Source organism: Lates calcarifer, linkage group LG1 (assembly GCF_001640805.2).
Source record: "Lates calcarifer isolate ASB-BC8 linkage group LG1, TLL_Latcal_v3, whole genome shotgun sequence".
NCBI lineage: Eukaryota > Metazoa > Chordata > Actinopteri > Centropomidae > Lates > Lates calcarifer.
In genome coordinates, this window is record NC_066833.1 from 16,306,265 (window position 1) to 16,581,130 (window position 274,866).

A 274,866-nucleotide genomic window follows, 5' to 3' on the forward strand; every position below is an offset into this window, starting at 1 on the left:
GTGCTTAATATAATTTAGCATAAATGCTGGAATCGGGTTCTTTTAGCGGGAAAAAAAAAATCATCCTTCCAGTACCTATAAAGCTTGCTAACATGATTTAAGCTTTATGAGGCTGAGATCTAAAAATGTGTTCATTAGTGAGCTTTGCTTAGCCAGCTGTTTCACCCTGCTTCAAGATGTTATGCTAAGCTAGTTGAATTGATCTTCTCTCAGCAAGAAAGTGAACAAGTATATTTTCCTAAATGTACATACAACCTGGATGGTGGGAATTGTCTTATGATGTATTCAAACAACACAATGTAGTATGTAACCACATGGCTACCAACAAGGAGTAATTGTTTCTCTAATTGACCACGACCTCCTTCCAAGTGTCCTTGAGCAAGTTTGTGAACCAGGAAATCAGAAGAAAATAACACAAAAATTGCAAGGTCATGAACTTGTGCGCTTTTGTCTGCAACAGCACTGAGAAAACAATGTGACATCATCTCTGACAGTGAAATCTGAGATGGGACAACCGAGAGCGCCACAGTCTCCAGGAAATAAGTATTAAATCCTGTTAAAGGTCACATTGAAGTATTGATGGCATTAACGCACAATATGTCACACAGTAAATTTGGTGTACAGTGAGTGACTCAGATAAGGGCTTGTCAATGTAAAAGCCTGAAGTATCCATGGTAATGTTACCACCAACGCCATTTGCTTTTACTTTTCACCTCTAATAAGAGTTGAGTGGGTATAATGTAGTAAAAATAGTGAAAATCTATCTATCTCTGTTTTATACTCATTTTACTTGGGCTCTAACAAGTAAAATTGACAATAGAATATTCTCTTATGTTGATTTAGATCAAGGCATTCTGTACTTTGATACTTATTATCAAACCACATGGGAGTTGAGAGTTTACAGATAAAGGTTTCTGAGCTAGTTGTGTGTGTGTTTTTGGCAGAGGAAAAACCCAGGGCTGCTTAAATGATCGGGTCCGTCCGATCTCATCTCTGCTGCCTGCCAAGCAAAAGAAACATGAGCTGCCTGCCTACCTCAGGCTGAGTCATGCACTTCACTCTCTTAAACAAACACACTTGCATATTCATCTGCGCGGATACACACACACCACACACACACACCTGCCATGAAAAACACCGCCTTGGATGCAAACACTATATCATGTTAGAACTCTCATGCAAAACACTTTCTCTAACATGTCTTTGAGCCTGCTGTCCTTTTTCATCTCACCTGCATTCATCAGTCACATTCATTTGTACTTTTTATGTCCTTCAAAACGCATAAATATCTTTCCTCAGTCTTGTGCTGGAAAAACACTGTTCTGTAGAGGGAGAGAAGCTGAAAAATATCAACATGTAACCAACATGTGTGGACCTGCAGACAGTCATGCATGTACACTTACAGGCTCATGCAAGCACATGTTGACTCTGCACAAAATCTGATCTTGCCCAAACAAACTTTGACACACCTCAGGTTCAAAAGATTTCTGAGTACATTTCTTGTGCAATAGAGAACCCTTGATCTAATGAAACATAATATACAACAGTTTGCAAGTCCTGACATTCTCATTTTACAGCATAAAGCCAGACATAATTCTTGCAGGTCTGTATTGATTTTTGGGCTCAACCTATGGCAGGAAAATAATTACAGTTTGTAATGTTGTTTTAATGTAATAAAGGCAGGGCTTTTATTAGCAAAAAAGAGAGAAATTATCATTTTAAATCAATATAATATTTGGAATCAACAGAATCAATGTGATATTAGTTTGAGCATATTAAGTGTTCCAGGGGATATTAGTTCAAGGTCTTGTAAATGTTACAGGAAGTTCAGGGAATTAATAAATCAGATTGTTGTTGACAGATTTGACTCTGATTGTGTGGCTAATGAACACTAGCTGCACCAAGATTCAAAACAATCAAAAGTGGATTAAGACTTTAATTTAACTCAAACTTTAATTTATTAAATCGCTTTTCCTTTTTAGTTTTTGTAAGAGGAAAATAGATTGGCATTCATCTCTCTGACAACAACAAGCTGTTCGTGCAATCTTCTATTTAATTCTCAACATATCTGTATGTATGTACATCTGGCAGATAAATAAATAAAAGATATAAGTTCAATTGGCCTATGTACTATGCATACATGCTTTGCTATAAGCGTGCTGTGAGCAGCACACATGCAGCAAAGATAAAGTTGCAGCGAGCTATCTGAATCCAGGACTTGTAATCTCAGTCCCTCAGGACTCCATATCTCTGCTCCTCTTGGTCCACATTCTTCAAATGAACGTGAGCCTGTGTTAAAGGGAGAGAGGGTGCGAAAATTAGTTTTCCTCCTTCTGAACCAGGCAGGGCTGTTAGCAAAAAGGTTTTAATTGATTTTGAAGTAGTAGCTGTTGGGAATGCCTCTCACTGTTAAAACATGCTTGACACACAGAAATCAAAACAGCTTATTACCACATCAAAGTGGCAACCACCCTTTGCCATTTTGTGTAAATTGAGCTGCCAATTTTGATGACACAGGGCATTTTTTAAAAAATGTTAATTTATGAATTTCCCTTTTGCTGTATTAGGGACATCTTATTGCAACAGCTACTATACTTGGGGGACGCAGGATCGTTGCTTAATGCTTATCATATACATAGTAGTAGAAGGGAAACATTTATTTGCCATAGCTGGATGTGGAGCAAAAAGTAAGCAATCCCAATCCCCCCCAACAAAATGTACAATTGAATTTTGTCTGTAAAGAATTGGAGTTTGTTCATCCTTGGAGTGGTTTATCTGAGTGATATGTACAGGTTCAGTCATGTGTTCTCTGCAGCTCTGATAGCAGACAGTCTCCAGCACAGTGGGAGGCTCAGCTCTGGGATAAGGAAGCTGCTTACCAACAGAAATACCAATTACTGCACACTGCATCATGACGCTTAATGGGCCTGCTGTGGCAGAGAGATGCTGAGGATGAAAGACTTGTAAGTTCTCTTACAGTAAAACCTGTATCTCTCCTCTCAGCATCTTGTTGTAAGACCACTACCAGTTCAGTCTGAAGGACCTGATGTTGACTATTAATAAAGTTTTATCATTATCTATTGTGTATTATTGTCTCTTTAGTCGGCTCACATATAGTGCTAAATATACTATACATGGTTCATTGAAAGGACAGTATCTGCTGTTAAGTGACCGTAAACCTGCATCTAAACTCCCATAAGCTCCATTGCTACTACACTTTTGCATGGAAGAGTGAGGCTAAGCATGACAAACACGCTATCAGGGTTCACACTTGTCTCCTGCTTGAGGTTTGCCAGGGGGTAGGCCTTTCATGTTAGCTGTGTCGACAGCAGATTTGGCTATCTGGGTTGTAAAGAGATTATTAAATGCTAAGAATAAAAAGAAAAAAAAGAAAAAAGAAGCGGAAAAAACTAGCTGCTTCTCCAGCCGGCTGCAACCTGTAAATACCTGAATGGCTTGTATAGGATCACCATATTCAACTCTAATTAGACTGAAAAAAGAGACTTTAAAAGACAGAATTTATTCCACAGTAGGAAAATTGTTTAGAATACATTTCCTCTGTGATCTGGCTCTTTATAGGGTAAAACATCAAAGGTAAATAAACACTGAATTACACAGAGTAGAAAACTGCTGCTGAAATGCTCTCTGTGGATGACACTGTCAAACATACTGCACTCTTGACCACACCCCAATCAGTGATGTATTCAATCAGCTGCTAAGAAAAAAGAAAAAGGAAATCACATGCTTCTCCATCTCTGATTGCAGTGTCGCTAGAGGCGCAAAGTGATTCAAACTTTCCTTACACCATCAATTTTCTGCCCTATTTGAATCAGTGTGTTTTTCCTTTGAGACAAAAGCAAAATAAAGAGAGACTTATAATAGTGTTTGTAGTTAAGTACACTAACCCCTTCAACACTGCATCAGCGACTCAAATGCTGTAAAGTAGCATCAAATATATTGTCCATGTTGTGCTTGTGCATGCAGGGTCATTTTCTAACTCAGGATTGCTAAACTATAAATGAAAAGTTAAAAAAAAAAAGCAGCTTCTGTGATGGGTACATCTGCCATGTATGTAATTAGGCAGATACTGGCAGATGATGAATAAAAGAAAATGTGGCATAAAAATATCATGGGAACTCTTATTACCTTCATTATGATTATGAGTCTGGCTGTGCGCAGGACTAGAAGAAAATTATATACCTGCATGTGGACATGGACCAGACCATCCCTCTGCCCTAAAGGTCTACTGTGTCACACTGTAAGACCCTGATGATGTGTGACAGGCCTGTCTGCCTCAGTGTCACATCAACTGGTTTCTCAGAGATAGAGAAAGCGAGAAGTCGGTGAGAGAGAGTCTTTTAGTTTAATATTTTTCCATATACTTACCTGACTTGACCAACAGATGAAACAGATACAAGTCTCAGAGAAAATGCCTTAATACGGATCATAATTAGATATAATAGAGATTAATGTCAGTCATAAGTGGTTAACTTTTCTTTTCACTTATATTGTACTCTCAAGGAGTTGGTTACCATGGTAGCCACATTTTTATGTATGATTTGAAAGGGGGATTGTCATTAGATTTTCTATTTTAATTGAAATGATTGTACACACATTCAACACAGTGTATGTGTGCTCCAGTGTAGAGAATTTCTAGATAGAAGTGTAGATTAAGACAATGTAATGTACTTACTTAAAATGTGCTCAGTATGTAGTGTTTATGTGAAAGTGTGTCACTTTTATGGCCATATGAATGAAACTATACATATGCATCAATGGGAAGAGCATATTTCTGTGTATGTGTGTATGTGTGTGTGTGGTTGTAGATGTGGTGCACAAACATGAGTGTTGTAAGTGTGCCAGGTCCTTGGTCGAATTGTACAGTGTTTGTCAGCTAATTAGCAACATGAATTAGTGGAACAGCAGTTGGGGAAGCGTCTCACATGCAGAGAAAGGCTGACGGGAGCTGATGGGCGCAGCAGAGCATCGTTGCTGGTGACTGAAGAAGATGGGAGGGGGGGTGACAGCGTCTAAACCACTGCTAATGAAGACGTCAGCTCACTAGCATAAAGCAGCTATCTTAGTCGCAGGCGAGGCAGCCATCAAAACTGCATGCGTAATAATGGCCGGACAGAAGAATTGTCAGACATACACAGGCCAGTGCAGAGAACAAAAACATTTGTGCCTGTGAACACACAATTATCTCACTCCAGTAGGGATGGTGGTGGTGTCCGGGTGGCATCGCACAGCTAGTCAAATGTGCACAACTAAAGAAAGCAGCAAATACTATCAGATTGGCTCTTGTTTGTTTGATGGATATGTCTGAATCGAGCTGAACTTCATCTTAGTCTTTCCTGTGTGACTTGGATACACAAGCAAATACAGTAATCCACAAAGGCTGCAATACAGTGGCTTAAAGCAACAAAGGCAACTGACATTTTTTATGCAATTACTGTTCAGGTTGCTCTCATTGTGCTGATGGTGTTACCATGACAATTTGAAGGCTACATTATTGGAAAAAGAACCTACCCTAACATTAGTTGTGTACCACAGATTTTTAAAGTGGTTTAGGTAATGGTGGTTAATAATTATAAATGGATAAAGAAAAAAGTGTTCTAGTGCAAAATAAAGATACCTACAAGAGACTGAGATAAAAGGAGGGCTATTCAAGGTGAAAACTAAAAAATAATATGTGACATAGATGGTGATTAGATTAAAGCAAAACCATGCAGACTTGTTGTAAATAAAGTGTGGAGACAGACACAGCACAGGCTTATGATTTTCCTATTAACTTTCAGAAGAGAGCAAAACACTCAGTAATCTTTTTCTTGGTCTTAACTCCTCTCACACATTGTGTACCAACAAGGTGCATGTGTGGTTAAAGTCAAACTCACCATGACATTTCTCTCCTTTCTGGAAAAGATTTTGGATGGTGAAACCCTGATGGGCGCTGGATGTGGGGAAAGCCTCAAGAGCCAGTGGCTGATGTATTGGCTGATTAGCAGCTTGCGTGGCCTCTGCTGATAGAGTTCCCCGATAGCTGCAGAGCTATATTTGTTGCCCTGCTCTGAGATACCAGTGACTGAGCGTTTTGGAAGCAGCTGACATTTTCCCCTGCTCTCATTCCTCAGCTAAGAGGCCTCTTCTCCACAGCAGCTTTGTTGCTATCAAAATCAGATAACATCAAACTGTACGCAGACAGTGTTGACCAGCTTAACCGTTGTTTTCTCTTGCCCAGGAAAGTTCACAAATGACAACTTCAGCTAGAAATCACAGCTGAATTAAAAAAGTCCTGCTCTAGCTGACATCTCAGACTTCATGCTACTTCTGTTTCCTTGGTGATGCTTAATTCAGATTGTCCTTGGCAGCACATCAACTGCAAGTCAAATAGATGCATGGTAACTCTAACTGTATTAGCTGCATATGTCATCAGTTATTCACATTGGGTGCATGTTGCTGTCACTGATATCTGTTTGATATAAATGCCCAATGATTTATTAAAGAGAAAGTCTTAATGATTCTAGTATGAATAGGTGACAGTTGTGATAATGAACAGAAGTAGCTGCAATGCTTGCACCACAGGAAAGCAGCAGTCTTGTAGTAAAAAAAAAAAAAAAAAAAGCCCCTGCAGTCCTATAAGGAAGCACCAACAATGTGTTTGTTATCATTTTATCAGCTCTGGAAAATATGTTGCATTTAATTCCATAGTGAAAAATCTATTTCTTGTTTGTCAGTGGGATGGAAATGTTTTTGCTGTCTTGTTAAATGGAGTCCTCTGTGGAGAAAAGGAGAGAAGGAAAGGCAAAGGAGAAATGTGCTCAATTAAGAGTCAGTTAAGAGTCCTTATTTTATTCAGATGTCTGCTGGCACAACACAAAATAAATAAATAAATACATAAAATAAAACAAATAAAGAAATAGCCAACAAAAATGCCAGATAGTTTTGAGCTTGACACATGAATCGATACAAGCTCCATGGTGTTGTTATAATGAAATCTAAACTTGTCATCATCCTCTATTTTTTGTCTGTCAGGGGAGACGCAGCACAGTGCAAACATGATTAAAGGCATCAGCGTCAACATATGCACATACACATGTAGATCGACAGACATGCAAACATGAAAGACAAATGCATACGTATTGGTAAGTTGCATTATCATAACAGGAGGCACACAGATAAAGTAGCTTTTGGGTGTTCATTCGTGCAGTTCCACTGTGTGAGAATACAGCTGTGATAAAAAAAAAAAAAGGGAGCTCTGAGTTTGTTGAGAGCTCCCTTGACAGGGAGCAGAACAGGCTATTACTTCATATTGCACCATTTAAGCTGTTTTTATTTTGGACTCTCCAGCTCCTTCTACCAGCCGGCGTCATCTCTGGGGATAACAATCAGGCCTCAACAAGAAAAGGCAGACAGCTCCCTAACAGTTTAGAGAGTTGTGTACAGTTTGTGTGTCTATATATTTGTGCGTTGAAGCAGGGGTTGGATAAATGAAGTAATTCTCTCTCCGTGTTTGTGTGAAGAGACTGTGGCTGTCACTCATGCTAAGTTTGCTTCGACTTTTTTCAAATGCTGCTTTTCTAGGTGTCACCATCACACCCTCATGTCCTCTGAGACCTCAAGCTGACTTCTAGCCTTTTCACCTGTCTGTGTCCTTCCAACTTTGCCGACATTTTCTCCTCTATTCCCTGACACATACAGACATACACTTAGTCACCAAGCTCTGAGGACCAGGAGACCTAATTTTGACAAGTCAAAGCAGAGAAAGAGATTCTCAGATTTGGTGCTGCGATGACAAGCTGTGAGGTACTCTGACTCACCCCTCTCTGTGTCAACCTGGTGATTTTTTTGTGTCTCTGTCCTTCTGGGTAACAATAGCTCCCTCTAGTGCTGACAGATGATAGGACTGATGTGGAGAGACAGAGGAGACAGAGAGAGAGAGAGGGAGAAACAGAGAGTAAAACCATGTAGCTTTTGGTTTGGGTGAGGAACAGAAGGCAGTTCTGTCATGCCCGTGTCCTCTCCTTGGGAGAAAAGGGAATATCAAAGGCAAGATAGGGCCATGAGGGAGTAGAGTGGAGTTGAGGGTATAAGCAAAGAGATTCAGAGAGCTGAGGTGAGAGGAGGCAAAAAGTGCTTCAGAGAAGACTTTCAGATTTCAGGAGAGGTATTACGTAATTCGTGCAGATGGTAGTTTGAGTGTCTCTCGCCCCTCGTGTCATCCCTACCTCTGTCAGGACACATTATCTTCTTGTTCAGGAGAGTGTTTTAGGGCGAACTTTGATCACTTGCACTGTTTACTGAGTTTTTGTTTTTCTTTTTTTTTTAATGTGTGTGTGTGTGCCTGTGTGTTTGTGTGTGTGTGCATGTCTTTCTATAGTTGTGTGAACAATTTTTGGTTTGAAACCACTGTTCTGGGGACATCTTGACTAGTCCTCACAATTTCAAAGGGCTATTTAATGGTTAAGACTTGATTTTAAGGTTCAGGTTATTGGGTTGAGGTTAGGGTTAGACATCTATTTGTGATGGTTAAGGTAAGCTAAGGTAAGGTAAGGTGCTAGAGTATGCATTATGTCAATGAGAAAAACTAATATGTGTGTGTGTGTGTGTGTGTGTGTGTGTGTGTGTGTGGTCTATTATTCATGTTCTAAATCTATCACAAAAAGCAAGTCCCCATAACATAAATCATTGGATTTTAAGGTAAGGTTAGGTTTAAGTTAAGGTTAGAAAAAGGGGTATGGTTAGGTAAGTTGTAGTTGAGGTCAAGGGTAGAGTAACTTTCCAGGAAATGAATGTAAGTCAGTGTAATGTCCCCTGAGGTCATGGAGATTGTGCGTGTGTGTGTGTGTGTGTGTGTGTGTGTGTGTGTGAGAGAGAGAGAGAGAGAGAGAGAGAGATGGACAGAGATAACAGTGCACTGTTAAATGCACACAACACCACTGAAAGGCAGGATGCACAGCAGACCACAGTAGATCTTTCTCACAGAATGTATTTTTACCTGTCCTAACAAAGACAGCTGGCTGCTACCATGCTGATGTGTTAGCAGATATAATGTTTGCTGTAATCACCATCTCACTTCAGTGTGTTAGCATGCCAACATTTGCTGTTCAACACAGGCAGGAATGTCTCTTTTTGCAGGTATTTGGTCATAAAACATAAAATGTAAGTGCTAAATCAAGGGATCACCAAAGTTATTGCAATTCATTCTAAGGGGTGACAGGATTCATTTCACTCACTCACTGTACCATGGCCGTCAACCTCATGGTGACACTAGAGTAAAGGTCATCACATAAGTTGGTGGATTTAACCCCTGGACATAATAATATATCAGTTGAGAAGTGGAAATTTTGACCTGCTGGTGGCACTAGATGATAAGTTGAAAGAACACCAAGGCAGAAGAGAAACTAAAACATTATTAATGGCAAGGTGCCATTTAGGTGTGTCAGTAAACCAGACAGACAGCCTGCACATTGTCAACGTCCTGACACTGGATACCTAAAAATAAGGCAAATGAAAGATGCTTTTGCTTTCAGATAAGTTTCACTTTCATTTTCCCATAAATATGTAGCTGTTACTTCAACCACAAATGTGTGTACTGCTGTGATGTTACTGATTCGCAATCAGTGTAGTATAACACTCACAGCACTGCACTTACAACAACGTTCACGTACCTGTCAAGGAGCTGTAGTTTCAGATGTTATAGTTAGATGCTCACAGTTTTCATAAATCAAGTCCATTCATGGCACATGAAGGACAGAGCATCAAGTTGATGCCAAATCAGATCTGGAATGAGATCATAGCATTAGAGATAACCAGCTTAAAGCATCCAGCTACATGCTGGTAAACTGGGAACCAAGTCTCTTCCAACATGTGAGTTTTTGAAGAGAAGGGTTATACATGTGGTCTTGAAAATCCCACTTTTCACTTTGCACTGTATGTAACAGCATCAGTGTTAAAAAGGACAGATGATATGACTGTTTAATATGCTAATGTTAAGACTTTATTAAAGCAACAAGCATGACAAAGGAGTTCTAGCATGGCTGCCTTTGTATGTGCTAGTTTCTCCTCACTACATCTAGGCTTTGCTGCATAGACTCAAGCATTGATTTGCCTCCCAAATTCAATATTTCTTTGTTTGCCCTGACAGGCATTGCCATGGAAACACAAGGGAGTGGAATTACAGTAAAGTTAAGAGGGAGGCTGTAAGAGGGAGCTAGTCCACCAGACTGTGAAGGGCTGGTATAATTCAAGGTCAAAGACAGTGCTACTCTCTCTGGGGCCAAGAGGACTACAGCCTGCCTTCAAGTTCTTCAGTGTACTTTTAGTTTCTTACATTTTTCAGAAAACCACTGTTAGTTTTACCTTAAGTTGTACATCACTGGACATAAGAGTCTTTCTCTGTATCAGAGCATTCCTGTGTCTATGTCTGTTTCTTCAAAAGTGAAAGCAAGAAATGGATTCTATTCTTGCCTCTTCCACAGATGGGGTGTTAAACATTGATAGGGCTGATGCAGCGAGAAATGGAGAGACGGGAGAGAGATATGGAAAGAGACTTCTTTCCTCTTCTTCGGTTTTTGATTTGACTACTCTCCAGTATCCAGTTTTGTTGAGGTGGAACATCTTCTAAAATGCAGCAACTGCAATGCGATAGAGATTCAACATCTCACATTCACATGTAAACATATACATATAGTGCAGTGCAGCTTGTGAGCATTTGGACAGTGTTTTGTTGTTTTTGGAACAGTGAGTTTTCTACAACTCAGCTACACCAGCAGACATTTGGTATCTTATCTGGTAATGGTCTGCACTGCTGTCATCTCAGCTTCTTGCTTGTTTTGTTGGATTTTAGCTTCGGCCTGGCCTTCAAGAAGAGAGAGGCATGCTCAGCTGGATTGAGGTTATTGATTTGGCAAATCAAGAACATTCCTCTGGCCCAAAATGCTTTGGCTGTGTATTTTGGACCACTGACCTGATGCAATGTCCTAAAATGGAGGGACTGTGTATGAAAAAGGCTGCAATACTATAAACATCTTGAAAATCAGACATTTAATCTCATAATTATTATTTCATTTCAAATCCAATGTGCTGGAGCAGATCCCAAACAATAAAAAATGTACTATACAAGCACAAACAATGAAGCAGGCACACACAGAGACACACACACACACACACAGCCTCAGTGACTTAGAATCAGAATTACATGTAAACCGGCTCATCATCTTAAACATGAGCAACCTTTAGCGAGGTAAGTGTATGACAAAAACTATGACTCTATTAGTAGATTTCTACTTCCGCTGCACAAATGTAACCTCTATTTGAATGGTGCCTCTGTCTGCATGAATACTGGTCACACGCACATCAGCAGATTTGCAGACCACACAGTCTTTCTGTGCTCTTGCAGAACCACAGAGCACTTCCTGGTTGATGTCAAATCTTTCCACATTGCATACTTAGCTACCCCCTCAGACACACAAAGCTCTGACTTTTTCCCATCAAAGACACACTATCAAGCTGCCTCAAATGTTGCCACTTAAAACGAAATCTATCAGTTGGAGTATGCTGCTTTGTAGGCATAAAGCCACAAAGTTGATCTGCTGCCTGGCTCAACTGTCCATCGCAAGTAAGACGTAAGAGGCTGGTGATTATGCAAATACGTTTTAGCTGTAAAATGAAAAGTGCCTGTTTAATTTTAATGGTTTAATGAAATTCATTAATTCATAAAGGCAAAATTATTCCCAGCTGCACAGAGAGTAAAACATTTAAACTATATTTTTTATGGAACATTATCAACAGATTGATTTTAACATTATTTAACTTTGAATAGAAAATTAATAAAAATATGTGTACAATGCAAAATTTTAAATGATAAAACATTATTGCATAATACTGCAAGGCACTTAAAAAAATATGGGTGCATTTTTACTCTTCATCTAGTCTTCTCTGCTTTCCTCTCCACATTTATAAGGTCTGTGAGAATCAGTCATCTACACTGGGTTTGGTTTTCAGAGGATGTTCTGCCCACAGAGACTGGCCTGACTTCTTTTCCCCTACGCCCTTGCTCCGGCATATCTTCAGCACCAGTATGAATACCACCAACAGTGAGCAGATGAGAAGAGGTACAAGAATCCCTATCCAGGTACCTGACTGGCATTGTTGCTCAAAGAAATGTTCTCCTGCAAAGAGGACAGAGAAATGCATTACTTGTGTTCACATACACACAATTTTCACATCACTTTCAACAACTGATATTAGCTGAGAGAAAAGTACCAATCACATTAAATTGTGTTTCCCCTCAGTATCGACATTAACAGTCAAATATCCTGACTTTTCCACTGCAACCTTTCTCCAGCCACTCCTCTACCTCACAGAAATACAGGCCATTGTTTTCAGGACCTGACTTCAAGACTGTAAGGCTGAACCGGTTGGGTAAGGGGTGGCCAAATTTTAGCTGATCATTCTTCCCAAACCTGTCTTGTAGGGTAGAGTTTCTGTAAGCTATGAATATGGGGCGTTGTTTAGTTTAGTTCTGCCCAAACCATGTGACCTGGAATGTGACCTGGATAGTGAAGTCCTGGGATAAGCCATCAAACCATCAGCAACCACTGGGGCAAAACATATGCCAGCACCAGTAGAGAAAGGTTACGTTTCTGAGAACATTACACTCCATTCTATGATACTGGTAATATGTATAAAATATATATTGACAAATGCAACTTTCAAAGTAACCAAGAGTTATATGAGAAGACTGATACCTCTCTCATCGCTGTACAGTTAATATTAGGCTGTAATGAGGTGGTGAAAGTGGTATCAATCCTTTCATCTCTTGGTAAAAAAATGAGTGTAATGAACGTACTTCCCAACAATATTCCTTTAACCACCCATGGAAACACATGGTCACATTTATAAAGCTAAATGACGTGATCATACCTGTAACATTTACAGTCAGCGTGATCAAGCCAGCTTTGTCTGAAGCCTTTTGCTGCCATTGATCTTCATTATTCAGCTGATATTGCTCCACCTGGCACTGGTAGGTCCCACTATCCCACTCATGGGCCCTCTGAATTCTGAGGCAGAAGTTGCTCTGCGTGGGTCTGGAGAGACGAAGCCTCCCCTGCAGGTCTCTGAGTGCCTGGTTCTCTGGGTACCTCAGCAGGCCTGTGTGATCAAGCTCTAACAAGGGAACACTTGTGAAGGAAGAACTGTTCCTGTAGAGCCAAGCCACTTTGTAGAAGAAAGGAGGACCGGATGCACCTGAGATGATGTTACACTTGAACTCTACCTCATCTCCCTTCCTGGCAATTAACTGCTGCTGCTCTTTCGCATCCAAACGAAGATCATTTTCTATAAAATGAGGAGAAACCTGAGTAAATTGAGAACTCAATATTTTGTTGGTATGGTTAATGAAATCGGGAGAATCTTTCTGTGAGCTAATTAAAGCAAAACTTACCAGGCTCAGTAACTTTTAGCTGTATCAATTTGGACACTGGTGAGAGCTGATACCAATCACCTCGAGGATCTTGTAGCCACTCCACCACCTCACATTTGTATGAGCCATTGTCTGAGATCTGAGTTTGACGAATAGTGAGCTCAAAACTAGGGCCTTTAGATTGCCGCATACTGATTCGTTTTCTATTGCTCTGCTCTACCTGGGTCCCAAATGTTACTTGGGCATCCCGGTCTGAGCTTACAATGATCTTATTTTCTGGCCCTTGCTGGTGCAGCCAGGTGACTGCATAGCGAGAGGATTCAGAGGTGTTTGTTATAACTGAGCACTTTACTTCTATGTCAGTATTGATATTTGATGTCAAGGTGACAGGGGAGGTCAGAACAAGTTTGCTCACTAGGAAAGAGAGGAAAAAAGTAAAATCATATATGATGAAAGACATAGAGAAATGGAATGAACAATCCAGCTGTCATCCAATATTGCTCCAAAGATGGCATGTAGCCTTATAAAATCTCAGTAGTACCTGGGTTCTGCACCATCACACCCAGTTGGTTGGATGGAGGCAGCTTTTTGAATGCATTCTCCAAGAAGACAGACACACTACACTGGTAGCGTCCTGCCTCCCTGTGGCTTGCACTGTTGATATGCAGAGAGTGAATGACTTCAGTCTCTCTGTTCTCTACTTTCAACTGGTATCCCTGTTGGTCTGCAGACCAGCTGATGTCACCATTAGAGGACACTGTCAGGATGTTATCTACAGTTGAGGCATCACGCTGCAGGCTCCATGTCAGTGTTATTGGCACTCGGGGCCCTCTGACCCGGCACAACAAGTGCACATTTTCTCCAACTGTCACTATGTTGTCGCGACTTATTAGATACACTTTCACCAATTCATCTGTGTCGAGAAAGAAAGGAGAAGTTGGTGATCATACAACCATCATGCACTCTTAAAAAAGAGATGTGAGTAAATGACAGTATTGTCTGCTTCTCCTCTTAGTCATGGTTACACATACTGTTTTGCACACCATTTCTCAAGATCATTTCCTTCTTTAAGACAAGAAAAGGTTAACATGTCCATAGTCATCCAAATATATTAAAAATTACCTTTCATCCAAACAACTTCTAACATGAAGCATTAAGCAGCCTTAACACTTTTAAGAAAATCTTTTTTCTCATTAAATGCAAATTTATGCTGTGAGGTACTCCAAAGTCTTAACTTTTTTGTCATTTCAACAAATGCATGTTAACAAAACTTGAAGTCTAAAGCCTGGAAATGAACTCGGGAATATGCATTAAGCCCTACAACAGAAAGAATACTGAACAGAGCAAAAAACATCCTGAAGATTTTGTTTTCTCTTAGAGCTTTACTCATGGTCAGGCTATTAATGTAACATTAATGCTGATTGTTATCAAAAACAATTGTCCTCTTGGAAGCATGATTGTACAAATGCCATGGCAATCTGCTTGATGGGATTTAAAATTTCTTGTGTGCAAACTTGTGCATAAACGAGTGAGGAGCCAATGTAGTGTATCCTTTGTGGAGCATGAATGTGGTCAATAAATTTCTTCCAGTTATTTTTGTTTTTTCTTGCATGCAAATGGCCATGCCAGGGAGGCTGAAAAAGCATTTTATGTAATCCTCTGGGAACAATGAATCACAATCTTTCTCAGCAATCTGGCCACAAGTTCAAGATCAAGATCTTGTATATTATATGAACTAAACTGGATGGATGGATGTACTGACAGATAGACAAACTGGCAGGCAAAATATGTGATTTCCCACAGTTACAGGTTACATGACAATGACATGACATTTTTTTAGACAGTTATCACACTGCTTGATAAGAGGAACCTGATGTGTCAATGTGTAGGTTTTATTGTTTGTTTGTCTTGAACAATTTGTACTAAACATAGAGATGGAGACACATCTTACCTAGAGGAGTCACTTCCACAGTGGCAGCTTGCGACTGGCTGTTGGTCTTGCTGTTGGTTTTCCATTCAGACACGGCACACTGGTAGACACCTGAATCAGAGAGTGTGACCTCATCAAGCTCTAGAGTGAAGGTGTCAGCTGCTGGACGCGTTGCCCTTACTTTGCGGCTTGTGAAGCTCCCTCCTATCTCTGTAACGCCCTCCTGACTTAGACTGATGACATTGGTGAACGGGGTCGCTGTCGTGGATGTCGATTTGTGTTGCCAAGTGACAGAGAGCTGACCTTCAACTTCAGTCACCTTACAGGTGAGCTTCAGCCTGGCACCTTCCATAACCATCCCAAAGGGTTGCATTTCAACTGAGAGTCCACTTTCTGTGATGAGACAAGGCAACAGACAGATGTCATTATTTTGTTTGAGAAGATAATAGAAAACACAAAAGGAAGGAAAATTAAACCTTGAATATGTGTATGTGTCAGGCAGTATGGACTGACCTGTGGCTGAGATGCTGATCAGCTGGGGGCTAGAGTCCCGGGGTGTTCCCTGTGTAAAGGCACCATCCTGGCTTCTGTCCTGAGGCCATGCCCTACAGATATACTCTCCCTGGTCCTCAGTTCTGACAGGCTGCAGTGTGAGACCGTAATCTCTGTCCCCAGTCCGGACGGCTCTGAGCTCTCCCTCTGTCTCCCGGCCACTGTAGTCAGGCCCCACAGACAGAACACCTGTAGGGCCGATGCGAGCCAGCTCAACATTTCCCCGGAGCCAGGCCACGGAGAGGAACCTTTTCTCCTGATTCTGTGTATCTACTGTGCAGGATAGCGACAGCCTCTGCCCCTCCTGCAGAGCTGTCTGCGCTGCTGAGATTTCAACCACCAGCGAGGATGTGTCTGGCACCACCTCTGTCAAAAAATAAGCACACATCCTGTCAAGATACCACAACAACTGCCAGGAGGAACTGCAAAAATGATTTTTTTTAAAGATGTGCTATTTATAGGTAATATCAATTAAATGCAATTGCTGCTTCTAACCTCTGGCTTTGACATTTAGCGTGGTTTCCTTTGAGGCCTTCTGTATGATCGAGTACCAGGAACGGTCAGGATCTTGGATCCACTCCTGAGCCTGGCAGTAGATCCTACCTTGGTCTGACAGCTCCAGCTGAGCCATCTTTAGCTTGTACATGGCCTCTCCCATTTTATCTAACCTTATGAGTCCAGCTTGGTAGCGCCCTTCAAACCCCTGGCCTGGCCTCAGTGTGAAATCTCTGTCCAGAGAAATGATTGGCTGAGAGTCATTCTCACCATGTTTATGGAGATACCAGGCAAAAGACAGATGGGTGTGCTGGATGGTGTTGCTGGAGGCTTGGCATGTTAAAGTGAGAGCATCCCCCTCATTACGGCTCAGTGACATAGAGACAGATGATGAAACACTTAGGGAGTTGTCAATCACTATGGCATCATATCAGAAAGAGAGAAAGACATGAAAGTCATAAATTTTTGCAGTTACATAGCCAAGTAGGTCTTAAAACTGAAAGGTGGAATGGTGACTGATTACCTTTTACTGTTGTCTGAGTACTGTAGGTTCCATCATAAGCTTTTTCTGAGTTGATTACAGTACAGTCATATTCCCCTTCATCATCTTTCTGCAGGCTTTGTATCTCAAAGAGGACTGAGGTTGGAGACAAATGGCTCAGAGTAATTTCCTTGCTCTTCACACGTTCGCCATAGATGGCATACGCAAAGCTTGGGTCCTTAGTGCTGATGATGTTGATCTCGTACTTAGGTTTTGCAGGTTTCTTAACACGAAATTCAAAATCTTGTTGAGCATCAGCGTTGGCAAAGCCACTCACATTGCAGGAAATGGAGAGTGGAGAGCCCAACATGCGATACAGAGGCCCAGCCTGTACTACAGTGAGCACTCTGGCTTCTCCTAAGTAAAACACAGACAAAACACAGATGTTAAAGCCAACCGAATACTGCGGTGTGAGTCATGTTTTATATTGGTTACTACACTCCAGGGTCTAACCATTGTTTCAGCCTGTTCTGGAGTGTTGATTTTCATTCAGAAAACATTGCAGAAATCATTGCAGATTTTTCAGTTCCCTGAAAATAATCTGCAAGTAATTTGTTTGCCTACATCAACAAAATTGTTATTAAAAAAGACGAAGAGAATAACAGGCAAATCATCAAATATGACTTTGCTAAATGCAATTTTTCGTAATTATGAAAATAACTTGCCAAACGCACATGAGATTAGATCTCTCAGATACAGAGTAGCATTGTGTGTTCCCAACATACAACACCACCAATGTATGTGGCTCTGCTTATCACCTCCTGACTTCAAACTGGCTTTTTAAAGAAGAAAACTATCCTCTGTTCATTTTAAAGAGAGCATATATTGTAGCATTTCAGTGTATTTACTTATTCTACCATATCTGCTGTCAGAATGCTCATTCAGCAGAATCCAATTCAGCTGCAGGAATTCAGTGAACTACGTACCACAGTGCAGAAGTAGACCCAGACAGAAAAACACACTGTCCGTCCAAAACCAGCGCAATGGACACCTCATCCTGAACCTACTTCAGAGGTTACACAGTCTTCGCACCATTGAAGTTGTGACCAAGACCTCAGTCTGTCTCCGTGTGTGACAGCCTGTCTGTCTGGGATACTGAAGTGGCTTACGTTTCCCGTTGATACACCACGAGGAAGTCTGATATATTTCCTGTATATTGCACATACGGTTGCTGCATACTGCAGACCTACTTGTAAATCAATTTTCGTTGTTGGTTATTTACCTAAAAAAAACGTGCTGGTGCAGGTGGCGTGCGGTTGAGGTTTTTTTTTTGGGGGGGGGGGCAGTTTTTTTTCCGCCCGAGGTCTGCACTCTGTGGTTTGGTTTACCTGTCCGTAGTGGTAAAAATCACAATTAGGGCTGACATACATTACATAGTTTGACATCATCATCAAATATGAAATCAACTTGTCTAAAATCCCAGTATGAACAAACTCAAACATAAGGTTCTCATTATACCTCAACGAATAGAATGATGTGAAGTGAAACATTGTGAAGTGAAACAATGTGGTGCTTTCTGCTGTCTCTGCTGCAGGGAGGTGATGCTCCCGATCTGCATCTTCACAAACTGATCCAGGTTTTTGCTCTTAAAACGAACTACACCAACCATTGCCCCCATTTAATATATTTTAGTCGAAAATATGCGTAACGCCTGGTTTTTCTTTTATTTATTTACTTGATTAACAACACTGGGACCTCCATAATCCAATCACACAGTGACGACTAATAGGAGATGAAGGGTCCGCGGTTGAATTGCGTTGCTAGGAAACAGCTTGGGTTCAAGTCTGACCTATTTCGACAAACGCCGAAACAGGAAATAAGTTTGCATTCGTTTGCATTATGTTTGAAACTGCTGTCTTAGATCAACGAGGCAATAGTGCCACTTGGTGGAGAAGACAAAGACATACATTTCTGCTGCAAGTGTGTCTTTCGCTTTCACACTTCAGCCTCTGGCCTGCTCTGACTGAGCAAACGCTGTTACTGTTCAGACCTTCCCTGATCAGTATCACAGAACAGTAACACTTGTCATGAGATGAGATGAGATAAGATAAGATAAGATAAGATATGAAGCTTTATTGATCTTTGGAGGAAATTCTTATTACATTGATTATTGATCATTTATACACTGCAATAGACTACATGAGAGAATTGTGTGAATATTTGTGTCTCAAGAATCCAAAAATCTGGAAGTGCAATGATAAAGAGTAAATATATTCATGATGGTATATAGTATAGTATAGGTCTAAAGATGTAAGTATGCATAATAAAAACAATATAAGTAAAATAAAACAATGTTATGCATGGTCAGATAGTAACTATGGTGATTACTCCTTACACTACTACTAAGCAGTTAGAATAATGAGTTGCTGCGGAAGCACCTCAATGGTGACAATGAAGGAGGGGCAAAAAGCTGTTGTTACACTTTCCTACCCACAGTCATCCCACCAGCAGCCTTCTGCTCACAAGCTTCCTGTCATGATTACCATCAGTTCTATCCCACTTAAGTGCCAGGATGTAGCAGTGATGTAAAATAGTTTAACAAGAAGTGAGATCTTGTTGATAGTAATTCATAAGGACACAGAAACTTACACTACCGGTCAAAAGTTTCAGAACACCTCCATTTCCCAGCTGTTATTTGAATTCATGTGATTCAATTTCTCAGAGTTTCTGAAATTAAAGTGCAGAGCACATAAACATTTGGAGTAATGTGTTTTAGATTAAACACTTCCAACAATGTTAAGGTGCTGTGTGGTATTTGCACTTATTGCTGTTGGTTGAGGTCTGGTGGAGTAAACCTGAAAAAAGTCCAGAAAAAAGAGGAAAATTGGGTAACTAAGGGGAAATTTACTCAGCACAAGAAGAGGAAGTGTCTAGAAACGAGCATTGCTACATACGCACGTTCCTCACAGAGCAGGAATAGGAAGTATGAAGAGGACAGGAAAAAACAAATCCACATCTCAGAGACACAAATGGTATAAGCGTAAACCACAGAGGGGTTGTTTTCTGTCTTTTTACCAGTGCAGGTGCACCTAAAGAAGCTGCATGCTGTTCTTCTGAGGAGAGTGCGGGTCTGAAGAGCTTCTGCTGTAAACGATGAGTGGCTCACTGGAGAGGACTACAGACTGTCCCTTGTCAGTTCTTGAAAATAACTTGAGCCCAGATGGAGAGACAGAGAACCTGACAGGAGCAAGTGAGTTACACTGGGAAGATGGAGGTCTACCTGTTGAGCTGCAGAGAGGGATGGAGACTCTGCGGGTGAACAGAGAACTGACCGATGTCATACTGAGTGTTCAAGGACATGACTTCCCTTGCCATAGAGCCATTCTTGCTGCTGCCAGCCAGTACTTCAGGTAACAATATGGTAGCATTGTCTCTTTTTCTTTTATCATGAGGGGATTTCTGGTTTTACCTAATGGATGTTTTTCTGTATAGGGCAATGTTTTGCAGTGGTCTGAAGGAGAGCCATGAGGAGTGTGTTCAAATAAAGGGGTTGGACAGTGGGACAATGCGCTCTCTCCTGGAGTATACCTACACCAGCCGAGCCCTCCTCACACACTCAAATGTCCAGAGAATACTTGAGGCCGCTAGTCAGTTTCAGGTAAAAAGACAGTTACTGACAATTAGAACTGAAGTAAATACTCAGTAGTTATCTTAGCACAAACATCATCTGGCACACACACGATTCCTTGTAAATCTTGAGCACATTATCAGCAGCAATCATTAATGTTTAGCACAACAGTTTGCCACTAAGGAGAAAAAGTTCTAAATAATCTGGAAATAATAATTCAGACTGTGCCAAAAGAACAATTTTTTTGATACAATGTTACTATGTATTTTATGTGAGGCCACTAACTTCAAAAACCTAACCCTAAACCAAATCGAAATATCCTCAAAACATAAATCAACCAGTAAAGAAAAATACTTTTTTAAAAGCAGGATCCTTTTGAGTCTGAAAGGGTTTAATCGGCATAAGCTTTGTGATACACTGTTGCCCATAAAGTTGGAATTATTTTATCAGTAATCATTTTTGACCAGGTGCAATGATTACATACTGAGTCCCAGTTACTAATTTTGTTTTGAGAAGATATACACTTTATCTATCAAGAATAAATCACAATGTAACAATCATTTCATGAGAAGAGGTAAAAAATACTTTATTCCAACTTTTAGGGCAACAGTGTGTCTTCTTATTCTGTGTGAGTGTGATCATATGATTTTCCACTGTAAAAACCCTAAAAGCCAGAATTAGCATCATGAAGTGTTATGCCAACAACAATAGTTTATATAGTGTGGTTGATATTCACTACATTTTAATCAGTGAGGATGGATTGTTATCAGTAAGCCGGCACACATGGTGCAACAAAGGCATGACACAAACCTCTATGGTACTGAATTTGTTTACACCTTTTTATTTACACTCAGAAAGACACTTTGTATTATGCTGTTAACTTTTTGCTGTATCGTGGTGCTGCTGTAGTATAGGAGTACATTTAAAACATTTAAATGAGAAGATCAGTCTCATTTTAGACAGTATTTCCTCTGCTCAGTGGAACAAACATCTTACTGTGCAAGAGACGTCTCACACTAAGAGGGAAGTGAAAGTTGCCTAGTTGTTTACACTTAGGATCAGTTTTCCATACAGGCTTAAATTAACTACACAGCTGTGCCATGCAAGTGAGGCAGGTGTTCCCATGCTTCTATTTTTGTGACGAGCAGTTAGAGTTTTTAATCTTGAAGATAAAGAAATTCATGCATTTTGATTGGCCCTCACCTCTTCAGTGGGTTGTTTTAGGATTAGGAGTTAATTTAAAATTGCGGTTAGGATTATAATAAGATTAAGATAAGATTTAGGATACAGTTTGGGGATACACGTGTAAAGGTGATTATTGTTAAGGGTTGTTAAGGCATGGCTTTTCATCTTTTTATGGCCCATGATGTTGTCAGTTGTAGTGTTGCATACTTTTGAAATCTTTGTACAGCTCATAAATCTTGGAACTCTCTAACAATTTTATCTGCTTATTCACTGCATGTGGTCATGACCTCAATTTTAAAAACCTCTATGCATACAGCAGAGTGCTTACTCAACTTTCAGCTTAAAAATAATAGTGATTCCTTCACTTGCCTTCTTTCTTTTAGTTCATGCGTGTAGTGGATGCATGCGCCAGCTTTCTGAGCAAGTCTCTGCACCTAGAGAACTGTATTGGGATCCTGAATCTGGCTGAAAGTCACGCCCTGCCGACCCTGAAGACCAGGGCTCAGGACTACATTACCTCTCAGTTCTCCCAGGTGGTCCAGCAGCAGGACTTCTTAGAGCTTCCAGCAGAGTCGATGGAGACTATCCTGCAGAGGGATGACCTTGATGTGAAGTGCGAGGAGTGCGTTTTTGAGGCACTCATGCACTGGGTGAGGGCCCGGCAAGATGAACGCTATCCTTTACTGACCAGGTTGCTTTCACATGTGCGCCTGCCATTACTGGAGCCAGCATACTTTGTAGAAAAGGTGGAGTCGAACGAACTGATACGCCACTGCAGTGAGGCTTTTCCTTTGTTGCAAGAGGCCCGAACCTATCACCTCTCTGGCAGGGAGGTTAGTATACAGGGGGAACAAAAACCATGTTTCTTGTCTGACGTGATTTATTTGATAAAATACTGGTAAATTGGCTAAATATATCTGAAACACTGAGGCTTAAAAGTTCATCAGTTTGTTTTTTAAAATGTTCCATGTTTACAACACTAACTACTAGAATTTTTTTGTAGCCAATTCATTTTGTGATAAAATTATTATAGTATAATGTGCTTTGTACATGTTCGACATGTTTTGCAGGTGGTCTCTGAACGAACCAAACCCCGTTTGCGGCACTTTGTATCAGAGGTATTCTTGATCATCGGAGGCTGCACAAAAGATGAACGCTTTATTTCCACTGTCACCTGTTTGGACCCCCTTAGACGCAGCAGGCTAGAGGTTGCCAGGCTGCCAATCACAGACATGGAGGATGAGTCCCAAAACAGAAAATGGGTGGAGTTTGCTTGCATCACCTTCCGCAACGAATTGTACATATCTGGTGAGATAAGTCACATATTCATATTTTCATAGAAAGGCTTAGTTCCTGTAAAATCTGCAACCATTTACGATGCGTATGAAAGTGAAATTATTCACTGTCTGGTGATTATGCAACTAAGTAGTTAGCATACATGTCACATACATGTCCTTTTATCATGTATCAGTTTTTCCTGAATCTCAGTCATGCAACAGGTTCATGCAAATATTTCTAGGCTTCGCTTCTTTGAATGTTATGTTGTTTTAATCTGTGAATCCATAGTGTACAGCTGAACAAAACAATATTGCATCATCTGCAGTAACAGTTGTTGTGGTTTTAGGTGTTTCCCAACTCAGGAACTGCCACAAAAGCTGTGGTTGCAGCAACACATGCACTGTGAAAGTTCAGGCTCGGTCATTGGAATTTACATCCTTCATTAGAATAATGACTGTGCTCCAACAAGCAAAGATACAGTCATTAATAAAGATTCAGTGACACAGTGATGTTTTGGGGTGAAGGTGACAGTCTTCTGTAATGCCTGTGTTGTTGCAGGAGGTAAAGAGACACAATATGATGTTTGGAAATACAACGGTGCCCTTGACAAGTGGATCCAAATCGAGCCCCTAACAACTGGGCGCTGGAGGCACAAGATGGCAGTTCATGGGGGGAAAGTGTATGCAGTGGGTGGATTTGATGGAGTTCAGAGGCTTGCTAGTGTCGAGGCCTATGATCCCTTTCACAATCGCTGGGCACAGGTAAACATGCAAAAGTTTTATATAATAGTGGTGCTTTAGTGTGACTTTGCGAAACATGTTTCTTAAAGCAGCTAATCTATGTTTCTATATAAACAATGACTGGTATTATTTGACAGTTATTTGTAGTGATGAGAAAGAAATAACACCAACTCTGTAGTTCCCCTCAGCTCTGCGTACAGTGTGTTTTAGCACCTTAGTTTTACAACCTGCAATTATATGCTATTTTGGTTCCTTGTCACGACTACTCTGCTAGAAAGCTCAAACACCACCAGTTGTTTTAAGCAAAAAAAGCTAAAGTGTAACATTTTCCCCACAGGAGTTGGTGAGGGCCAGAACAGAGTAATGTTGGGCCGTAGCTGTCTAGATAGGCAACAGTTTGCTAACACGCTTGCAGTATGAACCATATAATGTCATATCAGTGATTTGTTTACAGCTGGTTCTGCTGTATTCAAATGGAAAAAATATGCTAATTAATGTGGGTTAATAGATATTATTTGGCCATCTACCCCTCTACCCCTCACCCAAAATTTCAGTCTTTCTCACAACTGGGAGTGATGTCCTACTCAGACATCAGATTGGGTCCATACCCTCATTCATTTGCTATTATTGTTGTGTACATTACATGTTAAAAACTGTGCATCTGATGCTCCATGAAGCATATTGGTTTCAAACAATAGAATTTACACATTTCCTTAAATGTCTGTTAGGCTATACTTCATCACACATTCTTCTTACTCAGAAACCTTTTTTTCTGTGCATATTGCAGGTGACACCTCTTGCAGTAAGGTGTAAGCTCCTTTGCTGCTGCAAGCTTTGACAGATGGATCTATGTGATTGGTGGCGGGCCAAATGGAAAGCTGTCAACTGATAAGGTTCAGTGCTGGGAACCTGGGACAGACAGTTGGGAATTCCGGGCTCCCATTCCCATCGAAACCAAGTGCACAAATGCTGTTACATTCAAGAATTGCATCTATGTAGTTGGTAAGTTGCGGTGGAATGTTACCAAGCACAAATCAGAGGTATTTTCACTTTAGGTGAATTTTTTAATTTCGTGCTACTATCTATATTTAATAACCTTAACGTGGCTGCTGTTCAATTCTGTCTGCCCCCAGGTGGTGCCATGCATGCCATGTACTGCTACTCCCCTCTGTCTGACTCATGGTCCCTTGTGACTCGTCTTGGGGAGAGGGCAAGCTGCGCCATTGCTGCCTGTAACAACAAACTCTTCATCACTGGAGGCCGGGATAACAAAAACCAAGTTATCTCCACAGTGATGTGCTGGGACGTTGCCCGAGGGGTGTTGACAGAGGAGTGTGTTTTACCCATGGGAGTGTCACACCACGGCAGTGTAACACTCATGAAGTCCTACACACATATACACAGAATAACACCTGCTTCAGTGTGCCAATGACACAGGTTTCTCTGAACAGGACTTTTGCTGGACTGTTTAAAAAGTGTTTAAAAAGAGGGAAAATGTTTTTAACTGCATTATATTTAATGTGGCACTGCAACTACTGCATGTTTTTTTGGTTTTTGTAGTACAAATGGTGAACATAGACCTTAAAAAACATGTTAAGCAATGATGTTGCTCACTGAATTGAATAATACTTAAATGCAATAAATACATGCATATCAGTAAATAAAAATATGCATATGAATACCATGTATGACGTATGGTCATGCTGAAACTAAGTGTGAACTAAAACGCGGTATAAAATTTCAAACATTTGAGTCAAACAAATCACTGAAAATTATGGTTTTACTGACGAGAAGAACAACCACTTATTTCCGGGTATTTTATTTTGAAAAAAAAAAAAACAAACAAAAAAAAAAAAAAACAGGGGAAATCATAGCACATCTCGCGAACAGTGGGTGGCGCCACAATTTATTTTTTTACGGATGCGCCAGGTTATTGGCACAGAAGTAGTATTCAGGTACCTTCTTTATATACAGGTACCTGCCAGGTTACCTGCTTTTTTCTACACAGGAAGACCTTGCTTTGAAATGATAGTTATTCCCGAAAACACACCGGTTTCCCTTCACAAGTAGGTCATTGTCAGGAGTTATGTCTTTCGCTTGACCAAATATTCGAGGGAAACTTATTTTGGGGACGACGAAAGTTAGCCTGTTTGACGCGACGACAAAAGTGAAAGTAAGGTGAAACTCCGGCTGCGTACCTGAGATTTTTTTTTACTCTCCTGAAATGGGTCGTTGTTTCTTCCTGGTCTGTTTTATCCTGTGCGACTGTCGAGGTGAGTTATGTCTGATTGTGCTCATTTTATTAAGTTTTGTGTAACATGAAGACTACGGTGCAGAGGGCGATTCACTCGCAGGCCTGACCCCCAGGTAAATGATTTATCCAAAGCTGCGTTCATGAGTTCCCATCTACTCACAGCAGGAAAATAATTACATTAAAAACATATGTCCGTGTTATACAGTTAGGATTTACCAACTGTTTTTTAAACTTTGGGGTCAGACTTTTTAGAATTAATACTGTTTAATTGCTAGCCTAACTCAGGCCTGTTGCAGGAATGCAGCATTACTGCCGATGTTAAAGGAATACCAACAAATACACCTAATTTGTTGTAAGTGCATATTAAACTTAATAACAATGACTTTAGGTCAGTATTTACACTAGTTACACAACCTAATAATCCAACAACAGCTAAGACATGGAGCTCAGTTGTCATCCTGTTATTTAAGTCATGTGATAAGGTGGTCTTAAAAGGGGAGAATTGTCTCTGGTTTTGTGGATGTGAATGGCCTCCTTGATCCTTCTCCCACCATCCACTGTGTTACAGCTGTGTGTTTGTGGTGCTCTGTCCTTTTCCTGTCTTCCCACTAGCTCCATTCAGGTGATACCTGATGAGCCATCAATGAGCTGCACCTGGCATTAATGAAGTGCTTAAAAGCTCCCGTGCCAGTGTCAGAAGGCAGAGGCTCATAGTGTGGGACTGCTGGACATGTTGCCTCTCAGCTTGTTTCTTTTTGTGTTGCTGTTGTGTTTTGACTTTGTGTCTTTTATAGTCTTGGTTTTGTTTTCATAGTTTGATATGTTTGTTTTTATGGTAATAAATGCCATGAATTTGGCTATTTGTAAGATGTTTTCTGTGGCTGATTTGGGTCAATGGTGGAGTGTTGTGCGCCCCATAGTGCCACCTAAGGGTGTGGCATAACACACTGTCTACTTGTCAATGATTTAGATCCCTTCCTGATGATGTGACTGGTGTCTGGTGTTCATGGACAGCTGATATTGTTTATTTCTGATGTGTTGAAGTCTATTTCCCCATAAGTTTGTGTTCCCTTTTTTGTACTTAAACCTGTCAAAATGTGTTAGCAAAGTCACTGCTTAGCAAAGTCTGAACATTCTGAGCTTCATACAGATGGGGTTTATTGCTGATTTATATATCAAATTGTGCCTAATAAATTGGGAGCTCAGTATACTAAATACTAAACCTCTCCATTCTCTGTGTGTAGTTTGTGGACAGATTCTAACATACGGCCTTCAGGGGAAGACAATCGATCTGAATCCAGGCTACACTGCAACACCTGATGATATCCTGTGGAAACATAATGGCAACAAAGTGGTAGAGTTTAATGGCAACGAGCAACACGTGTACGGCCAATTTCGAAACAGGGTCACTCTCGGATGGATCTCTGCAGAACTACAAATCTCAGACCTCCGATATGAAGACAGTGGAACATATGAAGTGGAAATATACAAGAACAACAAGCTTCATCGTTATCCTTATGTATTAGAGGTCATAGGTAAGGTTTTTTTCTTTTATCTATTCACTAACTTTTTCACCATGATGGTTATGCACCTATATAGAGTTAATGGTCAGTTTTTTGAAACAATGGTACCTGCATTCTGTAGCTGGAACTTGATGTGTTGCTATACCAACTTCGTAAGACTTTAAGTGACCAAATTTCTGACAAGTCATTGCTATCAAGACAGTGGGCCTTATGCAGGAACCACTCCATGTGAACACTTTCTCTCCTCTGAAATCTTTTCTCACCAACATAGCACACAGTGCAGCACTGTAATGAAAGCAAAGTTTACTGAAGTGCATTTTTGTAAGTTCAAGGCTTCCTGTATTCAGATCCACTAAACATTCCTCCCATGTGACCTCCATTTTCGTAACACTTGCAGCTTGTCCTGGGGGTCAGTGTGGAAGGCCCATAGACCATTCACCCATTGGCCTAACTGTATATTAACCAACTAAAACTTGCTCCATTGTGACCAACAATAAAATGCTAAATGCATACTGATGTATCAGTAGAATCTAATAATGTCATATGTAACAGTGTATATCCTGTTACAGAGGATGTTTTTCTGCAGATCCAGTAAGTATTACCTTTTGTTGATACTGTATGTACACTATACTTTGAAGGAATTTACCTTTTTAATGGAGTATTTTTTACATTATTGTAGTAAAGATCTCTGTGCTTCCTCCTCCACTGCCCACACCCAAAGATCTAACACTGATATCAAAATCAGTGTTATCTCTTAATATGTCATCTATAAAAAGGCGTCTTACAGTCAGTATGTTGGCTTTGCTTTTTATGATGGAACTTTGCTCTCCAGTAATTATTGGTACAGCAGACAATATCCTATTACCCTCAGTGCCAAAGTAGGAATTACTTACATTGCAAATATGAGGAATTAATGTCATCCAGCCATTAGTGTCTGTTTCTTTTAACTGTGGTAGCCTTAATCATACTGCATCAATAATTTGTCATGACCATGATGTTTCCCTTACTTTGACCCTTAAATAAAGTAGTTATAGTCGCTTTAACTTATTAATACTGTAATAATAGGGACAGAATTAAAGATATCACTGCCAGTTTAATTACTGTATTCATTTAATTCAGTTATGTGTTTCATTCATGTCTTTTATGTATAACTATAACTCTTACAATATCTTTCTTTCTGATATTATAATAATTGATATACTCTTTTAGGTTTGGATTCATGTATTTATTTTCATTTATATATTCATATAGGCAAGGTGAACAAGCCCACCATATCCTGTGACATGAATGATGGCAGCTCTGATGGCACTCGTGCGACACTGATGTGCTCTGCAAAGCCCACACACCCTCAGTCCTTAGTGAAATTTGAGTGGGTCCCACCTGGAACGGTGCAGCTTGGCTCAAACTTAACAATATCACTAGGGGGAGAACTTGATGATAAAACATACACTTGTAGGGTGAGCAACCCTCTGACCAATGAAACAGATACATTCACTGCAAAGGATTGCTACCCTGGTAAGACTAAAGTATCAGCTCTACTGTATACTTAAAATTTATGTTGTGGGATTTGTCATTTCAAGCACATTTACTCTTAGAAAATAATTTACACAGGTATTCATAGAAGTTAACCCATCAAATATCATGGGTTTCATTAATAAACAATACCTACAGTATGGCATTGAATGTGACTTTGATCTTCCAGACTTAGCTGATCTTTATTTCTTTCTAGTGCTGACAGATGAAATGAAAAGGAAAATGAAACAAGTTATTATTTGTACACCATTTGCCTATATTCAGTAAAAATGATAACTAAATTAATGCTTTGGATCTCTTTGCAAAAGCAGTTTCACAGCTGTTTACATAATGAATATATTCTTTAGTTGTATCAGGAAAGACTGCAGAGTTCATGTTATCTAAATGAAATGTTCAGAGTTTTAGTACTACATGAATATCTTTTGAGTAATGAATGTAATTTAATGTAATAAGGAGTTATTGTAACTTTGACTTGTGTTTCTATGCAGAAAAAGGTGCATTTATAGTGCTGGCTGTCATCCTACCCATCGTCATCCTTGTCCTTTTGCTTTTTGGCTTGGTGTTCTGCAAACTAAAAAATAAAGGTACACCTAAAAAATACACTGTAACCACAGAAACTGAGGGAAGAACTAGTGGGGAGAATTCACAGATACACTGAGCATACATTTTCACTGCTGTATTCCCAAAGCTATGTGTAACAGTTGACTAAATATAATTTTTATATGGGGCAAGATTCTTTGTTACTTAGAGATCAAAAATTCTTCCAGGTCTACAAACCGTATATATAGAAAGCTATTTATGTGCAGTAATACTGAACACAAGCTACTACTAATACTGCTTCTGATCTTCACAATGAAACATACTGTCGCTTCCTCCTTCTTCTGTCCAGCGTGTTTTGCAGAAAGAAACAGAGATGTGGAAAAACAGTTGCGACCTGCTACAGAAGGTATGAGACTGTATACTTCTCGTGGTCAGTCTAAGATGTAGGGCTGCAAATAATAAATCTTTTCAGCATGAGTTAATCTTAGAGTATTTTTTCATTACACTTATTTTTAGAAAATGAGATGATCCATTTGAAGTTTCCCTCATAAATTGTCTTAAACAGAACAATAATCAACAATCAAATTGTTGTCAATGAAATTTCACTGAACTAATCCTATTAATCGACCATCTGTTTCAAATGAGAGAACAAGCGGGAACACCAATGATTGTCAGGGAAATATTTATTTTGGAGCAACTGGAATTGTACAGTAGCTGAACATTTTTGTCTCAGTGTTTCATGCATATCTACTTTTGCAGGAAGTTGTGGAATTTCATAAGAAAAGAAATTTAATTAAACATCAGAAGCCTGACACAAGCAACAGATTTAGCATATTGACATTATTATTTTTAGTGCTAAAGTAAAGGCTGTAGCAGTTTCATTTGGCTGGTGTTGGCTGTTTACTGTGTAAAAGTCTTGCAGATAAGAGCTAGAAATACTCAGAGCACATACTGTACCTCCAACACTGCACAGTGCTTTAAATTAAAAGCTTAAATAAAGAATAAGAGAGAGTTTTGTGAAATTGTTAATAATTTTTATCTGGGTACAGATTAATAAAAAACACAATAATAGAATGGGACACATACGACAGATTTTAAGCGTAGAGGTTCATGATTTGTATTTATTTTATTGATGATGGCCATATTGTCTTTTTTTGTCTTCCATTTCTTTCTTTCTTATTAGTGAGTTATATTTTGTATTTTAATCTGTGTCTGAGTCAGATAAAGAGACAGCTCAGGATGAAGTACACAGGGCTCTTCTTGACAGAGCACCCACACTCCCCTCTCAGCAGCGACTAGGCCACCTGCCCCAAAGCCATGGGAGTATCAATCACAAAGTGGACAAAGGAGAAGGTAAAGGCTGTTTTAAGCCAGGTTTAAGCCAAAAGCAGGTCAGTCCAGTTTTACTGTTGCTAAGAAATATGTTTGTGTTCCACAACAGTTAAAATTGATAGAGAGTAGAGAACAGTATTTCTAATCATGGTGAAAGAATATTATACACTCTTGTTATTTTCTCTCTGACTGTCATTATTCTGCTATTCCATCCCACGCTTCAGCCAGATGACTGAATTAGGTTATTTTCTTATAACTTAGCATTTTGCCATTTAGGGCTTACAGCTTGAGTTTGTTTTTATTTTTACGGGTATGCATACAGTATACAGTAGAGAACAAAAGGATTAAATAGAAATAATTTCAGGGAGTGGTGTGTGCCACAAATTATAACAGATTGAAACTGTCATGGATTTATCTAGGAAGAATTGTTTGTTTGTTTGTTTCTTTGACTTTACAGGCCATGACATGGAGGGACAAGATGAGAGGCCACAAAAAGGTTACACCCAAAAACTATATTTATTTTTTTCTTATATATTATATTATATTATATATATTTTTTATTATTACGCTGGTTGTGACTCTTTGCAGGGAATGTCCAAAAAATTCGGAAGCATTTTGAGGATTCATTATCCCCTCCAATGAAAGGTGATTTTTGTTTATCGCTCTAGATAATTAATCACACCAGTGAAATTATAATGAAGTATTGCATGCAGTTACTGTATTCTTGGTTTCATATAAATGTCAATATGGAGTGCCAAATAGCTCTCTGATTGTCATTTTCCTGCTATTCTATCATATGCTCTTTTTCTTCTCCATTTTTATCTTCTCTTTTTGCCTTTTAGCAATTACATACATATCCATGACGTTTATGTTATGTATTTTTGTGGGTATTTTGTATACGGTAGACAATAGAGGGATGAAATGGAGATGATTTCATGGAATGGTGCAAATTATAACAGACTGAAACTGTCATGAACTTACCCAGGAAGGGTTCAAAATTTATGGTTTTTATTGAAGATGGTGATCTCTTTTATTTCTATCTTTCCTATTGGTGAATTGCATCATCTACCTGCTTTGGGACTACAGGTGGAAATTAGCAATTGCTAAAACCTGGTACAAGGCATCTCTCCTTTTATATAAGGGTAATGTTTTATTGTGCATTGTCCCTGTTTAAATAAATTACAATTACAGTTACAATTTTGTACTGATTCAGAGACAGATAAGAAGACAGCTCAAGCTGAGGAATGTAGGCGTCTTATTGACAGAGCAAGCAGGCTCCCCTCTCATCGGCAGCTTGGCCATCAGCTCCAGAGCAACGGGGCTATGAATCAGAGAGAGGACAGAGCCTCAGACTTGGATGAAAGTGAAAGTAAACACTGTTTACTTTGGTTACTGGCTTGGGGTTTTACAGACCTCCTTTAAGCTATGAGTAGATTTATTGCAGTTTTTACTGTTGTTAAGAAATGTCTAAAACATGGGTTTAAACGGTATTTCTAATAATGGTGGAAGAACATTACACAGTGTGTTATTTCCTCTCTGATTGTTAAAATTTACATTCTTCTTATATATTTTCATTTTGCCTTTTAGGGTGTACATACATATACAATATGTGGTAGCAGATCACAGACTGATCAGATCAGATCAGATCATACAATACTATCATACCTTATGTTTATATTTTTATTTTTGTGGGTATTTTATATACAGTAGAGAATAGAGGGATGAAATGAAATGTCCAGGAATTTGAAGATTTGAAGATTTGAATTTGAAGGTCAACTTTTTTCTGATGAATCATGGTATTATTTTAGCACAACTTGATAGTGACATCCCACATTGCTCCTAACTGACTCCCAACTCCTCTGACAGCTTCTGCATAGTTTAATCTCTTAAAGTATGCTTTTTTATAATTTCTTTTTTCTGGGTTTCAGAACCACTGAAGGCAAACAAGGACAAGAAAGCTGTGCTTCCTCCTTCCTTGCTGGGTACAAAGCCATCTTTTTGTCAGGACAGTCTTCCCAGCAATGACAAAGGAGATCCAGATGCAGATCAGCTCAGAGAACCTTCAGAGAACAACGTCCCTGAGTCTGATTGTTCACTTTCTGAGAAGGCAAATGAACCAGATCCACCTGATGTGTCAGACACGCAGTCTGATGAGGAACCAGCTGCTGCACCTGAACAGCCAGGTTTGAAAACTATACTATCTGAGCTAGATACAGTCACAAAAACACACACACACAGGCAAACACTACAGAAACTAACCTGCTAGGAAAAAGCAGACCAATTTCTGAGCATGAAATGATGAATTAGATATGCAGTGCTAAGTGCTGGGGGATGTGACATGTACCAGGGGATGACTGTCAAACAGTAGAGACTTTGCTGCTCTGTTTATACCAAGGCTTTAATATCACTGTATGTACTTGGCTGTTGCATACTTGTGTGTGTATACTTTGAAATACCTGATTCACAGTGCAAAGGGTGCAGCAGCAGTTCCATTTACTGACAGATTATTCTTTACAACGTTCAAGGCAGATAAAAAAAGAAACATTTCAGTGTTTCCCTCCTCACAGAAGCAAGAAGTGACCTCACCTCACACTAAGGATGACCACTGCATTTCTTACTTCTGACAGTTCAAAATGTGTCTATAAAAGGCAATGTTGAAAGCAAGAGGAGACGCTGTGCTTCAATTCACTCCATTGTTTATTTTAATGCAGTCCATTGCTTACACGGTCAATGGTTTCTAAGCTTTGCTCAAGTAAGACTGATTCTGACTGATTTTAAACCAAGACTGCATTGATTTAACCATTTTTTAAAGGCTTATTAGACAGCTGCAGTTTTTATACTAACTGCTTAACTTGTCTTACCATTTTTTTCAGAATCAGATAGAGAGGCAGATGAGAATGAGGAAGAAAAGTCTCCTGCTGCAAATGTCATTTCTCCACCTACTCCTAAGCCACGTTCATGGTTGCCCTCAAAATCTGCAGATAAAGCAGAAGACACTGCTGGTGAACATGAGGAAGATGCCAACTCAGATCAGGTTCATGAAGAAACTGACTTACCAGGCTCAGAGAAGAGAAATGGATCAGATGACTCCAGCGGGGAGAAAGAGTCACCCACCGTTCCTGAACAGAACAGTTCAGAAATGGCTTTACATGAGCAAGAGTCAAGCTTTTCACAGGAAGAAACACATGCAACAAAAGATGAACAGCCAGAAAAGGATGAAACAGCCTCTGAGGATAAAAGTAAACCTGAAGGAATAAAAAAAGCAGATTCAGAAATAGAAGAACCAGATACAGAGCAGTCCTTACAGATTCGCTCCGCAGCCTCAGAGCCCCACACAAACAAAACCAGACGACACTAAAACCAATATCTCTCAAGAGCCTCTAAACACTCCCTGTGCTGATTCAAAGTAAGAGCCAGAAAACAAGACCAGGCATGACGCACATGAGTCTGAGGGGCAGTCAGAGAGCAGCACAGCAGAGGCAGATCAAGGTGAGGGTGAAAGTAAAACAGCTGAGAAAAATGAAGACCAGCGTGACTCACAAGAAGAAAACTAAGGCAATGAGAACCCGAGTGAGGACAAAGAAGGACAAAATAAAGCCTGAACTTGCTGAATAGGCTTTCATACGACTTGACAGTCTGATAAGAGAAAAAGAAAAAAGAAAGCAGAATGTGAAAGTGAAAATGTAAATACAACATATCAGAACGAAGAAGGATAAGATCAATACAAATATGTAAAGATAGAGTTAGAAGAGAACAGAGGGATTTCAGTCAAAGAGAGTCCAAAGGCAGACTAAGACTCAGAAAGTTATGGAGAGATTAACTTTCAATAAGAGCCACTCAGAAGAGAGGCAGACAGTTACCTACAGGACAAACGGCAGGTTTAGGGGATTTTTAGTTGTTTTTTTTCCCCTCTGTTGCCTTTATCTTTTTTTTTTTTTTTAACTAACATAATATAGAAGTTGCCTCTCACACCAGAAATACCAGTATGCTAATTAGGCAACTGACACAAGTACAACAGAGGTAGCCACCCCATACATAGTAAGACAAAAGACTGCATGACGACACGGAAATGACAGTTTGTAGGAAGTGGCTGCCAGATGTTAAACTCAGAGGATAAAAAAAAATACTGCTCTCATTTACACTTGTTAGTATCCTCTCTGGTCCTATTACTTTTAACTACTTATCTTACTTTTGATATTATAAACGTGCAGTGCATTGTGCATAGCATTTTATAGAAGTATAGAAACTCTTAACAAATTTAATATATTTAACAGTGTGTTTAACTTTATCCGTTTAAAGGCACTTACCTAATGAATCTCATTCTAAGACCTTTCCCTCAAACATATGGGAGATGATCTTACAGTATGACATAGGCTTACTTATGATGAAAACGCTAATTTGTAAATGTGCAGTGACTGAGATAAGCTTAAAAAAATGCCCTTTTAAGGATCAGAATGCTTAATTAAAGGTGGTTCTGGGGAGTAATATCAGCATCAAAAATCCATCTGGATTCATAAAGGATTAAAGAAAATATGTGATTTTATGACATTGTATACTTAAACTGTAAGAGTAACCTCATGTGTACTTAAAATCTGGGATCAAAAAATCATTCAACATTAGATATCTGTTCTTACTTTGTATTTGACATACTGTTTTTCAGAGCTCATGGTATATTTGTCAGCACTGATTATTCATTAATTGTTTGATTTGTATTCACACTACAGCTTCATTTTATTGATGTTGTGTTCACTTGTCTCTTGCTGTAGTTGTTTCTGTTCTTAATAGTGAAGATGGTGCTTATGTATAGCTTGTTGTATATTAAGAACTTGGATTCCTATGTCTGTTGTAAAAAAGGGAAGAAGAAAAGAAAAGAAATGAAGTGCTAGAGCCAGAATGTTCTTTAAAAGTTGCAGGGTTTGCTTTTAGATTCCTTAAAAAGTTGAGTTATGGAGCCAGAAAACTCCTATAATTTATTTACAGAAGAAGCCCATGTATCAGGAGGAATGAGTGTTGACATGAAATTCAATACTCTTGCAATGAAATAAGAGAGGTACTACACTCATGTTGTTTGAGAGCTTAAGATTGCAATTCTATAACCCACACACAGGAAAATAACAACAGATGCTGCATGAGCTGATTTTTGAAGTACCTGTAAGAATATTTTTGTGTCAGTAGGGGGCAGTGTCTATCAGTCTTTACCTCTAGTCCAGCTGATTTTTAAGATGAGATGTGAGAAATTAGTTCTTTTTAAGACCTCAGTACTGAGATGACTGAAGGAGTTTCTTGGTTATAAAAGCAGGCCTAAAAAATACATAGTAGAAAATTTCATGGTGAATGCAGTTTTGCAGTATGTTACTGCAGAACATTTATCTAAAGTCTTAAGTCTTAGACATTCATATTTGTGTTATTGCCGTGTGTTCAGGGCAGGGTGCTGATGAAGAGTTGTATAAATGCATTATGTGGGAATGTCTGGATCTGATTCTAACTCAGAAACCTTCAAGTTTGTTGGCACAGTTCAAAGAAACATGTGTCTTACTGGACACTTGAATCACATTTTGTATTAGTGACTGAGGACATGCACAGTTCAGTGTATGTGAATTCAGTGACGGGCAACACAAGTGCCACAGTAAACTGGCCAGTCAAGTCAACCGAGTGATGTAAATGCGTATGAAGCAGGTTCACCCACTGCTGGATGACAAGCTGTTGTAGATTTCAAAGGGCACTGGTTGGGCCATGTGAGAAAGTCATGCACAATTAGTTTAACCTCTGAGTCACAGAGAAGTCTGTGATCTGCTACCACCTGACCTATGGGTTCAGGCCGCAAGCAGAGAATGAACACTATCATATTTCTGTGGTTGCAACAAACACTAAAGGGGATATTAGAGAACTGAATTATTTGTGAGAATTGAGGCTCTGCCTCTTCAGACGAGGGTCACAATGTGGTTCCACTGAGACACTGTTGATGTGTTGATGGCAGCAAGGAAGCTCACATCCTGGCTCAGAGTCTTCCAGTGGAGCAATGCTTTGTTTTTCCATGTCAACATATTTTATATTAAGTATCTTTTCTCTGGGATAATTATTACAGCAGATGGGCTTTTTTAGGTTTTCCTAGATATTGAAAAAATGCGACAACAGCATGTCAGCACATATTGTACAACTGGCCAGGGCATGCCCTGTAATGCAATGCTGGTTGTTTTCTTTTCCACCTCATACACTTACATTACACTGGAGTGTAATGTTCTCTCAGATACAGGCCCAATTACACTTTTCCCCTCAGATTGTTTAGGTCCTTTTTGGCCTTGTTGCAATAGAAGGGGGTGGGGGGCATGGGCCACCCTCCAGAACTGCCTTTTATACCAGGTTGATTAGCATGCTGGGTTGTTTAAATTGCCTCCTGGAGGGCTGACGTGAAATCGAACAATATCCTCTGACTTTAGAGACTAGTCCCATAGCTTCTCATTTATTTTTATGCAGAGTTAGGACAGAGCCTTGGCACTGCTCCACTGAGGAAGCAGAGCCCAGGGAGACCGGGTCTGGGTAGGTTAGGACCAAATCAATTAATAACAGCTCAGTAAAGGTTATTGGCTCTTTCTGGGCCATATGTTACTGTGACAGTGCAACCTGGGCGCCCACTGTAATTATGTGAATAAATTGTTAAATGCGGTTGAGACATTATAATGAAATAATATCCCTTTCCTATCTCTATAAAAGACTTCTATTAAATCCTGATTGTCTTTGGACCTTGCTTTTACTGTTTGAGGAGTAATGGCAGAGCATTGTTTGTCATTGTTATTATTATAGTATATTTAACTAGGTTTCTCTCTTGGGTGATGATGTTTATGGCTGTATATTTTGGTCCAACTCAACCTTGATGCTTTTATTTTTCTCTTAACATTTGGTCATCATGTAAAAGTGTGCCTGAGGCAGAAGGATTATGATACCCACAGCAGCTACCAACACAGTGGAAACACTTATTAATATACTACTTATATAACTATAAATGCTACAAATGGGAATGATAAAATAGGTATAGTGTGGGACTTTGAAAGTGGTTTGACTGTCCTCACTGACCCAAATATGATTTCAGTAGTTGAGAGGTAATTTAAGTAATTTCAAATATAACTCAGCTCCTTTGTGATCATAATAATGGAGGCCTTGCTCTGCAGGGCACAACCAGATCAGTGTTGAGAATTATACAGCTATAATGTTGTCATTACCTCTCTAATAAGGAACTTAATTTGAGGATGTTATCTACTGTTTGGTTGTGTTTGAGCAAAGCAGGGTCTACCAGACATACCACTGTTGCCATGTTCATATTTGTTGACCACAATATAAACACTGCTGAACGAAGGTGTGCACAGTGGCAGCCATGTTTGCATGAGTCTCATGGTGGATTCCTTCACATCAGGACAGCTTAAAGCTAATTGCAGAGTCTCAGACATCTCCTTGGGGCCTTGCTAGGGTTTCAAGATCTGTCACATCTCTGTGCCTGCGCACTTTCTCTGTCACACAATGTCTTGGCATTAATTTCCATCTGAAACATCAATAGTGAAGTCAATAAGTAAATATTTTCTTTTGAATGGCCAGGAAAAATCTTGGAGTATTTGCATGTTTTCATTATGGCTTCTCTTGGGCATTTGCTTTGGAGACTGCTTTCATCTTTGTGGTGGGAACACAGAACCTGGCCTAATTTGTGCATTTTATCTAAACAGTATGGGCACACAGCTAAGTATGAAACAGAGCCAAACACTACATAGCATGAAAAAAAGGCAAACCTCATTTGTAAAGCAATGGAAAACCGTCTGACATTAGTGTAATACAGTATGTTGTTTTAGCCACACAAGTGGCACTAGGGACGGTATAGTCAGTCAGCTGGTCATCTTCCTCTTTGGTCCAGGCTGAAAGTACTGGATGGATTGTCATGAAATTCTGTACAGTTATGTTCCCCTGAGGATGAATCTGTCTGACTTTGGTGATTTTCCAACTTTTTCTAGTATCACCATCAGGTCAAAATTTTCCATTATCCTGTGAAATATGTCAACATTTACGAAATGGATTGGCACAACATTTTGCTCAGATATTTGTAGATCCATTCAACAATAACTGGATGAATTGTTAAATTTCTAACAGACATTCATACACATCATTGGGTCCAAATTTGTCCAATACTGACGCTCAGAGTACCCCTGCTATACTCTGTGCGTTGTGCTAATTAGCATATGATAGCATGCTTACATGCTAAACTAAGATGGTAATTGTCATTGTGACCATTTAAGCATGCTAATGTTACCATTTAGTATCTCACTTTAAAGTACAGCCACACAAGGCCATCAGCATGACTGTAGACTCTTGGCTTTGTTCTTCTGTTATTTGTCAAGAAAATCAGTCATTTGAAATTGATAAAGGTCATGCAAAGCACAGACATCTCTTGAGACAGAAAAAAATAGATGGATAACACATTTTCACTTTGACTCACATACTGTATTACCTTGCAATGAGCACCACTCATCTGGTTTCACACTCTTTTGTCTCAAACAACCAGCACCATATGATGCTATTTGTCAAAGATAAGCTCTGCACTAGTTCTTGAATACTCTTGACTTTGCATAGGCAAAGCTGTCACAAAAGCTTATATTTTCCATTTCATCACACTTTTAAATTACTCTGTAACTATTTGTAATTAACCTTGGGATGGAAAATGTATGCATTGCCCTTTTCAACAATTGGAAATTTATCCTTTCAGCACCATGGACAGACAGTCTCTGAGATCCAGCCAAAGGAATCACTTTATTTTTGTTTTCTGTTGTCATGTGCATGTGTTCCTGTAAATACTTTTCTCAACAGTCGAGTCACAAAGCTCCGAGCTTTGTCAGCTTTTTATTTGAACAAGCTGCCTGTCAATGTGCCACACTGACGTATCTGTGCTTGTGCACTTGCAGAACCTGACACAATTCTCCTGTGGCAAAATGGAAAACACTTGCAGCATACTGCCTGCCTCGTATTGTCTGATGGAAAGATTAAAGCCAATCCAAACAAAATTCACTCTCTTCAGCTCTGAGTTGGTCGATTGTAAGACCACCGGAGGGGAACAGCTCGCTCAACTATGTCATCAGATCACATTATCATTGATCTCTCCGGCTCTCCTCCTCTGTCTGTCTTGAGTCTGCACTGTGGTTCCAGTAACATTTCTCATGGCTCACTGTTGCCTCTTGTGTGATATGAAATGTGGTGACTTGTTACATACTGCATCTGAGTGCGCAGAGATGCACTTGAAAAAGTAAAATAACCTTTCCTTGACTCTAATACTTCACAACCTCTGTCTATAATCGGAGGAAATAATGTGTTGGGACTACAGCTGTAGGTAACTGTTGTTATTGTATTTAATGGCTTAGTTTGATGGTTTAGTCTTAACACCAAAAAGATGGCATCTTTTTTTCTGCCATTATCATATAGCCTCCCTGTTGTGTATTCACTGACTGCAAGAAGAATTGTTTACAGCAATCATTAAATAAATCTTGAGATAAAAGCCTGTAAATCTGATAACTGCTGCTTTGAGTATTTAACAACACTCAGGACAAGGCAAAGTCAATCACATGGAGGTTTTCATGGAGGTCACCCACATTTAAACTGTGCCTTAGTTAATTGACTCCTCACTAACGGAATAGAACAATGACGATCTGACCCAAAAGACAGAAATTTCATTTTGAAACACTGTTACGCTAAGGGAAATTATCAGAGTGAGATGCTTTTCAGTTAAAGCACATGTCCAAATGACAATAAATTGAGTCATGATGAATTTCAGTTTTCACTGAAAAAATAATAATGTTTTTCTTTTAGTAAAATAGATCCAGAACTTTGGGGACAATTGTGTCTATATAAGATTTTTATGAAAATGAGATGTTACCAAAACAAGATGTACAACACTCTGTCTGTCTCTATTGTGGTCGATGTGGAGTCTGAATATCTCCAAATGTTCTCCATATGTCTGGCAACTCCACTGACCCCTTGTACTTAAACATGCCAGGGTGGATGTGTTCCACACTTGGCCAATGTGCAGTGATGTTGTTGTTTTACGTTACCTGAGTATCACAGCAGTAAGAATTCTGGTGAAGTCTAACAAGGAAAGATACATCTACTACTGTGGCATGTCTAAATCTGGAGTGGAGTAAGCTTGCCACTCTTTCAAATATTATTGCCATCACAAGACTTTTATGTATTCCTCAATGATGTGTAGGTGTATGGGAAAAAAAACTCCTGCTGTTAAAGCTCACTCTGGAAGACAAAGGGTTACTGTATGTGAAAGCAAGCGTTACAGCCAAATGTTATAATTGTTTATTTGTGTCTGTTCAGCTTGATGGCAGTGTGTCACTTCTGTTTCCCGGATCTGTCTGTGAGGGAGTGATTCATGTGGACAGCACTGCAGATTGTGCCCAAAATAGCCCCAGCATGCAGTATTGTACAAGTTCATACGAGCGTACAAGCATAGAGGAGTGCATGTATGTCACTGTGTGCACATAAACATTTGTTCACATATCTGCGTGCACATGAAACATGTCTGCTTGTGTGTGCTGATTCCTGCTTTCATGTGCATGTAGTCTGGGATCTGGCGAGTTTCTCTCCACCCATGGTGGGCCTCTCTCAGCCAGATGGATGGTCTCAGCTAGTGTCAGAGAGGTGACAGCTGGCTGGCCTGGCCTCTCCTGGCCGTGGGTCTGGATCCTGTCCTCTGACAGCTCCTGACAGCTCCTGATGGGTGACGCGTCTACCGCTCCCCCCACCCATGAGCTTGCATCATGGAAACTCCTGGTTTACAGAGAAATCAATGATGTCTCACAGCATGCTTTAATGAAATGTAAATGATATGACCCACACCCCGGTGAGATGACGCCTGAACTCATAAGTGCTCTAAAGGAAGTAGCCACCCTACTGATGATTGAATAATTATGCCTTTTCAATGGCTGTAAAACATGTTTTACAGAGGAAAAGAGTAATTGCTGTTCCACTCCAAAGTGAAATAATACAACAGGTCTTGCTTCAGATTGAAAAGCTGTGAGAACTCATGTGTCATGTCAAAAACCTTATTAAGTAAGCTACACACACTGTCACAAAATCTCTCATGAAATCCATAAATTAGACTAAGCAAGTGCTACTTCTTTTACTTCACGTCACACCCAGCGCTCCCTCCTTGCTCTCTTGTTTTCTCACTCTCCATCTTACTGTAAGTGGCCTCAACATTACAGTCAACTTGTTAGAGAGGCTGGAGGTCTAAGCTGCAGGAACCTGGGGAGTGGTGCTGGAACTGGGGACTGTGCACAGGGACTTTGTAATATGTGTGAGTCATTATTTTCAGCTTCCATGCAGCAGGCTGCAGGCTTCAGTGGGACAGAGATGGGGCTATGCTAAACCAAGCCCGCTGGGCTCTGTGTTAATGAGACAGCTCTGCAGGGATGAGAGAGAACACACACAGAGCAACTCAGGAGACGTCTGCTGGCCTCCCAAAGGTAATTCCCTTAAATGAAAAGCAGACTGCATGCTAGTCATTGTTGCATCAAGGGGGTGAGGATGAATAGTGACGGGGTTATATTTCAACACACCTCCCCATGCTCTTATTACGGGGCTGAGATGAGTGGAGGCAGGGTACCTTGTTCAGACACTCCCTGCCGATGCTCTTTCTTAACCAATTATCCTTGACTAGAATGACTTGTGTAACACTGGCTGTGTCACGCAGCTTTGGAAATGGATGCTTTATCCTATCAAGGCCTTTTCATTTTTCAGATTAAGAGTTTCTCTTGCTTCCAACCAAGGACGCCAACAGGACTCTGCATCTGGGATACATTAAGGACACATGGAAGAGGCTCATTTAAAGCCCTTGTTAGCTCACCTGGCACTTTAAGTAGGACCATTTATATCGATCTACTTAAAATATGAACAATCGCGGTTCACATGTGTCCGTTCGATGAGAAAGATTGTGTCCCCCAGTGTGCACCAGCATGTCAATTTCAGGGTTGCGTCAGCCATCGCTATCAAACTGGCCCAAGCTGTGATTCGAAGCTAATAGGCTTTCCAGATGTTCCCCCTTGTATTTCATTGAATCCAACACCTCTGCAGGGCCACTGTCCAGCCATAAATCACAGTCTGCATGCTGCATGAGGAGAATGAGGGGATGTGGCTTGATGCATAAGTCACATGCTTGATTCATGAGCTCACTGCGAATAGCTTCAGGACACAAGCGAAACAATTAGCTGTTACCTTAACCTCAAGGCCACAAAGTCTCTTAAAGGGGTTTAGTATCCCCTTTATAAGCTCTGAAGCCCCAGCTCAAAGCCGTGGGGACAGCAGAGCTTTATAAGAATGATTTGGTTTTATGTGGTATTCTTGGATGACAGTCCACCACGAGTCACTGTGCAGTGTTAGCAACAGTTCACGGCTTTATTTGGTTCTGCAGGCGAGCCTCAGTTCCAACTGTCTGAGATTAGTCAGGTTGAACAGATGTCTGATAAAATGTTCTGCTCTCATCCATCTAATGTAAATGTACTGTGTGACCAAGGTTGTTATTAATCTCTGTAAAGCAACAGGCAGTGTTTTCCTTCCAATAGCTGAGCCAGACTAAGTTCCTGGTAAGAATTACATCTGTATCAATATTCAACATGTAAGCAGAACATTTAACCATAAACACACATGCATCCACCCTTTTGCACGTAATTAAATTACCCAATGTGTAATTTGTTGATCCTCCGTAGCCATGCTGTCTAATGAGCATCTTTACTTTGTGCTACATTGAGTTTTTATTGCTTAGACCCTTCATTTATCTGAAATGTTATGAATCCATATACTGAACAAATCACACAAAGTCAAGATGGTTATATTTCACTGTAGGTCTTTTATCCAACTGCCTTTTGGTTACTGAGGCCTTTGGGAAATCATGCCATTTTAAATCTTTCTCCTTCCTGAAAGGATGTCGCCTCTATCCCACTTTTTTAGTTTTTATAAATGGCCGCTGGCGCGTCTGAAGTCTTTTAATGTGCAATCCATCTGCTCTTTGGCTCATACAGAGGAAATGAGCAGATCCATAATCTGTACCTGCACTGGCAAGGGGATCTGACATGGTGAGGAGAATGATCGATCTGGTGTTAAGGTTTATCTTTCTAGGAGACTTTTGCTTGGCTTAGGTATCCTGGTGGAATGGTTGGGTGAAAAAAAAAGGCACAAAGCTGTTTGCTTCCACTATCTTCAGCTCTCCAGTACCATGAATCATCAAACGTCAAAAAAAAGGAGAGAGAGAGGAATGGTCCTACAGATGCAAAAGTTTATGATCCGTTACTCGCACGCTGTTAGACATTTCCCAAATAGTTCCCCACCCTTCACTTGTGATGGTGTGAGAATCTGAAGTGATGGGAATTTGAAGTCATGTTTAACTGTGTGAGTATTTTCACGCCCATGTATTGTTCCTGTGTGTGTGTGTGTGTATTTCAGAGTTAGTAGTATTCATGCTGTTAAGAATTGGGTTATGCTAACCTAGCTGACATTGTTAGGTCAAATGTCAAGTTGTTGTGTAACACTTTCTAAATTGTCATATTGACCATATTTAGTCAGTTAGTTCAGTTGGTTACAGTTATAAAAGCAGTTACTGGGTCTAAATATTCACAAACAATTAATTTCTAGACTAGTTTGTGTGGTGCAACTTGTTTTCATTTAGTGATATGTAAATCTTAGTAAACACTCCCTTAAGTTGTTGTGAGGCTGTTTGAACCCCTGCTCCAGGTCTCCGTGGTGACAGCTGGAAGCCTGGCACTGCCTCCTGAGAGCTGCCTCTTCTAAGCCAACAACAAAGCAACCAGAGCAGCTGCACTGACTGTCATAAGATCATCCTGTTATTTATTCTAAACAAATTGCTTGCATATGTTCGGCGCTGCCGTGCCCTCAAGGTTAAAACTCTCGTTTGAGCCTGAGGAGGGATGTGGAGAGGACAGTTGGCTGAGTGATGTATCTACTCTCAGCTGTAGCCGCTACAATGTTGTCTCTTCTTCCTTGTCCACACCTCGCAGCATAGTCCAGAAATTAGTTCCAGAAACATTCGTGTGCAGCGGTCTGCCGATTCCTGGCCTGTTTGTGATCACACCTTTAGATTCAGATTAAAGTCAAATCAGAAGTAACTCGAAGCAGCACCTTCACATGGCAAACAATTACAATCAATGTCATTTGTCTGAGTCAAGCTGCCTGGTGTGATGGGAACTGGAGAAGGAGATGAATCATGTTGTTTCCATATCAAAGGAATGGTCCCTGTTTTAGGATCACTGTACATCAGTGACACGTGGTGAAGGGTCTGACTGATAAATGAGGAAACTAATTAGAGGATGTAGTGCTGTGGTGCTACAAGGCGGCTGGAGTTCGAGGTCCGGATGTCTTGTCACCACGTTTGCAACATGAGCGTCAGGACGCTCTGTGGTTGGTGCAGACGCTTGACAAGCTGATATTTGCCCTCCCCAGCACTCTTCATGTAAGGCGATGAAGCCTGCGACAGCTATCCACATTTATCACAGGCCTTGTGTAAATGTCAGCACAGGAACTGTTGTAGACGTGACATGCAAACGAAGGTGAATGTAAACAAAAATAGGTCATAACCTGAATTCCATTACAGTACGTATTGTGGCCTCCTGCCTCAGCTTCTATTCAGTAACTGGGCTGTGCTGTTGCTCCACTTACGTAGCTTTGGCTTAAGTGGAAGATCTATTTGTAACAGCCTTTTAATATACTACACTAAGGTCATTTGTAGGAAATAAATCATAATCTTAACTTGGGCTGGGTACCAATTCAAAGGTAGCAAAGTCAATGACACCAAGAACAATAGCACAGACTCGGAACCAGCAATAACAAACACACTTTTATTTTACTTCCGAGTTGCGTTCCAGGAAAATTTTATGACATTTCAGGTCACTGGCAGTTTGTTAGTGAACTTTTCATATTCAATAAAATATATTGATAGCAAAAGCCATTCAGGAAAAAAATTGGAGCACATTTCTCTCTTAAAGTCTGGGCTATTCCACTGGGAATGGTATATCCACGTGTTCCTTTCCTTGACGTTCTCCTTTGCTTTTTAACAAGCTTGCAGAGACACATAAAGGCCTTTTTCGTCTACCCCGAGAACGAAGTTGATGCAACTGTTCTGAGCAGATTCTCAGAGGAATTTGCCTCCTCCAAATGCAAACCAGACTGGAAGAAAAATAAATCAAAAAATGATCATCATATCATATACAGTGGCTTGAAAATGATTTTAAAATTCTTGCAGCTCTGTTGGTTTAGACAAACCAGGGGTAGTTGTTATTGTATGAACCAACTGTCCACTAAATGCTATTTCATATTCCACTGTATCAAATATCACTAAATCCTTAAGTTTCTTTTATTCTTTCATGTTTTGAAGCTTGTTTCCTCATCATAACATAATTCATAAACGCTGTCCTGACTAGGATGTAATGATTAAGATAAACACTTTGATGGTTTACTTTTGTTTTGGAATATGGATCTATTATAAATCGGCTCTTGACAAACAAACACATGCCTGGCTTCCCCAGACGTCCTCAGAGGCTCACAAAGCTTAGACAGAAACAATGCCACAGTAATCATGAAAGGGAATAGCAAATCCTCTGCATGTCATGTGCTCTCACTATATCCATCAGCTTGAAAGGACTCCTTTAGAATGGGTGGACAAAATATACATATCCCTGGATTTGACATGGAATTATTTGAACCTCCACTCGGGCATAAATCCACCCCAGCCTAATCCTGTGGTAACTTGTAAACAGTCTACTGCTTGCATGACATACCTCATACCCACTGAAGCATTTTTCAGACTCTTTCTTGTCTTACAACATGTCATGCTTTGAAAATTTGCCTCCACATAATTCCAATGTAAAGTCAATAGATTGTGGTTTTCTTCTTAACATCCTATGGTGTTGTTGTGCTGTCTCTCACAGGGGTGGTGCCAGAGGGGTGGCCTTGGGTGGCCGGGGCCCCTCAGAATCTGGTTGCAATTAGATGTAAAACAATTAAAAGGATAGGTAAAATGACCAGAGAGCTACAGAGGTTGAATCACAGGCAACTGGACTTGGTTGGAGATACTCTATACTGATTCAGTTCTGACAGTCCGGACTGAAGAAGCCTATTTGATGAGAGGTGAAACATCTTCAAGCATCTAAAACCAAGTCACTTAATTTGACATAAACAACTAAATATGCAGGTTATCATTGCAAAGAACCAGGGCTTTGTATTGAAACCTGAACACTCACTTAACTTACTCATTTTACAAATGTGCCCCCCTTCTTTAAAACCCATGAGCCCATGTGACGACCCCCCCACCCCCCAACCTCTCTAAACCCTGTCCCTGGTCTCTCACAAAAATGTGTGTTCAATGCTGCTTTGAGAGGTGAGTGCATGCTGCGCAGTGTCCAGACTCACTGGCCCCGACCCTGGCTCCATTCATTTGAATCAGAAAGAGCTTTTTCACTGGATGGTGTTGTAGTCACAGAGGAGCTGGACTCAACTCTCCTCTCTTTTTTCTTGGACCTTACAATAACTCTGTGCCAAGGGATAAATATTCTTTTTTACTGCAAACCTTATATAAGCTTTCACAAGGATAAATGATTTTCTTGTGAAAATTAATGTATGCCTGGCTTTTATGATTTGATCCAAAGCACATGTGGAGAACACCTATGATTACAAAGCTATAGCTGTAAAATGAAACAACGTAGTGATGGGTTTTTTGTGTAGTCACAGACAGAAGTGTAATCTTTTCAGTGACTGGCTGAATCAATTCTGCGCTCAGTGCTGTTGAATTTCAAGCATCTCGATCTCTGTGATGGATTCGCAGCAGAAAACACGCCTGTTGTTTATAAATGACGAAAGCACAATGTTGATTCAGGCGTGCCCTTTTTGTTTGCGAGAGTCCAAGGCTCAGATCAGCTGCACTGTATGCTTCTTCCTCAGTATATTGTACAGGCGTCATTGCACAGGCCCCTCTGCCCTCATAAACACATCCAGAAGGGAGTGATTATTTCTCAAGATGTGGAGATCGAGGACTTGCCAGTTCATGCCTCTTTATGAGTGTTTTGGCATGACGGCTTGTTCCGCCTCACAATGCTTTTGTTCCTCTTGTTAGAAGAGATGCTTATCCCAACCACCCTGTGGGCCATGTGTCTCTGTCACCTTGAGCTCAGCGACTGGGCTGGGAGAAACAGCACTGTGGGTTTCTGTGTTTGTGTCTCCCTCCAATGAAATGCACCATATCAAGTGTCCCCAAATTAGTAACAGTATTGCAGGTCGTAAAACATGGCATCTGCTTTAATCCACAGTGACACGACCATGCCCGCATTCTCTCATGTTGCAACATCAGGAATGCATTTCCATCTAATATGGGGCTTCTCAGCCATGTTCATGCATTTTTGAGGGGACCAATTTGTCCCCAGATTGTGAAATTTGAAGATGTAATAAATCAGAACATTTAGCAGGGATATTATGAGTGGTTGAAGTGTGGGCTTTGGAAAGGGATAAAAAAAAAATATGCTCAGTCATAAGAAAGATTTTTATTTTCCTTTTCTTGGAGGAGACGTCTGAATGGATGCCAAGAAGCAAGTTTGTCATTAGAAAGGCACAGATAAGCTTTGATGAGTCAATTCTCAAGGCTCGACTAGCTTTTATCAGCTATTATCATTTAGTGATAAAATCAATTTGTCTCAGTGTTTCCCACCCAACACAGGGAAGACGTCATATCTTTTTGCACAGCATTGTTTGTGATTAGATGTCCACATGCACACCTCTCATTCAGATAATATTCATATGGTTCAAAAAGGAAATTGCTTGCTATCTGCCGATGAAGATAATGTGATATGGTTGCAATCTCAGCTATTAAATGGACCTTGTGGTGATTGTTTTCTCAAATTCAACTTAATTTTAGAGCAACATTGTTAATATACCAATAACCTCTCCTTTGAATTTGAGAATGGTTCTCTCTTTTTCATTCATAAAACTGAAGAAAAACAATCACAGTAGTGTGAAAAACATTTAATTTGTTTAAAGTAGCTGTGTGTTTATTACACTCTGTGTGTGTCTACATTTCTCTCTGTAGGATAGGCTTTACAGTTGCTGTTATGAGATTTGTCCTCACTGGAGTCAACAAGACTGAATAATGAAATCATCACTACTCCTCAAAGACCAACTCATCTCTGAATACCTATCACTTTAATTATATTGTACAAATGCTACTGGCTCTTTTCCCAGACCTATACGTACAGAAACAGTCACACAAGATTGGGCTTGGCAAATGTTTATTTTCCCCAAATACTAAATGGGACCCTGGGGATATTATGCTTCACTCCACTTTGTCTGTCACTTCAAAGGCACTGCTGGGAATCGACTGACATATTTCACTGAGCGTACTTGTCCTATGAGCGACTACTAGACACAGAAAATAACATTATATAACGTATATATGTGCATATTACTTAATAATTTCTCATTTTCAAAAAACCCCATTCTCCCGCAAAGTCTGCACAACCCAACAACCAATAAAAACATAACTTAGGGAGCTTTATTTCCCATGGCCAAGCATTATCCCTTTGCATCAACATTAGCAAGGAATGTGCTGGCTTCATACCTACAGACCTCATAAATTAAAATGTGTAGACAAATTACACATGATGGCAAAAAAAAAAAAAAGTTAGACGACAGAAATGTGAGCTGTGTATTCAGCAGCGTGCTGTTTGACTCTCTGGCTCCATAACAGAGCTTTTGTTATTGTGCTGCTTCCCAGTACTCCTCAAACAAACTCTCACACTCTCTTAATTAAATCCTCTATTGAAAATGTGTTTGTGGAAAGAAAGGAGATATTCCATGCAGAAAATACTTTTGCAGACAATTCATGGCCCTTTGTTTTCCCAAGGAGGGCTGCTCTCACTCCAACCCAGATTGTGTCTGTGTTTGTTGGCTTATAAGTGGGTGAATTTATTTCCAACAGGCTTTTTTCCCCCTCCTTCTTCTCTTGGTGGTTGATTTTCACACTGCTGTAAGCTGACAGTCAATAAGAGGCCCGGGTCATACAAGCAATTAAAATACCGAAGGCATCCAGGATTTCATACCTGACATTGTGCTGGAATTTTATGACACTAATGAAGGCATCCTTCTTACTCCAGTCAGGAGATGTTTCCTTGGAAAAGCGTGCATTCTTGGTTTGTTGGCAGCTCTCACCACCTCTAATGATTCATCTTGTCACTATGGTTGTTCTTAAGCGCTGGGATAAAGTTTGTTATTTTACCTCTGGTAATTTCTACTTGCTGTTCTCGGGATGAAAAGATAAGGTGTTCGCTAATGATGCACCTTGAACCAGCAGTCTTATTTTGAAGGACACCTGTTGGACGTGACTGTCTGATCATTCCTCTCTTCTTTTAAGGAGACTACTTTATCTGTCTTAGTTTACATTTAGTTTTCAAGCAGCTGTTAATGTTTTTGATGTCATCACATGCAAATGCAGGGTAAATCAATTGGTTAAAGCCACTTGACGTGAAGTTTAAAGGCATTCCTTCGCGTATTATCATAGCGGGGACTTGTTCCAAGCCGCAGACCAAATCATGCATAATGCTTCTTTCTTGCACATGCTTCATGGTTTTTGGATATTTTTGGCACAGCGGGCTAGGGAGTCCACGACAAGCTGTGTTGCAGAGGCGACAGGCCTGTTGTGACTGACACATTTCAAGTGGGATTTGCAGAGATTGAAATACCACGAGTGCATTAGGAGTGGAGACATGATGCCAGAGGCAACACCTGTAACATGAGTTGCATGAGTTTCACATGAAGTAGTATTACAGTCACTTTCAATCTGTGCTCTGTAAGAAAATTAAGTGTAGCAGCCAGTTAAGTCCAGAGAAATATGAATCCGCTTGCTTCCCTGCTTGCCTTGACACTCTTTCATTCATGTCTCTGGTGATATTTATTTACCAAAACAGTAAGATGATGGGAAATTTGTCTTTTCATTCCATGTACCTCTGCTTGTTTTCAGAGGCCAAATAATCTCCATTAGGTGGAGCCCAGTGGAGTGGAGAGCAGGAATGCATGAGGGATGGTAGCTCTGAGAGTGTATTTACTGTAATGAGAAGCAGACAGCAGGAACTCTGAGCTGCTATTGTTGTGCACAGGTTTGCTTTGGATTCCTGTCTCACCCCTGCAGGCTACAGACCCATGAATATTTAAATAGGGAAGGGACTTCCTCTAAACATCAATCAAAACCCTATCTATTCAATTACTGGCCTCAGATCTGAGATGTTCAACCAACAGCAGCTTCTGATGAGAGGAAACTCTGCCCGTGGCAATGCCCGTGAATATTCCAACCATGTGGACAATGAGTCAATTAAAAACAGCCCCTCAATGGTTGGCAGACCTTCAAGAGAGGAAAGTCAGTGGATATCTATTCAGTGACACTGCACTTGGAGGAAATTCATGAGAAGTTTTAGCCCATTGAAGAGGATCAGCATACAGCAGAGTAATCACACTAAAGAAATATTATCCCCTTTTCTTGTGAAAAAAACATGTATCCAGTATGAAATTTTAACTCAATTCTGTATTTTCTCATAAAGTATTTTGAATAGGCTCAAATTCAAAGGCACTTTCTCTCTCTGAACACATTTCATCCTTGATAAATGCCAGAGGCTAACAGTGTTTCTTTTATATAAAATGCTAGGGAAAGCATGAGTGAGCGTGTGTGTGTGGGTGTGTGTGTGAGAGTGGGAGAGGAGGACTGAGAGATAGGATCAGATACACAAACAGTAATGTAAAAAAAAAAAAGAAAAGAGAGAGATGAAAAAGGGAGTGAAGAGAAAGGAAAACAACAGCTTTGGACACCTGTTCAAAGATGTTCTGTTTGGCCGTCGCCATGAGAAAAAGATGAGTCACGCTGGCATGGGATCAGTTGATTAAAGGTGTGTCATGTAGCAGCCCTGACATCTCTGTCAGTGAGTGAACGCACACAACAGCCCCACAATCTTTTTTAACCACAACAACAGCCACAGATCAGCCTGCAGAGAAGCTGTGCTTGACACAAACCTATCCTCTGCTAACAAGAGCCAGACACATCAGCCAGAGTGCTATTCTTGGCAATCAGCACTGGTCGTCTATGAAAGACAGATCGTGCAGCGAGGCCAGAGGACTAAGAGAGGGATTTTACAGCGACCACTACAGTGGTTAGTTAATATAATGTTTGCTTTTTGTATTATCTTTACATATTGTGGCTTCCTGTTCTTGATTTGGTCATACTAATCAAAGACCAGCATGTTGTGCCCTGCAGCAAAATGGCTGATTTAGCCTTATGAGCAGAAGAAAACCATAGAGAATTTACAGAAACACAGCAAAGAGATGAATGGCCAGAGAACTGCTGTGTTAATTAAACACAGTGCTCTGATTAAAGGGAAAGTTTGACATTTTGAGAAGTACATGTATTTGCTTTTTTGCTGAGAGTTAGATGAGAAGATCAGTACCACATAGTGTGTGTCAGTTAAATATGAAGCCAGAGTCAGGAGATGGTTAGCTTAGTTTAGCATCAAGACTGGAAACAGGACAGGAAACAGCACCTTTAACCTCACTAATTCACATTTTATATTTTGTTTCTGGAATTGGCACAGAAGCCAAACCACAAGTATTGTGGTTTTAATGGAGGTTATGTGTGGGGCTATTTCTTGGCCAGTCAACCAGCTCCCATTATCTGCAACAGATAAATATGAGAGTAGCTTCAGTCCTTTGATTTAACTCACAACAAGAAAGCCAGAAAGCATATTTCCCAAATTGTCATGTGTTGATGCGACCAGTGGATTTCTTTGCCAGGTGCACAAAATTGGTACAGATCACTTGAGAATTGGATGTCTCCACAATACTGAAAAATACAGTTATTTCTAGGGAAATTATGTTAAATCTGTAGTGTATTAGTGTGATCAGAGCTTGATATATAACCTATTAGCACTATGATGAGAAATTTCTGTTGTTATTTGTCCACATATATATGAGTATAAGCCATTTATTAAACATTGGCTCAACTTAGTTTGAAACAAAGTGTAATAACTTTGCTTTTACATAAGATTAATTGAAAGGCAATCCAGAAACCCACTTAAGAGATGACGGTAAAATATTGTCAGAGCTGAAAAGAATCTGCAACGCATTAGGAGCCTCGCTTGGAGGAGGAGATGAAAGGCTCTGCCCTTATATTAAAAGAACTGCTGGGGAGGTGAAGGATTCTCCTAAGGAGAAATCAAAAACACTCTTTTCCCACTGGCACAGTGACAGTAACTCACCGGGCTGTCAATCCGTTTTAATCAAATTACTGTGATGCGCTCTATTTTAAAACTGGAATGGAAGTCTGAGAGATTGAGAACCTTGCATTATGAAATCTGTTTTCAATCACATGTGCACAATATTTCATTGTTTTTGGAGCTTTACTTTAAAGGACTGTAAATATGAGAATAGAGGAGATGAGCAGGGAGCTGTCTGGCAACAGCGTATAGTCACAGATGTGAGAAGAGGGAGGGCTGGAAAGTCATAAATTATTTCTGATGTGAAAAGAGGAAAATGTTTGTTTGCTTTAGCACATGTGAATCGCACAGGAACATTGTGTTGGTGTGAGGTTTTTCAGCAAAGATTTCTCATGAGGTGCTTTGCTTCAGCCAAATGACAGCCAATGTTTGATGAGACAGTCTCTGGAGTAGAGTAAATAACCTTCAAGCAATTAAAAACCTCAAAATATGTGGCTGCAATCATCAGACATCAATATAAAGGGTCGGGGAGTGAACAGCCTAGCCCAGAAAATACTCTCTAGGATTCTGTCATAAGTGATGAAAAGCAGATTGTCCCAAAAAGTATCAGATAAGTAGCTGATAATGTCATTTATCCCAAAGGTGGGACGTGGTTAACAGGCACTTAGCATCAAAGCGTGGAAAAAGAGAGATCATCCCTTGTTTAACCATGCCGTGTAAACCGTTCTAACATGTATACCATATGTTTTACTCCTCTTGAGTGTCATAAATGTGTTACAGGCTGCGCGGGCATAGTGGTCTGTCCTGACACTGAATCACAGGGTTCCCTCAGCTCACCTAAATCTTGGCTCCACTCAACACCTCAACACAAACGGAACTGTTTATGTTGCAAACAGGCTCAGAAAAGCACACTTGCAACAGTGCATTTAGACAAGGGATTTATGAGCAGGATGTTACTGTTCTTTTATACTGCTGATCCATCCAGTGTAGGTTTAACACTGTTCCAAGGTATTTGCACCTAAGATCTGTTAATACCTACTTCGATCTGGTAACAATATCCCTATTATCCCTTCTATAATCTGCAATTTTGGTAAGACGGGACATGTCAAAGGCCTCAGAGGTGTGACTGTGAGATATATCAACATGAGGGGAGCACCACCGTCCTCTGCACCCTCTGAGACAAACAAGACCAGGCTGTGCCTCCAAGCACGCCGAGGCACAGGAAATGGTCAGCCATCACTAAGGCTATAAACTGAAGACATGAAAGTATTGGATGTTCCTTGTACTCTGTATTTTTTGGTTCTGCTTTCTAATGAGGCATACAATCAGACATACAATACAAAGTTGTAAGTATTGGCTTTATTAATGGTTAATAAATTAATAGGGCTTTTATGGGGCCAACTCATGGTGGTTTATTAGAGAGTAAAATACCAGCACCCTTTATGAGTACACTGTAAAGTAGGCTTATTAGAAAGTGAGAGAGTCATTAATAGAGTAATAAAGGGTTATTCCACTACACAAGTTGATTAGAAGTAGAATTAAAGAACTGGTTAAAGTCAAAGCACATTATTGAGGAGCATATAGCAGGCAAAGGGGTTCTTCATAACCTGCCAACCCAAAACTTTGCTCTTAAGTGGTTTATCACTGACATATAAGGAATTAATTAAACATGAATAAGTTATTTATTAACAATTGATAAAGGTATATATATATATATATATATATATAAGTATATATGCTTTACTAGAAAATGAATACTTACAAAATTGACGTTGCATGATTTCTTTGACATTAACATGCTGAACCATCATTCAAAGTTTTCTTCTCTTTCTCTCTTTTTATGGGAGACATTACTGACCAAAGCCAAAGTATCACGTCCACCATTTCTAACAGCTCTCAGTGACACCGACCGCCGACCAGAGAGTGAGGGCAGCTGACTTTGACCAGCGAAGGCCCTCTGTTTGACATCATGTTTTCTTAATGAGAACCAGGTGCCCCGCAACATCAGCATTCAACTTCATACCAGCACAAAAAAACACATGAAAGTTAGAGCTTTAAACATGTCCAGATTCCTTTGTACGCCACGGGCAGAACTAGCCTGCTCGTCAGCATCACAATCAATGGTGCCTGTGATCATCAGGGGTGGAAATGAGCTCTTAGCCTTGGAACACACACACACACACACACACACACACACAAGATGAAATACCGCATATTTATTATATAAACATAGTGGTTTGCAAGCCATGTGCTGGCTTTGTTTGTAATGTACTTAGATCAACGTATTCATACAAAATAAAAACAAAAAAATCGTATTATACTGGTGCTAATTTATTTGTGGAGACAACTGCTGCTCCATGTTTTTGGAAGAGGGATGTAAAAGCTTTTGATTCTGTGGCCAGTGATTGCAGATATAAGCTGTTCTTTTACAGAGTAATCAATTTCATGCTTCCTTTTCAGCTCATGCCTCATTTTGATTTTCTCAGAACAACAAATGGATTTAACAGAAATTTTGAAAAATGTCCCAGTGCTTGTACTGTGAGCAATAATGACCTCAGATGCCATCTTACCATATTTAAACAAGCAGGTACATTAATTATTTTAACAAACCAGATGTTTATCCATAACAGTCTTTCATTGTGGTGAGAGAACACAGCACACAGACATATAGCCTGACTGTTTAAAAAATAATCTTTGCCAATCTGGAGCAAACAAGAAGGAGACAGGGCAGGTTTTCCTCAGAGAAATCTCTGTGTGTGAGCTTATCTAAGAATTGTTTGTTTGTTTATTGTAAAAAAAAAAAGAGCAAAATATGATCATTTTACTCTGTGAACAGCCCTCAGAATACATTCCCTTCTGTTCTTTTTTCAGTCATGCGTGTTTATTTCGAGATTCAGAGAGGGAAGCAGAGACGCTGGAGCGGAAGCAGAGACGCTGGAGCATGGTGTTGACACATCAAATTACACCTTTCATCAGTTCCTCTTTTACTGTAACAGTTGTCCTGTATTCCAGATGTATCATCTTATTAACACCTTTGAATTAGTGCTTAAAGTTAGAGATGTGTTTGTGATGATCCTGCGCCAGCCATGAGGAGTCTTTAGCGGGCAGGCCGGCAGGAAAAGTGGAGGAAGCTCTGCTCTCCCCCGACAATATCTATTTCAACATCCTCTGTGTGGATTCCATCTGAACTCAACCCCTGACCCTTCCCTTGTCCCTGAGCCTGGGCCCTGCTCTCACACTGCCGTCCATCCTCCTGGGTACACGCTGACCTGTGAACTTTGCCTCGCCTCTGAGGCCCGGCTACCGACCCTGCGGACAGACTTCACAGGAGGAAAGAACACAAGACGGAAAGTTGCTCCTCATCGCTAGTCATGCCTGGGGGTGCATTGTGTTGTGGAAAGATGACACCAGCCAAATTAAAAATGTCAGCTATTGTATTTTGAGTTATTGCCCATGAATTGTAGCAGGCAAACTTTGCCTCAAAACAAGCTCCCATAACACCAGGATTGACCACAATGAATAGATGATAGATGCATCCCAAACTTCCTAACTTCATTAATTAGGAGTGGGTCACTTGGGTCAACATGTGTTTATTCTCAGGAAGGAGCATTAAGGGGATTAACACTAATCAAAGGGGATTATATGCAGCTATTACCCAGCTGGATGGTCCTTTCCTGCCTGATCTCCTCACTTTGTATGCCTGTGGAGAAGGATGTTTGGTTTGGAAAGAGGGATCTGGATAATGACTCTTCTGGTGACGTTTTCTCTGTAAACACAAACATGCCGGACCTTTTGCTTACCTTTGACCCAAACTCCAAAGAAGTCCATCAAAGAAAGTGTGTTTTAATGCAGGATGAGGGAAAATGTATGGGAGATGTTTCATACTGATTTTTTAATGAGGTTAATTGATTTTGAGGAGCAGTAGGAGTTTTGCTGGAGGGTCATCATTAACTATCCTGACTATGGTTATACATTATGAACTACCACATTAGTTTGTAAAGCTGTACCATCCAATTATAGCTATGATATGAATCATCTCTTTGTGAGGCTTATTTTCGTATTTGTTAAGACTGTGTTAGAGAGGTGTTGATTCAACAGCATCATTTTTATGCTGTAGTTAGTGGCGTTGTATTGTACTGTAGTATACTGTATGTATTCTATCTGTATTTCCATTTTATGCCACTTTACACTACTCCACCATCTTCCAGGGGAAAATATTGTGCTTTTTATGTTTAAAAACACAGTACAAAGATAGATAGGGTAGTATAGGTGTTTAGAATTAGTGCCACTTCAACCAGCTACAACATTAAAATGCTGCTTACATATTAATGCAATAATAATCCATGATATTACATAATATAATAATATATCACTCTGACACGGGTCATTCGGCACTACTAGCACTTTAACTTTTGATAAGTACATTGTGCTGATTATACTTCTGAACTTTTAGTTTTCAATATGTTTGCCACACACTATGTATTAGAAAAACATCTCATTATGGAATCCAATATATCTCCACCACAACTGCCTCAAAATTACTATAGAGCTGAATCACACCTCTTAGCAAAAATGAACAGAAAGAGATTGGAGTTACTGTAGAGCTATTGCACTGATTGTACAGGTGTACCTGATAAACTGGCAACTTGATTAATATCAAAGCAGCTGACTTGCACCCTGTACAACCCAATATGGAACATCATCATTCATTTCATCTAAGATATACACTAAAGAAACCTTTTCCAGGTGGAATCTAGGAAATCAAGTTCCCTATGGAGCCACATAAGCAAAGGAAATTGTTGCTGAAATGAAAGGCAGGAAAAAATACCAAACGCATTATCTGTCTGTCTTTCAATGTGTCAGAGTTTTGACTTAAGTGTCCTGGTGGAGTACTGATTTTAATCTAAGCACACACATGAGCTTATCAAACTTCTCACTTGGTCAACCTTTAAAGAACAGGAGAAGAATACCATGCCTGTCAACAGTGTTGTAGCTCTAGTGGTTGTATAATGTGTGGCATGCATGTTCTCAGGTCTGTCCATGTGTTCTGGTCCTCATTAGACTTAGACTGAACATCTTTGCGGCCTGACAGAGAGATCCTTTCATGTGTCCCCTGCCTGGTCCCACTCACCAGAGCCTAACCAGAAACATGCCACTGCCCAGGGCAAGGTCAGATTTCTCACCATACCACAGCATTAAAGCAACATTGGCTTCCCTAATGGAGGAGGGGAAACACTCTGGTTATTTTTCATCAATCTCACAGACAATATATTCCATCTCATCATATTGAAGGAGTACCAGCGCAAATGGACACAGTCCATGTGGTAGTAATCTGAAGGCTCTGCTCGATGATCTCACTGACCTGAAACTCACATGAGAGTAAAATTTTGAGTTTTTTTTTTTCGAATCGTTCAGGTTACGATCGGTGTCATCTGAAAAGGGAAAGTAGAGTCCATCCATTTTATTTTTCGCCTCATACTTCAAAGTCAAGCTAGGATTGAGCCTATCATCGGAACTTAAATTCCACCCATCCTTTCAGGGGTAATGTTACAGTTGTTCAGTCAACTATTGTAAGATAACCCATAAAAGTGGCTTACATTTGATAAATAGTGATGCATGGCTCATTGCAGTGTTAATCTGCAGAACGGAGTGCAAAGAGGTCAGAGGAAATGTGTGGGAGAGACAGCCTATCTTTGTTGTGCTCTGCTGAAAGGGCTCACTGTGTTATTCTCAGCTCTAATAAAATAGGGGCTAATGTCAACCAGAAGACGGGTAAACATTTAACTGAGTGGGATTACTGAAAGAGCCAAATGAATAATATTGTTTTCAGAAATATGTGTTTAAATTTGAAAGCAATATCCCCCTGCCTGACTTTCACAATAGGGATGTAATGTCGTGCAAAGTGAATAAGCCCTCACTGGCCTTGTACCATCAGAGACAAAGCTTTTGTACTGACGACTGGCCTATTATTTAGTTGTTGCATTTTTTCCTTTCTTTTATGTCCTCTGAGACTTGGACGTCTTGCAACATGCCTCAAAGGAGGCTGGAGGCCCTTTTGTTTTGAGGTTTTCACACTTGAGGGCCATGGTATTTGGTGTGTGTAGAGAGGGACTGTGACAAGCTGAAAGGGAGAGGGGTTGGGCTGGCTCACACAGAAAGGAGCCTTGGCTAAACACTGGCCCGGCTCCTAGAAAAGAGTGAAGGATTAGTGTGCACAGACCAAAAGGAACTAATCTCCTGTGACATAATAGAACTGTACATAAACAACATCCCTGAGAAGTGAGTGGTGATGCACTGACTGACTGAAGAGGCTGAGTGTGTGAAAACAAGGTCTCAGAATAATTTGTTGCTCGCTGTGGAAAATGGTGACAAGTACAGACTTCTAAAATCGAAACATGTGGACAGCAACGTCACAGACATACGCTGGCCGAGCACTTAGGAGCACTGCACTAGTACTGGGTAAGGCCTCCACTTGCTCTCAGAACAATCTTAGTTCTTCGTGGCATGGATTCCACAAGATGTCCTATGAGATTCGGCTCCATGTTGAGATGACTGCATCACATAAGATTTGCAGATTTGTCAGCTGCACATTCATTACTACCAATCTCTCTTTCTACCTCATCCTGAAGGTGTTCTGTTGGATTCAGGTCTAGTAACTGCAGAAGTCTCTGACGTATGGATATTTTCATGCCATTAACAACAAATTCTGATCCTACCATCTGCATTCCCCAGCAGAAATCCAGATTTATCATACGTTTCCTCTTTGTGATGTTTGAACATTAACTGAGGCTCTTGATCTGCATGATTTTATGCATTGCAGTACTGCCATGTGATTGGCTGACTGGATGATTGCATGAATAAGCAGGTGTTCCTAATGAACAGCTTGGTGAAAGAATAAAAAATGAAATGCACTCACTGATGGATTCCCTGCACATTGCCATTACAATAAAACAAATGTCAAGCATAATCATAGCAGATGCTTGGGTGTAAATACTATATGAGTGAATCACAAACTGGTGAAGATGCAGATTTTCAATAGTAGAGTGCAAGACAACACCTCTTGTTCCTATGGAGGTTGACTGCATGTCCTGTAAGTCACATTAGATAAAAGCATCTGCAAAAGGAAGACAAGAACCACACATTATATATCCCTGGTGTAAATAAGCCTCTTTCTTACTGAAACTACTATTAAGAAGAATGTAATGCATGGCAACTTGCCTGGATACACATGATAAATTATGCATTATTAAACACTGTTTGGCATGCACTGCTCTCATGATTATTATATATGTGCTAGAGGAGGCTTTCATTCGACGCACACAAGTAACTCAGCTTGAGCTTCTAAACACAAATATTACACACTCCACACATCTGTACTGTAGGCTTAAGTCTCACAGTGTCACTCTTAGCTTTATTTTCTTATAAACATTTCCACTTTTCATTTTACGAGGGTGAAAGGCTGCTGAGCAGAGGAGGGATTTAATGCTTTTCAAACACGTAAGTGCTGTGAGAAGCAGAGCATTATGTTGAGGGGTGCCCGACCTCAGCAATGGTAAACTCACTCAGGCTGTTGAGCTAGATGACCTGTTTATTTGGACTTGCAGGGTGCATGTCTGAGGCTCCTGGGCCGATCAGTGAATATGCTGTACACAGAGTCTGCCATGGTGGATCTTACAGCCAAAATAAGCAACAGTATCTGCCAAATAGCACTGGGAGGAGAGGCATGTCTATTTACTGCTAGCAGTGGCTTCAATTAAACAAACAGCAAAGGGAACTGGTTAAGGATTATTTTATTACTTAGCAGTTTGTACAGTTTCTACCATGGAAAAATAACATGTAACATAAGACTGTATTTACAATTCCATTTTTACAAAATGTCTTTACAAGATTTTTTGCCGGTTCAAAAATTTGAGACTAAAACACACAAAACATACACATTCACACACATCCAAACCAAACTTTGTAATACACACATAAATAAATATAGACATTCACTGACTGTGCCACGACAAATATTTCTACAGCCAAGAACATGTACAATTCATCATTTCCATACAAGTTATAATTTCATTAATAAACATTACATATTACTCCCAATATAATTCTTTGTTAATCTGTTAATGAAATATTGCTAACATATTGAAAAGAGGTAACACAGACATTATTTCATGCCAACAGAATGCTAACGGTTGTCATGCAAAACCATTACAAGCTTTCAATTTGAAGCAAGTAATTCATTTACAGTTCAAATCAAATGTACTACATGCAACATACTACGTGAAATATTCTGGGTTAGACAACAATGACTTTAGTTACATTATCCATCAGTACTGACTGTATGCCTAAGCGCCTCTTTAAAGGGTAACACAAAATAAATAGATTGAATTTCTACTTTTCTTTCTTCATGAATAAACAACTGTTTTACATGTCTGGCATTTTGTACCATCCATGTTCAACCATCTTCAATCAAGTTGCCAAGGTAATTGTGTTTCCTTAAACTGTGTACTAATAGCTTGTCGTTAATGAACTGATCAAATCCAATTGAAATGGCTAATATCTTTTTGCTGCCTACAATGACAGCTGGATCGCAACAATTTTAGGGGTTTCCTGGATCTTACCTTTACCTGGATTTTCATAACTTCCCTATGATTTCACTGTACAGACCAACCCGTCTGGTGCTATGTGTCAGTCGAGAGAAAGGGGTTGAGAAGGAAAGCTGATGTGTTGTGGAGCCTGGAGAAGATGGACCCATATTTCACAAGCAGGGGGGTCAGTTCATGGTCTGGTGTGCTGTCCGGTGCTTTCTGTTTGGTTCCACACATTCCTTCCCCGACAGACTGGAGCAGAGAGCCACTGGTACATCTCCCTTTGGGGTCTGCCTCGACTTGAAACTCAGTGTCTCTCTACCGACGGCTTCTGGTGATGAGAGTGATGCTGCCGGAGTCTGGGTCCTAAAAAATGCACATTGTCAGAGAAATGTCAGATACCACTTAGAAGACTCACATCTTCTTAATAATTGAAAACCTTTCCATCCCTTCTTTGTTTTCTTGCTACTTGCTGTTACTGATACATAGGAGTGTTTGACCTGTTACCTGGGTCATGAACACCTTTTTATAGCCTTTCCTTTTGCTGAGCTAAACACCCAGTATCAACTGTATCTTTTCCTGGACAAATTACGCTGCAACACATAAAATAATGTGGCAGAAACACAGCATCTTTACTTAAAACTGCTGAGTTTTTGGCAACTTGTGTGGAACAGGAGCAAGCTGTTAACACTGACATATTATCACCTTATAAAGTTGATATGGCGAATGGCTCTATGGAGCATTTTGGCTTCTGCCATTCTGCCATTTTATGGGGAGTTATGAGCCGGACTATTTCTTGGCTCTGAGCAGTTTCCAGGCAATGTGTTAATTAGTGAGCTTTGGGGTGCTGGTCAGTAGATTTTGTTACTGTTGGACGGATCCAAGCTAGCCATTTCCCTTTGATTCCAGTTTTTATGCTAAGCTACGCTAACTAACCCTTAACCTTATATTTACAGCTCAGATGTGAGAGTGGTATTGATCTTCTCATCAAACTCTTGGCAAAGAAAGTGAATAAACATGTTAAACATGCTTTATGAATAAATTTAAGATCTATATTATGCTGTTAGCACTGAACACTAACTTCACATTAGTGGACATGATGTAACACCAAAAAAATGGGAAGATTTTTATTTAAAAGGAGCTAATCAAGATACACCTCATAAATTCCTTAAGTTGTTTGATATAGCAACAACTGGCAGTGACAATACTTACGGTGTTGAATGACTGGTAATATGTTTGGGGTCTGGAAGGTCTTGACAGTGGCAGGACCTTCTCCACCAGTTGTTATGACCTGCACCTCCAGTCTGTAGTAGGTGGATGGTCGCAGGTTGGACACTACGAGCAAGTTATGGTCCTGCCGGGTGAGTGAGCAGAGCAGCAATCAGTTGAAATACAACAGAATGTGCCTTTGAATTTGACAGGACATGGATTTGAATGGGCTGTAGACCAGGGGGAGTATGCATAGCTGTCTTTGCACAAGCCACAGACAAAAACAAAGACTTTGTTTTCATAAGGCTTGCTGTCTCTCTTCTTTGCTGCCAGCTTGATAAAGTGTGCGGTGGGTGGTTTTATTTATAGACATGCTCCAGAGGCTGGGAGGTGCAGATAGGCGGAACGTGTTGTTGATGGAGCAGATTATGTCAAAGAGCGGCTTTTTCAGAGCTCTCACGGAGGATGAAAGAGGAAGACGTGAAAGCAGATGAAAATGTAGAGGAGGAGAACTTCCAGCAGGACACAACACTTCCTCAGATCTACCCCTGTGTCTGTCTACACACCGCAGCTTATCACAAGATTCATGCAAAGAGGCCAAAACAATGTTATCCCTAAATCGCCCTCACCTTTGACAGATGCTGAGAAATGAAATGCTGAAGATAGAACATACTTTCCCCCTGCAAGGGACACTATTCCGATTATATATGACAGAGCATGGTCCCTGTGGTGTGTGGAAACATATTCAATCTGCAGCATTTGATAACAGTCTTTATTTTATGGCTTTTAGGGGAGTTAAAATAGAAATCATTCACGTTTTAGTGAAGATAGACTCACTGGAGGAAGGATCTGGGACTGGGAGATGATGCTGTTGGGTAGGCTGTTTTGCCGGCTCTCTGTGGTGATTTCAGCCCAAGTGACCTGGAAGCCTGTGATTCGCTGATGGGGAGCCACTCTGGACACACGCCACAGGAAGTTGCCAGTGATGTTCCCCTCGTTAATGGAAAAGGAAGCGGTCAGGTTCTCGGGCTTAGCCAAAACCTTTGGAAGTCCTGGTGCTGTTACGAGATAGGTGGTGTTAGTCAGATCTGTAATATTAGAGTAACAGTTTGGCATTTTGGAAAATATGCTTATTAGCCTCTTTGCAAAGAATTAGATGACAAACGAGATACAACTAGTTTGTTTTAGAGGTGCTGGTAGGCCGATGTTGTTATCTTTAAACAGAACCAGTCTAAATGTTTCCCCATTAACATTAAGATACGAGAGAGGTATCTATCTTCTCATCTAACTCTTGGATATTTCCCAAAAATTTTAACTATTTTTTAACAGTGTATTAATTTTGTCCATCATCATGATTAAAACATGCTACAGTGTCTGACACTGACACTAACAAGGATCAATTTTACAATGCCCTTTATGTGTCAAACCACTGAACACTCACCTCCCTCTCCTGGGCAGGGGATATGTTTGTGAGTCTTACTCCGGATGGTAGCACAGGATGGGGTGAGGAAGGTGGTGCTCTCGTCCTTGGAGCGTCTCTTGGACTTCAGCATGTGAACAGTGACTTTGTACTTGCAGGAGAACAGCAGGCCCGGGAGGTTGATGTAGTTCTCCTGAGCCAAGAAACACATTATTGAGCCCTGATGACTTTGACATGTCACCCAGGTCAGGTCCCATGGAGCTTCAGAGATAATTAAATACACTGTGCCGGAGCAGATCACATTCCCACTCAGGCCACAGGAACATGCCCCACATTACAGGACCACTTTGAACACTCACACGGCAGGGGTTAGACCACTATTCTCCTATTCAAACTGCAATATAAATGATTTTTATAGCTTCAAAATGCAAAAACAAAGATGAACTTAATTAAGAAGCAGTAACTAAAGTGGATCCATGTGTAATTTGAAAAGAGAATGGCCTGTAAATCCATGTTAATGAATTCTGTGCAGCAGTCTTACACTTTACACCCACTTCAAACTTTAATTATCTATTGATCCTACCCCAAAAAACGCCTTTCTCATCTCTTTTCAGGAAACAAAAAAATCACGCTGACTAGTGGATTTAGATCTTGCATGTGTAATAAAGGGGTTCTACATTATGAGGCAGTCCCTTGAGAAAGAATGTGTGTATATTCTCTCTGATATGAAACAGCTTTGATTAAAAGTGAATGAGGCGCTGCGCTCACATAAAAGCACAGGCCTGGAATCCTTCCCACTGATCTATAGAAAATGGATATATATCCTAGCAACCAGAGCACTGCTACTCAAAGAATGTGTTGATTACCAGGTCTCTGCCATCCTGTATCAGCCAGAGCCCAAGCATTTAACCCCCTACCCCCACCCCAACCCTCTTCTAACTGCTACACAGGCCCTACTGCACCCTAAAGAAAAGCTTCATGCAGAAACATGGCTGGAGCCGTCAGAGGTGAATGATCCCCCATTCCGGGAAACATTTTTTAACTAAATGCATTTTATTGGCCAACACACCACATGCCTGACCACACGACTGACTCATAACATTCAAAACAACAGCCAGTAATTTGCCCAGTGCCAATCCAGGGCACCAGGGCTTAAGGCTCACTCTGTGGAGTTGTTTTCTTTAGAGGAGCTGTCCTTTCTAAGCATCAGACAAAAGCTTAGCCTCGTGCTTTGCATAGCACAGAGCTGCTGATCAAGTCATAGCTCTGTGCACTCTGTGATCCAATCTCCAGTTGGAAGGTGTGAAACTAGCAACTAAGTCTTTGTGAGACTAACCTGCGTGACAGATTTCTCTGGTCCCCTGGTCTCATTATGGCTGCAGTACTCTGGCATCCACTGAACATGGTAGCGACTCACTGTGGGATCTGAAATGAGGAGGATAGTTGAATTTTATAACAATGCATGGAATTTGCAATGTCATTACAGGTTTGGTATGTGAAAACTTATCCTGCAAAGTGACAGCAGTTCAGTTGAAATAGCAAAAAAATCAAATTGGTTGTTTGATCCCCAAGCTTCTCCCCCACAAGTGTCCTTCAGAAACACAAATTGCACCCAGTGTTCGAGTACACGCACACATGTAAATCTTTCGACAATGTGCATTGTGATGCTAAATGAACACTGCAGTGATCAAAGAAATGTAAAGGGGTAAAAAGTTGCAGTTCTCCCTCTGGAATGAAGTGAGGTTAAAGTATAAAATAATAATAATATCTTAAATTTATATAGTGCCCTTCACGAGACCCAAGGACGCTTTACGAAGGCAATGTCCAAAGCAAAACAAAATAAGACTAACTGCAAAAGGCCTGGGTGAATAAGCCACTTTTCAGAGAAGACCTTAAAGTGACCAAAGATGTAGCATGGCAAATCTCCATTGGCAGAGAGTTCCAGAGAGTGGGATCTGCCACACTGAAGGCTCTATCCCCAAAGGATTGCATTTAAATACCTTAAAACCGCACCGCTGTACAGTATTTGAGTAAATGTACTTGGTTACGTGGGCGGCACGATGATGCAGTGGATGGCACCGTCATTCACAGCAAGAGGGTTCTGGGTTTGAGCCCTGGTTTGCCCAGGCTTTTCTGTGTGGAGTTTGCATGTTCTCCCTGTGCCTGCATGGGTTCTCTTCAGCTACTCCAGCTTCCTCCCACAGTCCGAAGACATACAGGTTAATTGGTGACACTAAATTGTAGGTGTGAATGTGAATGGTTCTATGTTGGTCCTGTGATGGACTGCCAATCTGTCCAGGGTGTACCCCGCCTATCGCCCAGCCTCCCCTGTGACCCTTAAGGACAAGTAGTATAGATAATGGATGGATGGATGGATGGATACTTGGTTACGTTCCACCACTGCACCAACTGAACATTAATATGATATCAAAAGACAATCTGACAGACTGAAATTATTAACTGATGGCTATCTCACAGATTACAACACTCCCTATCTGAGATCTGATATCACCGTTTCCATTATTGATGATCACGATAACTTATGTCTCTGAAAATAAAAAGGGACTTGAAAGCGCTTCCTTCTTTATCTTTGTATTAGCTTATCAACATGATTTACCCCTGTTTCCTAAACTGAAGTCTCATATCCCAAACCAAACTTTTCTGCTTCAACTTTAAGGATTTGTATCCTCATCAGTGGAGTAGCAGCGCTGGTCATTCCGGGACACACTAACTCTCTCTCTCTCAGCTGCAGACTACAGCAGCAACATTCGCTTCATTACTGTTCAGCAGCTCCTCATAAGCTCATCAGTGCTGTTTATCTGCCCATCACCCTCATCTTATGTTGCTAGATTTATTATTCATTCAACTGTGTCGCTTGAATATGTGAAATACTTCTCCGATTAATAATTGAGTTATGCTATGTTCGCCCCTCGGCGGGGGCTTGGGTTGTAGTGGGGAGATAAAAGGGGTCCTTTGAAGGCTTACACACGGATCTGGCATTTGGAGCCCCTGAGCTCTTTGGAAGCAGAAGAGAGGAATTACAGGGAACCGGGAAATCGGGAAAAAATAAACAAGATATGCTTAGCCGAGTCTGACAGAGAGGGGAAGTGGTATGTAAAACAAGAAATGGGACATGGAAATCAGGTAGAGAACAGAACCTCAGCCGTGTTCGATAAATCATGACTGGAAGCGAGCCTCAGAAGTGCCGCCACCGCCGGACTGCTGTCTATTGTCTGGGTTTTGGGCAGACAGTGATATATTATCTGAGCTGGTGTACAGTAAGGTTCTCTTTCGTCTGCTGGAAACAGCCCAGAGGTCAGGCTGCTTTGGATCACAGAGACAATGAGTGTGGGTTTAATCATGGTTCAGTTAACCTGTCCCTTTCCTCTGTCACACAAACCAGATGTCCAGAGACTCCAACTCTCCAGGCCATCTGTATGTCTGTATGTTTACAGTAGTGGAACGCAGGTTGTCAGAGTCAAAGCCAGGGTCATCCCTCAGACTAATGAGTGGCAGTGACACACACACTGCAGACCAGTGCTGCAAACAAGAGACAGAAAAAGAAGCTGGACCAGGATTAACTCCGCTCTGCAACACTGTGATTCCCCAGCCATGCTTGATCCCCGTCAGCATCACTCAGCTCTCTGAGTCCAGGCCAACTTTGCAAACAGCTCTGGGCCAGCTCTATCTTCCCCCCTCACTCTCTCTCACTCTGATTCAGCAGTTGGTGTCTCACCAGGCCTCTCCTTCAGCCAGGGTTTGCATTCTTGACTCTAAGATGTGGAGTTTGGCTTGGGCGATGACATATATTAGTAACATAACATAGACCAGTGAATGGGACTTGACAGGTTACCCTGAGAGCATGGCTTTCAAGGTTTCCATATTTCCACTCTGGTATTAACAGAAGGTTTGGGGGAATGGACACCGCTGGGACAGGCATTCCTATAGGCTTTAACCCCTTGTGGTGCTGAAACCCACGGCTGTTTCTGTTCCCTATGACATCAGGTCTTGTAAAACAAAATGGGCTGCTTCAGCGCTAATGTAAGGGCGAGGATCTATTAAATACAGCTGTCAATAAATCGCATCGCACGGCTCCGCCTCTGTGTGTTTATTGTTCTTTACTGAACGGTGGCTCCGCTCTACCAGGCCATGTGCGGGTTTACGCCAATTTGCCCAGCCCTCACATTACCCAGCTCACAAAGATACATTGTTTCATCTATTTCATTTACACCATCTGATACCACATTTATAAATGGAATCTTCCATTGTTTGAGTAACTTAGAGTCAGTCATAACACTTTATTATGGTGGTTTACTTTGGTGTACGTGAGTCATATTGATTGATGGGCATAATGGGGTGCTAATTTAATTCTAACAAAGCTATAAATCAATACAGTATCGTGCATACCTCCCCGGTTCTTCCAGTAGACACGGACCTGCAGCTGGCCATCCTGGTAGAAGGGCGTGCCGACCTCTAGAGGGCCAGAGGGGCGTTTGGCCAGGGTCGAACCAAGAGGGGATATCTCCTCCTTCTTTGACTTGAGCACCGATTTTGCTGGGAAGAGAAAGGAGAAATGTTTGCGGCTGTAGCTAAGACACAGCAGTGACTGTGTTGTGGCAAACTCTTCAGCATGGTAACAAAAACACACAATTATTTCTTTGTGAAACCACTGCAGTTACAACACGTTCTTTATGCATAGATCTGGTGTAATTTGATGGGTACACACAGTGCTAACACTGCCAAGGTTAGAGGTTCAATTCCCTCTAGAGCCACACATGCTTAAAATGTACACAGTCGTAGCACTGAGGCTTGGTCTGTGCTTCCTAAACAAGCAGAAGCTCTGGATGAATGCAGATGTGTTGTCAGTGTACCTCTGTAATTCCTGCTTTTTTTTGTAACTCTCATGATGATTGTTTGAATGCAGACCCTGTAATTTGGCAAAATTGAACTCTGAAGAAAAACAAAGAAAACTGGAATCTGCAAGGTTGGTTCAGCCAATTCCATATAGATCTGCAATGACAAATCTGCAGCTCCATCCAGGTTTGTGTTTGGTCAGGAAATGCATGACCCTGCATGTAACTCCTGCCTGTGCCTACTATGCATGCTTGGCTGCCACATATCCTTGGCTGCGTTGGTCTCTGAGTGGAGCCTCAATCAACACTGAGGTGCTTTGGCTAAACGTATTCACCAGATGGCATACATATATAGTGCAACAACACTAAGCGTTTACAGTTTTGCATGTGGCTCTGTGTGTCAGCATGTCAGCACACTCACAATGACAATGCTAACATGCCAGTGTTCCCCAGATTTATATGTCACGTGGTGACAAAGGGACCTTAGGGTTAGGGTTGTTGTGTTTATATAGCTGTTTTGATGCATTGCTTTGCACTACATTCACTATCTTGCAGGTATTTGTTCATTAACCAAAGTTTTGGGCATAGAGACATTTTTGAAGATGCTGGCCTGGACCAAATAAGTAAACAAACTGACTGTCACTGCCATCCCTAGAGCTGTGCTGCTAGGGCGCCTAAAAACATTGTTAAAAACAAGTTTGATAGCTAAATTTACAATAAAATATTAGCACCAGTGTTTACCTGATTCATTATTTTGGGAGGTGCTGAAGTGGAGAGAAGCCTTGGAGCTCTTCAGTCGCACCTGTCCCCAGTATGTGACAGCCTGCAGCTCCACAGTGTAACTGTTGTTTTGTTGAAGTCCCTCCAAATCCACCCAGCTCTGAGCCTGCGACAAGAGAAAACACTAGCATGTTGGCATGTGTAGGTTACCACTCTGTCATTCGAGCCTCCTTTCAAAGCCCTGTCACTGTCCCAGTAATAGTTCCAAGCTCAGCTCAGCCCGGGCCAACTCGTGCCTGTGGGAAAGCCCTGCTTATTGAGAACACATGTGGAGCTGAGGAAGGTACCGCAGTGATGAGATAGCCTTCAGGGCCTTGTGAGGGAGCCATGTTATCAGAGCCTCCCAGGGCTTCCTCACTGTGTTTGACTTCCAGCATTCCACCATCAGCGTGAGCTTGATGAGTTCTTGTTATTGACTGTGCGTGTTTTGACATTCCTCTACCAGCAGGCTGCTTTCAAAGCCCTGAGGTGCCAAAGTGGAAACCAGTAGTACATGTGTCAATAGGTGTCTGGTGTCTCCCACCTCTATCTTCTCTGTGCCACATCTGCTATGGCATTTCAAAAACTAATTCAGGAGAAGACTCTGTAGAGGTGTGTGTGGACTGTCTAGACAATCTGTCTTTCTGCTCTCTGATGAAATGCTATTCACAGATACTGAGCCACAGGTATGTGCTATCAGGTCATGTTACTGGATCCATTGTGAAAATGGTTCACAAAACTTAAATGCTAAAATTTATTCAGCTGTGTGCGTACAGTGTGAATTATAAGTAGAGTCAATGATCTTGTCATATCATTTATTTATGGAGTTAATTCAATGTATATGTGTTTATGGATTTTCTGCTTCAGTCTGTGACAGTACAATAAATGTTTGCTTACATAATTGTGTATTTTCTTATGGAGAAACAAAAAACTTATTTGCAATACTATCAAAATGTTTTTCTGTGGGTTTCTGAGTTGTCCAACTCAGGAAGTCTAACTTTATAAGCCCTAAGCTTGCCCGTTTGTTTTAGCTAGCAAATTATATTTATCCTTTCTAGGTGATCGCAAGAGGGGGGCTTAGTCCATGTGACATCCCAAAGAAAAGGGCCATGAAACCTCTTCTTTCCGGCCAGAGCACATAGTTGAGAATGTTCCAGTATGCAAACTAAATAGTTCCAAGGAATAATGAGGGCTTCAACAACAAGAATCAAGAAGAATAAAATGTTTCTTGGATGTTTTTAGCTGTTCTGTCCTGTCTCCCCTTGTTTTAAATATACTGTGTCATGTAAAAGATAATAATACCTTAGGAATAGTGAGTATGGTTATATAACCACTTGACTTTCGAAGCAACAGAGATCTATGTTAAAATAAGGACAAAATAAATAAATAAATCCATGTACCACTTAGAGAACAGCTGAATTACACAATCAAGAACTGAGTAGGAGAAAGGGAGTGCCAAAATACCAACAGAAAAAATATGAATACAAATTGAGATATTTAAGTGACACAGGCCTTGAAATCATGATTTATCACTATAAATAGGGCTATTTATCAAACTTAATGTGTTTTCTTTCAAAGCTTAACAGAGTGTTTAAGGGTTCTTTCATCAGTATAAGGAAACAAAACAATGAACAACACATTGTATCAACCTGTGTGTGATTGATAACCTTGCAAGTACATATAAATAAATGCAACTCCTATTCCATGTTTATCCTTTGCAGGCCTTCACAGATATTTACAGTGATGTGCGGAGAAGATGCTGAGATAATCCTGGACAAGACTCTGCAGTCTTAGAAAACAGAGAGAAAGAGAAAGAACACATCACTAAGACAGGGTGGGAAGATTACCCCGTTGGTGGTCTTTCTCCTTTTCTTCTTGGATGGCACCATGGACTTAGTGGGCACAGTCCAGCTCCAGAACACTTTGTAGTGGTGTATGGGGATATCAGGCTCCTCTGGCAGGGTCCAGTTGAGACGAGCTGTCACCAGGCCTTCGTCACCCAGCGTCACGTTGGTGATACGCAAGCTGGTTGGGCTGGGAGGGGCGGACGGATCTGAAGACGTAGCAGCAACGAGAGACAGCACCGTCAGTGTTAACAGATTGTAGTACATCTGTAGACATTTAGGGAGGAAGACAAAGAAGGTCTCTTCTTGTTCTTGTATGTGACAAATCTTGGGCCAATGCAGTTTTGCTGCTAGTACAATTCCAGGTTGAATGTATTACAAACTAGGATACCTTTCACCACTTGAGGGTTTGTATTTCAGTTGAGGAGGGGGACCAGTACGACACCGTGTAAAGTAATTAGTCCTCCACTGACAATCTGCCATGAGGTGTTATGACAGGTGTCATGTCACATCTATGACAGCATTCGGCACGACTGAGAGCGCAGGTCAGGGGTTAACAAACACATGCTGCTCACTTTGGCTCCACACTCAGCATTCCTGTACTCTAACTAATGTGTGTGTCCAGAGTAAAGCTGGTTCTGAACCTATCCCTTTTGTTCTATGACCCAGCCTGCTGCCGGCTGCTGATGTCAGCCTGGTGCCTGGAGGAGAGGCAGGGCCACATGCCAGACGCCAGACTAGAGGGAATAGCCCTGTAATGAGAAAATGATTCACGCCACAGCCCAGTTGGCTCTACTCGCCCCTGCCCTCTCCCACCTGAAACACATTTAATCCAGTCCAAAAGCACAATTGAACACATCGGTTCTCCATACCAGCTGATGTTGGCTGTGCAAGATAAATAAGCAGTCAGCTCTTACAAATTGCCCCAACAAAGTATAGTAGTGCAAAATTGCAATCAGGTGATATGGCCATACTATATAAATAACAATGGCATGACAGAGCGGCCAGGAGCTCATCAAGTCCATGACAGCTCCCATCAATCTATCAACATTCTGGCACTGATTGGTCTGATTGGAGATCAGTTTCCATCCCTGCAGCAGAATCCTTTTCCCACCTGGTGTCTGGGTCTGTCTTACAGCCACCCAGAACACTCTGGGGAGCAAATGTATGACGAAGGACTGACACGACAGGTCAGCACACACACACACCATATACCTTCTGTCTTTGGCACAAGTTTTTACTATTTGGCAGAACATGGTTAGTGTTCAGGGTCTCTGCCAGAGATCCAGTGGTTAACAACTTTATCTATCTATGTTAATAAATAACACACTATAAACGTTGAATTCAAAGCAGCTTCCTGAGCCATTTAATCGCAATATGTGAACTGGTGGGCACATGGTTCTGTCTCGAAACGTCAAACAAACACATGGTATCTGATCTGAATTAGATGTAATCTAGACACAATATTATACTCACAAACCTGTAATCCCTGGGAACCGCACAACAATTGGCCGTGACTTTAACAAATGCCATCTGCAACACAGCGCGGCTATTTAGTGTCATTCAACACTGGAAATGCAGGGAAAGGGAATTAAGCAGTAACACAGGATGCCATCACAGCTTGTTTGCTAATCTGTGGCAAAGATCTGAAGCGCGCCACGATTACGTCACTCCCCCTGGAAGCAAGACAACACTTGCATTCATTTGAAACCTGCAATATCCTGACTAATTCAGACATATTACATTTTATATGACTGTAAAGAGGGGGGAAACCCCTCCTTTGAAGACATAAATGAAGATCTGGTTGCACCACAAAGACGAAATGTTTTGCGCACCCAGTCGCTCCTCATTACTCGGATTCTACTTGGCATCAACATGAATTACCCTTTCTATTTAGCACGCTGAGTAAATGTGTGGAAACTGCAGAGGGGAAATACTTATTTGCAATCCAGGCTGACGAGGCAAACAAAAGAATCCAAAGGATTAATACCCAAATACACATGCAAGTAGTTTGACCACCATCAGTCAAAAGTGATAAATGTATATTTGGCTTTACCACAATTGGTTTGCTGCTGCTTAATGGAGCCATAGAATTGAAGAGAGGTGTGGTGCAGATAAATAAAATTTTTTAAAGACGTTTTTACAACAATTGCAAAATTTGGTTGAGCCAGTGGTAAAGTAAGCTTTGATATTCTCCACATACACTTGCTTTGCATGGTGAGATAAATAGTCAAATCAGGTCTAAAAACTCCCAAAGGCTCCACCTGTTCCAAGGTCTTAACCATAACAAATGGAGGGCAATGGGTGTCAAACAGGAACTTACACACAAAGCAAGGCCACACACACACATGCATATGTACATACACACACAGACCTCTGGAGGAGCGGAAGTGTTTGCTGGGTGCAGTGAAGCCGCGGGTCCCGTGGACATTGACTGCAGCAACTCTGAACTGGTACCATCTGCTGGCTCTGATGTCGGCCAGTTGGACACGCTCCTCTGCAGTCTGAGGGACAGATGGGGGGAGAGCAAACCACAGGGGTCAGGGTTCACGCAGGGTCAAAGCCCCGTGTGAGTTTGCTGCCACATCAGTCAACCGTGTGTTTCTCTTTCCCAAACTTTCAAAGACACCGTGACAGTGAGGAATGTGCAACCGTGTGCAACAGTCTGTCAGTGCAGCGCAGCACTTTCACAGCTGTAACACGCCACACACTGGGACATGTGGAGCTGAAATCTCACTGTGATACAAATCCGATCAAAACGGACTTTTTATCTTACTGTTATGCCTCAGCATTTTACATGTAAGGTATGTGGATTCCTACCTGTGCCACGGTCTGCCACTCTGTGGCATCGTCCTCACTGGGATGGATGCCATAGTTCCAGCGGCGCTGCACAACATACAGGACAGGCTCCACGGATATGTTGAACTTGGAGGACCAGCGGATTTCCAGCTGACCTGATGGCTGCTCCAAAAACACCAGCTCTTTCCTGGGTTTCAGAGGGACTCCTAAAAGTACAAGCGAGGAGGATAAAACGGTCACAAGAGTTAATATCACCTCTGTGTGGAACATTCTAGGTGAACTTCAATATGAAATTTGTTGTTTTCCTCTTGTGAGTGAAAGTCGGTTGGAAAGATAAATGACACCATCAGAGCTGGACAGATACAGATTTGAAAATGAGACATGATCTCACTGCAATAGATTTAATACATGCTGTGGGTCAACAGCAACATCTTTCTAGTGTGACAGATTTTGATATTTCCCAGCCAGAGTGATGTGTTTTATTAGCTGCACCTCTTAGTATTGATACACATAGTTTGCATTTAGGTATGAGAGACATCACACATAACCTCACTCTCTCTTGCAGAGGCGAAATACACAAGTGCAAACATACATGCATGTGCGTTAAGTTCATTTGCATCATTGCACTTCACCTCTGAGCCTTTCAGACGGAGTCGATGTGGCCATGTGTGATAAATTAGAGATTTATTAAGTGCAGGACTGGGCCAAATGCTCAGCCAAGTCAGACTGACTCTCTCATGTGAATTTATTGCATTGGAAACGTAGTGAGTTGTTGATTGAGCATCGGGCACAGTGATAATGAGATGGAGATTGGAAACGCGAGTTTGGAAGTACAGGAGAAGGCTGAATACATCCCACAGTTCCCAATAAATCTCCTAGCACTTCAGACCATTATGTTGGACCTCTGTCGCTGCTGAGCAGCCCCGCATTTATAAACAGCATCAACACACGCTCAAGGCTACTGCACAGCATGTCGGTAAACAACATAATCAAGGCTGTGTTTTGTATGCAGAGTGCTTGATCTACTTATATCTCTATTCAGTCTTCATACACAGCATGTTAAAGTGATTGATTGATGCAAATAAAGTCCTGGAAGATGGAGGAGGGTCCTTGAGCCACATGCATATGGACTCAGTACTTTGTTTTGTGCCGTTGATAACAGCTTTCTGCATACTAACAGCTGGGGGTCATTGTGCTGTGGTTTCACAGCTCCACAGCCGTGTGTGTGTGTCTGTGTCTCTGTTTCCTGCACAGTAATAAGCACCAAGGTAACCACAGCATTCCACTTCTCCCTCTGTCTTAACTCATCTTCCCACAAAGTCACACAAGTACTCCTGCAAAGCATAAATCACACTCACACACACACACATGCACAATATAATATGATATAATACAAACACACACACAACCTCTCTCTTCCGCAATATGTGGGAGGGAAACGAATACACTTTCTCTCAGCTTGCTCCTTCCAAAGATAGCTTTTGGGTAAGGTCTGGTCCAAGAATCATACAGCGTTCATTTTTCAATGGCCGCACGCTTACTCCAAACCATGATGTAACTGCTGCTGAAGCACGATCAAGAGTACGGCGTCCATTCATGTCTTAATCATGCCAACAATTACACTCCAATAATATAATTCTCAATACTCACGCACATACTGTCATAATCACTGCTCTAATTATGGTGGGAGGTGGGGGTTTGAGGAAAACAGTACAAATACCACTTGTAGCACAAGGACTTACCGTAAAACGAGGATGGCTGACAGACTGATTAACTGACTGACTTGTTGTGGCAGTGAAAATATGACTCCTGCTGAATTGAATTTCATACTGACATCCACATTTTTCACATATTCTTTGTTTTAACTACCTCCCCAGTTCCTTTCTTTTTTTCCCATCTCTTTCACAATATGGTGTGTGATTGTACACTGCTTTTGATCAGAGAGCATTTGTAAGATGTTGGGTTACATCACATTTGATGCTATTTCTTCCAAGGAATGGACCCAGTGAGAAAACTAAAGATATGAAAATGAAAGACATACAAGACCCTAATAAGCCACCTATTTCCATACATGCACAGCATATTTAATCTGTGGCACACCTCCACTAATATATCTTTGAGACAGAGCGGTGGATGATGAGTAATGGCGCTGGCTCTATTGATATTTAAAAAAATGAAAAAAGCAGCTTTGTTGCACATCAAAAACCCAGTGGGGTACCAGTTTCTCAGAGGTCTGTCTCTATCAGGGACATGCACATAGGCTGGGGACCCTAACCTGAACACGCACACACAAACACATCTGAGAGTGATCTCAGTGGGGGAAACGCTCCATTTCTCCTCGCTTGTGTTTGCTAATGGCTTCCAGCATCATGGCTCATCATGGCAAAAGCCTACACACACACACACACTTATGCACACACAGAAACAATTACGCTCTTCAAACCATGAGCAACTAATTAGACCTTTAACACCGAGGACCAGGGCAGGAATTCCATCCGGACTTTCACCAAAACGCTCAGTGTAATTCAGCGTAAATGTAGTGCTGACGGCGACCCGTCATGAGCTCACAGTTTGGACTAAATCAGTGAGGGCAGGCTGCTTGATTTGAAGGTTTCACAGCGCGGTGAATGGTTTTCATTGACTGGGTCGCTGTATTGAAATTTCCAAGGTTACGCCTGCTTTCATCTTTCCCCCCGATTAACGTCCTGTTCACCTTTTGAGCATAACATCCACCATGAAGTCCCTCAGGATTTTTCCAAATCAAATATAAATACTAGCATGCTCTTCTCTGTGCACAAACTCCAAGATCACATGCTCTTGCCTCTCACTGCTAAATACAGTGTGCACAGTTAAACATTCTTAGCCTTACTGCAGTGTGATTCAAAGCATACACAGCTACAGTCTATCACTGTGGCAGTTCAAAGCTTGATTTAGACTCGCTGCTCTCGCTTCAACATCTCCTCAACTTTGTTATGGCCCCGGGCTGCCGACACTTGAGTGCTGATAGTGTATATAATGTAGTTCCAGCTCCCATCTCCAAGTTCAGGGGCACTTGGTTTTTTCACATAATGACTCGGCACCCTCAGAACATTAGGCCGCCTTGGGCAGCGCTATTAAACTGTTTTACTGGAGCAAAGATTCTTGGGTACATCTGTGTCTGTGAAACCCTCAAGCTTATCCAGCAAATTCAAGACAGAAGATATATTCCCAATCTAAAACAGAAACAGCATAAGGAATGTGTGGGTGAAGTACAATATAAAGAGATGAAATTAAGATTTATGATTCTAAGCAAGTTGACAAAAATTGTGCAAGACAATCTGCAATCTACGTCATTGAGATTTCAAATTAACGTTTGACAAAGAGGGATTAATTGATTCAATGCTATTTATGAAAATTATGCAAACTGCAACACTTAATCACATTAAAAACCCAACATTTGTGTTGGACCATTACCATACATGAAACGTCATTTACTGAACAGGAAAATAGAGGGGGAGGGAGTATCCAGGATTCAACTGATGAACCATATTAATCTGATCTCCTTTGGAAACAGTATTGAGCAATAATTAAGTAAAGAGATGAGCTGTTGGGTACACAGACATTTAAGTTAATTGTCAGTCTGCACAGTCTAATGTTCACAGACACTTTGCAGATCAAAGTCTGTCAGAACGGGTTGCTGCAGAACTCCATTATTTATCTATCACATTTTCACTGAGTGTTTTATCTTATGTTTCATGCATTTTTATTCCCCTTCTTCCCCCTCTTTCTCATTGCCTGATTAATCTCTTAATCTACACTGTCCCACCAGTGGCGGAGTCATTACAAACTCAGGCTGTGCAACCAAACATTATTTAATTCCACAAAAACTTAATTGTAAATTCTATTTAAGAAGGTTTTCATAGATAACAAATGTGTCTGGCTGAATTTTAGGGAGACGTGAATGAAATGATACTCTAGTAATCCGGAAAATTCCAGTTTAATGAAACGTGGAGTATTAGGTTTGAATATTTCATTCAGTGTAAACATGATTCAGCTTCAGTGAGGAGCTGGAACAGATGTTTATGACAACATTCTGTATATTACTATTTTATAATTACGTTTTGAAATTTTATTTTAAATTACTATCAATACAGTGTAGTAGAATGTGTGTAATGTGTGTAATGTAGAAATGTTATAATCCTCAAGATTTTCATCAAATGAAACCCTCTTTTTGACTTCATGGTCGGCATGTAACCCACCTTTACTGCTCTCATTAGTAACGGTCTCTCTGTGTACTGTTTACTGTCCTACTGGCGCTGCTTCACATTACAATTCAGTTGTATTTCTGACAAAGTAGCTGCTCAACATGTGTTTGCTATCATATTTATTAGATCACCAGTAACAAAAGATGCCACCAAATCAACCAGGACTGAAACTTAAGAATCATGACCTTAAAGATCAATGTGTTGTGGCAGGATCGTTTTACTGTAATACAATAAAATACAAGTTTATTAGCCTTTAGCATTACCTTTGTAGAGGTTTTTGGGCAGCTGGCAGGTGTGGCCACAACCATTGGAGCAGCATTTTTTGACCGCCGAGCACTCTCCGTCCTCCTCGCAGCTCTCCACACAGGCCGCTGCAAAGCCGCTGGCCTTCTCCGGGGCAGGACAGTCACCCTGCTTCACTCCCTCTACCGACTTCAAGAACTCACAGCTCGTGAGACACTCATAGTGCTTCTTGGGAAAGAGGGGCTGAGGAGTGGGGAGAAAATGACAAGAAAAAGGAGGAGCAGGATGAAGAGGAGAAAGAGGAGGAGAGGAAAAATACATGTCAGATTACTTTTTAAGACCGACCTGCCTGGCTGCAAACGGGCAACTCTGTGAGCTAACAGGGATTGTCCTGTTTACTTTTCAGCTCATGACTCACTGCACCGGTGAGTACATTAAAGAGCTTTGATTTAGCCTCACAGAGAAATGTCATTACAGTGCAAAAAGGAGTTACTTCACACTCCTCTCAAACTTTCCTCTTATTGAATTTTCCCACTAACTCCGAACAGCTCAAACACTTGAGTCTGAGGCAACCATGGTATTTGTGGCAGTGACATACCTCACATAAATCCTGGCACTGGTTTTCCTTCAGGTCCCAGGATTCCTTGCAGGGCTCCAGGCACTGTGAAAAGGAGAGAATGGTGTCAGTTCTTCAAAGAGCCAGCCACATCAAAGGGCCTCTGCAGTGGAGATGGTGCTCTCTGTGCTCAAGCGCTGGCTCGCTGACAAGCCACCTCACTCAGCCACTTCCCCTGCACGTTCACAACAACTAGTCACACCTCATTTTGTTACAGATGCTCTGCTTAACAACATAAACAATCTTCTAAAAAAGCAAACGTGGGATACAGAGGTTGTGAACAGACAGGCACACCCTTGCACTGTGTCTACAAAACTACTGATACTTGGGTTTTGCTTGGTGCGGTGGACAGATTCCTTCTTTGTGCCTTAACACTACCAGCCCCCCATACTTTCTACGTCTCATTCTCATCCTGCCACTTCTCTTGCTCATGTCTGGGCCTGATAGACTCTGGCACTGGCACTGAAACTCCCTTCTCTTCGCCACACTGAACAGAGAGCGTTTAATAAATGATACACTTGGTTTAATGTTCTTGGGATTCCCTTTTTTTAACACGTGGAACAAATTTACTGAATGTTTGGCATAGGCATGGGATAAAAGAAAACCCTCAGCATGAGTGCAGCTCAAAGTCATTTAGCCAAACATAATGGGATGATAAAATTTTAAATGAAAGTTTACCAATCTGGTCAAACTCCCCGTGCTTTAAATGCAACAACTCACCCCGAACGAATCAAATTCAATAAAAGCGAGTGTAATGTAACACAAAAGTCCATGCATGTCCAATAGAATCAGGCAGATGCTGCCGCAGGAAAGAGAATGTGTTCAGATGGGACTGAAATGAGCTGGGGTCTTATGTGCTCCTGTTGCTGGCCACTGGGAGCTGGTGTGAAAGAGAAGAGCAAGCTCAGTCAAACAGACAAACCGCTGCCAGGCTGCTTCTGTGCTGCACTGGGAGCAGCCCAAACCACACCAACCAAAGGCCTGCCAAAGTCGCTCATTCAACTCCATTTAATTTAGACTCCTGCACCAGCTACAGCAATAAGACAAGGCACAGCAGTAAATTTTCAACACATTCACCTACATTCATCATCTGGGACAGTCCAATATGTTGGTCAGTGAGATAGAGTATGATAGAGTAGATATGGAGATCTGCCACCCGCTGAGGTCCAATTTTGACCACAATAAGAGACTCAATCTCTTTAAAAAATTATCAGAACAATCTGTCGTGTTATGTAAGGTACAGTACAGAAGAGTGGTTAAATGAGGGCACCTACTGTAGAATGTATTTAACACAAAGTTGATGTAAGATATTTCACATCTCAGTCAGGGGGCCAGAGCTGTATTTATGACTCTTTAATTCACTCATTAGCCAGCTCTGTCATTATTATGCCATTGCCAGTGAAAAGTTTATTTGCTTTTTATGGAGTGCGGTGGATGGGCGCATGATGAAACATAAACCTTGCTTCTGGAGGAACATGCTGCAATCAGGATCGCGCACACGCCTGCCAGCGCCCCAATTACACTCAGCTTCGGCTCTCTGCGCTGCCCAGCCTCGTCTCAGGCAGCCGAGATCCCTCTGTGGACAGCGTGTTGAGTGTTAAACAGTCAGCCCTTCAGTACAAAGAGGGTGGGGGAGGTTGGGAATCGGGGTATTTTCTTAATTACTTCACCGCAATATAGATATCACTTCAGCGATATAAAATATAAAGTGTCAGAGGAAAAATCGGACACCTTGGAGGGAAAGCACATAGTTATGACATGATGGGCGTTCCAAAAGAAACTAATGTGGTTTTCTACAGAGTTGATCAGGTGAAACCACTGTAACACCTCAGAGATTTAAGATGACATATGAGCTCAATGGCACTGTCCAAGTTATGCCTCACCATCTAGAGAGTCTATACAGTTTCATCATCATCTGCTATTAATAATATGGTGACCTTCTATCATTAATTCTGCTCTCAATTGTGTCCTCTGAGAGTAAAGCCTGCGGCGCAGACAGGCAGTAGCAGCAACCTCAGCATCCCTGCCTAAAATACAAGCACCATGCAGGGACAATGAGGTCTTGAGGCAATAACTGTGCACTGCACCAGTGTCTAAAGGACATTCTGCCAGTAGACGCACATGTTAAAGCCCCCAAATCCCTTCTACAAATCACTGAACATACACACATAAGCCCGGGGATCAAGCTCATTTTACTCATTGAAAGATCTTGTGTGCACGGACTGAATGCATTCCATTGGCTTTTCTTGAGGATGAATCTTTTTCTGGTTCAACTCAATCACAACTATACAAGTGAAAATAGAACCGTCGTTACCTCGAGATGCTCGGGCTTGCGTGCCAAGCAGCATGAATTAACACAGCACATTGCGTACCGAGGATATTGCAACACAGATGAGAATGCTGGCTGTGTGTTTAGTGTTGTCTCGCCCTCACAGTCCCAGTTTTTTTTTCTTTTTATTAACTTCTTCGGGGCAAAAATTCCACACTGACAAAAACTGCTGAGTTGCACCAGGAAGTTGTATTTGAAACATCTTTATCAGGGCAGGTGGTTTCGCTAAATGACCGGATATATCGTAAACGGCACTAATAAAAAAAAAAAAAGAAGATAAGCATTTGTGTCGAGGCACTGATAGCTCCCTGCAGGTGTGCTGAAAACTGACAATCTGTCAGCGTTTCTCCCCAGCCACACCCACAACCTGACATTTAAGCAGGGAAGAGGAGGACCGACGACAGATGTCTTGCCAAAGCAAATAGGACGCTTGGATATAATTACAAAGGTGCTCTCATCAATCAAGTGCCTGATTCCTATTTACACAGTTTGGTGCTCAATCTAAACCATAGTACCGATGCTGCCAAAAACATGCTTGGGAAAGTGCCACAACATATTTTATAAAAGCTCTTGTGCAATTCTTTGGGGTGGCGCCACCTCCACTCTATCACATGCTGATACACACCCTTAGTATCTAAAATCATGCGCTTCTACTTTTACATGATGTGTTTTTAAAAATAAGTTACTTTGGCCTCTTGTAAGTGAGAATTGCACCAATCAGTAGCTAATTACAACAAACTAATAAAAGCAAAATCAATTCCAAACCACTGCATGTATAAACTGCACATTTTTTAAAAATCAGTTCAATCAAGTCAGGAGATATCTGCGGTCTTATAGTATTAGTGGGATCCCAAGAGGTTTGGAGCCTTCAAACATTTGTACATCTTGCACTGCCAATAGCTATACTAGTGTTTGACTTTGGAGATCTAATCTGGGAAACATGCCACAGAACAGGAGTAGAGAACATAATTGAGCTGGACATAGTGTATCTGCTGGGTATGGGTGCCAACGTCTGGGTCCCCCTCAAGCGAAAAACGCTGGCAACACAACTACCATCTGTTTGAATAAACTAAAGAATGCATGCAATTATCCTATGTGATGTTAACATATTTCTGGACAAATTTCACCCAAAAAAGACACAAATGCCTTTGCCTTAAGATGTAAACAAGAGCACAGGGTTGTTTCTATGGACTTGAGCTTTTAGTCTCAACAAAAGCGGCTGATTTCCCCTTTGTCCTCTTATCTTCCTACCCAACAGTGACACATTCTGCATGGTTAAGTAGGAACATCCATAGCGGTCTTTCACTCCCCATTTCACGCCGTAATAAAACGCAGCAGTTGTTGCACTGGGGGACCCTGAAAGGCATTCTGTGGGGCCGATGAGAGAGTCAGGCTGAATGGCAGCCAATGCCACAGCCCATCTTCGGTTTGTCATGGCTGGGGGATCGTGGAGGGGGTGAAGATGGGGGAGGAGAGGGAAGGGAGAGAGATGGGGAGGGGGTGGCTGCGCATAGAACTGCCTTTCTCCATCATAGGAGCATGGTTATCTCCACCCATCGTAAAAATGCTTACTGCCCTGAGTGAGTGACTGGAATAACATTAACTATGAAAAAGTGCACACATAAAATGTCACGCAATTGTTTTGTTTTAGGTAATGAAGCATGAACTGCTACCAGTCAGGACTGCCCCAGGCTCAGCAATACACAGTGTACACAAAATAAAAGACGGGCTATAACTCATAGTGATGCTGATGACATTTTCCCATGAACATATTTGTACAGTCACAGGGCGATGTGTGGGACATCTGGGACTGATGCTGTTATTTTGTAAATTAATTTAAGCAGACACAAAATCATGCGCCAGAACTTGTAAGCACCTGTGCTTGTCCCAAAAGCTCAGAGATGACATCTGGGGACTGAATGTATCGATCTCAGAGCTGACAGTCAGTGTTAAGCTCGAGTGGTGCTAACAGATATTTTACAAGGTGCCTTTGCTGGCCCTCGGGATGAAACCGCAGCTTTCCGCTCCTCTGGGAGCCAGATATGGTGGAATCTCTGTTGTTGATCACACACATTGTAAATCTCCCCCCACCCCAGTCTCATTGAGTTATGGCTACTTTCTGCTGCCCTGGCGCTTTTCACACTGCCGATGACCAGACTCAATTATTCCAGCTGCTCTCAGCTCTCTGCTCATATCTATCGACCCATCCAGGAGCAAGTCGTTGGGCTCTGCTCTCTCCTCCTCGAAACAGGCACTCAACTCTGCGTATTCAGTCACTTCTCACCCTATTTCACTTTTATTTGGCCCTTGACTTCCCCATTTTCTTCTCAGTTCTTATCTCCTCTCTGCTCTCATTTCTGTGTCCCCGCCTTTCATTCTGTCTCGCTCTCAGACCACGTCCGCTCTAATCCAGATAAATTTTAAAACTCATCTTTTCCCTCTGTTTTGGCTCTCCATCTGCACTAAGCCAGCGTGTTCATGGATGTTTTCCAAAACTCTTTCCAAAGTAGATAAATTTGAAAACAGCAGGCTCATGTTGCACTGCAGAAAAAGAATGAGCTTTTTATCATGTGATATATCTTTCGCAGACAAGGCCAAGGCACTTTCACTTGCCAGTAATGTTATGAGACCATGTTTCTGCGACCTCTAACTTTTTCCTGTAATCATTTGTTTTTGTGTGTGTGTGTGTGTGTGTGTGTGTGTGTGTGTATTCCTTGTGTACAGCCAACCACAGGTGATGTCACTGACACATTTTGTGTCTGTTGTAAGACAATTTGCATAAGTCAGTACAAAATAGTCATTTAATGAAATATGCCAATCACAGACTGTAGAAAAAACAAGAACAGGGTCTCAAGAGATATTTTGCAGGCTGGATTTGAGTTTACTGTTTTACTGTTGACTTTAAAGTTTCTGTCAGTCGACTAATGGATTCACTGACTAATGGTTTCAGCTCTACTTTAAAGTGACTGCCAAGTATCATGGGATACCTGTATTATAACAACAGCCTATACAGTACATTCACCCCTACTTCATTTCAAGTTGTGGTTGTAGCACAGCATTTCATGCTTTAAGAGACACCATTAAACATAAACGAGGAAGGAAAAAGAAGAGATTTTGTTGTTTGTCTGTTTGTCTGGCATCTCATTCTGGACGGCTAAGATTTTGAGAACAATCTGAAAACACTATGACGGTTGAAAGGATGAAAAACTTTTGTGGACATGACTCTGCACTCTGTCACTTGTTCCCTTTCTCACCCTCAGTTCTAAAAGGAAAGCCAGAATGAGGACCATTACTCTCAATGGTTTCCTGTTTTCTCCCTCATTCTCATTAATGGCACATGCTCCACTTCAAGCTGCCTTGCAGAATTCAAAGCTAGCTTGATTTCAATCCAAAGCCATATCCAAGTCTATTTTTTTAGACTGAAAATGTATAGCATGTCTAAAATATTCATAGCTGCCGTTCCTGATGCCCACTGAGACTCTGATTACAGGTTAAGCAGGCTGAAATATATTTCATCAGGTGCTGGAAGTGATAGTAAAATCATATGCTAGTAAGGCTTTCCAATAGGTCTCTGACAGGCCATTAAGTTTCAAAGGACTGTAAAAATATAGCAAGTAAATCAGGAAATAGATATCCCACCCCTGACCGGTTATGAAGTCTAGACACAGTATTTTACTCAGCCTAACGTGACCTTATAGAGTGTAAAGTACATTAGATATTGTGTATTTCATTTCTGCACCGCTGTAAATCCACACAGGTGTGCACTGAGCAGACAGTGGGGTGGATCAGGTAGATCAAAAAGATTAACAGCGCACTGACTTGAGATGTGAATCTGCAACTCTATACACAGCAAGCTCACACAAGTGCGTTTTTGGGTTTGATATTTCACAGGGGACACAGATGAACTTATACCGCAGTGGTTGCTGTGAGGTTTTGTATTCTACAATTACATAAGCCTCCACAAACTAACAGGAAACCCACATGGCTTACAGTGTCAGCGCAGGATCGCTGCATTCAGAGCTAGAAGAGACAACAATTACAGCATGTTGGCTATCCTGCACTTAATTTGCTGAGGTCTTGGAGGTACATGATGCCAGTGTTAAAACCAGGTGGTGAGTTGCAAATAGCTGCATGTCTGCTCTCATCATTCTTCCTGAGGTCACAGGTATCCAAACTATATGGAAATTCAGCATTAGGTGCAATAGATCTGCCTCCTTCCTGTATCTAGTTATCACCTCTGTCATAGCAGGGCAAGGTTTCTGCTGGAGATATTCAGAAGAAATGTGTAAAATCAAAATGTGGTTTTGGTGTACGGAGGTGCCAGCAACTTTTACTATTTGTATTATCAGTAATATAAGTGATGATAACTGTCTTAATTAATTCAGAGTAAGACTAACACAGACTTGAATTTCCCATATTCAAGTAATTACATATTTTCCAAATCTCCCAGTGTTTTACAGCCCTGAGAGGCACGTAGATTCTGAACGGCTGCCAGCGTCATAATTCCTTCATATTTACAACCAACTAAAACACTGTAGTATTCCAGCTCCAGTGGGGTGAAGTGAAATGTATACGGTTCAGAATGCTCTATTTTGTTTCTCAAACCAGGCTCAGAGACTGTGAGTAACCTAGCAGGTGGTGTCACAGACATTCTTTGAGCATCACTTCAATTATTAATTTAAATGCAGTTTAGGGTGCAGACAACAAAGAGCTGGAAAGGAATAGCTTGGCAGAAAGTGAGAAGAAAAAGGAGGAGGAGCAGGAGGGGCAGTGCATGAATTATACATTTACCCCACAATCAGAGAAGCTTGCCTTATTTATGAGCAAAAAGCCCACACAGCTTAGCTAGAATTGTGCTTTGTCTGCTGTGGAATGCAATAGCAGTTCACTTAATACTTAATGACTCTGAAGTTTCACCCAGACGGCCCCACCCCATGCACACTCGCACACTCGCTGATGCCCCACTCCCCTGCCAGGTCTCCTTCCCTTTCAGGTCGTCTGCCATCTTGTGTTGTTATCCTCTGTAGTGACAAGAGTCAAAATTACAGTGGCTGTAACTGGAGCCTCAGTTATCACCTACCGCTGGGCTCAGTTTACATTTCATGACAATTAGACTCAACAGGATGTATCCATCATGTGGGGTCAGATTGGTGATAAAGAGGCCAGCAGGCCTTTGACTGTGACGTGGCATGGGAAAGCCAAACCCTCTCTGCTGTTCTCTGAAAACCGTGTCATATCTGCCCAACACATGATTTACTGTATTTACTCCCACACCATCACACTGAATAATGTTATGATGACAGACACATAGGAGCTGAGCTGAGAAGTAGATCACATGATAAAACACTTCCTCAGCGCCAAAGATATTTATTCAAACTGTCTATAAAGCTGATTTATAGCAACAATAATGAACTCACATTTTACCATGCAGAGGATGAAAAATGTATTTCTGTCATGATAACGGCAGTCAGTATAGACTGAGCAGATAGTAAACAAGATAAAGGATGTCTACCCTGTTAGCTTGTTCTTACAGTGACCACTCAAGCTGCCCTAATCCCTCCTCATCTCTGATGAAATGAGACCTGGAGATTCTGTCTCAATGTAGGCCAACAATATGTAAAACATGACATGCCGCTGAGGAGAGGAAAGCCGTCCTAATCCCATGCTGCAGTTACATTCCACTGCTATCGCCACTTGTTTATCTGAGTCTCAGAAACACTTCAGATTCACTAATCCCACTTGCCCTCTCCAGCTTCCACTAACAGCTCCTTACACCAGTGGTTGCCTTCAGCATCTTTGAATTGTAACGCATCTAGACTAAGAAACAATGTGCAGCGCAATTACGGTGATACAATACACTCTTTTTGCTTAAGGTGATATTTGATTTCTCTTTTATGTGTATTTCAAAAAGAACTTCACAAAGAAAGGGCAAACCTGGGCAGGTTGACTCGTAAAAGTTTTTACACTGCTACAGGGAGTAAACAAAAAGACAAAAAAATTATGGTTGATACAAGCACAGTCTGGAGTGCCTTAGTATAAATGACTCAGCCTCAAGTCAAAGGCTAAGAGAACAGTCGATCACTGCGTCTTTGACACACATTCTGGTTTTCCATCGTCCCGAAACTGTCACACACAATCTATGGGATTTATCCCATAGTGGAGCTGGCATAAATTGATAAGCCCACATCTACTAAGTACATCAGCTTTAAGATTCTTACATTCTAATCTTCCCCTCGTCAATGTGAGTGTTGGCACGATTAGTTCTGTGAGGATATATTAACATAGACAAATAAAGGCAACAAATGATTTCTTGTTTCAGCACCTCTCAATGTGTGAGCTTGGGAAGCAAAAGATAGCAAAGTCAACGTGATATGTATGTTGTAATCTATGATACTCAGTCAATCCATCCTCAGAATGAAAATAAACACTTGGATGACAGCAGATTGTCTCAGTGTGACTGGTCATTATTGCTAAAAGAGGATTTCACAGCAGCTTTGATTAAATTAATCCCTCAAGAAAATGAAATCCCTTCTGACAGGGAGAACATGTTAAATCAGGCTGTGAAAGGTTGATTATCTTAGAAAAGTAAATGGCCACTATCTAAAAAGGCCTCTCTGTTCTGTAGGATCAATAAAAACACAGGTTTGTGTACGATGGTGAGTGTTTCTTCATGAACAATTTCCTGGAGCACTCATCACTCAGATGTTGAACAGACAGCATTTCAGAGAGCAGCTTTAGATGTAAGCTTTCACTGTTGAGGAAGTCTAAAGTCTCAGCTCCACAGCCTCTTCGCCTCCTCTCCTGTGGCCACATTTTTTTTTGTTTGTTTTATTTTTTTGCTTTTGCTGTGGGGGTTTTCATTCTCTGCCACCCACCATGTGAATAATGAGCTCCACAGATAGCAGCCAATGAAGCCCCCCCCCCCTTTAGCCAATGAAACTTAACAACCATGTCCAGATCAGGTCCTTCCTGCTGGGACTGACCAGCCCTGCTTCACACTCCTCCGCCACCCACACATAGACTAACACTCACACTGCCTCAAACTAGATAAAACAACAGAAGAAAGGCCTCAGAGAAACTACAGAGATGTCTGCTTACATGATCTCTACCACCTCAGAATCCCTCTGTATATATACCAAATAAGAAAATCAATAGTCAAACTGGCCGGGATTGTTTCTCAAATTTTACACTCCGCTTAGCAGCTACACACTGACAGGTAATCCAGACACTGCCCGCTTGACGGATTGATTTCTAGTCCAGCTTGCTTTGAGGTGTTGGTGCTGGTAATGTGGCTAACACACAGGGGAGGTGAGAGGGACGTCTGGCCTCAACATGACCAAAAGGTGCTTTGAAGTCTGTCTAAGCACCTAACAATCTGAGCCATGCCCAGCCGTAAACTACCAACCAGCACCCACTTTATCACATCTTTTCAGTTAGCCTCAAAATATACTACCTTCCTCTAAAGAAAAGATGACCACACAAAAGCCCCGTAAACTGCACTGACACGCTCACAAAGCTTTCGAGTTTGAAGTGATGTGAAAGTATGCGCTATTAGTTTTGTTTTTAATTAAGAATGAAGAATGAGGCGGTGCTTCTGAGTTAATTTTACAGGCTCAACTGACCCTGAAAAAAAGAACAACTGATGGGGAAGTCTGACCATTTTATTTTGGCGTGAGAAACCGTGGGGGTCGACATCGGGCTTTGAAAGACACTTTTGAATGAGACATAGTAGCATTCCAGCGATTGTTATTCAGGCAAACGCCTCCAAAGCTTCCAACATGTGAAGACGAAGGCGCATGTAATCCAAAAGAGTAAACACTTCTTATTCTTGTGCTGGTATGCGCAGCTCAGGGTGTGATTGGTAGGAAATGGCGCTCAAAAGAGCCACCTGGGATATGTGAGACATCCCATCTAAGACATGCACAACTCATTGCCATCAAATGGCGACCAGACGATGTTGCTTTCTGAAGCTTTTCCTCTCTGGAAACTCTTTTTAGATGAAGTGCAGGGATGTTGCCGGTTCAGAGAAATGTAAGGTTAAGTCAACATCCCGTCACTAAAAGATGTTATATTACAGACTTGGGTCTTAATTCTCTTCAGCTAAGTGATCACCACTTCTTCTAATTCATTGAGAGATGAGTCTCGCCGGAGGAAAAAATATACTGATTTTAAGAAATGTCCAGGATATTCAGTGTATTTACAAGAAAAATATTACACTTTCTTCCCCAGGAATTATAAGTGATGGACACTTTCCAATGACTCACACCACAGGCCAACTTATCCAGGCACAATGCACATGCCCTTTCTTCTCTCCCTTCCCTGAGAGAAGTTTGAGTAATGAAGTGCACAGCTTTGTTGCAGACCGGCATTTAGCTGCCTTAAGTCAATCCTAGCATTTGATTTGGAGCTTGGATCACACCCATGGGGAAAGCAAACCCTGCTAATATCAGCCATGCTCATGAATGTGGAAAGCTCTTTGGCTGCTTCTGCACTCTCTCCCATGCACACGCACAAAATCTATTTTCTTTTCACCAGCAGGAAAAGAGAACACCCTGGAGTTTTTAAAACTTTCAGGGAACACATCCAAACTTCTCAAGTGGGAAGCTCTTAACAGTAGGGAGACAAAATGACAATAGCTCATAGAAAACGCCTGCTGTCTGTTCTGTTGGCGTCTCCCTGCTGAATGGAGTTTGTCTGCTGGTCCAGTGTTATGGCATGATAATGACTCCCCGGCTCTCCAAATGCCACCTCGCTCTGCTCTAGGAGAGAGGGCAAGCAGGTTAATTACCATGACAATGGGGACACCGCAAGCGGGGCCAACTCTGGACACTGCATACGAAATGACCGGCGTGACTTTCTCATCACAAATGGAAACAGGGGGCTTTGATTTCCTAAAATGCAGACAGATGGGACGGGGTCACAGCATCTTTGTCTAAATTATTAGGCAGCCCTTCCTCGCTTTTTCTTCACAGGCAGGGAGCTCTCAGTGGCTCTTTAACAGAGCTCTGGGTGGACAGGCCTTCTGCCCTAACGCACTCCCCAGGAGCCACTGCCTTTGTCTCTCTGTTTGACTGTGTGCTGTTCATGAAGTGAAGAGGCTAATCAGCGGCTGTAGAGCTATTCACAGGGGGAACCACTGTACAGCATGGGCCCATTTGGTACAATTGTTAGAGTGGCCACAATAGCTCTGTGTTTTGACACACTACACACAGACCCTAAGTGTGCACTTGAGTCACTGGTGATGTTTGCTACCAGAATATTGACTTCTGGCTTCAAATGAAACGTCAGCACCATGTCCCAGCCTGGGTCCTGAATGGTTGAACCAAAACCTAGGACACAATAAAATTAATTAAATTCAGAGAACCCTTGAAACTATTTGGAATGGCAGAGTAGCAGAGCGCCATGGCTGTACAGCAGTAACACAAGCATATCATTATTTTTAAGGGCTTACATCAAATCCAGTCTCATTTATTTACAGCCTACAAGTAGGATGAAGAAGTGCTAACTGACACGCTTGTTATAGCAGGGAGAACAAGAAGTCCATTAAAGAGCTTTTGGACATTTGAGTTTCAGCAGTGTTAGCTAGTTGATTATGAAAACAGTATGCTGTGCTTAGACTCACAGCCAGCAGAAGCCTTATTCAAACATAAAACTCTGCCGAATGACTGGGGAACAACCAGTGCCAAGAGCTGATGTTGGCCATCACAGTGGAAAGGAGGTTTCGCAGCATTATGGTGAAAACAAAGGAGGTCTGCCTTCCTGAAAGCCTATACATTAAACTGAAAGACACAAACCAGTCACAAATTAGTCAAAATATCAAAGAAGATGTTTTTTTTTTCACCTCATATTGTGTTAAAGATCAGACAATCTTGAGCTAACCATGCTTTGCTTTCAGATTCTTTCATTTCCACATGGTGTTCAATTTTAAGAGGTTAGGTCACGTTCATTGATGTGAAAAAAACACCATGTTGTAAATATTTGCCAAGCAGCGTAAGGAAAATAACCCATACATTTGCACATGGAGTGGAAGGCACAAAGAACAATGGCTCCGCTGTATCCCAGGCAAACGCAAACAGCCAAGGAAACAATTTGAAATTCAAAAAAGGAATTTAGAAATCAAACACAAAGGTTCGTTTTGCAAGGCAGCTGATACTAGACACTGATTGTGATTAATATGTACACCAAATGCTGGGCCATGTTAAGTAAGCAAGGCAAAAAAAAAAATTCAACCACTTTGCATTTTCCTGCATTTCTAATTAATCACCACCACTGCAATACTGTTACACAAATTCTCAGCATGCATTCCTCTATAAGTACACCAACGTCTGTGGACTTTTGAGAAAAGCCAATAAATATACTCAAGGATTACATCTAATTTGTCATCACCTGTGCAGTACCACATTGCCTGTATTTTATTTTCATAGCAAGAGGGAAAACCCAGTAGAAAGGAAAAATCCACAGACACACAGCTGCAAAAAGGGAAACCCCACCCCCCACCCCCCTGTGAATATGTGTTGTATATGTCCTATTTTGAGTCCTCATGGGCTAACAGCAATGGATTCTGGTTTCATTGTCTGTTTGTGAGGAGGTGAGAGCCTTTGACAGCTACAGGGAGCATTGTTCAGATTCCTACTTGGACCTGGCTCTACCAGCGTATCATCCTCCTTATTTCAGTTCCATAGTGTCCTCTGTCTACAGTCTATACAGCACATCTCTGAGGGCCTTGTCAACAGCTCCAGGAGAGTCTGATAGAATATGTCAGCGCCATCTTTTCAGAGGAGCTGTCAACACCAGCTTTGTATCAACCCTCTTTGGGACAGGGAACGAAACACAAACAAGCGCCGCGGGAGGCATACCGCAATGCATCCCAATGAAATTCCAAATGACAAGTCTTTGAAAAATAATCAAGCTTTGCCTTCATAAATCGACAGGCATTTAACCTCTTCAGATTGTTTTTTAATTGTATTTAATTGGACCCATTTAGAGGAGCAAATGAGTAAAATGAAAGCAGAAGCAATCTAAGAAAGCACTAGCTAAAAAGAGTTTTTCAGTGTAGTCTATATCAACAGCTCTCAAAGTGATTCCTGCAGGCAAGACAAAACTCGTCCTGTCGTGACTCGTACACTTTATGTTGTGTTGTATTATCCTCTAATAATGAGGCATGTATGTGGCATGTGACTCATTCATGAAAGAAGTGAAACCACACTACCTTGGAGCACTGCTTGTGATTCTGGCACCACACCAAAGATCCATTATTCTGTAGGAGAGAAGGAAAAATATCATCAATCATCAGAGATATTGCTGAAAATACATTTACAATTCATCAGAAAACATGTATCTTTGACCTTCTCCTCTCCCGTCATAATATATCTTAATACCACTTCCCTTAAGTCATGGCCTCTTTGATTAATAATAATGCTAACAGCATACAAATTTCAAAGATTGACTTTGAGCCAGCCCTGTGTGCTGAGTGCATGTAACCTAAGCAGGAAAGTGGGGTCAGCAGCACCAGGGCCAGGGCAAACCTCTGGTCAGTTTCAGCGGAGCATGGTGACCTCAGCTTTTCTGCGAACCTGTTTGATCTCTCAACAGACGTCCCTGAGGTCAGTGAGGCGGGAACTGATGTCAGCACTCCTGTGCAGACTGCAGATACTGCCAATTTCCTCTAATTGCTGTGGAAGTGCCACCTTCGGCGCTCCAACGAGGCAAACATTTGGTCCTAATAGTGCTGTGTATTTATAAGTCCTCCACGTGTAAATATGGAGAGTTGTCAAGTAGCGAAGGACCAGTGGGGGTAAATGACTTGTGCAAGTGGTCATTTCCTGAATTCCATTAGGGCAAAGAATTATGTTGTCATTCTCTGCAAATGTAATTGTGCTTGGATGGCAAGAGCAAGGCTAGTGCTTCAAAATAAATGAGCAGCTCATCAACATGAAAGAGACAAAATGCTTAAATGTGCTGTGTATCTGAAAAGGGGGCATTAAGGTCAATGCTTTAAACCTGCAATAACTGATTTTTTGGCCACCTGCGACCTGTGAACACAACACTGACATATCATCACCTTTTAAGTTGATTTGGAAAAACGTCTTAACAGAAAGTTGCCTATCGATACATACAGATAATACAAATCAACATTGGCATTCATCTGGAGTCGAGGTTTTGGTCTCTTGATGAATGCACGTCTTCTTTTAGCTCTGTTTTGGTCTCCACAAACAAGTACAATGCTATGAGAGCAGCGAGAGTGAACCTGTACAATAAAGTTGCAGGCAGTAAAACTAAAACGATGAGGGTAAAGAAGCGAAAAAGTTGCTGACAACTGTGACAATGAATGCAAATAGTTTCAGGAGAGGCTGTGAGCTTAGAGTGACATTAAAGGAATTCATTCCAGCCAATGACCTAGATCTGAGTTTCAGTGGATTGAGTTTGGATGTTTTCTGTGCTTCTGTATGAAAGTAATGACGCTGTAGGATACAGCCAAACTTTTGGGGTCTCCAGGCAAAAAGTCTGCTTAAGTTCAATGTCAAGTTCAAAGCCTTTTCCCACAATGTAATCCAGAAGAAATTTCCCATGAGACCTTAGGAGAGAACTTATCATTAAAGGGTTTAATTTGACATCCAGTACCAGTAAGTGCTGTGCTTTTAGTGTCAAGGATAATGGTCAAATGGCTTCAAAGGAATCCATGATTGTATGACCATGTCTTCAGAGAATCTCTTCCACTAAAAACTGCAGATAAGTATGAAAAATATATAAGCAGCTAAGGAGACTAGAAATAGTTGTTTCATTTTGTTACCAAATGAAGTGGAAATGAGCACTGACTTTGGAGGGGGGAGTGAGGAGTTTAGTGTGCATCAGCAAGTTTTCTATTCTTCTGCATGAAATGGAACACCTTTGCTATGTTTGGCCGAATGCTAATTAAAATATGAATTATTCCTCACCAGAGGATCATTTTACACTGTATCACATGATTAAAATCCTTTAGAGTTTGCTAACTTATAAAAAATTATCAATACAACCAAGCCAAACCCCCTGTTGGTGACAACCTGTAAATAAAACCTTGACATTTACATTGGCTGGCAATGCCTTGGGATAATTTATACAGATTGTCACAACTCTAGACCATGTCCTAAATCATCAATCCTTTTTTTGACACCTTTCTTCGATCATCCATCAACAATGACAGGGCCAGATCCACAGAGGAGCTAATTTTGCTGTGTGACAGCATCCATGTAGCAGAGAAGCTCAGCAGGATGTTGCCCCAGCTGTCCAGGCCTGACCCTACCATGTCAGGGACCAACAGGGGAATAATTATAGGTCAGGACTTCATCTCTCTGACTCACCATGACATTCCTCTGCAGTCTGAACATTATGCAGTGCTGAGGACTGTCAAGGACTCCAGTGAATGAATGCTTTCCAGATATCCTCCTATGTGACTGGGGTCGAGGAGAGGAGGCCAGACAGTGGTCTACCAATGTACAGCTAACTCGCTGCTTTGTTAGTGACACTGGTGGAGTCATGTAAACAGGGGATTTATCACAGAGGTACATTATGGCTGTTGTCAGCTGAGAAGTCAGAGCAGGTGGCCAGGGGCGTGTTGTATTGTCTAGACAACTGAGTAAGACATGGACAAAACCCCTTTTATCTTTGAGGATAGTATTCCACCTTTTGAAAGTGGAAATCTTTTGTTTCCTGTGAGTCTCTAATTTCAATTCAACGGATCTCAGTTTCCACTGGTGAAGTGTTTTTGAACTGCATTTAAGCCCTCCTATATGTTTTCCAACACTGAACTACTGGAAAATGCTTCTGGTCTATGAGACCTTGTACATTTAACAGGAGATAGGACTTCAAAGGACAGACTGGTGTCTCTGTGTGTCCTTTGAAGGGGTCCTCGGGCAACACCAAAATAACTTCTCCTTAAGGGCACATATGTAGCGCTAAAATAAAGGGCCTCAAGATTTAGGCTTTGACTTGAGCGAGTGTGAGGGCTGCGGTCATTTTACTCATCAATTATTCACTTTATATGAATTATTTGACAAGGGTTCTGAAAGTGAGCTAATGTGTTCAGCGCACATCCAATGTTAACATAAAAGGGTGTTTCAGAAATCTCAAACAACACTGGTATAAAGTTGTCTCCACTTAGGAATGAAGGCTATTTGTCAAATGAGGTAGCTCAGGGTGTAGCAGCACTGGGGGCTGAGATTTACAGACAGGACTGTCATGGTTTAAAAGCATTTACAGAGAGGTAAGGCCAAGCTACATAGACCCCTATTCATCCGCTGTCTTCACTAATGAAAAACTCCACACACGAGACGCGCACTGGCTGAGGTTTGATTCCACCGCAGGTTATTTAATATCAAAGGCGAAAACAAGGGGACACGGAAAAACTACTTTCCAATGTTTTTTCTTCCCTTCACTTAAAACACAAATCTCTCAAGCAAGATGCTTAGACTTTACTGCGCAGCACATTAGAAATGAATGACTGAATTTAAAATGCTAGATTTTTATTGCTTTAAATGTAATAACAAGACCTCATGGACACACCTTGTTTTTGGCTTCACAGGTCCCCACATAAATAATCCACTACAAGGCTGATGCTTTCAGAATACATAATTGCACAGGGCTCCCAGTTCGCTCTTAATATTTTAGAGTGTCCGAGGCTAATATTTATGGTTGGGTGTTCCCCTCTGTCTATTATACTGGGGTGACAAGTTCCCCAAAAGTGAAGTAAAATGTCAATAAATCTGTATTTGGAAATACTATTACATCAATAAATCTAGAGTTGCTATAAATCTGACAACCAACGGACTACCCATGTGTTTCCTAACATGCTTGTTTCCATTTCACGCTAATTCATAATTGCAACAATTAAAACAAAGTCTCTGACTTGTCCTCTGATTCAGACAAATAAAAAGGAAAGACACGTGGGTGTTCATAACATCTGCAAGTGCTAAATTCTCCAAGTATCATTCCAGTATTCACAGAATGATCAAATTAAAGCTGATATGAAAAACAGAGTTTTAGATTCCAGCTGCAAAATGTGTTAAGAAGACAAATTGTGTCTTGTACTGTAACCAACATAAGTAGTAGTCCATATAGATTACTAGATATTGAGTAGACATAGTAAAATATTGAGAAACAGTAGGCAACAGTCACAGCTTTGACATACAGCCCAGGCATTTCATTTCCATTAAAATGGAAAGTGTTGTATGTCTTGGTTTTCCTATCAAGTATTAAATGACCCCTGAAGGATGTCCGAGTTGAATTAAAAGGTCTGTCGTCTCGATCATTGGACTGAAACTCTGAGCTGTCTGTCAGGCCCTTGCTGTAATAAGATCTGGCAGAGGAAGCAGATCCACCTGTGGGTTGTGCTGACTGAGCATGCTCCAGTGTTGTGGCAACAGTACATTAGAGCTTATCACATTTAGCATGATTGGGCGCCAGTATTTAGCAGGAAGGTGACCTCAGCAGAGTAGCATCGGTAGCTCAGTGAGTGTCCTCTGCATGCCTATGAGGTGTGATGCTGGTATTTATTGGCAGGACCAGGGGGTAGAAGTAGAGGTAGAGTGCATGCAGGGGGGCATATGTTTTTGCAGCTGACCAGACCCCCCATTTTCACCTGAAAAGACTGTTGAGAACACAGTGCATAAGACAGTCCCTGTAGATTATCAACAATTGCTTTCTATTCTTAGACCCATGAGCTTGCTCAAGCAACCTTGCTTATCACTAACCATAAAAATGCCCCTCTCTTTAGACAAATACCTCTCTCTCATTTTCCCTTTGCTGAAAAACACTGCCTCAGACTCTGTGGCTCTGCAGTCAATTATATTGACTATTAGCTGTTCATTAGAGGTGAGACTTCCATCATTTATTTGACTTCTCAGTCAGTTGGTGACCAATTTAATTCCCAAACTTTGCAACCCAGGGCAGTAATATAGTCTTGGAATCTTCTCAAAACAAATCCCTAACAGTACCTGCCAAGTTGCTCATGAAGAAACACTGTTTTCAATTTGTGCCCTTTGGATGCAAAGCATTACTAGTTTTCTGTTCTACAGTTAACTACATTCATCCTTCACCCCAGGTGTATATTAGCCCTTAATAAAATTGCTAGAATTGACCGCAGTAGGTCTCTGTGCCCCACGGAGGAACTGCATTGAGAACCACTGCACTAGATCAATAAGTGCTTTTAAAGTAAAGTTAATTGGGGACAAAGAAACAAGCAATGCACTCTGTTGATTCATTAGACTTAATTACAAATTTGCCATGCTCCACAATGTTTCATGACAATCAGGGATTCATTAATGCACCTTAAGAAAGACCAGCCTTGCAAATGCAAATGAAGTGAGTATAAAGGCGGTCACCAGATAGATAGCCGGTGAAAAGAGGCAGAGAGGAGAAGGATCAGTGACCAGTCCTTTTTTTCTGGAGTCCTGGGAGAGAACAGTGTGTCCAGTGGAGGGTAAAAAACAACTTCTGACACCACTATACCAATTTATCCACAGAATACAGCTGATATATAGTAGCTTCAAACAAGGTCTGCATCCCAACATGCTCTGTGGGGTGACACTGTTATAAAATGCTTACTATGGATATACTGCATAAGGCAGTGGTTCCTTTCATTTGAGAGGAATACAGGTAAATACAAAACAGGAAAGTAACACTACACAGAGTCATAACAGGAGTTAAGTCTATCACATTTATACTAACAGAAACAGTTAATTTTCCAGTGATCAGCAAGTAATGAATGGAAACTGTCTCTAACGAAAAGCATCCATCACCCCTCAGCCACCAAAATACTGCAGTGTGTTGAGTAGATATATTTTAACGCGTCCCACTCTACACACATAGGCGACCAGTCATTTACTGTATGTAGCAACTTCGCAAGCAACTCAGACCTTCATATAGATGCTTATACCTGCAACTGGTGTTTTTTTTTATTATTATTATTTTATTTTGGTGACACTTTCTGTTTAGAAAGGTCAAATTTCCTCGTCGCTGATAATTCCTAACAGAAAACAAAACTAAGTAAGTATTCCAGCACCATTAGTTTACCTGCTCCTGTCTGCTCACAATGGGCTCAAGAGAAACAGGTTTGACTGAAGCATCGACTGGCAATTTTTCATTTATGCAAAAAACACACTTGATTTGTTTCTGTTTCGCAGAATGCTGCCAGGAGTTAGAGTTACTGTGTTGACCACATGCTCGTACCTGAGAGTGCTTGAAAAAAGCAGAGATGCGAGTGATGTGCAGACTGAGGCATCTCGAGGCGCATCTTGCTCGGTAAATACTGGCAGTGAAGAAAGAGTCGTCCTGCTTCCTCGCAGACACACTTCCCGGACTCGTTAACGCCGTAATCCATAAACACAGGGTCACACACACGTTCAGGCTCCTTGAAAACATGGTCCCCGCTGTTCTGTATTTAATCCCTCCACGGATCGGACACTACTGCGTGCAGGCTCCGCCGGAGAAACTAAAGAAACTTCAATTATACACTGGGGAGGAGTCACGGGCTCACGTGCCCTGTGATTGGAGGATCCCGCAATGACTGACACGAGGAGCGATAAAACAGGTAGACTGCTGCATAGTCCAGCACACTATCCAGAGAATGAGCAGGTTGTTCAGTGAGCAGGCCTTCAAGGAGGAAAAATGAAAACCATGGTGTATAAACATAGCTTGAAATATAATCAGTCCTTGTAATGGAATGAGCTGCAGTAGAAATAGGAATAGGCAGGCGATTATTATGCTGATTATATCCATATCTACACCAGCTCAACCAAGCACCCTGCTGCGCAGTATTAATGTACAGTGTTAAATTACTTGGCACATTGTCCAGTGTTACTCAGTTCAGTCTCTATTCTCAGATGCAAGCTATTCTAGTTTATTGTTCCAAATTATATTTCCACCATTCATTCTGTATAACCAGTGAGTGAATGTTAAGTGACTTGTTTCAGACACAATTAAAGAAATATTCCAACTATATCATTTGGGATTGAAAGTTCATATAGCTGAGGGGCTCACAAGTGCACATGAAAGGAAGAATGAAAGCAGCAGAGGCTGAGATAAACAAGATAACTTTTAGTCCATAGTATGGCTCAAACTCCACAAACACTAGCATTTATAGCCATACTGCAACTTGATAGTGTCTTTCATTAGACCCCCTTCCTCCGTGATGCCAACATCTTTTCGAACTTTATGCCTCCACTCTGTAATGCAGGCTTTCTAATATGGTTTAAATCTCAAACCTAATCTGAGATAACCCTGATGATATCATCTGGGTTATGTTTTCAATCTTTGTAAAGCTCCCTCCAGAGAAACCAAATATATCATATAGCTGTTTTCACTGAATTTAGTTAAAGATAAATTGCTTACAGACACTTACATATTAGAACTATGCTGTGTAATTACTTAACGGAATATGTAAAAATGCTTATCCTGCCCTTTCTTATTTATTTCTGTATTTATTTATTCTCTTATTTTAATTTTTTCATTCTTTTTTTGGGGCATTGAACCAGCTTTTGTGTTCATAAAATGTTCCAACAATATGCCTAAACATCATGCACAAAGGACAGCCAGATACATACCTATTTAGTCTAATGTATGCAGAAGGTTTAGATCCACTGCCATCCACTGATGACACAACCCATCAAAAATGTAGAGTGGACAGGTTTTCTGTATCAGGCCCTCACATATGGCCACGGTGAAGCTTGCCAACATCCCAGGGAAGCCCTTTCCCCTTCAGCTCTCGCCTCCCAGTTTAACAGTAGCTTGGAAAAACAATTCTACATGGAAAACTATTAAAACCATCCTGACTAAATTCCTCAGGATGGACTCCTAACTTCTGGCATCATTTCATAGCCTCAGGTACGGAGAAAATATGACATGTAGGAAAAGCTTGAAATCCTTGCTATTTATTGGAGTTAAGGAGTGAGTATTTAATTAGAAAGTTCCCTCAAGGGTTTACAAGACACTCCTGCTTTTGTCAGCTCATGGCAGTACTTCCCTGAACCCCATTACAGGAGCAGCATAATGAAGTTTTATAGGTGTTGCTCTTAAACTGTATGCAGAGGGGGAGTCAGCACACACTTACACACCATCATTAGATTTGGCTTAAGTCGCCATCTTGCCTTGGACCAATTATGCATTGTGCCAAATAGTTCAACCCGTGCCTCACCACTGAAAAAGGTAATATGCCCATATTAGCACATCCTGAAAAGCAGACATGTTCTCCAGCGATGATGGAGATCGTGAAATCAAACTAAAAATTCCCATCAGACACAAATTCCCATGTCATGCATAAAAAACTCAACATTCTGTCCAGTGAGAGTAAGCAGACCACAATAATGAGAGCACTGTCCTGTTATGGTTTTGCAAGAGTATGGCTATGTGACATACCAATCATCTCACAGTTCTCTAATGATAAGATGGATGTGCATTCATTTCCCTGGTGGTCTCAGACATACAATGTAACTTGGGGTGAGAGATCCCTTGCTACTCTTAAAATATTTAAACACGGATGTCTGTGTACCTTAAAAACAGTATAATGGCTTAATTTGTTGGCTTATTACAGCCATGTGTGGTGTTTTAGGGGTGGGGTGGGGTTTATAGTGTGCAGTGAAGGAAACACACTGTCTGTGTGCGGTCCTGATGTCTCCTGCAGCCTGTGGGACATGTATCCCTCTGACGCCATGTTTTCATTGACTGGGAAAAGCCTCTGCCAATTGTGAGGTCAAACTATAAAGCTATCGAAATAGGGCATATTTGTCTGACTGGATTTCGGCTCTAACTCACGGCATTAATACACACCTGTATTCATAATGAGCCTCCATAGGCAACATGTGTTGACCTATATAAATAGACCTTCATGTGGATAGACTGGCTTGAGAGCTCAATAAAACATCCACATAACAAAACACTGAAAACTATGCAGGGTTTTTTCTCCTTAGAGGTGCACCCAGTCTTCATATGCTAATGTGACTGATTTGGAGGATATTGCTAAAAGTTACAGCCAATAAATAATATTTGAACTCAAACCAGTTGTCCCAAACTGCCTTTTCAGTCATCTCTGTTATATTTAGCCCATCACCTAACACCGGCTGCACTCCCAGAGCTGCAGAAATGTGAGTTTCTGTCACATGATCTGACAAAAGGCATCTCAAAAGATAACACACCGGTATCAGTTTTCAGCCCACATGCTCCAGAGAAAGAATGCACATGCCGATCAAACACTTGAGTATCTTTGATGCTTTAAGGTGCAGGTGCACGTATGGTTCACACTTGTGATGAGGGGCCACCCGGATCAGAGAAGAATACCAGCTTTTGTTGTGAACCCTAGCAAACAAAAGAAAAAAGAATAGCTCAGATGTTCCAACACTTATAATTTAGGTATTACAGACCAAAGGTTCTTTATCATTTAAAGGCATTGTTAATTTGTTTAAATCATGGAAACTAGTAGTGTGTTAAGGAAGGGCTCACAGAGTAAATATTTCTAACGTTATTTCTAACGGTGTTGCATATGTAAGCTTTTATATCATCTGTTATTGTTTGCATAATTTTGACACCTGCTGCAGAACAAGTTAACACTTGCTGATAAAGGAGACAGAAAGTTCAAAGACCTCCCAAGTGATGACATCCAAAAGTCTATAATTCCACCACCTTTGACATTATCACCACTTAATCTGCACAGACTATGAATTAATACAAAACATAATCATACTAATGATACTAATTCTAAGAAAAAGGCTTCAGGCAAATCAGCAGCAAACACTAAACAAAGAACGCAAGGTCTATCTCTGCGAGCAGGCTACCACATTGACATCATTGTAACAGATATCATCGGCAGACTCATCCACCAAGTACAGACTGAAAACACTGAAATGTTGCTAAAGTCAATACTCATGTAGCAGTTGGTTAAACACATTTCGTCACATGCCAAATTAAGAAAGGCAATCACTATTCTTGAAATAACACAGAAAAAAATGAACCATTTGTTATCTGTATTTATTCTCTTTGTTCTTTTTAATAAGTCAGTCAGCAAAACATGTTGTGGAAAGACACAGATTCACCGGCAGGATTGAATTATGGCAATATATTAACTTCAGTCTGTGTTTGGCATATTCGTGTCAAGTTGATTTGCATCGCAAGTTAATTATTCCATTCCACCAGCAGTTTTTTTTCCCACTGAGTATTGATATGTCAGCCACAGGGAGAATAATTTAAATGTTGTGTGCATCTCTTGCAAATGAGAGCAGGGCTAATATTGATTTACAGTACGCCTTATAATTTGGATTTAGATGTGTAATCTAAATGTCGTCTTTGATTTGGTTTTACTTGATGTTTCTCTTTTATTTTGAGCTTCTATGTCTGTGATACTGGACATTGATATCCTCTCACGTGAACCATGAGATGTTTTGAAACTAATAAAACATAGTATGTGGAAAATGATTTTCTCTTTAAATAGCCTGTCTCACTGATAAAAACCCTTTAGCTGCACAGTCACTCTTTTGTCTATTCATATTTTCAAGCCTATTCACTCCTGGTGTGTTCACAAGAATTTCTAACATTCCCTGAGAAAATATTTGTCTTGTATATGTGGTTGGAAAAACCTACTTGGCATGGAGGACTTCTAAATAGATGCCTGCATGAGATATTTTCCCTCTTTCTCGACTTCCCAAAACAATGTAGCGTTGTGCAACGGCGGAGGATGATAGTCCAGTACAAGCTGTTATTCACATATAAACCACCCACTCAGAGATAAAGTTACATTTTGGTTTCAGTTTAGACAGTGATGGTTGACTGACAGCTCAGTATCCCTTGGTGGTTGTTAAGCAGGCTGGATGATAATAACTACACCTTTTTATGATGTGGACTTGTGTTTATATACAGATTGGATATAATAAATAAACAAATTGGAGACAAGAAGGACAGAATTATGACATAGCAATGATCTAAGCCCATGTAGTCATAGTACTAGGACAGAAAACATGTTATCCAAATGCGGAGGATATCAATGTTTGTTAATATGTATTGTACTGTTTTCATACCACTAGATGGCAATGTGTCCACAGATAAACCTTTAGTGAGGACATGTGCTTTGACACCCCCCTCTCTCTAGTTCTCACTCTCACACACTCTCCCTCTTTCTCTCTTTCTCTCACAATATTTTCCAGGAGATGATCCAGCATTAATATCCAACAATGGAGAATTTATCAGGGGGATTTTGTTCTCTCGTCTCAGCCAAACAATTATCAGATATGATGGAAAATAGAACACATTTTGAAATTCAATGTAATCTCTCTTTCTCTGGGTCTGTTACATATACACATGCACTCACACACACACACACTAGCATCCACATACACCAACGCATTCAAATGTTTTTACACACAGAGACATGTACACACAACTCTTCCACAGTGTAGCAAAATTTATCCATGTTTTATAACTTCATTTGGTAGGGAAATGTTAACAGATGGTAATGCTCTCTGAATCATTTTATTTTCCATATCAGATCATGAGGTGCTTGACATCTCCATATGAATGACTTTTATCTGCATGTGCGATAACCCAGTTTGTTCTTTCCTGTCTGTTACACAGTCCCATCATCCTCAGCCCCATGTAAATCTCCATGATTATCTTTGTCAGCATCACTTATTTCCAGAAGGAACAAGAGGAACCTTCACAGCCATGTTTAAATGTCATCCTCTGAACCTGTAGTTCAGGAGAGTGATTAAATAGAGTGATATGTCACAATACTAATGCCTTGTGTATGAGTGGAAGCCCATTACACAGCATTATGTTGCTATGAGAAAGCAGAAGTGAAACCAGCGAACCACTGCACAGCAGACATGCCCATCCCCCAGCCTCTGAGCAAACAATACAGTGTCACTGGGAGATCACAGCTCCTGTGAGATTCTCCTGGCTAGAAATCAGACAGCAGGAATGTTAAAAACGCCCCTGAGTTGTAGGCTGAAAGCAAACCCCGCCCTGTGTTTTCAGGAAAGCTAAATAGCCAGGTTTCTATAGAACTGCTTTAAGTTGTCTCACTTACACCAACTTAAAGGAATTTAGAAAACAAATACATGTAATGTCAGCTAAACAAAATAACAAAGTAATTTTTTTAGACATGGAAATTTTTGAGTTGACCCATGCATGGGTCTCAAAAACAGACACATAAAGATAGATTTGAGTGTAAGGATTAAGATGCTGTGATGCCTAGCAGAAATATTTTCCATGAAGTATAACATGTCAAAATGACGACTCGTATAATGGACTCATTTGTGCTGTAGATGACCTTTCAACTCACTCACAATTCTGATGAAGATAGTTTACAATTAGTCCTAATTATATAACTGACACAAAAAGTAGTCTGGCTTTCGTAAGTCACTTTACTGGTTACAGGAAAACTTTGACATTTTGGGGAATACATATGGTCACTTTCTTGATGAGAGTTAGATGAGAAGATTGAAAACACTCACATATCAGTAGCTACTGTAGCTGTTGCCAGCAGCCAGTTAGCTTAGCTTAAGATGCCGAGTCGAAACAGGGGGAAAAAGCTAGCCTGGTTTGGTCCAAATTTTATCGCATTCTGTCTCATTTGTTGGATCTCTTCAAAAACCAAAGTGTCAAGATAATTCACTATTTTACATTATGTATGATTCAGTTGCTTAACTGTGGGGCAGTTGCTAGGCAACCAGCTGAGACCGTAGGAAGTTACTGGTTGTAGCTAAGAAAGAGTCCAGTTTTGCATCAGTTTTTGTGCAGCTTTTAAAAAATACAAGATATAATGTGTTAATTAGTGAGCTGTAGAGGTGCTGGTAGGCTGATTTTCCCTCATTTCCAGTCTTTTATACAAAGCTAAGCTGACTGGCAGCTGGCTGTAGCTACATATTTATCATACAGTGGAAAGAAAATGTTGAAGTATTCCTTTATTGTCCTATAAAAAACGTATATTAAGTATTAGTTCAAATTTTAACATCTAACTAAAAAGTAAAAACACTTAATTCTGAGGGGTAAAATAACTGCTTCTGAGCAATCTACAGCTCAATAGGGAATTTCTGTGTAACTAAAAGATTTAAATGTCACTGTGAGAAGAAAGCATTGTAAAGTCATTGACTGCCATTGTGCTGGAGGGGGAGGAAAGGGAAGGCGAGTCTGTTGGATGCCCAGGTCACCAACCCTTGACCTCTGTCCTCGACCCCTGAATCTCTGACATCTGTCTGCTTTTCCCGCCTTCTCTCTCCTAGGAATTTGAATACGGCGGAGGGAGGAATGTGGCTTCCTAAAGTAACATGCACTTTTAAAATACTCTACCATAACTCAGTGAGTGAGTGAGATATATGAAATTTGTAGCAGCTCACGTATTGTATAGTTCATTGCAGCTCCATTCTGTCAACAGCTTAATCTATTTGTCTTTGTATATGAGAAACCAAAGAATTTGCACCTGAAAACAGATATACTTTTTTCTTGTGTTCTGCTTTGCTTTGTCTAGAAAATAGGTCTGTAGGCTATGACATAACAGTGTACCACAGACAGCCTTCTGCATCTCTATCTGGTGTAGATGGTTGCAGAGGGGGAGGGGATGAGGATAGTGGGGGAGGTGTTATACAGTGAGTACACAAGGCTCGCTTTTTCTCTGTAATGCCACAAGCTCATATGTGCACGCACACAAACACACACTCACACACGCAGACAAATAGTGAAGCCTTCTCTTCCAGACTGGGTCTGATGCCCCAGCCCCCACACTCCTATTCTCTTTACAGTGTAAATAAAGCAGCAGGGCTTAGGGGACTAAATGGACACCAGAGCACAATGAGGAATAGATACCGCATTGGACATTCCCCCTGCTACAGACTGAGCTTTCCCCGCGCTTCCCAGCCTAATAACGACACAACAAGAGTCGTGTGACTCACAGCACCCTTCCCCCACCCGTACATATTACCATTGCTCCTCAGTGCTGTCTAGAAAGGTCATGTGACCCTCATCAGCTTCCCAGGTTGGGGGAGGGGAGGCAGATTGAACCTGTTCTTTGTTAGGAGGTCAGCCCCAGCTCTATGGCAGGAAGCGCTCCTACCATACACCATGTAATAGAAGTGCAATGGGTACAGAAGGCAGTGTGGAAAGATTAGAGGCAACTGGCTGAGTTTTTGAGCATTCAGCCAGTAGAGAGCAAGCAGTCAAGGCTTGTGTAGTGAAGTGTTAAGGCTGGTTTGACAACCGCAGCTCCTGTGATTTTAAAATGGTAAGCGGCTGATGTAACAATAAAAAAAAAAATAAATTGTATATATGGATGACATTAGCACTGCTGCTTGGGTTCACAGCAGGAGAGAAGCAAAATAAATCAATATTTGGTTCATGAAATAAATTACAAAGAAAGATTATTCCAAAATTGCAGTGCATATCCACTATTTGTAGATGACAATGTTGTCCTTTTGGCTTCATCAGGCTGTAAGCTCAGATGGTTTGAAGCAGAGTGTGACAGTGCTGGGATGAGAATCAGCACTTCCAAAGTCCTGAGGGATGGTTGTATTTCTAGAAAAAAAAATTGGAATGCTCCAGCTCCATGGGGGTAAGGAGGAGTGGCCACATAAGTGAAGAAATTCAAGTATCTTACTCTTGAATCACAGTAAATTCAGGATAGTGGGATCAGTTTCAGTATAGCACAGCCTGTTCAGCAGACCATATCTGTGAAGATAAATCTGAGCCATAAAACAAAGCTCCCACTTTTCCACTACACTCATTTCTCAAATTCCATATAGTCACAAACTTGGACTACTGACTGAAACAATGAGAGACTAAGACATTTTTACTGCAAAAATTGTCTCATTTCTAGTCAAAGTGAAATATATATATTAAAAAACAAACCCCACTTAAAGAAAATGGACAAATTAACAGGAATATCAAAAGATTAGACACAATTGCCCTGGAGTAAATTCTGCTTCAGGGATGCTCAAAATGTTTTTCTTTGTTTGTTTATTGATGGTCATTGTGTAAACTGTAGTTTGTGCTGTTGTTAAGCTTATTTGTTATTGTAGCTTTCACTGTTGGTGAGGATGTAATCATTGTTCCTGTTTTCCAGTACTGTTTCACCATCTTTGACAGACAGTAACACTTTCACAAGTGGTGATTATCAGCCATTCTTTAAAACAGACAAATTGACCACAAGTATTGAACTGTTTGTTACTCATCTTGTGTAATTGCCCTCCAATTCAACAACAGTCAGTAGCCACTTCAAGAACTGCTGGTTGCAACACTGCAGATGTATTTTACAAGTGATAATCCTACACGTTACTATAACGTACTTATACTTATATACAAACACCAGATCACATCTGAATCGTCACATCACACTAGGGATTGAATTCTAAGAAAGTGCTTCCAGTTTACTTCTGAACTAAATTATTATTCGACATTCTATACAGTATGGGTCTTACATGCACCATTATTTTGCAGTTCAGTGATTGTGAAACTGCAACTCCTCCTGTACCACATCACAGGACTTTGCAGCAAGGCGACAGGCAAAATGATTGACTGAGGAACATGTAGCCTGTTTGAAAATGCAGATAGGTCATACACTGTAGAGCCGGATGTATGAACTGTGCAAATTTCTTAACTAGTCATTTTCTGGAAATGAGATGCCTCATTTCCTTACTGAAATCTTTACAACAATTTACTGTCATGGAAGGGCTCTGAAACAGTTATTTGGCAGAGTGGAAAGCTGAGCTCATATATCCATTTATCTGAACTCATCAAATATGGATTGCTCTAGAGAGCAGCTTGGACAGGACTCTCTCTGCAGCATATGGTCATATAACATCTGCACATCAGAGACTGTCTGACTGACATTTGCGTGTCCTTTGTGAACTGTGTGTGATTAATTTATTTAATTGCCTTTCTTTTAGAATGCACAGCCATGAGGTACATCGTTATTTAACAATTTAAAGAACATGTATACTTAACATTATATTTAGAGAAGGTTGGATATGTTCTATTTTTGTCTTATTGGCAACAAATCCCATGATCCGATCGAAACCTACAATTACTTTGACCCAGTACTATTGTCTGTGTAGCTAAAGCTTTAGTTTCTTCTTTTGTGCCACAAACCCTCATTGTTATCCAAAAACTGATGGATAATCCACCATCTAGGTGACATGTTCCTACATTACAATGAACATGGACATTGTTTATTGAGTCAATCTTGCATACACCATCCTGGTGCCAGAAATACTCACTAGTGTACCTGATGTGTAATATCAGCATCTGAAAATAGTCCCAATAAGTACATTCTACCCCTGTATGAGAAACATTTTCTAAAAACTACAGTGCCTAACACACTTTGCTTTTTAGAAAATAAACCATATTATTTTACACATTTTAAAGAGTTACATCTTCAAAGAAGGAATGAACCTGGGGGATGAGGACCACAGACAGGACAGAGAAGCAATTTAAGGGATGGGCCCCAGATATAATAAAAGGGAGACTTTATGAGCTGTTGTATGTACTCAAACAACAACAAAAAATCTTGTAATAATTCTGTCATATTTCACCAAGGACTTGCATTGTTGTACTACTCATTCTTGGTCTCAAGGACCACATCACATCTTCAAATTCCTTAAACTGTATAATGATGAGATAGTGATGTATTGAAAATCATAGGCTGTCCTGATTTTCCTACTTAATATTGTTTCAGTTTTTCATTTTCAAATTTTATATTGTGACTTTTAAGTTTATAATCAGGGTTTCAGTCAAGATTTATATACTGGAGTCCAAGTCTGTCTGGCACTGACCCCACACCTCTTGGAACTGTGTTTATTAAAGACAAAGATTGACTTTTCATATTTTATGAAGTTGGCTAACATTCAAATTATATATATTTTGTATAATTTTTTATAAATCTAGCTTCCTGTGTGTGTGACATAGTGCCATAAAGCATTATGCATTATGAGATTGGGGGGAGATTGTACCCCGCTCAACCCAAGTTACATTTAGCGAGAACAGGAGTTTCTGTTACAATTATTATTTTTGAGATAAAATAATTTATATCAATTGCCTAACCGCATAGTTAAATAAAAAATAACTGGTCATAAGCCTGAGTAAACAACAAGAGGTTCTGTGTAAATAACATTACATTAACAATTTTAATTTAAGCATATTAACAGCAGATGGAGCAGACATGACCTCAATGTCCTTAGGGGTAGCAATCAGATTGGCAATTATGCTTTCATTTTCCAACCAAACTCTGTTTTGATCACTCTTTTTGTTTGTTTGTTTGATACATTATCTGCTCGCATCCTTAAAGCTACTTCTTGTAAGCTATGCAACTACAAACATACAGTATATACAATATGTCGTGCGCAAATATTGCCGTATGTACGGTAACCAAAGGAATGTGTCACACCAGTGTAGAGCCGTAATGATGTCAACTTGTTATTTACTTTCCAAATCTGAATGACTGAGCAAGGCGAAAGGAGAATTAATCAACCGCTGTGTGACCGGGCAGGCGAAAAATAGTAGAGTGTGTGTGGGGGAGGGGAAGTGGCTCAGGGGCCGGATAGGCAACATGCAGGAGTATAGCCTATGAGACTTAGCTCACAGCATATACTAAAGCAAAAATATCTAAGTAATAATGTATAAGGACGTTTTTTTTGAGAGTGTGTTAATTTAACGGTATAAGCCGTGGGACAAAATGTGTATTATGGGTCAAATCTGAACCAAGCTCAGCTCCATTTTAGGCGTGCATTTAAGCAATAGTAACATACAGTAGTTCAGTGGTAACGGCACACCGCCGTTCAAACTGTTAGGACGAGCTTACATTTATCTCTTTATGTAAGATGAACTCCCATTGTAGAGATAGATAGATGTCATTTTAGCACATAATCAAATAAGGCAGTGAAGTATACAATATATAGAGTTGTTGATAAATAGTACATAAACTTAAGAACTCGTTAGTGTTTTCATGTTTTCAATATTCAGGTTTAAGGTCAGTTAGCATTCACCCCCTCCCCCCCCACCACCTCTCTCTCTCCTATACTCTGTCTACGTCTCTCTACCGCTGCCGATCAGCGCCTGCTGCTGTCTCTACGCTCCTGTCCTCAGTGAACGGTGAAACTCCTCAGAGTAGCCTGCAGCCTCAGCCACAGAAACTCGGGTTTTTCCCCCCCCAACTTTATCGCCAGTTGTGTGTGTGTGTGTGTCTGGGCGAATACGCTTCGTTAGCAAACCGAATTAACCGACAGTGAGTCATACAGCAGCGGTCGGAACTTGAAATATGACGATAAGCAAAATGGGAGGAAAGTCGTTGCTAGCTTGCTGAAGTTGGAGGTTCTCCTTGTGGAAGAGGAAGAGGTGGCGGCGGACACCACGAGTTCACTCTCACAATAAAAGGTAAGCCCGTAAAAAAAGTCGAGTGGCATGGTTCAGGCTGCACTGCATTCAGGGCAGCTTTTGTGTTTGTGTGTGGGTTTTATGCGAAGACGATAACGACTTTCAGAAATTGGTGATTATGGCGTTGATTAGGAGGTTGCCGGCATAGCTTAGTCACCCATTGGCTCACACACGTGTGTTGAAATTTCTGCTTGTCTTCTAATTTTCTCCTTTTCTCTCTTCTAGATAGTTATCCAAACAACCTACTTTTCTCATGATGTGTTGTGTCTTTTTCACACACTCATTAAACCTTGTTGCCTGAGCTGTGAACTACTTCACAAAATACACCAAGTTTTACAGGTTGTGGGTTGTCCCATTTTAGCGAATAATTAGGATATCTACTTTGTCCTTAATAGCACAGTAGAAATCCTTGACCACATTAAGTTGCACCAGTGCAGTTTGAGTAATTTTGTTGAAGCAGAAATATGAATGATACATATTTATATTCCCTTGCAGACTTAGGAAGCGCATGAGTGGGGGAGGGGAAGGACATTCAACTGTACTAGACATTGCCACCAGTAGTCAAGGGACAGTTCATGTTACTGTATAACTACAATGTCAAGCTGTTTCCTGTCTGTATTAGCTGTAACTGTCTTAAAGTGCAACACTGGCACTATTATATATAAAGAAACTTGCGAGACATGAGGACAACACTTAATAACACAGTTATGCTTTATAAAGAGATGAAGAAATGTTGTGTGACCTATAATTTTTTTCTAATTTAGCAGCCCTTACTGTTCTCTGTAGTTCATGGAATAATTTGATTCAGCATGTACAGACACAGTCGAGATGTCTCGCCTGGCCTCTGAGCATCAAAGTGTTCATTATCTCTGTTAAAGCAAGACATGAATAGGATTCAGATGGAAATATCAGCTATAATACACTGCTGTGTGGATGCTGTCTTAACCTGATTCTACTTCAGTGGCCCAAATAATTAATTCCAAAGCGATGTCCCCATTTTCTTGTTGACCTAGTGGCTGCTGTATGTTGTTTGTTCATGACATCAGTCACTGTTGTTCAGCCCCTGAAATCAGATGGAGGCATTTTGACAAAGAAGATGAATTGTGATATTGTTGGACTTGATTTGACATTTTGGTTACTGCTGCCATCCTTTGGGGTGTTTTTTTTTTTTTTTTTTGCATAGTCATAATTCTATTGAACATGAACTGGATGACACTCACTACTCTTCACTAATGGCATTGCCACAGAGTAAACCACATCTGTGGTGTTCATTGGATTTACACACAACAAAATAATATGCCAGAGTGTAAGGGTGTCTCTCCCTGGAAATGTTTTGTGATGATATGACTATGTGATAGGGCCATCATTTTCTCTAAAAAAATATCAAGGTAGAACAAATAATAATAAACACATAAAATGTTTTTATAAATCTGAACATGACCCATATAGCCTCATCCTAAATTTCACTGTCAAATTGACATCGTTCTGTTTCTATCGCATGGAATCCATCGTATTTTCATACATTTCCTCTCACACACTTTGTAATTATTTACGACACTGTGTGTTAATGAAGAGATAAACTAGTTTACTGACACCACAAGGCATTTCATAGATCAGAGTCAGAGTTTACACCATATATTTGTCACTTAAACATTTGGCTAAATTTTTCAAAATTGTGGAACCAATCTTTGCTTATTCAGTATTACATTTTAACCCACATTTCGACCTAAAGCTGTGCGTACAAAATCTCATATCCTGATATAGGTCATGTTATATCCAGCTAACTCTCTCTCCTCGTGTTTGTTTGGCCTTTGTGTCTCTGTGAAGTGTTGCCTTCATGCAAATTTCCTGCCTGTATCTCTGCTGTGTGGAAAAACATGTAGCAATGTCCTAATGATTAAAAATATTAGCGCAAAGAGTGTGATTCGCGACACAACAAAATAATTGACAGTGCATAATATGAAACTATAGACATCTTTTAATTATATCACAGCCCTAATATGAGCATTAGCTAAAATACTGTTGATTAACTGGACATTGAGCTAGCTAAATGAGTTACTGAAGTTCTTGTTTTGGATGGTTGAGGAGTTTTGTTTGATGTAATGTATACAAATTGAATTGGATCACACCAAACACACACTTGATGATTTTATGTAATTTGCTAATATTTTCCCCCTTTTCGTATATGACTCACAAAGCCATTCCTGCTAACTTTGTGAGATTGAGTTCAACCATACTGCCTTGCCTTACCAGTTTTGTCACCAGAGGTGAGGGCTGGTAGTGAACCCTAATTGCAGTCATTACAAAAACAGGTTTAGTGCTGCCTATTAAAAGAACAATAGGAGTTTTATTATATCTTAATTACATGTCTCAGGCAACTTAACAGTCTCCATTTATTGGTTTCTAAATGTGGTATTGTTAGTGTCTAAAGTCATTGCTACCTCTCATGGACGCAGTTACCTCAAAGGGCATAAATGAATAATGTTGTTGGCTCACAGGTTATTGTCTGCCTGCCTCTTGTTCAGTGACAGGATTTGAGAAGAAGTGTATTGTTTGTGGATTCAGTGCAGTTTGTGGTCTTGGGTTTGGAAAAAATCAGATGGCCTATGATATGTTAAGAATCATAATTCAATCATGTGATGGCTTGTAATCACTCCTTGTTTTTCTCTTGATTGCTCATGAATTGATTTTTGATAAGTCATTCAAATGTGACCAGTGTGGACTCAGCGAACTGAGATACAGAGGATACAAGAGGAAATCCATGGTACATGGTGTTAGACTATGTGTTCAAAACAGAAACATATCCCCAGCTCATAAGTAGGGCAAGGAAGTCCTTGAGAAAGCCCATGTCAGCCTTGTGGTGCTGCAAAGCTCTGTATCGGGCTGTCCAAATATTTCTGTAGCAGTATTTATTTATGATAGGCCAAGGGGGGAGGTGAACCATTCTCTGCCTCCAAAAGAGACATGCAGCACTCATAGGCTATCTGCCAACTGGCAGGCAAGTGGTTACTCTGAAATAATGCCTATACAAGTACTGGCTAGTTCAAGGCTATAGTTATTTATTTTGGATTTATTTTGGATATAGGATGGCCCTGTTTATTGCTGTGTGGACTTGCTTCTGTTGTGTCTCAACTCTGTCCTTGTCTGTATTTGATTTAAAACAAGCAGGACAAAGCCACATGCCTTTAAGGGTATGTTAAACATTCAACTGTTTCAGTTTCAGCAGCTAATCGGCTTCTATTTCTATTGTGTCTGAACCCATTATAGCTAATGATTCAGTTTCCTTCTTTATATATAATACAATATGTTCATTGCTTTTAGCAAATGCCTGTCTGTGTCAGGTAATGCTCAGTTAATAGGCACAAACAAACAAAGGCCAGTCTGCAAGAATAAACAAGCAATCTCATTGATTAATACTGACAAAAAAATTAAGTAGAAAAAGATTAGGATCTATGTTGCCATTATTCTAGTGTGCCTTTGAAGTCAGTCTGTAATTTTAAACTAGATTTTCCTGAGAAAGGTGTTGGGGCCACTATTAATGGTGGTGGATGACTGTTCAGGAAGTTGTGCAAGCACATGCATGCCAGAGCGAGAAACTTTTTTTCTTTTTTTTAACCAAAGGGAATATTGTTTTTTCACTTCATCTGTCTTTTCACCCCCTACTGATTCGGCCACATAAACTTATTTTGTCAACTGCTTTGTGTCACAGTTCAGTAAATGTGAAGAAACGTATATTTTCAGAAAAACATGAAGAGAACAGCAAAGCAAAGACTTCTACACTGTCTGCAATGTGGGTGGGACTGGATGATTATTCAATATTTGAATTAATCATCTCCTCACAGCGTCATATTGTCAAAAGTCTCAAGTCATATCATGGTTCACAGTTTTCATGAATAAATGAAATTATTAGTTACATTTTTACTAAATTCAGAAGATTTTCTCAGCACCTTTGTCTTTAGCTCACACCCACTGATATCAGCACATTTAACAGAATTTGAAGCTCTAGTATGGGATGTTTGGTACCACTGAGAGTTGTAATTAACTTGTCATACTTTTTATGTACACTGGTTTGTACCTTTAACTTTTTATCAAAGAACCAGATATTTTATAATGCAGTTGTTCCATCTTTTCATGCCCATACAAGTCATAGAAGTGCTCCAACTGTAAGGTACATCCAACAATTTTGGCAACTCTCTGAAGCCACCAGTCCCAGCATTCACACCCAATTTTTATGCAGTGATTGACCAGGTGCATGACTGTGAGAGAGCAAGGTTTGAAGCCTCCTCTTAGTATCTCTTTTTCTCAGTCTTTACGCAACTGTTTGCATATTGCTAAACTGTGCATAGAATTCAGTAATTTCACTATGAAAGGCAAGGAAAACATTGCACAGATTAGGTTTTTGTGGTGTTCTGTTCTCAATGTATTCATTAGTTATCTGTCTACAGCTCTGGCCAGGCAGCCAGGAAAACCATGAATTGTGGCTTTAAACACACTGCTCCGGAAACGAAACAACCATCTGTAGAATGCCAGTGAAAGTTTCAAGTTTGCTGCTACATACTTTGTAAATTCCAGCATAGTTTGTAATTTCCTCTTCCTTGTAGTACAAAACTTGTCAACATCATACCATAGACTGGTCCTACCGGTGGTGAACATGAACAAAAGACAAACTTTACATTTTTTTGGACAAATGTAGTGCATGCATCTAATCCAGGCACTATAAAGACAGGTGTATCATTTATTATTGTTCCATCCTTACATTTTATATGTATAGTGTTTCTTTACCTGTGCAGTGTGAAGTATTACAAGGTCAGTTTTCATTACAGGTGATTAATGGTGTATTTAGTGCCTCCCAAGAAGACCACATTTTTGGTCTTGTACTGTGTCTTTATTAAGTGAGGCCATTAATGGGCCAAGGAAGAAGAGAATAAGCATGGTTAAGCATCTGGCATCGGTATCCCATGATTCTTAATTGTGTGTGTATTTTCATGATCCAAATACTGATGCAGATTTAAAACTTCTCTACATTTTCTTTTAAAAATGACATTCAGATTACTGTGCTGCCTCGTGTACACTCTGAATTCTGTCTAGTTACAATAAGAAATTGGAAACATTTCCAAACTTTTATTCTGTATGTGAAATTAATTGCTCAGCAGGAGTTTAGAGGAAACACACTATGAAGGGGAATCCTTGGTGTGTAGTATCAGTGTTGTGCTGTGTAAATGCGAGGTAAAGAGTAAGTTGAGTGATGTCTTAGAATGAAGATCAGTATTTCAGCTCACTTGTCTGCTTTGTTTGTTTGACCCTGATGTCAGATGGAAGGAAAGCTCAAGGAGAGTGGGGGGTATTTAGGGTGGCATGAGCAGCTGTTGACAGAGAAGCAAGATCCTCTGGTCACCATAGCAACACTTGTATTGCCCACACTGGTTTGTCGCTGTGCTTACAGCTTATTTGTGCAATCCTCATTTTGCTGAAAAAGAGAATTGCCTGGCAGAGGCCTTTATGCTGACTTACAATCTCAAGGACATTTAGTTCTTTCTTTAAATTAAATGAATGGAGAAATATGCATTCATTCTGCTAAATAAAAATGACTAAAATGATAGAATCCTGTTTTTCCCTCAATGAAACAGTGCTTACATAAAAGCCTGTTAAGACATACTGTATGTTCCCATAAAGATGTAATAGTTTCAGTTCCTGTCAGTGGTGGAGACAATGGTCCTGTTGAATGTATGTCAACACAGTCGAAAGCTCAGCTCATTTAGTCTCAATTTCAGATGCAATACACAGGAACTTGTGGCTATTTCATGAAGATAAAAAGTATGCACTGGCCTAGATTTGACATTTTACAAACTTGTCTTTGTGTCATTGATGGGTTAAAACAGAGCAATAAACTGTGTTGTATAATTTTTATCTATACATGTAGTCATATCAATGCAAGTTCAGAATTTTTAGGGGATTGTTGTCTTTTAAGTCACAAATGACAATGAATGTCTATGAAGCTGCTTTATTCTTTTATTCCCACAATCTCCTCCACACAAAGTATTTACTTGCCACCCACCCCCACACAGGCATATGCACATGCATGCCCTACAGCGGCTGGTTCTCTGTGTGCTTACATGCACATATGAAACCAGGCCATTTGGAGAGTCAAGATTAAAGCAGGAAATCAGACAAAGTGCTGACATGCTATAACCTGGTTACTATAAAAACAGTCTTAACATGTAGATGGTCAATAATCAGATTTATTTCATAAGCCCTACAACATACTATATTTTTTAACTAAGACTGTCATAATAAGGTCTTAATGATATATGCATCAAGACCTACTGTCTCCACCCAAATTTCTGATGTGACTATTCCAGTATCAATTCATTTGAATGTGATCTAAAATGCTACACCTTTGATTAAGATACTCAAAAACTGCCTGATTACCTGTTGTACAGACTAAAAATATCACTGAGGTGAAAAACTGCAAGGGTCTATGTTGGTGTGGGCATGTTGCTAAGGTACAGGATGCGACACTGTGCAGGAAGTCCAGTTGGAATAATGCATCCATTAGTTTTACGGCTTATAAGATCCTATAACGCATCTCTTGTACTAAGGAGGCAGCTGTGTAAAATGGCTCCTTTACACATATGTCATTTTGTTTGCAGTTGTTCCTTTGAGTAATGTATTGTCCACATTTATAGGGAAATAAGCCCATGGGTTCTTTTCTTTGAACAATTGTAAGGATGATGATATCCTTTTGTTTCTACTGAGAATGCTAAATGGCACCAATGGGCAAGTGGGAGTTGTCATTTTTATTTGATTCTAATGGGTTCAGCATGAGGGTGGATCTTAGGTCCTGACGCCCCCGATTAGCAGCCATCATGATGAATCCTTTCAGTGATCTTCGTTGTCTGTCACCATCCCCCATTCATTCCCTAGAGAGAAAATATAATTGATGGTTGTACCTGTGAATGTGCAGTTCTCTCTTGAAAGGGAAAAACACCAGAAATGCTCAAATTGCTGCAAATCTGTCAAGGTGTATATCAAAGATTTGGCCTATTGTAGATCATGTGAGGATCACAGCACTTGGGCATGTTTGCAGTATCAGCAGCTGTATTTGCGCTAATGTGTTACCCTGATGACTTCCTTGATTGTTAACTGCTGCAAGAACCAGTAGGCTAGGCCTAGTGGTTCTAGAGGTGGCTGGCCATATGCCATGGAGAGTCAACAGTCTCCAGGTTTTCATTCCAACTGATCACTTTAGCAGATAATGTACGAGTTCATCTTGTCTAAAAAAAAAAAAAGTCTATTAGTCAGTGGGTGGAGTCTTTGGTTGGAATGAAAACCTGCACACTGTTGTTTATCTTGGCACACAGTTGGCCACAACAGGTAAACATTTTAAGTGTTGCCACCCATAGGAAGCGTGGGAGAAGTGTTTCCCCTAGAGACTGAAGGCTACCAACCCCCACTGTGCGCCGACCTACATTGGCTGCCTCTAAGTGACTCATTGAGGGAGGCAAAGAATAATGTTCGAATGGTTGTTGTGATTACCTATGTGGGGATCATTATTTACCACCCTGCTCCCATTCCACCATCCCCCTCACTTACTCCCCTCCCCCACTCTTATCTCTCTCACTCCCCTCCCCCCTCAAGACTGCAGCCCAACCAGAAGCTTCAAAGGCGGGTTTTACTCAGCAGAGCAGTTCAAGAGAAAATGGCTGCTGTTTCCAGGTCTTGTTTGCACATCTGTCAGGAGGTGACTGTTCAGGAGAAAATGGGGTCCCTGGTATGCTGGTTTTTAACATCATTCTTTTCAAACCTGCATATGTAGGAGATGGCTGGTTGTGTTGTTCTCATTACTCTTTTACTTCAGCACTCAAATGTTTATGTTCAAAAAGTATTTTATTTGATTTCTGTGATGAATGGATGATTTCACATGACAAGCCTGAGCAGTGTGCAAGGAATTATTTGCAGTGGCATATTTTAACCTTGGTAGCTTAAAGCTTCACAAATACTATTTTATTTCTGTATATATTCTGTATATAGTTAAATTATCAAATTGTTCATTCGTGGCAATGTAAAGGCCTGAGAATTAAATTAATCTCTAAACTGGTATACAGTGAATGATAATTCATGTTCCCAGCATGCTCCCTCCACATTCAACCTCCCATATTGCTACTAACAAAATATTAATGTATCTTAAAGTCTATCCTCAGACACTGTTTCCTTTCTTTTAAGTCTAAAGCAAAATTTGTACAGTCTCAACGTGCTGTCATATAATCCTTGGAATGTGCACAAATTTATTGCTTGGCATCAGCTCAGATATTTTATAAATTAATAATCACCCTTGGTCTTATCTAATACATCTGATTAGCCTTAATTAACATTTGTATTTCAATGCCCTCATCAGATGTGAATCTCTGATGACAGTTTAAAATACAAACGCATGAACAAAATAGTTAGTGAAACAATGTAGCCGCATTGCTCAACTGCATCTGTGTTGGATTTTGTAAATATAAACTACAAGCAAATGTATATACTGAACACATACTGCAGCGAGCCTGATGACCATAGCATCATTTACCATTTAGGATTTTCAGTCGTCTGTCTTACCTGTTGCCTGCCTGCTCTTCAGCTAAATACATGTTAAATACATATTAATTAAAATTCTTGAATACCTCTTAGAAATGCTTCAGTGACTGTTGGTTTTAGACTTAAATGTTGACATCTTTGTCTCTGGGCTTGGTCACTGAATCTGTTGTGACAGCTTTTTCTCATCGCAAAAATAGCTCATTTCTGGATGATTGACAGGTCATTTGTCTAATCGGCTAGTTTTGAGAATGACAACTTAACAACAGTGCAAGGAGAAACCTGTCAAAGGAGAAACCTGTGCGTTTGGCGGGGTCTTTTAACACAAAGCTTTGTAAGGAGAAAGACAAAAACACATTTATTTGGATGCTGTGCAAATTAATTTTCAATTGACAGATATTTTATTGTTACAACTGTGGCTTTGGACAGATATGTAATGTTAAAAAGCTTCTTGGCCTTGTTTAATTAACACACACAGCGAGAATCAAGACAGATGGGATTGAATTGATTTAGGTTATTTTGGGGCATGTAACACATAATCCAGTTTTATTCCACAGATGTATTGATACTCTGTCGGCAAACAGTACAAATACTCCTTCAGTTTGGTGTTGTGCAGGGTTGAATGTAGTGAAGCTGCTATGTAGTATTTCCAGGCTGGGGCTCATCTGGCTCAAATATTCAGTTAATGGCTTTGGGATTTCTGTTACCTTAATACTGTTCAGCGTGATACATTGCCATAGCAACATAAGCCATGTGGAACAGTTGTTGTGTGGGGAACTCATTAAGGCTGTCATTTTTCCAAAAATGTAAGTTTGAATGAATTTGAACTGGCATGTAATTTATGTGAACAAATTCAAACTCAATCCACATTTTGATATATAATGTCCAGTTTTTCTATTTCAGACAACAATTCTATTAAACTGAGGTGTTTCTAACATTTTGCCCACCCTATGACAGTAACAATGATAAAGAATGTGTGGTTTTAATATCTGAATGTTAATATTTTGTTTACAGTATATATCTCTTACCCCTGTGAGGTTAATCTGTGCTGTGAAAACACTGCTTTTATAGTCACAGCCTTATAAGCAAGTGTTTTTATTCCTTTGTGATGTCTTTTTTCAGAGGAAATATTATCTTCAGATGTTGACTTCACTTATCACCAGTGGATAAACTGTAACCATGGCAGAGGTTAGGATATTGTCTGGTTTCCTGGACGGCACAATGTTTGGTCAAAGGAGGCTTGGATGCCCAGGGAGTTTTATAATGGATGGTGGCATCATGGGCCCATCTGATAGAGGGATTATTGCTCCAGCTCTGCACCAATGGGACCAAAGCCCCTCTAGGCTGCCTGTTAATTACGTTTCCAGTTGTTTGGTATGTAGCTGTAGTGGCCTTGGGTGCAGTGGCTGCCTTGCTTTGATGTGGCTAGCCCTGCCTAGTCCCATATGTAAGCTAATTAGCTTAAGAGAAACATGGTGTCAGTGGTCAAAGCAGGGTATAATGGGTAAGGTAGACAAGTTTAAATTTCTTTTTGGAAGAAAGCAGCAAAGAGCCTTTGCCATTTGAGTGTAATTTGTTTGTCATAAATGATAATGAGAATGTTTGTGTTTAGTAATATTTCTATGAGATATTTTCTGCAGTTGTTGCAGGATTTGTTTTACTCTAGGTGTTACTTCATAGCACCTCTTCTTCTGTTAGGAAAAAATAAATGACACATCACATTGTGGCTGCACCAGTTTCAGAGGTTGTTATAATTCCATCTCTCAGTACGTCTGCTGTGGTACAATAAAGGTAGACTGTATCTGAAAGAATATACCAAGGTGAAAGTGAATAATTCATGTTGAGTAACATGTTCAACCCCTCTGGCTGTATGCCCAGTGGTAATTGGGACAACACCATTCTCTGTCTATTTTGCTCGATCGCTCTTGTTGCTATGCTACCAAAGAGAAACTTGAGTGGGCTTGGGCAGTGTTTGGAATGAGAGTTGGACAGCCATACAGTCTTCATACCTGACACCATCCCCCTTTATTTCTCTTTTTATTCTCAGCAGAGTGTCTGTCCCTTTATGTCCCAGTGGGAGAGCAGGAAATAGTTATTTTTTTATGGCATGAGTCAGGTTGTTTCTTTTGCTAAGCATTTTTCCTTACTTTAACCTGCTTACAAGCCATTCTCTTGCTTATTGTATTTACTGTACATTTGTGTATGTTCACATCATGTTTGTGGGTAAATAAGTAATCACATTCCAGCTCTATTTACCCTGCTTTTATAAAGTGTATGCATTAGTCAATGGAAAACGATAAATTCTACAGTATTCTTGCAGCGTTCAATAGCCTGAGGACAAAAACTTGATGGAATATAAAACATAATTGTATTTTTTGTTTCTTCAGCTCCCTTCAGTTTTGAGACAGTCTCAGTTGAAATGTTAACATAAGCTCTGTTAAACACCTCTATTTGTTGAGAATAACTCAGAGGGGAAGGTCAGGCTGGCTGCTATGAATAATTAGCCCCATGGTCTCTACTGTAATTCACTAGATGGGCAGTAGACTGGCATTTAATATCCTTACTGCTTCATCAGGGCTCTTTCCATCTAGATGGTTGGCCGGGTCACTAATGGGAAACACCATTCAGTTCTCAGTGGAAGCCAAATGGATATAGACACTCCCATTAGGGCCAGAGAAGAGAGGCTGGAAATACTTACATTCAGTGCTAGACCTGGATTCATAGGTTAAGTGACCCAGATATTGACATTGTCAGTTGAAGGAATCATGCAGCAATGGGCAAGACAAGAGCATGTACTAAGAGAGGTTGTAAGGCAGGACTGTCCATTGTGTGTGTGTTTTTGTGTGTCTATTAAAATGTTCTATTAAAATCAGCCCATGACTGTGTCACTAAACAAGGACCAGGGTGGATTTGTGCAGTGTGCAAAATTATTATCTATTTTTATAGGAATGTAATAGAGATGTAATTTGTTAGAATATGCCATATGCAACACTAGTAGACCTAAATGTTAATTTTAATTCCCATTTTTGATTATATTTTCAGGAGTGAGCCCAGCCTTCCAACATACCTCCTCCCTTTCATTGGGCTAAGATGAGTATTACCAGTGACGAAGTGAACTTCTTGGTGTACAGATACCTCCAAGAATCAGGTTTGTCTCACTGATATTTGCTAAACACAATGATACTGTTTTATGCTGAAAATAAATGAATTTATTTACACTTGATGCATTCATTGCCAATATTTTTTAGTATTGCAGGGATTTGCACACTCATTTCACCATTGTCTAGACAATGCAATTATCATGCTAAATAATTCCTAAAAACAAAGCTCATAAAATACTATTATTTTTATGTCATGCACCGTCAAACATTTTATGCTCACTTACACCAAGGATTTTTTTTCCTTAGCTTATAGTGCATAGAAATAAACAGATAATTACCACCTTTATTGTGGGTGTCCCTGATCCTCAGACGTCAACATGCCTTATTCTTTGAGAGGATTTCGATCAATGATTCAAATTCTAGCTGTTGTGTTTTATTACTGTTTACTGTAGACTGCCTCTGAAACCATCTGGCAGAATACAAGCTACTAGCAGTCTCAGAGGCCAACGTTGACATTGGCATGCTTTATTATACTCTCAAATGTCATACTTGTTACACCATTTGGTTTTTGTATTCAATTATTGTTAGCTTTGTTTGGATCAGGCAAGACTATTCTTTGAATATGTGTGCTGTGTTTGTGCACATCTTGTGCTTGGCACTCTCTCGTTAATGAATGTGAATGGTGTTTTGTTTTCAGGTTTCTCCCACTCAGCATTCACCTTTGGCATTGAGAGCCACATCAGCCAGTCTAACATCAATGGAACACTAGTGCCCCCTGCAGCCCTCATCTCCATCCTGCAGAAAGGTCTTCAGTATGTGGAGGCAGAAATCAGCATCAATGAGGTGAGGGCAGGGACCTGCTTTTACTGACTTTACTGACATATGTTTTCTATTGCCAAATGATACAAAGGCCAGACTTTGGTCATTGTTATACCAGAAGAAACACTAAAAAATGTTTGTAGAGAAATACTAATTAGAGAACACTCTCCACCTTGATCATTGATCATTATCAAGAAACACAACTCTAGACAGTCCCTAATTAAAATCACACCACCTCATGATGTGTTACTTACCGCCGTTGTCCTGACAGGATGGCACAGTGTTCGATGGTCGGCCAATCGAGTCGCTGTCGCTCATTGACGCAGTGATGCCAGATGTGGTGCAGACGCGGCAGCAGGCCTTTCGCGACAAGTTAGCCCAGCAGCAGGCGGCTGGTGCCATGGCAGCTTCAACCTCTGGAAACCAGTCTAATATACCAAAGAACGGAGAAGCCACTGTCAATGGGGAGGAGAACGGCACTCACAACATGAGTAAGTTCAATCTTTTAAAAATGGATGTCTCCACTGTCCTATAGCAGGAACTGGCATAGTCTGCATTAAGTAATTATGTGGTAAAGTGGGAATCAGGAGGGGTGAAAAGAAAAGGGCTAACAAGAATTCAATCTCCCATTGTGAAGGCTCACAAGTGAAAAAAATATCTTTTATCCCAGTATAAAATAATGAAATTATATAAAAAAGCTTTCTTATTCTTATGTGTAGTCACCATATTTTGTTTCTTTACTCACTTAAAAATTCAAATTATCATGGCAGTGGCAGAATAATAACGTTGATTCTGCATGTGCAGTTTTTACACACAGAAACAGTAACAGCTGTGTGGTTTTAACAGAATGTGATATCATCAGCAGCTGTTTACCTTCTTCTGCGAGTGAAACTAGAGAAGTGTAGATCAGGTGGAGCTCTTGACAAGGGGAAGAGGAGTGGATGTTTGTGTCAATGTATCCCCCCTAGGAATTTAATTAGAAGGTGTGAATGGCAATAGGAAGAGTTTGGTGTGAGTAAGGTTTTGCTGTCTGAGGATACGGGGAGGATTATACAAGGTAGAAAAGAAATGAAAGCTTACCAAGTCTTTCCTATTTTAAATGCTGCATCCATTAGTGCAACATGGTTTTCATTATACTGTTATTACTGTGTGCACACCAAGTGGGTCAGTTTTTCAGACTGAGATAAATAAAAATAACACTGGCTTATACCATCCAAAGTACATTATTGTTTTTCTTTGATCCCTCTCTGTTATTTAAAGGTAACACTTCAACTTCTTAAACAATTGGTAACAATTAATATACATTTTAGATGAATTCATCAGCAGCTTATTTATATTACTCCATAGCCTTCTGATGAGTAAAGGCATATGGGTGTTTGCATGTGTGTATTGATGCATATATAAATATGTGCATGTGTATGCGTCCATCTGTGTGTGCATCCACTCTTCTCAGATAACCACAGTGAGCCCATGGAGATGGATGTAGATGTTGCGATACCAGCCAGTAAAGCCACAGTTCTCCGAGGCCACGAGTCTGAAGTGTTCATCTGTGCCTGGAACCCTGTCAGCGATCTGCTGGCCTCAGGGTGAGTCTGTGCTGAAACAGATCGCAGGATGAATCATACTATATTGTATGCACGCTTTGGCTTTTATTTTGAAAGATAAATGGCTTCATAAGAACCCTCGCTGACAGCTTATATTCCAACAATCTTTTGACCCCCTCCTGCTGCGTTGGTATTCTGTTCAGCTCGGGGGACTCCACCGCCAGGATCTGGAACCTGAACGAGAATAATAACTCCAACTCCACCCAGCTGGTGCTGCGCCACTGTATCCGAGAAGGTGGCCAGGATGTCCCCAGCAACAAAGACGTCACCTCACTAGACTGGAATGTAGGTCCCCAAACTTCCACCCACATCTCTACTCTTGTACTTTTACCATGTGCAGATTGTGCAGCTGAGGACAGTTAAGTAACACTTTTTGTTATCTTTCCATTAAACAGAGTGATGGAACTCTCCTCGCAACCGGCTCATATGATGGATTTGCCAGGATATGGACAAAGGATGGTATGTCTTTCATCACTCCAGTACAGTGTTGTTTCCTCTGTCTTTAACAATGACAATTGACAAATTTTTGAAGGATCTTCTCTAAAAGAAATGGATATGGCTCTTATCCTTTAGGAAATCTGGCAAGCACCTTGGGGCAGCACAAAGGGCCCATATTTGCACTCAAGTGGAACAAGAAAGGGAATTCTATTCTCAGTGCTGGCGTAGATAAGGTATTTCATAAAGCTCCCAAAGCATGGATTTGTGTCTTTCAATAATAATAATATCCTCATGTTTTTTTGTCTCTTTATCAGTCTTAGGACTTGACATTAACTCTTTTGGGCTCACCAGCCAGAATGTAAATCTGTAACATATCATTTTCCCAGTATCCATATACAATAACAGCACTGCTATCAGTAAATATTCTTTTCAGTATAAACTCAAGAGACTTAGTGAGCGAGAACCCTGCAATTATTTGCCATATCTTACTTAATATTACTTATTATATCATAGCATCATTGTAGCCTGTAACCAGATATAATCGAATACAAATTAATTAATTAAATTAAACTAAATTGAATTTGTATACATTTTATATAGAATATACAAGTAGTAACACTAGCTGCATCAATTATATTTTTCATCAAGTATATTTCATGGGACAGTGGGTATTAATTTCAAGCCCTGGTAGTCAATTAGAGTACATTAAATATGCCCCATTCTTTGCAATGATACATTTAGAAATGTTTCGTTTGTCGTTTGAAATGCTTCATTTCATTTTCCAGACGACAATCATTTGGGATGCACACACAGGAGAAGCCAAGCAGCAGTTCCCTTTTCACTCAGGTAAAACAAGTTCACCACCGCCACTATCCAGAACAGGAAAACAATTAACACGATGCATGCATGTTTCTGGCTCAGTTATGCTCATGTTATGGGCTCATAAAACTCATAACCTTTTAATAAGTGTGGATCTTTGCATTAAAATATTCCTCAGCCCCAGCTCTGGATGTTGACTGGCAGAACAACACCACCTTTGCCTCCTGTAGCACAGACATGTGCATCCACGTATGTCGACTTGGCAGCGACCGGCCCCTCAAGACCTTCCAGGGCCACACGGTAAGCAGCTGTTTCCATGCTGCTCTTCTGACCTTATCTGACACTATAACCATGCTTACTCCCATTAATAGTCATGCTAACAAATTTTGTGTTTTGCAGAATGAAGTTAATGCCATTAAGTGGGATCCATCAGGTATGCTGCTTGCGTCCTGTTCAGATGACATGACATTAAAGGTAAGACCAGTCCTCACTGTCACCGGTTAAAGAGAATGATCCTGAGTAGTGTTGTGTATTCAGTCATATTTTTCTGTTGCTGTTTCCTTCACACACAGATTTGGAGTATGAAGCAGGAGTCCTGTGTCCACGACCTCCAGGCTCACAGTAAAGAGATCTACACCATCAAGTGGAGTCCCACAGGCCCTGGCACAAACAACCCTAACTCCAACATCATGCTCGCCAGGTGGAGAATCGCTCACTCCTAGCTCACATTCAAGATCATACGGTGCAACCACATACAGTTGCTCAGACATTGTGCAGAACAAACTCTGTATATGTGGGTTTAAATTTATGTTTGGGAAGGGGACACTTGTCATAGCCTGGCATTCAGAAGAAACCATGTTTCAGGCAAAATCCCAGTGCTAGTAAATGTCAGTGGCCCACAGCCTTACACCCTGACCCAGATGTGCATGCATGCTTAAATGTTGTACTTCAAATACCACAGGAATTTACAGCCCTTGCTGACAACCCAGCATACCTGCCTGTAATTCACACTGGGGATAAAACTGCCATTTTCACCACAGCTCCTATGAAACTTCATAATCTTAAGTAAATGTCATCGCTGATCAGGACGCATGGCTCACATTTTTAATTGACTTCAGTTTTGCTCCCTCCTTTCTGAAGTTCACTCTTATTTCTTGCCACCCATAGGTGACTAGCCCTGCCTATTTATAGTCTGGTGATACACTGTAGCTTCTTTGTGATGTGTTAATTGAAATCAGTCTTTTTGTCACAAGTGTCCACAGTTTGACACTCCCTTTTTTTAAGTTCACACATTTCTTATTTGCACTGTGCCAAAACGTGATCCTTTTGTGTAGTTTTTCTCCTTAATGAGGCAGTGATTTGTGTTTGTGGTTTGTGTTTCCAAGATGTTTCATATAGGAGGTTGACATGTTAGCATTTTGAAATTGCTTAGAACCAGACATTCAACACAAATAATGACAATCAATCTGTCTAACATCTTTAATGTTACAAAAACAGATGATCACGACCCCTTGGCACTGGTCTCATGTTTTCTTTGTGCGCTCTTTGTCTGTCCCATGCCCACAGTGCCTCTTTCGACTCGACAGTGCGACTGTGGGATGTTGAGCGAGGCGTTTGTATTCACACGCTGACCAAACACCAGGAACCTGTCTACAGTGTGGCTTTCAGCCCTGATGGCAAACACCTGGCCAGTGGCTCCTTCGATAAGTGTGTCCACATTTGGAACACCACGGTAAGCGTCAGACTGGAATTTATACTGCTACTGACAGCACAGGAGAGAAGATTTGTTGTAGCTGCAAAATCTCAGTTTACAGAGTTGGTAATTTATTTGTTTGTCCTGTTGTTTTAGACTGGAGCCTTGGTGCACAGCTACAGGGGTACTGGTGGTATTTTCGAGGTATGCTGGAACAGCACCGGGGACAAAGTTGGTGCCAGTGCATCAGACGGCTCGGTAAGCCAGAGAGATTGTTTTGACTTAATTTCCAACTATATCTTTTTTTTAATGTGTGCAGCTTTTTAATTTTTCAATCTTCTGTAGTAAATGCCAAAGACATGTTGCTTCGAAATGTATTATTAATGTTACCTAATGCTCTACCTTCTAGGTATGTGTTCTTGATCTCCGAAAATAGCTGACTTGAGACTTTGATCGTAAATCCTGGAACGTGCAGCAAGTTGCCTTCTTCTGACATCAGCAAACACACTCTCATTGCTCAAGAAGAGCTGATAAGGTGGACTGAAACAAAACCCTCACAGAAGTAAAAACCAGATGACTGCAGCAGCTTCTGAGGAGCCAGCACCAACTGAATTCAGTGCACCTTACAGTGTGTTGATGTGTGTTTTGTGATATGCCTGTTTGAGACAATGGAAGCTGGTTAAGAGATCCCCAAGACTGGACTGAATCCAACTCCCTGGGTGCATCCGTGTTTTTAAAGGGTTGTAATGAGGAAGTGCTGTGATCCCTCCGGGCCACTGGTCCAGCTGTTATCGCGTTGTAAGGCTTGGAAACACAAAGATGAGTTTTACAGAAAGAGAGAAGTGTTAATGATTCATGTGTTTGGCTGCAAAAGGCAACAAATTATGAAAGAAAGGTTGTGGTTTTACAATTCCTTTGTGCAAATGTTACTTCATGTCCAAACAAACTAACTAGTGACATGAGAAAAGTAACATCCATACTGAAGCGCTGGTATTGTCTGTCGACAGGGTGCTTAACTTCTCCTCAGTGGAGAATAGTTTGTTTCAAGATTACTTCTTGCTTTTTTTGGACTATTTTCCACAGATGGACTTTTGAAAGTCAACACTGAATGTGCCGCTACAAGGTAGTTCTTAGCTCACGTTTAACATCAGGTCGACAAAAGGAAAAACCTGCCAAGAAATAGTCCTAATCTCCTAAAATGACCTGCTCCATTCACTCGAGATTAGAAAATGTCATTTTGTGGACAAGATGTGAAAAATGTGGTTTACAAAGAGAATATTCTCCCTTTTTGGATGTAAATTTAAAGAATGTAAAGATATGTAAATTAGATTAATACACAGACTTATATACTGTGTATATATGTTTATATACAGTACTCTTTATTGCCATCCTGTAGGAGCTCATTAATGGCTAGAGCTGTCACAATTTCTTCGCTGATAATGCGTTACGAGACCTCTTTTTAAATGAAGTGCATGTCTCACCAGCTTCTTTTAATACAGTCTTTTTCAACTAGGACCAATCATATCCAGTGCGTCATGTTTTTTTTTTTTTTCACCCCTCCCAGTGAGTCACAAATGGCATTGAGACAGATGTGTTGAGTAACATTGCTCTCCTCTATTGATCACTGAAAGCCATGGAAGAAATGTGCATCTCATTACCTGCATTCAGGGAATTTTCTGGTCAACAATGTGGGAGTGAACAATCATCACATTCTCCTGTTTGGTTTGCTGCTTTAAGATGGTGTGGCATGTGGAACAGGACATCAGAGTATCAACAACAAAACCCTACCTGCGAGACCTACTACAGCTTGATTAGCATTACCATGGTTTCTCTTTGGCACTTTCCTCTGTTCAGTCTACTGAAAATTCAGAGCACATTTTGACTAGAAGGTGGAGGTCAAGCAAAAGTCCTGCTGTTGGTTAAAAAAAAGAAGCTATGTTTGGTCTTGTTCAGTCCCGCTGAATGCTTCTCGCTGATCAGATTTCAAATACCTGTGTTGTGGGCTAAGCTTCAGCGGTGTGCAGTAAGTCTGCCTCCCTCTAGATACTTGGATCTAATGTAAAAGACAGTATAACTAACGCCATCACTTTGGTTTGCCTTTTTTTTCTGGTTCCTTTCAGTCAACTTCAACTAAAGCAACGTGAAGTGCACTTTTTGTAATGGCAGGTTCAGAAAATGTTCAGATTTTGCTGAAAGTAAAGGGCCAATTTATTTTTGTCTTTTTTTCTCTCTCTCTTTTTTTAAAGTCACAATTGGATGTTAATGGGTGGTTCATTGTTTTTCATTTGCTGAGAGCCATTATTGTCTGTGTCAGACTGAGAATTGGGCTGTGGGTTGGTGGCCATTCTTGGCATGCTGAGGAGCCCAGTATGGAATAAGTGCTGTGACAGCTACTGTCTCTCTCACACCCTGGTCCAGGGTGCGATCACCTGTTTCCAAGGCAAAACTTTGAAGTCATTCAGTGTCTCAAATAAATCACTCTATTTTGATATCAGAAACCATGGAGCCTGTGTCTTGAATTGAGTATTTTACCTAGCTTGGGAGTATTTAGTTTGAAATTGAGGGGGGAAAAGCTGCTTTACAGAAAGTGTCACCAACAAATTCTTTAGAATATTTTGGATATTTAATACAGAATAAAATAAATGTGCAAAAACACAAGATAGACAGTTGGAAATACAGTGACATAAAAAAGACACCTATTAACTTATTACATTCTGCTGTGCCATAGGAGCTTAACGTCCAGTTCATAGAAAGCTCAACGTGTGTTATTAGTAAGAAAATGTTTGTTTTGACTGCTACATGAGACTGTGCAGTTGTTTTGGGACTGTTGATGTACATTTGATGGGTCTGCAAAGTAACACTACACTGTACTGCAGACAGCTTTTAAAAGCTTAGTGAAAAGCAAAAGGCTTGGAATCAAAAATTCAACTTAATCAGTCATACCAATTCATGAAATCCTGTGACCAGTTAACATCTGGAGGAAGTCTCAAGAGGCTAAGAGTACACAATCTAAAACAGAAATAACTAAAAGCAATGTCACACCGCAGAAGTGGAGGGAGGTTTGTTGTTGACCCCAGCTAGTGCCTCACAGAGTTCTCCAAGGATTCTCCATCAGCCTCTACATCCTCATAGTCTTGTAGCTCGCTGGAAATGTGGATTTCAACTGTACTAGACTCTGAACCTAGCAAGACAAAATAGGGGCAGATTACTGGGTGTTATCAAACTAATAATAATTGAGGTATTGATTTGATACCTCCATCACAATTGTGCTTACACATGTGCATACATCCACAAATGTATTTTGGGAATTTTGAATAATATACAATCTTGCTGTCTTTAATGAGGAAGTTTTTGTATTGTGTTTACAATTTAGCAATATGGTTTTGAGCTATACTTGTATTTGCTGAAAGACAAAAAACAGAAAAAAAATACTTTGAAGGCTAGATAAATGAGTGAAAAACATATATTCTTTGGAACATTAACTTTATTTATAGGGACTTTAAATGTCAGGGACACTGAAATGATGACAGAAAACACTGAATAGCCTTTGTACACGATCTAAATGGTGCACAAACAAACTACAAAATGGTAGAAAATTGTAGAAAATGCTTTACAAAATCAATCCCAAAATACATTTAATACAATCTCAACAGGTTTCTTTCATGACCGATATTTTGACTTGGAGAAGAAACACAGGCGTTACTAATAACATTAACAATATCTCTGTTCTATCCAAATGTCACGTTAAGCCATCAGTGTGACAGTGAGTCAGCATGAGCAACACCAGAACCCTGAAACTGAAGCGATTCAGTTCTCATTCATTTTATTATTTACATCTGAACTTTTCCTCCTGTGACATGTCAAAATGTCTGTAGTGAAAAAAAGCCTATGTCCTCAGTCAATGTTGCTATGATGAGTGAATAAATATTGATATTTTTATCCAGTAAATGCAATTCATTGTTCAGCATACACAGATACCACTTTATGAGGTACACATGAGTAAAACTTATTCAGTCTAATACAATAGTTTCTCTATTAACAAATAAACTTGTCATCAGACAGTGGGAGCAGATTCCTCAGTGGATGATGCCATAATGGTCTCATCTGAAAGACACTTTCTATTAAGAGGAGGCAGTCCAGCCATAGCAACAGGAGACACTGTGTACCCTTAATGATGCTGATGAGTTGTGTGTTAGCTTCACCAGCCCTGATATACAGGTGAGCTGTTACAGCCACTGCAAGGCCATTTACCTTCAGAGAGGACACTGATGGCATCGGAGTGGTGGTGTCCATTGCCCGTCAAGTTCTTCTTGGCTTCCTGGATGTGACTCTGGTACAGCAGAGTAGTTCCCACCATGGGGTTAGGGCTGCCTGTGTTGGTCAGTGAAGTAGAAACTGAGTCCCAGGGCAGCTCCCTCCTTCCGCTGCAGTCTGAGGTCAACATCAAAGCCTGTCCAGCCGTGAAAAGCCAGGGTGTTGAGGAAAGCCTGCATGGGGTTCAGGATCCCCTGAAATAGAGAATAAAAACAGAACGATTTAAGGTGTTATGAACTGATTAAATTAATGTTCTTAATGTTGATGTTTTTTTTAAACCCACCATGATAAACCATGTGATGAGGGCTGCGTTTCTGATATTCCTGAAACTGCTGTCATTGATGTCTGTCTGCATCTCCAAGTAAAAGAGGAGGCTCTCATTAATGATGTTGGGAATCCAGCTAAAATATTAGAGCAAAAACAGTATGTCTCATTAGCTTTCAACAAGTGTCTCTAAATAAGACTTATTATTTTCACCACATGAATATGAAGCTTTAGTTGTGCTGAAATAAGTGAGAAAAACAAGGGTTAATTTGTTTGACCTCTACTGAGGACCAGCACATATGACTTTTCATGTGTTTCTCTTGTGAGAGTCACACCACAACATAAACAAACAAACAAACAAACACATTTGCCCACAGAAGATGAATTACATTTACATTATATTATAGAAAAATATTTTTAACACATCACAAATACCTTTTCTGCTTTTCTAAGCATCTACCAGTTTTCATAAATTCTGTACAATATTAAAATCTATTAGTAGGCCTTTTGTAATCCATCACAGTGAATCCCTTGTCTGTATCTAATAGTTACATTATCTTTAGGAAGAAAGTCAGCACTCACTCATCAAATTCAAACTACTATTAAACTGTGTTACCATACTAAACTTTGTAACAATGTAACAGTATGCTTCCTAAAATAGCAAACTGTTCCTTTAAGTTCACAGGTTTGATATAGGATGGTAACATACCAAATAAAGAACACCAGCATTATTTTAAAGAACCGGATTTTTATCTCGTTGGCCAGCCGTCTCTCATTTTCTGTGTAGATTCCTTGTCGTCCTTTTAGTAAAGATGTTACTAGATTTGGGGGGGAGGGTGAAACGAGAAAAGGCGGTTATTTCGGCTTATGCGTATGTGTGAGAAAAGTATTTGTCAGAGAGGTTTGAGAGTGAGGGACTGACCTGCAGATAAGGTTCGGTTAAAGAAGATGGGGTTGGCTGTTAGGACGAGCAGCATCGGTGCGTACGTGGTGACGTAGTGAGGGATAGCATGCTGGAGGCCTTGTTCGCAACTGCACAGAAGAGCAGAAAAAAAGGCAATGTGATCACAGCACTGCAACAGAGTAACTGTCTCTATACACAGTACTATACACAAATATGTTAATGTTCTTTATATATCTCCTGATAGGATAATGATGAGAGGTGCTTGTTGGTGCTAAAGGAACAGGAAAGAGTCTTACGTGGAGATGGATGGGTAGTAGAGCATGGCCACTCCTTCAACACACAGCAGCACAGCCAGACCCCATGTAATCATGTGGTAGAGGATAATGGTGCTGATGGGGAAAGAAACAAGTCATGAGACTCAGCTCACAACACATGCTGCGGCCGTATATCTTGAGAATGATTTTCTTCATGTGCAGAAAACAAATGAAACTTGCTTTATGTCAAACACAGCTCAGTATAAAGCTTTGGCTACGAGCACCTGATTCCTGCAGATGTTTTCACCACAAGGAAGACATCAACAGCATAACAGAAGGTCCACCAAAAAGAGGCGCTGAAAAACAACTGGATCCACACCTGGAGCAAATAAATAGGATACAATATACTTGACTGTACAGGTCATAGCTATAATAACTAAATAACTAAATAAATAATGAGTATGGAGTGATTATTGTGTCTTGTTCATCCTCTGTTATCAGTGCCTTTACAGTTTCAGTGGATGCAGTGTGACAGATGTTATAGTCACTTGTGTTGAGCATGCATTTAAACAAATGACCATGTTTATGTGTGAAATCAGCATCTGTCACGCATGATATGTTGTGCGTTTGCTCAGTTCACATGAAGCCTTAACTGAATTGTTTGAGTATTGAATGAGGGTGAAGGTTAATCCGAGAGCATCATACATACCGCACTGCTAACACAAAAGACCTCCGGCCAGACATCAGTGCTGTTGGCCACAGAGATGTGGTCGATGATATTGGGCAGGCCCAGCCAGACTGATGACCTTATGATGATACCTGGGAGAGAGGAGAACCACACATGTTCTCTGACTATGAGCAAATTGGACAATTCCTGCGTTTGGCTGCAAACACAACTGGAGGAGGAGAGGAATAAATACAAACAGGGGAGATATGAAATTGGTCTGGGTTTAATTAACATTTTAAACACATCAAAGTGATTCTTTTCAGCCTCTATATTTTCGGCACATTAATTAATTACAGGCAGTCATGGAGTCCTTTTAATAGCAGCTTTACATCATGGAAATATGAACTGCCTCCAGCTGTGTTTTATAAGGGTGTTTCCATTTCCTACATGAAACTCTTCACAGCTGAGAGGCATGGAAAAAAGGGGAGCTCTCCCAGAAATTTTATGCGATGCAGACTGCATGCTGTTGTGTATTTCATTTTAAATTGTGTCATGGGTGTGCTTCAAGCTGTTCGTTTGCAGTGGTGGATGAATCTCACTGGGCACTAAGTACACAGAAATACATGACTTCATCTGCCTCCCCCTCTCAGCAAGTGCAGGAGCAAAGTGATGAATGAGCAGTTCAAATGTGACATTGGTTTTTGATGTAGTGCAACAATCTGAAAATAATCTCCAGCCTTTTGTGTATCAACAACTCTGTAACAGCTGCAATCAAATCAACATAGGCCAAGGGGGAACATGATGCAGTTGTTAAGAGCCATTTCATTACTTACATCACTCACTCACACCTAAATATCTGAAATATATGTTTGTTTGTTTTTTTACAAACTTTATCAACATCTGAAATTTGCATTTTTACAGTTTGTATCCAAGTTACCAGATGAAAAAGGGTCTCATTGCTTTTAAAGTTTGCAAAAGCTAATGTAGGATTGATTAATACAGAAAAAAAAAGATTTTGGCAGATAAATTACATTTTCATAACTGCACATACATTATGTTCAATGTTCATTCTCTGTGTGAATAAAGCAGGACACACAGGCAAATACAGAGCAACAAAAGGGTTAAAAGGAAAATATTTGCGTGCGTAATTGGACCCAGCCATACCACGCTGTGCCAACATCTTTTCTCACTTTTCCCCAGATAAAATAAAAAAAGGCCCATAGCGGCAGTTTGTGCTTTACCTGTACATCCCAGTATGTCACATATACTGATGATGAACAATATCCGTGAGGAGGACGCAGGCCTTGGCAGAGGATACTGCAGTCTTCTGTAGCTCTTGCGTTTTGGCAGAATTTGTAAAATAGCGAACAAGAGGCTGAGAACTGCGCTTCCCAGAGTCAAAGCCCCGAAGAGGACGGGCTGAAAGGTGACTACAAACTCTGTCGCCGCGTCTCGGTTCAGACAGCAGAAAGTCTCCAGCCGGGGGGATGCCATCACGGAGTGGAAAGAGGGCGAAAGAGGGAAAGAAAGAGAGTAAAGGGGGCTACGGTGTCAGGAGGAGAAAGAAACAAAAGAAAAGGAAATGACTGAATACTTGACCCAACTCTGAGAAATCACGGGGCTGAATCATCATGTGCTTCCATTTAATCCCTGCAGTTGTAGCTTAACTGTGCCACAATACAAGAGACCGACAAAGGATTGCTGTGTAATAGAGAATGATTTAGTTCTTAAACTACTGTATATTTTAAATGGGTTTAGAATTCCACTGCACTTGGCCGGCACAGTATTTCTGAACAAAATACACTACAACAAAACTACATTAGGAGATTTTGACTTGTTAAACTTTAACTGGAAAGTGAAGGGAAATTGTTATAGTCTTAAAAATCATTGCTGATTATCACCCTGCTGAGGAAAAAAAAACAGCTCAGACCAGCTTAAGATAGTTGCTGGGTTTAGTTGATCTTAGCTGGTGATAGGCTGATTTAGCTGGTTTGTTAGATGATGCCAGCCAGCTAAATTAAAATATATATATTTGAGCACAAGGCAACTTGTGCCCTTCCCCTTAAAAACAAATGAAGCAGTAGCACCCAAATTCAAACATGTTCAAATCTGTATCACCACCTGACCTGTTGCTCATCTGTTTTTTACTGCTAAGTGCAGTGTGGATTGTAGCAAATCATGTGTTTTATTGTTGAATAATTTGTGTTTGTTTTTGTACTTAATTGCCCTTTCCATGGCAAGTGTTATTGCTAATGTTATAAGGAATGTTGATTTATTCTGTTTGTCTGATAATCCCCTATATAACAGATACAAAAGGATATATTGGCTGTGGATGGTGAGAATGGGGGAACCTATTGTTAGATTTTTGTGAGCCTGTATCCTGGTATGGCTCATCTATCAGCAAAGTGTTTACACAGTTCTGTGTTGAAACCGTGTCTATGCATGCAACTGAATTCATCACTTTGTTCTTTTCCTTGAATTTTTTCTACTTGGTGTTATGCAATTTGACCATTACATTAATCATCTGTCAATCACCTGTCTCCATACTGTATCTTTACTGAGGCAATTTATCTTTGACTAAAACTATTTTTTTAAATAAAAATTAACACAGTAAAACATCACTGGCATTTCCCCTGTAGGGGATCAGCGCCCTGAGAATCTTTTAAAGCTTGACAATGCACCAAACATTTCTGTAGGGAGAAAAGTTTAGGTTTTTACGACCCTACCTGATCCTTGAACGCATCACCGCATGCGCTCTCAAACTATAAGACCATGACGTCAGACGCCGAGATTCGCACACCATGGCAGCGGTGGTGTCGGCGCTTCATGGCGGGGTCGAAATTTAAAACCCCGGGGCTTAACAGCAATATTGTCCTTGTCAGAAATGTTCGCAGAAGTTAAAAGACACCGGGACGATCGCGTCCAACGACAGGAGGAGCTCGGAAATTCACTGAGAAAGGTTAGTAATGCCTCTTAATTAGCCACCAGTTAGCCTGGCGTTTCTGTCATTGAGGTCAGGTGTGTCGGCACCTGTTGGGTTTTTAAGTTTGTAACTTGGCATATTTGTTTAGAATAACATGTTTAACCTCACTGCATTGTGGAAACGCAGGCTCTTGCACCATATAATGCCCAGTTTTTATTAAGTTCCCATATTCAAATTAAAGTACAAAGGATTTAGCAAAAGAAAAGTGGTATGTGTTTGCTCAGAGGGACACGGGATTAACCCATAATGCTGTAAACCCGTATTAGTTATGATTTTATAAAATTCATAATGAGAACATGCGCCGGGGAAAAACATTTGGCCTATTTTAACCTCACTATTCAACAGTGAATGCAAAGCAACAGGCCTCGCGGCCTTAAGCGTGCGCACCATTTTGGTTGAAGTTGACCAAAGGAGAATATTAACAGCTTTGTTTGTTTACTTATTTCACGCGAATATAACCTGTACCTGTGGTGTGGTTAATAAAATCAGCCACAGTATTGGTCTTACAACTCTTAAACAGCCAGGCAATCAAACCAATGTACAGAGGCCTCCCCAGGTAGAGTTGAGTATAGACGGTGTACAGGACCGCGAAGGGCTGCTACAGTGTAATACAACTGATCATTTGTAAGTCAAAGTAATCCACTTAATGATATTGTTTGTGTTACTTTTTTGTTCAATAACAGAACAACGCCCTCCTGTAAGCTGTGAGGAAGAGACACCGGGAGAACCTCGTCCTTTTAAAACTGAAGAAGAAAAGTAAGTGATGCCATTGACGAACCCACGAGTTAGAGTAGCGTTAGCGTTAATGCCATTGCTCTACATTTTGTAGCGAATTTCAAGGTTGGGTTAGGAAATTACCAAACTGTCAGAGTCTTGAGACTTGAGTCCGACTAACGTTTTTTTTTTTTTTTCCTTCTCCCGCAGGTAGATCTACGAACCAGTAAGACTCATTTTTCTTTTTATTCTGTGTGTTTTGGAAGGCCGCCGCGCCGCTCTCTCACAAACACGCACACATGCACACACACTGACTTACATCCTCCCCTCTCTCTGTCTTTGCTGTGTATTGAAGGTGGATTGTCGTGGTCGCCGTGTCATGACTGTTTGTTTGTCTCATCAGCTTGAAATGTTTTATTTTATGTGTGTTATATGTCTTTACTTGGCCGCCGCGCCATGACTATTTTTTACAACACCCGTTTGACCGACATAGCCATAGTCTGCGCATCCAATTTGACCATGGCCACCAAATTATTCCGTCTGTCCAACATGGCCACCCATTCGTTTGTCTCTCTTTGTGTGTCTATTTCTCTCTGTTTTTTCTTCTGTGTTGAGGAACAGATAGCAGATCTCTTAATTGTGTCGGAAGGGATGGCCTTCCAACACAATTGGAGCATTTAGAAGCCTTGTTGTTTGGATAGTGAGCTTATTTAGGACTGCTGAGTGGTTGGGAGCTTGGAGAGAAATTCTGTCCCCTTGTTTGTTGGACCTAAATACACACTAAGACAAAGACTGGCTTTGGTTTTGCTAAACTAGTGATAGTGTGACCAGAAAGATTGAGATGTAGGATCAGAGCTGGATTGGTGTGGTGCAGAAAGGGACTTTTCCAGAGGTCTGTGGTGGGTCAGACAGGTTTTTTTTTTTAAGTCAGATATTTGGTAGTTTATTGGTCCTTTAGCTACAATATATGATGATGATGATAGGAATGGAGAGCTTTTGTAGTGTGGTATAAAGAAGGGTGGTAAACGTCAGAAGTTGTATAGAAGGTGCCTTGTCTTGGTCGCTGTTCCGTGACTTTAGATTGATGTCTGTCTAATAAGCTTGGATGAATATTTATGCACTAATCCCTTTTCCTTTTTAGGTAAATCTACAATCGGTGAGTCCCATTTTTATATTCTTTCATTCTATGTTGTGTTTTTGGATGGTTGCTGTGCCTTCCTGCTTATGTTTGTAGTACAGCTGAACAATTAAATATTAGGTACAGAGTCTGTGTGTGTATATGACAGAGATAGTATAGCTGGCTATATATAAATTATATATATATATATATATATATATATTATATATATGTATATATGTATATGTATATATATATATATATATATATACACACACACACACTAAATAAAAATAAAATGTGTCAATGCATCATCAATTTCACTATTTAGAAGAGAAGAAGAGGATTGCGTCTTTGTTTGTTATTTTTTTTGTTATTTTTGGGCTGCCGTGCCATCTCCAATCTCTATCCCTCACCCTTTTAACTCGGCCACCATGCCGATCTCTAACGATCTATCCCTTTCCTCGTTCATCCGTTTGACATGACTGCCGATCAGTCTATGAAAAGTGAAGTTTGTGTCTTATTTATTTTTTGGGTTATTTTTGGGCTGCCATGCCATCTCCAATCTTGGGAAGATTTTAATATAGATAACTACAGGAATGGGTCTTCCACCCATTCTTGCAGTCATCTACACAAGCGTTGGGGGGGGAACATTTTTTCCTTTGGGCCTGTATGCAGTAAGAAAAAGAGTGGATTCTTAGGAGTCAGTTTTTCTTTGTGTGACAGGGAGTGGATTTTATGTACAAGTCAGAAGTCTCTAATCAGCCTGTTGGCAGTTGTGTATTGTGGGTGCTTTGTCATGGCTGTTGTGTTGCAACACAGTCTTAAGTCTGTCCATCTTTTGTTTGTCCACCTTTTTGTCCATGTTTTTGATGGCTGCCATGCTATCACTTGTGGCAACACCTGTCTGCCTCTGTGTCTCTATCAATTTATGTCAACGTCCGCCGACCATGTGCTGTGGTTTTCCCTGGCTGCCGTGTCAAGCAAAACCACAGTGCCATGACTGCCTATTTAATTTTTCGCCATTTATCCATCCAAGATGGCTGACCAACCGTTCGTCTACCCGTCTTAGTTTGTATAATCGGTCAGGTGACTCTACCAACAAGTAAGTCCCATGTTTGCTTAATTATGGCTGCCATGCCAACCCTTTCTTTCCCTGTCTCTCACACTAACACACACATGCACACACGCTGATCCTTACACACTCCCTATCCACTGTCTTTTTCCAATTACCTGTTGTTGTGTCTTGGCCGCTGCACCTCACACAAACACGCACACATGCATACACACTGATACTGATACTGTGCGTCTGTCTTTGTCTCTCAGTCTCTTTGTGTCTTGTCTTTTGTTGGTGTCTTCGTCTGTTTGTGTATGATCAGACTGACATTCAGGTGACCTTTTATTATACTGTCTGTGTGTCTCTGTATCTTGTCTCTCTCTGTTTGTGTCTCTGAGTCTGACGCACTAACGTTCAGATTAGCTTTATTGGACTGACAAACTGTCAAGGACTGACAGATCAGAAACCTATATTGCTAAAGCAATACAGAAAATGAACATTTACAGATAATTTTGCTATAAATACACCATATTATGCAAATATTAACAATCCTATCACAAATAAAAGGCCCTGAATAACAAAACACCAATTGAACTTACGATCATACAGGACAAGAAACACTGTCAATTAATATGGCATGTGCCACGACTTTATTTTCATCCCTATAGTCAAATTGGATCAGCTGTAGTGGCACAAGTTTTTATTTACAGGTAGATCTACAAAAAGTAAGTATCTCTTTTTTTTAAGTGCTATATGAAGGCAAGTGGACTTGCTTGAGGTTCTTGAAAATCTTTCATCTGAATGGCTTCTTCAGTTCTGTCCACTTACTTTTGTATAGCACTTTGAAATATCATGACCTGGATGACTGAGAATCTTCAAACAAAAGTAAGTGTCATTTTTGTTTTTATATCCTGTTCTGTTTTAGTTTTTTCACCATAGCTATGCTGTCTTGGTCACCTATCTGTGTCTATCTATTGTGGGTCTTTGTCTTAATCTCTCTTTGTCTTTTGCTTTGTTTCTGTCTCTCTTTGTTTGTCTCTATCATTGTCTGTCTTCATGATAAGGCTTTAGCACTATGTATCTGCTAAACATCAGGGTCACATACGTAGCCTATAAAAGTATTAAGTCTGGTATTTTGATAGTTGGGGGCTTCTATGATTGCTGGAGGAAATTCTGTCTGTCCAAGATTGATTTCAGTCATCATTCATATTTAATAAATGCTTTTAATCTGTTAAAGGTACTTGTTCTCATTGCTCATGCTTGATAAAAGAAGTGTTTGCTGTGATTTGTATAGCAAAGTTGGCGTTGTTGCTTTTCCTTTTCCCCTCATTACCTTTATGTGATCTGGAATTGCATTCCAAATTTTATTCCCTTACCAGTCCCTATAGTTTGATTGGGGTGCTTTGATTTATCTGTCATTGTAGTCATGCTGCTGTCAAGATCATCACCACCCAAATTTTGATACCAATTTACGTTTATTGTACTCCCCATGTAATTGGATTTTGAAGTTAAAGGCTGGCTTGTCTCACACTGCCAAGTTGGATTCCCACTGGAGACTCAAGTAGAAACTTTTGAGTTCGTCAATTCGGAACAGGACAGTTTCATATCCGTATTTATTTGTGCTGTATGTTGGGAGGCCTCCCAGCAGGGGAAATTTATCCCACCCCTGCAGAGCGTTACACCACTAGGATACAGTAGCACCAATCGCTGCGGCATCAACCAACACAGGATAGTTTCATACGTACACAGGATTGTAGTAGCGCGTTTGGGTTTTCTGTGAGGGAGCAAGCTTGGCAGAAAGAGACAATTCAGATAAGTACAATAGGATTTTGAAGAAGCTAATGGACGCCTGAGTTGAGTATATTTGCTTAATGTTTGATCTGTTGGTGATGAGGTCGACAGCAACGATGGCTAAGAACAAAAAAATTGTCAAGTGTACGAAGTTGTCACCATATTTTTCAATTTGCTCCTTCTGAGTTACCTAGTGCTGACATACTTTGAATAGAAACATAATACTGTGGGTTGAATTCCAGTGAAGGTTTTAAGGTTAACAGGTGTTGTCTTGAAGTAGAAGCGGCGCACAGAATTGGAGCTTTTAGAGTTTAATTGCAAATAAAGCCAGGTGCTGCAGGGAGAGTACTTGTGTTAGATAAGTATTGTTGATGGGAGTGAAAGTTGGCCCTATATCATTAGATTTACAGGAAATGGCTGTAGTGTTTAAATGAGTGATGGCTTGTATGAAATAAGATTTCCATTGTGGAAGATTTACTTCTAGGATTTTTTTCTCTTTTATTGTAACTTTGTCACTTGAGGATGAAAACCTTGTACTGTACTCTGCTGTATATTGTTTGATCTTTTGTGTTTTGGATTTTTGTTTGACTAATTTGCATTTTAACATGTCTGTTTTTACCTTGTGTTTGACCCTGATTTGTCCAAATGGTTCATCAGACTCATCTTCACACTGACCATAAGTCACTGTCTACACATTTGATTTCTGACAAGTTTGGACAGCACTTATACAGAACTAGTTCTGGGAGACCTGAACCTGGCAATGCCAGCCAGAGTGAACTCTGAAGTTCTCTCTGTGTGCATGTCTTGACAGAATCTGCAACATTTGGAGCAAATTGCACATTATTACCAAATTTGGCAATCACAACCAGGAATGAGCCAGGATGTCTTAACACTACAGAGAACAAGGTCAACAGAGTCGACTCGTATCACATAAGAAGGCAAGGCTTTTCTCCTTCCCCTTCTTCTCTGTGTGTGAGGAAGTCTATGCTCTAAGTAGAATTATTGCTAATTTAGACCTTGTTGCTGATTCTGTCTTAAAGTTGTACTTTAAATGGATAACCTACTTCAAGGTATTTAAGAAATTTGGAAAAAAATAAAAAAAAGTCTAGAGTAAGAGTAACTGCATAGACCATGAATCCCTTCTGAGTTGTGTGCTGTGGTCATGCAGTTTCCAAACCCAGACAAGGATCCCTCTGGTTTTAGTGAATCAGCTGACCATGGCATGCTACTGTTATGATCTTACTCCAAGACACATACAACAACTGCATGAGGGCAATATAAAACTCAAATGTATTAATGTATATGCAAGAAAGAAAAAAATGTTTAACATTAAAACTTGTAGATGGTATGAGTCTGCAGAATTTGGGTGAATCAGGGTCAAGCATTGCAAGAGTACAAGGTTTTTGTCATCCAGTTGACAAACCTATATGGACTGAGCCTTTTCGATGTTTTACTAACTACTCTGAAGTTGGTGCACTTAGATTCAGGACCTAGGTAACGTCTTATGTCACATGTAAAACCAGTCAACTTGTAATCAAGTATTTGGCCCCTGGAGTATTTGAAGTGGCAGTTGGTGTGGTGATAACAAGAAAACATTTTTCTTGCTACTTGCCTTGTTTCTTACCAGTGACAGACTTATGGACAAGGGGGGTCATGTATGGGCATAATTGCCACTGCTCATTGTGGAAGGTCTCAGTTTGGCCAAGGATGAACCAGGGAGTGGACATGAGTGAGTTTTCTCCAGTATTATTAGTGAAGCCCTGACACCAAAATCCCTTCTGTAGTAAAAGGGTCAGCTGTGGTACTTGCAACCTTATTCAGTTCTGACAATTCAGTCCTGTCAATTCAAAATTAGACACTAATCTTTGACATAAGCTTCCTAATACAAGATTTAATACTTGTGCTAAAAATGTTGCCATTGATATTCAGAGGTTTTTTAAATTATGAAAACTGGGATAACAATGTAAGATTTTGACATTTTACCAATTACCCATTCCTAAATGACCCTTACACTCAAACAGTTCCACAAAATGCATACTTCTCAGTGCCAGCATCTGATCCTCCACCCCCAATGTGCTCGGATTATGTGGCTGCAAATTTAGTATACAATTGTACAATTGGAATGCCTAAACAACTTTTGTTCTTGTAGAATTTGGTTACCCCACTCAAATAACTCAGATGTGTTGTTAAATTTGATAATTTACAGGAAGAGGAATACATCTCATTGTGTATATATATTTTTTGGATGAATAGTTGTAGGTTGCCCAAGCCATGTGGTGATCGAGGTTGCAGGAGGTCCAGCAGTTCCCCGTGCCTCCAGAAACATCAATGTGGAATGCCATGACCTAGAGAAGCTGTGTCCTGGACTGTGAAGAAGAGGAAGGCCAAGCTGTGTTGAACCCTCCGTGATGATGATGCCTCTGTGCCATGTGTTAGATGTCTTCAGGTGTGCTCTCTCAGATATATTATCCACTTATTTGTAACCTTTGCTTGCTTTATACTTACCATGTTTTTCTTTGTTTTAGTCAGATGTCCAACCTTCAGGAAGCTGGGAATGCTGTGGCCTGACCTCACCAAGCCTTGTACACCGCCTTGATCTCTAGACACCACAAGTCTCCAAATCTCTCTGCAAAGTGGCTTTCCAACTTTAATATAAGAACTATGTACCACCTTAACAGTCACAGACTCATCCACCCACATGCCTCAAAGTGTTTGGGAGGCTCTCCTGCCATTAGACTCCTCAACGCTGCAGCACCCAGTACTACCTACTCATGGATGAAGACAACCATACACCACTCACATTTAAACTGTCACCATCACACATATTACACACCACACAAACATTGCACATATGTATATAACTAAGATCTATTGTATCTATTATTGCTATTGTCTATTTAAAAAAAAAAAACAAAAAACAAACATTTCTGCAGTATAGGTATTTATGGACATTTCTTTGGCAACTACAGTCCCCTGTGCTGTTTAAGCGAATTTCCCCAAAACAGAACACATCATACAATACTCGGTAACACAGCACTCAACAAATGGTTCAATAGATCCGGCTTCACGCTGTCTACACATTTGATTTTTGACATGGTTGGATAGCATGTCTTCAGAACTAGTTCTGTGAGACCCTATGGCAATACCAGATTGAAATTTTAAGTTCTGTGTGCACATCTTGACAGAATTAGCAGCATTTGGAGCAACCTGTTTTGCACCCCCCAAATTTGGCAATTCCAATCGGGAATGAGCTAGGATGTCTTAACACTACAGAGAACAAGGTAAACAGAGTCGACTCGTATTGCATAAGAAGGCAAGGCTTTTCTCCTTCCCCTTCTTCTCTGTATGTAAGGATGTCCTTATTTACTTTACTTATTGATAATTTAGACCCTGTTGCTGACTCTGTCCTGAAGCTGTACTTCTAATGGATAAGCGACATGGAGGTATTTAAGAAATACCTAGTGAATAGACCATAGACCCTAGCTGAGCTGTTTGCTGTGGTTGTGCAGTTTCCAAAACCAGACAAGGATCCCTCTGGTTTTGTGAATCCGCTGACCATAGTATGCTGCTGTTACAAGCTTACTTCAAGACATTTACAACAATTGGATGTTGACGTGTTTTAGGGTTGAGAGTTGGTGAAATTGTTATTTATGGAAATTACTTCCTTTGTTTACAACATCCCCAGATGGATGATGTATTATGACTGCATTTAAAAACTGTACTGGTATCTGTATTACATGTATGCTCCTGTATTGGATATCAAGTAAAATCTTTGCCGATTTCCTGAGTTGGTTGGTTTTGCCCAGTTTGTTTTTTTTTTTTTTCATCATGCTGACAACAAAATGCAATATTTGTTTGCTTAGCTTTTGCTTTTTTGAAATGCATAGTAGTTGCACAAACATGGACAACTTGTATGTAGGGGAATATCTATATAGGTAATGTGTTTACTTTCATGTATGAAATATTTTATTCATAGTTCTTTACTAAATGGAGCGCTCTGCTGGTAAGCTGCTTATGAGCAGCTCAAATGAGAGGGATGAATATATTAAGGGGAAGATTTTGAGTTCAAAAAGTAATTGCATATCACCACAGTATTCATTTAATTTATCATGTAACTATTTTTTTTTTCTCTTCAATCAGCATTCTCCTTACTTGTCCTGTAGGATACATTAAAGTGTGCATGCTGTGAAACAGTTCACACACAATAGCAGCTTAAATGCTTAAATCAAAGTCCACTGGTTGAGCTGTTGAGCTGAGAAGTTGTAGTTTCTTTGTCTAAGATACCTAGACCTAGTCATTGCTAATATGCCTAAAACATCCTATAGTTCCATCCCTGAGGACCCTCAGTGCAAAATGGCCACATAAAATTTTACACATGGTTTTATTTCAAGAAATTAATGGGTGTGTTGACAGTCAGTAGTGGTATGATTTTAGTGTGAGACTAAAGGCTGGTATCCAGAGCCTGAGCTATTTTGGCTGGCCGGTGAGGGAAACCTCCACCACCTACAGAGACAGTCAGAGGTCCAGAAGACCTCTATATAGTCAGCAGCAGAGTAACTGAGGAGAAGAGAGACAGCAACAACTTCACCTGTAGAGTCCAACAGAAAAACATCAAGCAAGCCAGAGAGACACAGATTCATACTCTAGGTAGAAATCTTTATTTAGATAAAACTGCTATACTGACTTTTTTTCCGCTTCCTGAAATTGGTTTACATAAAAATACCATGGTATTCTGTGTTAAACAGTTTCAGGTGATTTCAGAGTATGTTGTAATAGGCTTATAAAATGACTGATTTTGATAAAGAAAGATCTTTTATGGCTGTCCAAACAGAGGAAACTGTTTTCTCTTTGTTAAGGCAGTCATGAAAAAGTCAAATAGGTTAGCCCCATTCTTAGATCATGATAAGAAAGATGACATTTGGTGCACTTTGCTTGCATAGACTAGCTAAGGTTTGCACTAGGATTTAAGGGCCTAAACTTGAAATACTTTCCCATCTAGTGTGTGCAGCATGTAGGCATTCCCCACATCTAGATACAAGAGAGGTCATGGCAGCAGCTCAATCTGCTTGCTTGGCCTGAGATCTGAGAGGACTGGTGGACATCTGAAGCAGATTTATTTGGGAAACAAAGCATCAAGGGCTTTCATTATTCAGTGCTACAGAGACGGCATTCATTGAGTTTGTACGATGGTTTTCTAATCCATATGCACCTTCCCTGACAAGGCACAAAGTCAATTGTATGGCAAGCTTGTAGCCTGCTGCCAGGGATTTTAACAACTCACTGAGGAATACAGTTAGAGGTATTGACTTGCTGTTTGGATGTCTGCTCTCTGTTGCTGCCCTCTGCTGGTTTGCACATAACTTGAGTGTAGCTCTCAAGACACAGTAGACATTGCGGGTAGAACACATTTGGGAATCGAAATGTGTGAAGACGATGCAGGTACAACTGTTACTCATTATTCATCATATCTATAGCACACAGGAGGCTCATCATTAGCCTAAATCAATAATCACATCCCATATCCCACAGCATGATTGCTGGGCCCAAGTCAAATTTCATTATCAAGATTCAGATGTTGTGGGAACTGAATCGAACTCTGAGGAAAATATCTTCCCTGGTGCTCACTTCAGGGAAGTCCGAGGTCACCAGAGCTGTAAGGGATTCAGTGATTTACTAAAGGACACTGAAGCAGGGTGGATTTTTACTGAAATGGGTACTGAACTCTGCCTTTTGACACCCCTCCACATTCTGGTAGGCCTGAACATTCCCTGGTTTTTACATAGCAAGCCAAGACATTTTTTTTTAAAAATTAAGATAGCTTTTTACCACTTGAAACTAAGAAAATAGGATTTTTTTTTTTTAAATGCATTTTTTTCAGTGTTATGTCAGTATAGGTTATTTCAGCAGTGTCAAGTGTGACAACAACCACAAACAAAAAATAGTCCTTTAACATGAATTGGCAAAGGGAAACAAAGTAAGAATGCAAATTTTGTTATTAAATAGCATTGAAGCATTAAATAGCTAACAGCATTCTGGTAATGAATGTGTGTGTTCTGGTTTTGATAAGCTGTTTTGGTGTTTAAGACAACATCTCAAAATTACAGGATTGTCACAGGTTGTCCCTTCCAGACATGTTCTAAGTCAGATCCAAAAATTCTGCTTTAAATAAGAATTTATGTTATCCCCCTTAGAGAAATCCAGAACTTATGAATGTGCAAATATTTTGGTTTCAAATGTTTAATTGGTAGAAACAAATCATATCGAGAATCAGGCTTTACCTCACTTCACTGCAAAGAGATTTCCACATCACACTTCCACATCACAGATCAAACTCAGATTTAAAGTGAGCACTGTAGTGTCAAACTTTGCACATTCATCATTGTGCACTAAATTAATATTTAATGAATGGCTTGTAACACTATCTATGATGTAGATATAAGCGGATGTAAGGACATTGTAATGTGTTTATTGATGTACAGTATTTGTCAACAATTTAACCTATCCCAGGCATGTTTTATATTATTACAGCTATGTTTTACTAAATTCACTATCTATTTATACACCTGCCACCATATCTGGGTGCCCACAGAAAGAGTTGTAGTTGTTGACAAAAACATTAATTGACACCAATATCTGTTTATAACTAGAGTATATTAAAAATATTTTTAATAGAGGAAAGTTCTGCTGTGTTGGCTTAAATCAGACACAATGTGAAGAAATATAAGCAAATCGTTGACTGTAGGATTTCTCTTTACAGCACAATAATAGCCCTAGAATGTTTTTAAACCAACAATACATAATATGTTTTTACAGTGGACCACAACTTAACACATGCGGATGACTGATTCATTTCCCTTCATTTCACTCAACATCAACCAAAGTCCTCTCCCTGGAGAGGATGGGTGGGGGCATACGGTGTCAAATTACACACAAATTACAGACCTGCTCAACAGGCTCCTCTGCACCTTCATTGGTTGAGACCCCACCACTACATTCAACCACCCTACTTCCTGGAGTGCAAGTACTTTGTTTGAGAGGAAATGACATCACAGCACCAAGACCTGCCACAAATACACTGAAAACAGATGAGGACCAAAGATATTTCAGATGTGTTTTGACTTAGAGTTGGACATAGTTCAGCCTCTGTTCCAAAAGGCTCTGAGGCAAAAACAATCAGGCCATAAAACAGCCTTTGGAGCGACACTGTGAAATATGTCTGCTGGGCACAAAGAGACTCCGCGAGACACTACATGTCAAACTGGACCTGTTGTTTTTTTCTCAAACCCTTTGATGAGTGGTGAGTCGCTGCTGGCAGCCTGAGCTCACACTGCAGCTGGAGTATATTTACGGCTTATTCAAAAACCTTCACCATGTCATTCTAATCCATATTTATGTTATTTGAAGACTATTGTTTTTGTGTGTCTATACCTAGATGTGGAATCTGACTGGTCTCCAATTCATGATGCAGCTTTTAATGGACGTGTCCTTGCTCTGAAAAGACTAATTGCTCAGGTAAATTTTAATGGGATTTTCTAGGTAATGTTAAGGGGAACATGAAGGGACCATTATAACATGCAATTTTATTATTTAAAAAATATTTCCATTGCCAACATCTTGATATGATAATGTCTTAAGGGTGACTCTGGGATATCATTTTGCTGTGGATATTTCATTGTGGAACAAAACTCCTAATGCACATCTACAAGATTTCTGAATGTCCATGTGTATTGTTCTTAGGGTACTTGTGTAAATCTAAACACACTGGACCAGGTCTCCCCCCTCCATGGAGCATGTTTACAAGGCCACGTGGCTTGTGCTGAGCTTCTGATAGAAAATGGGGCAAATGTCAGTAAGGCATCATCATCATCTGGTTATGCTGTTCTTTGTGAATGTAACTGTATTCAAGACAGTCCTAAAGAACGACAATATGTTGTCTCCTGAATCCTGCTGTAGTCGAATTACGAGGCAACCATATCAATTATTGTTGGATTTAACTTCGTAAAGGTGCATTTTAGTAAGAGATTAACCAAATGCACATGCTAAAAAGCACACATCCACGTATACACAACAACATATTACCAAACAAAAATGTGCAGATACAAAGTCCAACTTGTTAACCACCACAATGCACGCAGGTCTGATGGCAGATCTCCAGTAAAGGTTCATAACATTGCTACTCATTTGTTGCTTACATATAATTATCATTTGCTAGCATGCTCGCTATGAAAATATGACCACTTTTGTCTGATCTGTCTATTTTTCTGGCTTTTAATGAGCTTTTTCAGTGGATCACCTAAAAGATATACTTATCCATATCAGGTAAACAGTCCAACTGTGGATGGACAAACTCCTCTGTCAGAAGCCTGTGCCCGGGGCCATGTGACCTGCGTATCGTTACTCCTTCAACAAGGGGCGACTCCCCTGGGGACCAGTCAGTCCAGCTCTCCAATCCACAGAGCTGCAGCCAAAGGTTAGAGGTCACATTCCTCTGCATATATGCACAGACAATCTATACTGAACCAGCTTAGTCACTAAAAAATGCACAAAGTATGCCAACACATCAGAAAAGCTCAGGGAAATATATAATGTACAAGAAAATTGTGTATCTTGTTGTAGTCTACAAAGTAAAACGATTGCATTATTCTTTCCCGAGATGTCAAGCGTGAACAGATTTCAAAGCAGATCCTTTCAAGTACATCACTTATCTTTGTGATGATTCTGGGAACTCTGTCTAGGTCACCCAGAGTGCATTGAGCCTCTTATTCAGTATGGTGCCGATGTGGATCAGTGTATAGACCAGTTGGGTTCCCCTCTCCATGCTGCATGCTCCAATCGCCATTTGAGTACTGTGGGCAAACTGCTTCAACTCGGTAAGAAAATTTCTCACTTGTAACTTTGGTTTTAAATAATATAGGAAACAAATGCCTGAGCTGTTCTTCAGTTTTGCAAAGTTAGGATATCACTCCTCATTAGCTACCTGTCTCCTCCAGGTGCTAGTGTGAACAACAGTGTGTCAGGTGACTCACCCCTGCACATCGCTGCTCGTCTGTCCAGCCCAGAGTTGGTGTCTGTCCTGCTTGATCATGGGGCCAATTGCTCCCTCAGGAACCTAGAGGGCAAACAGCCACTGGACCTTGTGTCTCCCAACAGCCTGGCGGAGAGGCTGCTAAGAGAAGCTGGAGGTATTCAACTCAAACTAACCAAGTAGCCTGACTGAAGAAGATTTTCATGGTCTTTACATTGGGCTGGTTTCTCAGGCAGAAACCTAATAATAAAACATCTCTCTGTCATGGCTCCTGCTTCCTTCTCCCCAACTGTCTGCCAAAGGAGTGCCTCCCCTAATGCAGCTGTGCCGGCTGGACATCAGGAAAACTGTGGGCAAGCAAAGGCTGGGTGGGATTCATCACCTTCACCTCCCCGCAGAACTGAAACAGTATCTTCTTTACCAATCGGACCCCAAGGAAAATCTAATCCCCTGAGAAATTCAACCTTTAAAACTCAGAACCTTAGAGCATTTCACTTCTAGATCAATAGGGGGCAGACTTGCATAATCTGGCAGTGAGATGACATGGTTGTGATAGTAATCAACTGTTCTCAGGATCAATCTGGACTTTAATATGGAAACTTAAAACTCTTGATCATTAAATATTCGCAAACAACACAACATACATATTTAAAACAAGAATCTGGGCTCATAAGGTCCAATAAATGATGCAAAATTAATGTTAGTTTAAAATACTGAAATAATATTTGTAATATTACACAATTCCATTTTTAAAATGTTTTTTTATTAGTGACAATAATTCTGGGAATGTTGAAGGGATGAACTTTATATTGTTTTTGATGGTGCTGTGAGAGACTTGAGACTGTTTTTAGTTTGGACTTAGAGTAGGTGTCCAGCTTAGTCATTTCAAAAGATCATCCAGAGGTGAATTTAAAAAAAAAAAAAAAAAAAAAAAAATAGCTGAGCACACACCATGATTATCATGACAATGATTGATTACACAAAGTAATGTAGTTTTTCATACTGTAATGATCATGATCAAGTAACTATGAGTCAGCATTCACTGTGCACAAACCACCAGGGGTTTGAGCTACTGCCTTTTTCTTCCTTCATTTGTTCTCTTCTAGTTCCTGTTTTCGTATTCAAACGTGTTCAAGCATTATTGAATACTGATGTAAAATAACTACTATCCAGTTGTCCATGCAGTGTGAAATGTATGGCTGTTTAAGACATGCACCGCATATTTTGCCATAGATTATATTTAAAAAGGAGACACAATTTATAGAAATATCTCTTCATACAGACTGAAGAAAAATGCTTATACTCCTGTCACATTTTTAACTCACTGTAAAAACAGAATCTAATGTTATGTGTTTGTGGTTGAACACAGGATGTGTTTGGATAAGAAAAAAAACTCTGCTTCCCTTAGAGTCTAGAGAGAGTATTTTTAAAAACAAGCACAGCACAAGGATCAAGAAAAACAAAATGGGAATGTGAACACTGAATGCACTGGGAGTAAGGACAAAATGCTTTAATATAAATAAATAACTGTAAAGTTTTTGTTGTATGAATTAATATGTTATAATCCATTTCCACCCAAGGTTACAGTCCTACATCAACATAATAAATGAATCCTATGCCCATCTGAGAAATTAACCTTAGCCGATGTTAAAGTGAAGAATCAGGCATTTATTAGCTGCTAATTTTCTTGTGGTGCTTTATTACTTATTGTAATAACCTGAGGAGGAGAGGGGACACTGCTACCAAGATAGCATTCAGATGACAGGATCCAAAGAATACAATGTTTTATTTAGGTCATCTCTTTTCTCCATTGCCCAAATCTAGTATTTATGATGTGCTGGCTGATTTCATGGTAATCATTTGTTTATCCACTGCCTCAAGCGGGGACATGCAATTCAAAACAGATTTATCTTTTCTTTTTGATTCTTTCAATAGTTTTGTCCACACAAGTCCCATAAATATTGAATGTGAGTGGGGCATCGTTGGAAATGTTTCCAAATCTTCTAGCAGCCTGTCAGCTGTCACCATCCTTACCCAAAACTCTTCAAGGGCTCGCTGACCTCTGACATGTGTGTTTCTGTGTGCAATCAGCCAATCAGTGGGGCTAACAGGCCCCACAGGGAGGGAAAGCAAAAACAGGTTCAAGCTAGATGGAAATACAAGGAAGATCGAACAGCATACAACATTTCTAGGCTATTGGTAATGTAATATCATTAACAGTCACTCCACAGTTATTGGTGTTGAGTAATGTTACCACAGCTGTATTATAAGCATTGATTTCAATAGGTCATTTACAGAGATGATGAAAAGGGCGCTGTTGTAGTTCACTGAACATAAACATCTTCTCTACTGTGACAGTGGAGCAACAGTTGCTCAAGTCACCCACACCCTTCTTGTTAAATGCAGCACTCATTAACTTTCCATTGATCCCCCCGTCCCAATTTGCCACTTGAACTAAATCATCGTCCCCTCAAACATCGCATGAGTGCTGGGGGCCAGCCACACATTGAACTGGGTTTCGATTTAACTGGTGCGTAATGTTAAATCAATACTGTGGAGGAGCTTATGACTTCAGAAGCTGCTGGGAAAGACATACAGTATGCACTACCTGTAATTAGGGACACCTAGACAATCGGGTGAGACAAGTCTGTCTGGAAATGACTGTCATGTGACCGCTCAAATAATTTTCCACTTCAGCCATTGTGGCATAACTAATGGCAGCATTCTGTTTTGCTCTGTGCAGTGCAGTGTATCTGAACAACCTCCCGGGTTCATTCAGGTACTGTGTGGCTCTCAGATGCACTTAAAAAACAACCCACCTATGTGTGATACCAAAGCTTTTACTTTTATTCTCTAGAGGCAAGCACTCCATTAACCCCCATCCCTTTTTTTGGTGCATAGGCACTTTCTACCCAAACAGTGCAAAATGCACTTCTTACCAAGGGTTTAAGTGAAACACACACATGCAAGTTTTACATCCAGCACACACATTTGCTTCAAACTATCTAATTCCCTCTACAAACAGATTTAAGTGGAGAGTTTTTACATGGAGAGGAGGAACTACACGAAGGGTTGCCACTAAAATAGAATGAGTTACAGAACAAGCAGCACAATGCAGTCTTCAGGGAATAAACACTTTGTGGCACCCAAAACAGTCCAGTGTTTATAATCAGCGTAGGATTAGTATACTCATTATTGCTTGAATCTTTCTAATCATCCCTCGAATGTAAGCAGCTACCACCTACTGTGAACACACTGCAAATGTTGCTGCCAGACAACCCTTATATGCGCACATCTAATAACCAAATTGTAATCATTCCTTGTGCGGCTGCTCATGTCCTGATTGCTTCGAGCTGGATCTTGTTATAGATATCGGTGCTTCCCACTAAGCTACAAGTGGGTTGTGCCATGTCCTTGTACTCGCCAGTAATTGCTTTGGTATTTTTAGTTTGAAAGTGTCGGGGTAATTAAAACAAATGGAGGAGATAGTGGAGACAGATCTCCTGTGGCTCCTTGGTCTGAGTGTGGAGAGGCTCAGTCAGGTCATACACTGTGATGTTTTCAATTAGACATCGCCGCACTAATGAGGTTTTATTAAAGAGCGCAAATACTTATGTAAAACAGAACAACTGAGTAGCCAAGACACCTACATCTCAAGATAAAGGCTTGTGTGTTGATGATTTTAATTACACAAGTTTACCGTTATCTCTACCTGACTTAACTAAGAGAGGACAAAATTATTACAATATTAAACAAAATAAGATTAGTTGAAAATAAGTTTATTTTATATCCTGTAGATTTATATAATGTAAAAAATTGTACATCGTGATCACAAAAATAACTCATCTTTCCTAAATATTGTGACTTTTGCAATAAATACACATTTATTTTTCCATAATCCGTTTTAAAAATGCATTAATGATTTGATGTCACATTGTTAAAAAGTGTCTCTGTTATAGTAGCTCTCAAGTGCCTGAAAAGAGAAGTACAAGCTTGTCATACTATAACTCCACAACAACTCACATGTCCCTAAAGTCAGCACTCCTCCTCTCCATGACAGCGGCCTATGGGGAGGGCGAGGGAGGGGAGGGATGCGCACGACGACTGTCCCTCAGGTGGTCAACTGTAGTCCCACTGGAGCCGTCTGTGTGTCTGTGGTTGACAAATATTGGCGGAGGGGAGATGTGGCAGGTCAAGATGGCCGCTGGCCTGTACCCAGCAGGTAGAGACACAGCAGATTCAATACCACTAGGACCAGCACCAACCCGATAAGAACCTTCTGCACCCACAGACACGTGTTCAGCTTCTGCTCCAGCCGTGAGTTGCAGGCTGTCATTCGCATGAGCTGGTGGGATAAAAACCAGATTCATTCACTCACTTGGTTTATCAGTGTAACAGCTTTGTAATGAAAGTCACCAAAAAAAATCAGGCTATTGTAGATGTGTAGGAAAACAAAGGAATAGTTCAAATTTTTGGGAAATTAGTCCATGTCTGTGTGTTGTGCAAAGCTGCAGCAAGGAGGCAATTGCCTGGAGGCAAGGGGAAACTGCTACTCTGGATTTCTCCAAAGTTAAAAAATATGGCTACAAGCACTTCTAAAAACATATTAACATGTTATACTTCCTTTTTCAAATCTCTATATAAACAGAAATGCAAAAACCACAATTAGTGTTTTAAGGTGGAATTTGGTGCAATAAGTACTTCCTGGTGGAAAAATGTCCTGGAGTCTTGTCAATACTATGATGTGAGGCAATTAGCAGAGAGGCAACACAAAAGTGCTGGGTGGGCACTTAAACATTAATTTCCCCCAAATCCACAAACTGTCATCGTCATCATTAGTGTACAGATTAAACTGTGACACAAACTTTTTATTAAGGAGCTTAAGAGGTGCTGAAAAGCATATCTTTTACCACTAGACAGAGCCAGACTAACTTTTTTTTCCTGTTTCCAGTCTTTATGTTAAGCTAAGCTAACTATCTCTCTGTTCTAGTACCACAGTTAACAAAGCAAGCACATAGACATGGGAGTTTTTTTGATCTCCTCATCTGACTCTCTGAAAGAGAGCAAATGACCAAAATTCCCAAAATGTTGAACTATTAATTTAAAAATGTAATTAAACCGTGTAACCTACACTTAACATACACTTTATACTTACTAACATGAAATTAATCATCCAGTGCCTGGGTGTATGTTTTTGCAGTATGCAGTGAAAATACAAAGAACTGTTAATTACATCTTTAATGCTGCATTTCAACTTTCAGAATGTTAAATCTCTTAAGAGATTCATTATGATGGCAGTCGATAAAAATCTCTGATGATGTTAAAAAGTATCTCAATGAACTGATATATTGTAACTTCAAGATGATATTTAAAGTAGAGGAACAAGACTTCTCTTCCAACGTAACTCACCACTGTGTTTAATTCCTGCTGCCCACTGGTCCCTGTATCCACAGGACTATCCCTGAGAGGGCTCACTGTTGGTTTCACGCTCTCCAGAACATGGCATCGCAATCTGTGGGAAAGTCACAGTCTAATGAGCCATGCGGCTATCAGGATGATGGGCAGCCTACTGCACCATCACAACTGTAATGACTGCTGTGTGGCAAGAGGCCATCAAGAGTGTACAAATTCCTTCACATATTTACTGACTTGGTTAAATAAAGAGCACAGATGAGATGAGATGAGATGAGATAAGATGAGATAAGATAATCCTTAGTCCCACAAATTTACATGGACATGTGTACCTGTGTTCCATGATCTTGGTTTTTGGTACTTCTTTCCAGAATTGCGCAAGTTCTTGTGATCCAGCATTGTCCATCTCAGCTGCCATGACCAAAAATCGGTCCTGTGGAGAGGCCTGTGAACCTGCACAAAACCATTACATATTCATGCAAGCTAATACAATTAGAACAAAAATTCTGTTGCTGCTTGTGTGTTAAATCCTCGATGGATATCTACATTTTTCTGAGAAAACACTGCTTTGAATCCCATTACATATAAACAGAAAAAAGAACGGTTATAGTCTTTTCAGTAAATGTGAAAGACTTTAAATTGCTGTTTTAATCAATAACAAACCAAGGTAGCTGACTGACTTGCTTCAGAAACAGAGCTTTGTTAAAAAAAATGTGAAGTGCTAGACATGACAGTATTGAAAAGAAAAACACTGCAGCATAAAAGCTACAAAGAAAAGCAATGCCTGATGTAGGCACTGCTGATTCTTCTGAGCTATGCACAGCACATCATAACCTGCAGCTGACATTTCAGCGCTCGAAGGCCACAAAATGTTTTTACCCGCACAGCACTGTCAGTTGTCTGATGGTTTGTTTTTGGGAGATGATTCTTTTATCACTCTTGAAATATGTATGTCAGGCAAAGAAAAGTGGCTGCTGGCACTTTGAGAGAGTAATAGACTGGACCATTTGATTATTCTGAGGTTCAGCATTTGGAAACATCTGCTGTGAGTGGAGTGGAGTGCAGAGCTAAAGTGCAGTACCTCCATGTAAGGACACCACTATGTCTACTGAGGCTCCTGGTTCACAGCAGCTGCTACTGGGCTTCACTCTGTACTTGTCAGGTGCTGTTGTCCGCACCTGTGAAGACACCAGATACACCTTGAATAAATCTAAGCTGATGTTGACAGTCAATGTTTTGTCTGACTAACAACCTAAAACCAAAACAAATTCAGTTTACAATGATATATAATAAAGCAACAATTATTCACATTTGAGAAGCTGGAACCAATGAATGTTTGTCAATGTTGCTTAACAAAAGACTTCAACTAACTACTGAATCATTTTCTGTTGATCAATTTACAGATGAAGTGATCTAATCTCAGTGTCTCTATCATTATTAATATTATTTTAGCAGTGTATAGCAGCCATCCTGTCAACCCAACACCTCACAAACTTAAACACACGAATTAGCACACACTCACCTTGAAGGCCACTTGATTTTTGGTGACATTGCTCAGAATAATGAGACATTTCTTTTCTGTCTCTCCAGAACCAAAGCTGAGCTCCTCCGCAGGACTGAAGGGAGAGGAAAAAACACACGGTGTAACAGGAGCTGGGTAGAAATCTGCGGTGCAGGTCTTTAATAAAATACAGTAAATTAGTGCTATAAAATGTCTATTTATGCACTCCAGAACAGACACAAAATGCAGAAAGGACCGCTCATTTGCTTCGCAACATGTTTTGTCTCTGCTTTACACATTAATACAGACTAGGCTACTGCAATTCCTGTGCTTTGCTGTCTGTCTGGTATGATTATCCCTGGGACTTGATGCTTTTCCTGCTACACACACCTCAACTATCTGTTTCAGAAAGTCTTTCTTAGAGGATGATATAGTAGCAGTATTTTACAGCTCCAAAAAAATCATAAACATTCTGTCTAATTCAGGGTTTCTTGCTTATGTTGTTACACTTATATTAATGCTAGATGTAATCTAAACTCAATTAAACACCTCCCATTGCTGGATTACCCCTGCCAGGGGTTTCTGGGGGGGGGGGGGGGACTAAACTGTGGGCTCCTATGGACCACCTGTTTGTGGCAGATTAGTTTATATGATCAGGTTTAAAGTCCAAATGAAATCACTGCCAGGCCAGGTATCCATTCTTGCAGGAAAAACTGTGTTTTTCATTTATTATTACGTTTTTGTTATTATTGTTAAAAGGAAGAGAAATAAAGACTTTGGAGAAATGCCACAAATACTCCTTTTCTGTCAACATGTTGGTGTGTTTGACAGCTGCTGACTGCCTGAGTAGTAGTTTACAAGCTGTGTTTATTCCTAACAGTAGCACTGTAGAGTAAGGCCCACACAAGCATCTAAATGACATTTGCAGATATGCTTGCATGCTGTTTATTGTGCTGCAGCTGACCAGCTAGCTTGCAAACTCATGTTAGCGGTGCACTTATCCTGTTGTTTGCTTGTTCATTAAGCTAAGGTGCCGAACAGAACATATGTTGATCTAAGTTGAACAAGAAGACAACGTCATCTGAAAGGTTAATGTTGGTTGTTGTTCAAAGTCTGTGGCTTCTGTGTGGTGTAGCAGGTTGCTGTCTGGCTTTTAGTCAGTGTGACTGACTCATGCAAGTATGAAGTGATTTGATTAGCTGAATGGAAACAAGTTTGTAGGTGAAGAACTAATGATATTCTGACAAATTAATGCAGAAAATTGGTGGTGCAATCATGATATCAAAAAATAGACAAGAGAAAAAATTCTCTTTTTGTTTCAGATTTTGTCCCAAAGGACACAGGTCATGTGATTTACAGAGCACATATGTATGCTGTAGCAGAAACACAAGAGGGGATAGAGCTCCAATCAAGGTGGTGAAATCTAGAGCTAAAGCAAATCTGTGGCCTAAAATCTAGGGATAAAGCACTTTGCCTCGCTCTCTAATTCTTGTTATTGGTGTGAACTTGATGCTCCTTCTAACCAAGGTCACAACATTCAAATTGGGCTATAAATAGTATGTGATTTGATGAATCCAGCCTTTGTGAACGCTGAACATTTATCCCACTGGAGACTGCCAATTCATTTGCCAAGAAGAAACTGGCAAATTAATTATTATATCTGCCTTGTATGTATAAAGGTTCTCATCCATGCAGCTTGGCTATGTTTGATGGACTTAACAAAAATATATTTTTCTTTTTCATGTCCTTGTGTGTTCTTTTCTCCAGAAAAACAGCTGTAGAGTCTGGCATTTGCTTGAGCTCAGAATGAGTCTTCTGGCTGTGGAAACCTTTGGCAAACACAAGATCAAAGCCCCCCTACTCCCTTCTAAAGCCCCCAGCCTTGAATTGAGGTTAACACAGCTCAGAAACATAATTGCATTTAGGGCTCATTCAAATCTGTTTATCACTATAATTCACAGCCCAGAGCTGTCAAAATCCTCACATCAAAGCCATTACTCTGAACTCAACGGACATTATTCATGAAAAACAGGAGTAATATCATACAGTGTGTGAATGTGAAGATTGAGACACATCAGTGTGTGATAGCTATGCTCCTTTTCCATTCACAGCTTTTGAAGTTGACACTCCTTGCAATGCAGTGAAAGCTCATTTAAAACATACAATGTGTCTGATGACACGCGTGAGATGTGATGAGTGCTCCTTTTTATAGGTTAATTGATCATAGGCCAGTCTCTCTCCCTGATTACTGTAGCACCGTTACTCATTAACACCACCAGCTCATTTCTACTCCCTGAACAATTGATTGGTAGCATCCTTAATTCCTGCCATTGTGTGACCAGATCAATTGTGCTATAAAGGTACAAACACATCAATAATTACTTTAGGCTTTGAGCCAATACATGAAGAGAAAATTGTAGTCAATATGTACAAGGCAATTAAAATGTCTTTTTTCATATGAATCTTCAATGCACATATAATGAGTTGCACATTTATTAGGTACATGTGTCTTACTTTCATGAAGGTTAGAACGTTAAGTGTTTGTTGTTTCAGATAGGTGACCAGCAACAGTGTAAAGTTAGCCACAGTGCAGGACCTGAACATGCTTTGGGGTATCTTGCATAAAGGAAGAAATTATAGAAACAAAGGATGGACTAGTAGATGAATACATCAGACCATGAATTCTTTGGTGACCCTCTCTGGCTTCAGGCCCTTACATCTAACAAACACAAATGGGATCTATCTGCTGGGAAGAAGCTGAATTCTGTTGGATACAGGTGCAGGAAAACAAGATGAGGACTGTTTAGGCTGTGTATTTCATATAGCCTTCTTAACCACTATAAACAAGCTCTGTGAAGTTACACAGCAGTGCTTTGAGCTAAATTATGTCAGCATGCTAATTGACAATGCTAACATGCTAATGTTATGCCGGTATAATGTTCACCATCTTAGTTATATGGGTTAGCATGCCAACAATTGCTAATTAGCTCAAACACAATGTATGGCTAAGGCTGATGGTAATTAGCCGTATCAGGTTATAAAGAAAGTATCTGACACATTTAGGTATTGACTAAATGATGGTGCTAGATGACATGAAGTGAGTGGGATCACAAATGTGATTACAATTGATTCTGAGGGAGACATGAATGTGTATCAATTTCTCTGGCATACCATTCAATAATTGTCAAGACATTTCACTCAAAATGTCAACCTCACAGTGGCAATACAGGAAGAGTCAGGGGATCTCTAAAGTCAGTAGGATCCATCCTCTGAGACCATATACCTCTGAATACTGTGCCAATTCAACTGGTAGATGTCCAGATGTGAGGACCAAAGTGGTGGACAGAGAATTAACTGATAGACCAGTAATGGTGTGCTAGTGTCACAGCGTGGCTAAAAACAGCATACAAAAGAAAATTTCCCCAAAAAGTAAATGATGCAACATTTTGACCTACAAGGCCAGGCAAACACTAATGTGGACAAAGGGAAGCTCTATAAGCAAGACAAAACTGATAGCTCCTCCTTTGATTAGTAGATCACGTGATACAAAATAACACCATCTTCAAACAATGTACTATGCACATATAAAACAGACATGTAGATGATGACAACATGGAAATGGGGGGAGAATGACCTACCTAACATCTAGCAGAAGGCCTTTGAAGGTGGTCTGTGGCTTCCTGGCTCCTTTGGTCCTTGCACTTGTGTCTCCTTTATCATTGTCCTCTGCCCTCAAACTATCCTCCAGGAAATTTACCTGAAACAACAAAGGCCACTTAATTAGAAAAGAGACTCAGAATACTGATAATGTAATCATGTGACCCTTATCTAGTTCCTTTTCTGAAAATAAAAAGTCTGACCCTTGCCCTTCATGCAGAGAAAGCAGTCAGTTAATGAAGTTAATGACAGTCATATGTAATGATTAATAGGGTGAAATAGGGTCAAGTGTTATGTTATCAAAATAGAATCTTTATTGCAAAATACACTTTTTTCCTTTACTAAGAAAACCCCCATGATGACTCGACCCCTCTTCCTAGTAGCTTCCAATGGGTGCACAGGACCACAGGCAGTGTGTCCATATGAAAATGCAGAACCAAAACAACCCACAAACTCATGACTTTTGACAAACAAAATAACCTTAAATGAAAGTAGTTCAAGCTGCACAAACGTCACAAGATCATGGACACGGACTTTCACTTCTGCATAACAGCCATAAATCATCTGTGGACAGATCACAAGACCATACAACAGCTGACAGGACAGAAATTGTGAAACATATACCCATATAAGTGTTGTGGACGTTATAGACAAAGTGGGGAAATGGATGCTTTCACAGTATTGCTGGCAGTACATATTGTGTAAACAGATTGGAGAGTGAGCATAACATGGGAGGGATGGGGGGAGGAAGGGAGGGCAGGGGCAAAGGTGAGTGGACGCTGCATGTCATGGGAAGATTTATGACTCAGAGGGGAAGTGTGTCATTTGCAACACATTTGATACACAACAAAACATGTCATCTTAATTTAAGGGCTGACTTGTCATGCAACTGCCACAATGAAGACATCAAGAGATAATCAGCTGCTGATGAAATGTCTCTATTTATTCATCATTTTAAAGAGCAATCTTAACACAATTACGTAATGTTGCGAGTAGAAAAAAGTAAAACATGCACAGATTAGAGTAAAAAAATCAAACTTTGAAATATTAGGCTGTTTCATACAGATATCAGAATTAAAAGTAGTGTTTAAGGTTAGAGTAAGATCCCATCAAAGAAGAAAATAAATTGAAATTTATTTTGAGAAACAAATTAATTTAAAACAATTTCATTATCATAATCACGTACAGAGAAATAAAATAGACCATAATAAAAGACATCTAAAATTAGAGAACTTCACAATGATTTCTACTCACTGTGTAAATTATGAAATGTAAAGACAAAATTGAAATATTAGTGAAATACTAATGAGGAGTGTCTACTGATTATACAGTACATATTAAGGCACAAAACGAGATTGTCTATAATTATGATTAGCACTCTCTAGACTCTCCAGAGTCACAGACCTGGTGAGGATAGCATTAGTGGAAAAGGCACAAAGGGCTTTCAGTAAGAAGTTGCCTCAAAGGCAAGGATGGTTAAAGATTTAGTGCTGTGGGTTAATGGTCTACTGTAATATAACAGTAATTATCCTAGCAGTTTTCTAGTCTGAGGTTAGAAGATACAAATAATATGAAACTCTTAAAAGGGTATTAGTGTCAATGATACCAGTTTTCTCTGAGCTAATTAAACTGTGAAATGAATGTCTCACTTTGTTCAGTGTTTATGTGATATTGTGCAAAAGGTAGGTTACCTGTCATTTAGCCTACATCCCTACATAACAAAGTCAGATTTTTGTGGTTTGTGCAATACAATTTAGGGTAAAATTGAAATGTGTCTTCAAGGACAGGTCAAGGCATGAACATGTAAAGGGGTGGTGATGACATCAGTCGACCTGTGAGGCAGGTGCACCCACAAAAATTTGAATCATGTGAGTACACCTGCCTTTCCAGCCTGTAGAAATCTTCCGGACACACAGAGCTCCTTGTGTCACTGCCTTACCACCTCCAGCCCTTGTTTCAAAACAGAGAGAAAGGCAATTAGCTTCCTGAGGGGTTGGGTGGTGGTGGTGGTGGAGCAGGGAGAGTCTCTCCTTTGTTCAGACAAGATGGATCAGGAGCAGAGAGCTGAGCCCAAGTACTGTGGAATGTGTTCAGGTGGGCTTGAAGTGCTGACAAGTTTGCATATTAACACAGTGCCACAGGTTTAGTCACAGTACAGGCTACCAGTCATTAAGTCTAACTCATAATGTCTGATGAAGATATCACGATACTGCTAATTAACCATTTATAACGATTACAAATTTATCTTAAGCTTTCATATTTACCTTTCGTCACCACTTACAGAACTTAACCTTGCTTTAATTTTTATTGTGTTTTGTTTTACATTTTTCATATTCATTTTTGGTCAACATCCAACAGTATAATAACCTCCATATGAGGATATACCCAGGTGGTTGTATCTGTTAGATCACAGAGGAGCCTTGAATGACTGAGCTTCTGGCCAATTAATCTTAATCACTATTAAAATTCACCATTAAAAGCTGGAGTTTATAGAAAAACTGCTGAAAGACTATTCTTTCACCATGAATATTCCTCAGCAGTCCCCTGAGAATCTGACTGTAGTCAGGCATATTCATACACGTATACTATACTATACTCACTGTGTGCAGTGTCACTGCAGGGTGGTTGGGAAGGTTTCTCATGCTAACCTGAAAAATATCTTCTTTGCCACAGAGCTGACTCAGACATTTTGAAATGTAGTCTGACACCTCAGGGGACTGTAGTGCTCGTTATGATACAGTTCTTACATTTAGTATCTGGAGATGGAATTAAGTAATTTGCTCTAATAGAGAGCTATGTGCCTTTTCTCTAGGGTCATGCAGGGAAACTACATCCCACTCCGCCAGAAATATGCTAGAAAGAGTGAGAGGTGATTGTGTGTTTATATTTTACAGTAAGAGCATTAACAAACTTCAAACTCGTGCCTGTGGAGTATTGTTGAGGCAAACAATTGACTGATTTGCATATCTCTGCTTTGTAAATCTAAATCTGTTGTGCATGACCAATGTGGTATTTATTAACAATGGGAGAGCTATTTGTTTGTTGGGGCTTAGGAGGCTCATGGGAGTAGCTTGGGGTGGCGCAGCACTGCTAGGTCCCTACAGCAGATACAGTCAGTGTCCTATAGGCAGCAGGCTACAAACAAAAAACTACAGCACAATTTGTCCTAGTCCTCACATCAAATATAGGTTAAACCCAAGTCTGCAGCTACTTGACTGTGACAAGAAAACAACAAAATAGCTGCAACACTAAATAACAACAAAGCAAAAAGGATTAGTTGCCATGATTAAAAACAAGTTACACCGATATAATGAAAAAGTACAACTTTCTCCAAGTCTTAAGCATGCATTTCCTGATATCGGATATATCCTAAGATGACCCCCTTAATACTTTCCCATCTATTTCCATGCAGGCTTTCTTTGCATGCTGCTCCCTAGAAAAGAAGCTAAATAGATTATGAAGTGAGGGCTGGATTGTCCTGTAGGTAGTGAGTAGGCTCTGTGACATACACTGAAGTCCCGCTGCAAGCAGGAGAAATTCGGTGACACCAGAGTGAGAGGGAGGTGACAGTGACTGCAGACATATTCAAGCTGAAGCCTGTGGGCGTCTCGGTGGAGGTGCTACAGTGGTGCTGTGTGCTGCTGTTTGGGGGAAACAGGAATCCAGCTACAGCGGGGAACAGCTTAAAGTAACAGACTTGACAACCTCTGTGGATCATATGAGGAGCTGAGAGGATGAGAGAAGCAGTGTGCTGGCTGTGATGCACGGGCTTTGTTGGCAGGATTTAATTGCAGCCAAAGACATTAAGAGTCACCTTCACAGAGACAATGAGCAAGAGCTTAACACCTACCAAATCAGGGCATTACTTGCCACTTAATTCACAGTTGTCTCAACAGAGTGGTCTGACTTCAAGCTGTAATCTCTGTCTCAATTTAAAGGAAGTGCATGAAAGAAGAAACAGGAGGAATCTCTGATCATAAAGCATCTAATCTGACTGGGAGCAGAGTGCCACATTTGTAAGAGATGGACGCCATTGCCTGAAATGCCACAATTAGAATTAATCATGACTCAATCTCTCTCAGCTCACATTACACATGAGAGCAGCTACACAATAACAAAAACACTGGTCCTGCTACCTATATTAGTTTTAACATCACATTCATTTACTGATTTTATTCAGAAACGCTTACTCATCCTTATTCAAGATAGACAATGAGATCAAACAAAGGAACCCACATACTAGTGCTGTATCCTGCCAAAGAGAAGACTTGTGCAGCACACAAGGAGTCCTGCCTTATACTGTAGTGTGCAAGGGTGAAGTAGAGTTTTTGTTGCATCAATATTTAAATGAAAGAAAAGGTACCTTTTTGGGCTTTACCGCAACCTCTGAGTTGAAGCTGGACTCAAGAGCATCTTTGCCCTCCATTTCACCCTCTTTGCTCTCCGTCTCGTCCTCACTAACAATGGGCCCGTTGTCACAGATGGGCGTTTGGAAGTCATCGTCAGGCAGAGGCGGGTAGCTATACTTGAAGGGGTCCTGAAATGTAGCCAGATGTGTTGTATTACTACAAACATGGTTTTTAAAGCATGTACAATCATTTATCAGTGTCAATCTAAATTTAGGTAGCATTACTATATGTTTTTGATAAGTACAGAAAGACACAACTTCCAGGTTTATAAATGTAACAATATTGGTTATGCAAAGGAAATTCTGTTAAATTAAACTCATATTGATTATTTATCAAGTTAGATTTCACTTTCATTGTCGACAAGTGTCAGTTGACAGTCGCAACCTGAGAGACCCGAGGCCTGTACTACAAAGCAGGATTTGAGGTTAGCAAGGTAAATTCAGGTTTTCAGGGTTACAGTGGTGGTTCACTTCTTAGCAGGGTTAATTGCCATGGTAACTTATACTGAGCAGTTAACCTGCTCTGGAGCACATTATGTTCAGAGGATCACATCAAAACCTGTCAACAGCCCAACTACTGACCAATCAAATCATGGGAAAAACCATGGTCATCATTCCTAAGGATCCCAACCCAGACAAAAGAGTTTACAATAAAGTGACAAATAATAAAGAGCCACAAATATTTTTATAGATCAGTCTGATTGTTTGTTGTTTGTTGTTCCAGACCACTCTGTTTTTAAAACAACTTCTAAAAAAACTCAGGGAGAGCTTATACACTAAATAAATACATAATAACGATTATAGCTTCATTTTAATTGAACAAAGATTCTTTAATCCAACAGAATCCCTGACAATGTTTGCTCACTGCAGCTCAAAATAACATCAGGAGACTCTGTGATGTTAACTGGAAGTAAAAACTAAACCCTCTATGTCTTTTATCTGAAAAATTATCCACACATTGTTAGATATTTCCCATGATTATATATGATTGACCTCATCAGATGTCATCAGGCAGCAGAAAAGCTCAGACATTACTTTCATTAAAAAAAAAAAAAAAATCTGAATCACATGTTGATAACAGTTTACTTATCATCTGACAAAGAGCAAGTCAGTTAGAAACTTTATAATTCCCATACTTATTTACAGTCTGTCTTCAACCTGACTTTAATGATTAATGATTCTTTTCTATCCTAGTTATGCGATCATATTTTTTTAATATTTCAACCTACTGAATATGACTTTTGGACACTGGTATAACCAAATTAACCTGTAAGTACAACCATAAAGTAAGTATTTTATTTATGGTTCTGACAACATTGCTTTTAATTAACAATTCCACCTCTTTCACATGAAAGCGTTCATGTCCAGTTTGGGACATGACCTACTGAGTTGATAACGTATGACCACTTAGCAAAACTGCGGTTGTTAGATTTAGTGAAGCCAGATGAACTGAACTTGCTTCGTCTTGCAGGCCTCTGAGAATTCATTTCAGTGTATGGGGAGCTGCTATAAGCATGAAAACGGTACAGTGTTTATTGTTTCACCACACCTTAAGGTGAAATCTGTAATTTCATGTATTAATACAAATGTTGGCAATGAAACAGTATTTGAGATTTTAATCAGAATTTGTTTAAATTGATTTAACCTTATGCAACATAATTGTGCATCACAATGTCATTACAATACGATCCCACTACAAGATGATAAATATTACTGAATTTGTGACTAGTTCTAGTAACTAACTTCATCTTTTGAAACTGTCTGGCAGACATTATACATACACACACACACACACACACACACACACATAAATATATTATATATATATATATAGATATAGATAGATAGAAAAACATGAAAACATACCGTTCCACCCATGTGAGGTGGCAGGTACTCAGGGCCTATGAATGTCTGGACCTCAGATCTGGATGCAAACTTTAGTTTGCTGATTGCCTCAGGACCCAACCACGACTTCACAATCTTCCATGCCGCTAAAATGAGACGTGTTTTATTCTCAATATGTCAGAATCAGATCAGTCTTTAGATAAGTTACTGATGGACATAAAGAAACACCATTTTGCATGTGCTATTAAGAGAGAAAAGGCTCAGTCTCACCATTCATAATCCAAGGCATATCCACAATGATCATTTTGGCTGAAATGGTAAGTAACAACAAAGTATGATTGTTAATCACTGTTAATGAGTGAATGTAACATATTTCTATCTGGATTAATCTTCAGTGTTACTGTTTTACTTACATAAAAACTTTGGATAATATACTTTGAAGCAATTGATAATATACTTCACAAACTCCATGTCCTGAAAAACAAAGTGGAAAAAACAATGATTTAAAAAACCAAATAACACCAAAGTCTTTATGCTTTATGGATTTTCAACAGGGAGAATGTTTATTCACTCTCAACCGCCTCTAGAAATGACCCACTTAACATAAAAGGAAAATTCATTACAAGCTCCTCTGAATGATGCCCCGCTTGATCCCTCTCAAATACTGTGTCTGAGAAAGACTTCAGGATATTATTTGGCAAATTTTTTGAACAGCCTTACACTTTTATTTTGATATGAACTATTTGCAAAATAGACCATTACATGACTTGCTGTTTTGCCACCATTTGATTGAACTACCTATATCTAACAACTTTTTTCATTTAAAGAGTTAATTTTGCTATAAACCATTTTAAAAAAGAGACAGTTCACAGTGAATGGTTTAGACTCAAATACATTCCCTCTACATAAATAACAAAGGGCTTCTGATTCGAATAAATAATTTCATCTGACGTTAGGACAGTGCTAGAAAATCTAATCATGCCTTATAAATCATATCTAAAACCTGTATATCCAGGTCAAAGATTCTGTCATTCTTTAAATCATTTTTAGGTGAATATGATAAGTGTTCATCTTACTGTTTTATGTTAACTACAATCATCAAACAGCTAATACGTCAATAGATACAGCCCCTATACCCTGCCTGGGCTCTATAATTGGCTAGAAGCCTCATTGCTATGCAGGAGTCTCACTCCCGAGCTTTAATGAGATCATTCTGGCTACCCTTGCTCTAGCTCATACTGTGGTTCAACAAGCTTCAGTAAGGCTGTTTTCCAAACTGATCTTCTAATCTACTCATTTCATATTTAAGTTGCATAACTATCCATCCCTCCTGCCTTATATGTGTTGGTTTATTTGTATTTAATAGAGCCATTTCTCTAGGAGAGAGCCTTGCCAATGAAATACACTTGCTGACAGAGAGCTCCATCAAGGAGCTAACGCCTGTGACATAGTGAGCCTACGGATTAGGCAGTCCACTCAAACTGACCAACGGGATTTAAAGGTTACTTTAATCTCCAAAGTGTAAAACCACTGAAGAGCATCAGTCCTTGCAAGACCACAGCTCAAACAGCAAGAAATACGAGGACACTCAACAGCATTTCGATCACAGCACAGTCACAGCAAAGAAATGGTTGTTTTTAAGTAAGAGTGAAACATATTTAATGGTAAGGAAATTAAAATGTTTGATTTGAAGACCTAGATTTTATACAAAATATAAGAATTCAAGTTTGTATTAAATAATAACAAGTCAGTTTTTTTTTTTTTTAAGTAAACTGATATAATTGCAAAACACATTTTCTGAAACACCACCATCATGGACTTACTATATTGCTGAGGCCAGACTCTGCCATGTCAAACACAACAGTGAGTGGCATCCCAGGTTCTTTCTTTGCATACCGCTCCAGCCAGAAGGCAACATACTTCTTCTTGTCCAGGATTGTTTTTGCATCCTTGAACGTGCAGCTTTACTTTAAACCAGACTAAACACAGGAAGCAAAGTAAAATATATTTGTTTTTTAATTAAAGTATGAGTAGTTTTGGATTTGTGTAAAAAATTGGTAACTGTTAACACATGCTTCACAGGACTAGATAGCATATTGAAATGTTAAAAATGGTTATATTCTAAATCAGTAGAGATTATGTAGGTTTGTAATAAAGCATGTACATACAGAGCTTGTTGCCCTCTTTGTCATAGCCGTGGAGGTAGACAGCACCAGTCTCGAACATCCATCTGGGAATAGTACTCTCAGTGAGATCTGAAACACGCAGACAGACACGCATTATACTGTTAATGGGTGTTTTTCTTATTTAAACACAACTATACATAACATGGCATTGTAGTCAGAGGTTACCTGTAAGATTCTTACACATCTTTTCAACTATTTGAATCTTTCTCTCTCTTTGGAGGCACATGATATTTTACATTAGATCTTTTTTTCAGCCATCCTTAATATAGGCAAAATGAAGCAATTTAAATTGTCTGAAATATATTTCAAACAGGACTGAACAGCAGCCCTTTCTTACTTTTCAAAGGAAGTCACCTAATTACCATACATTTCATAAAACCCAGTTTCCCTAAAGTGAGTCTTCCTTAAAATGCTTCAGTTAGCAGACAACAGCACACTTGCCATCAACCCTTTTCCAAAAACTAAAATAAAGAACTAACAACATACGGCCAAAGTCATACAGCCCAAGTCATAGGGTCCCTGCTGCTCCTGAATACTAATGACTTGAATAAATCAAATCATCCTAAAAACAACTGTTTGACAAACTGAATTTACTGGATTAAAGATGAACTGACAGCAACTCAGACAAATTCCTCAGAAAACAGAAACAGTGGGGATTGTTCTCGAGGGTAGCCTATGCGTGGAGATACGGGTGTTTAACACACAATGACACACTGTTAAGATTCATCCCAAAGCAGAATAAAGACAGCCAGTGATGTGTGTCGCAAGCTTGCAACCATCTAAATATGGCAATGTCAACATTTCTACTTCTGGATATTGAACTTTTTAGTAGAAACTGAACTGTGCCTGTGCTGAAAGCTAGCATTAAATATGTAATCAGATTCACATTTTTTTTCTCCTTACTTCTATGACAGCTGATTGTGCTTAGACTGCATTTCAGTTCTGTGAACTGTTAACTTCTTTTGTTTAATTAAAAATGTATTTTCCAAAAAACAAAAAGGAACAGAAAAAAAATACTGTTTGGGTATTTAAGTTTAAGAATTCAGGTGTTGTTCTAGCACTAGTAGCAGAAAGGATGTCTAGCCCTACTTTTAAGTGATGTGAAATTGTGTTACCATTCAGCCCAAATTCTTTTCTCCACTGAAGACTTTCATCAATCATTTTCAAGGCATCACCAACATCATAAAGTCTCCATGTCAGGTAGCCCTCCACCAGAGCATCATCTGTTTGAAGCCTTTCCACATCCCTGGAGTCATATTTATCTGTAGAATCTGTAAACATAGAGGCATAAACAGATCACAATCACATGATGTCCAAAATCAAAGGGAGTCAGCGCAGGGTTTCGCTAAAATACTGTTCAAGCCATGATGACCATATTGTGCTGTAAACTCGGTTAAAAGGCCATAATGTTATACCCCCAAGCTGTAATTAGTCTAAAGTACTACAGTTAGAGCTAATGTTAGCTAGTTATCTGTTGGAGCTTATCTGGGCTCCGAGCATTTAGGTCAGCATGACGTTAAGTAATAGTAAGTGGACAGTTAATCTAAAATATTTGAATTTATGTAAATGATAATAACCGAGAAAGTGACTGGTCGAGGAACAGGTTCATTTCTGCTTATCCACTATAACTTGCGTTACCTTGGAGGAACTCATTCTTGAATCTCTGTCTCGTCTCCTCAATCTTCTTTTCGAGGTCCTGTCAAAACAGAGTTCATTCAGGGTTAGACACGTCTTTGGTTTCAATAGCGATATTCGCAAAGCAGCTCAGAAAAGTGTGTTCAAGAGGTCTTTAACAATACCTGCTCTCCTTCGTGTTGGTCAAGTTCAGCCATGTTCAACCGTGTCCGGATATCTAGTTCCTTGTTGAGCTAGCCAGTTAGCTTACCAACGTTCAGATGAATCTGTGCGAAGTATGAAACTGACTTCCCGTGTTCGCCATTTTGGCTCCCGCTGTGGCCACACCTCTCCGTTGTGCTGTTTGATTGATCTTAAAGAGTACAGGCAACGTTGGGTGGTATTCAAGATCACGGGGAGGATTTATCTAATCAAACATCCGCGTGATTCGTTTAGATACAAGACTAGCGAGCTAAATATGTTATTTTTCATGGTGTCGACTTTTGTTTACCAACTCTCACCCACAATGCACTTGACAGGAAGCGTTCAATTTCAGGTGGCGCGCTGATACGAGTGCTCAAACGGTCGATATGAGACATTGAATGTGACTAAATTTCTCACTCGCAAGTAAACTTGGCAGCTAGTCGTCCATCTGTATACCTTGGTGACACTTATGCCATGAAAGTGACAGCACCCAACTTAGCAATAGCGTGAACTCAAGCTGTTAATAGCGGTTCGGAACTTTCTTTGTACCCGATGTTATGCTGATGCGTAATGGAGAGATCGGGCTTGGGAGATCTGCATCAATATCCCCATCGGGTTTCCCTGTATGGAAAGATAATCTTATTTAACTGCAAACGAGCTTCGGGCACAAATGACGGCGAAAGAAGTGAGTTAATGTTCAACAGCTTTTCGTTTGGACGGGATGATAACGCGTTCCTGAAGGCAGCGGATGGAGCAGCTGTCCTCAGCAGGAAAACATCAGCTCATGTGGATATCGTGAAATGTAAATGTGTCACAGACGTTCAGAAAAGAGTCACAACGCCTTGTGTTTTAGTGACACAGAAGAGTGACAAAGGAGAGAGCTTCCGGTATAGTCTTTTCACACTGAGCAGCTCAAACCAATTAGAGCCCTGCATTGAGTTTAAGCTTCCTTATCAAATAAGGGACACTGTGTCTATCCTCCAGGGCCCCACAGTGTTGTGGAGCCATGGGGGTTATGTCTTCTATACATCTTTGCAGACAGGGAAGGTGAGACAGATACCCATTCAGCTGTCCCACTGTGTTATTGGAGAACTTCCCTTCCACAAAGGAGAGCTATTTATTCTTGGACTACAAGATGAAATCAATCAGTCCACAAGCAAAACCCTGGGTTATTTTGTTGAGAATACGCATACATTTGATGGCACAGTGATTTTACCTCACCCCTACTTTTGCATCACACGGTGCGTCTTGGTGCTATCAGCGGACAAAGTGGATGGTGTGCTGAAATCTGCTGTGGTTGCAGTGACTTCTAATCAGCAACTTGTCTATTTTGAGAATGGAATTGTGAAAGACATATGTCAGCTCCCCTTTGAGCAACCTGAAGATATTCAGGTGATGAACACTGGAAGGAATGGCTGCCTGTTTGTCATATCCTTTCACCAAGGCCATGTTTGTGCTGTATGGAAGGAGACATTTCAGGCATGTAAAAATTGGGTTTCAGCATCTACAGACTATTTGTGTTTTTTATAATAATCCTTCATGCAGTTTACAAGTTTTTTAAAGCCTGCTTTGTTTAACTCTCCTCTCCAGACAGCCTCCCACTGGTCAGGCGTCAGCTCCGTCCATGTGGATGACTTCCTAGGCTGTGGAACAGACCAGATGTTGTTAGTTTTTAAGGATGAAGGTGTAACAGGGCAGCCACTGGAAGATTTCCTCATCACTGACCTCTGCGGTATTTCATATTCTGTAAGGCATTTTTTTTTACTCGTCAGCAGCATTGTGCTATTTCATAGTTGCATGTATTTTCCCTTGTGACTATTAAAAAATACATGTTGCAGCATGGATGGGACACTGGAGCACCAAAGAAACTTCCTTCTCCACCAGAGAACCATCTTCTTACTCTTCAAGCCTTAGAGTCCAGACTACAGGTGAACATTAATAAACTATTACTGCAGTTGCAGCACAAGTCTTTAATTCACTATCAGCATAATTGTCTTTTATGCTGTCGTATATTATTTTGTATTCTTGTTTTGCAAAATTCTGTAAATTATATGGGGTCCAGCCCCCCCGTTACCCTTAAGGATAAGTGGTATAGATGATGGATGGATGGAGAATTCTGTACATTATAAATACCGGTAAATGATTCAAAAGCAAGTTTAAACAAATGTGTAACTAATGTTTTTGTTTTCAATGTGTAAAGATTTTGCCTGATGTAATGCTTAATAGTGGAACTTTGTTCATTTTATTGAATATTTTCATCTTTCTACATACATTTGACACATAGTGATGTATATCCTTGTCAGAAAAATATCATTTTAATACAGTGATAATGATTTGATTGAATCCATGGCCCCAGCCATATTATTCCTCATAATCACTGACTTGATGATGGTATGTGTATGAGACAACAACCTCCTAAAATCAACCTATTGTTGCCTTTCAATCACTCAGTGACTATGTTTGTTGTCCAAAATTTGTTGTCAGTCAAATATGATCTGTCATTTAGAGTGGACTGACCGTGCTTCAGGAGCTTCAGAGAGAAATGAGAGTGAAGGAAAGAGTTGTTCAGCAGTCGATCCAAGCCCTTACTGATGTGGTCTCAGAGAGAAAACCTGTTCTCACACAGCCTGAGCAGGTACTGTTCATGTAAGAAAATATACAACCATGACTTTACGCAAGACAGTATGTGTTGTGTTACAGTGTTTATTGACACATTAACACTGACATGCATTTAAATTCAACTCATGCCTTCAAAATGGTGAATTATATAATATCCCCACTGGCATTTAAGGATACACAATATATTACCTTAAAACAGCGCAGTACTGTATATTACAGTTAATCCCTCCTTCCTCCCCCTCAGCTGGTTAGGTTTTGCACCAGCGCTTGTCACTCATTTTGATAAGTTGTCATATTTAAAATGGCACATCACATGAGGCTTAGGCAGCATTCCTAATGCTGCCACAGGCATTGAGGAAGCAAGACCAAATATGGGCAATGAAGACAAATGTTTCCTTGACTCTGTCTACTTTATTTCTCATGGTTTCACTTCATTACTTAAAATGCTTTTGTTGCTGCTTCGTGATGTGGTCATGAGCCTTACTTTGAAAGGCTCATCTAACTGGTGGCCTTACTGATATAACAAACACCACAACACACTCAATGATGCATATGGCCCAAAAACTATTTTCAAATGTTAGGGGATAATTATACTGTATTTTGACAGAAAATATCACTGCAACACTGTGTTTTTAAACAGCATTTTAAAAGTCAATGACATTTGTACCTAATGGACTGTTGTTCAAATTGAAATGTCTGACAGAAACCGCTATTGCTGTCAGTGCTGTCACACACTTGTCATTGCTGATTATAGTCTTTGTACTTTCTGTCCAGGAAGGCCTTGTTGCTCTGTGGGACTCTGATGATGAGTCAAAGGAAGAGGCCTTGGATGACAAGACGCAAGACATGCCAGCAGTGTCTTCAAAACCTCAAGTTGACAAGCTGTGGCATCGCTTTGCTGAGGACCAAATGGTTGTGGGAGTGATATTGACGACTGACAGCTCTGTGTAAACATGATTTGTTTTTTAATTGAAGTGAATTTTATATGTATTTCTTTGTGAAGAACATGTGAGCTTTCTGGACAGGGGCATCAACCTATCTAAATGCAGCCCATTGAACATGACATTATCTAAACACTTAGTCGTGATTCTAACCCGCCTGATGTCTTGTCAGGCATAATGAGCTCATCTGGTTGAGTGGATCCATTTGCGTATGGTAAAGATAGAGGTAATATTATCATGGCACTCAATGCACAGTATCAGTCAAGTGAGTCAAGTACTGTTGACCATCTGTCAGACCGTATCATTGCTGCCCGATTAGATTTGTCAGAACTGCAACATTGTGGTGACAGATCATGTTGAGTAAATCACATCTGTGAGGTGAAGTTTGTGCATGTATTCAAACATCAAATGTTTTTTTCAATTTAACAATAAGGAATTCTTGTGAAGAAACTTAACACAAAATCTCTTTTAACAAATAGCACGAAGAACAGCATGAAGGATGTTTTTTTTTTTTTTTTTTGCCTCTTTGATTGCCCCCAAACTTTATATGAATTTTACAAGCCAGATGCACAGTGGCTAGATGGTCACCATAGCAACAAGTTTTTAATAACTCTCTGAGCTCCTTTTGTGGAAACAAAAAGCTATCAGATTCCTCCATCCACCTGTTCTTGTTTTTTTTATTTGAGAACATGTGGAGGAAAACTGCTCCTGGCGTGACTGCCTCAGGAGCCAGTATATTGCTGTTGTGATTGGTGCACTTGCACAGCTGTTGTCATTTCACCACCTGGAGATATCAGTTTTGCTGTTAATCGGTTTATAAACAGCCACTCATTCATTCACACACTCAGTTTGTAGTTTTGTATCTGATTTCCAGTCTGATTACCCACTGTTCATGTGATATCTGATTGTTAGTGATGTGTTATTTTTGTTCCAGACCAGTGGCCAGTGTGAGCTTAGCCATCCTGACAGAGACGGGCCAGAGCTCAACGCCCGCAGTCATCCAGACCCAGAGCCAAGTGCTGCTGCTCCCCGCACCCTGCCCCTCATCATCATCATCCTCCTCTTCCTCCTCTGCCTTCACGTTCCCAGAGCCCGCAGCCAAAAGGAGCAAGCAGCACAATGCCAGCAGACCCAATGATCTCAACACATGTAGACTGGCTGTGACTGCTGTGACCAAGCTGACACCTCTGTTGAACTCTGGCTGTGTCAAGTGCCGTGTCATGCTCCATTACGTCCAGCGACAAGATGCTTTTTCCCTTGTGAGCAACCCAGCACCAGTTGTTCTGCATTGTGGTCAAGTCGCCCTAGACATCCACACTGATTTTCAAACCCAATTGCTGAAAAACCCTGAACTCAAAACAGGTAAAATCACAAATGCCTACAACATCAGACTTTGATTTTGACATAAGTGGATGTCCATTATTGTCTTTTTTTTGTTCTCAGATGAGGTTGAAGAGGACTTACTGAGTTTGTTGGCAGTGCTGGATTGCTGGGTCCTCCACATTGACTCTCCTGACCACAGCATAGGTGATATAGATGGCTGGATTCAGAAAAGAGTGGGTTGTAAGAGGATAGAAGTGAGCTCTCAGTATCTACTGTTAAATTCTTCAGGACCATCTGCTCTCATGCTGCTACACTGGCATCAGATAACCCCTTTCCAGGGGGAACTGTCTGTCCACTCCAGGTAAATCATTTTTATTTAGAGATACAGCTAAGATACCTGACCTTAGAGTTGCAGGTGATGATGGTTTCAGTAGTACCAAGTTTTGGCCATAATGAATATATCATTTATCTTAATCTTAAATCTTAATTTGACCTTTATGTTCTATAATCTGAATATCTTGTGTTTCTTTGCTCTTTTTTAATTAATTTTTATGAAGAACTTTCTTTGGTTTGCATAATTTGAAATGTTAGATGCTTCAGTTTCTGATTGTCGTGTAACGCCAGAAAAGTTTTTCTATTTATTTGCAAACTTTGATATTACTGCTCAGTGTACTGGTTCAAACACTACTGCTAGGGACTCTCTTGAATAATTCAGTTTTATTTATTTCAATTTAGCTAGGAAGGGTAGTTTTGTAAGTAGAAGTAGGCACTGTTCAATTTATATTAATGGCTTCAAAGTTGACAAGGCTTTGAAGATGACTAGGATGTATGTCAGTGCGATACTCTGTTGAATATCAAAGTGATTAAGATTCCCTGGCCAGCAAAGCATTTAAAATTACCAATCCTGCAAATAAACTCTGAACAGGTAGGTGAGTGTGAGACAGCTAATAAATGACAGAAGTTCTGTGAGGAAAGTTTCAACAATCTTTTTTTAAAATTCATTACAAGGTGTATTTTGTAATAACATGCACATTCTTGCTCTTGTTACTTGCAGCCAGTTACAAATGCTCCAGTTCCTGGACTCTTTCTTGGCCCACCTCCCTGTGTCCTGTTCCATCCAGCCTGTCAAAGGTACAAGAGGACAGGGTGCAGCTCAAATGTTTTCTCTGGCACTGGAAAAAGAGGTGGTGTCACTCAGAGAGTGTGTGTCACTGCTTCTTTGTGAAGAAGAGGAGGATGAGAAGAGGAGGAGCCCTGGACATGATGTTACCCCTGTGTTAGGTTACTGTAGAGGGACTACAGAGGTGTAGGGAGGCATGGCAGCAGGATGTGGAGAGGAGTAGGATGAGGTTGAGCCCCCTACTGGATGTGGGGAGGTATCGTAAGCTGATCCAAAGCCTGTCCAAAGTCTGTCTCGATGGAGATTTGGCAGCTCTCTTATAAATACAGAGAACTTTGCTCCACTAATGTGCTGCAAGCATAGTTAGTGTTTAAAATCCCCTGGGTAGGACTTTGTTTCCTCATCAAACACTTAGTATCAATGGGGGAAAACAAGCCAAGTCATAAATAGTTTAATGTGCCAATTGTAACAACTGAAAAGACAGTACATCATGTATGCTCTTTACATCTCACTTGGACTAAGAACCACCCCCTGTTGCTGGCTTGGTTACACCCTGAGCTGAACTGTGTGTGTCTGTTCTCTCAGACAGCCTCTTGGGGTTCATATCTTTGTAGTGTCCATTGCCATATAGGGCACCAGCCTATTTCCATTGGATCACCTCCTGGGTTTCACAACCTTAATCTGATACTGATGCAATACTGCATCTTTGTTCAGCTTGCTCTTCTGTTCATGTCCCTTTAGACCCTCTGTGTTGAAAAATGCTCTTGTACATCTGTTGCTGCCACTGTTGCTGCTATGTGCCATTCAGTGGGAGACAGAGACCACTTTCATCCTAGAGCGAGAAACTGTTTGTGTTGTGAATAAAGAGAACAGATGACAGTAGAGCAAGGGGTTATACATGTGCTTGCTGGCTGTAGTTGACTGAAAGCTTTTAGTGGTATTTCCTCTCATGGTTCAGTTATTTTCCTGTGAAACGATGTAAAGAAAACAGTCCTTGGATGCTGATTCTCTTATGACGCTGCACAGGCTGTGGGTGCTGTTAGTTAAAATGCCATTTGTCCAAGTAAACATTGAATTCTACTTAAATGGACCTAGTCTTTGCTGGATGCAGAAGGTCTGTGGCAGCACCAGTAACGTTTGCTAAAATTTCTACTCCAGTGGGGGCTGAAAAATGATGTGTATTTTGTTTGGTCTTGAAAATACTCCATGTGTTTGCAGTACTCTTTCAATCTGAGGGGAGATCTGCTCCCTCTTGTTTATACCTTTTAATCTCTCTGCTTCACTGCACTCAACAACTTCCACTGGACTCACTACCACAGGATTCCCTTAAACATAACCATAACATAAGTATTTCAATTCTTTGTTACTTCCTTAAGCTATTCCCAACATGTTATTTTATTAAAGTAATTCTGCTGTGAGATAATGAAACACTATAGAAGTAAGAAATCTTTTTTGTTGTGTTAGAATGAAAATAAATCTCCTCTTTGCAGCTCACTGAGCTGTTACTGTTATATTCAGACAGCTCCACTTCAGCCACCATGCAAGCTGATCACAGACATCAACACTTTTTTTTTGGCTCTTTTAATCCCTCACATACAGACAACAGGCAGCCCATTCCAACATCACCACCACACACATACACACCCACACACGCAAAAGCACCCTTTTTGGGGGGGGGTTGAGGGGGGTGAGACACAAACACCTCTGTCACTGCTAGCAATGAAGAAGAATTGTGAATCCTGTACAGTAAATAACACCAGTAAAAGGCCAGGGGGAAGTAGTTCACATGTGAAAAGGAAAATTCATTTGTGTTGGTGTTCCCTTAGAGCCCAGACTGTCACCCAGAGTAAGATATATGTTTTGTCATCCCATTATTGCCTGTTAAATTCTATTAACTCTGAGTGGTGGAAGCAGGCTGCAGGGTGGGTACCCTGTGTTGAAGCCCCCTCACCTTAATGGGCAATAAAGATGTGGTAGATGAATAATGTTGCTGCTGTTATGAATCATCTCAAGACATTAAGAAAACAATCTACACCTCATCTAGTTTATTAATATGACATGCAGGCAAATTGATACCAGGCAGATTTCTGCATCTTTTGACACCTTTGTGGATGCCAGCCATTGAGTGTTGCATTAGTATGGATGCCTGTTTCTGCCAGGAAAAGAAAAAAATAGGCAAAAGGTTAGTCGTGATTTTTTTTTAAAATGCTCATGGTAAGTCAATAGTAAAGAATAAATGAATGGGCTATCATACTTTTGTACTTAATTATAAATATTTAATGGCCCAGACTTAGAATTTTAATTACCCAAAACAGAAATACCACAAAAGTTATTAACTTGAAACTTGCATAATTACTTTAAGAGTTGAACTGATCGTTCATGTAACAAGAGTTTAACTCCTCTCTTAGGCCCTTAGGCCTCAAACACATCGATCACCACATTTAAATATTCATATTTATATTGAACTGAATTGAACTGATGTTACTTAACATATTTGATTGTATTGTATTTGATCACTGCTGTATTTGCAAGTGTTACTGATGAACATTTTACAGCATTATTAGATTAATGTTGTGATTGAAATTTGTGCTTTCATATTTAATGATGGGTTGACCCTTTTGTTTGCATTTGAATAGCATAATGAATGGCACTACTAAATCATGTTTATATTGATGCAGTATGATGAGGGCACTGCAGTTGACTGTTATTGATTTGAGGTCAGAGGGTTTCCTCTTCTCTGGACTCTGGAACTCAGTGGGTCAACCAAACCGAGTGGGCAGCCATTGATTATATCTGCAACATAATGCACGGTACACAGCCCACATACAGTAGAACAGTGAGCATGATTCTATATGCAGATTCTATATGCATGTGAAGCAACACTCAGGTTCAAAGAGAGAAAATCCTCAGGAGTTAGAAATATTTAAATTGAATGTTACCATTTTTAAATTATTTAACCTAGAAGCTCAATTTTTTTAGAACATCTCACCAAATATATAATTACAGTCATAAATACTGGTACTAGTTGTAGCTTTTGCTTATCACATGGCAACACATTTCTATTGAGCCCTTAGACATAATACTACACTAAACAGTCCACACAAGCTGAATAATACTTATTTAATATGCCTGGCTACTAATTTATACCAATTAATACCATGTGAACTCTGTAAAGCAAGCTGCACAACTCGATTCTACTAGAAATTCTACAACACAAGGTCCACTCACTTTGTTTCTTTCCTCACCACATAATAGCTCAGTTGTCATGGAGATGATTGTACCAAACTCGCTGCTACATTTTAAAATGGCTTCTGAAGTGTTATGAGCTCATGGAACAAACAGTTCTCAGCGTGAATTCATAGACAGTTCTCATGAGGTTACCTTGAGTGGAGATCAATACTAGCAGCCTGCAGATGATCACAGACCAACCAGCAGCATGTCAGTGGCTGGAGTGCAGCCTGTCTCAATGTACCACTTTTGGTACAGCATTCATAAGACACTCATCACATACAACATCTCTCTCCCTCACATAGTGCCTATTTTGTAGTTTGAAGAGTGCCATGGAAGCATTATTGTCTGAATATACCACACAGAAAACATTTGAATTTGCCACTGTTTTCATTATTCCTTTAATATAGGAGAAATTATGAGAGACACATGGAAAAACCATGCAGCAGTACTCTTAACTTCATTAATGTCCCGCTTTTCTAGTTACACTATCTCTATCAATTGCTGTGCAGTTGCTATGACAACCCACATTTCTTGCCTCTCTCAGACCTCTAAAATCAGCCTGCCTAAACCTTAATGAATGAGGGAAAGTTGTTTCCCTCTTAAAAACCATTTTAAGCTGCAAATAATGTTCTTCTCGTAAGCTGTCACTCTAAATTTGATTGCATAAAGGCTATTGCATCCTTGCATATTCAAACTGCAATAATAATGGATCGTGACTGACTGTGTCGGTGAAATGGATGGTATTTCCATGTGAGGATTAGTATTATTGATTAGTTTATAATCCCTGTGTTTTGAGCATTAAAAAGCAGTAGATTATTCATGCAGCCTTCTCAATAAGCCTGCCACAGGCTATGTATTCATCTTTAAAACAAACAAAGGTTGATTGATCCTGGCTTTACCCACAGTATGATAATGAATAGCAATATCGGTAGGATAATGTCATTTCAGGATATCACCCTGTATATCAAAAGCTGATGTGGTCACTGTCTCTTTAAGGATGATATATATGGGTTTGCCCAGGCTCACATGCAATAACAACAGGTTGGAACAGTGTAAGAAGAATCTTTAGCCTGTGTATTTATCTATTACAGTTGTCCTTTCTTGTATGTGAACACCAGGCCGGTGTTTTCCATTCAACTCTTTGGCGAGCCCCAACTGATGGAATCTCTAGGCTACAGTGTGAAGTCCATTATCATGCATTAATGGAAACCCACTGTCAGATCGTATCTGTGTCACCCCAGGCCACCCACCGATCCATGGCACGTGTCATCACCCTGACTATGGGCTCAGTAAGGAGCCGAGACTGTGTTTGTCATTTTCTTTGATCTGATCTGCAACCGGGCGCAAAAACCATTCTCATGTGTTTGCACCTCACTCGATCAGTTATTTTTCCTTTAAAGGCGTCCATCTCTTCATTTTGTATATGAAAGGAAAGCAATATAGGGTGTCATCTTATCAACTAATGCATTAAAATATTGCACAGAGCCAAGTCTTCTACCATACACATGACAGGAGAGGTGGAAATAAAGTAAATATGGTGCACAGTCAATTTTATTGATGTACAGGCCAGTAAATAACCTTTTTTTCAGGAATAGCATTCAAGAAAGGAGTTCTTCACCAAAGTATATCAGGAGTGCAAGGACCTTTAGCTGCTCTGTACTATGAATGCAGATCTGTCCCTCACTGTTTAATCCTTCTATAAACATATGTCACCATCCAGCACCAAACACGCCAAGTGAAGGGAAACAATGCACAGTGGAGGTTGAAGAAGAATACAGAAAGTTTTATATATATGTATATATATATATATATATATGTATATAAACATAACCTTTCCCCCATTACAATAAATATTTAATCAGACTAAATCTACAAAAACATAATCTCAAACTCTAAAACCATACCTAAGATACCTGGAGTATTTACCTCGAATATAAATGAATTCATATGGACATGGGCAGATGACAACACTGAGTGATGCAGTGCATGTTCACAGTTTGTAGGCATACATATACACTTGCTCAAAATTGGCCATTATACTTGAACCTAGCCTGTGAAATTTATTATTTGATAAATTACTTTGGAATGAAAACAAAAATTAATTACCTTCAAAACATCTGAATTAACATACATTGGTTTTAGGTGACATCATTTGTCCATGGATATGACTTAAAATACACTTAGAGAAAAAGGAAACAACAAGTACCTTTGGATGTATGGCCACAGGTAGAAAAGCTCAAACGATGCATTCAGCTCTGATAGACCACTGAACAAGAGGAGATGCTTGAAAAAATAGAGAAGCATAGTACTTCATCTCACCAAATATTTTGATATCTAAGGCCTCAGGTATTTCATAAAAATGCAGTATCCAATTCCCATTTCCAGATTTTCATCTGCTTTGTTCACGCTCATGCCTGAAACGTGTGCTGCTGCCTAATGTTTGAAAGATGCATCTGTATTTGCTTTCGGCCTGTATTTTACACGTTTGCTGCCGTATTTTGTATAAACACAAGAGGACGCGCTGTGTAATAATACACTATAAAACAGTCTTAAACATCCTTGATAAGAAAGATGCCTTTTTGCATCCACAAAAAGTGGAAAGAGTGCCTGACTAAGCTACCTCAGTTACAAATCCATGGAATGTTTCTTTGTTCCGTGTTTGTACAGATGCCAAGGCAGAACTGATTCGAAAGATTTTGGTCCATCTTCTCCAGCATGTTACTAAACCTTGAGTTAAAACCATTTTCCCCAATTCTTTAGGAAATATTATGCAGCAGTACAACAACAAAAAAGCATCTGTGTCTCAAAAGCTCTTCATGTTATCAGAACATGAACATTATCGTATGATGCATGAACATTGTACATTATCCCTGAAAGAACACCGCCATCATCACAATGGTGCCTCTCAATGCACAGTCCCCCATCTCATCTTGCTGTGCTTTCCAAGCATTTCTCAATCTGAGAAATGAAAAATAAATGTTATTTGTCGAGGGTAAAGTCTTTACTTTTTGTGGATGTCCTCATGTCTGATGATCTTGTAGGTAACCCAGTAGAAGACGTTGAAGATGAGGAAGGCCAGAGGAAAGGCAGCCCTGGAGATTGTGTCTATCCTCTTGGCTCTGTCCACAAACTTCTTCCTCATGGTGTCTATGTCTTTTGGGACTGGCGGTTGAGGGTTCGGAGCTGGAGCAGCGTTCTTAACAGCTGAGCCATCCTTCGTTGGCAGACACTGACTCATGTTGTAGCCAGCAAAATTAAAGCGGCCTTCACGCATATCCTCATCCTGAAACAAAAATTTAGAAAACATGCACATGTGGACAGAATGAACTAAAATGGTCTTTTTTTTAAAAAGACTGCAGCTGAGATTTTATGCTTTACTTCTTGATGATAAATGGACTGCATCTGTGTTTCATGTTGTAACTTTACTGTTTTCTGCCAAAACAAGCAAAGCCCCCATAATTTGTCTCTCATTTACCCATTCACATAGTGTCTTGTTTAATGACAATTCAATATATGGACAGGAGGAGCTGGAGTTCAAACCGTCACCCTGCAGCTGGGCGACCTGCTCTACCTCCTGAGCCACAGCCTGAGGAGATGAATCTTAATTCAGGCAAATAATATCATGTTGCATTACCTCAAGCAAAAGGCAGCTCTAAGGCTGAAGTTAGCCACAGTGGTGGTCTGAGCTACACGCTAATGTCAGCATGCTAGCATGCTCATAGTGACAACGCTATTATGGTAATGTTTAGCAAGTAAGTGAAAACTTTCACCTGCTGAGGATCACAAAAGTCATTAGGATTCTCCCTCTGGGTGAACTTGTACAGACAATGAATATCTGTTCAAAATTTATTAGCAATCCAATCAAAGGTTGACAAGATATTTCAGTCTGAACCTGAGAGGTGCGGCCAGCCAGTCGACTCCACCATCCCTACAGCTAGACTTTTGTTGTGGCTTAAAAGTTTGATAACCAAACAGTAGCATTTTAAAGACTTTGAAAGCCTACCTTGTGATTCCTCCTTTGTCTTCGCCTCAGGCGAAGGAACTCTTTCTGTTGCCTGGAGACAAAATTAACCCCAGCATATTCTAGCAATGCAGCAAATACAAAGAGCAGACACACAGCCATCCAGATATCAATGGCTTTCACGTAAGAGACCTGGGGGAGAAAACAGATTTCCTTCGTTAGATCCTCCAAAGTAACAGCATCAGCTGTCAGTTTAGCTGTAATATGATTTTGTGCTTTGGCTTGAAATATTAGTCGATTTTTAAAATTTTTCAGTTTTATTTTGAATCCTCTGTTGGATCTGCCTGGTGATGTGCACTTCCTGACTCTGCCCCCCCCCACTTATTTTGCTCATTATGTCAGGTAACTGTGTCTTCTAAATGACTGTAATTAGAGGGGGTGTTTGCTAACAAGTGTATCAGAGCTGCCAGTCACTGATTGCATGGCCATAAACAGTGAAAAATTGTTGCCTTAATTACCAAGAGAGAACTGTGGTATTAGTTTGTACCTTGTACGTTTCTTTTGAGAAAGTGAGAATGTAGTTGAAAGCGTTTATTTCCCACCAGTGTGACCTCCTATCTACATGACAGCTGATTAGGATGTGGAGAAAACAGCTCAGCTTTTTGAGGGCACTTAAGGCATATTGAGTTATGCATATGTTTTCTTGAATAGAGACGCTACAAGGCTCCTCTTTAAATATTTATCACTATGCATACGTGTCTTTTATGTGAAAATCTCTGTCGTGGCTGAGATTGATGGGTGAAGAGTGACTGATCATCAAGATCTGACTCTCAGTGCCTGTGGTGCCTTTCCTCAAATGGAATTTTTCTCTGATTTAAAATAAACTGGCAGACTAACAGACTACCGCTGCTGTTGGTAATGTACACATGCTTTATGTGACAGCAGTTTCATCATCAGAAAAAAAAATGTTGAATGCTGTGAACTGCGTCAAGCAGATTAAAAGAGCTGTCCATCTTATTATCTCCATAATAAGGTGTTTTTTATCCTCTGTTTTGTGTCTCTTGCAAGGTAGTTCAAACAGTGACCATCAATGAATCATTCGTTTTGATTCAGTGATGGTTAAGGTGAATTTTTGTTGTCTTATTTTTATACTTGAAAAGGTTATGAGTCTTCTGAATGATACAGCTCCAATATTGCTGCATGGTTTATGCAGCTAGAGCGCACCTCACAATACCCAGTTTAGCTCCCAAAGACTGGGTTCTTTTTGAAGACATAGGCAGATGATCTACTGATTACTCTTGCTTTCAAAGTAGACTTGGACTTCAAGGTCTTATTATCTTCATTTATTACAGACCTTTTAGGACCTTTTAGGTCTGTAATAGGTGTAAACATCTTGACTTTTAACCGTTTATTTGTAATAAACTATGATTAGAGGCTTCCTTTAGTCTGACATTTTTAGTTTTGATTGTTAGTTTCTTACCTACATTTACCTGCATAATGCCAATCTTAAAAGTTGCAGACACTGGTAAAAGCATACCTTAATGTAGTTGCTAACAATTCTGGTTTGGATAATTATCAGATGGTTTACATGTGATAAAATGAAGCAGATACACTCAAACTTTTGTGCTTTTCTCCTTACAAAGTTGCCACAGAACAACTGCAAATATCATCTTTTTATCACAAAGATTTTATACCTGCAATGGTTCATCCTTAACCTTAAACTATGAAATAGTTATGCAAGCAGCTAATTTACATCTAAGCAGCTGAGTGACAGCTGCAGTGGTGCGTGCATTTTTATCTCCTTACAATATGTTCTTCTCTTTTTTTTTTCTTTTTTTGCTATGAATGACGTACATTTGTATTAGACATGCTATTAGTTAACCAGTCTTGCTGTAAAGAGAAGGAACTGAGCTTTACCTTTGGAAGAGAAGCTCTGGAGCCAGAGCTTTGGGTGGTCATGGTGAGCACAGTGGTGATGCCCAATGCCACTCTGGCAGGAGCAGCATCCATATTAATCCAAAAAGACACCCATGAGAGGATGACAATCAAGAGGGAAGGAATGTACATCTGGATCAGGTAGTAGCCCATCTGGCGCTCCAGATGGAATTTAACTTCAATACATGTGAATTTACCTGTTCAACAGTAAGGAACACAAACACAATTTAGCCTCACCAGGAGAGGTGTTAACTGTGTGAAATATAAACAGCACTGGCATGCATGTGTGTATGTGTGTGTCCTCTGACCGGTGTTGTAGTGTTTGGTACAGTAGCCCAGCTCCTTCTCTTCCCTCATAATGAACTGAGGCAGGGTGAGCCCCTCTGAAACCTGCACTGCACCGTTCTCCAGCCACTCAAAGATCAAGTCATTCATGGTGTAGCCAACTAGAGACAGAAAAGAGCATACGAATCAAGATTTAGATAATCAGTACAGACTCAATTTGGAAAGTGCAGAGCAACAGAACTGAGACAAAGTCAATCCTTACAACTTTCCAGTTGCATTGTACAGGTTTGGACATCCATCGGAAAGTTCTTCAGATCCATCGGGCAGGACAGAATAAGAGTCAACCTGTGATGCGAGACAAAGTCATACAGTAAAACAGAGAGAACTCTACCAGTGAATGTATGTTATTTGATCTAGAAAGAAACATGCTCATTAAACCTTGAACTGCTGAGTCGGCACATGAATTGAGAATGATTTGTTTGAAAAATTAAATTACAGTTGGAACATTTTTTGGTAATCTCAGTATGGTGTGCTTCTTTCTCCTGTGTGATAGCCTCGTACACACCATGTAGGATTCCCTTCAGCAGGTTCCTATCACACTTTCATTACTGCAACTTATTGTCTCTTTGATGCATTGTGGTCCACAGGCCGCTCACTCTGTCATTTCTCCCATGAATGGAGAGAGTGGCTAACCACCTCTCATCTCTCCCGTTGACCCACTCTGCCTCCACACCTGAGCTCCACTCAGCCTTGAGCTGCTCTCTAAATGGACTCAAAATTGATCTGATTCATGTTGCATCATTGCAGAGAAAATTGAATGCTGTGTGTGACTGAAGTTGTATTGAAATGAAATGAAATGTATTTTCATATGTTGTGCTGAGTTTTGCTCAAAATTTGAGCTGATAGGCCTTTAAAATGCTGTCCATTGAGTTGCTTGTTGCATGTTCCAGAGATTTACACAGTGTTTTATGGAGTCTGAAATATTTTGTGCCCAGAGACCAACATGTAGAAGGATTCACATTTTTTTCTTTGCTTTTGGTTTTATCTTTGCTTTGGATTCCTAACAATACCCCTGAGATTAGCGTGCCCTCTTGCAATCAGTGTTCTTTTTATTAAAAATCTGCATTGCACATGGGGATGTACTATAGTTCAGTGAATTATTCCATTTCAAAGGAGTGATCATAATGCGATAAAATCCATTTAAAACTTGAGATTGACAGTCTTTGATGTTTGAGAAGAAATGTAAGAAACGCAATATGTGAACATGTCCTGGGGTGATCTATGCATCAGAGCTTTTGCTCTGCTGCAGTATCATCTTTCATTTGCTCAGCACAGATTTCCACCTCTGCTGCAGTACTACAAGGCCAAACGGTGTAAACTAGGGTTGCAATTAATGATTATTTTCATTTTTATTTTCATTCATTCATTATTTGTCCAGTGGTCTAAAACCCATAGATTTTCATGTTACTCATATACAAGACAAAGAAAACTAGAAAATATTCACATTTGAGAAGCTAGTGTCCTATACATCACCTGATGCTGTAGAGGACATTCCCGTCCTTGAAGATCCTCAGCAGCTTGTTGTCTGTGGTGACATCATGGAAGTTGGCTCCTTTCTCATTGGCAAAGAAGAGGTCCGGCTTCCATATGGAGTCCAACATGGATGGGTCCAGGTCGAGGGAGGAATCTGGGTACTTACTATACGCCAGCCGAGGGTCATTCCATGTCTGCCGCAGGAAGATGTTCACTCTGTAATCCTGCACAGATGACAAGCAGCTTTGCATATTTTGTCATGCAGTGGTTGGGGTTATGAGAAAGCATGCCAGCGATGGAACATCAGTCATCAGTATTGGTTTTGTAATGTTATATAACCCTTATTTTGATTAGGTAAATAGGAAGTTTGCATTTATTACTTTGCTGATTAAAATTTTACACACAAAACGTATGATCATCTTATATATAGATTATCTCCACATTACACATTAATGCATATAAAATAGTCATACAACAATATAATGCACACAGTGCATTGGAAGAGCTCTTTTACATTTGATACTTTAAGTATATTTTGCAGCAAATGTTTAACTTTGATTAAGAATTTCAATACTCCATCCACCACTTATTTTATTTTTACATCTACAGTATATTGTCACATTTACTCAGTTAAAACTCTTGTGATAATACAAAACATTTTCAAAAACTATCCTGTAGCATCAGTAAGAACATATGACAATAAAATGGATAATGAACAAAACATGAATTTCAAATGCACATCTGGCAAAATGTATATCATCAGTAGAACAATGCTATCTTATAGGTGCTCATATAATTTTAAATTCCATGCGTGTGTCTGCTTGACCAGTTTGATAATTACATAATGTTGCAAGCTGCATTTGAAAAACACTGACCTCATAATAACTTTCCTTATTAATCATGTTTATCTAAGAGCCATTATAGAAGCTAAATGATGCATTTGTAAGATGTAGAGGCTGATGAGGAAAACTCTGACAGTGTGGTTAGTAGTAGACTGAATATCACAAAGCTCAGTTGCTCAGAGTAATTGATATGTCATGATGATGAGAAGCCCTTATGTTGTTTGACATTTCACCAGCATATTGGCGGTTCCAAATATTTGCGTGTGTGTCTAAAGCTGTGTAATTCCCTGGCAATCTTACGAGCGCCAGCTCCTGCGCAAATTAACATCCTCCATTCATGATCTAAATAGTTGTTATCACTCATTATGAACCCTTTGATCATGATGAGTTTTATTGCAGCCTTGCAGGTTTTATATCTTTACCCTTTTGGCAATTTAATGCTTTCATGCTTAACATACTATAGATGAGCTTAGTTTAAAAACCCAGCCCCCCACCCACAGTTTTTGGCTGTGCTTACAGTGACTCTCTAGTTTTTCTATGAATTATTAAAACCTGGACTAATACATATACATACTTATTTGAATATCCATATGATATATTTCTCATTTACGAAGACTGTGTGCCTCATGGACCCGCCAATAGACTACTTAATGGCAAAAAACAAAGTGTTTTTATGAATAGGAAAACATAGTACAGATAAATGTCAAATAAATTAATAAATAAATAAAGTTGATCAGGTTGAGTAGAAAAAAAAAGAAAAAAGAGGATGATTCACTTGTAAGTCCAGAGCAGGGATCAGGGCTTTAGAACATGTCCAAGCACAACGCTCAACTCACCATTGTAGTTTCTGCTATAGAACCAAAGCTGTTGATAAATATGTTGCAGGTAACATTAACTGGTGGACCTGCAGGTTGAGGGGATAGATAACACATTGACACATTGTACATTGTACAATCAACCAAAATGCCAGAGGAACTCACCATAGTTGTCTCTGTGACAGAGCCGAAACTGTTGATAAAAATATTGCATGTAACGTTTACAGGGGGACCTGTGAAATGGAATGACAATGACATGACAGGAAAAAGCCTTAAACCATATCATCAAGGACAACTGGGTTTGGAGCAGTGAAGATGTTTTGTAGGGAAATATGGGCCTGTTGGTTTACAAGCTGTGTATGTCAACATGCATCAATAGCAACAAGCAGTTATTATATATTATTATTTTATGAGAGCTTAAGGAATGGATGGTGACACATTGCATGCTTTGTTAAACCAGAAGCAAAAGATCACATAGAAGGAGAGGACCCATGTTTGGCTTTAGAGTGTGAAATGATTTTCTGTATGTTGCTAAAATACATTACATTCGATCTAGATACATAACAATCAGCAACAATATCATACCGTGTCAGCTTGTTATAATCTTTATATTTATAGGATGATCTCTTGTAATGTGATCTTTTGTGGTTAACATACCGTAAACACATCTTTTCTACATCCTGTCCTTACAAATTCCGTAGAGGACACAGGCATGCACAGAGACAAACACACACACACGATTAGCTGCAACGATTAGCTGAATAATCAATTTGTTGACAGACAGAAAATTAATCATCAACTATTTTAATTACCAATTAATCATTTCAGTTCTTTTTTTTAACAAAAATGCCAAAAAATCACTGGTTCCGGTTTCTCTAATGTGAATATTTCCTAATCTATGATGGGGATTTTATTTTTACGTTCTCACATTTTGTGTAGTAAATAATTGGTTGATTGAAATTGAAATTGAAAAAGTAATAAACAAATTATCTCACAATGAAAATAACCACAAGTTGCAGTCCTACAATAATTTATCAGTTCTCTTATAAAACCATTCTCTATCCAATGCTGTCAGTAAAATGGAACCAGCATGCCCTAATGAGTACTGTCATTTTTACTCCAGAGTGGCCTGAGCTAAAATCTGTTTGCAAGGCTTGGCAGGTTATGCCATTTAAAGTCACAGCAAATCTTTTTTTTTCTCTATCTGATGAGTGAAGTTGTAAGCCTTTCCCTGTGCCCTTCCCCTGTGCTTTCCTCATCAATATTGCATGGCGCTTGGTATTAATATTTGCCTCAGTTTGTCGTCAGGTGGCTACATTTAACAGCAGAAGCAGAAAAATAAAGCAGCGCCTCCTCACAACAAACTCAGCAATGAAATCTAGGTCAGTCTTCAGAAATACAGTTCAACACTCTTCAAAGTGTGACGAGCTGGTTCGCAACAGAAATCCTCTGTTTATATCGCAGTGGGTTCATGCAAAACTGCTTGTTCTCTAGCTATACGGTGATAGCCTGTGTATGAGACAGGGAGCTTTATCTATCCTAAAATGCAGGGAGAATATAAAATTAACCAGCAGCATTCAAATCAGGCTTTATGCCTTTTAGTCCATGTGTGCGTATCTTCTCTTTATTAGCTGGAAACAGTTGCTTACACTTCACCCAGCCCCTGAAAATGCCAGCTGGTGTGAAAGAGGCTGTCCTCCTCTCATCTCAAGATCATTTCAGCAATCTTGTCAACAATTTCCCTGTCTCTCACATGGAGAGGAAAACATATGGGCCATGTATTTCTGAATCCTGCTGATCAATCCCCATGCTGGCAGGCTTCAACTAGCCCTACTTGATTCCCCAAACCCCAACAAATCCCAGCCCACCTGACCTGGGCCTGCAGTGGGCCTGAGCCCCAGCGGTCCAGCCTCTCCTCGCTCAGCTCTGTTCCAGTGACAGATGCTGTGCCTGTCTCCACCATCACAGCAGCAACAACAGAGGAAGTCAGTAGCCTGCAGCCTTGCCATGGGGGCACCATCCATCATTTGGTCTGTCATGGTGGCATCCCCGTCTGCTGCCAGTACCAGTCTGAGACTGTGACTGTGATATTTACAATCCCCTGCCCCTCCCCTTCCTGTCTCTAAATTATTATTTAATGGAGATATGGATTCTATCGTACATAATTCGTACCAGATGAAAACAAGCGTGCAATGTAATGATGAGGGGTTAGTTCATGATTTAATTCAAGCCGGGACAATCCTGTGACTGTCAACTCAGGTGATTGATTACTCTTATCAAAGGACAGACAGGCAGCACAGTATCTTCTCAAAAGATAACAGTCAGTAGATCTCTCCAGATAAGTAATAAAGTCAGAGCCTGCTGTGTTTACGGTCACAGTTAAGGGGGATGGACCTCTTTCGCATGCCAGAAATGACTGGTGAAGGTGGTGGTTGTGGCAAGGTGAGGCTCAGTGTGAAGTGAAATATGTGAAGATTTCCAAAGGACAAAAAATGATGATTCACACACCTTTAAAATTCGGTCTTATTCGTGCATCATACCCGGACGTGCGACCCATGAGTGAGTCCAGAAAGTCGGATGGAGACATGTTGGAGGATGATCTGGGATCGTGCTCCTTGGCATCCACAACTCTGTCAACGCACACACACACACACACACACACACACACACACAGAGAGAGAGAGAGAGAGAGATACACACCGTGAGAAAAATCACTTGATCATAGAGAAAGTCAGAGCTCCAAACCAGGCGTTAAACCTTATCTGTCGCCAAGCAGTGATGGGCACTCACTATGGAAACCAGAAAACGCGTTAAAGCGCACACACGTATCAGGTGAATCTTATGTGACTGCGACGTCGTGGACATCTCCCATAACATCATGCAAGATTACTACACAGACACCACAGTATGCTGTCATTTATATTACAGGATTATTATTGTGATGCCTCATGATAATAGAAAATAATACCATTATGTGCGTAAATGTCACCATAAAGTCATCCTGCGCCAGGCGAAAATGTTGTCTTAGGGAAATTATATATTTAAAGAATATTTTTTAAGGACCGGATAGTAACTACTGTTATAAACAATTATGTTGAAAATAAAAGTAACTTCAGTAAATCCCAAATCAAAGCAACCCTCACGCAATTACGAACAATTACTAACTAACTAAAAGTCACCATCCATTTTATATTGTTTCTGTAATTAAGCCATCAAATACGTTAGAATGGAAAAATAATTAGTCTTAAATCTATGAAATCGAGTATGTTTGGTAAATAAATAGTCCTTACCTAAAGTTGCTTGTCTCCATGAAATATGTAAATAAAGCTACCAAAACCTTAATGAAGGAGCGATTCATTCCTGGTGGTTTTCCCATGTGCTCACTTTTCTATTTCTTCCATATGTTTACATTGGTCAAACACATAATCCAAATAGGGATGCCGCTTTCTTCTTCACCAAGTCGTGGGCGTTTGGGTGTTCCTGTGTCACACAAAAATACAGGAGACATTCCTCAACGCAGCCACAGATCATAGTTTAGTTTCATGAAACTCTGACTCCCAAAAACAGATTTCTCGAAGCAGAGGTGTGAAGAAACATCAGCCTCTGTGGTCAGGCGTCGAGCCGGTGAAAACTCCAGAAAACGCATCCAGCTTTCCCGTTTAGTTCAGATCTAGAAGCTCGCTCTGTTAAAGGCAACCCCGCTGGCCTGTGCTGTTACTTTGAAGTGAAATATTTCGCAGGTGGAGGACCGTCTTCTGTTGAGGAATGGGAGAGGAACGCCTTTTCTCGTTTCAGCACTTGGACAGCTCCCGGTTCCGTTACGCGCAAGCGCAAGGCTTAAAAGTGGTGGACGTGAGTTGGATTTTCAATAAGTCCAATAAACGAGAGAGGTGTTTTACAGGAACATATGCAAACATTGTCATCCGTGTCTGTTACATAACGCAAGATGTCTGTTTTAAATATTAGAGCTTTAGAGTGAAACTCCCAGGTGCGCGCGGCGACGCATCAGGATCAACTGGCTTTTCCAAGGGATGTAATTAAGTAAGAGTATGAAATTATATTGATCGTGTATATAACGGGTATAATATTAATCTGTGTCCTCACGTACAAATATGATTTGGTACTAATATTCCCCGTAAACATAAAGTATAAATATTTAGGGATGCAATTTAGCTGAAAAAAAGAAAACAGACGGGTGCTGATTGACTGTTTTACTCTGACATCATCTTTAGCAGTATATTTACGCAATATGCTGTTTTTTTTTTTTTTTTTTTTTGTTCCCATCCCCGACTGTTAGAGCACTCTCACAGAGATGTGAAAAGTGTAAACAAAGGACGCACCAGCGAAAAGCCGCTGGGAGAGTATTTGGTACCCTGGTTGCCCTGGAAACAGATTTCCGAGGCACATCATTGGAAATGCTGAAAGGTTGGCCTCCCAGAGCGAGACGGAAGAGAACTGACAGACAGACAGAGACACAGACGCAGACGCCAATAAATAGGCTATACTACAGGTTGACTGAAGCCCAGGGGTGGAGGCATAGGGGTTTAGTAGGCCACCACACAGATGTAGTAATTATTATTCAATATACATTTATGTGAGCTCCTGGTATTGATATAAGGGCTGGGTGTGAACCTGGCAGTGTGAGGAAGTGAGTGGGCTGTAAGGCTTCACGACCACAGGCATGAATGACTCATTCCACATGAGTACACAGGCATGTGCTGTGGAAGAACCAGCTAAACTTAGTAAGGGTGGGGTTGGGGGGGCTACTTCATTCACTTCGACCGAACCACAGGCACTGTGTTGTGAGATTACTCTCAGCGCATCACATGCCTCAACGCTGTGACATGCTCAGGGCCATGTTACACTTTGGTCTGACGCTTGGTTACTGACCAGTTTCCAGATGATCTTGGCCCGTCTCAGCTCGAGGACGAGTCATAGTGTTCTCCTCCCTTTAAAGCTGAGGTCCAAATTACAAGTGTCACATTGGATCTCATGCTTGGGAATTTGTGGCTTGCTCTGGTCTGGGGATTTAACATCAGACAGTCATCAGAGATCTTATACATGGTGTGTTCCACTGGATGTTCACCACCATAAATACTGAATGTCCTGTGAATTATTTACCAACAGGCACACATGCCCATGTTTTTTTTTTTTAATTAGCAAAGGGAAACAAAGAAACTTAGCTTTGTCTTGCATGATGAGCAGCGCACTGTCCAGATTTACTGTATGAGCTGTGACTCCAATGTCACTGTGTCTGATCCAAGTCAAAAATAACAGCCATAAAAGCTGATATTTTATGAAGTCTCTTTAATGAATACAATTCCTATTGGTCAGGGCCAAAATTCTCTTTTTGCTCAAGTCATTTATTTCCCATCTCTGAGACAGTCTCAGTTGGCTTGTCTGTGCACTGACAACCAACTAGAGCTTCAATTGGCCATTAGTTCCCATGAGAAAAGACTTTGGGCCAGGTGGGTCACATAATTAAAGGTGAACAAGGCAAATATGCGTGTCATTAAGGAGAGAGAGAGATGTAGTGTACCTCTCTATCTGTGATAGGAAGGAATAAAGCAGATCAATTCTTCAGACAAGCACTGTCTGTCTGTCTCATTTATCCAGTGCTTTCCATACAGCCATTAGAATTACGGGCTCAAGACAGGCAAAGGAGCTATTTTAAAGCTGCCCACACACAACAAAGATTGTTCGCTGCTGCCTGTTATTCTGTGGGGAATTAAGGGTTTTACATCATCTGGTTTATTGTGTTGTCTAAAGGGATTTTCAGCACAATTTATAGCTTTAAAATGAAACCAAAGGTTTTCCCTTTTGTAATCTCTCTTATAATACCACATCCCAAAATAACATACATATCAATTTAGCCTACTGTAATATTTGCACCTGTATTTGTACACGGAATTGTTTTTTGAAGCAGTAACCAGGCAGAAGCTCCATGTAGTGCTGTTGTAATTGATCCCCCTCAATAACTCAGGAGTTGTGGACTGGCTGGAGAGCTCACCTGGAAAAAACAAGGAGGCTTTACCACCCTGATGCTCATGTGCACTGGACTGGAGACAATTGAAAGCTACAGAGTATCCATTGCTCCATCGATTCCTTGTATCTTTATCCCACTTAATGACTTTTTTGGTCTATAATTCAACTCATGGAGCTGATCCCGGGCCTAGCAGGGATACAGAGAAGTAACTTGGTGGTGGGAGCTATTTTGATGAGGAGAAAACTGCCGGAGGAAGAATGCAAAGGATTTAATAAGTGGATTCTTGAAGAGAAGGAAGGATTTGAGAATTCTCGGGTGCCGCAACACCCAACACAATTATCATAAGCTCTCTGTCATGCCAAAATGAAGCTATTTTGATTCTGCTATGTGGCACACAAGAGAAAACATGCTTACATTATACTCGCATCCTGCCTATACAAACAAAACAAATGCATGGACAAATGTTTAAAATACATCTCTGTAGAAGCTATAGAGTCATATGAACCATAGGTAAATGAACCACAGCCTGACCAATGGCCTTTGAATGATGTTTGGGGTAATTTAGAAATGGTCTCACATAGTTCATTCCAGCAGAGCGTGCTCTGACTTCATGTAGCAAAGTGCTAGCTAGCTAGCTAATGTAGCAAATGAGTAGGATAAGCATGAGTGACACAATGGCTGTTACAGGAAAATAAAAGATGGAGATGTTTATTTACTTTGCAGCATTGCTGCTCAGCAACTAGATAACAATGTAGTATGAAGTCAACATTCAACAGACTCAATCCACCATCCCCACACCATGATGATTACTTTTCAGCCTACTACATTACCTATTGTACTGACAAACTGTAGCTGGCTAGCTCACTTGCTAACACAGCACACAGATGTGATAATCATGAGTGACATGGCCTATGTGAAGGATAAAGTTATGGTAGAGTTATATTGAAAAGGGAAGATGATGGAGTCATTATTTATTAACTTTCCAGCAATGTATTCCAATGTATTATATCAATGTTTAAATTTCTTTACTCACTAAATTCGGTACCAGAATCGGCCTCAAAAATCCAGTATCGGTCAAGCTCTAGAATGAACAGCCTAAATGCTCCACTCCTTAGGTCAAGTTATCCCTCAAGACAAGTGTAGAGAGCAGCCCTGGTCTTCACTAAGACTCATCTGTCAATCACAGCTTTCCTTCATCAGTGGGAGCACCCTGACAGCCACAGAGCCTTTCTCCATCACTGAGCACTGAAAACCCGCTGATCCCCAGTCTAGACCCCCGTACACGCTCCACAGTCACTCTGTCTCTGCACATTCACTCAACTGAGTGAAATGCCACAGCACTTTTACAGGATGTGTACATTATATTGAACATTAATGGCCGTGTTCAGTTTGTTAAGCAATTACTCTTCGAGCGAGTCCCTCACATTTTCGTCCAGATCTGCATGTCAGGATGTCTTCCCTGCTGAATTCCAGTTTCTGTGCAGCCACCCAAACCTTAAACAGCACACATACACGCTGTTCCCTGGCCAGTATCTGCTCTGTGTTGACACTGGCTCACTATTTATCTATTTCTAGCTTGCAGGCTTGTCTCGCTGAGCGTTGTCACTGGAGTTGCGCAGCTGTCAAAGTGATGCAAGAATAGATTGAAGATTGAATGCAATTTCAATTGCTTAACTGGTTTACATCAGTATTTCCCTTCAGTAGAGTTTAGATGTATGTTATGGGACCAATTATACATGAGAAGAACACTGATAGAATGGCAGTGCTTATTCTCTGGTGTTTTTAGATATTTATGGGGAAACTAAGCTCTTGTATGCAGAGTCTTGTGTTGAATATTAATGTGTGTTGATATTCCACCTTAATGTAGTGGGAAAATTCCTATGGCAGGGAATACTGTCAAATGTAGTCAGTTGGAACATCTCACCCAGTCTGTCAGAGGATACAGGGAACGTTATGATTGTTGTCATATAGTGGAGTGTGTGCAGGTATGCAGTTAAAGGCTCACTGCTAGAAAAGAAGACATGATGTGCTTGCACAAACATGGTTTCACAAAAGTGATTAGCATGCAGCCTGTCTAATGGAAGAGCACATTAAAGATGACTGAATGTCACAGTCAAAATGAATTCAGTTCTATAGAAGCGAGCAACATCTAGTACCAGGGAGGGTTGTTTTCTGTCCCAGTTGTCTGTCCCTGTCCCTGCTGTGTGTTTTCCTGAAGTAAAGAAATAAAAAGGATCACTGGCACCCCACAGAAACTCTGTTTTCTATTATCAAGCATCAGTATCTTCTTGACTGGACACTTGCCATGTCTCTCCTTCTACCCATCATATTTGTCTTGCTTTAAACTGTCAGAAAGTATTGCAGGTTTACAATATCCACAGACGTGCCGGAACTATATTTACTTTGATGTTTTCTTCCAAAACTGAAATTGTTATTTGGCAAGTTTAAGTCTACCTCAAAACAGTATATGTGTGTTTGTTATTCAGGATCCAGCTGTAGTATTTCTCATCAATCATTTTCTTTGTTGTTTACCATTTGCTATAATGTGATTAACATTCACATTTTGGCTCAGGCCTCAAATGCTAAATGTCATATTGAAAATTTACAGATAAAGCAAGAGTACCACAATAAAATCTTTGAAGAGATGGTGATATTTGTACAATGTTCAGTGCATTCAGTTTGTTTTGAAACATACAGAGCCACGCTGACAGATGTACCATATTCAAATATACAACTATTGATCTTTATGTTGCCTTCATTGCATCATCCACCCTCTATATGTCTTCAGGCTCCTCCGTTATGATTGTATACTTCATGAAAAGATGTGAGGTAGAGAAAAAGCATGTAACCAGTGCCATCACCAGTTAAAGTTTATGATGGCTTATAAAACATATAAATGTCAAAGACGCTGCCATTACTAAAACAATGGATCTGTTGTATCTTACTGAGGATGTTAGGATACAGCCACAATATGTGTCTCCTACCATTATCAAGCTTTCAACATTTTATAGCAAAATTACTTGCCCTTTATTAATTGTTTATAGGCTGTAACTAATGACATTAATAGAGTTTAACAAATCATTACCTGAAATCCTGTTAATGTTTTACAAGTGCTCTATAAAGTATAAATAATTTATTACCAATTGATAAAGCTATTCCTTACAAATGATATTAATAAAGAGTGACTTATTAAAAACTGATACCAGTATGTTTAATGTAAAGTAAAATGTGCAAAACAAAAATTAAACAGACTATGTCATTTTGGATGGTGCTACTTTATAACCAAAACTTGTATTTAGCTACTATTTTGGAATTATTATAACAGAATAGAGTTTTGTCACATACAGTCTTTTACAGTAAAATGGTCCAGATCTTATTTAGGAGAAAGTCTTAGATTCTTAGGTCAGGTGGTGGGCATGATGTGGAGACGGTCAGAGAAGATACTTGACAGCTTCCAGGTCTTATATGTGTCTTTGGAAAAGCTCCACTTTCATTAAGTCAAAGGTTGACTGAATTCACTGTCTGACCAGTCAGTGGTCTGAACTTATAAATAATTTAATAAGAACTATCACAGCCTTTTCTGTCACTTATTCACAGCCATGAATCACAAGAACACACAGAGAGGCATCACACAGTGTCCAATGAAAAGAAACAATATTCCTTCTTTTCTTTTCTTCCCATTTTATCCAGAAAAAAGAAAAGTAAATTTAACTTAATTTAATCATCTGCTGAGTATGCTAATTAATCTCATTATCAAATAACATGCCAAAGGAAACAAAAGAAATCCCTACCATCAAGATCATGATCAGATTTTTAGAAGTTCAGTTGAAGTAAAAAAAAAAAAAAAAAAAAAAAAAAAAAAAAAAAAGTTCCTTCACACTGATCACATGGAAGATGATTAAACAAGATATCAGAGCTTTACTGAAACCCAATTTTCCCCTGGTGATGGTAAAATCCTACTTTAAACTTGATGAATGCAAAGTTATTTCCGCCAAGCTGATTGCCATGGGAACAGGGCTGTAACCGCCTCCTCTGTCTCTAATTGTCTTCTCCAAAAGACATCTCATAGCATTGACCATATGAGAAGAAATTAATATTATAATATAGAGAATTAGATATACTCCAATAGATAATCACTAGATAATTGTGCATAAAAGCGGATTGTTTATGTATACTTTTTTTCATCTTTTGAAAGAGAAAATAGTTTAAAGATTTTGGTCACGTCCTTCACATTTGGCTGAAAAGACTGACGGGGAATAATCAGAAGGCAGAAATGAGGAGGCTGCTGTCACAGCTGTGGAAACTCACAAAAGATCTTCTCATGGCATTAAAGGAAATATCTCACATTATTAGAAGAAAAAGAGAAATAACGAAATTAGCCTTTTTTAATTTCGCAATTTGGACTTCACACTGTGCATAGATTGCCACAGGGTTAAGCTCAGTTTCTAATTTGACTCCATCTAAATTGTACTCACCAACAAACATATTCAGCATCTCGCTGGAGAAGCCAGTGAGACTTATGAAGAGAAGACATACAGAGAGGAGAGGGGGAGAGGAGAAACGGAGGGAGAGATATTTTTAATTCATCATTCTCTCAAAGCAATCAGTGGGACTAAAATGGGTAAATCCAAACAATTTAGCATGTTAGAAATGTTACATAGGAAAATGAGAAACACTGAATCTTTTTTCAACAGTGTGTAAAGAACATATGCCATGCTTTATAAGTCTAGATTTAAAATGTATTTGTTACAATGTCAATCATTGTCATTGTCCATCACATCTTTTCACTGCTTTCACTAGTCTGGCACTGTTATCACTTTGGAACCATTTTTAGAACACTGTGGGGCAGTAAACACAGTTTCCATGGAAACATCACCGAGACACACATTGATAAGCGGATTGGAGCAGCTGTATTTCTCTGATGACGAATGAAACCTCAAAAGCTGAGAGGGCTTCAGCTGGCGAACACAATTAAACGCTGCCAATATATTCGGGAAGAGAGATCCACATAAGCAGAGGAATCTGTTTGATTTCTCATTATGAGGCAGATAACAAACGACTCTTATCTGGTTTTGCCAAAAGCACCCACTGGCTCTGCCTGCCTGCCTGCCAGCCAGTGGGTCTGCTGCTGTGTCTGAGAGCGTTCGCAAATGGGCAACAATTTCCAATTAGATTTTACTTTACAAATGGATATATTGATCTGGTGCAGCTGTTCTCATCAAGCTGGAGAGAAACAATCAGGCACAGTTTAATTTGGCCCCAGTCAATAGTCTTAAGCAAATGAAGAAGGAGACACAGAAAGGTCAGATATACTTTAAAAATAATAATCCAAAAAAATCACATTTTAAATGATTTTTTAAAAACACTGAATTTGATTTTTAGCACAAATAATTTGTCTGGTTTTGCCTACCTAGTTTGATGTGTTTATTGTTACTTCACTTGAATGTTTGACCTTTGCTGTGCAGAATGTGTATGTCCACACAGTTTGACATCTTATTTTGAAATGAACAATATTTGCATATTCATATTCATTCCCAGATTGTACAATGAGGGAGAAGGATTAGATGCATTTTTCAGCACTTTTTAACACGATGATTAAACTTTTTTTTTTCTGACACAAAATTATTATTCCAAGATTATCGTAATTATCAGTCGTGGGGGTTTAATGTTGTACACTAGGAACATTTTATACCAGGAGACTATATTTACACAGTGTCCCAAGTCTTCCAGGGTTATGGGCTGAGACTCAGCTGTTGGGAGCACTCACAGAGAGAGCGACTTGATAGCAGTACAACTGATGGTGTCGTGAGAGATGCTTTGCCTGACAGCAGCACATCTCCCCTCTGTGACTTTCGCAGTCCTAAAAGGGCTGCACAGAAAGTACGAGAGCACTGACCTAAAAAAAAAAAAAAAAAAAAAAAAAAGTCACTTCCCACGAAGCGAGAATGTGCAGCTTCATCAACAGCTTGTTGATTCATGGAATGTAAGATGCACTGGTGAACGAGATGGTGAAATACCACCATTTACTGCCCAGTGATAGGTAATGTAGTAAAACTAAGAAAATTGATACACAGTGAAGTAAGTCACCACAGTTTTTACTTGTTTTGTCTGCAAAGCTCTAATAGAATACACACACACACACACACACACACACACACACACACACGACAGTGAGTGTGGATCAATGGTTCAGTGATGAACTTGTTCCCCACTCTGATGGGTCTATTTTTTAATGAAACATGGCCTCTAGAGAAAATAATGACACTCAACTGGCCTCTATCACTGAGCAGAGCCCAGCCATGTTCCCCTCTCTTTGTACAATGTGTGCTGTGAGTAGAAAATACACAAATTGCTTAATGATACACAAGCTCAAACATCCTGAAAAGCAATTTTATGCTGCAAAATTGGATATTTTACTTTTTTGAAAATCCATATCTTAAATTGCCATATCTAAAGCAAAGAAAATTAGGTCAAAATGGTCCTTTTTGCTAGACTCTAAAACCATCTTCGGTGAGCCATTGGAAAAATAATTGAAATTGGTAATGAATGCCTGCTATTACTAGTTCAGCAAAAGACAATCTACCATTATGTTCACAATAAAAGCCCAATTTCCCTTGAAACAGAAGAGCTGCAGGCACGAATGCACACATAGTAACGTCAACATAAACAGCATATTATAGCACAATTGTAGAGCTGTAGATCATCTCAGGGTGCATGCTGGTAAATTGCTTTAATGTGATCACAAAGAAGAAAAAGTACTTTCTAATGTAATAGGTTTGTGTGTCACACTGACATAAATGTGGCGAACTCTGCCTGTTCCCATCATAGCATTCACCTAATTTGTTCTTTCCAAGCAAAGAACAGGAGCTGTGGCAGCACTAGGGAGAGCATGCAGATAAAATCAATTTGGCAAATAAGTAATCACTCCAAACAATGCAAGGAGCTCATGGTCTACAGAGTATTAATGTGCAACTTAGATCACCAATGGCATCTCTGAGAATCATGTCCTGTTTCTTGGAGTAAGTACAAAACCACTGTGAAACATCACCATTTGGAGGTCACCAAACCTGTACATGAATAAAATATGAGAAGATGCATTTATGTCTAATTAGTATTGACATTGTGTTTGGGAAAGACACGGCATGGAAATTATGTTCATGGGTGGTGGACAGTAATCAGCCTACAAATGGATGCTATGATACATTACTTCAATATAAAGCTTGAAAGATGCTACTCCTCAGTTTGATATAATTGCCATTGGGACTGGTAATAGTTTCAAAGATAAGTGTTTACAGAGAAAGTATTGAAGGTTATTCATCCACAGACCTGTTCAATATATTGATTTGGTGACTATGTATGTACACCTCTCTATAGTACACTAAGAGCACATCCTGTTATTCTTATAAATGCGGAAGGAGAAGGACAAATTCTCAGTTTCACTATATAGGTGGAAAAAAAAAGAATCTGCAGCGATAATAGAGGATGTAAAAGTTATCATCTTTCTGATAGTGACTCACTGTATTATCCAGACTGCCCTGAGGAAGGAGCACTGCTCAGAGGGCATATGCTAACCTGTTAATCTCTTGTATTGTAAATGCATTGATGGCTAAAGCTCTTGGCAAGTGACTATCACCTTTATCTGGCAAGAAACCATGATTGGTGGCAGAAAAAATTACAAATAGCCCCGTTACAGAAATATATATTTGAAATATCTGGCAAAAAATAATTAAATATCTGAAGAATATTATTAAAATATCCAACAAAGTAATAAGATATCAGGAAAAAGAAACATCAAAATATACAACACTTTTGTAAAATTTCCAAAAAATTCTGTAAACTCTGGAAATATTAGTTTAATATTTGACAAAGAATTGTTTGAAAGAAAAAAACTATCAGGCAGAAAACTGCAGAATAGCCAGAAAGATTATCAATAATACAGTTAATAAATACTAGAAAAGAATCCAAAAAATAGTGAAATAGCTAACAAAAATTAGTTATATGTTAAAAAAAAAAAAAAACCTCACACACAATATCCCAGAAAATAACTGAAAAATATCCTTTAGTACCAGTACCTTTTTTTCTTTTTTAAATGTAAATCTTAAAAGTTCAGGAAGGACAGAGATGTAAAGCAGGCACACATTCACTCACAAGACTACATGCCTTCATCCCAGTCTCAGGAGAGTCAACAGGCGAGCAGCTGCTTGGAGGTGATACCATTCAAATAACATAAGTCGCCTGTCATCCGAGGAGTTGATAATTTCCCTCAGGTAAACTCAACCACACTACTTTCTTAATCTGTCAAGTAACATAACAGGAGTCCTCTAGAGAAATGTGACTTTGTGATAGGTAGAAAAATCACATTAATGCCATTTTTAATTGAAAATGCTTAATAATCTGCTGGTAAACATACAGTATAGGCTGTGTGTGTGTGCTATTTTTCACATGCAGCCATCTTCTTCTATCAAGGTCGGTCCAAACCAACTAATGAGTGAGAATATTTGGGTTGAACACAGAGGATTTCTATCAGAATATACATTAGTTTTTGATTAATCTGTTTATAAAACATTTCAGTCAAGCTTTTAGTGCGTTTCCTCTGGTGTACCACATTATGACAGAAAATTGATGGATTCTGAGTCAATAATAAATAATACAGTGGTGAAGCAGAGCACAACATCACTGGACAAAATACATTATGGAATCAGAGAACACAGGCACAGACAGACAAATAACTGTCTGTCATTCACATCAGGACATAAATTTAGGGTATTACTGTAATCTTCCTGGTCAAACAACTTAAATGAAACAGCTTTGTATGACCAATTTTAACCTGGCGTGAATGCAATGATATCATCTCAGTGAGTGTACATGGACATTAAATTTGAGTTTGCCAGCTTTCCATCACTGTGTATTCCTTCATCTGACAATTGGGGACTATTGTGGTAGATACAATATGGATATTCTAGGACGAGCTGAGGGATTGTAGCATGTGTTTATGTAAGAAGAACTTGAAATACTGAAAAATTGAGTGAATATATTAGAATTTTCTCTGTGTTTGGACACAGCTGGCAGAAGTGCAACTTAAATATTGAGAAATGTATTTCTTTCAGTGTTGTTATACTTTGCACCTGGAGGCCACCATAAAATAAACCACTAGGTGGCAGCATAGTATAAACTGATGTAAAAGCTCTTGTCTGTGCTGCCATCTGTGCAATTCCTTTAACAATCAATTCCCAACAGGAACAGATTACCAACATGCCAATTTATGAAACAGCTTCACACAACATGTAAAATGTAGCCTAATGCTCAACTTTGATCTCATGGAAGGAACTATTAACTGTAACGTGGTCCCTGCCCATGGCCTCTGCTGCCAACTGACACATGATGGGAGTGGTGGGGGAATCCAGCAAGAGTTTACATCAGTATTAGGGCAATGTTTGCTGGAGAGACTGAATAACTAGCTCTGATACAATGTCCATTTCAACTTCCTCCCCCATCACCTTCCTGTCATCTCTTTGTTTACCATGGATGGGAATTAAATGTTTAACCCCTGAACATTCACAGCACGGCTGATTCTTCATGATGAATCCTGTACACTGTGGAGAGTAACAGATTTGCAATGACCCAATTATCTCTGGAGGCTGAGTCACGAGGGTGTGCATAGTTTGCTCTTTGTTTTTTCCATTCCCAGAGTTGGGTCTGTCAGTTGAGTCCTCCAAAGCTGGCCACTCCCAATTCATTTCACTCTTAAAACCATCAGAAATCCGGGGCAGCAGATCCAACACGATTTGTGGCACTGTTACACTGTGGCCAGACTGTGTTTTCTCACTCCATTTCACACTCTTGTATGGTTTTGAGCAGGAGGAGTCTAGGGGGATCTAATTGAAACACAAGCTTTTTTTTTAAGTCTCCCTTTTTGCACATGGGCTTGAGGAGATAACTAGCCTGGATGCAACTTCCTGCCCAGCCCCCCAGCTGTGCAGGGAGCTGTTTTGTGACTGCCTTCTGCATAGGGCCTCTGGGGCGATAAATTACATGAGCTCAGTGCTGCTTACATGTTCATCACTCCCCTTGACCCAGCTGGAGTCAGTCACCACCAGCTTCACCACTGTCTGTTTTGACTCATAAGCATCGGTGATGCTTCGCGTTTACAGAACCTCCAGCAGCAACCAACATACTGTGTATGAAACTCCTCCAAGATATGACATTTATTTTGTTAAACTCCCTGGAGAAATTACAAAATTAAAGCCCATTTGTGAGCTTCAATAAAAGTTGACATAATCAAATACTCTGTAAAGTTGGAGATTAGTTTGGAAAAACGCTGGATAAAAGATTCAGACACATGCATACTTTGTCCTTGAGTGGCATATGTTTTCAACTTGTAAGCAGGATTTAGTTTTATGGGCAAGTTGAATAGATTAAACTCTTTTGATAGCCTTTTGTGGATAAACAACATATTTCTTCTGTATTTTCCCTGAGATGGCAATGAAACATTATTTTCCTCTTTTTCCCAAATACTAAACCAGATGTTGATTCCACACTAAACCACATATGTTGTTCACTTCACTACAAGGTCAAAGTATCAGGAACAGTTGGATTCTCTGAGTTCAGAGGGATCTGATTTTACATAGAACCACATTGTGTGTTGTAGTTATTCACATTCATTTTCTATTGAGTTGTTTGCTTATGTTTGAATTAACAATTTTGACATTAGTTGCTGGGGTTTGAGAAGGTTTTTTAGCTGTTGAGAATTTTCTTAGAAGCAACTAATCCTTCAGTTTATCTTAAAACATTAAATAAAACGTGATGCTGAAGTGATTCTTTAACAGAGAATATTATCATCATTATTTACATACAATAACTACAATATATAGAAAACAGTCAAATGTGTCTATATATAATGAGTGTCCACAAAACATCTGAGCTGGAGAGAGTTTGTCTGCACCAACCTCAATGAGCCTTTTCTGTAAGCTTGTGCGGTAACTGGATTTTTGCTGCCTTGTTTCTTAACATCTGTTTACCCTCAGAAAGGCATTTGGAAAAACTAAAGTGATCAATTAAATTATCTTTGGCACACAGTCAATACTAGACTGTATATCCCCCAGAAAAGAAATATTTGGTAATGTTTTGTATTATTTTGAGACCACAGACTCTTTTGCCTTATCACCAATATGAGCAGAGATTTGTTATCCAAGTTCTGTCATACAGCGTTATGAGCTGACACATTAGGGAACGCCTTGCAGGCCAGAATTGTCCAACCAAGTCATGTAACATTCGAAATGATGCCAACTTCACCCTGAATATGCTTAAACTGCCTCTCATTTTGAACCCATTCACAGTGTCTGCCATTTTCTCAGTGGTTTGTAACCATGGTGGCTGCTGTGTTTGGTGCAGCGCTTTAGCAGCTTTTCTTTATTTGCAATTAGACGCTGCAGGATTACCTCAATTTGCCTCTACTGCTTGCCGTCATCCCTGTTTCGTTGTGCTTATTCTTAATTAGAAACATAGAACAGTGAAAATTGCTTCAAGAAGTGTTTGGTCTTAAGTTGTAACTCCTTATGTTACCTCTTTGGTAAGAAAAAAAAACCCCTAAGAAAGACAATATTGCTGTATCTGATACTTTCTCCACATGAGATATATAAGATTTTAGTTTAAACCAATCAAACACTCAATAAATCAGTGGGCTGACGGCTCCAAAAAGCATTGTCCAAGGCTGATTCAGTGTTAGACAGTGTCCCTTTTTATTCATGAAATATGTCCATAATGTAGTTTTAAATGGACATTTGAAGTGTTTGTATTTCACCTATTAATTACTTCATGTCATGTCCCAGGTGTATTGCTCCATAAGCGACATGACCATGACCACATGTACTGTGTAGTGTCAGATAAAAAGGCTTTGTTTGATGTGTTTTGTTTTGCCATGGTCCACCCTAATAACAGTTGCATGCCTGCTGTCTGCCAGCTGCCGTGCCTGCTGTAACAGCCAGCACAGTGCTGGAATGTTCCCATGCAGATCCTCTATTCACACACACTGACATGCAGCTCAGGCACACTGACAGAAAGAGAGGCAATGCAGAGCGACTGTGGCACTTTTAGTTTATTCAGATGCACATTTCCGATGAACATGCATCAGTCAAATTTTTTTCTGTACTGTTGAGTATACTTATTGTGAGTGGTTTATCACATAATAAGATCAATAATTTAAAAGTTATTGGACATTTGCAGAACTGACACTGAATCATAAAATGAGTTTTAATGAGCAGATAAAAATGTCAGATGTTAACGATTAAATATACTCCATCATCATGTGTGCTATGTTGATCACTCACAGATTTACAGGCCATGAGGTGTTTGTGGAACATATTTGCCAGAACTGTGGATCTGTATTTCTGGGCATCCATTCGAGCAGATTTACAGATGGCAGAAACACATATGACGAAAACTGAAAAGAAAACCTGACTTACCGACACTTCCACTACCACAGCCCAAAAGAGACAAAGACATTTAAATGTGTGCTGTGCATTAAAAATAATGTACAGTTTTTGAGAAAAAAGGTGATATTGTCTTTGTAACTCTGTAAAGTTGACCAGTTAAATATTTGTCTTTCGGAAGCTTTTGTGTTTTCCATGTTGGGCAGATGCCCTGTTTGACCATGAAACAACCCATTGAGAATTGCCCACTTGGCCACCAATGAAAAGACTGGATTGGATTAGGGGGTGCTTAGACCTCCTTGGAAACCGGATACCAGCTCACTGGATTGATGATGACTGGCATTGTTTCTGTAAAGGGCCCATCTTTATGAAAGAGTACCATTTATCACATTTTAAAACAGAAGTAATAAACATGAGAGATATCTTGAAAATCAGACACCTTATGCACCCTTTGGTATATGCATGCAAGTGCCTCTACACAAAAAGTTACTTTTGAGGTGTTTCACAGACACTGTAAATCTATAGTTGTAACTGTATGCATGTACATATGTAGGTTACAATGTATGTAACTGTCCATGCATGTTTGTGTGCAATTATGTATTTAAGTAAGTCTTTGCCCTCCATTGGAGATTAGATTTTTAACCCATTTACCAAGTTTGATACTGCAATTACTTGAGTTCCTACTCCAGGTAGCCTTAAATGACACAGGTCTGTGCTGAATTTGCACAATGTAAAACAAAATAAAAAAGCTTTATGCTTGATTATATTTGTATATATTAATGCTAAACTGTATTATTTTAAAATGTGAGTCAAAATAATTCAGTAATCAGAACAGCAGCAATTCAGTGGTGTTCAGCAGCCTTCTAGATTCTTAAAAGATCACTGGTCATTTATTATTATTTATGGTTAATTCTGTAACTTGCATGATGGTCTCTGACCTGGAAACACCTCATCTGTCTGTTGTCAGTTTGACACACGAACACAGCTGACAGCTGATAACACTATATTCCAGACGTTGGCTTACTGTGTGTTGGTGGTGAACAATAATACAGAAAGACCTTGTTTAAGGTGCACGGTATAATATTGACTGAAGTCAGTTTAGCTTTTGTCATGATGTTCATGGTAACCCAGGTGTAGCCTTTCTCTCCTCTGTTTACTGGATGACTTCGTGCACAGGATCGCACGAATGCCTTCAGATAAAGCGGTCGATGATGACTTGAGTGACCATGAAAGATCCTGATGAGGGTTTTTGAGGGGGGCGGGGTAAGGTGAGAGTGGGGGAGCAGCCGGGGCGAGCTCCGTCCTCCCATCAGTAATCCCCCTCTGTGGTGACGTCACTCAGGCTGTCTCCAAAGAGACGCAGCGTTTAGTGAGTGTTGGGGCAGCCAGGCGGCCAGTGTGCATCCCAGGACGCAACACCAGAGTAGCTGGGGCTCAACTTTCGCTTGATCGCTAAACTTCGGACGCTTTGGGGGAAACTTACGGAGAAGAAAATGGGTAAGTGTTACCAACTTAAGCTCCAGTTTAGCGTAAAGATAGACAGAAGTGTCGCTCTTTTCGTGATGACAGCGTGCTTCACACTTTGTTACTGCCGGGGCGCGCCGATTGTTAGAAACTGGTTTCAACTTTTACTACCACTGGTCCCAGAATAAGGCTGTTTACGTGACCCGGTTTCGTGAGAGTCGGCATTAGAGCACTCTGCTGAAGCAACCTGGGGAAAGCGATTAGGGAGATTAAGTCCATCAGGATTCCTGCAGTCAACTCTGCTCGAGTCTAGGGAGGTGTTAAGTTCAGATCAACTTGCTCCTACTACTGTCTCGCACTACTGCTTCTAATCGAGCCTTAGTCCTGAACTATAAGGATAAACAATTTGATCAAAACTCGTCAACTCGCCCCGCTTGTCATTATCAGTGTTTATTGATCATTATTGGTCAGCAGTGATTGATCATGGCTGCAGTGCTTGATAAACGTTGCCACAAAGGCTAAAGGTTGTTGCTGTGGAATGTCCCAACCAAACTGCTGGTAAAGAATGACTAAAAAATGACTGGAAAAACGCTAACAGGCAACATATTGTATTAGTCAGAAGTTGTGTGTGTCATGCCAGGGCTTTTAATTGCTATCTGCTGGTCTGAAGAGCTGAGAATGTCCCATCTTTAAATCAGTCCCAAGTGTTGGCCATCTGTGCTCCCAACCTAAGGCAATGCATCAGATGAATGTGAGGCGCTGATGCCAGGGATGTTCAGTAACTTCTCGCTGACTTTCAGACTTCAAAACTGTGATGAACTGTGTACACAAGAAAAACACTCAGCTTTCACTCCCAACTGCCTTCACAGGACTGAGATATTCAACAGTAAGACGACACAGAATGCAGTTTTGACTTCTCTGTGTTGGCTTTGGGCAGCATTTAGGGGCTTGTGTCTTTTGCCACAGTGCAGCTGAGGCCAGGGAAGAACACTGTGTGAGAATGTGTATCAGTGCTCATTAATTCACTCTGAAGCTCTCACAGAGGCGTCTTTGTGCTCCTAATTTGGAGCTGCTCCTTTGTGCGACTTCAGTGGCTCTTAATGTAGAGAGAGAAGTTCAGTGAATTGCAAGTTTCAGAGCGGATGCCTTGTGAACTAATTCCCCACAGACCCTTTTTCTCTCTTTCATAGAGGATATTACTCTGAATGGCAATCACCCTTTGTGCATTGTCCACTTGCCAAAGCTCCCATTTTATATTCAAAGATTCTTTATGGGCCTTTCAGAGAAAAAATAGTATAGCCTGTTGTTGTGTGCATGAGGAGATTGATTTGAAGACTTGCTAGTTGCTGTACAGGTCGCCCTTTGTTGTGTCAGAGTTAAACGGATATCATACTGCTGTGCTGCGATTTGCTGTGTTTCATGTGAAATAGCTGTGAAAACAGAAAATGGATTAGCTTTGTGCACGAAACATTTCCACCCAAAATAAACAGGATGTCCTCCTGAAGCCGATTGTGTGCAGAGCTGTGAAGTGAAGATGTCATTCAGAGGTTATATAACTTATGTCTTGATTTGATTTTACGGTGACCCTCACCTCGCTGAGGGGCCGCGTGTTTTTCAGAGAGATTCTCCTCTGTCCTCCCGGTGAACGATTTAACAGTGCATTGGCCTGTGTTTAGGATGTGGGAGGATAAGTTGGCTTCAGTCCACCGAGCTCAATTCAGAAAGAGACAGCCAAGTCATTTTCCACAAATATCTTGTTAGGTTCTTAGTGTTAGTCCTATGACAATTACCCAGCCGGCAGTATTTGGTTGCCATGAGCCTCCTGGATAACTAAACATGCAGGAAAATAAAGTGGTTTCAGTTCAACTTAGATATTTTATCATTGAAGAGAAAGTGTCAGCCTGAAAATAAAAATGTTCTCTTGTTACCATATCTTGTTTTAGCAAGAAAAACATGGCATGGTACTGCAGAAAAAAGTGCAATAATTGTTCCTTGCAGCAGAATGCAAACCCATAACTACAGAGAACAAGCATGTCAAACATAAACAAAGTTAGATTTTTGTTTTTTTTCACTAAATTTCTTGGCAATGTTTAAGACAAATTTGGAAAAACAGCTTAAAAGCTCTCAGTCTCTTACAATGTGGAAAATTAACCATCTTTTCAGTTTATGATACAATTCAATTATGTACTTAACATTTAAAGCTGTCTTATGACGGGAGATTCAACTAATCAAATACAGCAAATTATGGACATGACTGTGAACACTGTGTCTGTTCTTGTTGGAGCTGGATCCTGATTGCAAAAAGGAAAAAAAAGAAAAAAAAAAGGAAAGATTGTTTTTCCTTATGGAAACTCATGAACTTCTGCTCAGAGTGTTTTGTATTCTGCGTGGTGGTCTTGTGGAAAAGGTCACAGAGGCTGGATGCAAACCAGATCCAAAATGTTACATCATTGTTTTTGAGTAATTCAAGAGAAAGAGAGTTAATCACAGCTGACAGTTTTGAATGTGCCTTTAATTAAACATCTTGCTGTAGCTCAGCTGTCACTGACTCATGGTTTGCTAGTGTACATGCACAGGCATAAAAATGGTGTTGAATGTTAACAGTTACATATTTGTAGTGAAGACCTCATGATAAAATCTGATTGATTCTGTTCTTGAGTGATCCACACATGCACAAGAGCTGGGCATTGTTCTTCATAACGATTTTTACATGTGTGTCTGGGACGTGTCTCTATGGTGTCAGCTATCTCCGTGCTCTTTAATGTTGTGCATTCCTGCTCCATCTGTATAAGGATGTCTGGAAAGTGTCTGATTATTTCGCTCATGCATCAGCAGCGATTACTGTCACAGATACATGCGGTTGACAGTATGCGCTGTGACCCCTGCATCCTGACTCTGAGGAGAGGAAAGGAACCCATGACTGCTAATGCTGAGCCAGCGAAGGTGTTTTGGTGCTTTTTGGAATCAACATCTTGTCAACTGATCGCAGAGCAATAACAGAGATTAGCTATTACTTGACTGGTGCGATACTGGAGGTCATAAATGCGCATGCTTCTCCTCCCAAGAGACGAGAGAGAGAAAAACACAGGACTGTAAGAGTGACTCACTGCAGAGACAGTCAAAGAGCGCTGAGAGCGAAAATTGAGCTTGGCTGTTTTGTTTTTGCTTGTTTGAATGGAAGCATTCTCTCGTTAGATACTTTCCCTGAATTTCCAGAGTCAGTCCACGTTAAGTATGTGCAAATCTTTTAAGACTGACTGTTTTTATGTCACTGTCAATAACCCCTAAATTGCTTTTTTTCATCTGTGGTTTGCAATCATTAATTACAATGAATATCCTCCATAATGAGGTAGTTGCTGTCATAGTTACATGATTTCTGGGCTTCTTTCCATTTGGCATAGGATATGACCGAGCATCTTTGGTAATTATACAGTAGATGAGTACATACAGTACTTTTTGCAACTCTGAAGCTCTAAAAAATGAGACCCCTTTAATTCAATCAAGACTTCATTCATCTCCTGCTTCCCTTCCTGCTCCACTTTGTTTCCTCTGAACTCTCCCTCCTCTCTCTCTCGGGGTCTCCATTCCTCTCTCATCATCACTGCCTTCCTCTGCTTTTATATACATTTTTAGTTTCCCTTCAGTAGTGCAGGTCCTCCAGAGCAGTCGTGTTAATTTGTTGAGCTTAATAACTCCTCCAACAACAAAGAGGGGCCATTGAGCATTGTGACATAAAATGATAGGAATAGAAGTTCCTGAGTGGCGATGCTTGTTCAAGCATGTGCCCTGGCCGTCACTTTTACTAAAAGCCTATTCACAGTTCAGCACAAGGGATGCAAGTGGTTGCGTGGGTGACTCCCTGTGTATGTGTGTTCACCCTTGTTAGAGAGATGTCACAGTCACACTGCCACATGGTAGAGACAGGATGGCATTTAAATATCTGAAAATACTCCCTATATGCAAAAGACCACAGCTTCTCAGATATGCAAAGGCAGCTGAACCCTGGAGTTGTATAAATTATGCCAGAGATACAATCTGTTCTTTATCTCATCTGGAAGACTTCAGGGAAAACGCCCATGAGTACCAAGGTTAAACTGCCAAATACATGCATAATAAGGCCTAATTTTAACTTTTCTTCAGTTTTACAATATGTTGGCATCAGTGCATGTACATAGAGTGCAGAGGTGATATTTGCCAGTGGAGCAGCAATCTGTTTCAGTGTTTTGTTCACAGTCAGATGACTGTTCCAGAAGGCCTTTGGGAAATAATGGATTGGGAGAAAGCAAAGAGCCCCTGCAGCTGATGAACGTTCACTAACTCATTCATCAGGCATTAAGGCCCATTGCGCCATTTTATGCAGTAAACCACTCTACAGTGCTATGTATGACGCATTCGCTACAGCACCTAAAGACACTGTCTATGCTTTGATTCATTCTCTCCATATCACATGATCCAGGGACATTGATTAAATAGTCAATAAAGTTTACCCAGAATGACCTATTTTCTTTTGACAGCCATGGGTAAGCAAGTAAACAGATCGTAATGCATGTCCTGTTAAAGAGCGACTGATAAGTGTGATTGCTTTAAGCTCACGTCAGAGACGTTTGTATTAGCTAGTGTGTCCACCCTGTGATGGACAGAATATGAACCACAGGATTAGAGCCATGGGCTGACCACCAGGGTTAAATGCTGAAGCCAGTTGCAGAAGTTGCACTCTATGGTCATGTAACTACGAGTGCCTTTAAGAAAAGACTGTCTGAAACTTTGAGCCTTTATCCCATGTACTGCATCTTGCTGCTCACTATGATGGCTGGCTTTTCACCCTGCCCTTCAAATGTGGCTGTTAGGAAGAACTATGAACACTTTTGTGTCTTTAGATGTCAGATGGCACATTATACCAACTAGAATGAACTTTTTGAGGCTATGAATTTGATCAAATATTGCCTCAGTAGGCTACTGTTAAGACATGTTTGGTTGATCGACAGGTGTTTCAGCCTATTGTGGTCTCGTAGTCAAATGCTGAATACTGCTCACTTGTCTTTTGTCAGTTCCACCCAGACCTCCAAATTCTCTGGTTGTAAAACTAAATTCAGGCCCCACATGCAAGTATTTTACCTAAGTTTCAGAAGGTTTTGTTTAGATTTTTATTTAGGAGCTCAATGTGACCACAGTTCAGATGTGAAAGTGGTTAGGTGAAACGAGAAGAAATAATGGGGTCTCCAGCTAATTTCCCTGTAAGATCATCTGTGAGGAGTGAGAGCAGAATGCATTAGTCTGCTTTTCAACTGTGAGAGCCTGTAGGATTGAGCTGTTGGCTGTGTGCCCACTGAGTGTATTCAACCCTCCACAGATAGGCCTTTGTCCTCAGCGCTTTTACACAGCTGCTAAACAACCGTAAGACAAAAGCATCTGGGGTACCCCAGCACACCAATGAGAAATGTTCACCATATGAAGAGCAGTGCCAGACCGCCTGAGACCATTTGGATGCAGCCAAATGCTACGCTTGGGACGAATTAAGCAGGAATTTAAATGAATACCCATGTAACCCCTTATGACTTTTTCTTTGCTTCTATTCAGGATTATGTGAACAGTTCTACTTAAAATATGAAGGATTTTCTTCTGATAATACTCTCACAAAAACAAATATTTTCCAGACTTTCTTCTTCACACCATGTTGCTTTTCTTATCTAAGATGAGGAAAATGCACATGACTCGCTCATGTTGTCGTCTTGTGGTGCTGCATGTGACACAGTGGAACCAGAGTTAGAGGCCACTTGTCGCACACTCTCTCTCCTGCCAGGAATCATTTTCCTGCCCAAGAAAAAGGTTTCCAAGTGAGAGTTTTCATTGTCTGCTTATTATCCTCCAGAGAAAGGCTTGATAGGCAGGAAGAGGCACTTCTGCCAAGCAGATGAAATCTGCAATAGCTAAGCTTTTATAAAGCAACAGCTGCAGGAAACCCAATAGCTGAGGGAGGCTGTTTGCTTCACAGACAGACTGTTTGGGGGTTTAAGAAGATAGATTTCAATTTGACTAAATTGTTGAATGCTGGATTTGGGAAAAAAATTTACATAAATTCAGCTCGGAATCCTCTGAACCCACACAACTGACTGATTCTGCATTGTGTGATGCTTTTACAATTTGCACATGGTTTTTTAAGGCTTTTGTGTCACTTACTGCAAGTTCAATTCAGAAGATATGAGAGAAATACCAGCTAATATCAGCTTCAGGGCAGAGGAAATCCCAGATGTTTCTGTCTGAAAAACAGCTTGACACGGTAACCACACGCAGACCAGAGGAGAGATCAGTGAGCAGTATGAATATTACAGCTACACCACAGAGAGGTCTCATAAGTCATCTTAGCTTTTGACCTCTACTCTATGGGAAAACAATACTGTAACAATAGACTGCCCACAGCTGAAAATATAGAAGTGAAGTTGTGATGGAGCAGAGCATCTGGAATGCACAGAGCAAGTTCTCTGATATATGATCCTGTGTGTGTGTGTGTGTGTGTGTGTGCACATCTGTGTGTGCATGTGTGAAACTGTGTGAAAGCTTGTGCGTGTGGATTGCCCCATGTTTGTTTATGCTGGCCAGGTTTAATGTAAATGCCCATTTAAATGTATTTAAATTAAGATGATATAAAAACATAATTTTCTTCATTATTTTCAAAGTAATTTGATATGGGGTATATGACATGCAAGTGACTATCCTGTTTCTTGCTGCCTGAAAGCACCATGTTTACAGAAAGGAAAGGAAAGAAACGAAGTAAACAGTGTTTTATTTATTCATTGACAGCCAGGAAATTTTGCAGATGGTTTTTAATCAGTTTCAAGGGCCAAAGGGATCTGAACATGTAAACACACAAGTTCTTGGGGTAAAAGGAGAAACACTTGTATTTGATTTTATTAGAAACAGCTCTCTCTTATAGTGTGTTATCAGAGCAGTGGTTGTGTGTGAGTTGTATGCATCATGTATTTCCATCTATGGAGACATTCACATAATTTCAATGTTGGAGTGTGCACAGAAAACACTTGGGAGAGTGTAAATGTTTAGACACTGATGATAATGTAGAGACTGGATCACATCAGATGGTACCATAAATGGGTTCTCCTTTGCACGGTACATGCTTCATAATGCCCAGTATGACGGACATAAGGACATTACGGTCGCTGCTGTTGGAGAACTGCCTATCAGTGCTTAAAGCAATAAAGTAATGGATTGACCCACTCTCATATAGGTCAGCCAGGATAGAAAACCACTAGAGAGATTAGCTTCCATCTTTCTCTTGTGATGTACTGTATTTGCTTCTCATTGGTAAACACTTCTGAGGATAAACACATCTCTGCCGGGATGGAAGTGTCAGGTTCAGGTTATGGCCGACTCTCTGTCCTTCCAGGATCCAGCCCCAGGATGCAGGGCTTTGAGACAAGGGGAGGAGTGCCCCTGTGGAACAATGGCATTAAAGTGATCTGCGTGTCGGCTGCTCTGTTGTCATAGTGCTGACGATGAATCCTGACATGGTGGGGTATGACTGGCTGGTCTGTTGAGTAGCACCGGCTGTTTCTGCTCCTTCTAATGAGGGTTGTGGGGGGAACAGCACTGGAGGGGTTTTGAAAAGGGTAAAGTCTTGGGTCAGGGGTGAGAGGTTGGCAGCGTGAGGCGGAGGACAATGGGGCCAGTGGGAGCAACACGGAGAAAGAGATCCCAGCAGCTGGGGGAGACATAGGGGAGGGTGGGGGCTGTTCATGGGAAGTAACCCCAAGATTAGCTAGAGAGTCTCGTCTGCTGTCTCCATGTCTCTGTACTTCATTATGTCTCTATTGTGTGTGTGTGTGTGTGTGTGTGTGTGTGTGTGTGTGTGTTCACATGCTTATGCCCTGTGCAACAAGTAGGAAAATGAAAGACTGTCTCCAGCCCTGTGTTGCCATCCTAGCAGCTAGAGTGTGAGAACATTTGAGTTGTGGAGGTCCTTGTCTGTGTAGAATGGATATATGGAGTGTGAAACATACACATATCTCTTACTTTCACACTGTTTTCTGTGCCTCCTGACACAACATGCCAGATTTTTCCTATTAATATCCCTCTAAATTTAGTGCAAAGTTTCACTTGCTTCAGCATTTTGCACCTTGAACATCACAAAAAATATGTCTAATACTATTAACTAATTAATTGGGCTTTATAGTACATTTTACAGGAGCAACTCTTTTAGGTTTGATGTTATTCTCACAGCTAGGTAATGATGAATAATTGCTTTATTTGCCAACAGAATATTCATAGTCCAGATCAATTATGTGCACATCTGTAGTACATGATATAACAAATAACCTTCTAATTTCCTTTCATGATGATTAAAACTGACTGCTGTCCGGTCACTGGTGTGCCACAAAAGGCAACTCAGTGGCCTTTATGTTGGGCTAAACATAAAAATGCTTATGGTGATAGGTGTTGTATTTAAAGGATTAACACCACTAAGGGAAGTCTCTGTGGGATTTGCAGTTTAATGGACTGTCATATGTTTCAAATGGCCTTAGGAGGTGCTGGTTGTGAAAATGTCCAGAGAGGGGGAGATAAAGAATAGATGGATTAAGTCAGATTAGACATGTACACCTCATTATTAAAGCAGTTATGATGAATTAATGTTTTTATATTGAAAATAGATCTTGTGACTGAAACACGGCCATGCTAATGCACTAATGCTAATATTGCACCATCTCTGCTGTATATAGGTAAATATGCAGCTTTTGGTTAGTGTGTTAAAGTGATAATATGCTGGTGTCTATGGCTTATTTTAACTGCCCCTAAGTGGCCAAACATTAAATCAGTTGCTGTAGTTTTAAGAATCAGTATTAGCAAAACATTCATGTGTCATGGTAGATGGGGAGTGTAACAGCAATACATGTGTTTTTCTGTTAAATCTTCTAAAGATAGAGTGTTTTGTAACTCTAGCCCTCTGTCAGGGCAAGTTGATAGCTTGTGTTACAGAGTGCCTGCACTGTTACAAAATGTATTTTGTTTCTCACTAAGGTTTTACTCCTGAGGTCCATCTATACCAGAGAAGCTGCAGAGTAATGTGTTATCCCCCACTGAGAAATAATAGTGTTTTTATACCCCTTAAGTTCTTTCACAGACAACTATTCAGGGGTAACTGGGTACTTTCATTATTCTCCAGTTCTTGGCAAGTATTATCACGATATAGATTGAAAAGACAAGAGGTTATTATGTAGCATTATTCTAACTGGATAATGGAGAGGTGTGTTTGCTTGCAGTGCCTCTTGGCTGGTTCATTGGCTCCATAATGTAAGCGTGGTGGACCACAAAGACAGAAAACCTCCACCAGACCAGAGGCATCATTAAAACATTTAGTGCACACTCAAACAAAAACAAACAATTATGCAAAGACCTTTTCTTTTCTCTAAAATGGCAGAAGTTCATGGCCTTAATAGGTGGTGGTGGGGTAGAGGCACTATACCCCTATACCCCAACCCGCCAAATTTATCTTTCACTCTTCTTTTCCAGGTTTCTGTTTCTGTTTCCTGGCATTGGTTTGTTCCTTTGACTCCAGACTGAAATTATGAAATTCTTCGTCTTTAGGTTCTGATACTGCATTGATTTTTTTTTTTTTGTCCGGCCAAGCCATGGTGGCAGTTTCCAAGGTACTATAAGCATAGAAGCTTGGATAATATGAAGCATCTGTGTCTTTCAGTCTCCCTGCAACACACCGAGGCCAAAACCACACTGGCTATGGAGGTGCCAGAGAGTCAGGGTTGTGAAGTAATTTTTAGAGGAAAAACATGGCTGCCAGGCATCCCTGAGTGAGCATTGCTCCATTTCCAGACCTAACACGATAGTAACACAAACATGCAATTAGAGAAGCGCTGAGTCAGATCCCCTGGGCATTGTTTGGTCAAACACTTATAATTACACTGGAGACAAAAAAAATCAATCCGGAAATTGTACACCCAAAGAAATGCAAAGACATAAAGTATATCTCTATTACAACTGTTTAAAATTAAATCGAGTTGGATTTCCACCATCGTGCTGCAGATATGGATGCTTGAGCAGCTCTCCTCTTGTGGTGGAATTCTTTTTAAAAAAAAAAGGAACAATGTGTTGCACCACAAACGGATGTGAGGGTTTGTTTTAAGATTTTATTTTTGAGGTTGGGTGATGGCACGTCTTAAGGACGAGGTCTTGGGTTCATAAAGTCCATAAATGAAATCTCTGGATTGATAAACTCTCAGCTGAGTGAATGAATAAACCTCCACCCACAACTGGAATTTAGGTGAGTGAGTAACTCAAATTCAGCAGTCTCTGGTAAGAAAATAATTCTAAATATTATTAAATAAAATTCTGAGATTGTCTGGGCATATTTGATTTCCAGACATTTTTCTCATGTGATAGTTTAACCGAAAAGTTTGGGCTTTGGACTGTTGGTCAGACACACCACCTTGGGTTATAGGAAACTGTGATCTGCACTTAGTGAACTTTTAGAAATTGAGAAAGTAATCAGAGGATTAATCGATAAAGAACTCAGTAGTCACACCCCTAAATGTGACTTCTCTGTGGAGTTAAGGGTTACAGGAGCCTGAAGTAAAAGAAACATCCAAAGCACTTGTTCAAGTTCAAGTATAAAGGTCAAAAAGCATTTATTTATACCATGAAAGAATTGAATGCCTTTCAACTTTTACTCTACTCAAGCAGCGAGTGTATTGAATTTCTCTCTTTTTTTCAGTTATTTCTTAATTTATAGCTTTTTGACAGAGCCAAAAGGAAGTACAAGGCTCATTATAAGTCAGTCCATTAGCCCATTGTGGTTTCCCCTCTCACTGTCCACATGTCTTGCTATAATGAATGAGTATTAATTCTTTCCATTGTAGATTTTATTTCCTTTGAGTACAGCTCAAGACCTTTATATAGACTGATTGATGGTCTCGGAGTTCTGGTTATGCTTGATCATAATATGGCAGTATTGGTTTAACTTACAGGTTGAGTTTGAGTCATACATTTTAATGTATTTAGTGTTACAACAAATCACATGTTGAATTTTTCAGCAAAACAATGTGTAGTGCTTTGTTTCTACCGTAGACCTACAGAGGAAAATGGGTCAGCAAACAAGTGAATGGATCTGTATAATGGGTTTGTAGTGTTGTGCTTTTGTAAACCAATCAATGACTTGGATTCTGCACACCAAACATGAGGGCAGACATACAGAGCAGACTGACCTATGAAGAGGGCCTGCGTTTAAATCTAGGTCAGTAATGCCACCACAGTACATTGGAATGATGTTGATAGGCAACAAATAGCCATAACAGTGTTTACAAGAATGTCAGTCTCCAGTGTTGGAACATACCAGGATTCACTGTGAAAGACAAGAAAGGGAAAGTTACAGCTTTTTCCACGAGAGCAGCAAAGTGTTCTGGGATATTTGGACCATCAGTTTGCTTTCTTGTTTTGGCTTTCTCCCCCTTTTCAACAGACGTTGGCTTTCACAATCAGTCATACCTCATATGGGCTGCTCCACACACCCTTTTGGCTCGATCTGTCCTCCTCATCTTCAGTGTAGTGAGCCTGCTTTCTCAGACTGTTGTTAGTGTGCTCTAAGTGATGCTTGGGTCTGGGCACAGACCTCGCTCCCTGAGAAATCCTTTTCTCAGTGCGAGCCAAGCAGGGTGCAGGTCTTCACGGGTGACTGAACACTGGGGATCTTTCAGGGCCCCCAGTCTCACAGCGTGAAAGGTTGACCCACAATGAAGCCTCCTCCATTTGTATGAGCTTCATCATCATTCAGATTGTGTCCTTAAGTAGGGGAGTGGCGCTGTCTCACACTGAGGCTGAGCAGGCAGCACCCGAGCCTCACCACAGCTACTCACCCTGTCACAGTGTGTGTGACACTAGCATGACAGTGTCTATGTCTAATCAGTCTTTTGCTCTTTATGTGTCTGACAATACATCTTTTGCTTTCTTCTTTTGGTACTGGTGTACATAATATTTTGTCATTGAATTGCCATTAAAGCTCCACCAATTAATGGAATCTGTCAAATGACTATGCAGTATGAAATGAACTGTTCATAAGGACAAACCCACAAAGAATTATCACCCAACCCTGCAGCTTTACAATGCTTTTAAAGTTTTTTTTTAGTTTATTGTTTTAGTTTTAGCTGAGAGTTCTTGTTGAATAGTGAGAGCATTCATCAGGTGACCAAAAGTAGAAATCTGAATAAATGCTAATGTTGGATTTGTTCTGTGATGCTCAAATATTTTCACCAAGATATGGTTTTAATACACAGCCACCATCAGGCAAGAAGGAAAATTAGGTAGGTCATTCAGGCTCATTCGTTAGCTGCTTGCTACCAGTTGACTAGTATCGCCAAATCATATTCATGCAATGGTACTGTGCAGCATGGCTATTTTAACCTGATAGATATGCAAGATTTTGATAGTGATGATTTAACTAAAATCTGATGTATTAGATTAGTGGGGTTAGTTCTCCTGATAAATCGTTTTGTTGCTGTTCGTGTTCTTTGAGGGAGCTCAAAGAGCAAAACTTTTTCTGCCAAATACAACTCTGACTGAAACAGGGGTTGGGGCCAAGGTGAAGGAATATAAATATCTTTCACAATCACTGATTAAATTTTCTTCATGATTTGCCTTTAGAGGGAGATTATGGGCATCTTGACAATAAACACTATACACACTTTTTTTCTACAGCTGTTTGCACTGATTTGCAACACATTTTCTTTGTGACTTCTTCCATGTTTAGTTACATAAAAAGTTAAGTGATTGTAGCATTGAAAAAGTTCTACAAGTCAAAAAAGGCATTACTTTATTTGCTGGGTACATTTCTTATAACTTTCGATCAAAAGCATGTGCTCATACTAGAATCAGGAATATATGAAAATTGAATTTCCTTCTCTGTGTGCATAATAAACTCAAACATTTTGCTGTTCGTACACTCTTAAAAGTTTGCTGATGGACCACTAGATTGTTTTGACTTTGGCATATTCCCTAAGTTGGAACTGCCTGTGTGGTTATGGGTGATACATTTAGTCCTCTTCTGAGACTTCACTTAAGCTCTTTAGTGGAATTAATGTGTAGATTACAAGCACAGCTACCTCTATATCAGCTGTATTCTCTCATATAAAGAGTTCAAACAACCTTCACCTTTATATGGGCTCTGTTCCCCACTTCACAAGGATGATGTCAGTTCTCCTGGCGTTTTACAGAGCTGACGGTGAAAAAGCTTTAAGATTAGTGCGGCATTTGTTGTTGTGGGATCCCCGCTAAGTTCACTTCCCTGACCCCTGAGGCTCCCCTCCCCTGCTGATCCCTCTCCTCTCTGAGGTCTGGTATCCGTGAGAAGCCCCCTCTCCAGCCCCGCTCCAGCAGGGCTCTCCCCCCACTGCTGAAAGGCCTTTCTCTCATTAGCATGCCCCTGGGGCTCCTCAGCCTGCTGTTGCCAAACAAACACAGCCAAGATTTTCTTCCTTGTCTCCCTCACTGTCTGTTCCTTTGGTCATCTCTCGTCCATCCATCTTCCCCTGTCTCTGTTATTTTTAACAAGCTGTTTCTCACTATATCGTCCTTTTGTTTTCGTAGCATTCTCTCATCTCTCCCTGTCTTATCAGCTCCTTCACCCCTCTTAAATTTCACCATGTTTTTCCCCTGAATCTCTAGATCTCCCATTTTCAAATGAGGTTTCCTCTGTTGTTTGTATCAGCCCAGAGGACACTCTGTCTCCCTGTTTAGGAAATGTTGATCTGCCTTTCTTTCCTGTGTCCTTTTTTACGTGAGTTAGAAGCCACCAGATGGAGGAAAGACAGCGGTCAGAGGTTGCTAATGTATACTGCAGGAGCAGAGGGCATATGGTGCAAATCAGAAGATGAAGGGCTCAGCCCCGGACAACACTGCACACACACTACCCCCTCTCTTAGACTGTGATCAGATGGAAATTAGAAAAAGGTGATTGTGTTCCTTTATGCTTTGTGTCCCAGCCTATACAGCAAAGTGTAGTTTTCACCCACAACTAAAGTAGGGGTCCCTACTCTCCCACCTCCTTGCTGCTGTAACAAGCCTATTTGCATGAGGCAGCTTTCTCCAGATTGCTATTCATGGTGCTACGAGAGGAGGTGGGTGTATGTCATTAGGAGAACAAATTAATTTGACTCAAACTGAATCCTAAAACAGTCACCACAAGCGTAAACTGTATTTCAAGTAATGTATGACTGGGGCATGCAAATGTATTCAGCGAAACCCCTTCTAATGAGACCTGTGCATCTTGGAAAGGAACAGTGATTTTATAGTGGAGCGGTGCCTTTGTGAGGCAGGACGAGACAAAAAGCGTGAAGGTGGAGGAGAGAGCGAGAGCAGGAGAGGGAGAGCGGAGACGTGCGGCAAGGAGAGGCAATGAGGGAGGAGAGAGTAAGGGGGAGATAGGAAGAGAGAATTTGCCGAAAGAATGCATTTTTGCTGGATGGGAGAAAAACAACCATGGAAACTCCATCAGAAGAAAACCAAGACCAGAGGCAGGACAAAAGAGGTACCAATGAGCACTCACAAAGAGCCAGTTCAGTTCTTTTCAATGCTGTGTTTATTGGGGCTTTAACCTACTCCAGGCTGCTTGGTTTCACTCTGCACAATAGTTGGGTAGATTTTTCTCAGCAGGGACTTTTTTTACTGTCAGCACAGTCTCCTTGTTTGTATGCATGAGAGTGTTAATATTTCATTTGCAAATTGCTGTGTATGTCATACATCAAGTGTGTTTTGCTTGTGCTCTTTGTTCTTGTTTTCTGATCTAATTAGCTTAAGCCCATGACACATTTTCAGCAGACCTGCAGCAGGAGGGATGCTATGTTGCCGCTGGTCATCATCATGCTAGTGTCACTTTTGAGGACAATGAGCCTGTTGCAGAATCAACAGCAGATCAGTCAAACCTTAGGGTGCGTTTGAGCTGTTCTTTCAGGGGAGACCTGATGATTAATGAGGTGGATGAGAGGCTGGCAAGGACAAAGATAAATGAACCAGACATTACCAGTCTCACAAATAGACAGCTGTGAGGGCTGTGAACACTAAAGCGAGATAGCATCATTAACTTGCTCACCCCCTGCTTGTAGGAATCAGCAGTAATCATTGATTTTACTTTGCTTCATATTTTGTACATTTGTCCCATCCTATGTCAGAACAATAGCAACAAAAGACTGTCATAGAATAGACACATAGAAATGTCAGGGAAATAAGAATCTCAGCTTCACAGAGGCATGTGAGCCAAGTTAATGTTAAAAACACAAAGGTATTCATTTTACAGTGATATAAAATGGATAAAAGCAGCTGGAACCAGCTAATGTTTATTATTTTTGCTTGATTAAAGACGAGTTTCAATTATTTCTGTCAATCAACATAATTTTTTGTTGACTACACTGCATGTATTACGAAGATCCTGTGAGGAAAAAATGTGTATCGTTTCCCCCAAAAATTGATCTATTTAACTTTTAAAATAATAAACAGTTTCTACACTCTAATGAAAAAGTTCTACCACGATGCTACTATGGCTGATTTCTACAGCTACAACTATCACTGTTGTTATAGAGGGGAACAAAACACACCATTTAGTACTATTTTGCCACTATGCTGTCATGAGCAAGGGGTCAAGTCAATTAAGTATTTGTTCCCAGTTTACTGAACCTGATCTTTCTGGACCTCTTACTGGATTTTCATCATTAGTACAAGACCTATTGTAGGATTATAATCCCAGTGTGGTACGCCTGCTAGATGTCTTCAACTTTCTGTTTATTTTCTGCAACTGCCAATTTCCCGCCTACAGCTCCAATTACGGTACACCCCTGGCTAGCCAGGGGTCTCTATTTAGTTTTAATCACCTCTCCTAAGATTACTAACTGTGTGTCCTACTTCTATATTTGTTTGACATTTTATGGCTTTAACAGAGAGCAGACAGTAGAGATCTGTCAGGAAATGAGGGGAAAGTGAGATAGGGAATGACATGGAACAATGGTTGGGGATGCTAGGGCTGTTGCAATTACATGGTCGTTGCCTTAAATCCTTAGGCCACCATGGTGCCCCAATCTGTCTTTTTATGAGGAGTTGATCTTTGTCTCAGAAACTTTGGCCAGGTCAGGAACCTTTGGGCCTGTAAAGCCCATCAAGAGACTGTATGCGATATTGGCCTTTAAACAGACTCTACTGTCATGTACTCAGAGATTTACCCGTCTACTTGTCTCCAAATGCACCTAAAAATCTATTAGCCATTATGGCCATAATTTCCTCTTATTGTCACTGAATACATACACACATCTCTCTCAGATTCTTTCACACACACAGCCATGGGTGAGCTGCAGGCAACAGCTATTAGCTGACAGAGTATGAGTTTCCGTTGTTAGATAAGTAAACAGTGAGACCATTTTTGACGAATTTGCAGCCTCAGGTCTCCCTCGAGAATGGCCATTATTGCCATTATGGCACTTTTAAGTATTGCTCCTCTCAAAGTGGAGTGTGTGGAAAATGAGACTGTTTCTCATAAATGGTGTTTTGGCAGCTGCCCCAATGGAGCAACAAACAACAATACTTAGCATTAGCTGTAAACAGACACATCTGTTAGCAATGAGCCTAGATGCTAGATTAAAACTGGATGGCAATTTTAATGAAGCTGAAAGCCAGTTTGTTGTTTAGGACTCATGGATGAGATGGAAGAGCTGTGATGTCTTCATCTCAAATTGCGTATTTCCAAGTGTGTTTATTTGTATGAAATGCATACTTTTACTATGCATTCTTGCATGTGGTTCTTTGATTTTCAAAATGTTTTTATTTTCTAAGCAGTAAGAGGAGAAGAATGTAGACATTTTTCCACTTTCCACTGATGGTCTCAGCTGTTGGAAGATTTCAGCTTTGTGGTGACGACACTCCCTGTTCACATGATGGCTGTTGTTGAGAGATGGAGGCTGGTGATGAAGCAGGGCCAGCTGCAGGGGTTAGTTAGTGATGAGTGTGAGCTGAAGCAAACTGTGGTGATGCATGGCCAGATTAACCTGTTTGGAAGCACTGAGGCAAACATTTGCTGCTGAGCTCCTGTTTCCTCCTATACAGTGTACACAGCTAACTGGAGATGTAACTTGATGAAACACATATTTAGGAAAAAATACTATGTGAGCACAATGTACTCTTAAGTAAAAACAATGTTCAAACTAGATTCAACAAAGGGCCACAAGATCATGTAATAATGCTGTTGACGTTGTTAGTTGATATTGTACTTTAGTGATACCAAAAAACAGGGTACCGTGATGATGTAGGGGGGTTAGGGGGTTAACCCTAACCCTAGAGTAACTTAAAAATAAATACTAAAACCCAACTGACACACAATAAACCTGGGAGTTCTGGGGTTTCTTGAGGTCTTGGGTCCCCAAGCAGTATCTACTTTGCCTGATTGGTAATCCAGCATTGTGGTGATTAAACACAAGGCTAAGATGCACTCCTATTTTCCTGGTCACAGTTTGCTTAGCTGTCTGTTTGTCTGTCTGCAGATCTGTATGCCAGCTTACCTGCAACTCATGTTAGTCTTGCTGAGCCATCTCATTCACACACTGGATGATTTGAGATGCTTTGACAAACAGGATCCTCTTGGAGTGTGAAGTGGCGGCTAAAGCTCATTGTGGCTGAGCTGCGTGGTGTGCAGTGCTGGAGGGGCAGGATGGAGCTCAGCAGTGGGCTTGTCCTGGGCCTCCAGCCTGTGGGCCGGATGAACGAGGCTGTGGTTCACTGCCATTCTGAATGGCCCCTGAGAGTCCAGTGTGATGGACAGTCTGGGTCTGCACACACTGGCTCTTTGTATCAGGACTTTTTGGACTCTGTCTCTGTGTGTGTGGTTTTTTTTTTTTGCTGTCTCTCTCACACAGTGTCACACATGCAAACACACACACTGTTTCTCACACAAGCGTCTTTTTCTCCCTCTCTCCTCGTGATCCCGATGTGGCAAGTCTAGCCTCTGCTGTAAGGCCTGACATTGTCATTACAAACAGTCACTAACTTGTCTGGGTTTCTCGCTCTCTCGGGTCTATTTTTCATTCTGTCTCTCCTCCTCTCATTCATGTACTGTAGCAATGAGACAGAGAGTGGAGAGTCTTGAAGTGGTTGGAGGTCTAACCAGGAGTGTTAGTCAGGGAGCATGTGAAAGTCATCAGAGGGAAGAGGCCCAACGTGATTTTCATTTACAGTGCTCCACTCAGACCAATCTGGCGAGATCCGTTTAGTACAAGCCTGTTGTTTAGAGAGTCACCAGCTCCCACTGTTATCGCCTGTGGAGGAGGATGATTCTAGCTAAAGTTTGCACTGCAATATCCTGTGCTCTATGAAATCCCACACAGTACAGTCAGAGAAAACAGTCTGTATTTTGCTGTGTGGTAGGTTTACTGATGCTGTTTGTGTATCTTATAACGCTCAAATACACAGGATAACATCCTACATAAAATTTTGTGTAACCGATCAGTTTAGTTGGCTCATTCATTATCTTCTTTGAAATAGACTTAGTTTGACATATGGAGAGATGTGTTTATTTTTTATGTTGATTTGAAGTTATATTCTCATATCTGTCCAAATAGATATTAAACTCCTGGCTTCTTGTTGTCACCTTGGGAAGTCCTGCACATAATTCTTGTAAAACCACATACTGTCATTTTCACACTTCAGTTTTTGTACAAATTAAACAAACATGATATAGCATATTAGTTGGTGAGCTTTAGAGGTGCTGGAAGCAAGATTTTGTTACCTTTGGAAAGGCCAGTTGTTTCCAACTGTCTCCAGTCTAAATGCTAAGCTAAGCTAACTGGCTGCTAGACACACTGAAATTTCCAGACTTCTTTAAAGTCTGCAGAGTGAATCATAGGGACACACGTAATATTTCAAAGATCTTATGATTAGTTCTAAATTCCTTATTTTGCTTTGGTGCAGACTACTGTCCCCATGGTACTTTGAGCTTAAAAGTGGTGTTGAGCTTTGATGTCGTGTCTGTCTCCCCTGATGTCTAATACCAAGACTTAGGCTTTCACAGAGGCCCTTTTGTGAACACAGTAGTATTCCTGAGGTTGTTAATAGTTGCAATCGAGGCAGTGGGTCTGTCCTTGTGCCAGTGTTGTTTCAGTCAGCCAGGAGCAGAGTTATGCTAACCTGCCAACATGTCGAGTCCAGCTGTGAAAATACCACCTTGGATTTATTGCGTTATTAAGCGTAACACCCAATAAGTGACACAAGGTTTCTCCACTGAGAGAGAGATGGCGAACCAACACCCTCAGTCTGGATGGATAGACTGCTTCAAAAGCAATCTGCTCCCAGGGAATGGACACTAATCAAACCAGATGGCTTATCGATTAGATTGGTGGCTTTTCAAACAAAATGTACATTTTCTCTCCTTAACTGCACCAAGTTAGACAAGCAGAGCAGATGCAGGCACGTCAGCCTGACCTTCTCTGTGACAAGCTGCAGGGGAGGGTGGTTACATGCCCAATGAGATTGAGACTGCCCGGAGACACTTTTGTTTTATATGGATTTAAGCTTTTATTTTCTCATTTTCAGATCCATGGTGGCATGGTGGTGCAGTGGTTAGCACTGTTGCCTCACAGCAAGAATGTTTAGGGTTCAAACACTGGTTCACTCAGGGCTTTTCTGTATGGAGTTTACATGTTCACCTTGTGCCTGCTGTCCAAAGACATGCAGGTTAATTGGTGACTCTAAATTGCGAGTAGGTATGAACCTGAGTGTGAATGGTCGTTTGTCTGTATATGTTTGCCCTGCAAAGGACTGGCGATCTGTCTAGGGTGTACCCTGCCTCTCACCCAATGTCAGCTGGGATAGGCTCCAACCACTCCTCAACCCTTAACGGATAAGCAGTACGATAATGGACGGATTTTCAGATCCAGTAAAATTTCAGGCAAACAAGGCAGACTGCCTGTCATGGTGATATCATGGTATCCCAGATCAGTTGATCTGATGGGAATAGTGTCACATTTCCAAACAGGATTTTAAACAACATTTTAGGCATGCTGAGCTTCATCCACTACATGTCACAAGTGATAGCAATCAAATTAATTCATAATAAACCAATGTGATTGTTTTCACTCTGTGCACCTTTAATACAAGTGATTTTCTAATAGAGATAAACTCTAACCACTTTTTTCAAATGGAAACTGTTCCTCTCTTCAGGAGGGCAAATTTCATTGCCAGGAAAGTATGTTGTGTGGCTGGGGAAACTGTCTTGCACAGCTTCTAACCAAAGGAGCGCGTTGTCTTGTAGCCAAGATATACTGTAGTCTGCTTCTGGATCAGAGCTACCCAACAGTGACATCCACTACAAGAGCTTCTCTTCCTTTAAATGGACTGTATTTACTTTGCAGCTGGGCTCAATATCCTGTGGAGCACTGTGCTCTGCCCCCCCCCCGACAAAATGCTCATCAGAGAAATGTGGGCTGTGGTAGAAGTTAGCAACTCCGCTGCTGCGGGCACACTCATTGAGTTGTGGTTAACATGCTGCCATGGCAACTCTTGTTCACCCACCATGGGACAAAAATGTTTTTATCTCCCTGTACTACACAAATAGTCAGGACGAAGCGTCTCTCTGCAGAAGAATTGGCCCAGCAGCAGTATATCTGTTTTAATTTCCTTTGTCACTGCAAAGAGCACAAACACAGATGAACTTTCAGGATTCTTGCCTCATAGAAGAGGCAAACAAGTGGAAAAGAATTTTTGGTCAGTTTTCTTCAACACAAACATGAAGTTGTACTGAACTAAGATGTGCTCATGTTGTCCACAGCCTTCCAATACACAGATTCCTTTTCCTATTACATACAAGAAATAGCTAAAACAGGGAATGTTTGAAAGTCACTGTTTCGATGTAGAAACTCAAACTTTATGTAACTTTTTTTCAATCCTCTCAACTGGAGATTACTTGTAACAGCCCAAATTATACACAGGCTGCCTATTATGGTCTCTAATGCTGTTGATATGGAACAGGGTGTACATGTGTTTTTATTGAAGCGTTTGTATGTCTGTGTTGTAACTACACACTGTCTTATTCCTGTTACGCATGCAGGCTGTGCTTGGGTAACTCCTTGCAGTTGAAGTATTATCAAAATACAAATCTTTCTTTTACTGATCATTACTGTTGCATGACTTGTTCTGTGAAGGTTGGTACAGTTCTTTCAAAGCCGGAAAATTATAAAGTGTAATTTTCCCCATGGACTTTCTAAACCTGCAGTGATTTAAGTTTTGATCACTTGGGGGCAGTGCAACTAGCTGAAATGGTGAACATGTTTGCAAACTATTTCTCATTTGTATATCCAGGAGATGCGGAACAGCACTAGCATTAATTTGGAGATGTGTTTGTGTGTACCTGCCGTACTTTATTTGCAAATTTTGTCAGTTGCTCGCTGCTGCTTGATGCTGGGCAGGTAGTGTACCAAGGATTATTTATTTTTTTGCTTAAAACTTCTGCTGCTTTTGCAAACAATGCTGGCTTGTTTCTGTGTGTCCACAAACAGTGCATTGTGGTGAATGGCTCCATTTCACAAGGCATAAGAACACACTGGATGAGACAGACCCATCTGGGTCACTTCATTCCCTCATTGCGAGTTGCCATTGATTTCCATTACAGCTTGGCAGACTCCCATTGCTCTGACCTGCTGGATGGCCATTAGTGCCCTTTAAGTGTAGTGATGAATTGTCAAATGAAACATTAAAGGCAGTGTGGACTGTAAAACCTCAGCAGCACACAGCAAGCGGTACTTGTACTTTGCATTGCAGGAAAGGAAGGAAGCATGCCTCATCAAGTGTGACCACAGACAGAACAGATATGTCTGCTCTGTCTTCATTGTTTCCTTTGCAGCCGAGACACCCTAGACAGGTAGGTCTGATGACATCTTCTTATGCTGTCTGTTTCTGTTAGGACTAAGGAAAGATGATTCATCTAAATATTAATCCCATGTTTAATTTCCCTGAGATCACTTCTTGTCCTACAAGTGAAACACTATCACTTATATAGAATTTAGGGCTGATGTTTACATAGGATTTATCATGTGGCCTTTTAAAGTAAAAAGATTTGCCATAAAACTCTGTATCATGATATCAATTACATATGTCTCTGACACAATTTTTCCTTTTTTTTTTTTGCACAGGTTGCTTTGAGTGCTGCATTAAATGTTTAGGCGGGGTGCCGTATGCATCGCTGGTGGCTACGATCCTCTGCTTCTCTGGCGTTGCCTTGTTCTGTGGATGTGGCCACGTGGCTCTCACTGGCACTGTGACCATCCTGGAAACCCACTTCTCCAAGGTCACCAGTGATCATGCCATGCTGACTGACGTGTAAGTGACCTTATACTCTTATGTGCAGACTCCATGGCAACTTGTAATGCTCTCCAGTGTCCGAAAAACAAATAAAAATAATTACTACAACGTCCTGGTGAACTCTGTGATTTTTCAAAATATTGTATTTGTAATGCCACAGAAGATCCATTACACATTACGCCGGCTGGAAAATGTGTTCCTGCACAACCGTCACAATAAAGAGAGGTCCAATCTCATGATAGATAACACCTTTAATGAGGGTGACTTTATTTTACTATTTTTAGCGGATATCGTCTCCCATGTTCACCTTATCCTGGAGAACAATCCTAATATGGACCTTTTTTTTACAACAGTGCATCCATTAGTCTAGACAATAAAAGAGGAATGACAAGAGACAGGACTGCACATATGTTTTAACTTGGTGTAGAGTTGGAGTGCACTGTTTAATTTAAGATGTCCACAGAGGCAGTCTGTCTCTTGGTGGATGATTTCCAGAGACATGCATCACCTGTTATCTCCACATTTGGGCTTACCGTCTCTCTTTATGTCTTAGGGAAGCTAGGCTGCTATTTCAGTCAAAGCCATCTGTTTATGATTTATCAGCCAGCCCAGGTTACCAATGTTTTAAAGATTGCATGCAAAAATGTACAAACAGTCATTTTTCACACCAGACAGTGGTATGTCATGCTATTACTTCACCTGACATTTTTAGTGGATCTCTCCAGGTGTTACATCAGAGGCTAAGAACACGATAGTTGTTGATTTATGCTGACTGTTTTTAACCCACTGCAGCCTTTACTGGCACAACTTATGTGTGACATTGTTCCTAAACAGAATACAGCTGATGCAGTATGTCATTTATGGCATCGCTTCGTTTTTCTTCCTGTATGGGATCATTCTGCTGGCTGAGGGCTTCTACACAACCAGCGCCGTCAAGGAACTCCACAGCGAGTTCAAGACCACCATCTGTGGACGCTGCATCAGTGGAATGGTATGTTAATACAACCACCCTGCTGTGTAATCCTAATTTTTAAACACAGTGCTAAAGCACATCACTTTCATGCCATGTGATCAAAATATAAATGACATACAAAGATTAGGATGATGATGTTCACTACAGGAGCAAAGTATGAGAGAAAAAAAGTAGGAGTGAAACTGTCACCATTTTACTAACGATTCAATTTCATGGTTATCTGATGACATGATGATGATAACGTTGCTCCGTCCCTGCATCCTCAGTTTGTGTTCCTCACGTACATTCTGGGTGTGGCCTGGCTTGGTGTGTTTGGCTTCTCTGCTGTGCCAGTCTTCCTCTTCTACAACATGTGGTCTACCTGTGCTGCCATGAAGTCTCCCATGGCCAACCTCACCAACATTGACTCCATATGCGTGGATGTTCGTCAGTATGGTAAGAGAACTGCACTATGTCGAAGAATGTCTCATTTTGCACAGTTAGCTTAGAGACCAGACTTACAAATAGTTTTTATTAGTGCACAGGCATTTTAAAACCTTTTTGGCTTGTAACCTCTTAAATCCAACCATGTGCTGTGATTGTGACCAGCTCAACCTCAGAGGCCAAGATATCTTAATTTTAGTCAATAAAATCTTGATTTTAGAGGTTGGGTCAAACTCTAGAACATTTCCCAGAATTTAACTTGACTGCATCTTTCATTAGACATGTTTTCCATGCCCAGGAGTTCTACTCATTATGAGTTAACTGATTTTCAAGTGTAAAATAGTTGGAGTGCCGAGTGCTCCAATATTTTAGCAAAGAAAAAAAATCCAATCATTTTGTGCTCTGTACTTGGTGGACATCAAGCTAGTAGACAATGTACAATGGATTTGAGTGTGTATGAAAACTTAAAATGTCATGGCTATAGGAATTATCCCATGGAATGCCACACCAGGCAAGGCCTGTGGATCTACGCTAGGTGACATCTGCAACACCAGTGAGGTAAGATGCTGCCTCCCATTCATACACACATCAGCAGCGAGTGATGAGGAAATCGCATTTTTACTGAAGAATAATTACTGTTGCTTGTCTTCTTCCAGTTTTACCTGTCTTATCACCTGTACATCGTAGCATGTGCTGGGGCAGGAGCCACTGTGATTGCTCTGGTAAGTTTCTCTCCAGTCTCTCAATCCCTCTTCTTTTTAGTCCATTTTTGCACGGTTTGAATCAACAGATCATGTGTCGAGTGGTCCTCTTGTCATTCCCATATGGTTTATGTAACCACGCTAAAGACTGTTACACAGGCTTTTCCTCAGCTTCAGCTCCATTCGCTGTTTACCATCTGCTTAGATGCACATGCCCATGTTCTTATTTTAGGATGGATGGAACAAGGTGCAGTTTGGGTTTGTTTTTTTGTATCATAAATGTGACATTTTTAAAAATTCAGTCATGAGTATGAACCACAAAATCACAAGCAGATTCTGTAAAATTATACTTCATGGTCTTTAACATTTTTTTCCTTTACTCATTTTTACTTTAACTACTGGAAAAATAATTGGTCACTTTACTAACTTGTCACAGTACTAGTGACGAGGAGGTTGCCGGCATGTTCTCTTACAACCTTTTCTGTTCTCTTCCACCAGCTGATCTACATGATGGCTACCACTTATAACTTTGCCGTTTTGAAGTTTAAGAGTCGAGAAGACTGCTGCACTAAGTTTTAAACTGTTTTAAGAGCACAGCACAGCATTTAAGGCTGTGCTAAGTAGAGACAGTTGCCACTGACAACAAATGAACTAAAAAAAACTGAGAATAGAAAAATCAACATCTCTCCATTAGTAATCACATGAAGTGTAAATAGCTGATATGCTTCCTTTAGCATTTGGTATCCAGGGATATTGCTTGTCTGAGGACATCTGATTTAAGTTGTCTTCAGAGTGGGGTGGCTTTTAGTTGACTGGTTTGTTCTGCTTTCCTTGGCACTCACTTAACAGACATATGTCACCATCTGATTTTATAGGAATGTGCACAGCTAGAAATCCACACCAGTGTTATTTATACTCCTAATGTGTGAAGCTGATTTTGACTTGCACCAAGGCATCAACTGCATGAGTATTTCATATAAAAAAAAACCTACAGTGTTTAGCATGCAGTACTTCACCTTACATAACAGGACGAGCATCACTTGACTCTTGTCAAGAGCTGAAATGCGAAACACTTGCAAGGCACTTGTGAGACATAAATGTAAGATATGTGTGCACATTGTTACACATGATTAAAAAAAAATGACATCTAAGTTAGAAATGAGACCATTCTGAGGTTTGACCAAGATTGCACCAAGCCCTTACAGATATACAATATGAATAGTACGTACAGTATAAATCTCCAAAATTACTCCATGTGGACATCTGTTGACAAATATTCAAGGTGTTCTCAGGCTTAATGTTTTTGATTGCAAGACTATTAGTTTTGGTGAGGATGAATTCTAGTTACATATTTGTAAAAAGACTTACCTACAGTGGCAAAGTAGTAGTGGCCAAGCGCCTTGTCCTCACATTTCTTTGGTTTTATTTGCTCAGCCTTAAAAATTTGCAACCAACTTATGGTGCCATGAAGTGTTACACAGAAAATATTCAGTATTATTTCCTTTTGTCACAAGTTAGATTATAAACTGAACTAAAAATCTTTCATCAACTGTATTAAGTGGATGAGTATTATGGTGACCCTTTGGGTATTGTAGATTTCAAAGTAACTGCACAGAACTATGAAGGGTTAGGCCAGTACCAGGGGTATACTTCTGCATGAGGCCCTAAGTCTCACTTTAATTTCATATATTTTATAAAAGAAGAAATTCTCCTATTTTAGAGTAGAGTAAATGTATTTTTTTCTATGAGAGCTGACGCTGGTATGGCCTCAGCTATGAAGTTGGTGTTTTGTTTCATACATTTTCCTTTATTCTCTTTCAAAGTGCCATTAAAGAGCCATTTGTTTTTATCTTAACACTGAGCCTGCATGCTTACATTTTCAGATTCTTTGATCTGTTTATAGTTACTTATACTCCATATTTCATATATTTAATTTTCTCTTAAGTTTTGGAAGACTGTAGCTTTTACTTTCTATATAAAATAAACAATCTTTGTTTACAAAAAATATCCCTATTTGGTCTATTTCTTATTAATCTTACAAAAAGAGTGTTTTAGAAATATTAAGGTGAGATGCACATGTAGCATGGTCAGTATCTCATGCTTTGCACTAACCTCCAGCATTTTACAGCTGCACAAAGCTTGCATGCACAACTTCTGGCTCTCTTCCTCTCTTCTCGTCCTCATGCCTTCAAAGTGTCATTTCTGTAGTTCTGTGCATAGCAAGATAGTAACACCAGTATTAGTAATGATTGTAACAGTAATGTTACAATAATTGTAACCGCTAAATCTTTTTCAGTATTGTCACCCCTGTGTTAGGTCTTTTTAAAAGCTTAACTTTTTGTTTGTGTATGTCTATGATGTACGTACTAGCTCTGACTCCTGTAGCTTGCTTTGCATCTCTTGACATGCTCACCGGCCATCCACCTCACCCTTCTCTTCCAGATCCACTTCCTCATGATTCTCTCAGCAAACTGGGCCTACCTTAAGGATGCCAGTCAAATGCATGCCTACCAAGACATCAAAATGAAGGAAGAGCGGGAGCTGCAGGACATCACTTCACGCTCAAAGGAATGCCTCAATTCCTACACATAAGGATATTACACACTCATGCTCACACTCACACTCCACATAAACATACTTATACACACACACACACACATACAAAGACACATAGACACTGTGGCAAACCACTGTGGCCCCTTTGGACCAAGACAATACTCAGCTAAAATAACCTGCCAACTGCCCTGACACTGTGCAGTACTAACCAGGCTCCTAACACACTAATGCATCAGTGTTGCTTTCTGCACTAACTCACCAAGAGGTGTTTTGGAACCGCTATATAAAGTTTCATTCATGTTGATTTTTTATTTTCTATTTTTCTTGAGGGAAAACTTGATATTCATGCTGTCTTTCATTTTCTCTAGCCCTATTTTATAACCAGTTTTTGCTGGTGAAGCTTGAGACATTGCACTATTCTTATAAAACGCATAACAGTGAGTTTGTTTCACAGTCTTGCTCTGTCTTTCTTCTGAGCTGGTGGGGCCAGTTTTCAACAAGGGAATGTATCACTTTTTGTTTATTTTTGCTCTTTTTCAATCAAAAATGCAGATTAATTATACACAACATGAAAGGCCTTACATCCAGTAAGAGTTATTGTGTCACACAGTACTGACTCAATACTTACTACATTTCAAAAGATGTTTTACTTTCACTTCACAGTTAGGGAACAGGTCAAATACACAATATGCACGACATTCTGTTGTAAAAGTGGTGGTTACATGTACTCTCTAAATCTAGAGTCCTTTCTACTTAAGTTCTTAACTGCATTACCATCTCAATTAGTGATAATTTGAGTCTTGATCTTTGGTTTTAGATTCTAATTTTCATTGTAGAGCTACATGAAAGTCACACAGAACTCTCATGGCCTACATTAACACTACCTCAGGTGTGCACTAGAACCTCTGGAACACTTCTCCCCTGTAAAACTATGGTTTGAAAATCCCACCTCAATTGCAAAAAGATGCCTCAAACACACAGTATGCATTTAGGTAGCTGCAAAGTAAACCAAACACAGACAAACAGACACACACGTCAGGAGCTCTTCTGCATCACAGCATCAGAGAATTTTTTATGAGTAATCCCTTTAGAATAACTTGCTCGTTAAATGTGGATTGCTGCCAATAATGAGATGTGTATCCATTTGGGCAAATGAAAAAAAGATCAAGACTTGCCAATGAAGAGAGCTCCATGATCCTTCAGTAAACAGTTCTAGCTTATTGTGTAATGTAAAATATGATCAAAATCAACTTGATTTTAAAAACTGTATGAATCAAACTGTGTCCCATGTGTATTGGTACTATGAAAAAAAACAAACAAACTATTGATTGAAACAGATCTGAAGAACTTATGGTGTGAACTGTACATTTATCAAGATTTTGTGTCTTGTTATTACAGAAGACAAAAACCACTTTTTCTTAATTTTCTCTGATTGCATCTTTTTTGATGTGCAGTTGTCATAATACTGACATAATTACTTGTGAGCTTTTATTTCTGTTAGTTGAGTTACAGGGTTAACTTGATGTTTCTTAGTTGCATGAAGAAAATTGTTTCTGCAGCGACACGTGATGTACAGTCATGTATACTGACATCGGTAGTAGGCAGTGTTTGCCTCTTTCTTTTTTTCCTAACCAATTACAAAATTAATCCATTTTATGTAGCTGATTAGTTATAGATATTTTTTTAGGTTCTTTTACTCAAGTCAAAAGTCTATACATCCTATATTATTTTGTTGCCTGATAGTATATCTGTATTTTCTATGAATGTCAAGGGCTTCCTCGTGAATTACTGATGCTTAACTTTTGATTCAACTTTCAAATAACAGTTAGTCGCAACACCAGTCATATGTATTACTGTATGGCAATCTTAAATTTAGCCAAAGTATGAATGCCATTGTGACTCTGTGCCCAGTGTTTTACACAGTATCTCTGAGATGCTGTAGCACCAAACCTGCATTGTTCTACCCATGACTAATAGCCACAGGTGGACAGAGGCAGAGATGAAAGGTGACAGATGTACATGAAGCTGTGGTACGTCACATTTCATCTTTGTATGCTGTGTTCCCTGTTAAATGAACCAAAAAACTAAAGAATAAAGGCTACCTATCAATCACCAGAAGGACAACAATCCAGCATCCTGTCTGACTGGAAACCCCTTCATGACATAACTCAACTGGCCTGTTGACTGTTTTTATGAAAATAAAAAATAAAATAAAACAAACCTCTACCAGTTTTGGTTTGTTCTTCTTTCACATGATAGAAATTTTATTTGGTGTACAGTCAGTAAAAATTGTACAATAGGATTTATTCATACATATGCAGTCAATGTAAAAAAATGTCAAATATACATAGTGAGTAGCAAACTCTTAAAATATAAACAAATAAATGCATCACACTTAAAACAGTGAAAGACTAGAGAGGCTTGTATAATCCATCACTTCATGAATGCAGTCTGGAACAACCAGTTTACCAGAAATCATCATCTTCATCTTTGTGTGAATATGCTGCGATGCTTGGAAAAAAAAAATCATGTTAGTGAAAGCCTCAAGGGAAAGAAAAACCAAAAATAGTAATGTATTTTCCAATTAACTCATGCTTAAGACAACATAAATCCTGAACAAATAACAATATTAGAAGACCTGGAGATGAGAGACCACAAAAGAAATTCAATATTTTTGAAGGAGGATTATGTAGGTTTACAGTATATATGGTCCAGATGGTGAGTATTTGGACAGTTAAATATTTTTTGTTCTTCAGGCTCTGTGCTTCAGCACACTCAAAAATATAATGGATACTACATTAAGGTGTCAAGTCTCACCTTTAATTTTAGTAAGTTTATGTCAATATGGAAAGAACTGTGTGATAGTGATAGTTACCTGTCTTCTTTTTCCTCAGATAAAGTCTTGGCCTCTGGGCTTGTATGTCCTGCTTCTTCTCCTCCAGGGCTCTGAATAAACAAACAAACAGAAAAACACCCAGTTGAGCTCACAGGTTAGCTGCTACATGCCTGTTAGAAAAGCACAGTTGGACTGTAGTCTCAGAGAACTGGGTGCGACTCACCTGTGCATGCTGCTTCTCTCTTGCCTCCAGGACCATTTTCATGTATTTCTCCAGTGGATTTTCATCTTTAGAATCCTCCCTATCATGCTTCTGCTCTTCATCTTTCTCACTCCCTGTTTTTTCTTCTTCTTCCTGTCCTGGTTGCTCCACCTCTTGCAAAAGCTGGTGAGACACATATACTGTCAATTCTCATTCATCAGACTGCCTTTTCTCAGTAGACATGCATATTCGAAGATCAGAAAGAGCAGTTTCATAAGAATTTGATGCACGATAATCATTACCATCTCTTTCTCAAGCCTTTCAAGTTCTTGGAGCTCTCTCTCTCTGGCTTCTTCTTGCTCCCTTTGCCTTTGTTCTTGTCTTTCTTTTCGCTCCCTCTCCCACCTCTGCTCCTCATCCTCTTCACCTTCTTCCCTAGCAGATTCACCTGAAGCCTGTGGGACTTCTACAAAACATATGGATTGACGTGAGTCAGATCAGTTGTCACTTGGTGGTACAGTTCCTGTCTTCCAATTGGTTTTCACTTTGGACTGGCTACAGTATGCAAGAGATCCATGAAACGATGGTAATCCATAAAAGATGAACAGTGTGTCAGTACAGTAGAAGGTCACCCTTCTTGTCATTTGGGGTCAACCAAGATTATGCACCAGTAAAGGGGTGGGGGGGACTAACGACTCACCCGCCTGGCCTTGCAAGTTTCTAGGGTCTTCTGGGAGGTCCTGTGGGCGGGGGACAGCAGGGCCATCAGGGGCCTCCTTGGTGAGAGGGACGGCAGTGTCCAGGAGAAGCTCTGGAATGTGGCCGGGCTCTGGAGGGAGACACGCACAATGAGATCTTTTATGCTTCACCATAATGCAACAGGGCCAGAGGACCGGCACAGAATACATAATCAGCTGCCCTTCATCTTCACCATTGTGCGGGGCCACTGAAAGGACACTTTGGAGGCCAGTCACACACTCATTAAAAAACAGCCATTCCAAAATCCAAAACCTCCAGACCGGATATACCACATTTTGTTTCTGGGATTCTGTTTAAATTAATAATAATGAGAACTGGAAAAGAAATACTCACATAAATCACAAATACAATACAATATGATGTATAGAAAAATGAGGCACACAAAAACTGGACACACTTTCCAGCACCTCTGTACTACTCACATCATGCATAGCAGTCATAAATGGAAAATAAGCTGTGTATAATGGATGGCTGTTCATCCCAGGATACAGTGCAAGCTTCTCAGGACAGAACAGGAAAACCTCCCTGTGCTTCTAAGATGGATACCCAGACTACAGACAGGTCACACATCATGCAACAGAACTGTAAAAGTACTTTAAATGAGCTAATAGAGTAAAAGTTCACCTTTGATCATGATTCTGGTCCATAGCACTTTGATGTCAAGAGCAATGACATCAACAGCTTTTCCAGCTGTTTTCACACTAACATTGTATTTATAAAATGCTGTCTCAGTCAAGTACAATGTAGTGAATCAGTGGTTTAAAAAATGTATGATAACATGACAGAGTTATATTAAGCAATATTGTGGTATGACTGAAATAGTTAGGAAAAAATAACAAATACAGGTCAAGAGTACCTGACAAAATCCCTGTGAGATCTTCGAGGCTTATCTTCTCAGGCTGTGGGGAAGATTCAGAGCTGGAGAAGACTGGCTGTGCTTTTGGTGGACTGAAGAAACCAAGACAGAAAGGGGCATTATGTATTAGCCATCAAAGTGTATACAAATGATGTACTGTCCTTGCCAAAGCCATGGCAGATGGTACCTGGACTGGTCTCGTGCTGTGCTCTTGAGCTGAGGACTGTGAGGTGAGCTGAACTCAGAGGAAAAGTCACCTGTGGTCACCACCTCCTCACGGGGGGCACGAGGGAGCTGTCTGTCAGGCAAAAGCTCTGGGAACACCATGGGAGATTCAACTGCCTCTATCGGGGGCATAGACTTTATGTTAGACATTAGCATTAGGGGAGAAAGATTATGATCCAAAGACTGACAAGAAAATATCTGGACTATTGCTGGGAATTGTTAGGTCTGTTTTTGTAAATATTACAAAGAAAAGTGCCTTGAGATAACTTGTTGGAGTTTGGAGCTATATAAATAAAATTTGACTTGACTATTTTGAATGTATAAACAGTTTTTACATTCTGGAACATTAATAAAATATGTACCCTATGTGTTCAATGTGCACTATAAAACGTTGACAACAGGAGACTATTTCATTCTTTATTTTTTGACAGGTAAAAGTGGATGGTGCACCTAATCCCTTTGAAGTGTTTTCACAGGATAAAGCATTTTTAAAGGTACCTTCTGCGATCTCTCTTTGAAGCTTTTTGAGGGAGGAGGAGTGCGGCATGGAGGAGAGATGTCTGGATACAGCAGAGCTTTCATCCTGAGAGTGTCCATCTCTTAGAATCAGATGTTCTGTCAATGAATGGAGACTGTGCTCAGCGAAAACTGTGGACTGGGGTTGGTTTTGGGCTTCTAAGAAGGTCACTCTTGGCTGTGCAGGTGTTAAGGTGTTTCTCGTGTCATAGGATGCAGAAGAGGCCTTTCGAGTAGCTTGGGGAGAAAGAGGTCTGCGTGAGACCTTTGATTTTTGTGGTGAGTGGGTGTGAGAATGTTTCCTCCGGGGCGAGCTGGGGTGATGTGAAGGATGTGGTTGTTGCGGGGAGAGGGGTCTTGGGGGAAGCATGTGTGAGATGGTGGAGAGCACTGCCCTCTGCTGGTAGTTCCTGTAGGCTTCCTCCAAGGTTTCAGCCTCCTTCTGTAGCTCCTGGATCCGAGCCTTGGCTTCAGCCACCAGCTCTATGTCAGAGTCTGGAGAGTCACTCCAAGGTGACTTGCGTCCTTGCGGGGGGCCACCTGCTTCACAAACATCATCATAACCCACCCTGGCCCTCAGCAGACCTCTGTCCACATAGATGTCAGGGGGAACCAGCTTGTCAGCACTGAGCGCTAACACAGAGCGATCAACAAGAGAGGGCTTGGGGTTACGCAGCACTTCATTTTCAAGAGCTGCCATGATCGCATGGATCACACAAAAGAAAGGGAAGGGGGAAAGAAAAGGAAAAGCAAACACACAGACGAGAGTTGAGCACTAATACAGAAGACCAACCACCAAAAAAAGAGCACAGGATCTGAGAAAAGGGTTTGCTAAATTACTTTCTAAAAACCATTTACATGCATTTATACCTAAAATCAAATTGCTACTATATGGCTTTCTTTCTTCTTTTTACCAAAATTTCTATTATACTAATTGAAACATAAGTGGGAGTATTTTTGAGGTCATTAAAATTTACCTAATATTTCTTTTCAGTAAGATTTAATGGCCAATAGAATGAAATTATCCAAAAAAGAAAGAGAGCCAGATTATAACAAGCAGAAGTAAAGTTAACTACACAAGTTATGCATTACATGATTTAATGATGTGGTGAACATGCATGCTCTGTCACGGGTTACCTTGTTGTGTTTGGCGAAGCTGCATCTTGATGTCTTCAACATGGTTAGTCATCCACTGTGACTTCTCCTCACACTCTATCAGCTGAGCCTTGAGCTGAGCACAGCGTTCCACCTGCAGAAAACCACAGACAACAAGACATCACAAAAAGCTAATCGCATACTTTCCCACACTCCGTAAGAGGCTATGATGTCGCTGACCTCACTCTGGAGCTGTGCCTGTAGCACCTGTTTCTGGTTGACAAACTCTTCCTCATCCAGTCTGCGAGCGCTCTGCAGCCTTCGAAGCTCCATCTGTAATGCCAGCTGCTCTTTGGATGGTTTACCCAAATCTGAGTGAGAGGTTATGAGAGTCACAATATAATCTAAAAAGTACATTCCATTTCAGAATGTGCCATCTACTTTAGTGGGAAAACTACATTAGAAATACTTAGAAAGAGGTAAAACTTTGGTTCTCTGCCATGGGTAAAGTGAGCTCTCTGTCTGTCTCTGCTCATTGTGTTTGTTGCTCCTCTTCACTCCACTTCTCATCCCCCTCCCTCCCCTGTCCCTTTCAGAGAGCTGTCTGCAAAGCTACCAACACGGCACAGAGGCCCCACATTGGCAGGCAAGACTCATTCAAAAAGACTCAGCAGAGCCAGAAGCAGTGGGACAGACTAGCATGAATGCTTCACAGTACACTGCATCTCCCACAGCTCACAATGCGTCCAGACTCAAGCACTCCGAGTGAAAAGGGCTTATCACAAAATCACTACAGATACTTCGAAGTACTGATTTTCAAGGCTTACATATTATAAGCACTAACTCTAAACAGCAAATTTCCCATCCACAAAGTAATCCGCTGTACATTAATACAGAAAGAAAACCTTGATTCTATTATTCTCTCATGGTAAACTGGGTAGGGAAACTGAGGCATGCTAAGAGTCTTGGGAGATACTTGGGAACAGCAGCCACTCCTCACCTGCATGGAGAAGCCGGTTCTCCTCTTGGGCCTCATCCAGCTGTTTCTTTAGAAGGCGCAGCTGTCCCTGCAGCTCTGCTTTCTCTCTTTTCAAGCTGGGATAGTCACTCATGGTCTCCAATCTTTCTCTTAACAGCTCCTTCTGTTGAGTCAGCAGAGAAATCTGCTGCTGCGCTGTGTCCAGCTCAGCCTGAAAAACAACAGAAAAGCAATTAAAAGAGCAGGCAAAATAAGCTGAGACAGAATCATTCAGTTACACTATGTACCCTCTAATTATTACAGAACGACATCACACTGAATGACTGAAAGATTTGCCTGAGCGTAGCTTTTCACTTATTTAGTGGGAGGAGTGAAGAGGGTGAAGTTAACACTGCTGGGTGACTGAGGTGATGTTTACCTGCAGCCGTCTCAGCTCTGAACATGCTCTACTGTGCTCCTCTAGTTTGGCATTAATCACAGCTGACTCCTTTTGGATACGAGCAGTTTCCACTGCGAAAAAATAAAAGAATGTTAACATGATCTAATGCAGCAGCAAGCTAGTCAGTAACACAGCATTCATTTAAATAATCACCTTTGTTTCGATTCTCACTTCTCTGTTAGCTTCTCTGTTCTCTTGATGAATTCCTCTTTCAGTTCAAGCTGATACCTGTTTTTATAAAGACATAAGATTGATAATCCAGAAGAGCTCTGAAGCTACATCACTACAAAACATCTTAGAAATTATGTCTCCTTTTTTATTTTTAGCAAGAAAAAGAAAAATTATAGACTTGCACACTTTGGATATATGTGGTGTCAGTGCTTATTGCAACTGTACAAATGAGACATCCTGTGTGTTCAAAATGAAAATACCTGGAAAGTTCATTCTGTAGCCTGTGGTCGTATGTGTCCTCCAATGTCTTCACGGCCAGTTCTCTCCTCCTCAGCAACTCTTCAGTGGTCTTGACCTTCTCCTCGTGAATTTGACAAGTCCTGTTGGCGTACAAATACAGTAACATCCTCTGTGAACCAGTGCTCACAATGAGAGAACATAGCACCCCTTTACTATAATGAACAGTTTAAATAAAAGGCTCTTACTTTTCAAAAGCCTCCATTCTCATCCTCAGCTCATTTTCCCTGGTCCGCAGTGTTTCAATTTCTTTCAGTACTGATTGTCTCTGCATGTACACATTTTTTTCTTCAATCTAAAGAAAAGAGAAATACAAATAACTACATCAGTTGGACTGTCTTAGATTTAAGCAGCTGGCCACTGAAGACTGATATTGAGACCCTCCCATAATCTAACTATTTTAAAAAAGTAGTAATATGCAAAAGATTTATCTCTAGAGAAGGAAACAAAGTCCAGCATCATATTAGCAGCAACCCACCTCTTGTTGTTTTTGTAACCGATCAATGGCATTTTTCTCCCGGTCCATCAGTGCCTTTGCCTTCATTTCATAAGTCCTCTCCAGCTCTTGTTTCAGCTTATCAAATTCTTTATGAAATTTTGATTTTTCTTCCATTCTCACCTTGGCGATCTCAACATCTTTAAAATGTTGCATCTTGAGAAACAAAAATGGACACAAAAAAGGAAAAAACTCACACATACTAGCCATTCTAATATAGCATTCACATCTTTTAAAATGTTATTGCAGATACGAGTATGTAGCTGTCCTTAATTTATGCTTAGATAATTTCCACTTAAGAAAACTATACATACCTTTGTGTTCATTTCTGCTTGCACCTGTGCTTCAGTTTCCTTTCTATACTCAGCCAATTTTGATTGGAGTGAAAACCATTTGTCCCCGCTGTAACTGACGTTCTCATATTGCTTATCAATCATTTTCATTTTCTCAACTGTTATGGATAGCAGACAGAAAACATTAAAAACTGTGCACTGAGTGGCATGTGTGTGGAATACAATTTAAGACATCAATTATCATACCAAGAGACTCTCCATAACTAGCTATGCATGTCGTCTGCGTGTCAGCATCGTGGCCGTGAGTGTGATGGTGTGTTAGCTGTGTCAGAAGGCTGATCAGGAACCCTGCTAGACAAAGATTAAATATATATCAATGAAAGGAAGAGGGGCAGAAGCAGTTTTATTAAAAGGAACAGAATAATGCACATACCTTTATCACTGTTGTCTTTATTTGAAGTCTGTAAGAAAAATAATTTTTAATGACAACACTTCTTATTTCAAGAAAAACACTCAACATGCTAAATCATACGATTATTTACCAGGGATCTGTAAAGAGCTGATTCAGGACTAATTTTAAGAAGACGAAGAAGGTCTTCATTCATGAAAACCTGCCAAGATAGATCAGAGACAAATCTTCATTTGCAATGATGTTCTTTACACTTAAAGCTACAATCAATTAAATGATGCAGAAGTTACACTCACCTTTTCTTTGCACAGACCACTTTCAGGGTAGAATACAGAAAGGGTGTACTCGTACCCTGAGGTGCTCAGATGATCAGCCACTATGCTGTTACAGGCTGAGACCAGGAGGGGTTCAGATTTCACCGGTACTGGTCTGGGAACAGGTTCTCCTCCTAGTCAGAGGTGGGTGTTTTAATTCCTGAATGAGTTGATTCCGCAGCTGTGTCTGAATCAGATCAAAGAAGGGAAAGAAGGATGAAGACCAAACTCTTCCTGACCAGGAACCGACAGCAGCGTTACAAGCATGACTTACCTTGAGTGTATCAAGCACTCCTTTGTTTTTAAAAGTTTGATAGAGTCTTCTCCTTAGCTCATCTGGGGATAGGGTGTCTTCCTTGGTCGAGTACATAACTACAGTGTCTGCAGGTCCCGACAGAACAGAATCAAAAGCAGACAACAGCAGGTGAAGCTGACATGTCTAACCAGAGAACAAAAACCGCAGTTTTCAACAGCTTTTTAAGTTGTGTTTACCTGGTGTTAGACGTTTACCACACTATCCTCTCACACTTATTACCACATTGATCTCAGAAAAGACAATAATCTGTTTGCGCCAGCCTGACAACCAAAAGGCGTCTCTCTCCAGGAGGTGTGCTTCTGATATTTAATCCGTCAACGGAAATTTCTGTTTCGGGCAGACGCACGGTTATGACGTATAGTTAAAACAAAACCAAAAAACAGTAATTGATTTATTTTCATTCCATAATTTATTATACTTTGATATCATATCGTTTTAGGCCTTTTTCAAAAACACCAGTTTTATAGCAGATGACTGATGAAGACCGACGGATAAATATGTTTTGCTACTTGACATTGTCGTCATCTTTTCGCGACTGCTCTCGCTGCTCTTCAGGAAGCGAAATTAACAGGTAAACAATAGTCGATGTATCAAATTAACACGGTGTCTTCGTTGTGTACATCGTATTTTTTTTATAGTCTTTCAAGTCATATCATCTTTATTATAATTTCACAGGAATCGGTAAAAGACTTGAACGACGCCAAGCATCTGCCGACTGCTACAGCTAACGTTAGCTTGCTAGCTGAAGGGTTTACAATCATTTGAGTGATATTGATCCTGAGAATTGGAAAGTTGTCATTGTCTAACCTGCCTTTGGTACGAATTTATTTCAGGGGCGCTTTGTTTTGCTGAGAAGAAGGGGGCACTATGTCTGGAAGTTTCTATTTTGTCATGGTTGGTCATCATGACAATCCTGTGTTTGAGATGGAGTTCTTGCCAGGCTGGGAAGCCTGAATCAAAGGTGAAATGGCTTCATTAACCGCAGCATTCATATCAAGCACATTTTCTTGACCAATATAAAGTGGTAAAAAAAGTGATGCGTGTTATTTATTATTTATTGAACCTTTCTTAAACTAGAACTGTCAGAATGTAAACTATAAAACACATGAGCACACTAAACTGTCTCGACTGTCACTGGCACAAGGCTTTTTCAGTAATTTACAGGAAATAATAATCGTTTATCTGTTTCCTTATTTGATGAAATTTGTTTCACTTACCATAGGACGACCATCGTCATCTGAACCAGTTCATTGCACATGCAGCTTTAGATCTGGTGGATGAAAACATGTGGCTGTCCAACAATATGTACTTGAAAACTGTGGACAAGTTCAACGAGTGGTTTGTTTCTGCCTTTGTCACTGCAGGACATATCCTTTATTTTTCAGTTTTTATTCATTGATATTATATTAATTTTTCACAGAATAGTTGTATTGCATCGTTGCAAAATATGTAAAATTTTCTTAATAATGAGGGGTTATATTGCTATGTCATTCTGTGTAGTCACATCCAAGTAGTGTACTGGTATGGTTTATTTTCTTTAATTATTTGCTGTACATATAAGATTCATCATGCTGCATGATGTACGACAAGAAGATGGAATCAAAAACTTTTTTAATGATGTATATGATCTATACATTAAGGTAAGTTGTCATATAATGAGAATAACTTAATACAAAGTAACATTGAGTATATTGTTTCTTTCAGTGTTTGATTTAATCATTTGTTCTGTCTTCCAGTTTGCAATGAATCCATTCTATGAAATAAATGCACCAATCCGCTCGACAGCTTTTGAGAGGAAAGTCCAGTTTCTTGGAAAGAAACATCTGCTGAGTTAACCATGTCACATGTGCAGAGATTTGAATGCATTTTGTATCATATACCTAACACACTTGTTTGATGTCTGTCTATTTGACTTTTCCTGTTTGACAAATGTAACACAGATGTGGATTTTCTATAAAGCATTTTCTTGTCTTACCTAGTTTCTCAGGTAATGGTTGTTTTTTGATTTCTTGGATGGGGTGGGCTGTAGATATGGCTACTGGGTGTTGACGATCAACATTAGACTTTAAAGCTCAAATACTGATGCCTCAATCTTAGTTTGTTAGCTTGTGTTATCTCTTGATTTGGGATTTGTAACGTTGCAGTGTGTTGAAAGAAAAGAAAAATTCTAAGATTCCGTTCAGTTCATATCTTGAAATAATAAACTTAACAGGCTACAAAACATACTTCAACCAATAATTCTCATGGGGGTTTATTTGTGGTTTTGCACACCAGTAGTACAAATATAAATGGAAGTCTGGATGAGAAACAATCAAGGTAAATGAATGGTTTGAAATTTTAAATATTGAGCTGTGTGGAGGACGTTGAACTGTATGAATAAAAATGTTTAGTTATTTAGAGATCAAATCATTATTTTAAACAATTAGCCCAATAATGATAAAAAAAAACTTTCCTCAATCATGACCACTATTTAATTTAACTTCCCCTCAAAGAAATACTCTAGTTTGATTCAGTGATTTTTTTAAAGGTAAAAATGGTTTACAAAATACAAAAGTTTCCAGAAACTTAAATACATCATATGCCATGCATGTTAACTTTGCTTAAATATGTATCTTCTGTTAGGGATCTTGTCCCTCAGTGCTTCCAGTACATAGCCATAATCTATTCACTATGCAGCGTGTGCACAAAACAGACCTAAAGGTGCAATAATCACAACAAGTTGTTAGTTACACAAAGTAGTGCATTAGCTACTTTATAATCCTCAGAAATAAGGTTATTGAGCGGTGTAAATTATTCTAATTATGCAGTTATCTTCTACATATGAACACACAGGCCGATCACTTTATCTGCACTGTCACATTCTGGAGTGAAATTCAGGAACCTTATGACAAGTGCACTCACGTACTGCAGCATATTCTCAGTGAGTCACATTATACTTTGCCTTCATGATAAAATGGAACATTTAACCATGTGAGAGGGAAGTGAAACTTTTCTTTTTAAACATATTGCCATTATGTCATAACATATTTTAGTTCCTTACAGGTAGTCTTGGGTCAACGCAAAATATAGTATAATTTTGTTATCCTTTTGAAGCCTGACCTTTGAACTGTAGCAGAGTTGAGTGAATGATTCAGTGCTTTCATGTTTATTTTTACTTAGACTGTGGTGAATTTAGTGTTTCATCTCTCTCTTTTAACAGAAGTCCAACTGTTTATCATTATCAAACCTTCAACAGTATAACGAATCACAAAGCCAGTAGCATAATTTGTTTAAATAAGATGTTACTACAGCATTGTACACCTACAGCCTCATCACATAACAGGCATTACAGCAAATTAATGTTGGTAATAACACTTGGATGTTATGAACAGCAAGTGGCAGCAGAGCGAGGCTTTCTGTGGAGCTTGACTGTGTCTGTGGGGATGAGGTGGTCCGTTCTTTCATCCATAGCCAACACTCTACGCACTGCTTCCTCAAAGGCCACCGCTACATTGGTGGCATCCTTGGCACTGGTCTCATAATAGGGGTAGTCGCCGTTCTCTTGGCACCATTGCTGAGCCTCCTCAGTAGACACCTGCCTCTCTGTCACATCCAGTTTGTTGCCCAAGACTACGAATGGGAACTTCTCTGGCTCCTTGACATCGGCATAGTAGATGAACTCCTTTTTCCAGTTGCCTAAGTTGAGAAAACTCTGGTTGTCATCTACACTGAAGGTGAGCAGGCAGCAGTCAGAGCCACGATAGAAAGGAGTCCTCAGGCTGCGGAAGCGCTCCTGGCCAGCAGTGTCCCAGATCTGCAGGGTAACCTGGTGGCCATCTACCTCCAGGTCCTTGTTGAGGAACTCAACACCGATGGTGTGGAAAAGGTGCGCATCAAACTTGTTAGTGACATATCGATTCATGATGGAGCTTTTTCCCACACCACCGTCACCCAGCAGAATGACTTTCAGCAAGGATGTCTTTGTTGTCATGGCTATTCACTTCTGATCGACCACTTCGAAATAATTTACCTGATGGAGAGATGCAATGTTTGAAAGATATTTATTTATGTACACCACAATAGTACAATTTTAAAAGAAACCCTATTCACTACTTCACATATTGGTGCAGGAACACACACTTTGGTGGATGTTTTGTGCCTTCTTGTCTCACCCGATTGATTTTGACTTCCTTCACTGGTCCAAATCATGTGCTGTAGACCCTAGTCCTTGGTCACATGCTCATTTCCTTAATGTTGATGTCAACATCCATGTAGGTAACGTTCAACCAGCTGCAACAAAGTGACAAACCAGCAGTTTCCTCATTAACAGATGTCCCAACACAACAGTACAGTAGATGAGCCCCACTGCAAAGAAGCATAATCAGCCACCAAATATTCAATACACTTCTTGTGGGCACTCTAATAACGTATACAATTCAACTTAGGACAGCGTACACAATATTAAATGTATGACTAACATGTTGGCCCGCTGGTATAGAGAATATGAATTGAGTCTGTCAGCTAGCTAAGTGCTAGCTACGCTAGGCGAACATGAAAAAGGAAAACAAGGAACCACAGCTGGACTTAATGCAATTTACTAAATCAGCTAGCAGAGGTTTACTTGCAGTGAAGATAGCTAACGTAGCTTACCTTACAGTTTGGGCCTTGCAGTTGCGGAGCCAACGAGGAATAAAACACGAAATAACTGAAATATTATTAATGCATACGTTTGACAGCTACCCGCCTTGGCGTTGCTCGAGATAACGTCAGGTCGCACCGTTTCCTGATGAGCTCCAGAGGCTCGGTGCTAACGCAGCTAGCTGCTAACAAGCTAACAACAGCTACATGGAGAGTCACGCGTCATGTGATCATGTCAGAGAGAAACAGTCAAAGAGTGCTGAGGTAACGCTTCAGGCCCGTACAGCGTCTACATATTATTTTGTTAATCGGCCGGAATGGGGAAAAAATGACATTTGCACGTAAAACGAGCAGGATTTTGCGTGGCGTCTATTCGCCAACGGGTATTAGCTAACCTCAGCGTCTCCCCTTTGATAACTTTAACTAATGTTTTATTTCGTTGTGTTATTCATACACCGCCAATAGAGAGCGACATTTAGCTTGTTATCAGCCATTAGCTTGTTGTTAGTTACCATGCTCTCAGCCAACATCCCAGCAGCATACCGTTGAAACTTTAAATCTCCTAAAGACTGGATGCTGTACCTCATGGCTGCTTGTTGCATGTAACCAGATTTGCATTGAGATATCCACTGAAGGCATGAAAACATCTGCTGTCATTTTACACCACATAGTAATCCTACAATGCAGTGGTAAGTATCAACATTAAAGTGTTGGTTCTGTAGTAAAATGTCCCCTTTGACTGAAGTCTGATTAGATTTTTAAATAGGCATATTCCTTTACACATTTTATTGATATGACTGCTAGAGGAGGAACTAGTTTTAACCACTTTATGGTTAATTTGATTGTTAAATCTGGTGGTTCTCAACCTAGAGGCTAGTCTTCTCCACAGGGTCACCAGATAAGTCTCAGGGGTTGTGAGATGATTAATAAGAGAGAAAAGAAGAAACATTTCTGTGATTTTTTTAAATTATATATTGGATGGTATTTTACCAGTTGTTTTAACAATTGTTTAAATTACGTAACTGCATCTGTCAGATAAATCCTGTGAAGTAAAAAGTACATTTCCCTCTGATGCTTCAAAATGTATTGTTATTTTTACTGATGCAATACAGAGGCTAGTTGAGGGTCTGTATGAGGTCACATAGAGTGGAAATAGTTCACAATTATACTTGAATAAACTTAATTACTTTGCAACTCACAGACAGACAGTCTGGTGGCGCCAGCTAAACATGAACCATCATTCCCTCACTGTTGTCAGTTACATTGATCTTCTTTTTTTCCTTTTTGATATGAATAGCTGTATTATCATGAAGGCATGCCTTTCTTATTAAAGGTGGATGGTAATTGACTACCACATATCAAGTTTCAATTATAAAATACCAAACCTGAAGTCTATAAATTAGTTGACATGATCAAGATTAGCCACCCAGGTATAACCACACAATAAAAAAAAAGAAATGGTAGACAGAGTTAGAAAAAAAAAAGTTTTAATGAAATAGTACAGTATAGTGTGTAAGCATAATTTACAGCAGTTATGCACTGATACTTTTTTTTTATCATTTAAACTAACCAGCCTTCAAAAAGGTTATTCATCTAATATTGAATTTCAGCAATAATTCACCTAAGAATTCACATTACATGACATGGATTACTTTCAGTTAACTTCAGCAATGTACTATCACATACACAACAAAGGACTAAGCACAATACTGTTAAACATAACTAACAGACAAAGTTAGCATTTCCACCAGTTCCTGAGATCTTGGTTCTCCATATTGTAAGAGACTATTTTGAAAATCACAACATAGATGATAGGAGGATGTGTTGATGTAGCAGCATGGTGATAAAGTAAACATGCATGCACTGATTGCACATAATCTCCACTTGAGACTATGTGGCTGTATCTTTATGTGGATGTCCTGAGGCTATGCTGTGAAAGAACACTGAGAAACTCCACAATTAGGAGATCATAATATGAACAGGAAACAGGGATCTTTGACATGCGTCATTTAGAGGAGATTTTCAAATAGTTGATCTGAGGTGGAGATTGTTAATAGACTGGGCTGACATCCTCTTGACAGGGCCCTGAGGTCAGCACAACATTGTCCAGCCCTATCTCTCCTCCAACATCTGTGCCACGCTGAGCTTCAAAGATAATCTGAAAGACATTCAGTGATACCATTGTGTCTTAAGGATGTAGATTCCAGGAATAAGTAAACAGTGTAGGGGTAGTTATTATTACAGGTATTGTATTTGTTTAGAAATGGTATGGTATGTCTATAACATGTCTTGTGAATTAAGTAAGTGACTCACAGATTCTGGGGCCTCTTGTTTCCAGGCCACAGTGAGGAGCTCTGTCTGCCAGCCCTGGTCTCTGCTTCGGCTCTGCTCCCACACCGGGTAAGCATTGTTATCCAGCAGCACCCTGAGAGCACCCACATTATGTCCCACCATACGGTAGTCAAAGGTGAGGCAGAAGCTGCCCTGCTGGACGCGGTCATTGAGAAGCAACTTCAGCTTTGCCACATCATTCTGCTCCCCTAGGAGCCCACTCATAGTCATGTAGTACTCTGCACCTGAAGGAATTTGCAGCTCTTATTAGTAACTGTATCTAAATGCACAGAAGAATTCATCTTAACTAATATGTGGAAAAAATGCATTTTGCTGCATTTCCACCATTTTGTTACCGTTGTCATGGTAGGCTACACTCCAGTCCATGTCGTCTGCTTTGTCTTGGACCCACTCACATGCTCCCTGGTCAAAGTTGCAATCCATGATAAACTCTGATAAACAAGTTACAGTGAAAGGATGGGAGAACATTAGCAAATTAGTCACATAAAAAGTCATTGTAAAACAATGGCTCAGAAACAGATATGACTACCCTCTTGAACTGGTGCAATTTGGATCTCTTTGACTTCTGTGGCTGGGCCAAACACTGATTCAAAGTCCTCTGATACTGTATTTAGAGATTAAAGGGAAAAAAAATCAGTGCAAATACATAAATTTTAAGATAAATACTGCAAAGTAAATATGATAATTAGTAAATGAATAAAGATAGGCACAGCTGTATCAGGATAACACTCATGTAAAAATGTTACATAGAAGTTTTTGTCCATGAATTCCTGAGAAAATATGTGATATTTGAGGGAAAAAAAACATTCCAAAATTATACAGCAGAGAGATTTTCCCCAATGAAACAAAAGCCAGAGAGGGGCTTTTAACAAACAGGTGTAGACCTGCCCTGCTGTCACTCTTGTCTTGAGATGGAACTAGCAGCTTTAGGATACAGCGCCCCTCAAGCCTTTTAAAGCTCTTGAGGGAAACCACCCCCCTGCCAAGCAGCTTTAGACAGTCAGACGAGTGACAGCTGGGGTTATTTAACCTGCTCACCCAGAGTGGGTTTGTGTCAGAGAGGTCTAGAGTGCTGATGACAGACTTTCCTACAAGGAGTCAAGTCTGTTTGCACAACAGCTGTTTTGGGGAAAACATAATAAAAGGCTTGGGGGCTTCGTAACCTCCCTCCCTTCCTCACCCTCCTCTCAGGAGGTGGGAAGCAGGCCCGGGATGGCTTGTATCCCTGGGCTCTCACATGCCGACAGAGTAACATTCCTCCCTGGAGGTGATGGATGTCTTGGGGCCTGTCTCCTCTTGCTATCTGAGTTCTTACACAGGCTCTATGTTTCCATAAAGATTGAGATTGGTGGTGAGAGGTAACTGCGTTTATGGGGTGTTTCAGTGTGATGCATACCACTGCCCACTCTACTTTTTTTTGTAGCTTAAAGTTTTAGCTTTATCTTTTCTGTCTGTAAGTGTCTGACTCTGTTACCAGGTGTGAATGATGTGTGCTAGAAGCCCCAAAATCAATAGACTGATTGCTCCTCATTTTATATTGCTATTTTTTGCTATTTTTAACAATGCTAAAGCATGACAGGGACGTCTTGAGCAGATTCAATGTGTCTTAATATGCTGTTCACTAAAAAGAGATTTATATTTTCATGTCTGTAATATTTCAAATGTGTGTTTCTTCATTGTTAGTAACTTTCCATCAAAAGTCATATAAATCTTGGAAGAGTCTGAAGTGAACAGGGGCCCTAAGCAAAGGCTTAGACCTGACCTTCTATTTTATACTTATTTCAACTGCCTATTGGAAAATCAATAATTGTGTTCAGATGTTGCATAGGAATGAGAGCAAAATCCTCTGCAGAAACATACTGAGTTCATTTAGTCTATTTATGATTAATGCATTGCAGACCACCCAGAATAGTAGAAACAGAATTATTGCAAGTCAGCCATACTTACTGAAAACATCTCCTCTTGGACTGAGTTGGTTGTTTTCCTCTTCCTCCTCCTCCTCCTCCTCCTCCTCCTCCTCTTCCTCAGGAAATTCATCCTCTGGTCTCTCCTCTGTCTGGGCACCTATGTAGACCTCTCCATCATAGTCAAAAGGCTGCTGACGGATCCTAGGGGGTGGCGTTGGGACTGGTTCAGGGATAATGTTTTTGATGTCCTCGTCCAGCTTACCTCCCAGAATCCCAGGCCTCACTTGGGAGTCTGGGATGGCTGCAGGCAGGAAGAGGAATCGGATTAGACACATGGAACTGCAATCACGAGTGGGAAATGCAGTGTTTTACCAGGGTTCTGATGCATTTGTTGTTTGTTGTCATGCATTCTGCAGCTGCAGTTCTTGTTAATCACCTCTCTGCTGTTACTTACCAGTTCATGGATGAAATACATTACATACATACATAACATGCTAAAACAACAGATAGGAATATCCTACTCCATGCAGATGAAGCATCGCAATGACATTAACTGCACATAACTTAAACTTAAATGCACAAGCATTTTATCACATAAGTTATGCATATTAAGGGTCATGCTGAGGATTCCAGGTCTCATTTCAAGCTGTGTGTGCTGTGGACATACAACATTTGCAGCCATGAGCAATGGAGGGGAGTCGGGGGAGGTGTTCTTAAATGGAAGTAAGAGGAGGAGGTGTTTGGGGTTGCAGGGCAGGGAGTGAACAGCAGAAGCAGATTCTCAGATTCCACGCAATCTCACCATTGAGGAAATCATCTGCACTGCCCTTTTCTCCGTCCTGCGACCTCTGATAAAACGGCTTGACTACAAAAAATAAAGGCATCTTCATTTATGCTGCAGCCTCTGGCCTATACTTTTGATGCAATTTGGCTACATGAGGCTTCACCTGTTATTATCTGGGCCTGGTTCAAAGAGTAAAACACAACCTGTCTTTCCCCTTCTTCCTCAGATGTTTGGCTACCATACAGTGTTGTATTTACACAGGTGTGTTTTCAATCTGTGGCTCTCCCCTGCTAACATCTGTAAAGAAGGAATGGAGTCTGAAAGCAGGAAGCTACCCTTGGCAGGACTGCTGTTTGCTGATGTTTAAAGAGTCCAAATGAAATATGTGGCTGTAAAACTGCTCCTGACCTATCTGACTTACTACTCTCATCTGGGAAACGGCTGAGACATAAGCTTTTGTAATCTCCTGTGAATGACTTTATTTGACGAGTTTTAGCACATATTAAAAGACACTCCTAAAATGTATTAATTATTCTGTGAAACAGATCTCGGATCTCACCAGAACATTCAAAGCCATTGCCTCTGAAGCCAGACTTGCACCTGCACTTGTAGGATCCTTGAGTGTTCAGACAGACAGCATGGTGGCTGCACTTGTGGGTGCCGGCTGCACACTCATCAAGGTCTGGAATTGCAAGAAGCCTATTTGTACCTTTAGGAGCAGAACTCATCACAAATATTTCCCCTTAATAAATCTGTATACCTTACCTACACAGTCATATTTGCCGTCAACATATTTTAGATCGTAACCATCCTGGCACTTGCAGTAGTAGCTTCCGAAGGTGTTCACACATTGTCTGTTGTGTGGACAGAGGTTCTTCCCAGTAACACACTCATCAATATCTGAAGGGAAACAAAACACAGGATAAATTAAAGGGGCCTTTGAGTTTACATTTATGACCTACCTGTACACACCTGTAGCTGGTACAATATCTTTCCACAGCACTATACTACAAAAGTACATTACATTACTCTTCATTGCAAGTTTTGTACCCCTAGAATTTGCAAACTGCAATTATAGAATGCAAGAAACAGAGCGAACCTGTAAGAGTCACATGTCACATGAGGTAACATTCAGAAAATCTGTCCCCTGTTTTTACTTTATGGCATTTTTTTGCCATGGTTTATTCCTACTGCTTTGAATCTTTGACACTTCCTGCTGACTATTGCCCTGGCTGGGGTCTAGCCAACCTTGCGCTTCCTCTAATTCACATGGAGTTATCAGCTGCTGTTTGTCATCTGCCAGCAGGGAGCTTCACCATCCTGGTGCAATATGTGCATCATGAACATGATCTCTCACTGGCTTCCCACTAGCCAACACTGCTAATGCGTTTGATGTGGTGCCTAGACTGGCTGGAAGCAGTGTTTCCACTGAGTGCAGTAACTGAGCTATTGATGTTGTTTTGGATGCAACTTTGCATGAATGTTACACAGAAGGAAATGTGTACCATTAGTGATGCTTTTGAACATGATACAATGCCAGATAGTCAGCACATTACCTATTACTAATTTACCATTGTATTTTCATTCAGTCATATCATTATGTTATTTTACTTATATCTAATTACAGGAAAGCATGGTTTCACATGTTTCTATTTATAGTCAGCAACTTAAAGTCTGGGCCTGCAGCCAGTTAGGGGTCTATCATATCCAGTACAGACTGAAAGATTGCTACTCCACATTTAGCCAGGGGTTCAAATTTATATTTCAAATAGATTATAGATAGGAGAAACTATTTTAGCCTTTCATGTGGGATAGAGTGGATATGCGTTTGTCTCACGAGGGTCTATTATTGGTCTTTTTTGGTCTAATATGTCTGGATAAATAAGGTACTTTTTGAAACATTTTCAGAGTAAAAGTCTATTTCTGCTGTGTATCCAGTTTTGAGTGTGGTGGATCCAGAGTAGTCATGAAATTTTATGCTCTAAAACTATTATATTACTTCCCCTGTGTGATTGGTATGTCAGACTGGCTCTATCACAGCTCAAAAGAAATATAACTTAATTGCATCCATCTGATTTGCAAGCCAGGCATGCAAAAGCCACGCACTATAATCTTTACAGAATTGTTCCGCTATGCAAAAAATCTAAATCCAAGCCAAAGTCAGTCCGTCTTCACTCCATATTATTCCTAAGGGCTATTTCTCCATGTGATTTCTTACTCTCTGTACATCTGGCCTGATTCTAATTGTGCATTATATTTCACATCGGTTTTTCTGGCATGACCTCATATGCCTAAAAAGACATTCACTGTGTTGATAATCTGTCACTGTGTGAGTGTGGTTTCTCACCTACACAAGTCCTCTCATCTTGCCCCAGTTGGAGCCCTGCAGATGGGCAGAGGCAGCGAATCTCCCCCTGGACTTCCTCACAGCCGTACTGACAGTGTGCAAGAGAGCATGTTCTGGAATCTGAACACATGGACACAAATAAATATAAACACACTCACAAATATATAAAATCGGCAACTGTGTATTTTCACTCAAGATGTGTATGGATATAAGCAGGATGGGACTCACTGGCACAAGATCCATCAGGCATTAAGGTGTATCCATTGAGACAGTAGCACTTATAACTGCCATAAGTGTTCATGCAGCGATGTTCACAGGGACGAGGTTTCAAGCCACACTCATTCAAATCTAGAAATAAGAGTCATCTTGATTTTTTTTCACCCACAACACCTTCTTTTCTTCAAGTCTTCAAGTGTAGGTTTTGACTTATATTGAAAATAGCAGATTAAGATTTCCTTAAAAAACATACCATATAAGTAGCAAGTAATGCAAGTTTATTAGATTATCCCAGTCAGTTTGACCCTCTTCACTGACCCCAAATACTCACCTTGATTACACGTCTTTCCAGTGTATCCTGGGAAGCACTTGCATTTGTTGGGGCCAACACACTCTCCATGCTTGCATCCGTGCTCACATTGAGCTGGTAAAACATTTAACATGAAGAAAATGCCATCAGAAATATCAGTGGTTTTGAGAATGATGGACTGTAGTCAAACCACACATTCTATTATGGAGGAACGGTTTTTCAATGTAGATGGTTATTTCCTCCACATTTTTTGGGGTAGGAAAATCCCTCTCATGAAACAAATAACAATTATTCAGACCTGTGTATTGTGGCAGTGAATTTAGATTCTTCTCAAAAACCACTGTGTGCAAACTGGAATTTTAAAATACTGGTTAATATTGAGAAAAATATACTTTTATATCAAAAACTATCATTCATTATAAACCACATCAATCTGCCCTTACCCTCACACTGTCCTCTACTGTTTTTCTTCCAGCCATAGCAACACTCCAGTCTCCTGCCATAGCGACACACACCTGGTTGGTTTCCAGTAAGGACTTGTCGGTAGTGCCTTTGTAGAAGAAGAGAGGGGTAGAAGGTAAGATCTGTAATTTCACTGTCTTAGCATTATTTATAGCCCAACCAGGTAATGCACAGCACATAAAGTAGCATGTTTTGCTCTCTTTAAGCAAAATCTTATCTCAGCAATGACAATGAAACACTGCAGGCAATCTCAGGTTATTACAAATGAATGTTTATTTAGGTCCACACATCCACAAACTAATTAAGCTCTCAAGCTCCCACATGCATGCTTTTAGGCATCCACCTCTAATTAATGTTCCCTATGGTAGTGGTGTGAAGAAACAAACAACCTAAATAAAGTGTACCCTAACAGGCTCCCTTATAAAGGTAGGGCTCCCTGTGGGGCAACAGATAGTTGACAGGATGTTGGCTACAGATGGAGAAAAACACACTAATCAGATACTTCCCCTGTTGCACATTGATACCTGTTTCCTCTGTGTACCTTGATCTTCATCTGACTCTTGTTATGGGAATCAGATGAGAATCTGTGGTAAGGTTATTCTCGGTTGTTGTCAGCAAGTCAGCATTGCATTCAGAAATAACCAACAGTATCTATATCACACTGCATGTGTGTATTTATAACCTGTACCTATAACCTATAAAATGTTAATGTGCAATTTGCCACTGATTTAGTGAAAAAATAAATTCATCCCAGAATCACACATCCAAAACTAACTTCACAGCTTTCAGCATCTCTGTATCTTCCCTTCTAAGCTCAGTGTCAAGCTCTAATATCCCAGATGTTAAGGTGTTGCAGGGGCAGCATCCTAAAAGCAGCCTCGGCTCCAGTGGGACTGGAGGAATCTGAGCCTTGATAGAAATTAACCAGAATAGCTCACAGGAGAGGAACTCCTAAGTGTGACAGGTGCTCCTCAGTTATTAACAGTTGCTGTGCCACATTTAGCTGACACACTGTCATAGCTCACATAGTCCTCTGTTGGCAGCAGCAGCAGTGTGTACATACCATGAAAACAACACTTTTCCCTGTAAAGATTTAAAGCACATAATTTAGTGAAAAATAGGGGGGTTCGTGTTACTTATTAAGCTCCACTTAAAATTACAGCATGTGGAGGAAGTAGGAGTTTGTATTGGTAGTAATTCCCTTTTTGTGGCCACAGGAAGTAGGTCAAATTGCATATTAGTCAATACCATAGGTAGCATTTTTGGTTTGTTATTGGTATCAGGGTATTTCATGTTCACTGTAATGTGATAGCAACTTTAAATGACATAGAAATCTATCTGACATTATACGGGAATATCTTTTTGACTTTTAACTGGGCAAATATTCAAGTAAAGTTTACACCTGCTGCAGTTCTCTGGGTAGAAACACACCATGCAACATCAAATGCTCCGTGGCTCAACTTTTTTGACTTACCTATGGGTTTCTGCACTGCCCAAAGAGATGTAGATCAAGAGAAAAAGAGCGCTGACCAAGGTGGATGGCTGCATATCTGTGACTGTGAGCAGCCGGAGCGCTTTGTTTCCCACGGGGCTGGCTGTGGTTGCTGTGAGTTCCGACTATTGGGCTTATGCTCATTAAAATGCTTAGACAGGAACAGGTCTCAGTTGAGCCTTTACACAAAGCACGCCGGATTTCATGTATTTCCAGAGCACAAAGTCAAAGCCTCCTTCGGGGGAAAAAAAAAGTCTCTCTCACTTTCTTCAGTGCAGCCGCTACTCTCTGTGTCCCATAATTTGCTTTCTTTTCTTCCTCTCTGAAATTCCAGGGGTGGGTTGACACTCTGAAATGACACTGCACTGTGAGGGATAGGTTGTGACTTTTGGAGGTAGGAGTGTGTTTTTAAGGGGGGTGGGGATTATGTTTAGGGGTGCTCCTCTTTTGACTGAAACTCTATACAGGACTACATGAAGCTCTTCTGTGGATAACCAGAAGGAAAAATGCACAAACATCAAATAGTCTCGTTTTTATTTTGTTTCCTTTCTGAAGACATAGCTTTTTAAGCATTTGTTGTTTGACAGTCTGCCTATGCTGTGTATTTTTTGATAATTAGCTGTATCTGCCAAATGTGGAACTCAGACATGCATAGGCCTGTCATTTGCAGCTGCAGTGCTCTTTGATGTCTTGCTCACAGGTAGCACGTAAAGCTTTACTCTCTCACACATGCTAATTCCAAGTTCAGTGTTGAGCCATAAAAATGTTTAATGAGTTTTCACGCTTTCAAAGTCCGCTCCAACATCTGGTCCTGTTCCTCTGTACCCTCAGAAATGGACAGGTGATGTTTTCTGCTCGAGTGTCAGGGTTATAGTTTACATTTGTTGTTGAAATACATCTCTCATGTTATGGGTGATGGAGGTCATTTATGCACTGAATTCAGAATCTGTTTCATTTACAATTTAAATGCTTTTCCAGTGCCATACCACCAAAAGAGGCTTAAAATGATGACGTGAAAGCTGCGATGGTAATAGCTTTCAGATGAGACTGAAGTCTGCCGTTAAACACTGTAGTTTAGCTAAACAATATAAGTCTGTGATTATTTTGCCAGACATTCAGTCAGGAAGTGAAAATGTTCCACCTTGTTAAATGTTGGTTATATCTCATTTTGTTTACATAGCAAGAGGTCAGAACAAAGTCAGTCTGGACACTCCTGTTGTTGAACTCATTTGGTGCAACAATAATACACATTTGAGTTTGGTGTGGCTCTGTTCATGTGATCAGAAATGAGTGTAACATATCTGTGAGCTCACAAACACTTCTTAACAAAGCAGGGGATACACACCAATAATTAAGATGAACCTTAACTCATATTGCTGGATCCACAAGCAGAAATCCTTAATGCTAATCCAGGAGGAACCTTTAGGGGCAGGGGGTTAGGTTAGCTGAACAGTGGTGTTGGCAGAAATTGTGTAGAATCTGCTAATGCAAGAGCAAATATTCAGACAAGCCATATGCACAAAAACTGAATGTGAAATGATTGTGATCTTTTCTAACCAGAGCCAGAACCTTTCTGTAACCTTATCCAAGTTGTTTTAGTCATCCAAGTAGCCATGCTATCTTTTTGGAGCTTAGTTGGTCATATGGCTCCCAGTGGCTCTTCCATTTGGACCACCTAGTTGTTTGAGTTAGATTCACAAAATTCAATCACACCGATGCTATACCTACAATGTCAAATTGTCTCCCATGCAAAAGATTATTATATGTAGTATATGTATTATCATGTAGTTAAATTTATTGACCCGACTGGAAAAGCTTTCAAAAGAAAAAAGATGGATGTATTTAACAAAACAGCCTAACTTTTACAAGATCATGTCAACAGCTTTTTGAAGCTTTTTATTGTTTTAAGAGATACACAGGCAGTGTTATTTTCCAGTGGATTACTCAGGAGTAACATTGTGCTGAATTCCTCCATGACAGTTATTGGGCTAATTTTGGTTTACAACATATATTACGGAGCATAATGGAATGATAATCTAGGAGAGGAAAATAAGAGCTTTGTATTGTTAAAAGAAAAAAAATGTAGTGTTGTTGTTTTCTGTTGTGAGAGTTGGGCTCTAACCCACAGTATTGCATTGTGGTATTGGTATTATGTACTACAGCTTATATTCTATATACTAATAACCGTCACGTATAATAGCTTTTCCTTAACCATTAGTCCTTGTTTCATTCGATGCATGATATCTTTACCAGCTCTGGCAATCCTCGGAAGAGCACAGAATACACAATACCACACACACACACACACATACACACATACACACATACACATCCCTGTCCATTTCTAGTTTCCAACCTGACTCTGTTTGACTGACATGTCAAACATGTGGGTCATGCATACTATACATTAGAGCTGTATACTTGGTGCTGCCATGTGGACGGTGTGTGCAGGTTCTGTGTAGTGGATGAACCTAATGAAGCCATTACTGTCACAACAACAGCACCCTCATCTGTCCAGGAGAAAGCCCTGGCATTTAGACCATGACTGAAACTTTAGCCAAACAGGCTTTTGGGCTTCAGTTAGCAGGTATTAGTTAAAAAAATATATTTTGCATGAGTGAACAACACAAGGATTGCTTAATTTATGGTATAAGTTTTAAAATACATTGTGCTGTTGGTGGTACAGCATGTTTATACTATTCAGACTTTACAAAGACCTAACTCATTTCTCTTGGCTTTTAGTGCTAGTATTTACAAAATGTTTATTTTTAACAATACAGGCATATATTGTTATTATTTAGTATTGGTGTCATATACATTTTGCCTACATATATGCCATATACATTGTGCCTAGTACAAATAAATTCTCCCTTAAGGATCATAAAGATCAGGTAAGCTTTCTTCCAGGAGAGGGAGACATAGTTCAGCACTTGGCAATAATAAGGCTCCAAGGTGTAGACAAAAGGCTGTGTGTTCACCTTCATTCTTTCATGACTGTGTATCTCATTTTATTGGTTTGTTTCTTACACTGCGTCTGGCCTAACATGATTTGTAATTAATGTGCTCTACCTGGATCTGAACAGAAATTTCAGCTGTTTGTGAGTGTGCATTTTACTTTACTGGTGATTATTGGGTGCTCTGTGACTTTACTGTCACCAGAGGTCCTTGTCTGTCGTCATATATTTTTCACTGCCTACACAAGACTGCATCATCATATCCTGAATGAGAGTACAGGTTGAGGCATATTACAAAGGGAAGTGGCTACTGATTGGTCAGTGGTTCACTTTGCTGTTTTCTGTTGCTATGAACATGGACATCAAAACAGTGTCACCCTTCTCTTACTTTAATTAATTCCAAGCTTGCAGACAGGAGTCAGTCAAAGTATAATTTAATGATGCAGCAGATACTGGGCATAAAAACCCTATGTTTAACTGCCCTGCAAAGAAATGCAGGTTCCTTTTTTTTGAGAAAATCAGATGCCTGTACATGGGCACACATATTCGTCCACTTACGGTGCCTCACAGTCCCTCACTGTGGCCCATGGCACAATGAGCAAGACTTTGACTATAAAAGGAGAGACAAGGCTGTTGAAGAGTTATTTTGAAAGTGATGTGCGTACACAACCACATCCTGCCCTGAGTGGGAGATGACATGAGCAATGCATGCACTGCAGTGAATACTGACTGCTGTGAAAATGGGCCACTGCTTATCACAAATATTGTGATATACACTATTTTTGCTTGCTAAATTTATATATATATTTATATAAATAAACAGTCACATTTAAAAAGGTTATGTGAAACATAGCTACACTTTAAAAGTGAAAGTAGAAATAGTAATAGGCTGAAGAAAATAGAAATAGAATAGAAATAGTTTGCACATTAAGTGTCCAAAAGAGGCATTAAGTATATGTCAAATTAAAATGTTGTCTTTGTAGTTGTAATTTTTGTGGCTTTGTCCTCTTTGTGACCCAACAGAATCCTCCTGTAATTCACACAAGGGAGATCTTATAAGTCCAGGTGCTCCTCCTGGAACATCTGCTGCCTGCAGATTACACAATGACAGGCTGCCACCAAGTGGGGTTGATCCCAGTGTAACCAGAGAGACAGACCTTTGGGGATTCAGGCTCTGTGTATGATCACACAGACACTTTCGCCTCTCAACGGTGATGGGTGTGACAGGCTAAATACAGGCTTTGGCCTCAGCTGGACACCCGTTCTCCTCTCATTAATAATGTATCATTGGACCACCGTTGTGCCATGCTGTGAGGGTAGCCTGATGGGGAAGCACCAGACATCTCAAGACAGTTGATGTGTGGCTCACCATTATTTATTAATGGGATTGTCTGGTCAGAGACATTGCAGTGGCCTATTAAATCTGTCACAGTCTCAAACAAAGCTCTTATGCTGGACATACTGCTGCAGAGCTGATGATGGTGCTTTACTAAAATGAAACTGAACTGCGTCAGTTGCTTTGTTAGAGTTGTACCAAAGTCTTCCTGTATTAGAGGAGGCCTTTGTCTGCTGCATTAATGCTGACTCTTCAGTTTGGTTTATTTAAGTGATGCATTGCCGCAGTGTTTTCCTGTGAATCATCCTCCTTGATCCCACACACCATTAATTAACATTACCCAAAGTATACTTATTACAGCTTATATATCTAAAGATGTTGCAGCTGCATGTTTTTTTTTTTTTTTTGCCTTCCATTTCTTCAAATCTGTGGTTGCTTAATGGGGAACTTCCCCTGTGCACTTCCTGCCTCATGACTATATCTAAATACATGTCGCTCTCAAACAGCCTCTTTTTCAGATGATGCTGTGCTTTAAAATTTCCCTGCACAACTGTTAGGTTTTTATCATTACCTAAAGACCTCATCTTCCTTCCTTTTTTAAAATCTCTGATGTTATCTTTCTTTACTATATGGACATGTACTCTGTACATGTATTTTCCATGCTGCTATATTAAACCCACCATTAAAGGAACATGTTACTGTGATAATGAAGCTGTAACTGTTCTGTATCTGAAATTTGCTTTGTTGTTTGATGTCTGTAGGGGTTCACTTTGCCATTTAACCTTTTAAAGTGGCAAGACCCTAAAGGTTAGAGTTTAAGGCTGCCCTTTATTCTTCTTAACTGGGGAGGGTCATGCTGGGTATAATTACACAGTTATGCACCCTAAGAAGAGAGGCCACCTCACCTTAGTGCAGTGATCACATAAAGTGCATGCCTAACAGGATAAGACATGCTGCAGTTTCACTTTTACCCCTTACCATGTCTGCGCACAAGAGCTTTAATGTCCCAGCACTATTTTGGGGATTATAGGCTTCTGGGAATACATTTAAAAAATGATTGTGTTGTTATTACAGACTTGTTTGGTTATCAACAAAAGTCTGTGAAAATGAAAACCAGGTTTCATTTCCTGTTTCTAGTTATAATGAGCTTTGTAGCTACTGCTGCAGGGACACACAAAAGACAGGGATAAAACAAAACAAAAAAATACTACATTATTAAACTCTAGAATGTGAGGGGAGTATATGTATGTTTTGGTGTTCATATTGCGTGTATGTTACACCTACAGGTTCCTCTGTAGCGGTGCACAGCATGAAGTGGAAACAGCCTGCAACATAAGGAAGAGAGAAAATGTCCTAAATAGCAGAAGCCGGAAGTACCAGTTCAAAAAAATGGCCCATGCTTTGTCTAGGCGGCTTCCTTAGACCCACTTTGAGCTGTACACACACATAAACACATACAAGTGCTTATCCACATTAATTAAGGGGAGATTAAACCATTCTCAGACCAAATTCTGAATACCATAGCTTTAGTGGCCTTGTTTCACAACAGACTCTTTAAACTACAGCAGACATAGGTACAGAACACATAAGATATAATGTAAGCGTGCATGCCTTTGTGGCTTTATTACAAATGTAAATAGAGCTGCATGTCTTTTCAAAGGATCAACATGTAAATCCCTACTTTGGCCAATATACTATACATCCAGCTGATACATGCTGTATCTGGCCAGGGCTATAGGAGCACTGATAGCTAAGCGCATTCCTCAGACGGTTTTCATCAAGCTCTCTAAATCCACCAGGTTTAGTGTGTTTCTGTCTGAAGAGCTCACCAGTTCAGTTCACCTTACTCTGGTCCATAGTGCATAGTAGGAAAAGATAACATTAAAATGATATATGACAGACATTGTGCAGGACTTGCACATGCTTGTGCAATATGAAACACATAGACAAAACATATACTTGACACATGATCACACAAGAGGTGTGGTTATTAAATCACGAGACCTAATGCTGGTTTGACTTGCATAAGCCCAGCCTTGTTATTTAACAGCTACACCTCATATATGTTACTTAAAAATAATTTATTATCATAATCTATTCTTAAAATATACAAATTATGTTTCACATCTCCCAAGTATGATGTGTGCAGTTTTTAGTAGGATTTACTTATCATGCTGTTCTGTACATTGTGTAGTTTCTCACGTAATGTTCCTCACCATGACATTTCAGATGATTTATGATGATGATCATGAAACAAACTGTCAGTGTAAAAAAATACCTGCAAACAGAACACAGGGGTGTTCACAGCCCTGAGCAGTTGCTGAGAACATGTACAAGCTACATACAAGCATATTTCATTTGATGAACAAGATATTCTTGTCTTCCTGACCTGCTTACTTACAAGAATTACAAATTCAACAATTAGGAATCCAGTCAACAAAATCTTCAGCTTTATTTAAACACTGTTGAAATGGAAATCCACCAGTGCAGTTAATTTAACTGTGGAGTTTTGCTTCTACAGAAAGTCACTGCAGCTCTTAAACCACATCCTGTTACACACCTTTGAAACTTCTGGGTTCAGACAACTTCACAAACAAGCTGCTGTAACACACAGTGAAACTGTAACTTGCAATATGGTGAGATGTGAATGCATGATAACACTTTCCTCTCTTGTTAATAATAATCTGTTTTTGTCATCTTAAGTGCTACTGCAGTACCAGTATCAAATAATAACTTTTTAAATTAAAAATGCCACATTATAAGTTCTCAAAAATTCATTATATGTAATTTGAGATAAATGCTAACCCTGTGCAGACAGTGTAATAAGCAGTTGAGAAAGCCATACTGTAAGATTGCAAACATCACTTTGACTGCATAAGTAGGAGGAGGAGAAGTTGACACATCGTGGAGCTCAGAGGATTTGTCAAGAGCATTATCCTGCTCTGTACAATGATGTATACAAGCCCAAAGGACTTAGCTAGAGAGCAACATCATTAGTGGAGCTTTGCTTCTTTGTGTCCAATAACAACAGTCACAAATGTCATGTATCAGTGCCCTGTCCTGTTATTCATGGGTAATACTGCAAAACCGGAGGGTCGTTTTATTGTGTGTGTCATTTTCTGTCTAAATGGTTAGGTATCATGGTGGTGCATGCTCCAAGGAGGTATTAAGTGGTGTACTGGTCAGTGCTGCAAACTGAACTTAAGTCTGTACTCTGGACAGAAAGACACACTTAGTCTTTGCTCAAAAGGGAACTACTTTGTTCCTGCTGTGCACACAGCTCTCAGCATTTTTTTCAGACTAAACTTGTGACTGTGACAAAGCAGTAAAATAGGAATTGCCCTGTCTCTTAATTCATCTACTTAGCAGCCTAATAAATGTGTTATTAGGTCACTATCATGTTTATTTATCTAACTGAAGCTTGATATATGTCACTGCTAAATGAAAGGACCATTTACTCAGCATGTGAGGTGAAATACCAAATAAATATTGCCTGCAAATGTCTGCATATACACCTCAGTGTTTGCTTTTTACAGGTCTACTTGTAAAACATATGAAGGTTTATCAAAACACTGCAGTTGTTCTTCTGATGAATATATCATTTGAAGGTTCATCTCACATGTCTTTCCTCTAGATCTTTCTGTCACTCTGTCAGCTGCAGGGGTCAGATGTTTTCCTCAACTTTGACAAACACATTATTTTTAATGACAGCTTGTCCAAGCTCTGCATTTTCTCCCACTGTTTGTGCCTATCAAACTAAAACACTCACTTCCAGTGCTTACATCACGTGATACATCGCTGCCACACAAATTCTGTCTCCCCCCTTAAACAGGCAAACTGGCATCTCACTTCACACATACTCCTCTCACTTCCTGTTCTTCTGTCACACATGATCACTGTTATTATCCCAGCTTAAACCCTTGTGCTCAGTGTTCTGCTTGTATGACACAGGTTCTTGTACTAAAGTTATAGCTTGTAATTTTGTGAATTCTTCCTGGTTATACACATATACTGCACGTATATGGGGATGTCGGTGCTTAAGGGGAGCATTTGGTTTGCCAGACTCACAGCTGGTGAGCTAGCTGTGCACACCAGGGTGACTTTTGCACCTCTAAGGTTGCAAGCACATGTCACATCGAATCACACGACACTATATCTCTGTCAGTGCACACGGGGCACATCTGCTTAGCTAATCAGATTATAAAAATTTTAGTACAGTGAGCCAAAGAAGTAGTAAGATGTTTCTTTTCAGAATTAGGTTGACTTTGTAGCTATTCTTTTTAAATGCTCTGAAATTATTAATAATAGTAATAATAGTAATAATAATAATGCTCTGAAATTATTATTTCAGAGCATTATTATTATTACTATGTGTAGTTAATTTAACCTTGGTGTTTTGTATTCATTTAAGTAGTTATATACTAGTGTAAGGAAAGCTTTTCTAAAATCCTTTTCTACTTGCCTACCCTCAGGTTAGTTTCAGGTTCCACTTTTTCAGTGCAGTTTGTGTTTGTCGGTCATGATTTTCAAGACTGCCGGTTGACATGTTAAATAATTTTGCAGTTTTTGCAAACCAGTTCACCTCTGGCAAAAGCTGCCTGACTGCCAGGCTGCTTTTATTGCTGACAAATCCTGCAAATTGACTTTGGCTCTTTGGAGATAGCTCTGGGTATAAATTCCTCTTGCTGGGGTATTGTCATCATTTTGTCTGCGTCCTGTGTGCAATTGCTAAAGACTTTTGTCGTTATATCATGTTAATTTAAGGAACAACACTCACCCTGGTCCTGTCAGTCTTTTTGGCTGCTACCCTTGCTATGTAACTGTGTAAGCCTGACACTGTAAATTCAAGTTACATTCTTTACCAAACAGCAGGAGCTGTTAATTACTCTAAATAACGGTTGACAGCTTTCATAGAATGAGGAACAGGTCAGACAACTCTGTCTTTGTATTATATGTATATATACTTTCTATTTGCTCTGTTTATAAGGTTTGGTACAGCTGTTTTAATTTATTTACTTGCTTATTTTGCTAGATTGCTGTCAAAATATGCACACAGATAAATAAACATACATTTCTGCAAAGTGATCAGTTTGTAAGCCAGATATTTCCCCTCTGCCACAAATCTCGAGTATAGCTCAAAGCTTCTGGGAGTTTCTTTGTCACGCATAGCAACGGTTATGGTGTGTCACTGGATTGGCCGGCTTTTGTGTCTACCTATCACACAATAGCAGCACTGCTTTTTCCCACCATGGGTATGATAATGAAGACAAAGATGAATTGTCCTTTCCTTGGTGTGGTCTGAATTACGAACATAAAGACGCTGAACCTCCCCATACAGATGAATGAACATTTTTGTCCTAGCCCCAGCTTCTTAATATACGCTACCTATGGTTAATGGTGAATATAGAGTAAATCTTTCTCATATAAATAAGTTACACTGATAGATTTTATGATCTTGAATCACATTTAACACCATGAGCCCATGTGAGTGTGTCTGATGCATTGCAAAGTAGTTTTCTTCTTTTTCTGTACTGACTGAGCTACTACTACTGCTACAACTACTTTGACTAAGCTCTGTTATTCTATGCTAGTGACAAAACAGATAACTAGACACACATATTTGGTGCCATTAGGATTTGTTTTAAATTGACTCCTTTATAAATTGTTTCATTACTTACAAATGTGTGTGTGTGTGTGTGTGTGTGTGTGTGTGTGAGGGGTTTCATCTCAAGGAATTCTGAAAATGTTTCTGTCTTTTTATTTAGTTGTATACAATAACTGCTGGCTGGTTATAATAAGCACCCTGTAGCTGTGATTCATTCACAGTAATGCATTAGCTGTTCCATTAGAGCACAACAGCTTGGCTAAGGTATACATTGCTCAACAACATTTGTGCTGTGATGCATACCTAAAGGAACAAAGCTGTGCCTAAACATAAGAAACATGCCTGAACAGGTAGACAATTTTTTTCCCTGGGGAAAAATGTCAAGCATTCTGTTGACCTGCACATTGTGAACCAAATGAGCAGAAAACAGTTCACTGGGGAGAAATAGCCCACAAGCCTTTATTTTTAATAGTTGTATACGCTTTCCCTAGCAACCGAGAGGACCCCTAGATAAAACCATTGGAGTGTTTCATGTATTTTGAGTAGTAACACTGATGAAAAAGATGTAATAGTGCAGGAACATTAATGATCAGATGACATGGAAATACAACACATGCAGCAAAACCGCCACTAAGCCAGGAAAGAAGTAGAGGTACAAGCTGATTTCTTAAGTCACTAATACTTGCATACTGATTTGTTTGGATATCAGTATGTATCTGATATAGTGAAAGTAATTGTATGGATTTGGAGCTCTGGCCAACACAGCAGCCTCTGATAATGTGTGAAAACCTAAAATCTCCTGTCTGCTACCATGGAAACAGAATTGAAGAAAATGGACTGGGCGCTCAGGTTTTAGATTGAACATGAGGGAGGAGCACGACAGAGAGATGAGTCTCACCATGCTGCTGCTAGCAGCTGTGAGATTCTGTCACTTCCTCCTGCATGTATAAATAATAACATGTAGGATCAAGCTTTGCATTTCCTCTTAAACAAAGACAGTGGGAGGTTATGATGGTACATTAGTTTGCTGCTAACAATAAGGGGTGTTTATTAAGTTTTATTGTATTCCATGTGTTGTATAGATACTAATCAATTTATTTGTATTGGCAAAGGGCCAATTATTGCCAATTATTTGACTTGAGAAAAAGCAAACAAGACAAGACTTGAATGATTATTCGATTAATTTTCTATTCATGCCACACACAGAAGATGATCAGCATGATAGCATAGCAATATGTATATAAGAATAATTCAGGTCATTAAACTGAGACTGCACAGATAACATCAAGTAATACTTAGTCCATGATACAAGGGGACATAATAGATCATTTCACGAGCCTCTTTACCAAACTAACAGTACAATGTGGTTGCTGATATATAGTATAGTAGCCCCTTTTGAGCAGCAGATGCTCCAGTGTGGTCTCATTCCCAAAGCACATTACGTATGTGGCCATAGGCAGCGTCAGAGGCATCTGTGCTCTTCGAAGTGGGCTACAGTCAGTCCAAGTCCCAGCCGGTCCAGAGGGTGCCCGTCACAACACTGGCAGGTGGCCTCGTGGTGCCTCAAGCCAAGTTCACCACAATCAGCCCTTAGTGTCATCTCAGTGTCATTTGCATTCCTTTTCATTGACAGTTATCAGTTCTTGTGTGGGCTGGCATCATCATGGAATGCAGACCCATACAGGTTGGGGTAATTCAGTAAATATTTGTAGTCCATGCTCTGCCACACATGCAGAGATTAGGTTCAAGCTTTCCAGCCTGTCTTCCCTTGATATATTCTTGAGGAAAATGCTGTGCTCTTTAGCTATATTGACAGTGTCTTATAATGTGTAATACTGGCTAATGTGCTTCCAAAAACGTTTTTACATTTTTATAGGACAATGGGGATCTGTGACCAGACTGCTCATAAGCATGGCAGAGGACTTCGACTGGTATCATAGATGTGTGTAAATGTATAAATTGTGTGGCCTTTTGGTGCTTCTTTAAAGGCCAACCCCCCCCCCAAAGAACTAACATGTCCTTTTCCCATACTAAAAATGACTCTAGATTAAATGCAGCCTCATGGGAAAGAAGATGAATGTGAAATTGTGCCAGTCCCTGAGCAGAGCCTATTGTTATTGTTTCAGCACAAATGTTATGGTCTATAGACGTGTTGCAGTTACGTAATCTCTCTCTCCCCCTCTCTCTTTCTCTCTCTCTGCTCATGAGATACAGCTGTCGCCTCTGTCAAGCAGAATGAGTGAGAACAGGTTCTCTTTTTCTTCTTTAAATAGGTATTCATTTTTTTTCCCTCAAACTTGGTGACAGCCTCCAAGTAATGCAGCCTCATCAGTGCTGTGGTTTGCACATTCAGTGAGGTCACCAAGGTTTCTGTTAACTCAAAGCTCTCACGTA

The 274,866-nt window shown here is 40.1% G+C and overlaps 15 protein-coding genes and 2 long non-coding RNA genes across 26 annotated transcripts; 9 read left to right on the top strand and 8 right to left on the bottom strand.

Annotated features, from left to right (window-relative positions):
• Positions 1-11,026: 11,026 nt before the first annotated feature.
• On the bottom strand, positions 11,027-18,078 carry LOC108901555 (immunoglobulin superfamily member 3). The gene is made up of 9 exons (XM_018703070.2): positions 17,868-18,078; positions 16,924-17,298; positions 16,401-16,817; positions 15,867-16,271; positions 15,375-15,746; positions 13,965-14,336; positions 13,445-13,837; positions 12,925-13,338; positions 11,027-12,170 (listed from the first exon to the last, which is right to left on the bottom strand). The coding sequence occupies exons 1-9, from the start codon at positions 17,935-17,937 to the stop codon at positions 11,974-11,976; spliced, it is 3,015 nt and encodes a 1,004-aa protein (XP_018558586.1). The 5' UTR covers positions 17,938-18,078; the 3' UTR covers positions 11,027-11,973.
• A 1,753-nt stretch (positions 18,079-19,831) lies between these two features.
• On the top strand, positions 19,832-26,833 carry klhl6 (kelch-like family member 6). Its single transcript, XM_018703076.2, is given in 8 exon segments — positions 19,832-20,291; positions 20,374-20,539; positions 22,078-22,527; positions 22,765-23,002; positions 23,531-23,733; positions 24,500-24,517; positions 24,519-24,714; positions 24,846-26,833. Coding segments are annotated over 8 exon segments (1,827 nt in total). The 5' UTR covers positions 19,832-20,034; the 3' UTR covers positions 25,145-26,833.
• LOC108901556 (muscle M-line assembly protein unc-89) lies at positions 25,835-34,604 on the top strand. Of its 3 annotated transcripts, XM_018703071.2 has the most exons (11): positions 25,835-25,985; positions 27,211-27,501; positions 28,741-29,004; positions 29,511-29,606; positions 29,912-29,968; positions 30,784-30,915; positions 31,352-31,390; positions 31,483-31,539; positions 32,108-32,263; positions 32,823-33,077; positions 33,768-34,604. In XM_018703071.2, the coding sequence occupies exons 1-11, from the start codon at positions 25,937-25,939 to the stop codon at positions 34,250-34,252; spliced, it is 1,881 nt and encodes a 626-aa protein (XP_018558587.1). In that variant the 5' UTR covers positions 25,835-25,936; the 3' UTR covers positions 34,253-34,604. The 3 variants fall into 3 exon arrangements, with proteins under 3 accessions (XP_018558587.1, XP_018558589.1, XP_050926965.1); XM_018703073.2 differs by lacking the exon at positions 32,108-32,263; XM_051071008.1 differs by lacking the exon at positions 31,483-31,539.
• A 26,343-nt stretch (positions 34,605-60,947) lies between these two features.
• LOC108901607 (anosmin-1) lies at positions 60,948-99,562 on the bottom strand. The gene is made up of 14 exons (XM_018703153.2): positions 99,278-99,562; positions 93,285-93,332; positions 79,729-79,791; positions 79,151-79,373; positions 74,665-74,849; positions 74,219-74,348; positions 71,848-72,053; positions 69,983-70,127; positions 68,796-68,942; positions 65,725-65,813; positions 64,410-64,581; positions 63,806-64,026; positions 62,972-63,113; positions 60,948-62,125 (listed from the first exon to the last, which is right to left on the bottom strand). Exons 1-14 carry the CDS (start codon positions 99,467-99,469, stop codon positions 62,067-62,069), a joined length of 2,022 nt encoding a protein of 673 aa, XP_018558669.1. The 5' UTR covers positions 99,470-99,562; the 3' UTR covers positions 60,948-62,066.
• Positions 99,563-111,085: 11,523 nt separating this feature from the next.
• Positions 111,086-130,994, top strand: tbl1x (transducin beta like 1 X-linked). 2 transcript variants are annotated; one of them, XM_018703129.2, is made up of 15 exons: positions 111,086-111,448; positions 123,065-123,170; positions 123,821-123,966; positions 124,214-124,433; positions 125,396-125,528; positions 125,690-125,831; positions 125,942-126,005; positions 126,120-126,217; positions 126,770-126,830; positions 126,982-127,103; positions 127,203-127,277; positions 127,376-127,503; positions 128,370-128,535; positions 128,653-128,754; positions 128,906-130,994. In XM_018703129.2, exons 2-15 carry the CDS (start codon positions 123,113-123,115, stop codon positions 128,930-128,932), a joined length of 1,542 nt encoding a protein of 513 aa, XP_018558645.1. In that variant the 5' UTR covers positions 111,086-111,448; positions 123,065-123,112; the 3' UTR covers positions 128,933-130,994. The 2 variants fall into 2 exon arrangements, with proteins under 2 accessions (XP_018558645.1, XP_050926979.1); XM_051071022.1 differs by lacking the exon at positions 111,086-111,448 and adding an exon at positions 119,106-119,219.
• Positions 130,995-131,097: 103 nt separating this feature from the next.
• Positions 131,098-136,843, bottom strand: gpr143 (G protein-coupled receptor 143). Its single transcript, XM_018703130.2, is given in 10 exon segments — positions 131,098-131,677; positions 132,748-132,922; positions 132,924-133,004; positions 133,094-133,211; positions 133,784-133,892; positions 133,997-134,106; positions 134,275-134,367; positions 134,517-134,611; positions 134,942-135,051; positions 136,141-136,843. Coding segments are annotated over 10 exon segments (1,248 nt in total). The 5' UTR covers positions 136,394-136,843; the 3' UTR covers positions 131,098-131,573.
• An 845-nt stretch (positions 136,844-137,688) lies between these two features.
• Positions 137,689-139,893, top strand: LOC108901593 (uncharacterized). Its single transcript, XR_001963940.2, has 3 exons — positions 137,689-137,858; positions 138,566-138,638; positions 138,807-139,893. It is a non-coding gene; the product is annotated as an uncharacterized LOC108901593 (long non-coding RNA).
• A 9,679-nt stretch (positions 139,894-149,572) lies between these two features.
• Positions 149,573-153,125, top strand: LOC108901577 (ankyrin repeat and SOCS box protein 9). Its single transcript, XM_018703110.2, has 7 exons — positions 149,573-149,858; positions 149,994-150,073; positions 150,299-150,406; positions 150,881-151,031; positions 151,297-151,431; positions 151,552-151,743; positions 151,889-153,125. Exons 1-7 carry the CDS (start codon positions 149,774-149,776, stop codon positions 152,038-152,040), a joined length of 903 nt encoding a protein of 300 aa, XP_018558626.1. The 5' UTR covers positions 149,573-149,773; the 3' UTR covers positions 152,041-153,125.
• Positions 153,126-155,344: 2,219 nt separating this feature from the next.
• mospd2 (motile sperm domain containing 2) lies at positions 155,345-172,542 on the bottom strand. The gene is given in 16 exon segments (XM_018703102.2): positions 155,345-155,931; positions 156,996-157,098; positions 157,331-157,451; positions 158,080-158,176; positions 158,521-158,614; positions 162,138-162,256; positions 166,520-166,693; positions 168,431-168,555; positions 168,680-168,718; positions 168,823-168,883; positions 170,233-170,361; positions 170,363-170,388; positions 170,578-170,664; positions 171,711-171,866; positions 172,234-172,291; positions 172,395-172,542. Coding segments are annotated over 16 exon segments (1,575 nt in total). The 5' UTR covers positions 172,428-172,542; the 3' UTR covers positions 155,345-155,778.
• Positions 172,543-172,982: 440 nt separating this feature from the next.
• On the top strand, positions 172,983-179,844 carry fancb (FA complementation group B). The gene is given in 9 exon segments (XM_051071030.1): positions 172,983-173,896; positions 174,008-174,159; positions 174,252-174,341; positions 174,920-175,048; positions 175,807-175,979; positions 176,908-177,335; positions 177,417-177,657; positions 178,351-178,579; positions 178,581-179,844. Coding segments are annotated over 9 exon segments (2,514 nt in total). The 5' UTR covers position 172,983; the 3' UTR covers positions 178,740-179,844.
• A 3,559-nt stretch (positions 179,845-183,403) lies between these two features.
• glra2 (glycine receptor, alpha 2) lies at positions 183,404-194,984 on the bottom strand. Of its 4 annotated transcripts, none has more exons than XM_018703103.2 (9): positions 194,309-194,974; positions 193,527-193,648; positions 191,040-191,251; positions 189,362-189,585; positions 188,091-188,173; positions 187,852-187,989; positions 187,526-187,740; positions 185,651-185,800; positions 183,404-184,930 (listed from the first exon to the last, which is right to left on the bottom strand). In XM_018703103.2, exons 1-9 carry the CDS (start codon positions 194,392-194,394, stop codon positions 184,649-184,651), a joined length of 1,512 nt encoding a protein of 503 aa, XP_018558619.1. In that variant the 5' UTR covers positions 194,395-194,974; the 3' UTR covers positions 183,404-184,648. The 4 variants fall into 4 exon arrangements, with proteins under 4 accessions (XP_018558619.1, XP_018558621.1, XP_018558620.1 ...); XM_018703105.2 differs by having other exon boundaries at positions 191,184-191,251; positions 194,309-194,972; XM_018703104.2 differs by having other exon boundaries at positions 191,040-191,107; positions 194,309-194,971.
• Positions 194,985-210,761: 15,777 nt separating this feature from the next.
• gpm6bb (glycoprotein M6Bb) lies at positions 210,762-240,113 on the top strand. Of its 3 annotated transcripts, none has more exons than XM_018703090.2 (7): positions 210,762-210,929; positions 233,066-233,252; positions 234,069-234,225; positions 234,474-234,642; positions 235,115-235,188; positions 235,287-235,352; positions 237,774-240,113. In XM_018703090.2, exons 1-7 carry the CDS (start codon positions 210,926-210,928, stop codon positions 237,921-237,923), a joined length of 807 nt encoding a protein of 268 aa, XP_018558606.1. In that variant the 5' UTR covers positions 210,762-210,925; the 3' UTR covers positions 237,924-240,113. The 3 variants fall into 3 exon arrangements, with proteins under 3 accessions (XP_018558606.1, XP_018558605.1, XP_018558607.1); XM_018703089.2 differs by lacking the exon at positions 210,762-210,929 and adding an exon at positions 225,294-225,435; XM_018703091.2 differs by lacking the exons at positions 210,762-210,929; positions 237,774-240,113 and adding exons at positions 225,301-225,435; positions 235,830-237,338.
• On the bottom strand, positions 239,701-248,437 carry ofd1 (OFD1 centriole and centriolar satellite protein). The gene is given in 25 exon segments (XM_018703085.2): positions 239,701-240,398; positions 240,763-240,833; positions 240,947-241,108; positions 241,228-241,391; positions 241,626-241,754; positions 242,541-242,632; positions 242,728-242,884; positions 243,264-243,974; positions 244,419-244,530; positions 244,617-244,747; positions 245,377-245,566; positions 245,774-245,865; positions 245,948-245,966; positions 245,968-246,022; positions 246,226-246,345; positions 246,451-246,557; positions 246,741-246,914; positions 247,073-247,209; positions 247,298-247,399; positions 247,485-247,512; positions 247,594-247,662; positions 247,757-247,909; positions 247,911-247,961; positions 248,049-248,155; positions 248,267-248,437. Coding segments are annotated over 24 exon segments (3,168 nt in total). The 5' UTR covers positions 248,145-248,155; positions 248,267-248,437; the 3' UTR covers positions 239,701-240,352.
• A 149-nt stretch (positions 248,438-248,586) lies between these two features.
• On the top strand, positions 248,587-250,068 carry trappc2 (trafficking protein particle complex subunit 2). The gene is given in 7 exon segments (XM_051071058.1): positions 248,587-248,661; positions 248,766-248,819; positions 248,924-249,029; positions 249,031-249,051; positions 249,313-249,455; positions 249,643-249,730; positions 249,827-250,068. Coding segments are annotated over 5 exon segments (423 nt in total). The 5' UTR covers positions 248,587-248,661; positions 248,766-248,819; positions 248,924-248,957; the 3' UTR covers positions 249,926-250,068.
• A 257-nt stretch (positions 250,069-250,325) lies between these two features.
• rab9a (RAB9A, member RAS oncogene family) lies at positions 250,326-252,912 on the bottom strand. The gene is made up of 3 exons (XM_018703092.2): positions 252,720-252,912; positions 252,242-252,359; positions 250,326-252,099 (listed from the first exon to the last, which is right to left on the bottom strand). The coding sequence occupies exon 3, from the start codon at positions 252,058-252,060 to the stop codon at positions 251,452-251,454; it is 609 nt and encodes a 202-aa protein (XP_018558608.1). The 5' UTR covers positions 252,061-252,099; positions 252,242-252,359; positions 252,720-252,912; the 3' UTR covers positions 250,326-251,451.
• Positions 252,913-253,103: 191 nt separating this feature from the next.
• Positions 253,104-257,235, top strand: LOC108901568 (uncharacterized). The gene is made up of 3 exons (XR_001963938.2): positions 253,104-253,396; positions 255,046-255,107; positions 257,088-257,235. It is a non-coding gene; the product is annotated as an uncharacterized LOC108901568 (long non-coding RNA).
• On the bottom strand, positions 254,178-262,701 carry egfl6 (EGF-like-domain, multiple 6). Of its 2 annotated transcripts, XM_018703087.1 has the most exons (13): positions 262,560-262,701; positions 261,067-261,173; positions 260,645-260,737; positions 260,326-260,445; positions 260,098-260,217; positions 258,516-258,650; positions 258,310-258,432; positions 257,769-257,831; positions 257,007-257,267; positions 255,589-255,663; positions 255,395-255,490; positions 255,021-255,283; positions 254,178-254,865 (listed from the first exon to the last, which is right to left on the bottom strand). In XM_018703087.1, the coding sequence occupies exons 1-13, from the start codon at positions 262,631-262,633 to the stop codon at positions 254,758-254,760; spliced, it is 1,638 nt and encodes a 545-aa protein (XP_018558603.1). In that variant the 5' UTR covers positions 262,634-262,701; the 3' UTR covers positions 254,178-254,757. The 2 variants fall into 2 exon arrangements, with proteins under 2 accessions (XP_018558603.1, XP_018558604.1); XM_018703088.1 differs by lacking the exon at positions 257,769-257,831.
• Between the last annotated feature and the right edge of the window lie 12,165 nt (positions 262,702-274,866).

What these genes read in the sequence shown, in the direction of transcription:
- tbl1x (XM_018703129.2), top strand. Translation starts at nt 123,113, where the DNA reads ATGAGTATTACCAGTGACGAAGTGAACTTCTTGGTGTACAGATACCTC. An exon ending in TCCAACATCATGCTCGCCAG is followed by an intron (nt 127,504 to 128,369) that starts GTGGAGAATCGC and finishes CCATGCCCACAG; the next exon opens with TGCCTCTTTCGACTCGACAG. An exon ending in CCAGTGCATCAGACGGCTCG is followed by an intron (nt 128,755 to 128,905) that starts GTAAGCCAGAGA and finishes TCTACCTTCTAG; the next exon opens with GTATGTGTTCTTGATCTCCG.
- glra2 (XM_018703103.2), bottom strand. Translation starts at nt 194,394, where the DNA reads ATGGGAAAACCACCAGGAATGAATCGCTCCTTCATTAAGGTTTTGGTA. An exon ending in TACCAAACACTACAACACCG is followed by an intron (nt 187,741 to 187,851) that starts GTCAGAGGACAC and finishes ACTGTTGAACAG; the next exon opens with GTAAATTCACATGTATTGAA. An exon ending in CCAGAGCTTCTCTTCCAAAG is followed by an intron (nt 185,801 to 187,525) that starts GTAAAGCTCAGT and finishes TTTCTCCCCCAG; the next exon opens with GTCTCTTACGTGAAAGCCAT.
- rab9a (XM_018703092.2), bottom strand. Translation starts at nt 252,060, where the DNA reads ATGACAACAAAGACATCCTTGCTGAAAGTCATTCTGCTGGGTGACGGT.
- LOC108901577 (XM_018703110.2), top strand. Translation starts at nt 149,774, where the DNA reads ATGTCTGCTGGGCACAAAGAGACTCCGCGAGACACTACATGTCAAACT. An exon ending in CTCAAACCCTTTGATGAGTG is followed by an intron (nt 149,859 to 149,993) that starts GTGAGTCGCTGC and finishes GTCTATACCTAG; the next exon opens with ATGTGGAATCTGACTGGTCT. An exon ending in CCACAGAGCTGCAGCCAAAG is followed by an intron (nt 151,032 to 151,296) that starts GTTAGAGGTCAC and finishes AACTCTGTCTAG; the next exon opens with GTCACCCAGAGTGCATTGAG.
- LOC108901555 (XM_018703070.2), bottom strand. Translation starts at nt 17,937, where the DNA reads ATGAGGTGTCCATTGCGCTGGTTTTGGACGGACAGTGTGTTTTTCTGT. An exon ending in TACTCAGACAACAGTAAAAG is followed by an intron (nt 16,818 to 16,923) that starts GTAATCAGTCAC and finishes ATGATGCCATAG; the next exon opens with TGATTGACAACTCCCTAAGT. An exon ending in TGTGGAAGTGACTCCTCTAG is followed by an intron (nt 14,337 to 15,374) that starts GTAAGATGTGTC and finishes TTCTCGACACAG; the next exon opens with ATGAATTGGTGAAAGTGTAT.
- LOC108901607 (XM_018703153.2), bottom strand. Translation starts at nt 99,469, where the DNA reads ATGTTTTCAAGGAGCCTGAACGTGTGTGTGACCCTGTGTTTATGGATT. An exon ending in GGAGAAAGACCACCAACGGG is followed by an intron (nt 70,128 to 71,847) that starts GTAATCTTCCCA and finishes CTCTTGTCGCAG; the next exon opens with GCTCAGAGCTGGGTGGATTT. An exon ending in CTCCCAAAATAATGAATCAG is followed by an intron (nt 68,943 to 69,982) that starts GTAAACACTGGT and finishes TTCTCTTCCCAG; the next exon opens with CAAAATCGGTGCTCAAGTCA.
- gpm6bb (XM_018703089.2), top strand. Translation starts at nt 225,387, where the DNA reads ATGGAAACTCCATCAGAAGAAAACCAAGACCAGAGGCAGGACAAAAGA. An exon ending in CATGCCATGCTGACTGACGT is followed by an intron (nt 233,253 to 234,068) that starts GTAAGTGACCTT and finishes GTTCCTAAACAG; the next exon opens with AATACAGCTGATGCAGTATG. An exon ending in ACATCTGCAACACCAGTGAG is followed by an intron (nt 235,189 to 235,286) that starts GTAAGATGCTGC and finishes GTCTTCTTCCAG; the next exon opens with TTTTACCTGTCTTATCACCT.
- egfl6 (XM_018703087.1), bottom strand. Translation starts at nt 262,633, where the DNA reads ATGCAGCCATCCACCTTGGTCAGCGCTCTTTTTCTCTTGATCTACATC. An exon ending in AATTGCACCAGTTCAAGAGG is followed by an intron (nt 255,491 to 255,588) that starts GTAGTCATATCT and finishes CTTGTTTATCAG; the next exon opens with AGTTTATCATGGATTGCAAC. An exon ending in AACAAGAGGCCCCAGAATCT is followed by an intron (nt 254,866 to 255,020) that starts GTGAGTCACTTA and finishes AATGTCTTTCAG; the next exon opens with ATTATCTTTGAAGCTCAGCG.
- LOC108901556 (XM_018703071.2), top strand. Translation starts at nt 25,937, where the DNA reads ATGGGTCGTTGTTTCTTCCTGGTCTGTTTTATCCTGTGCGACTGTCGA. An exon ending in CTGCAAACTAAAAAATAAAG is followed by an intron (nt 29,607 to 29,911) that starts GTACACCTAAAA and finishes TCTTCTGTCCAG; the next exon opens with CGTGTTTTGCAGAAAGAAAC. An exon ending in CAAAGTGGACAAAGGAGAAG is followed by an intron (nt 30,916 to 31,351) that starts GTAAAGGCTGTT and finishes TTGACTTTACAG; the next exon opens with GCCATGACATGGAGGGACAA.